The sequence below is a fragment of the Barbus barbus genome (genome assembly GCF_936440315.1).
Source record: "Barbus barbus genome assembly, chromosome: 3".
In the NCBI taxonomy this organism is placed as follows: domain Eukaryota; kingdom Metazoa; phylum Chordata; class Actinopteri; order Cypriniformes; family Cyprinidae; genus Barbus; species Barbus barbus.
In genome coordinates, this window is record NC_136731.1 from 18912540 (window position 1) to 19159457 (window position 246918).

General features: G+C 38.2%; 19 protein-coding genes across 26 annotated transcripts; 11 read left to right on the forward strand and 8 right to left on the reverse strand.

Moving 5' to 3' along the window:
* The first annotated feature begins 19502 nt into the window (after positions 1 to 19502).
* LOC306855847 (dedicator of cytokinesis protein 7-like) lies at positions 19503 to 75807 on the forward strand. 3 transcript variants are annotated; one of them, XM_079394765.1, is made up of 49 exons: positions 19511 to 19669; positions 23731 to 23818; positions 26114 to 26289; positions 26476 to 26544; positions 26854 to 26977; positions 28156 to 28368; positions 28730 to 28815; positions 29716 to 29782; positions 29912 to 30061; positions 31513 to 31593; positions 31916 to 32072; positions 33542 to 33666; positions 33765 to 33858; positions 33941 to 34103; positions 38258 to 38375; positions 38987 to 39057; positions 44445 to 44583; positions 44916 to 45017; positions 47370 to 47456; positions 47548 to 47779; positions 47879 to 48043; positions 49043 to 49215; positions 52942 to 53025; positions 53235 to 53330; positions 54072 to 54212; positions 54388 to 54501; positions 54779 to 54949; positions 56835 to 56974; positions 58311 to 58480; positions 58668 to 58816; positions 60200 to 60382; positions 61183 to 61309; positions 61397 to 61481; positions 62015 to 62111; positions 62222 to 62356; positions 63436 to 63588; positions 63689 to 63847; positions 64181 to 64281; positions 64362 to 64554; positions 66820 to 66963; positions 67126 to 67257; positions 69099 to 69113; positions 69588 to 69713; positions 70513 to 70602; positions 70954 to 71190; positions 71269 to 71412; positions 71492 to 71598; positions 72530 to 72703; positions 74522 to 75807. In XM_079394765.1, exons 1-49 carry the CDS (start codon positions 19620 to 19622, stop codon positions 74562 to 74564), a joined length of 6240 nt encoding a protein of 2079 aa, XP_079250891.1. In that variant the 5' UTR covers positions 19511 to 19619; the 3' UTR covers positions 74565 to 75807. The 3 variants fall into 3 exon arrangements, 1 of the variants encoding a protein (XP_079250891.1); XR_013782963.1 differs by lacking the exon at positions 69099 to 69113 and having other exon boundaries at positions 19503 to 19669; positions 69581 to 69713; XR_013782964.1 differs by lacking the exons at positions 52942 to 53025; positions 69099 to 69113 and adding an exon at positions 49882 to 49983 and having other exon boundaries at positions 69581 to 69713.
* LOC306850015 (uncharacterized protein) lies at positions 34989 to 36510 on the reverse strand (the record flags this gene model as incomplete). The annotated part of the gene is made up of 4 exons (XM_079385424.1): positions 34989 to 35363; positions 35448 to 35558; positions 35637 to 35777; positions 36208 to 36510. The coding sequence occupies 4 exons, from the start codon at positions 36508 to 36510 to the stop codon at positions 35352 to 35354; spliced, it is 567 nt and encodes a 188-aa protein (XP_079241550.1). The 3' UTR covers positions 34989 to 35351.
* A 1005-nt stretch (positions 75808 to 76812) lies between the features above and the next one.
* On the forward strand, positions 76813 to 102861 carry LOC306851925 (KN motif and ankyrin repeat domain-containing protein 2-like). 5 transcript variants are annotated; one of them, XM_079388440.1, is made up of 13 exons: positions 76813 to 76905; positions 84471 to 84556; positions 90811 to 90873; positions 91071 to 92447; positions 93289 to 93501; positions 93611 to 93716; positions 94053 to 94781; positions 94886 to 94973; positions 96511 to 96730; positions 97959 to 98101; positions 98191 to 98391; positions 100608 to 100706; positions 100837 to 102861. In XM_079388440.1, the coding sequence occupies exons 3-13, from the start codon at positions 90828 to 90830 to the stop codon at positions 100891 to 100893; spliced, it is 3279 nt and encodes a 1092-aa protein (XP_079244566.1). In that variant the 5' UTR covers positions 76813 to 76905; positions 84471 to 84556; positions 90811 to 90827; the 3' UTR covers positions 100894 to 102861. The 5 variants fall into 5 exon arrangements, with proteins under 5 accessions (XP_079244566.1, XP_079244570.1, XP_079244568.1 ...); XM_079388441.1 differs by lacking the exon at positions 76813 to 76905 and adding an exon at positions 84153 to 84381; XM_079388444.1 differs by lacking the exon at positions 100608 to 100706 and having other exon boundaries at positions 100837 to 102535.
* A 2156-nt stretch (positions 102862 to 105017) lies between these two features.
* LOC306848051 (hemoglobin embryonic subunit alpha-like) lies at positions 105018 to 105748 on the forward strand. The gene is made up of 3 exons (XM_079382373.1): positions 105018 to 105147; positions 105235 to 105442; positions 105540 to 105748. The coding sequence occupies exons 1-3, from the start codon at positions 105053 to 105055 to the stop codon at positions 105666 to 105668; spliced, it is 432 nt and encodes a 143-aa protein (XP_079238499.1). The 5' UTR covers positions 105018 to 105052; the 3' UTR covers positions 105669 to 105748.
* An 8859-nt stretch (positions 105749 to 114607) lies between these two features.
* LOC306848060 (hemoglobin embryonic subunit alpha-like) lies at positions 114608 to 115238 on the forward strand (the record flags this gene model as incomplete). Its single annotated transcript, XM_079382385.1, has 3 exons — positions 114608 to 114729; positions 114809 to 115016; positions 115110 to 115238. Exons 1-3 carry the CDS (start codon positions 114635 to 114637, stop codon positions 115236 to 115238), a joined length of 432 nt encoding a protein of 143 aa, XP_079238511.1. The 5' UTR covers positions 114608 to 114634.
* Positions 115239 to 118384: 3146 nt separating this feature from the next.
* On the reverse strand, positions 118385 to 119073 carry LOC306847106 (hemoglobin subunit beta-like). Its single transcript, XM_079380887.1, has 3 exons — positions 118940 to 119073; positions 118629 to 118851; positions 118385 to 118519 (listed from the first exon to the last, which is right to left on the reverse strand). Exons 1-3 carry the CDS (start codon positions 119029 to 119031, stop codon positions 118391 to 118393), a joined length of 444 nt encoding a protein of 147 aa, XP_079237013.1. The 5' UTR covers positions 119032 to 119073; the 3' UTR covers positions 118385 to 118390.
* A 1660-nt stretch (positions 119074 to 120733) lies between these two features.
* LOC306853439 (hemoglobin embryonic subunit alpha-like) lies at positions 120734 to 121368 on the forward strand (the record flags this gene model as incomplete). The annotated part of the gene is made up of 3 exons (XM_079390849.1): positions 120734 to 120859; positions 120939 to 121146; positions 121240 to 121368. Exons 1-3 carry the CDS (start codon positions 120765 to 120767, stop codon positions 121366 to 121368), a joined length of 432 nt encoding a protein of 143 aa, XP_079246975.1. The 5' UTR covers positions 120734 to 120764.
* Positions 121369 to 124471: 3103 nt separating this feature from the next.
* On the reverse strand, positions 124472 to 125266 carry LOC306848677 (hemoglobin subunit beta-like). The gene is made up of 3 exons (XM_079383366.1): positions 125118 to 125266; positions 124807 to 125029; positions 124472 to 124697 (listed from the first exon to the last, which is right to left on the reverse strand). Exons 1-3 carry the CDS (start codon positions 125207 to 125209, stop codon positions 124569 to 124571), a joined length of 444 nt encoding a protein of 147 aa, XP_079239492.1. The 5' UTR covers positions 125210 to 125266; the 3' UTR covers positions 124472 to 124568.
* Positions 125267 to 126590: 1324 nt separating this feature from the next.
* LOC306848278 (hemoglobin embryonic subunit alpha-like) lies at positions 126591 to 127194 on the forward strand (the record flags this gene model as incomplete). Its single annotated transcript, XM_079382733.1, has 3 exons — positions 126591 to 126685; positions 126765 to 126972; positions 127066 to 127194. The coding sequence occupies 3 exons, from the start codon at positions 126591 to 126593 to the stop codon at positions 127192 to 127194; spliced, it is 432 nt and encodes a 143-aa protein (XP_079238859.1).
* A 3104-nt stretch (positions 127195 to 130298) lies between these two features.
* On the reverse strand, positions 130299 to 131093 carry LOC306848320 (hemoglobin subunit beta-like). Its single transcript, XM_079382791.1, has 3 exons — positions 130945 to 131093; positions 130634 to 130856; positions 130299 to 130524 (listed from the first exon to the last, which is right to left on the reverse strand). The coding sequence occupies exons 1-3, from the start codon at positions 131034 to 131036 to the stop codon at positions 130396 to 130398; spliced, it is 444 nt and encodes a 147-aa protein (XP_079238917.1). The 5' UTR covers positions 131037 to 131093; the 3' UTR covers positions 130299 to 130395.
* Positions 131094 to 142523: 11430 nt separating this feature from the next.
* On the reverse strand, positions 142524 to 164133 carry LOC306858411 (uncharacterized protein). The gene is made up of 7 exons (XM_079398943.1): positions 163986 to 164133; positions 163679 to 163886; positions 163359 to 163463; positions 144822 to 144981; positions 143228 to 143339; positions 142853 to 143060; positions 142524 to 142757 (listed from the first exon to the last, which is right to left on the reverse strand). Exons 1-7 carry the CDS (start codon positions 164078 to 164080, stop codon positions 142629 to 142631), a joined length of 1017 nt encoding a protein of 338 aa, XP_079255069.1. The 5' UTR covers positions 164081 to 164133; the 3' UTR covers positions 142524 to 142628.
* LOC306856154 (hemoglobin subunit beta-like) lies at positions 144016 to 145035 on the forward strand. The gene is made up of 3 exons (XM_079395200.1): positions 144016 to 144347; positions 144458 to 144680; positions 144802 to 145035. Exons 1-3 carry the CDS (start codon positions 144256 to 144258, stop codon positions 144931 to 144933), a joined length of 447 nt encoding a protein of 148 aa, XP_079251326.1. The 5' UTR covers positions 144016 to 144255; the 3' UTR covers positions 144934 to 145035.
* A 980-nt stretch (positions 164134 to 165113) lies between the features above and the next one.
* LOC306856169 (hemoglobin cathodic subunit beta-like) lies at positions 165114 to 165978 on the forward strand. Its single transcript, XM_079395250.1, has 3 exons — positions 165114 to 165325; positions 165428 to 165650; positions 165765 to 165978. Exons 1-3 carry the CDS (start codon positions 165234 to 165236, stop codon positions 165891 to 165893), a joined length of 444 nt encoding a protein of 147 aa, XP_079251376.1. The 5' UTR covers positions 165114 to 165233; the 3' UTR covers positions 165894 to 165978.
* Positions 165979 to 179961: 13983 nt separating this feature from the next.
* Positions 179962 to 181249, reverse strand: LOC306847001 (hemoglobin subunit alpha-like). Its single transcript, XM_079380733.1, has 3 exons — positions 180698 to 181249; positions 180392 to 180599; positions 179962 to 180191 (listed from the first exon to the last, which is right to left on the reverse strand). Exons 1-3 carry the CDS (start codon positions 180877 to 180879, stop codon positions 180063 to 180065), a joined length of 519 nt encoding a protein of 172 aa, XP_079236859.1. The 5' UTR covers positions 180880 to 181249; the 3' UTR covers positions 179962 to 180062.
* A 582-nt stretch (positions 181250 to 181831) lies between these two features.
* Positions 181832 to 182703, forward strand: LOC306848684 (hemoglobin cathodic subunit beta-like). Its single transcript, XM_079383377.1, has 3 exons — positions 181832 to 182043; positions 182146 to 182368; positions 182483 to 182703. Exons 1-3 carry the CDS (start codon positions 181952 to 181954, stop codon positions 182609 to 182611), a joined length of 444 nt encoding a protein of 147 aa, XP_079239503.1. The 5' UTR covers positions 181832 to 181951; the 3' UTR covers positions 182612 to 182703.
* Positions 182704 to 192095: 9392 nt separating this feature from the next.
* On the reverse strand, positions 192096 to 193383 carry LOC306853434 (hemoglobin subunit alpha-like). Its single transcript, XM_079390834.1, has 3 exons — positions 192832 to 193383; positions 192526 to 192733; positions 192096 to 192325 (listed from the first exon to the last, which is right to left on the reverse strand). Exons 1-3 carry the CDS (start codon positions 193011 to 193013, stop codon positions 192197 to 192199), a joined length of 519 nt encoding a protein of 172 aa, XP_079246960.1. The 5' UTR covers positions 193014 to 193383; the 3' UTR covers positions 192096 to 192196.
* A 75-nt stretch (positions 193384 to 193458) lies between these two features.
* On the forward strand, positions 193459 to 194837 carry LOC306856161 (hemoglobin cathodic subunit beta-like). Its single transcript, XM_079395213.1, has 3 exons — positions 193459 to 194177; positions 194280 to 194502; positions 194617 to 194837. The coding sequence occupies exons 1-3, from the start codon at positions 194086 to 194088 to the stop codon at positions 194743 to 194745; spliced, it is 444 nt and encodes a 147-aa protein (XP_079251339.1). The 5' UTR covers positions 193459 to 194085; the 3' UTR covers positions 194746 to 194837.
* A 4434-nt stretch (positions 194838 to 199271) lies between these two features.
* Positions 199272 to 217324, forward strand: LOC306856121 (GATOR1 complex protein NPRL3-like). Of its 2 annotated transcripts, XM_079395148.1 has the most exons (14): positions 199280 to 199964; positions 200187 to 200256; positions 201566 to 201604; positions 204021 to 204153; positions 207073 to 207147; positions 209869 to 210022; positions 210109 to 210190; positions 211314 to 211451; positions 212150 to 212306; positions 213200 to 213306; positions 213489 to 213618; positions 214296 to 214485; positions 214578 to 214770; positions 216615 to 217014. In XM_079395148.1, the coding sequence occupies exons 1-14, from the start codon at positions 199769 to 199771 to the stop codon at positions 216778 to 216780; spliced, it is 1830 nt and encodes a 609-aa protein (XP_079251274.1). In that variant the 5' UTR covers positions 199280 to 199768; the 3' UTR covers positions 216781 to 217014. The 2 variants fall into 2 exon arrangements, with proteins under 2 accessions (XP_079251275.1, XP_079251274.1); XM_079395149.1 differs by lacking the exon at positions 201566 to 201604 and having other exon boundaries at positions 199272 to 199964; positions 216615 to 217324.
* Positions 217325 to 217631: 307 nt separating this feature from the next.
* LOC306858416 (DNA-3-methyladenine glycosylase-like) lies at positions 217632 to 225277 on the reverse strand (the record flags this gene model as incomplete). The annotated part of the gene is made up of 3 exons (XM_079398957.1): positions 217632 to 217996; positions 218600 to 218795; positions 225068 to 225277. The coding sequence occupies 3 exons, from the start codon at positions 225275 to 225277 to the stop codon at positions 217632 to 217634; spliced, it is 771 nt and encodes a 256-aa protein (XP_079255083.1).
* Between the last annotated feature and the right edge of the window lie 21641 nt (positions 225278 to 246918).

A 246918-nucleotide genomic window follows, 5' to 3' on the forward strand; every position in this document is an offset into this window, starting at 1 on the left:
TCCAGCGACATCACCTAAAATCAGAAGGCTCGTGTCTGCTTATTGTTGCTCATTGGTGCTGATATTAAACATCGACACACACTGATTGCAGCGGTTGTTATCTCAAGCTCCCTTCCCCCCCGTTTCCAGTCTCAGGGAGTGGGTAGAGCTCACTGAGACAGGCTGTTTGGTCTCATCTATAATGCATCTCCTGCCCCAGGACTTGATGTGTGACAAATGACCTATTTCTGCACAGACCTCCACAGGGCCTTGACCTGAGGGAGTGCACTCGCTATATCTCTGTTACGTGGATGTCTTTGGCACTTTCATAGGTGCGAGTCTCTGTTGGGTGAAGTTGGAGATGGTTGCAGAGCATGTAGGCTTATGGAAATGTACGCTTAGCTGATGAGGTGTGAGGGGGATGTCATTCCCACTAGAGGATGTGTTTATTTTAGTCTGTTTATGTGCGCGCCGGAGACCGCGGGTCACTGGAACTCACCTACATCCGCATCGGCCTTGGGTGACCTTGTGGAAGTCGAGCACAGTGTGTGTGTGCACCTTCAGCAGAAGTTCTCTGTGATTATGCAGATTGTAGACAGTCACAGCGCAGGCATCAGGAGTCAGAGAGGTACCGAGTGGGTGGTATTGTCGTTGGCGGGCAAATGCGCTGTAATGCAGATCAGAAAAACAGAATTTTCTTGACATGTCTACTCTGAGTAATATACTCAATTATATATATTTTGTCTGATGAATTCTTGGGAAATCATTTGAGATGGGCGAGTGGGCAGATGCGTCCAAACTCATTAACCTTTTGATAATTTCAGGAGTGCTGATTGTTGTGCATTTCTGGGTTACGGGTTAAGACTGAAGGCCATTCTCCGGTAATTTTGACTCAATCGGGCGCTCTGGAATGGACGGCAATGTGACTGCTACCAGTGTTATCTTTTATTAAGATTTTTAATTTTAGCTAAAGCTATGATCCACCCAAAAATGATCATTCTGTCATCATTTACTCCTGTTTGACTTTCTTTCTGAGGAGCGTAAAAGACGATATTTTAATGAATGTCGGTAACCAAATAGTTTAGGGTCTCACTGACTTGCATTGTATAATTCAATTCAATATTGTAAGTCAATAGGACCCGAAACTGTGTGGTTTCCAACATAAAATATAATCAAAATAATCAGAATATCTACAGGTTTGAAATGACATGAGGATGAGTAAATAATGAGTCTTTATATTTTGGGTGGAATAATTCTTCAGATATAGTAATTTGGTTGTATATTAATTTTTATTTCAGTTTTAGTCTTAGCACATCAAGTTAAACTAAATGAAAATGAGAAATGTTGTCTCGGCAGCTAGCTGAAATAAAATAAAGTAAGTTTATATATTATTTTTATTTTATGATATTTTATTTCAGTTAAAGTTTGTTTTATTTCACGTAACAATGGTTTTAGTTTTAGTTAACTATAGTAACCCTGGCTGCGAATCGTCCTGGCCTTCGTCCTCCTCTCTCATGCTCCCGTTCACTTTCAGTTCTTCCTCCTTTCGGTTCTTGTCCCGCATCTCTACCCCAGTCAGATTCTGAGTGTGGGCCCTGTCTAATATTTAACATAATTGCCTTACATAAGTAGCCAGCTCAGCTCAGAGCTTGGATGATATTAGTGGCGATGAATATTGCATGAGGAAGGCACTCGTTAAGCGTTAATAAGAGGATAGAGATGGGCCCCGCTGTCAGTCTGTCTTAACCCCGCCCACTCTGCTCTGTCAAGTCGCGACCGAGTGAGGGGGAAAGACTTCGCCATTATAGGTGCGGGTGTTGTTTTCTGCTTTGTGAGCTGAATAAAAGCAGCACTTGTGGCACAAAGAGCCCAGGTCTGTTAGCTGTCTACGGTTCCACACGCACCCCGTTCACACTTAGTGTGAATAAACCGGCTTAATTGCAGTGGCTCATTAGGGGTCTTCGCTAGCAGCGGGGCAGCTGAATCCAGCCTGTGGGTAAGAGGGCATCTGAAGTATCTATTCACCACCCTGATTCAGAGGATCAAGCATGGCAGTTGCTTGAAGCTCATTTAGTAATTTCACTGATGATTTTTAATGTTCAGGAGCCCCTCCAGAAGAGCCGATTAAGAGACTGGCGCTTTTGTCCCCGGTGTCGTTACAGCATAAGAGACTTTAAGGCTCTCTTTTACTCTTTCAATGTTCATTGATTTTAGTCACTTTTTTATGGCCATCCAAACATGGCTGTTGTGGAGATTGCCAGTGGTTGAAACAAGCAACTGTGCACTTGTTTTTCATCCAATAACTCAAAAATGTCTGTTTTGCATTTGAAAATTGTGGATTTACATTTATGGGAAGAAAGCATGTTATGATCGCGCTGAATCTATTTAGCACCACCACAGGAGATATGATTGTGTGAAACAGATGTGTTACATTGCTACAGCTAGTGTTATTCCCCTTATTATGGTCTGAGGTAACAGATTAGAATGGCTCAAATGTCTGTGCTAAAGAAGATTTTTCCTGGATTCATATTTTCATTTGGCAGTATTTTAAAATAGCTTCTATAAAGCTTGTAATGCTATTCCTTACCTTAAAATGCCTTCATTACCATATATAATTGAAAATATACATGTATACTGTACACAATCCATTTCCATTTTGCATGGTCATAGACATTCTTTACTATTTGGTTTCTGGAGTTGTATTTTGTTGAAATATTTTTATATTAAAATGTGAAACACTGTTACTTTTTTGAAAGGTGCAAATTAAAATAAAAAAGATATATATTATCACCATGGTGTAGCGGAATTAGGGATATTAATGCACATATAAATAAATAAATCAAATCTATAATAATTATGAAACTGTAATAAATATATTAATATTGTTATCACCATATAAATGCATATATATATTATACTTTAAATGAATAATCCTGTATTCATTTATCCAAGGTAAGTGTAAACAGTCAATAAATTATATTCATAGTAATTAGATGTAATATATTAATGTTGTTTGCATCATGCTGTACTACTTGAGCTAGGGATTTTAACTCATAACTACATTTATATAGTTGAATTTATATACCATGTGTGCATGAAAGGTAAAATGTAAATGAAAAACTAATATCCTTTGCCATACACTGTTCTGAAATCAGTTGAATGATTTCGATTTCATTTCAGTGTCATCAGTATCATGTATCAGTATCATATTCTCAAATATTTATAACAGTGCTTTTTTGCAGTGCTTCAATATTAGTTCTACTTTTACAGACGTCTTATGAATTAATTGTACCTCTACTTGAGTACACCATTTCAGCATAATTTGGACCTCTGCTCACGTACTGAAAGCGGTAGCTCAGGATGTAGGAACATATAATGAAGAGGAATCTCATTACCCAGCTATGCTGAGCGTGACAGCTCATATAATCATAGTCAATACACCATTTGGCATTTGTTATGACAGTATTTCATGAAGGGTCCTGACTCATAGAATGCTGTTATGTTGAGTTTATATGTAACTTGGCGACACCTACAACAATATGTGCAAGCTGTAAATCACACTAGCCAAGGTGCATCTTAAATATATACAGTGGGGTCCAAAAGTATGAGACCAATTGAAAATCTGAGGTGTTTCTTTTTATTTTAAACTTATACAATTAAAGCTTTAAGATTTGATGGATATAACACAAAGAAATCTTATATAATGTAAAATGGATATAAATTTGTGATTTGTGATGTTCATCATATGAACTCCTTGTACAGATGGTCAGATGTTCTTCCTCCATTGAAGCTCAGAATGCTGTTTGGATCATCTCAAATAATGCTGGAGAATAAACTTTTGAAGTTCATGCAGCTTGAGTGCTGCTCCCAAGAAAGCAAAAACAGGATAGACTGAATAAAACTTTCACATTTACATAAATGTTATGCATACTGAGAAATTCAGAAATTCATGTACAAGTACATAGTCATATATCACAAATTAAAATGTACATGTATGCATTTAGCAGACACTTTTATCCAAAGCGACTTACATTGCATTCAAGTTACAGTTTTTACATTTTTATCAGCTCTTGCTTTCCCTGGGAATCGAACCCATTACCTTGGTGTTGCTAGCGCCATGCTCTACTATTGAATTAAATAATAAACATTTAAATTACTTATTAATAAATGTTCACCTTTTGATTATTGCCAATGCCGCTAGTAATTATGTGTCTGATTTTTAATTTACAGTATATTTGGGGTTCATTTTAAGCGAGCCATATAGGAATTTTTAAACTATAGTTGAGTTAAATAGTAAATAGTTCAGTCACTGGGTTGTATTTAACCCAGCATTTTTTAAAGTCTATGTACACACATTCATCCATTTTACCAAACAAATGCCTTAGTTGACCCTTCACAAAGACCCGCCCCGTTCGTTACTGTTGCTATATCCGACAAGCCATGCCCCACTCACATCACACATCATGTTCTCACGCAGTGAAAAATACATTGCGGAGCAAACAGAAAACTGACAATGCTTTCAAATTCTGTCATTTAGTAAGAAATTCAAACATTAAATACCGTTTTGTGGCTCTTTAATGTGTCGTCACAAATTTCTGTAGCGCCTTAGCTCAAGCGGCATGTGAAGCGATCATCTCTACCTGTTTAATAGTTATACCCAGACAGCAACATAGTGTTGGGCCAGATCCGCCCACATCTGGCCCGTGTGAAATCCATGCGGGCCGGATCTGGGCCGACACTGCTGGCTGGCTGGGTAGCTGGAAATAAACATGAATGAACATCAGAAGATATCTTGTTTGTCGGACAAAAATGGCAGATTAGGCGTTATGATTGGTCAGATCATCTGTTAATCAATCTCTGCGAAGGGTCAATTATTTAATGAGTCAATATCTGTCTGTCTGTCTGTCTGTCTGTCTGTCTGTCTGTGGAATGACTTTCACTAGCATTATCTCAGACTTTTGGAGCCACTATAAATCTAGTCATAATTCATTGTCACACTTGAGGCACACCAAGCATTCGGTGATACATTTCTGTGAAATTTAATATAATAACCAAATTAGATTAAGTGGAGTTGGTTATCCAGTTTACAAGTAACAATTTGCAAAATGAAAGCGGGATTTGGACATGTTTGTTGGCATTCTCTTAAACACTTTAGCGCATTCATGATGAGGTGTGACAAGAATGCTTACAAGATTAGGCGGTTATAATAAACACTCTTAATTAATAAAGAATCCTTTGCATGTCCACCATCTCCCTCCATTGTGTCTACAACCTCATTTTCATTTACCACATATAACCTGCTAATGCTCATGCATTACAAAAAGACACAGTGGCTTTGGTGTAGCGGAGCGCTTTTTGCGTTTGAGGGGCTGATGTGATTTTGCTGTGCTTTTAGGAGAGAGTCAGAGCTGCTGAGTCTGATCGGATTAGAGCAGTGAGAGATGGGAGCTCTGGGCTTGTGCTCCCACCGTTTAGTAGGCTCCGAGCCCTAGGGTAACACTCCCGGCCCCTTCCGGGTGGCATGGGCTTGTGGGAGTAAGAGGGCGGGGGTCACGGTTGGGCTGGTACGTCGGCTCCTAGCCCCTCTGCATATAGTTTTGGGCCATATTCGGGTAATGGATTGGCCTAATTTGGCCTCGCATGCATTATTTGCCAATTTCTGCCCCTTGCTTTGTTTTTCCTTGTCTGCCTTTCTGTGTTTTCTCCGGGCTATTATTAGAGCAGACAGGCTGGTGGGAGGAAGAATCTGAGTTAGACGTTTCTTGTCATCTTTTTACTTATTGATTCTCTTCAGCTTGCCATGCGGCGCATGCATGTGTTGGCACGCACACGTTAGCAAGTGAGGTGCAACAAACTCACGCATAAACATGACAGATATTTCCCTGTTCCTCGCCTATACGTTTGCTCATATGACGGTGGCTGTGGGTGGGAGTGAAGGCCTCATGTCTGCTAGGGAGCATGTTTTACACCCGATCTTGTTAAATATAGAGATTCAGTTATTAATCTTTCATCTCTCCTCGTCTGCGTTGGTATCCAGGGAGAAAACCTTAAATACGCAAAACACCAGAATGCCCTCTTTCTTTCTCTCTCTTTCGCTTTTCCATCTCTTCCACTTGCACAAGCATTCCGGCTCTCTCTCATAACACATAAATGAGCACATCTAGATCCAGCTTGCACTAAAGAAAGCAACGCCAAGCCCCTCTCTGACCTGTCAGCGTACTTACCTTTAATTACACTTAAATGCATTCGGATGATTTTGTATTCAACACATGTGCCGCTGACTGACTCCAGCCTTAAATGGAACTCAGGTTCCTCAAATGTTTCGGGCCTAAAAATAATTGTGTTTGAGGATTTGAGAGCAGAAAACTCCACAACGCTGCATACATGCCATCCAGTTTCTATATTTATTAAAAGTACGGTCATATTTCTTAAATGTCAGATCTTCAGCTACCCCCGCTCTTGTCTGATTTATCGTCTTTCCCCAACCACCTCGTCTTTCTCCTTCCTGCCTACCCGCGTTTGGTCTTCGGTATTCTTTTCCCTTCTCTTTCCCTTCCCGCTTTGCTCTCGCCCTACTGTAATGGGAGACTTGCAATCAATAGCGCATTAGTCTGGCCGGAAACTCTGCTAGAATTAAATATGAATGACTGAGATTGTGGCTCTACCTGCCGCTGAGAGCGCAGGATGAGATCTCGGAGGGGGAGGGTAGACTGTAAATATCCCACTTATGAGACAAATCGTCAGGCTGGGGTGTTACATGCTGCCGAGGTTTTATCAGGTAACAGTCGAGAAAAGCACTTCAGATTTTAGAGCGCACCGAGTGTCCTTCTTAAATTACAAACACATACATATATATATATATATATATATATATATATACACAGTGGGGGAAATAAGTATTCAAATTTTTACAAATTTTTTATTAAACATATTTCCAGTGCAGCAATTCACATGAAATTTTGACCAGATGTAGGTATTAACTCAAGAAATCTACACAGAGAAAAAAAAATCCATAATCCAATCCATAAAAAAAGTTGAGTAATAAAGTGAAATGACACAGGAAAAAAGTATTGAACACACTAACTGAGATTATACTTAAAACTTGGTGGAAAAGCCTTTGTTTGCAATAACAGCTTCAAGACACTTCCTGTATGAACAAACTAATCGTTCACAGCGCGCAGGTGGGATTTTGGTCCATTCTTCTAAACAGACTGTCTTCAAATCTTGAATGTTCCGCGGGGCCCTCTTGTGAATCTTGATCTTCAGTTCCTTCCATAAATTCTCTATTGGGTTTAAGTCTGGTGATTGACTGGGCCATTCCAACAACTTTATTTTCTTCTTCTGGAACCAATTCCGAGTCTCCTTTGCAGTATGTTTTGGATCATTGTCCTGCTGGAATGTCCATCCATGTCTTGTCCTCATCATCCTGGCAGATGGTAACAGATTCACCTCAAGAATTTCCCGGTACATGGCTCCATTCATCTTCCCTTCAATAACATGGATTCTGCCAGTACCATGAGAAGAAAAACAGCCCCCTACCATAATGCTTCCACCTCCAAACTTCACTGTTGGTATGGTATTTTTAGGGTCATACGCAGAGCCATTTCTCCTCCAAACATGGCGTGTGGTATTATTGCCAAAAAGTTAAATTTTTGTCTCGTCTGACCAGACTACATTCTCCCAGTAATTCACAGGGTTGTCCAAATGTTTTGTAGCAAATATCAAACGAGCTTCAACATGCCTTTTCTTCAAATATGGAGCCTTCCGAGGTGAGCGTGCATGGAGACCGTGGCGGTGGAGTGCATTGCCTATAGTTTTCTCTGTGACAACTGTACCTGCTGCTTCCAAGTCTCTCTGTAGCTTTTTCCGAGTGGTCCTTGGCTCTTGGATTACTCTTCTGATTAACCTTCTGACTCCCTGATCAGAAATCTTTCGAGGAGCTCCTTTGCGTGGCAGGTTGATGGTGGAGTTTTTTTCTTTCCACTTGCGTATAATGGACCCAGTGGTGCTTACAGGAACATTTAGGAGTTGTGAAATCCATCTGTAACCACTACCATTTTTAAGCAGCACAACAATCTTGTTGCGAAGGTCTTGGGACAGCTCTTTGCCTCTACCCATCTTGAGATGTTTGTATACTTGCATTCAGAGGTGGGTAAGGCTTTTTCTAACTGATTAACCTGCAATAACCTGGCTGATTCTAATTTGCACAAATAGGAGGTTGAACTAATTAGTGAAATCAGCTGTTGTCTTGCTTTGTCTTGCCTTGGTGTACTGCTTTTTCTTTGTGTTCAATACCTTTTTCTTCTCCTATTTCACTTCATTAAATATAACTTTTTTATGCATTGTAATATTCAATATTGTTTCTCTGTGTAGATTTCTTGAGTTAATACCAACATCTGGTGTGTGTTTGTGTGCATTAATAATGTGTTTAATAAAACATTTGTTCAAGTGTTGAATACATATTTCCCCCACTGTATATATATATATATATATATATATATATATATATATGATACATCCATGGCCTTGTGAGGCTATTTTGCGTGACCCTGGTTGACAGTCATTTAAGTGGATCGGTCAGCACAGGGTGCTTGGAAAATTGAATGCTGTTGGCTTTGATCAGTTTTATGGCTCAATCCATCAATAATGCGGAAATGTAGTGGAATAACACGTTGTTGGAGCTACATTTCATCTTAGCAGAGATGAGGCTGTTTGTGACAGATGGACTGATATTGTTCCCTTCCCCATCCCATGAGTGAAGCCCTCCCTCTTCTGCTCCTTGACAGATGCAGAGGGAGGAACAGGGCCCACTTCTCTTTCTTCTCATTGATTTGGCTACTTGAACTCTCGTGGACGGCGAGCAGGGCTGTGGGGGTTGGTGTATCCTGCAGGTCAGGGGGGGGGGAATCAGAGTCATGCAAATCAGAGTAATGTTTAGTGGCTTAATGCTTATTGTCTTACAGTCAAAGAGTTGCACACAAAGCTTTCTAAAAGACAATGTGCTGGAATGAAGGCAAGAGAATGCACTTATGGTGGCTTAATTGCAAAGGAAGCCATTACTTTAATACTTGCAACAGCCTGCCACGTGTACAAGGATTTTCTGTTATTTATTTATTTGATTTATTTACAGGTTTCAGAGTCTGATTGTAAAAATCATACAACATTGTCAGTTTTGACAATCTGTTGAACTGATATTAAATTAATTGTTGTAAAAAAAATTTTTCTTCTAATTTTTCTTTTATTTATTGGAAAGTTTATTTAAAGTTTATGAATAACTACAAATCAGCATTTGGCCTCAAATTAGCTTTAGGCTATATTTACAAACCTGATACCAATCATGCAGATTTCTTTTCCCTTTTATTTATTTATTTTTTTAAATTATTTATTTGATATATATAGATATATATATGTGTGATTAAATTTTTTTCAAATCTGTTACCGAAATTAAATAGTTTCAATAATTATATATATATATATAAATAATATAAATATAAATACATCAATAATCTCAAATCTGTTAGAAAATTACATTTATATAGGTATTAACTTATTATGTCTGATTCCAGATATTACAGAAATAAATGTTAAAAAAAACTGCAATCAATAAATTGCAAACTTACTAACCAGTTGCTCAATACGTATATTTAATACCTTTTAATACCTATCAAAGAGTATACTGAAATATGCAATAATATTATTTGGTAAATAAATTAGTTTTAGATAAATAAATAAATGTGTCCATCTATATTAAATAAATAAATTTCCATTGATTTTTGTCTGTGAAGCTATTGGAAACAGGTTTTATCCAATTTCTGGGGTTTGCACCTACATTTAAAACTCAAGCTCTGTCATTTATCCACTTATTACATCTAAAGTTTGAACATTGTCTTCTTTACCTCCTGTGAAGCTACACTCAAATGCAATGAATTCAGCAGAAAAATAGTTCATGCTGTACAAGTTAAATGCAGGAATGTGTTGACTACAATGCATCTATCGTAAACATTATCAATCACAGTTGATCACTAATCAGCTTTTAAGGAAAATGTGACAGAGATAGTGAAATCTATCCTGCCATTTTAGCTTCTACTGAGTAATTGGCAAGATTTTAGCAGATTCAGGAGTCATTAGCCTAACCTCCCACTGCCCCTGGCCCATCAGCGACAGGACAAATTCCATTAAGTGACCAACAGCTGCCCCGTGACAGATGCGAGCCAGTGCCGCTCCTCTCCACCATTCCCTTGGGTGCTCAGGAGGGCGGTGTGTGTATGTGTGCGTGCGTGCGTGTGTGTGTGTGTTGGGGGGGGCTAGAGCAAATACGGCTCAGAGCATGCAACGTGTCAAAGCTTTCGGAGAAACACAATCAACTGAGCATCTGCCCCCTCCTCGGCATCACCGCTTACCGCTGCAGACTTTAAGAAGCAAACTGTGATCTTACTGCAGACTTAATGACTCATTCTAAAATCATTGGCTTTAAAAATAAGTGTACTAATTATGTCAAACATTTCCCGTGATGTTCTGATCTCACTGTGTCTACAAGCACTGTATGTAGTTTTCCTTCATTGCAGTAGTGGATGACAATGCAAAATGAGGTCTCAGGTCTAATACGGTCACGGAGAGCAAGGAAAAACTACGCTAATGCAAATAATACAATGCCACTAAGCATATAATCATGCATGGTTAGGCTTATTAACTTTTCAGGAGAAAATGCTTGCCTTTTGTTGTTGATGTCAAAGGCTGGGTGCCCAATGAAACTAAAAACTATGATATTTTGGCTTCAAATCATCTGCCTTTTGACAATATACGAATGCAATATTTTGCCTAGTGTTTGTTCCATGTGTTAGGCTGGTAAATCACACTTCTGCTGTTGTTTATGCATTTACAATACTGTCATTTTTTTATTCAGCCTGTCATGTTAAAGGGATAGTTCACCCAAAAATTAACATTCAGTCATCAATGTATAGGTGCTTTTCTATGCAATTAAAGTGAAATAATTGCGCCTGATTAAAAAAAATTACGAAAATTTCAGACGGCACTTAGAGCTTTTGCATCTGAACTCTTCATGTGTATTTATTTCAAATCTTACATTTCTTAAAAACTGTACTTGCTAATAATATTAATGTAATAAACTTGGTCATAAAAGACAATTTAAATGTACTTATTGTACATTTTTTGACAATTTTTCTTACCACTTATTAAAAAGTGCACTTTGTAATAATGTCAAGTTTAAAGGGGTAGTTCATCCAACAATTCTGTCATTAATTACTCCCCCCTCATTTTGTTCAAAACCTGTAAGACATTGTTTAAAAATCCATGTGACATCAGTGGCTCAATCGTAATTTTATGAAGCTACAAGAATATATATTGTGCACTTTATTCAACAGTTTCTTCTCTTCCATGTCAGTCTTGGATGCGCATTCACGAGAGTAACACGATGCATGCGTGATGCTGCTGACACAGAAGTAGCATTTTATGAAATTACATATAAAAATGCACTTAAGTTAGTGAGTTCTACTAAGTGGATCAAAAAGCACTCTAAAATCAAAAGTATATTGTTTGTGTAATAATAAGTACTTTAAAGTATGTTAACGTGTTTTTCACATGGGTGCAGGTATGCAATAATTATACCATATTGAGAATAATATTTAAAGAAATGTAATGTTGATGCTACACATAGTTGTAAATGATCCTGCTTCAGTAACTGTCTGGTTGTGAAAAAGACAGAAAATAGAAGACAATGATGCAGTGTGTCCCACGGAATCAAGCTGGAGGACATAATTGGCGAAAGAGACACTCTACCTGCACTCAAGAACAGTTCACTTGCCAGTGTCCAAACGATGGTGTGTTACAGATCAAGAACAGATGAAAAGAAGAAAAAAAAACAGCTTTTGAGTGTGACTCATTGGCTAAAAAAAGAGAAAAGGCAATATAAGCAAAGTTAAAGATCAATTTGACAGAGCATAATTTTATTTAATCAGATTTATTTTAAAATATCTATAGATATTGCAGCAATAATGTTATCATAAATTTCTTTTGACCATGATCATCATGTAGTGAAAATCTGATATAATAACAGCCCTATTTTGGACCTTATTGATGGCCAAAAACACTAAATGTTGATGCTACACATATGATAATATTGTAAATAATTCAGCATCAGTAGCAATCTTGTTAGGAAGAAAGACAATGACAACACAGTGTATCGCTGCTACTGTCCCACGAAATCATGCTGAAATATAAGACTGGTGAAAGCGAGACACTCGGTCTGTACTCAAGAACAGTTCCCTCACCAGTTTCCAAGTTTTTTGGGTTTTGTAAAAAAAAGATGGGATGCTAGACACTCCAGCCTGCAGGAAGTACAGATCAAGAGTAAGTTTTTTTTTTGTACGTTTTTGAACCGTTATGATTACAAACTCTCTCTCCATCTCCCTACTCTCATATTTTGAGTGTGATTCATTGGCCAAAAAATGTAAACATTAATTTAAATTGAAGCTAACTGTGATTAATAGCATTATTTATTTATTTTCAGAATTTCTAGAGATATTTCAATAATAAACAACATAGTGAAGTTATTTTGGCCATGATAACCTGGCCCCCATTGATTTTCATTGCATGCGCAAAAACTGTGTTCAGTAGAAGGAGGTTGCATTTTTTAAAACAGCGTGGGAATATTTCTCTTTAATATTTTGCATCTTGTTAGGCCAATATCAGAATCAGAATGAGCTTTATTGGCCAAGTATGTTTACACATACAAGGAATTTGTTGTAGTGACAGAAGCTCCACAGTGCAACAGAAAGACAGCGGCAGGACACAGATAATAAAAGAATATATACAAATCCAAATAGGCAATGTACAAAGCAGCAAAAACACAATATATAATATAGACAACTATGTATGTACAGGTCAAGTATGTGCAAATTAGAAATGAGAAAATAAAAATAAAATAAGTGAGTGTGGTGAATGGATAGTGTATTATAGTTGAGTGTTCATGAGATGGATTGCCTGAGGGAAGAAACTGTTCCTGTGTCTGGTCGTTCTGGTGCTCAGAGCTCTGTAGCGTCGACCAGATGGTAACAGTTCAAAGAGGGAGTGTGCTGGATGTGAGGGGTCCAGAGTGATTTTACCAGACCTTTTGCTCACTCTGGATAAGTACAGTTCAGGTCTGTAGTCATTAAGTCCAGTAATTTTGGGTTTCTTTGGGACGGGGGTGATGGTGGAGCGTTTGAAGCATGAGGGGACTTCACACAGCTCCAGTGATCTGTTGAAGATCTGTGTGAAGATGGGGGCCAGCTGATCAGCACAGGCTGGTGACACACCGTCTGGGCCTGGTGCTTTCCTTCTTTTGTTCTTCCTGAAGACCTGGCATACATCTTCTTCGCTGATTTGAATTGTAGGTGTGGGGGAGAGGAGGGTTGCTGGAGGTGTTAATGGTTGTGTGGAGAGGTGTTCAGGGCGGGTGTGGGGTGTTTTCTCAAAACGACAATAAAACTTGTTCAAGTTGTCTGCCAGGTGTTGATTCTCCAGAGTGCTGGGGGATGGTGACTTTAACTGGTGATATCCTTTATGCCTTTCCACACTGAAGCAGGATCACTGGAAGATTTTTTTTTCCTTAGCTTGTCAGAATAATTCCTCCATATGGTAATAATGCATTTCGTGACAAGATTTTTGTTATTTTTGTGCTATGTTTTAGTGTTTTCTTGGGCTGCCACTTAAAATCAAATGTAGATTCTGTTGAGTTGAGTAACACTGCTTCATTACACACTGTTTCACATGCAAACATGATTGTTTTCCCTTCCTCTGCAGGCCTCGGAGGACTACATATCAGAAAAAGAAGGTTTACAGCTGCGAAAAGTACTGTCCTGGAGCAATGCCATAGCAAGCAAGTGGTTAACGATTTGAATGGAGCTGGCAGTGAGGGTGGAACAGGGAAGGGGGCGTGCTCTGGCCACGGGCGCGTGGCAGAGAGAGCAGGTGGATGACGGGCAGCTGAAGAGTGGGGAGAGGGGGAGGGGCGCGTCCATTTTGGAGGACTCTTGGGGTTCAGAGAGACCCTGAAAAAAAGGCAGCCCCATCTGGAAGCGGGGTGGGGGCTGGGGCGTGAAAGAGATCTAGAGGGTAGTGTCTGACACTCTCTCTTTTGTTCTTTGGTAATGCAGCAGGGATGGGGGGTGCTCTCCTGCCTGTGGGGGGAGGGGCAGCCAAACAGTAGTGCTGGTCGAGGAACTGAAAGCCTTCGATGTGGAGAGGCAGAAGGAAAGGGAAGAAAACAAAAACATGATGGAAACGCCGCCTGCCTACAATGCATGCGATCAAGTCAAAACGCAAAACTATTTTTAATTCTCCATCTGGATGGCACATGTTGCATTGCATCCCAGCACTGCCAACAGAGTGCCACAGAGTTCAAGGATGCATGTGTATCGCTCGCACGCCACGGATGTATGTACTGGGTTCGCATGACAGTCGCAATGCGGTAATTCTCTTAATGTAATTGCTCGAATGATGGTCCATTACATCTCAGAGCCAGTCCACTCCCATCGGTACAGGCTGCTCATCCTTCAAACCCAGACAAATTACATGAAAATCCCCAGAAAGGCTGCGGTAGAAAACCCCCTAAAGCTTCACAACACCGTTTTTTTTAAGATCTATATTTATTCCTTGTGATGCCAAGCATCAGGTTTTAGTACTTGCAAGCCAAAGAGAGGAGAGAGAATCATTAATCTTCATTAGCATGGGAGTACAGACTGCTGTGAGGGAATAGACTGCACAAAAACATATAAAGCATACAACATACATGGCAGAAAGTGTCTTCTGAAATGCCCTTGTTCGCTCTGAGAGCTTAACAAACGGGAAAAGACACACACACATACACACGCCACCAGCATCATTCCTTAGGTCAGTGCTGGCTTGTTGTACCTGCGCTAGCAGCTCTCCTTGGTGCTGAATTAATGGGGCATGGTGCTGAGCTATAGCTCATACCTCACTGACCGACTGTGGGGGATGGGGAGAGGTTACAGCGGGGAGAAGGAGAGAGGAGTGATGGCTTCGCTCTAAACTGATAAATGTGTGTCCTTGGGTGAAGGAAAATGTCAATAAATGTCTCCTGGTAATCTGCTTTTGGGTGTGGGACTTAATTTATGGGAAATAAACATAGATGTCTTGCTATTTGAAGTATTATTATGAAATTTTACAGACTATGTGTGTTCAACTAGCAGTGGAAGAACTGTCTGTGAAATTTGAAGAATCCTGGCATGCAACAAAGGCTTTGTTTTAGATCTATTGTTAAACTATAAAGGATACTGAGCTTGCATATCTATATTATTGCAGAATTAAGTTATTTGTGGAATTATTCGGAAAAGATTAATGAAATCTGGTTGTGTGATATTTTACTTCTGGACAATGCTGCATCTAGACAATAAGGTGGAGGCTTGAGTCATTATTTCCTGGCCACCGCCTTTTCAGGCTCCAAGTCTCTAGCACTTGTGGAGCATATCGCTCTCTGGTGGTTGTGCAGCAATATAACATATCAAAAGTGTGGGTTTATTGAAAATCTAAAGGTAATAGAACTTCAGTGATCCTCTGGGGGAAATTGAAGCACTGCTGCATTAAACATAAAACACAGGGATAGAATAATATGGGTCTCTGAGTAAATACAATATAGAAAATAAATAAATAAAAACAAATATATTTAGAAATGAAAAGTACTGAAAATCATGCAAAAGGACCTGAGGGGATGCATCGGTTGTGCAAGCAATGTGCAAAATAAGTATATGGATTTTTATATATATATAAAAAAAAAAAAATAAAATATATATATATATATATATATATATATATATATATATATATATATATATATATAAACAACACACACACACACAAACACACACACACACATATATATATATATATATATACACACAGTGGTGTGAAAAAGTGTTGGCCCCCTTCCTGATTTTTTTTTTTTTTTTATGTTTGTAACACTTTAATGTTTCAGATCATCAAACAAATTTAAATATTAATCAAAAATAACACAAGTAAACACAGCATGCAGTTTTTAAATGAAGAGTTTTTTATGAAGGGAAAACAAAATCCAAACCCACATGGCCCTGTGTGAAAAAGTGTTTGCCCCCCCCCCCCCCCTTAAAACATAACTGTGGTTTATCACACCTGAGTTCAGTTTATCTAGCCACACCTAGGCCTGATTACTGCCACACCTGTTCGCAATCAAGAAATCACTTAAATAGGACCTGCTTGACAAAGTGAAGTAGACCAAAAGATCCTCAAAAGCTACACATCATGTTGAGATCCAAAGAAATTCGGGAACAAATGAGAAAGAAAGTAATTGAGATCTATCAGTCTGGAAAAGGTTATAAAGCCATTTCTAAAGCTCATTTCAAATTTGATGCCTGCTACAGGTTTCAAAATAGTTGGGACGGGGGCATGTTTGTACCATGGTGTAGCATCTCGTATTCTTTTCAAAACAGTTTGAAGACGTCTGGGCATCGAGGTTATGAGTTTCTGGAGTTTTGTTATTGGAATTTGGTCCCATTCTTGCCTGATATAGGTTTCCAGCTGCTGAATAGTTTGTGGTCGTCTTTGACGTATTTTTTGTTTAATGATGCGCCAAATGTTCTCTATAGGTGAAAGATCTGGACTGCAGGCAGGCCAGTTCAGCACCCAGACTCTTCTACTATGAAGCCATGCTGTTGTAATAGCTGCAGTTTGTGGTTTTGCATTGTTCTGCTGAAATACACAAGGCCTTCCCTGAAATAGACGTCGCCTGGAGGGGAGCATATGTTGCTCTAAAACCTTTATATACCTTTCAGCATTCATAGTGCCTTCCAAAACGTGGAAGCTGCCCATACCGTATGAACTTATGCACCCCCATACCATCAGAGATGCTGGCTTTTGAACTGAACGCTGATGATACGCTGGAAGGTTTCCCTCCTCTTTAGCCCAGAAGACACGGCGTCCGTGATTTCCAACAAGAATGTCAAATTAGGACTCGTCTGACCATAGAACACTTTTTCACTTTGAAACAGTCCATTTAAATGAACCTTGGCTCACAGGACACGACGGCGCTTCTGGACCATGTTCACACATGGTTTCTTTTTTGCATGATAGAGCTTTAAGGCTAGTTCACACTACAGGATTTTAAGCCCGATTTGCAAGTTAACGAGCTCGCCGACAGGTCGGGCTGTAATCGGGGGAAAATGTGATCGGCGCTCCGCGATCTTTATGTGTGAACTACACAACGATGCATCAAAGACGCTCGCTGACGCGTCGCCAACAAATATCTAGCATGCCAAATATCTGGACCGGTAGGCCGACTCGACATCACGTGGTGTCAGGTGTGGTGATGAGCTACAGCCAGTGAGAGAGCAAGGCATGGGTTGAGGTCACCGGAAGAAAAACAACAGCAACTTCGCTGAAAGAAAATGCTTATATTTTTTGACATAAGCATCTTTCACAGGCTTTTGGCTGCTATATTTTTTATTAACCACCAATAGTTACTGTTGCCATGACTGACAAACACTCACACTACACTCCTGTTCTCATGCAGTGAAAAACACATCGCAGAGCAGAGAGGAAACTGACCACACACCGACAGAGGAGACAGAGCAGGTTACTGCTGTTGTTATGAAACAAGGTCTCAGGACTCTCAGCTTTTGAATTGAGTCATTTTTAAAGAAATTCAAACAATAAATACCTTTTTGTGGCTCTTCAATGTGTCGTGACAGATCACTGTATTGCCTCAGTTCAAACACGTGAACCGATCCTCTTTTCATAGTTACTTAATGCGCGAAATGAACATGAATAAACATCAAAAGGTGTTTAATTTCAACCGCGGAACACACCATTTTAAGTCCACCGAAGTTAATCTACTCTTCCTGTCTGATTCGTGGTTAAGGCTAGAAGGGATACAGCTGCGGCTACTGGGCATGCGCATTTACATATTTCCCGAGCCCACAATATAACGTGAAACCAATGAAAATGGTTTTAAAAAGCACATAGCGCCATAGTTTCATCACTTTGCGAGTGTCGCAGTGACCGTCTTTTTGCAGTAAAGGACCTGTCATAGTTTAATGAGTGGTAGATGACATGAAGCTCGCGGTTAACCTGCATTGAAAACAGATGAGCTGCATTTGCATATACAGCTCCCGATCGGTGCGAAGTTCATGGGATTTTGTCCACAGAATGATGAGCACACTTTAACATATGATTTTATTATTTAACACTCAGCATTTAACTTTAGCTGCAAGCTATGCATACCGTGCATGAGCAGATTTTCTGGTAAGCAAAACAAGCACTTTTAAATACCTCAGCTTATTACCGTTACCGTGGCAGCCAACAACAGCACAGCTTAACCCTCAGCACATATTTATATTTAGTTATATTGAAAAACTTTCAATTCAGTCCATATTTTTCACCCCGTTTTAACGTATTTCTGTGAAGACTGGCCAGCTGTCAGGCATGTTCTGATTGGTCAGATCACCTCTCAATCAAGCTCTTTGCTTGTTATCTATGTTCTATTGTGAATAAAATATTGGCTCATGTGAACTGAAAGTATTTTAGTTTTCATTTTATTCAAATTTAAAAACGTCCCAACATTTCCGGGATTCGGGTTGTAGATGAATAAATAGCTGTGATAAATAGATTTAGATCTACATTGCATTATATGATTAAGTGCACCAGAAGCACTCCAATGGTTCAGGCTACTTTGTCAGGGATTATATCTTTAGAATTGTCAAAATTATTTAAGGGACAAATTATTGATGTTTATAAACAAACATCAAGTTCTTAAACAAGCATTTCATGGAGTAACTTACATTTCAGAAAAAAAATTCTTGATTCTTCTCAGTCAGGCGAAGCCAAAACATAAATCTTTTGCTTGTATGTTAGCAAGTAAGACGCAGACTGGAGGCTGGTCTGGATCAGCGTGTGTGAGTGGAGCGGATCGGCAGAGATTTCTCCTCCCAGCTTCTGCGCCACTGCTTTTACATTTCCTCATGGGCAAAAAATCCACGAGAAATCAGAGACTTAAAGGTTAAAAAACTAGCTCCTCGCCTCAGGCAAAATCACACAGCCCCACTTTAATTCACACGAGAACACCCCAACTAACCATAGTAACATGTTCTATTAATACTGAATTCTGTATTATATCGCCTGATATTCCTTAGGAGTCTACATTTGGCTAATAAACTGTATTGTACAATCTCAACTGTAAAATATCGGAACAATAATCTATTCTGAATTAATATATTTAAATATGTATTGTATATGCTGAACAACATATTAAATAAATGAAAAGCCATATTAACCCTCACAAACAGATAGCTTGTGGTGTTCTCGGTAGTCTGCAGAGTTAGCATTATTCCTCTTTAAGTAGGAAAAACATTCATCACCTTGAATTATCTAGAAACGATAAACATCGCCGCAGATGCCCAGAGACAGAGACAGGTGAGTCATTGGAAACCGGTTTGGTGAGCTAGCGCTATTATAAGCACCGTTCGCCCCCAGACCCTGAGGAGGCGCTGTTTTGCGCCAAAAACTGACACAAGGAAGCTTATGACTCCGCTCCACAATAATATTACCAAAGTACAGGGAAACTGTAAGGAGCTCTCCTTCCCTGTTTAGATGGGATGGCAACTTTACCCAGCGAACGGAGGGCTTTTGCGCATAAGATTAACAGGTAGGTGAACTTTACCGAGTGTTAAACGATAGAGGAGTTGTGCATTAGTTGTCGCGCGCATCGGGATTGACTCGATAGGGAGAGATAAAGAGATCCGCCACGAGTTACTCAGGGATGGACCTTTTGTTCAGATCAACTCACCGGGCGTCGCAACAGTGTGACACTGCAACTAAACTACTTCTGTTTAACGCGTTTACCAGTTTAAGTACTTTGTAACGAATGCATGGTGTGTATCGTCTTTAAATCTTAAATAATCAGACTTCATATGGGTGAAAAGAGGATGCATTGAGCGCCATGGAGTGTAATGTGATATGCTATCGGAACTAACTTACACTCTTAACTATTTAAATAGATATATCATAGGAATGAGCTTAGGACTGGCTGTCCGTTTAAAAACACATTTAATTCATAGCGCAATAAAACTGAAGATATGCCCCCCCCCCAAAAAAAAGTTGAAACAGTTATAAACAGTGGAAATGTAGTCAAAATTGCTCTGTTGCTCAGTAGAAACCCAATACATAGTTGCAGACAGTAACAACTGTGGGTTTTTTTCATTCTGTGATAATTGTTAGGTAGTTAGGTATAAAGAGAGTGATAATTCAGAAATACATTTTTCTATTTTATTTCACCTGTAACATTTAATATAACTAAACTGTGAAATCTGCAATTTTATGATGTAAATCTTTGTGAATATATATATATATATATATATATACACACATATATATATATATATATATATATATATATATATATAATGTGTATATATATATATATATATATATATATATAATGTATATGTATGTATTATTGTAAACGAACATAATATTAGAATCTGGGTAACCACTGTCATGTTTACATATTTTATGATGGCAGTCTCACATAGTATATTAGGCAGTTATATAACAATATATATTAAATATGGTAGTTGTATCTGTAATATGGCATGTGTAAAGGCACTTCTGTCAGAGGGGCAAAATTAAATTAAAAATATCTGATCATGTGACTTTTCTGGTCAGCTATAAAATATTCATGTCAAATCTAGACCGTTTGATTTTAATGCTATTGATTGATCAGTTAGTGTTTTTCTTATTTGTTTTGCACTTTTATACGAGTCTCTTCTTTAGTGGGAATCAACTCACGTTTTGCTGAGAAGGCATCTCTGGAACTTGCCTGGTGGGTTCAGAGTTTGTCTGTAATTGGTTAATTCACTTGTTTATTTATTTGTTTGGAGCGATATGGTAGTTTTCATTCATTTTCGTAGATCGGAGCAACACTGATAATTTTGATAATGAGATTAAAATCATTCCAGCATGCCAGTGTACATGTTCAAAAGCATATGGGACAGTGAAAACTAAGTGAGATCTTGGTATGTGGATGAAGTAAACAAGCCTGTGGAGAGAGTCTTCAGGAGTGATCACGACTAAGATGGTAATACCGTAATACTTCCATATAAACCATGGTTTTGTATGCGTACTATATTCATATACCATGTGGTCTGTCTATACATGATACTGTTGATGCATAGTCTCGACCTTTATAGACATAATTTTTTTCCCGCCTGAAACCTGTGCATGGGATTGTGTTTCATGAGTTATTATCTTTCTGTCTTCACCTCTGTCAGAGCAGACTCATTGTTTCTTTGCAGGATGTAGGAAAGGGTGGTGTGCTCCATTCCGCCCATTGCTTTTAGAGCAGACTAGTTTTCCTCTTTCCTTTTGAAGCAGGAAATAGGAAGCCACAGTGTTGGGTGGCATTCCTATAGCTCTGATTTTTGTCCTGCAGAAGTGTGCAACGGTTACATATATGTATGCACGTAATTCTTTGGAAACACTGGAAACCAAACAGCATATTGTTATTGTTTCAGCTTGACCCCGCTGGCCTGTCAATCTTGGAGTTTGTCCGAACAGTTTTTTCCCTTCGCAGTCACAGCTTTATAATCTCAGGAAATGGTTTGTCAGTGAAGTGTCTTGACTCCTGGGAGGGGGCTTCATCCGTTCTTTGGACCACATTGCCTGCTTGAATGACAGGAGGGCCTGATGCTGTAATCAGCAGAGTTTTGTTAGCAGAGCAAAGTCTGGATTTGTGCTTGTAGATCAAGAATGGCAGCAGTGGTTAGGTTTAGAAAATGTGGAAGTATTTGCTGAAGGCTCACTCATCGCCACATTGCTAGGGTGTTGTTTTTGGTTGCCAGGTTTTGCTGTGTGGTTGCTAAGATTTTTGCTGTGCATTGCTATGCACTTGTTTGGGTGTTCTTGGGTGGATGTGTTGGGCTGCAGGATATATCAGTTATCGGCAGATATTATAGATTTTAAATTTATCGTTATGGTTCGATATTGGCTATTTAATCATTATGCTCATTTCTCCTAATTTTACATTTAGTTTAGCTTCGCTGTCATCTAACACTCACTTACAGTTAATCTTTAAAGCACTGATAATTTAATAACACTGTTCTGTGTTCGGCAAATCTCAAAACGAATATTCATCGTACTATAAATTATGATGTTGTCATGCTAAAGTTTTTTTAACGCAAGTTTTGTAGTGTTTTATTTAATTTCATTATTAATATTTATCTACAAAATACTACAGAATTTTAATATCGGTCTTAATATCGATCTGTTATCAGCCATAACATAAAAGTAAATATCTTCCTATTATAAACCACAATTTTGTTATTGCTGCTTCCATAGATTACATTAATGTATCTAGCACAAGCATTGAAGAACAAACTGCTGATTAAATGTAGTTACATATAATTAAGGCTGTCACAATATCATATTTGCATGCAAGATTATTGTGGTAAATAAAAAAACACTTTAAAAATATTATTGCAATATCTATAGAGATTCTGGGGGGGGAAATGGTGCTATCAGTCAAATAAATTTTTAACTTTATTTACCGTTTTCTCTTTTTTGGCCAGTGAATTGCACTTAAAATATGAGTATAGGGAGATGGAGTGAGAGTTAATAAACTATAACTGTACAAAAGCATTAAAAATATATGATCTTCCTGCATACAGACCCACAGAATTTGTATATATGTACTTCAATACTAGTATGAAAAAGAGTAGTATGTCTGAATTCACATTATTCATAAAATAGTAAAGTATAAAAAGTATAATGATGAATGATCTACTATTTCCACTGAAGTGTGCATCTGATGGACATCTTACTATCCCATGAGGCCATGAGAGAGGATATATGAATAGAGTAAAGTGACACCACTAATGCTGATAGGTCACATGGCAAAAGTAGTCGTTTGAGATTAAATGTATACTATACACATATTTTTTTAAGGGTCGCAAAGTACCTACTTAGAGACTATGTGATTTCAGACACAGCCATTGCGTCTTCTTTATTTCTGTTTTATGATGGATGGCAACCAGTATTAAGGTGTAGGTAGTACTGCCAACTATGGTGGCTGCTGCTGGATTGTGTGTGGTGTTAACAAATCAATATTTCATTTTTTAAATATCAAGGTTAAGTATACTGCTACACTTCTACAGTACATATAAGATACATGCTAAAATTTGCCTTAAATCCCCTTCTCTAAAGTTTGAGCTGTAGTAATAGGGATACTTGCCTTAGCAAGCAGCAGTAATGATGGGGTGCGTGTGTTTTGAAGGGAACTGGAGCATCTGCAGCTGTGTGTGTGTGTGTGTGTGTATCTTTGTCTGTGAGAGCGAGACAGTTTGAGCTTGTTAGGGAGCAGCTGCAGGCTATCTCTGAGTGGATGAGGGGTTACTGGGTTATTGGGCCTTGTTGAGCATTAAAGCCTCTCATTTGCTTTTAGTTCCCAAATTGGCAGAGCTGTGGCGTCCTGCCTGCTTTCTGCCAGCGGCTCAGCATCTCTTCAAACGTTCTGAGTTTGACCGTCGCCATCTAAGCAGCTGCTGGCTCTGGCCACTATATCTGATATCAACCCGTCACGTTGTCTGTGTCTGATTCGTTGTGATCTTGATCATCTTTTTGATATTTGGGCATTCATTGCATATGAGCTCCTGATGCGATTCTATGAAATCAAGTTAATATGATAAATGTCCCTTTCTGTGTCTCTCACAGGACAGTAGCGTCTGAGGTCAGGAAGCAGGTTTCCCGGGAATATGGCTCTCCGCAGCTGTCCAAAAAACGTGCTGGAGCTCATCAACCGGTTAGTGTGTACTTTGTTTGTTCATGTATATTTCTGCTTGTCTGCACACAGTCTTGTGGGCTCCTGCCAGGTCTTGAGTAAGAACGAGGGCATAATTTAATGCTTTGCAAAATACTTGCTTTGACAAAAAAAAAGACTTGGCGAGTTTAATCTGGTACTATATTATATTCAATACTCTTGTTCTTCTGAAATTTATCAGGACTAAAATTAATATATAAATATTTACAGTGTCACATGCATTTGTACTGGTGAGGTTTTACATTATGAAACAAAAACGATTTAATTAATGGATATAAAGTGGTCCCAAAATGCACCTAGATATATTAGTTTGCATAATATGCACTATATTCAAAAGTTTGGGGTCAGAATGTTTCCTTTTTTTAGATGCATTAAATTAGACATTTATGAAGACATTTATAATATTACAAAAGATTTCTAAATCCAAAAAGTATTGTTCTATTGATCTTTTTATTTATCAGACAATGAAAAAATCATGTGATGGTTTTTTTTTTTTTTTAATATTAATCGGCACTACCACTTTCAACATTGACAATAATAAGTGTTTCTTGAGCAAATCAGCATATTAGCATGATTTCTGAAGGATCATGTGACAAGTGTGGAGTAATGATGCTGAAAATTCAGTTTTGCATCACCGAAATAAATGACATTTTAAAATATATTCAAATAGGAAACCAGCTATTTTAAATTTTAATAATATTTTGCAGTATTAATGTTTTTACTGTAATTGTGATCAAATAAACAAGCTTTGGTGAGTATTAGCGACTTTCTTCTAAAAAGTAAAAAAAAAAAAACACAACACAAGTATACCTTTAAAGCAAAACATTCACATTTCTTTAGGTTTGTAATGGAAAAAACAGTAGATATACTGTTCAAAATGAAAACAAAATTATTTGCACACTTTCTTGTTGTCAAAGTGGATCATGTTTATAGTTAATTTGATTCTTTCCACCTGTGGTTATACCTGTTTGGACACCTGTGTGAACCCGAGTAGAAATAACTGAAAATCACTTTGACACCAGTTGCTAAAAAGTTAGTGAGTCAAAAATTTCTCTTAAAAGTTAGTTCTGAGAAAAGCACTTTTTCACAGTGTGTTTGCAAATGCCAGTTGGTTGGATGTTTTGGATCTAATTCAATGACTGACTGTAATGATATTTTTAAATGTGATCACTTTTGGGACCTCTGTATATATGTGATTATACATAGGAGTGAAAAGGGGAAGTGGAAATATCCACAAGCCACAATCACTTCGCTTTCTTTTCCCCTAACACAAGGTTATTTGTCTTTTTTGTACATGCAGGGTTGCCAGTGTTGGGAAAGTTACTTTGGAAATATTATAGGTTACAAGTTACCGTATTTAATACGTAATAGTAGCGTATTTTTTTTCAATGACTTCCTTAAAGTAATGTAACTGATCACATTTAATTACTTTTTGATTACTTTTCTACATTTTTATCAAATGTTTTCAAACATTTGAAGCAGGCAGGGTTAACTTTAGAGGACTCAACACTGATTACTGTCAGACCTTCAAAGTCCTTCTTCAACTTGAATTAAGATTATAATTATTTCATTTTAAAGCACAGCCACCACAAAATCAGACTTTAGCAGCTATGTTTACTTTGAGATCATTCTGCGGTTAAATACAGATTTAAAATCATAATATGTAGTTTAATATATATTTCATAACTATGACAGACAGGAAACACTGGTATCTAATAATGCTTTGGAAAAACTGCTCATCTTAAAAAATAAAGCATAAATAGGAAATAAAACAGTTATCAAATAAGCATGTGTCCTATTGTGTGTCTTAAACTCCAGAAACATCATATTTTAGAGCATGCAAATATGATAAGTCGATGCAATTTGGGAAAATCAATCAAATCTGTATGCATGTGAAAATATTCAGATGTAACCTCCTTTGTAATCATTAACATTTTCATAAGTAGCTCTAATTTAATTACACTTTTTTTTCTTCTCAGTAACTGTAACTAAGTACAGTTACATTTATTTTGTAATTAAAACTGTCCTGCTTTTAATGTATGTAGAAAACCAGAAAAAGTTTTAGATTTTTTTTTTATCTTCAGCAGAGAATCCTCAAAGAAACGTGATTGAGTTTGATCAAAATATTAAAGTAAACAATGATGATGATGAAGTGAATGGTATAGAAATTACACTAGTAAAAGTTAGTTTGATTTCTTAGACCCACAGGTATTCAATAATTGCGTCTTCACTTTCAATGTGAGTCTGGGTCCTGAGGTGACGGTTGTACTCTTCTAGGTACCTCTGACGGAGGTGGTGGAGCCGGTGGACTATGAAGAGTATGTTAGCAGCCATCCGCCAGGAGCAGAGTCCGGACCCCTCCGACAGCTGCTGGAGTTCCCCAGCGATGACCTGGAGCTGCTGCTGCAGGAGAGGGAGTGCGCCACAATAGAGCCGCCCGTCCCGGAGGAGGAGTGAGTCACTCAGTGCACACACAAACAAACACGCATGCCGCACTATAATGAACCTTGCCCTTCCTCACACTCTCACTGCTAATCAGCTAATCTCATCATCTTGCTTAAGCCATGCTGTGCTGCCTGTCAGTGCACTGAGGGTATCTGGGGGTTGACGTTATTTCTTTTTGTGCTCATTGTTGATAGCTCACTGGACCCCAGAGTGAGGGATGCCCTGGGGGTCTACACCGACAACTGGCTCATCATCCAGAGGAAGTGAGTATCATTCCTTCTACATGAGCTTTGACTAAAAAAAAAAGTCAAAAGTTCTGAAAAAAAAGTCTTTTTTTTTTCCCTTCATTAGTCCATCTGAAAATTTAGTTCTGTGAAGAATTCAACACATAGGAATGGTTTATGTTGTCTACAAAATTAATTTGAAATAATAAGAGGTTTTGCTTAAAAGCCTTTAAACCAGAAGGTTTCAAGTTCCTAATAAACATCATTTAAGTGTGTCTGTGTGTGTGGATGCTTACTGGAGGACAAGTTGTTTAGAAAGTGGAAACATGCTGCTTTGTGGTCTCTCAGGTATCAGAGATACAGCACAACACAGACGCCTCATAACTCTGAGAGGCAGCGAGAGAAACAGAAAGGACTCGTCAAACAAACCTTTGAGCTGGATGTGGCCGCCATTGATCGGCAGGATGAGCAGGTAAAGCAGTGCATAGAATCACACTACTGCTTGGAGATGTGGCCTAATGGTGATACATTGAGTCACGGTGCTCATTTGGGTAACACGGGCTTGTGACATTTTCCAATCATGTTCCCTATTCTTCTCCCAGTCATTTACTGTCATTGCTGTGACTATATAAGTGAAAGTGGTAAAAAAAAGTCTAAATAATAATACAAATCTCAACTGAACAAAGTGTCTCAACCTATTTTGTTTTAAGTAAATGAAAATAAGTTTATACATATAAATAAATCAGTGATCATTACAAAATAATAATAAGAAATTAAATCCCCAAGTAAGCAAAAAGTCTCAAACTATTATTTTGTTTTAACATATTTAATTAAATGGCAATTTTGGGCTTTGTAAAATAATAAACGGCTGTGTAATTATGTTTTAGTCTATTTAAAATCAAAGTCTACATTTACAAAGTGACAAAAAGGCCATAAATAATAATAAAAAGTCCTCAAGTGAGCAAAAAGTCTGAAACTAATTTCTTTTATTTTAATATTTCTTTTATTACATTTATTATTTAATTAAATTCAGAATTATAAATCAAATTTGAAATTGCCTGGATAAATGATCACATGAGCAAAGTATCTCAAACTAATTTATTTTATTATTAATGTATTATTTATTATTCAAATTAAAGGATGTTATCATTTAAAATGACAAAAATCCCTGTATTATGGTCATTATGGTCTTTGGGGAAATGATGAATGCTTGTAAATGCAATATTTTATTTTATTGTTTGTGAATGTAAATAGGTTAAAGACAAAAGTTCTCATTCTCATGTTGTTCCAAACCTGTATGAATTTCTTTCTCCTATTGAACACAAAAGAAGCTTTTCTTCAATTTCTGCTAGTTATTTACTTAGTATTTTTTATTTTAGGGTTTATTTTGTTTTCATACTAGAAGTCAATGGCTACCTGCAGCTGTTTGGCTACCAGAATTCTTCAAAATATCTTCTTTTGTATTCCACTAAGAAAGAAACTCGTACAGGTTTGGAACGTCTTGGTGGTGAGTAAATGACAACAGAGTTTTCATTTTTAGATGAACTATCCCTTAGTAGTAAGGAATTAGTTGGATAATTGGTTGGTTATTGTTATGGTCATTATAACTTTCTGAAGGGTTCTCCTAATGCAGAGTTTTGTCTGTGGCAGGATGACTCAAAGAGGCACTCGGTGTCGCTGGATGACACGCCGCGGGGGAGCTGGGCCTCCAGTATATTTGACCTGAAAAACTCCACTCCTGATGCGCTGCTGCCTTCTGTGCTGGAGCGCACGGCTGCAGAGGACATGGACTGTCGCAATGCTGAAAACCGCCAGCAGTGCCGCCACGCTGATCTGCTGGGACTGTACCCCGCGCCGGATGAGGTCTGAAATCATTACACACAGTGTGAGACAGAAAGTTCAGGACTATGTGTGAAAGAAAGTACAAAAGGAAAGTAGAGTCTTGTGTGTAGGAGACAATGAGTAACGCTCAACACTTTTATGTAGGAGAGCTGTCAAACGCTGAAGTTCAAAAGCAGAGACGTCTCTCTGATGATCCATCTGCAATTTTGTTTGATCTTGTCAAACATCATCTTTGTCTTTCCTCCATCTCTCGCTCCTCCGCATCGTCGCTGCTCATTCTCTCGCTTTATGCCTGTGTACACATTGTTTCTTATGACTGAGCAAACGTTGCCATGGTGCTTACCGAGTCGTAGTCATAATGACGGTTCTTTGTGTTTGACAGGACGAGGCCGTCGAGAGGTGCGCCATCCCAGAGGTGCCCAAAGAGCACAGCGGCCAGAGGATCATGGTCAAGTGTTTGTCGCTCAAGTAAGGCTCTCAACCTCCCCATTCAGTTATTACAGGCGGAAATAAAAAATGACTGTTTGCAGAATGACGAAAAGTAAAACTATAAATATACACAAAAAATACAGAGAAAATTACGCTTTGTTTCAAACAGAAGCTGTTTCTATTCAAAGCTACGAATTAAATTTATGCGTAAAATGGCACTAAAACGTTTGCGAATAAAGCACCGTTTCCATCCAGTGAGTTGAAGAGAAAAAAATCGTCACTTCCTGAATAACTTGCGCTAAATATCACAAAGAAAAAATATATTTGCTGCAGTAGGAGAAGGCACTGTATTTAATCATATTTTTATACAAAAAATGACGAGCTTCAGAGAGTGCAGACGAAACGCGGTTATGTTATCTTATTTTCGGAGCCTGCTGTTTGGGAACGCAGTTCTGGGAGTTAATTATAACGAAGCACTTTGAAGAGACTTTGCTTAAGCCTTTTAGAATGACAAAACTAGCATTTCAGATGCTGTGCAATGAGATCAGTCCGTTGGTTGGTCCGGTTTTATGCTGTCCCATTGTGAAGTCACATTGATGCGATTCGGGTGAACTGTTTCCATCGTAATTTATGTGCATGTTTTCTAATGTATCTGATAAGAAATGTATCTAACTTAGTTGAACGCATTAGTTTTTTATGTGCATTTTTAGAACTTGTGCGCATCTTTGCGTGTTTTTTATTTTTATTTAATTTTTTATGCAACATCCCAAAAGGCGCATAAAAATTGGTGGATGGAAACATAGCTAGTGTTGGCCCTTTATTCTTCAGTTGGTGACTGTATTGATTGATTGCGATGTAACACACCTTCTGGTCACACATCCACCCTGAACAGTTAAGCCAGCTGCAGTATGATTTGACTTGCTTTGGTTGTTCTTCTAGATTTGAGATTGAAATCGAGCCAATATTTGGATCACTAGCACTGTATGATGTCAGAGAAAAGAAAAAGGTATGACTGTGTGTTCTTAACCTTGAAATGCTTGGGATAGTTACTGAAAAGTTTGTGGGTTCAAAGCAGGTTCCTGTAAATGACATCAGGATCATTCATATGCCATTTCTCTTTCATATCCACGCTCAGATTTCGGAGGATTTTCACTTTGACCTGAACTCAGATCAGATGAAGAGCTTGCTCCGACCCCACAGTCCACACGTAGCCATTTCCACACTGGCGCGATCCGTGATCTTCTCCATCACATACCCGTCTCCGGACATCTTCCTAGTTATTAAGGTATGACCAGCAGGGGGAGCAGTGTCACATGTCCTTTAGAGGGTACAGGAGGTCAGAGTAGGACAAGAGTAACTCTAGGTCGTCATAATAATTTTTTTGTGTACTGAAAAACAAATGTTGGCACAGCAAGAAAAATCTTTTTGCTGTGCCAACATTTTTTTTTCAGTAGCCTTAGCACAAAAATATTATATTTTATGGAATATACATTTTCTGTATTTCTGTTCCAGTATACGCTACCTTTCAAAAGCTGGTGATGATTGTGATTTTCTTTATAATAAATAAATACTGTTAATCAGCAAAGACACTAAAAACTGATCAAAAGTAACAGTAAACACGTTTATAATATTATGATAAATGCAGTTATTTTGAACTTTCAATTCCTTAAAGAAACCTGTAAAAAGTAGTTTACAGTTTCCTGAAAAAAACGATCAGCACAACTGTTTGACAATGAATTTTAAAGCTTATCAAGACATTTTGCACAAGTTTTAGGGAGGATTCAAACCACGCAAGCAATATTAATGACTGAAAAAGAAGAAAATGCTAATTTACCTGAGTGTAAGCCAGTTCAGATGCTGTTGCATAACCTAAAGAGGGCTGTGCTATAAATACTGATTAAAATTAAACGGGTTTGTTGGCAGGGTTGGTCCAAAATTGGTTAACAGTCTTATAAGCTGCTACAGAAAGCATTTAGTAGAGGTTTTTCTGCTAAAGGATGATCTAAAGTTGCTAAATTCAAGGTTTTGCATACTTTCTCCATCCTGTACTTTGACTGATTATTCAAAAGTATATTCAATAAAATGTGAAATGTACATTTGTTTGTGTATTATTAGTTTAGTCCGATTGTTTTTATCTATAATTGTGAGCTGAATAAGGTCAACTTCATTATGTAGAAATCAGATATTAATTATTGTTAGTGCTCAATTATTAATTATAATCCTTTATTGTTATCTATTTTGAAAACATTATTTGCTGCTTAATATTATTCATCATACTTTTTTCAGGATTCTTTGATTAATCGAAAGTTTAAAAGAACAGCACTTTTATAACATTATAAAATATTTCTGTCGCTTTTTGTCAGTTTAATGCATCCTTGCTAAATAAAAGTATTATTATTATTTTTTTATCTGTTGTATCCCCAAATTTTAAAGGGTAGTGCATCAGAGTTTCCACAAAAATATTAAGCAGCCAAAACAGTTTTCAACATTGTTTTTTTTTTAAAAAGCACCAACTGAGCATATTAGGATGATTTCTGAAGGATCATGTGACACTGAAGACTGGAGCAATGATGCTGAAAATTCAGTTTGCATCACAGGAATAATCTACATTTTAAAATATATTAAAAGGGAAACACCAAATCAAATAAATGAGAATAAGAGACTTCTCAAAAATGATAAATGTACATCTAGCCCCAGACATCCTTGTTGTTAAGCTCTGCTGTATGTGTGTTTCAGCTGGAGAAAGTCCTTCAGCAGGGAGACATCGGCGAATGCTGTGAGCCGTACATGGTCATGAAGGAATCAGACTCCACTAAGGTACGAGTGAACATTTACATGAGTATTTCATCAGACACATCTGTCATGATTATGGTATCCTCTGTGGATTTCTCAACTTGATCTGGACTACTGCAATATTTGTTAATCTTCTTCAATATGAGCAAGGTCCAGTAGATGCTGGAGCCTGTGTCTGTCACTGTACAATTCTGTTGCCAAGTAGCTTTTTTCGGCTGTTTGAAATGGCACGATAAATGCTGCTCACCCATTACCTTTACACAGGGTTTGTGTAACAACCCAGATGGATATTCTTAAATGATTCAGTGGTTTTTACCTTTGTGTATGTGTGTGTGTGTACATACAGCATAAGGAAAAGCTGGAGAAGTTGAGGGCTCAGGCTGAGCAGATGTGCTCTAGGCTGGGTCGTTTCCGCATGCCCTTCGCCTGGACTGCGATTCATCTGCTGAACATCGTCAGCAGTGTTGGAGGCCTGGACCGCTCCGATTCAGACTCAGACACGGGTATTAACCAGAGTCAACACATTTGAATTCAGCTAAGGGTTTGCTTTTTATTGCCTTCTTATAACTAGTCATCTTGAAGATGTCCCTGAAAGTAACACACATAAGGGCCAATATATTTTTATAACTGTACATATCTATATTTTTAAGCCTTTTTCCAATATTCAGTAAATGTGCTACATTATTTGAAGACATTTTGATCCAGAAATACATCCTCAAGGTACTTTATTTTTTATGTACATGTGATGTAATGTAGTGAAAGTTTTTTCTTAGTTCCTTGTGCCACAGTGCAACAATAAACAAAGCCAGCAACAAATTAAAGAGGTGCGCACACACATAGTAAAAATAATCAAATCTAAGAAGATACCAAGAAATATGATGTGCATAAAATATAGTAGGTAAATAAAATAGAGCATAGTAGAAATTCTGAGTCTTATGCAGCAAAGAAAGAGGGAAAGTGTTAACTTTCCACACTGAACCATTTGTGAAATTTAGTAGCTGTCATAAAAATATTTTTTTGAGAAAATGGACTTAAAAGATTCTAAACAATTTTTATAAATTATTTGATATAATTTGATGTAAAATTTAATCAAACATACTTTAAATAATTACAACATCAATAACAGTTTAATTTCATATGTATAAAAATATATACTGCATATATTGAAAAAATATATGCATTTTTCTAGCTATGAACTATGGACACTGGATAAGTTTACTGAGGTAAATGTAATGTTAGGTAACAAGCTCTGTACAAGCGCTTGTGTTGTGATCTAAACACAGATTGGACCATTGCATAGATGATACTTTTCAGTAAGTTTATCCTTATCTTTAAACAAACCCTCATGTATTTTTCATGCTGTAACTTGCAGTAAAGATGCAGGATATGAGGAAGAGAGCAGCATGCCCTACATGATTGAACAGTTATTCTTGCACACACTACATTACAGAGCATCAAAACAACAGATAAATTATAGAACCAAATAAATCCACCCCAAAATTGCTGAAAATATACTCCCCATCAGGTCATCCAAGATGTAGATACGTTTATTTTTTTCATCTGAACAGGATTTGGAGAAATTTAGCACTATTTCACTCGCTCAGCAATGAAAACTCTGCAGTGAATGGGTGCCGTCAGAATGAGAGTTCAAACAGCTGATAAAAACTTCACAGTAATCTGCATGATTATGTTCTGTCAGAATCAGAAGAAAAATATACACAGATCAATTACATGTGAAAACAGAAATGACAGTTTGAAGTTAAAGAATGCCTTAATGTTTGATTTGTTTATTGCAAACACGCAGCTTTTCACTTTTCAAGATGTTAATTGATGAACTGGAGTCATGTGGATTATTGTTGGTGAATTTTATATGGCTAACAAAGTAATATTGAAGATAAATATTCTATGCGTCACCGAGCCCTAGTTGCATGACACTATTATATAGCAAACAACATTTTGTCATTCCTTACAGAGCGTAAGGGGACGTGGAATGAGAGAAAGAAGAAAGGATTTGAGAGGATGAGTGTAGGAGAGGACATGTGCAACTTCACTAACTTCCGTCCAGCGACTCTCACGGTCACCAATTTCTTCAAACAGGTCAGTTCTCTATTCTTGCACATTTCTGACGGTAGTGTATTAGCACAATGTATTATTTACCCACTCAATGAGTGCTGAGTGTTTCTGTACTGCTGCAGGAAGGGGACAGATTGAGTGATGAAGACTTGTATAAATTCCTGGCAGACATGAGGAGGCCATCGTCTGTCCTGCGTCGACTCAGACCTGTGACTGGTACCTGTCCGCACTTATTTTTACCTCATAAGTTCTATTATTTAAGCATTTTCTCACGCTCTGTCGGTCTCTTTCTGTCTAGCTCAGTTGAAGATAGACATCTCCCCGGCTCCAGAGGCCCCTCACTACTGTCTGTCTCCAGATCTGCTTCATGTGAAGCCTTACCCTGACCCACGTGTGCGCCCCACCAAAGAAGTGCTGGAGTTTCCCGCTCGCTACGTCTACACCCCACACACTACCTACAGGTCGGTCCATACACATTCCTGTCAAAGAGCAGCTAATATAGGTATCATGGAGTGTCAGAAAACTACAATCTACGTCGCCCAAATTCATAGGATAGCTGGAACAGACTAAAATTTAAGCCGTTATCCATTTTATTATCTTTTCTTATAAGAAATTTGTACTTTTATTCAGCAAGGATGCATTAAATTGATCAAAAGAAATAGTAAAGACATTTGTTACAAAAAAAAAATCTATTTCAAATTAATGCTGTTATTTTGAAGTTTCTACTAATCATACAGTCGTAAATAATGTATCACTTAATTTCCGCGAAAATATTAAGCAGTACTGGTGTTTTCAACGTATAATTTTTTTTTTTAAACATTTTTCTTGAGCAGCAAATCAGCATATTAGGTTGATTTCTGAAGGATCATACTGAAGACTGAAGTAATGATGCTGAAAATTTACAGGAATAAATTACATTTTAAAATATATTACAATAGAAAAGATTTCTTTTAAACTGCAATAATATTTCATAATATTACTGTATTTCTGATCAAATAAATGCACCCTTAGTGAGCATAAGAGACTTCTTTCAAAAATGCTAACTGACTGCAAACATCTGAAATGTCAAATCACCATCCGGTTTCCTTGTGTGGAGTATATCTCTTCTTATGTGTTAGATGGAATAAATGACGAGTGGTACTGACATTTGTTCATTTGTGGGTGATTATTTCTTTCATTTAGCTAAAATTATTGGGTAGTTTCATATTTGCCCACCCATTCAGCCATGGTTAGGTCTGCATTGATTCATCTGTGGAGATGTTTTTTAAATGATTATGAAAATATAAATTATGCGAGTATTTATTTAAAACTAAATAAACCATATTAATATTGTTTCAAAACAGAGAGAGAAGACGACACAACTTTTATTTTCCTTCAGTTATAAGTTAGAAAGTATTAAGTTACAAGTTACATATATATTATGATAATTAGGTTTTGTGCTATTATCAACATTATTCACTACAAAAAAGTAGCTAAATGTTTATAACACAGGAAATTCATGCAGCATTTCACAGTTTCAAATATTTCACAAAAATTCACACTGGTTAAGGCTTCATGAATGAGGCCCAATGTGCGTATAAAATGACTGGCAAAGTGGACAGATGTGTCATATTTATGAACATGTAATACATGAGATCCGTTTGCAGTGGCGTGAATGGAGTGTTGATGAGAGTTGATTGCGCTTCCTCCTCATATGTGATTTTTAGTGGTTACACCATATTCTGAAATGAGAAGCAAGTACTGACATGAAACGATGATTTTACAGGTGATCGCATGTTTACTAGCAAGTCTGCATTTAGGCTTACCTGTTTCTGTAAATCAGCCAGTTGCTGGTTTTGATTCTCCAATTTCAGTTTCTGTTCTTGTGTCCACTTCATCAGATCCTTTAGGTTAGAGATGTTTTTAAGTGGTGTGCTCTGTCAGAAGGAGGTTATTGGTTATTTTCAGATAAACTGTACTGTGTTCATTGAAAGGCAGTTCTGCATATTCACTACCTTGATCTTGTCTGGGACAGAGCTGTTTAGGTTTTCCTCCAGGCTGGTTAGTTTTTTCTTTAGCTGTGCCTCTTCCTGCTCCACCCTGGTGACTGTATCTCTGTTCTCATGGACCTGAATCTCCAGCGCTTTCATTTGAGCCTGTAAACAGACCAGCTGTTGAGCACACTGATCCGATTCCTCATGGACCCACAGATCCCATTACACTAACTGAGAATTACAGTATAATTATATTAGTAAATGAATATGCGATGAGAAAGGTAGGTATGTGTGTGTGTGTGTGTGTGTGTGTGTGTGTGTATATATATATATATACACACACACACATACACAAATATTTTTTTTTTACATAGTTATTTACAATATTAAAATATTCTTGAAACAAATAAAATATTTAAATTATCTGCCAAAATAAGATCCTTGGGAAGGAATTGTGCATTACTATTTTTTTTCTCTTTTCTTGTTATAGATAGATAGATAGATAGATAGATAGATAGATAGATAGATAGATAGATAGATAGATAGATAGATAGATAGATAGATAGATAGATAGATCTCATATAGGCTTTACCTGAAGGAGCTGGAGTTTCTCTTTAATCTGTCGCTCGTTTTTAGCAGCCTCCTCCGTGTCGTGCCCCAGTCTCTTCATCTCACTCTCAGTTCGGCTGATGGCTTTCATGACGTGGGCCAGCCTGGCCTCTGTGCTCTGGTAGAGGTGGTGCAGGGATTCGGTGAACTGCAGCACGCCGTACATCAGGATGTTCACGTCATCCGTGTAGGCCAGCTTTTCTCCGGCTTGGACAGACCTCAGCGGAGATGAGGAGACCCCGTTCATGCACAGAGCCGTAAACAGCACACATAAAGCTGCCTGCATCCTGTCCTCTTCCTAAAACACAAACCGTGACTGCCGTAGGTGCGAGGAAACAGGCTGTTTTAATGTGCACGCTTTGCAACATGCTGCTGCTTTTATAAGCAGTGACGGTGTATGTTGGACATTGGGAAATCAGCTGAGACATGAGCCTATCAGAGCTAAGCTTACAGCTGTGTGAGAGAGAGAGACCTTGACCTATGTTGGTCAGACAGATGTTTAGTGGTATTGAACCAGGGACGTGCTTAGCAGTTTGTCTGTCAATGCACTCTTCTCCTTTAACCCCAAAGGTACTCAGAGCACCTTCTGTCACCGTATCAAATGGAGACTGCTATTTTAAAAGTATATAAATAAGAGATTGTAAGCGGTTGATGCATTATGCAGCGATCATATTTAATGTCACAGGAGGTCTGGGAGATAGAGTCCTGTATGTTCACGCTGCTGCCACCTGTTAGGTGTTTGATTTGGGGTAAAGTCAAGTAATTTGCAGTGCCTTTCAAGTCTATTTATATCACTGTTCCTCAAACATGCAAATGAAAGAGTAGATATGATTCACAGTGTTCCTCTTGTTTCGAATAGTCAAAAATATTGATAGAATTAATGGCATGATATGCTGATATATTAGTGGAATTAATCTCATATATAATATTTGTTGAGAAAAGCCCACAAATTAGTATAATTCAAGACTTGTGGCAGATTGAAGCATTGATCCTCTCTTCTCTGTTTCTACCTAGACTGTTTACATAAGTAGTTGTAGACTTTAGTTTATTTTAGGAATTGAGGCTTAACCATTATATCAGCTGTTGTAAACTTGGCCATTTACATTAGGAGTTGAAACTGAACCGTGTATATTAGTTTTTGTTAGCATTAGGAATGAATGTTTACTTGTTTATATTAGTAATTGTAAACTTGTCAGTTTACACAAGTAGTTATAAACATTGGGAGTTGACAACTTGACTGTTTATATTTGTTTAACCATTTGCATAAGTAACCGTAAACTTACCTTGTACACTGTTGTTCAAAAGTTGGAAATCTCCAAGACATTTTGAAAGAAATTGATGAATATCTTACCCCAGGTAGAGTTTAATTGATTAAAAAAATCATCACAAACATTATTTTTGCAAATAAATAATCATTGCTGTTTGAATGACTGTTATATAAATAAGTTTGCATTACAAAGCCTGTCTGTCTACATCAGTCCTATTTACTGAAAAAAACACTATTTCAGTAAATCCTAAAGAAATCATTCTGGTGTGCTGTTTTGTTACTTAAGAAACCTTTCTCATCGTCTCAATGTAGTTGACAATGTTGTGCTGCTCAAGGAAGTGTGGCAGTCGCAATGCAGTGTCTTTTTTCAGTTGCTAAATCGAGCGTGCTTGCATTGCTGAAGTCAAAATTTGGTTTCAAAAATCGCTACACGGAAGCACCTTTCTTGAGAAACTCATTTTAGTGACTTAGTAGACTCAGTCTATTGTCCTTAGAAATAAAGGCCATGCTTGAGAGAGCACCGCTGTGTTGAAAGAAGGACGCAAACTGCATATAACCAGGAAATCGAGATAAGTGGACTGAAAATAGAAGAACAGAAGTAACATAAAAGTTTGAATATCATAGTCTTTGGAAACTTTCAATGGTAGTGCACATAATAGCTCTGAACTTGACAGTTTACATCGTCTACAGGCTGCTTCTAAACCATTGCTGGTTTAATAGAAAAGGGTTAATTTATTCCACCTGTTTCCTTCTCTCTCCCCCTCAGGAACCTTTTGTACATTTACCCTCAGAGTGTCAACTTCAGTAGCCGGCAGGGTTCGGTGAGGAACATTGCAGTGAAGGTGCAGTTCATGGCAGGAGAGGATCCCAGCCAGGCCATGCCTGTGAGTCACCGATCACACCCGCACCCGGCTCTAGTCACACTGTCAAAGCGTATTCTTATGAAAAACATTTGGGATTATATAAGTACATCTGATACGATGATCTCATCGCTTAGATAAACTCAATTGTGCACAATAAAGCTGTCCAGATTTGTGCCAAGAATATGACAGCGCCTCCCTAAAACGCATCGATCCATGTCACAGTATTTTAGCTTCAGCTAAATACACAGGTTGCATTAGTCACTCGAACCAAACTCAGTCTTCAGATCTATTAAGAAGCGCTCTGGGAAATTTTGGAGATTTCAGTGAACTCGCAGAACCTTTTACATTTTGTTAATCTAATCACAGATTTTAGAAACTCCCTAATAGTGTTAGCACTGCATTCGCACACCAGTTGCTCACTTTGAAACATCTGTAATTTATTTAGAGCTCAAGTGAGGCCATATGCAGTGCAGGTGCATTAGAGGCTAAATTCATTTTGCTATAATTAGGAAATCCATCCACAGTGTTATGATTAGCGAGGGCAATAGTGTGGCTGAAATGTAACTCCCCAGTGACATCTAGTGGAGCTAACTGTTATTCACAAGTGCAATGTGATTTCCACCCCTGAACAGGTCATCTTTGGAAAATCAAGCTGTGCAGAGTTTTACAAGGAGGCGTACACCCCAGTGATCTACCATAACAAGTATAAACCTTTGTCTCATTCACTATTCATTACAGAAACAACACCTCTTATTAATTTTATACATGTCTAGAATTATATTACATTTCTATACAGCAGTGGTTCTTCTTGAATCAAAGGGCCTCCCAAAGGCTCCACATGTAGTATAATATTAACAATATACACTATATTGCCAAAAGTATTGGGTCACCCCCTTCTAATGAACATGTTTGACTACTTTAGTAATTTCTATGAGTACAGATCTTAATGTTTAAGCATATAATTATATTCTAGGGAATTGTGTGCTTCTAATATTATAGCAACAGTTTGGACAGGACCCTTTTCTATTCTAACATGACAGTGCCTCTGTGTATAAGTCACGGTTCAAAAAGACACGATTGATTCAGTCAGTGTGGAAGAACTTGACTGGTCTGCAGAAAGCCAAGTCCTGATCCCAGCTGAACTCCTCTGGCGTGACTTTAAATGTAGACCTTGAGCCAAAAACTCATCACCAAACACCAGTGACTTGTATAGACACTATAAGGACAAGAGTCTTGGGACACCCCCTTCTTTACAACAGAAAAAGGCACTAACAAAACTGTGGCAACAACAATGGAAACATAATTCATGTATTTAAAAAAATTATTTCCATCTCTGTTGCAACAGTTTTGGACGTGTCTAAAGTTCAAGTTCAAGTTTATTTGTATAGCGCTTTTTACGATACAAATCGTTGCAAAGCAGCTCTACAGGAATTTAAGTTTCCACAATATATTTATATATTGCAGAACCTAAATATATTTAACTTATGGCAAAATTTGGTAATTCTGTATGTTGTCTGAGCTTTGGCATCCTCTGAGGTCCTCTGAGGGGTTGGCATTATCTTTTCTCAGGTGTTCGGTCATCTCAGATCATTTAAGGGTTGGATCCAGACTGAAGCTTCTGTAATTCCTAGTTACCACGGGATGTTAATCAGAAACAGAGAAACAAATAGAGACATAATTAGCGTAGCTGCTGTTCCATCTAAGCAAAAATGATTTGTTCAACCCAAGCTAAAGAATAATAATAATGTACATTTGATCAGATATAACTGCAGTACAAGATTATAAGATGCATTATGTGTATGCTTGGCTAAAGAGATGTGTCTTTAATCTAGATTTAAACATAGAGAGTGTGTCTGAACCCCGAACGTTATCAGGAAGGCTATTCCAGAGTTTGGGAGCCAAATGTGAAAAAGCTCTACCTCCTTTAGTGGACTTTGCCATCCTAGATACTACCAAAAGTCCAGAGTTTTGTGACCTTAGGGATTGTAGCGTGGTAGAAGACAAGTTAGGTACGCAGGAGCTAAACCATTTAGGGCCTTATAGGCAAGTAATAATATTTTGTAAATGATAAGGAACTGAATAGGTAGCCAGTGCAGAGACTGTAAAATTGGGGTAATATGATCATATTTTCTTGACCTGGTAAGAACTCTAGCCGCTGCATTTTGGATTATCTGTAGCTTGTTTATTGAAGATGCAGGACAACCACCTAGCAGTGCATTACAATAGTCCAGTCTAGAGGTCATGAATGCATGAACTAGCTTTTCTGCATCAGAAACGGGTAGCATGTTTCGAAGCTTGGCAATGTTTCTAAGATGGAAGAATGGGAAACATGGAAACATGATGAGTATGAGTAACATGGGAAATATGATTTTCAAAGGACAAGTTGCTGTCTAATATAACACCCAGATTTTTGACTTTAGAGGACGTAACATCCGTCTAGTTGTAAATTGTAATCCAAGAGATTCTGTGTACTGTGTTTTGGTCCAATAAGTAATATCTCTGTCTTATCTGAATTTAATAGGAGGAAATTATTGGTCATCCAATCTTTTACATTTTTTACACAATCTATTAGCTTAGATAGTTTAGAAGTTTCATCTGGTCTTGTTGAGATATATAGTTGAGTATCATCAGCATAACAATGAAAACTAATCCCGTATTTTCTAATAATATTACCAAGGGGCAACATGTATATTGAAAATAGCAGAGGACCTAGGACAGATCCTTGTGGTACTCCATACTTTACTGGGGATAATTGAGATGACTCCCCATTTAAATGAACAAAGTGGTAGCGATCGAACAGGTAGGATCTAAACCATCTTAAAGCCTGCCCTTCATTACCAGTTTAGTTTTGTAATCGATCTATGAGTATGTCATGGTCTATAGTGTCGAACGCAGCACTAAGATCAAGTAATACCATCAATGAGGTGCAGCCTTGGTCTGAAGCAAGAAGCAAGTCATTTGTAATTCCAACAAGTGCAGTTTCTGTGCTATGGTGAGGCCTGAAACCTGACTGAAATTCTTCATAGAGATAATTTTTTTGCAAGAAGGAGCACAATTGAGCAGACACAACTTTTTCTAAAATTTTAGACATAGACGGAAGATTTGAAATGGGTCTGTAATTTGCCAGTTCATTAGAATCTAGTTGTGGTTTCTTAATAAGAGGCTTAATAACCGCCAGCTTGAATGGTTTTGGGACATGACCTAAAGTTAATAATATTGAGAAGCGGTTCTTCTGCTACAGGTAACAACTCTTTCAGTAGTTTAGTAGGTACAGGATCTAATAAACACGTTGTTGGTTTAGATGCACTGATAAGTTTATTTAGCTTTTCCTGTCTTATAGTTGTAAAGCAGTGTAGTTTTTCTTTGGGTGCGATGAATGAAGCTGAAATACTAGACGCAGTAGAATCTACATTTGTTATTGTATTTCTGATGTTATCTATATAGTGCCATATAATTAATATCAGTAATACGCAGCATGCACGATACAAGGAAATGATCAGTAACATCATCACTTTGAGGTATGATATCTATATCAGTAAGATCAATTCCATGCGATATAATTAAATCTAGTGTATGATTAAAACGATGAGTGGGCCCGGTGACGTTTTGCTTGACTCCAAAAGAGTTTAATACGTCAGTAAACGCAAGTCCTAACGCATCATTTGTATTATCAACATGAATGTTAAAATCTCCGACAATAGGCACTTTATCAACATTAACTAATAGATCTGAGAGGAAATCTGTATATGGCCCTGGCGGTCTATACACAGTAGCCAGAGCAAAAGACAGGAGAGATTTCTTTTTCATATCTAACGGTGTAACATTAAGCAGAAGTATTTCGAATGAGTTAAACCTCCTGTATCCTGTTTTCTGAGTAACATTGAGAATATCACTATATATTGTTGCAACACCGCCACCACAACCAGTCTGACGGGGCTCATGTTTATAACAGTAGCTTGGTGGATTAGACTCATTTAGACCAAAATATTCATTTGGTTTAAGCCAGGTTTCAGTCAGGCAGAGTACATCAAAATTATTATCTGTGATCATTTCATTTACAATAACTGCTTTGGGTGCGAGTGATCTAATGTTTAGGAGCCCAAGCTTTAAAAATTTTTTTTGTTCATTTATTTTGCGTTTTTCTGGTTTAATCACTATCAGATTTTTTTTCTAAAATGACTGTACCCATATGTACAAGTCACTGGTGTTTGGTGATGAGTTTTTGGCTCAAGGTCTGCATTTAAAGTCACACCAGAGGAGTTCAGCTGAGATCAGGACTTGGCTTTCTGCAGACCAGTCAAGTTCTTCCACACTGACTGAATCAATCATGTCTTTTTGAACCGTGACTTATACACAGAGGCACTGTCATGTTAGAATAGAAAAGGGTCCTGTCCAAACTGTTGCTATAAAATTAGAAGCACACAATTCCCTAGAATATCATTATATGCTTAAACATTAAGATCTGTACTCATAGAAATGACTAAAGTAGTCAAACCTGTTCATTAGAAGGGGGTGACCCAATACTTTTGGCAATATTGTGTGTGTGTGTGTGTATATATATGTACATATGTATATGTATATGTATTGTGACGAGTCGGCTGCCTCCCCCCTTATTATCATCACCACCCCGTCCCGTATTCGCCGCCCTTCACCAGGCTCCCGACGGGAGTGGGTGTGCGAGAGTAGAGGGGCGCTGAATAGCCACGACTGGCGGCGTGTGATGAGGCGCACCTGATGTGAATGGAGCCTCATCACCGCTGCTGCTTAAATGCCGAGCGCGCCTCTCCTCGGGAGACCGGTCTCTTCCCCGTGCATGCACGCTGGTGTCCTCGTGGGTCCAGGAAGGGAGCGTCGAAGGATTCCCCGCACCTCCAGAGACGTGAGTTGCCGGACCCGCAGTCCGGGAGACAGCCAGCACCCGTTAGACGGCTGACTGGCCAGGATGCCGGGCCGTCGAGTCCCTCGGAGGAGCCGCGGCCAGCAGAGGGATTACGCCGCTCAGAGGAAGCTGCCGCCACTCGCGCCCCGGCCCCCGAGATGGGAGCGCATGCGGCCACCAGACTCCGCCCCTTGCCTGGACCCTTCCCTCCTGAACACTGCCCTCCTTCACAAGCCCCGCAGCACGACGAGGACACCGGATCCCCCTGTTTATTTTGGACACTTTTTTTCCCCCCTTTGGACACTTTATTTTACCATTTTTGTTTAATAAAAACCTCTCCTAGGCCTGACGCCACACCCACTGTGTCTGTCGTTTGCTCCTCCCGCCACAGTATATATGTATATATATACACACACATATATATTATTCTATTGTATAAACAGAGAGCAAGAAAGATGGAGAATAATTAAAAAAATTTGAAATTACGTGTTTTTGAAAGTCTGTTATGCTCACCAAGGCTGCAATTAGTTGATAAAAACAGCAATAAAAACAGTAATATTTGAAAAATTATTACAATAACTGTTTTCTACGAAAGACAATTGGTTGACAAAAAATTATTTCTGAAGGATAATGTGACACTGAAGACTGTAGTAATGGTTGCTGAATACAGCTTTGCCTTCACAGAAAAGTAATTAAATAGTAATAATATTTCACTATAGTACTGTTTTTAATGTATTTTTGTTCAAATAAATTCAGCATCGGTGAGCATAAGAGATTTAATTAAACAACATGAAGAAATCTTAATTATTCTAAACTTTTACTTGCAAAAATATTATATCTTTTTGTATTTTTATTTTTATTTTTTTTTACCTCAATTCATTTTGTGAATCCAGAGGTTTCAGAAACTTATGTTCTTCACTAAAAACAAAAGTTATGGAGGGAGGGGAGAATGATTTCAGTTTAGCTCTTCGTTGTATGCATTTTAAACATTTTAATGAAGTTAGTATATTTTATTATAATATCAGTGTCAACTATGTTAATAGTATTAATATTTTAAAACAAAGTAAATCATATTTTTTTTTTTTTTAAATTAAATAATTTGAAGTTATCCAGCAGCCCCCTTGAAAGTTTGCCGCGGCTCCTTCATGGGTCCCAGCCCCTAGTTGAAAAGCACTTCAGCCATTTTCAATCTCCTCTCTCCATCTCTTCAGGTCCCCGGAGTTCTACGAGGAGGTAAAGATGAAGATTCCCGCCAACCTCACTGACAACCACCACCTGCTCTTCACCTTCTATCACATCAGCTGCCAGCCCAAGCAGAATACCCTCTTGGAGACACCGGTGGGCTACACGGTGAGAGAAGAACCCCCTCTCTTCTCCTCTTCCTCTCTATCCTCTCCTAACAGTCACACTCCCACAGCGCTGGAGAAGCGCTCCAGGCTACCTGATGAAACACTCACCTCCATGTGACCCTGTCCCTCCTCAGAGACACCTGGCGTATCCTTATACGTCACCTCCCACACACTCTCTTTCCCTGCTGTGATTCAGTAGCACCTCCCCTGATGCTGCTTATGACACTTTTGAAGTTGTAGCGTCATGTGATTGTAGGCCATATGTAGCATGGAAATGTTTTTGAAATGCATGTATGCTGTGCAGGTTAATCATAGTTCCTATGTGTTTTGCAGTGGATCCCCCTCATGCAGCATGGCCGCCTGCGCACCGGCTCCTTCAGTCTGCCCGTCTCTGTGGAGAAACCTCCACCCAGCTACTCAGTCCTCACTCCTGACGTAAGAGACTTATCCTGAACTGGGTGTTTGTGATGCTTAGTGGTTGTGTTTTAAAAGAATGTGTGTGGAAGTTAAAGATGTCAAAAGAAGGGCAGATGGGCAATTGTAATTGTGTTTTTTTGTTGTTGTTGTTTTTTTATCATTTCATCTTCATAATTCACAGACTACTACTACCTGCTATCTTTTTATATAATAGGAATTTTCAAGAAGCACTTTTTTAAAGCACTAGACATTTTAACAATTTTTACAATCATTTTTTTATTTACTACTACTACTACTACTACTACTACTACTAATTATTATTATTTTAAATAATATTATTAGAAATGTAATTACAAAAAAACTTTTTTAAATGACAAAATCTGATAAATCTGGTTTTCAACTATATTTAGACATATTATGGAAAATAATTAACTGTGCCAAAAATAACTGTCACTTATAACAAGAATAGAAATTATAATAATTAATGGACTAATATTATACATATTACATTTAATACAAGAAGTCATTGTTACTTTAATCCCCATAATCATCTGTCCAATAAACAAGATAGGTTAATTCAAAGGCATCAGCACTTTAGACAGCTGAAGAAAGATATTGGACATCAGAATAACAATTTTTTCTTAATCATTTTTTTTTTTTTTTTTTCTTAAGTAAAATTACTTCACTTCATGCTTTACAGAGAAGCATGCCATCACTCTAGCATATTTGTGGCTAAAAAAATTCATCCCCTGGTCTCTGCTATACCAAGACCATCATAAAACATAAAAGAAGAGGCCAGTTTTATGCTAGTGACAAGTCATATTGCAAGTTACAAATCCAGTTGAGATGAGACTATGGATTTTACTATGACAAAGGCTAAGCTTATGAATATTAATTTTCCCATGTTGATGATGCTTCATAACACTCTTGAGACTTTCAGTCACATGTCCTAATTAATAATCATGAGTCTTCCTTTTAGTAATTCAGTTACTACTCAACTACTCAACAGTCCTACTCAGCAAGCGTCACATTATGTAATCAATAATATTTATGAGTCAAGTCTGAACCTTGGTAGGATTTGTAGATTCATGCTGTGGCACAATCAGTTCAGCCATGTGCACAACAGAAAAACTCTGAGCAGTGGATGTGCTTCTAGTTAATCTAAAGATACAGTTTTTATTTAGCATAAAAGGGAACCCAGGTTCAAATTTCAACCTTATTATATGCATATTTTAAATAAACCAAGCAAAAACATGCTTAACTTGACAGAAAATTTATTTGACAGTCAGTGATCACTATGCTTTATCAACAGCTCTGACTTTTCAGTTATTCCCTTCGCCCCTTCCCTAGGGTATATTTCATTGTACACATGGGGTACTTTTTATCCCTGTGTTCACCAAACCCATCTTGAGTGTTTGCTGCTAAAAAGATCATTTTTTAGTTTCATCTGACCATAGAAGCCAGTGTCATTTTGAAGTTCCAGTCGTGTCTGATAACTGAATATGCTGGAGTTTGTTTTTGGATGAGCTAGGAGAATTTTTCTTGAAACCCTCCCAAACAACAATATCCTCATCGTGCATTAGGACGATATAGACACACATCCTCTTCCAGACAGTTTCATAACATTTTATATTGATTGGAAATTCTTAATTATTGCACTGATGGTGGAAATGGGAATTTTCACTGCTCTAGCTTATTTCTTAAAGCCACTTCACTAATTTGTGAAGCTCAATTACCTTTTGCTGCACATAAGAAATATATTCTTTGGTTTTTCTCATTGTGTTGGATGATTAAGGACATTTGGGCTTTGTTTTCCCTCCTATTTATATTTCTGTGAAACAGGAAGCCATGGCTGGATAATTTCATGTTCATAATCACCCTGGAGTGCTCAAAATTGTGAATATGAATGGGAATATACTTCAGAGATATTTTACGCATAAGAATTTCTAGGGGTGCCAATAATTGTGTCCAACGTGTATTTGAGAAAAACATTTATTTCATAATGATATTTCCCCCCATTTTAAATTCTTATTATCCAATGAAAGGTTAGATTTTTTTTTTTTTTTTTTTTTTTTTTTTTTTTTTTAAATAAAAGATCAAAAGGATTAACAAGGCAGATCAAATTTCACAGCCTTCTTTTTACTAAGGGTGCCGATATTTTTGGCCATGACTGTATTCATAGTTATGTTAAATTCTGAAAGTTTTTCTTTTGTTTGTTTTTTTTTTTTTTAAATCATGTTAAATCATGCAACCTAATTATCCAAGTTGCAGATAATGACTTGGGGATGAATTGCAACATCAACTTGTCTATAAAATCTTAGAAGGAATGTAAACGTGCTGAGCATATTTTGTGGCCTGTGTGTGTTTCAGGTTCAGCTACCAGGGATGAAATGGGTGGACAACCACAAAGGAGTCTTCAATGTAGAGGTGAAGGCAGCCTCCTCAGTTCACACACAGGTAATGAAAAGAAAAATCTGGAAAAAAAACACAGATTGAACAGATTTCTACAAAAGTACATTCACATACATGTCTCACTTAATGTGTGTAGGATCCACACCTGGATAAGTTCTTCACACTTGTGTATGTTCTGGAGGAGTACTCCTTCCCTTTCCGGCTGAAGGATGTTATAATCACAGAGGCAAACATGGAGGCAGAGCTGAAGGCCAGCATGGCGGCTCTGAAAGGGGCACTGTTGGACACTTGCGTGCGCTTCCTGCATCAACTGATGAGCAAGCTCATAATGCTAATTGTACACCCTCCTGTCATAGCAGGACAGATCGGTTAGCAACACTGGATATGGTCTCTAATATTACTTGTTACACACCAATCTTTTGGTGTTTCCTTGTGTAATCCATTTCCTCGCCTTCCTTTAAATCCAGTAAATCTTGGCCGTGCTGCTTTTGAAGCCATGGCCCTGCTGGTAAACCAGATCCATAAGAACTTAGAGGGAAACCAGGACCATCATGGCCGCAACAATCTGCTGTCCTCTTATATCCACTACTGCTTTCACCTGCCCACAACAGAGCCTGTATCTCCCCCTGCTGGTGAGTGAGAAATACAGCTCAACGTTAAAGGGATAGTTCACCCAAAAATGGGCTTTCTGTCATGAATTATTCACCCTCATGTCGTTCCAAACCCTAAGACCTTCATTCATCTTCGTAACACAAATAAAGATATTTTTGATGAAATCCAAGAGCTTTCTGACCCTCCATAGACAACAATGTGTTACTGTCGTTGGCCAGTAAGAGCTCTGCGTGTAAACCCCACTCCCCTGATCTCAAGAGATCTAGCGATTGATGCTAGGGGCCGCGGTCACGCCGGAGACCGCGGTTTGAAGCCCACTTGGAGCTGGGCGAGTAGGACAGGTTACAAATGCAACTACCACGTTCAAGAAATTGTGGAATAAAGCCATTATTTTTGTTTTCTTTGCACACAAAGAGTCTTCTTATAGCTTCATAATTAAGGTTGAACCACTGATATCACATGGACTATTATTTTGACAATGTCCTTACTACATTTCTTGGCCTTGAATGTGGTAGTTGCTTTGCTGTCTATGCAGGGTCAAAAGCTCTTATGGGTTTGGAACGACATGAGGATGAGTAATTAATGACAGAATTTTCATTGTTGGGTGAATTATTCTAGATACATAATGCAGTACATTTTTTATGGAAGAGATACATAATGCAGTACATTTTTTATGGAAGAAATAAAATAATCAGGATTTAGAATAATTTGGCGGTGACTAAATGATGACAAAATGTTCATTTTGGGTGAACTTTGAAGTCTTGATAATGCCCTTGTGTGTACTGTAGAGTTATTGAACCATTGCTTAAAGCTGTAAACATTTTTTTTTAACCTTTGAACTCTGCTGATTCATTTCTCTGGGGCTCAGTGTTTATGTATTGTGGTAAATGCTTTACTCACATTTATACTCACTCTCATTTGATCTCAAGAGCAGAATGCTTATTTAATGCTTTGAATGCTTATTTAATTTAATGCTTATGCTTATTCATGCACTGAGTGCTTCCCACTTCCTTCTTCAGTGGGAGCCGCATCGTACAATCTCCCCATCCAGTATGCTACGCTCTCCAGGGCGACGGCAAGACCCAGCAGCCTGCTCTTATCCCGCTCCAAGAGCATTAGTAACTCCAACCCTGACCTGGCCTCAACACCAGCCACCCCTGACGAGGAGGTGCAGAGAATCATCGGCAGCAAGGTGGGCGGCTCTTCCTCTGGCTTCTAATTGGTTGTTACTGCAATGTGGCCACTCTGTCAAATATTATTTCTACCTTGCCTATGCAGCTAAAAGGAACTGAGTATTAAAAGAAGCACTTTAAGTGATAGTTGCTGTTATTGTTGTTGCCTTTTAAACAGTCAGTTTCAGTTTGTTTTCTTTTGTTGATGAAAAACTGGGGAAAACTACTGAATAAAATAAAATCTAAACGTAAAGTTATTTTACAGCAAACTGAATTAACTAATCAGTGACATCACTTTGCAAAACAAACTATTTCTGTGGAAAATATAAATGCTTAATGTTGCATTGAGAAAATAACAGATTAGCAGATTCGTCAAAATCGTTAAATAGTTAGTTTTTGCCCTACTCTTACTGCATAGTGCTGGAGCTACAGGCTCAGAGATTGACTGTGAGATGTTTCCTGTGCTAGCTGTTGATTGCTCTGCTAATAATTGTGCTATGTTTTTGCTATGGTACTGCTGTTCCTACCCTCTCTCCTCCTTCACTGTACCCTGATTGTCCCCCACCCTCCTCTAAATTAATTCTTGTTCCTGCACTTCGTCTCCTCCCTGTGGCACCTGTATATGGCTGTTCTGCCTGCCCTGTGTTGCACTGTGGTGTGTGTTTGTGTCATCGGTGGATAAGCAGGGCATAGACCGCTCACATTCCTGGGTAAACGCTGCTTACGCTCCAGGGGGCTCAAGGGCAGTGCTCCGTCGGAATCCCAACTCCAGCTGTGAGCTCAAGCAGGTGCCAATCAAACCTACACCCTAATGTCCCTCCCTACTACCTCAAACCATACACCCTTTTACTCCACAAATTTTTTTAACCATAACATTATTTGTTCCATCTCAAACTCTACAACCTAATTTAACCTTTTATTCTCTGAAAACATACAACCTAACATGACCTGTTACGGTCTCATTCTCAATGCAGCTTGTTACCATCTCAAACATTTAAAGGGGTCGTATGATGCGATTTCAAGTTTTCCTTTCTCTTTGGAGTGTTACAAGCTGTTCATGCATAGATAAGATCCCTGAAGTTGCAAAGACTAAAGTCTCAAAACCAAAGAGATATTCTTTATAAAAGTTAAGACTCGACCACGCCCCACTAAAACGGCTCATTTTAACACGCCCATACATGTCTACATCACTGTGTGGGAAGATTTGCAAAACACTGCCTAAACATATACGTAATGAAAGAAGGAGGAACTATTATTCTCGCTGTAGTATTGTTGCTGCCGCCGGCACCATGTCGTGGAGACGTTGTGAAAGCGAAAGTACTTTGTTTGGGCTTACAAAAGAGGACACAACTAGAAATCAGTGGTTAAGTTGTATTTACAACACTGTTCCAGAACAGTTCAACCCAAATATTAGAGTGTGTGCAGCGCATTTTACGATGCAACGCGACGTGTAAAAAGACAGTACAAGTCATTATAATCAGTAATTATGTCCCCACTGGATACAACAAATGCCTCGTTTTTAATGGGTTTTTATTTTTGTTTGTGTTGTCACACCGGGACACGGCATCACAATACGGTAAAGAGCGTAACATTTCCGTCACAGACTTGAAGTATTCGGCCAATCACAACGCACTGGATAGCTGGCCAATCAGAGCACGCCTCGCTTGTCAGAACGATGAGCTTCGTAAAAATCAACGCATTTCAGAAAGGCGGAGCATAGAGGAGCAACAATAATGTACAGTATGCGGAAAATAATGTGTTTTTTGAACCTTAAACACATTGCATTACACCAAATACACAAAATAATGTTCTTTTTAGCAATGTCATATGACCCCTTTAACCCTAACATTGTGTTACTTTCTCAAACTCTTAACCTTTACATTACTTGTTACTATATTAAACTTTTAACAGTAACAATCCTAATCACTGTCCTAAACCTTTAACCCAAGCATTACTTGTGACTGCTTCAAACCTCTAACTCTGACATTACTTGTTATTGTCTCAAACTCTTAACCCTTACATTACTTGTTAGAATTCTAAACTTTAAATAGTAACATTCTTATCACTGTTTTAAACCTTTAACCCTAGCATTACATGTTATTGTCTCAATCTCTTAACCCCTACATTACTTATTACTGTTTTAAACTTTTAACATTATTATTACTTAATAATGTATGAACATGTTAACCTTTACATTACATATTACTGTCTCAAACTCACCGTATTAAACCTTTAACTCTTAACAGTACTTTTTGCTGTCTCAAACCTTTTACCCAAGCATAGTTACTGTCTCAAACTTTAACCCTAACAATACTTTTAATTTTACGGCCTCAAACATTTAACAGTAACATTACTGTCTTTATTAGCCCTAAAGGCTTATTTATACTTCTGTGTCGGAGGCTACGGCGTAGGCTGTGCGTCAGTTTTCATTTATACTTTTGTATCGTTGTCCGCGTCGACTAGTCTGCAGTGTCGACGGGCATGCTGCTTGTGTAACCTGCAGTACCACGGCAAACTACAAAAAGGAGACAACAACGGAACAGGAGAAGATGGCATTCTTTCAGTCTGCACAAGGACTTGTACCACGGCAGATCAACATTGTTTGACGTGGACAACTAGTGATGTATAAAGCTCTGTAGTATAATAAATAAGACACTTGTTCTTTGCTTTGTTTTATTTTAAATAAGAAGGTGTAACATTCAAATATATTAAAGTGCACATAAACACACAAAACTACATATGGAGGGAGGGCTTCTAGCAGACCAATCACAGCGCTTGCGTTCCACATAGAATTGACGCGCTGTTTTGGAGAGGTGCACGTCAGGCTACAGCGTAGGTTACGGCATACTACACAGAGCTGCGGTGTAGGTTTGACGCAGAAATATAAATTGGGCTTAACTTTGCATGTTACTCTCAAACCCTTAACCCTGTCTTTACTTGTCACTGTCTCAAACCCTTAACCCAACATGACTTGTTAGTGTCCCAAACTCTACCCAAATATATTTTACTGTCCCCTACACCCTAATTCCCCTTATTCTCAACTTTTATATTCTAAAATGCTAAGTCCATATTCCAGCCCTACACCATGTCATCCTGTATGCTCTTATTGCCTTCACTCTGGTATTACTTCTGTAATCATACTCTGTAATCTTCTGCCAGCTCTTCTGCCGCTGTCCATTTAGCTTTATTTTTATGTATGTTTGTCTGTGTCTGAGGATGTGTGAGCATTTGTGTAGAAGGTTGTGTTCATGCCTCCTCCTTTTCATCAAACAACTCATCTCTCTTGCCTTTGTGTGCTGTGCTTCCCCTGCCTGTCAGTCAGGAGAAACTTGGTAACCAACCTAGGTTACATATGCAATGATTCACCCAATGCATTTAACTACTACAATGTCACATAAATATGATTAGATCCTTGCTTACATGATTTAATTTATTTGGTTATTTATTTGGTGCATAGCCATGTAGTAAGCACAAAATAAACCCCTTAAGGATTATACAAGACCTCAATCACGCCGTCAGGGTTTATTTTGCATTGATGACCAGCTGACTGTACATTATCCCTAACATAGCATTTCATTATTTTAAATTTGTAAAAGGATCTGGGTTGGTGTAAGTAGCAGGCATTGACTCTTACCCCTCTTCCCTCGTTTTTTTCTTATCTTTGTCTTCCATTCTTCATCATCATCTTCATTGTCCTCATCGTCATCACCACCACCATTGCTCTGTGTTCACCCACTGGTCTGCAGGCCAGTGAGCGTGCCAGTAATCGCATGTCTGCCTTCATCGAGACATCCATTCTCTGTCCTCCCTCCAGGCAGATCGCCAAGAAGGTAGAGCACATACTCATTTACTCACCCGTTCACTCTCCTATTCATTCGTTCCTTCATTCGCTCATTTATGCACTCACCCGGTGAGCCACTTCATCTTTTTCATGCACATATATTACTACTATTTCAAAGTAGTCTGCCTTCATTGTGTGTGTGATTGTGTGTGGTTGTGTTCTGTATGGATATTTTGTAATAATGCTCTCTGGGTTCAGTTACTTCATGAAGAGTTGGCTCTCCAGTGGGTGGTGAGCACCAGTACTGTGAGAGAGGCATCTCTGCAGCAGGCCTGGTTCTTCTTCCAGCTCATGGTCAGTAGACCCCCAACCTTTTACATTTACTGTACATCAGTAACTAAAGTCAAGTCATATTTATTTCTATAGCACTTTATACAATACAGATTGTTACAGAGCAGCTTCATAATAATAAAACAGTGCCATTTCGTGCCATTTTCCAGCTCAATTAAGTTCTCATCTGATAGAGTTAGTGCAGTCAAATCATTAATATTACTGAGAATTACGGAGCATGACATTGAGGAAAAACTTTTAAATCTTGCACGCGACATAATTATTTGTTAACTCGTTTTACTAAATTGTACGCATTATATAACAATTTATTCCCTCGTTTTAAGTAAATCGTGTGCACAATGTAATAATTTGGTCCCTCGTTTGAACTAAAACGTAGTCAAATCAAAGCAAACTAATTATATTTTGCACACAGTTTACTTAAACGAGAGGAATGAGCTATTAAATTTAGTAAAACAAAAATTGTTTATGATGTGGGCACAACTGACTATTTTTAATCTCTGAACAGTATAAATAGTCTTTTAATTTTTAATTAAAGGGCTAGGTCAACCAAAAAAATAAAAAAATGTTGTCATTTACTTACTATCTTGTCAATAAAAAAGTTAGAATTTAGTTAATTGCCCCTTTAATAGTTCCACATATAGTTTCTAGACATGCAGGTTTTGAAAAACCTTGTGTTTGGTGAGTTTTGTAAGGCAGAATCAAAGCTTCAGATGGTATCACTCATTTTTCTGTGTGTGATAACAGGTGAAGAGCATGTCCCATCATCTGTTCCTGTCCTCACGCCTGGACATGCCCCGACGCCAGCGCTTCCCAGACCGCTTTGTGGACGACATTGCTGCCTTAGTGTGTGCCATCAGTGCAGATATAGCCAGCAGATGTCACAAGGTAAAAGAGCAGCAGATCTCATTTTCCTGTTGGAGGAACATAGACTTTATGTAGATAAGGGGATGTGTGAGACTTTATGGTGGTTTCTATTCTGTTTTATGACTGTTTACTCTTGTTGTGGATCAACAGGAAGCATGCTTATCTTTGTCTGAACCAATATCTGTGTGCATTTCAGGATGTCGAGCTAGTGGAGAGGTTAAACAGCAGCTTGGCCTTTTTCCTCAATGACCTGCTGTCTCTCATGGACAGAGGCTTTGTTTTCAACCTCATTCGCTCGTATTATAAACAGGTACATGCACAAACTGCAGAAGCACACATTTTAAAATGCTTTCAGTGTGTTTGAGTAGTGTAGTCTCAATATATGATGCCCTTATCCATAGTTTTGTCACCATTTGATGAATTTCTGCATGCCATGATCACTAGACTTTGTACACATAAAATGTAAAGCGCACTAGTGCCCATAGTGCCTGGTTTACATGGATTGCAAGTGGTGTAGTGAACAAGACACATGCTCCACCCTAGAAACTTCAGTGATAGATGACAGTTTGGTGCATTTGTGTCTTCAGATTAATAATAAGCTCCACACGGTGCAGAACCCCAGCTCTCAGACAGCGCTGAGGATGGACTTCATACGGATCGTCTGCAGTCACGAGCACTACGTCACCCTGAACCTGCCCTGCGCCACCCTCAGTCCCCCTGCATCCCCCTCACCATCCACATCCTCCACCACCTCTCAGGTACACACACACTCAGACTAACACAGACTTTCATACTAGCTCACTTTCTGTTACTCTTAAATGAGTGTTTCAGGTACAAGTCAAGCTGTTACAGAAAATATCTTGACTTTTCGCTTTGTTTTTTACAAAAACAGAAGTTGTTATCATAAATGTGCGGGGCTTTCTGTGTAGAGTGCAGATTCTGTGTTTGACCTAATTATATCTAGACCTTCATGACCACATTCACACAATCAATACAAGGGAAATGACACACAGGCTATAAAGCTTTTTTCTAGAATAATATACCACAGTTCAGAAGTTTGAAAAGATTTTTTAAATATTTTTGAATAATATGCTATATATAAATTGCTCAAGAAAGGCCGCATGGAAAAAAAGATTGTAAAAATATTTGTTCACAGCCATTACTCCAGTCTTTAGTTATGCTGATTAGCTGGTCAAGAAACATTTCTTATTTTTATCAACGTTGAGAAGGATTCTTTGATGAATAAAAAGTTCAAAAAGAACTGCATTTGACAAACAAACCTTGTGTAACATTATAAATGTTCTTTTATAAATAATAAATAAACTTTCCCCAGGAACTAGGGACTTTGGGCCAGTACTCGGTGTGTTTCCACCACAGGAACCAGGATCTAAATAAAGTTCCGGGTAAAAATTCCGGGACTTTTTCGGGGGCGGGACTTGGGTGCTGAACATGCTGATTGGTTGTGTTCACGCAGCATTATTTCAACCACCATTTATTCGCATCATTTTTTTTAATTGTTATTGTCTCATGAAATGTAGTTTTAAAAGTATTTCAGGCAAGAATGTAGTTGTTTAAAACTCAAATCTGCGGTTTATTTATAAAGACAGCGCCTATTTGAAAATGTGCTTCGCCGATTTTGGAGACGTGAGCTCCACACGGCTAGTCCTTCTGACATTTGCCGCAGGGTCTGATATCTCTGTAGTGGTTAAACACAAGATATAATTACTTTTGGGTAAATCTAACAGGTAATCTTTGGTCTTTATTCTATTAATCTATTAATAAGTGAAAATGAAAAGAGGCAATGTTTGATATAATATTTTGTTTCATTGTAATGTATGTAGCCTACATTCCCTGAACTACATTTCTGCGGCTATTAATGTTTAAATGAAAACTAAATGAGGCAGTGGTGTTTAATGTCATATTTCGTCTTATTGTAAATATAGTGAGGCAAATTTCAGTAGCCAAGGTGAGCTGACTGATGTAATCAAGTACTCTGCTATTTGCAGAATTACCGGACTTGCGTCGTCCCATCCCCGGAAGTTCACATTGCCGAGTCAAACTTGTGAAGTCCAAACTACCGAGGATGCAAGTCCCAAATTTGCGTACTTGAAAAACGCGCGTAGACCTACATCACCAGACTATTTGCCTAATCTTCGCAGTACTTTAGACTGCGATGGAAACGCTGACAGCAGCCGGCCTGGAGGAAAACAAGTTCCTGGGACAAATTGTTCCTGGTAATTTCAGTGGAAAAGCAGTTTAAGACTGTGATTTATGTGTGAGGAATGTTAATTAGAATTAGGCAGAATTACTTTACTCCTCCAGATTGACTCGTTCAGGTTTGTGAAATTTGGCAATAATTACATGTTTGTTTTGCTCCACTCTTGAGAGCTGGATGTTCATGTTTTCTTGGGTGGATTAAACAGAGTGCTCTTCTCCAAATGTTTATATAAACGGACCACATTCTAATACTCCACAGTAATCTAGTGTCAGTGCAGTGTTTCTCACAGTAGAGTTTAAATCCTGTCATGATGGATGTTGTGTTTCTGTCTGCTGACACTCAGTGGAATCCTCTTAGGGAATGAATTGTACTTCACTTTGTTATGGCAGTGCTGAAGCAGGCATTTTCTGTGTCTTCTCTTGTAGAGCTCAGCGTTCTCCTGTCATGTTCAGGATCAGGGTGTGGTCAGCATGTTCAAACTGTCGGTGCCGTTCCGCCAGCAGCATTTTCTTTCTGGTCTGCTGTTGGCTGAACTGTCACTCATCCTGGAGCCAGACGGAGAGGGGTGAGAAACGTTCTCACGCTCACACACTCAAGTATTTTACTAGGGAGACACCTAGACATTCGTGCTCGTGTCAGTAGCTGATTTCTTTCATCTTATTGTCAAAGTACTGATATATAATATTCACAATTAAAAAAATGTGTTCGTAACAATTCCCAAAATTGTATAAATAAGTACAAATAATGGTGAAATATCATAGTTCACAATGCCACTTTCGATATCACATGTATATATCTCACAATACTGTACATGAGTTTTACCTGATGTTGTTGTCCTGATTTGGAATCTGGAGATTCCAAATGAATGATACAGTACTTAAAGTTTTTAAGTATTTGCATATTTTAAGTGTTTGAAGCCATTTAGTTTCATGTTTCACCCTTGAAGGGATAGTTCACCCAAAAATTCAAATTAGCCCATCCATGATTTACTCACCCTCAATCCATCCTAAGTGTGTATGACTTTCTTCTTTCAGACGAATACAATCAGTAATATTAAATAAATATTAAGTTTATTATTGAGTTAATATTAAATAAAAAAATGTCCTGGCTCTTCCAAGCTTTCTAATGGCAGTGAATGGGGGTCGAGATTTTGAAGCAAAATAAAATGCATCCATACATCATAAAAAATTGCACCAGGGGTTAATGAAGGCCGTCTGAATCGATACTATTTTGTAAGGGAAACATCCATTTTTAAAACTATAAAAATGTAATCTAGCTTCCACTAACTGTCGTTCACGAGAGAGAGGCGTTCAGCAGATGATGTAGGACATATTTGAACGTGGTAATGAACGCAGAAGCGCAGAGGAGAGAGCAAAACTAAAGTATGTTAATTACTAAAACTGTCGGAGGATTTCAATATAAGCCAAGAGGAGACTGGTTTTCCTTTGTTGTAAACAAAACTTGGTTCTCGTGAGCTAGAGATTAGAGATATCAGAAGCTAGAGGTTTATTGAGTTCTAAATATGGATATTTTTCATACACAAAGGCATCAGTTTGCTTCAGAAGGCCTTTATTAACCCCCGGAGCCGTGTGGAGCACTTTTTATGATGGATGGATGCACTTTATTGGGCTTCAAAATCTCGACCCCCATTCACTGCCATTATAAAGCTTGGAAGAGCCAGGACATTTTTTAATATAACTCTGATTGTATTCGTCTTAAAGAAGAAAGTCATACACACCTAGGATGGCTTGAGGGTGAGTAAAACAAGCAGTATTTTTCATTTTTGAGTAAACTATCCCTTTAAATTAGCGCAGAAAAAACTTTGAACTGTTTTTGAACTGCTTTTATAAATAGTACATAGATTCCAACACCTCAAATCACATCTCACACCTCTTTCTCAGTATGTTCTTCCTACACAAGAAGGCCATTAGTGCGCTGCATTCTCTGCTGTGCAGTCACGACGCAGACCCCCGCTACACAGAGCCCCAGGTCCGCTCGCACATCGCCCAGCTCTACCTGCCACTCATCCCCATCGTCATGGATACGCTGCCCCAGCTTCACGACTTCACCGGTTAGTGAGACCCTGTGAGCCAAGCGCCCACAGTAGAGCAGACTGCTTATCTCTGGGGTTATTTATATAAACTCTTTGTTTATGAGTTGAATAGTCTTTTAAAGGTCAGCGCTCCACAGTCATTAAAAACTGAACAAAAGTCCCGTTTCAGCCGAGATATGTATCTCTCCACCTTTGTGTGTCCCAGACACATCCCCACAGCGTGTACGTCACACCTCGGCGCTCGTCGACGATAGCGACCCAGACAACGGCACCATCAGCCAGTCTGTTGCCATGGCGATAGCTGGCTCACCACTCCCCCATTCCAAAGCCAACCCCTTCACTCTGCCGTCCGTGGTGAGTACCTGCTCACTGACCACTGTTAATAACTCATGGTATGAATATGAATGAAGGTTGTGAAGTGTTAACTTTTTTTTTAACGGTAGTATACAGTATGTTTAGGTTAAAGTCTCTTATGGCATCATTTGTTTGATTGAAAAAGTCAAATTGTGAAATAATATCACAATTTAAAATAAGTTTTCTATATTAATACAATACATTGTAAAATGTAGTTTATTCCTGTGATGAATTTTCAGCATCATTACCCCAATCTTCAGTGTCACATGATCCTTCAGAAATCATTCTAACTGATTTGCTGCTTAAGAAAGCTATTATTATCATCAATGTTGAAAACATTTTTGAGCTGCTTAATATTTTTGTGAAAGCTGATTTTTTTTTGATAATTAGAAAGTTAAAAATCACAGCATTTATTTGAAATATAAATATTTTCTTAATGTCACTTTTGTCAATTTAATGCGTTCTTATTGAATAAAACTATTAATTTCTTAAAAAAACAATACTGACCCCAAATTTGAGAACTATTTGTCATTATTTTTCTTCCATAGTGCCAGTGACCCATTCATATTAAGCCTTGGTGTTCATGCAGATAATTCAGGTTCAAGTCTGGCCTGCAACATGCCCTAATCATGTTCCCCTAATAATTTCACAGTACTTTCTTCTTTTTTTATCTAAAAAGCCCCAAATTTAAAAACAGTATTTTTCTTATTTTTCAGAAATAAGCTATATTTATGCACATAAAGTTTCCACATATTTTTCCAATGCCATTGCTCTGGTGGAATATATAGAAAGGCAAACAACAGAAATTGAATTTTCAGGTAGCACTTTATTTTAAGTCCTGTTCCTCATGTACATACTGTGTACTTATTAAAGTAATTACTATAACTAGGTACTAACCCTGAACCTACCCCTAAACCTAACCCTACCCCATGTAGTTACCTTATATTACCAGTACTTTCTTTGATAAGTACACTGTAAGTACACATACTGTAAAATAAAGTGCAATCAATTGTCCCGCACATTCATCTGAATTGATGTCACAGCTGCAGTGTCTTAAAATCACCACTAGAGGAGCCCATCATATTCACTCCTGTCTATTCTGTTGACTGCAGGACTGCTCTCCACCACTAGAGGGGAAGTTATTGTGGACTGCTCTGAAAGTGTACAACAAGAGTTTCTTGTTCATTAGTGAATATTAATGGCTTGTGTGTGCCTGAGGAAATGAGGTTCATGTGTGTCTAAGTATTTATTATACATATGGGTGTGTTAGGACGTCCTCTGTATATGTCTGTCCCAAACAGGCTGCTGGATGTGATGTCTAATCGGTTGGCTTTGTTGTGTTTTATCTGTGTGAGTGTAAGTGTGTTTTTGTTTCTCCATCAGGCGGGCCGTCAGTGTAGCGCCCTCTCTGCAGAATGCAGCAGGACGCTGCTGGTTTGTTTCCTGTGGGTGTTGAAGAATGCAGATGCAGGACTGTTGGAGCGCTGGGTCTCAGACCTGTCTGTTCCACAAATCAACCGCTTGCTTGATCTTCTTCACCTCTGTCTGTCCTGTTTTGAATACAAGGTACATCCAAATGCCCTTCTCAGTAATGACTATGTGGTATTTAGAAACATGGTCCATTCAGTCATGGTCAGGCAGTGAGGAGATTGATCCTGTTTTATCAAATACCAAACGAAGCAATAACACTTGTTTGTCTGAATGTCCCCTCTGATTGTCTGGTGTATCCTTCCGAACACATTTTAAAATCTTGGAAAATCAGGGAACTTTAAATTGAAAATCTTTTAAAGACTTTTTAGGACTGGATAGTATGTATACTAATAAAACCATATATATTTGCAATACACACATATACACACACACTTTTTTTACTAAAATCATGTTTAAAAAATAATGTTTAATAACTTGAAAATGCAATATATAGAACATGTTCTTGCAGTTTGAGATCATTGTATTGCATTCAACTTTAGACTTTTTAATTTATTTTTTATAAATCTTCCACAATGTAATTATTTACAAAGAGGCTGTTGTTGAGGATATGCTAGTTTAAACCTATGTTTGGCTAAACATCCTGTTTAATTCCAAGGGCCAGAGAAAAGGTGGAAATGATCAGGAACAATTATTTTTGGTACAAAACCTTTACTAACAATGTATACATGTACCACAGGGAGAGAATTTTTTTTACTAAAAATATGATATGGCCTCTTTCAAATTCCAAAAGTAACTTGGAACTGTAATTTTGGAAGTCATTTCTTATGTTACACCATTTCTTCTGACACATTCAGAAATTTTTACTTTATGTAGTGCAGTTTTGTGTTGCATGTTTACATGTTTTTGATAATTCGGTTTATTGTGCCTCTTCTCAGGGGAAGAAAGCCCTGGAGAGGATAAACAGTCTGACCTTTAAGAAGTCTCAGGACATGAAGGCCCGTCTGGAGGAGGCCATACTGGGCTCCATAGGAGCAAGACAGGAGATGGTCCGTCGCTGCAGAGGTACAACGGATGCTCTGTTGGTATCTGTGCGAGTAAATATCAAAGCAGTGAATTTGTCATTCACCTCTGTTCCTGTGCGTTCCACAGAGCGCAGTCCTTACGGAGGTCAGGAGAACGTCCGCTGGAGGAAAAATGTCACTCACTGGAGACAGAACGCAGACAGAGTGGACAAGTGTGTCTTTTTGCCTTTTCTCTCACTGAATAGCTTTTTGTTGCTGATCACTTTCACTGGACATCTGAATGATGTTGCTGTAGCTGTCTGTCGATTTAATGAAGCACATAGTCACTGGCTACACATACAGTTGTGTGTGTGTGTGTGTGTGTGTGTGTGTGTGTGTGTGCATGTTTATGTGGTTTATGAGGACACAAATTTGTATAATGACACGGGTATGACAGAGGTATCACAATATGAAGGTGGTTTATGAGGACACTGCCTATGTCCCCGTAATTCAAAAGGCTTAAAAAACATACTAAATGGTGTTTTTTTGAAAATCTAAAAATGCACAAAGTCTCCTGTGAGGGCTAAGTTTAGGTGTAGGGTTTGTGTAGGGCAATAGCACACACAGTTTGTTCAGTATAAAAACCATTACGTCTATGGAGAGTCCCCATAAACCACAAAAACCAACGTGTGTGTGTGTGTGTGTGTGTGTGTGTGTGTCATATGGGCACTATGAATATCTTACTGTAAACACTGTCTCTGTGCAGAACCAAAGCAGAGGTGGAGCAGGAGTTGGTAGTGGATGGAAACTTGGCGACAGAAGCTGCTCTCATAGCCCTGGACACACTGGAGATCATTGTCAAAGTAAAGCAGACTTTGTGACTCATTTGAATGCATTTACTACAAATACAATGCGTTACGACATGGGTCATTTTCACATAGTTCATAAGTGTTTGTGTGTGTTTTTGCATCAGACGGTGGTGATGTCAGAGCTGAAGGAGAGTGTTTTGGGTGGTGTGCTGAGAGCCCTCCTCCACAGTATGGCAGGAAACCAGAGTGCCCTCTTCTTGCAGCACTGCTTCAGCACACAGAGAGCTTTGGTCTACAAGGTTTGTGTCTGTTGTCAGCACAGCTAGTTAATCCCTAACTCTAATAACTGAACACTGGTTCAAAACCCATGTTATTTAAAATCATTCAATTCTATCACATGCACACTACCATTCATTTTTTTTTATGTTTTTGAAATAAGTCTCTCTTGCTTACCAAGGCTGCATTTATTTGATGAAAAATAATATTCAGCAAATATTGTTAAATATTAGTACAGTTTAAAATAACTGTTTTCTATTTGAATGTAATTTAAAAAATGTAATTTATTCCTGTGATCAGAGCTGAATTTTACTCCAGTCTTCAGTGTCCTTCAGAAATCATTCTAATATGCTGATTTGTGGCTTAAGAAACATTTCTTTTGATTATAAAAAGGTATTAATATTTTTAAAACAGAAATGTTTTGTAACAACATATATAAATGTGTTTGCTCTCACTTTTGACCACATTAATGTGTCCTTGCAGAATAAAAACACAATTTTCTTAAAAAAAAAAAACACACACATTTAAATTATTACTGACCTTAAACTTTTGAACTGTAGTGAACTTTTGAGCTTGGTCCTTCCACTGGCCATTAAAGAACTCCACGTCGATCCATCACTACTAAAAAACACAGTAGAAGATAAATAGAATAGAATAGAATTTATTGTCATTGTTTTAAACAACGAAAGACTGTTTAGCAGCTCACAAGGTTATGGCATAATAGACAAACATAAATAGATACAAATAAAAAATAAAATAGACAAGAAGTGAGGTATTCCAAAAGGTAGTATATACAATGGATAGTGCAAGATATTGTAGTGCACAGTGGAGCAAATTAAACAAGAACAAACATCCTGGCAATCATTGTTACAATGAGATTTTGCAGAATTGTACCGCTCACATTTTTCTTAAGAAATGTAAATGCATATTTCTTCATGCTGTCTGTGTATTTTTTTTAAAATGATTGTTTGATTAAATAAAACAAACTTGAAACTGGAAGACCTTCCCTTGTTGTTCAGGTTAGCCTTGTGTACATATTATTTGACGTAGCTCACAAAGGAAATTGTAGAAGAAACTAAGCTTTGCACGTGTGTTTGTGTAGTTCCCAGAGATGCTGTTTGAGGAGGACACTGAGCTCTGTGCCGATCTGTGTTTGCGGTTACTGCGTCACTGCAGCAGCAGCGTGAGCTCTGTACGCAGCCACGCCAGCGCCTCCCTCTACCTGCTGATGAGACAGAACTTTGAGATCGGCAACGTAAGGCATTGTCACTTTAAACTCCTATCCTTGATTCAGCTTTCGCTACATATAGGAGAAATATGATCAACTAAATGCTGTCTTTTCTTCTGTTCTGTAGAATTTCGCCCGTGTGAAGATGCAGGTCACCATGTCTCTGTCTTCACTCGTGGGAACCTCGACGAAGTTCAATGAAGAGCATTTGCGACGCTCTTTAAAAACTATTCTCACTTATGCCGAGGATGACCTGGAGCTCAGAGATTCCCCCTTCCCTGAGCAGGTATCAAACACTTGGAGCGGAGCTGGTAGCTAAAATGTTGTTGGTTCGAATCCCACAGGGGATAAAAACCCAGCACTCATCATTAATGTGCCCTTTAAGGATACATAAAGGGATAGATTTTTTATTTTTATTTTATACAGATTATTTCAGCTATTTGCCAATGCAGCATTTCTCATTTCCACACAAAACACAAATGTTTTAAAAACTTTCAAATTAAAGTGAAAACAGAACATATAAAAATAAAATCAATTTCAAAATAGTAACAAAAACTATAATAGCATATCATTGATATTACCATAATACTGAGTCACTTTTCTTCTGTCTTGTCTGTAGGTGCAGGATCTCGTCTTCAACCTCCACATGATTCTCACTGACACTGTGAAGATGAAGGAGCACCAGCAGGACCCAGAGATGCTTATAGACCTCATGTACAGGTCAGTGCTTTATCATAAAAACCAAAGGACATTCAATGTGGCCCCTGTGCTGTATGTACAAATGGCTCTTCTCTGTGTAGGATTGCTAAGGGCTATCAGAACTCTCCTGATCTGAGGCTCACGTGGCTGCAGAACATGGCAGGGAAGCACTCAGAGAGAGGGAACCATGCGGAGGCAGCACACTGCCTGGTGCATAGCGCCGCCCTGGTGGCGGAGTACCTCAACATGCTTGAAGATTGCCGCTACCTTCCTATCGGCTGTGTGTCATTCCAGGTAAAATCCTGTTTGTGTGTTCTTGAAAATATGGTTTATGAGGACACTTCCTGTGTCCTTGTAAACCAAATGGCTTAAAAAAAACACTAAAAGAAGCATCTAATAATTGAATAAAAAGTTGCAGTTAAATGTTTCCACCAGGAAAGGCTTTGTTGCTGTTTACAAAAAAAAAAACAGAGCTATATACAGAGCTGGGTAGTAACTGATTACATGTAATCTGGATTACGTAATCAGATTCCAAAAATGAAGTACTTGTAATTAGAGTAAATTACATTTTAAAATACTCTTAATCAGACTACAGTTACTTTTTTTATTGATTACATGATTACATATTCACACAATAGCAATACATTATTCATAAATCATTGATTCTCCCTAATTTCTATTTTTCATCTTTTAAATTTCCCTTTCTAAAATAGCCTACCGAATGCAAACATATTATATATGTATATATAGTCCAGTTTTGTGGACATTCACACAAAGATCAGTCATTTTTCAGGTCGCGACAGCATTTGACCACTGGATTTACAAAAATCATTTCAGGTTTAAGAAGGGTTTCAACATTGCATCAACTACCGATGAACACATTCATTTTTATTTGAATTATTACTCTAGGTTTTTTAACCATGTATTATTAATTATAACTAATTAAAATGCACATATTCACGTTATTTCTTAGTTACATGTAATGCAGGCATTCCAAAACTTTTTGTCATCTAAACCTTATTCACCGAATATATTTGATTTTAAAATAAATATTTCAATAATTAAGTATCACATTTGCATGTTCACAGTTTCTTTGATGTTGATTAATGATCACATGGCATGCAGGTAAATAAAAATATTTCATCTTTTTTATAATAATTGTTTTATTTAAAACAAAGACTATAGAAATACAAAGACAGTTCACTCCTATATTTATGAATGGGAGAAACAGCAAAGCGAAAATATGGCCGCCGAGTGAAGAGGCTTTTCTCGAAAGGGAATTTGTTTTAAAAGGATTTATTTTAATTTAATTTTTTTATGATTTAATTAATTGTCAGCTTTTCATTAAACTCACAACCCCCCTGCAGTTCCTTTACGAACCCTAGTTTGGGAAACTTTGACGTAATATAATGTTTAATGCACTTCATGTTATAAGTTTTCTTACTCTTTGCATTTTTTTACATCATTATGGTACAAGATAATACTATTGAAATCAATGTGATAAACGAGTTAAAACAAAAGTAATCTAAAAGTAATCTGATTATATTACCTAAAATTTGTAAAGTAACTAATTACGTTACTGACTACCATTTTTGTCATGTAATCTGGAATCAGTAACGGGTTACAATTTGTAAGTAATCTACCCAGCTCTCTGTGTGTGTGTGTGTGTGTGTGTATATATATATATATATATATATATATATATATATATATATATATATATATATATATATATATATATATATATATATATATATATATATATAATAATTATTATTATTTTTATTTTTTTATTTTTTTTTTACAAAATAAGGTAATGTACAAAATAATGTAACTTACAAAAAAAGTTGAACTTGAAATACTAATATTACAAAAACTGGAAAAAAGCTGTGTAGGAATATTTCAAACAACAACAAAAAACTTATGAAAATGAAAAAAGCACAAACAAAATTACATATAGTAAAACTTTAAACTGAAATTAAAACTGAAAATATAAAAGTGAAAACTACTTTAAAGTAATAAGAAATGCATAGTATATGAATAATAAAAATAATGTTATAACAAAGCTATAATAACAAAAAACAATAACACACTGCTTTCATTCGTTTTTCGTTTTATTCCAACACTCAGGAAAAATCAGGGAAATTTTATCAGTTCTAGAAAAGGTTGAAATGAAATGTTTGTCATTTTATTTAATAAAAATTAATAAAATGTATAGTTTATATAACTTTACAATGTTATAAATAATAATTCCATAATTAATCCCATAGTTATTTGCAAACATTATATTATGTAAAATAATTCTACACATTTTAACTAATAATTTAATTAATTTTAAACATTAATATAAATTAGTAAATTATAATTTTTAAAACATTTTCTAAATAAACTTTAATTAGCAAGTAATAATTTTGACATATTGAATGGAATATAGTGAAAATGCAAATGTAAAACACATTTTCACTGGACACTTCTGTTTCGATTAAAATTCTATTATAATTTCTCATAATACCTATGATAGATTTTGTGGATTGTTGATGCTTCGATTGCGTTTCACAGAGTATTTCGTCCAATGTGCTGGAGGAGTCTGCGGTGTCTGATGATATTCTGTCCCCAGAGGAGGAGGGCATCTGTTCAGTGAAGTACTTCAGTGAGTCTGGGCTCGTGGGACTTCTGGAGCAAGCAGCTGCGTCTTTCAACATGGTGAGAGCTCACATCACATCACTCCCCCCACAGTCATGGAAATGCATCGTGCATCCAAGGGAATCAAATGGATTAGACTCATATCCAAGCCAGCACCACACTTTTTTATGGGATTATTAACTATTAACTGAAAGTTGACTGTAGATTCTGTCTCTCCTCCAGGCTGCCATGTACGAGGCCATAAATGAAGTCTACAAAATCCTTTGTCCCATTCATGAGGCCAACAGAGACTTTAAGAAGCTGGCCTCTGTCCATGGCAAACTGCAGGATGCCTTCAACAAAGTATACAATCAGGTTTGTTGACACAGGAAGTTTGTGTTAAAAAGCTGAATGTGTCTGCAAGAAGTTCCAATCAAGCTTGCACAGTTTCAGGAGTCAACTTGTTGAATGGATATTACATTTCAGCAATATCCATTGTACATGAATTAGTAATGTTATTTCTTGTATAAGAAAGAAATTATAAAGTCATTATAGCCTGCTACTTCATCCATTATATAACCACTGTAGAAAATAGTAATACATATTGCATTAGGTAAAATTGGACAGTTGAACAAAATCATTGAGCTGCTTCATTTTCATATATTTTTTATTTAATTAATCATACAATATATATATTATATCCTAATCTTATCAGCAGCTTCTTACTGTAAGCTCTACTTCAAACATGAATAGCACAGATGGGGAATTCTGCATTTCCTAGTTTCATATGAATATTAGTTTTATAATACTTTTTGCCTTTCAGTGAAATTCACCGTTCTGACATCGAATTAGGCCATTATTGTCCTTTATGCAAATACGAGGAGATTTTATTCGGGGAGGCCTATATAAAAGTTAACATCTTACCTTCTTATGATGCCTAATGAAGTGTTTATAAAAACAGCGCTGCTTTTTATACAGAGGTAACTGCTGTATTTCTGCTTTTCCATAAGCACCACCTACTGTGACTTTGCATGAATTTACATCTGCCGTTTGTATTCAAACCAATTAAATAATCATTTATTAGGCTTATATGAGGTTTATAATTTTATAGAACGTTTTATTTTTGTGAAAACTTTTGAGTTGTTTAAAGGGATAGTTCAAAAAATGACCCAGTGTTTTACTCACCATCAAGCCATCTTAGATGTATACAGTTTTCTTCTTTCAGACGAATGCAATCTCCACACGGCTCCTCCTGATGCGAATCGATGCATTTGTGTAAAAAATAAAAAAATCCATATTTAAAACTTTATAAACCGTAATCTCTAAGTTAACTGTTGTGTGCGCGTTCACTAGAGAAAAGTGTAAATGCATAGATGATATATACGTAGATGCCTCATTAGCGACTGTTTCTATACGTAAGCCATCTGCCATTTTTGGAGTGGTCTACCAACCTTTGAGTGTGTTGACAGTGTGTGTCTACAACAGCAAGTTATACGCTTGTTTATCTTTGGATATTCATTGATTATTATGATTATTATATTATGGTGAATGATGTCAAGTTGACCATTCCAAGATGGCGGACGCGTCAACGTATCCGGAGCGGTCGAATAAGGCATCTATACATATCTGTGTGTAAATATGGATATTTATTTTACACAAACGCATGACTTCGCTTCAGAAGACCTTTATTAATCCCGTGGAGCACTTTTTATGATGGATTGATGCACTTTTTTGGACTTCAAAATCTCGACTCCCATTCACTGCCATTATAAAGTTTAGAAGAGCCAGGACATTTTTTTATATAATTCCAGTTGTATTTCTCTGAAAGAATAAAACCATATACACTTAGGATGGCTTGAGGGTGAGTAAATCATTGGGTAATTGTATTTTTTGTGTGAACTATCCCTTTAAATCATAGTTTTTACGGTTAATAATGTTATACAGGTTTGTTTATATCTTCATTTTATTCATTTAATATTAATTTATCATACCAAACGAACAATTGTATTTGTCAACTCTAGTAGCTATATAATGAGAATTTTAAATGATTTGTGCTCCAGATGAAGCCAGTTTTGGGCTGAGATCTGGACCACAGACATTAGTTGCTGAGCTGTGGTGTAAAGCTCTGTGTGGTTTAGTTTGTGTGGTTATGTTTGATTGATGTCTTTTCTCTGTCTTGTCGGTGATGATGTGTCTCCTGCTGTGTACGCACACAGAGCTCAGGATGGGAGGTATGGCTGATCGATCACACTGTGCTTCTGTATTTATAAGTACCATATGTTGCAGTTTATATAAGAGGGAATTTTCTCCCACACAGAAACTAACTGTCTCTGGTCTTTATCTCTTTTTATTTCTCCATCGGTCTCCCTGTGTGAATCCCTGGATGTTTTCCTGGTGAGTGAACATGACCTTGGTTACCCAACATAAAATTCACGCTGTTCCATCCCACTGTAAGGTTCACCGTCTCTGACACACTTATGTAAGGCCATTTCACAAGAGTGGCACAAGTCAGTGTTGTCCTAGGGCACATGTGCACGCATTCGGATCCATAAACCCATCCTCCATGCCATCAGTGCTGTGCCTTTAGGCATGATGTGGCTAAACAGACAAAAATGATGTTATTTAGGCTTTGATGTGACACATGATTCTCTTCTCTCTTCTTACATGTATCTCAATTGTTCCTGTCCTAAATGTTCAGGCCATAGAGGATGTTTGGCACCTACTTCCGTGTGGGCTTCTATGGATGCCGCTTTGGAGATCTAGACGAGCAGGAGTTTGTCTATAAAGAGCCTTCCATCACCAAACTGGCCGAGATCTCACATAGACTGGAGGTACGGTTCTGGTCTGGAGTGGTAAAATCATAATAATAACGTTTTCATTTTCAAATAATGTAAACAATTTAAAAGTGCGTGTATACTAATATATATATATATATATATATATATATATATATATATATATATATATATATATATATGTATATATATATATATATATATATATATATATATATATATATATGTATATATATATGTATATATATATATATATATATATATATATGTATATATATATATATATATATATGTATATATATGTATATATATATATATATATATGTGTGTGTGTATATATGTATATGTATGTATATGTGTATGTATGTGTGTATAGTTTTCTGTGTTTGAAAGTGTCCTACATTTTATAGGATGAAGACAAAACACTGTTTACAATTCATATTAAAGGGTTACTCCACTCCAAAATGAAAATTGTGTCATTAATCACTTACCCCCATGTCGTTCCAAACCCGTAAAAGCTTTGTTGCTTGACAGTGGTATTTACTTGGCAGTCAATGGGACAGTCTCAAGCCTCCCGGTTTTCATCTAAAATATCTTAAATTGTGTTCCGAAGACCAACGAAGCTTTTACGGGTTTGGAACGACATGGGGGTAAGTGATTAATGACAAAATTTTCATTTTGGAGTGGAGTAACCCTTTAATTTATGAGAAATTATTCATAGTTCAGTGGGTACAGATCTTGGATCAGGAAAATTGGTTTACCTTTTGGTTCTGTGCGTCTCAAATTATGCTTTTAATATGATCATTTGTAAGGTTTGTGCTGATTTCCTTTGTAGGAGTTTTACTCTGAACAATTTGGAGACGAAGTGGTGGTGATCATCAAGGACTCCAACCCTGTTGACAAGAACAAACTGGACCCCAATAAGGTCAGATATTAATGCTAGTACAAGACTGAAGTCTTTTTTTATCAAACAAAAACACATTCATTTAGTGTCATGTATAAACTAATGTAGTATCTATTTATATTTAAATTGACTTTTATTTTTATATTTTCAATTTTTAGTTTCTGTAATTTTCTTTTTTTCTTTTTGTTATGTTTTAATTTAGCTTTAATTTTCCCATTTAAGTCATTTTAGTACTTCAACTTAAACTTATTTTATTTCAATTTTCAATTTTAGTTTAGTTAACAATAGCAATACGAAGTCATTTCAGAACATTTCAGTTTCATACATATGGTCTCCATATTGAGCAGTGCTGTGTATGTTTATGTTACCCAGGCATACCTGCAGATCACATACGTGGAGCCCTTCTTCGACACTTACGAGCTGAAGGAGCGCATCACGTACTTTGACAAGAATTATAACCTGCGCACTTTCATGTACTGTACGCCATTCACGCTGGACGGCCGGGCCCACGGTGACCTGCACGAGCAGTACAAACGCAAGGCCTTCCTCACCACCTCCCACGCCTTCCCCTACATCAAGACCCGCATCAACGTCATCCACAAAGAGGAGGTGTGGACCGCTTTACTTTGGGAGGTTCGTAAATTGCCTCAAGACAGGTTTTCTAAATATTTTTCCTCCTCCCGACAGATCATTCTGATGCCGATGGAGGTGGCGATTGAGGATATGCAGAAGAAAACACAGGAGCTGGCCTTCGCGACCCATCAGGACCCCGCTGACTCAAAGATGCTCCAGATGGTGCTTCAGGGTTGTGTTGGCACCACTGTTAATCAGGTAATATTTTAGTTTAAATGGTTTTCCTCCAGTATGTCAGTTTGTTTGTGGATGTGAACCTGTACATGTTGTCATAAAGGGTCCGCTGGAGGTGGCTCAGGTCTTCCTGTCTGAAATTCCTGAGGACCCCAAACTCTTCAGGCATCACAATAAACTGCGCCTCTGCTTCAAGGACTTCACTAAAAGGTGGAGTGACTCTTATGCACACATTCTTGTACACAAGCATGCTCACTTTTTCAGTTGAAAACATTAGGTTGTGATTCATTTATTTTGGATTTTCATTGATTAAAAAGCTTACCAATGCAACTACATCAGTTTTTAGCATTAAAAATTTCTAACCAACAAATGTAATTTAAAGTAGAAGTCTGAGGCAGTACCAACATTTGATACGTGGATTATGGAATTGGGAAAGATTTTGCATTTGTAAAGGATTTGTTTTATTAAGAAAAGGAAAGAGCATGTTTTTTGGGGGGGGGTTTGTTTGTTTTTTGAGCATGGAGGAGTAACTTATTAATTTGATGGGCAAATCTGCAGATTGAGTTGGTGCATCACAGTTGCAACGTACGCATTATTTTACATAAGGCAGCAGTGTTTTACAAATTTTCATTTTCTAGGTATTTTTAGTAAGTATTGCTTAACTTATTTTTGGAGCAATAAATGTATTTTTCCTGTTTAAGATATATATTAAGAATTAGTATTTTGAGATTTGTTAAAGCATTTACTGAATCAAAAGTTCAAACAGTTCAGTATATCAAGTTCAATGGAATCATTCTGAATTGAGAAAATTTGCAATTGAATCAAGTTAAAGAGCAGTGAATCACCAATCAAACTGATTTGCAGTCAGCCCCAAGTTTCAAATCCCTAGTCTTATGTGGCCTCTGTTTGGATCTTTATGGTCCTAAACATGGCTTCAGTCTATTTCCAACATGCTAAAGCTGCCAATTACCTCAACCATCTTCCTGTGGCTAAGAGCGAAGTGAAAGAGTGATTGAATGTTTGAAATGAATCCTCCAGTTAAAGCAGCATTTTCTGTTTAGCAGTTCATTAAAATGGACTATTCTTGGACTGACAGTTCTGGGTCTCTTTTAACCTACTAACTGCAGTGTTCTTGACTCAGGTGTGAGGATGCTCTGAGGAAGAACAAGTCTCTGATCGGTCCAGATCAGAAGGAGTACCATCGAGAGCTGGAGCGGAACTACACTAAACTGAGAGAAGCTCTGTTTCCTCTTATCAACCGGAAAATCCCCCAACTCTACAGAACACTGCCTCTGCCAACCACACCAACACAGAGGTAGCATCACACAGACTTTATCTGAAGTCAATCATACCACAACAACAAAACAGGTCATAGCAGCCTGGTTACTTGTACACTAAACCCAACAAACTCATAAAAAAATCTGTGCATCCTAAATATTAATGGGTATAATAAATTAAATTCATTTATCATAAATATTAATATATCTAATTAAAAAAATTTGATATTAAATTATTATTAATTATCAAATCATTCATAAAATAGGTAATTATTACACTTATGAAATTATTAAAACATTATTATTCTTATTAATATTAATTATTAATATTATTACTCTTACTTAGGGCCATATGATTTCTGCAATTCAGAAAACGCAGTCAGAATGGCAGAATCCAGTCATAAAAATGGAACTTACTGTATAACGTGGAATGACATGGAATTTGCCAAATTTTGGATGAATAAATCAAAAGTTGGTTAGTACACTTAAATTAAACATTTAAATAAAAAAAAATTACATTATTATTAAAGCAATATTTTTAAGGAACCAGAATTTATTTACCAGAAAAATTTAAATACACAACACAATATTTCTGGAAAAAAAAATGTATATATATATTTTTTTTTATAAAATCAATTATTTAGAGATGATTTTAGTTATTAAAATGTAAGGAAACCTTTAGAATGGAATACAGAAAATTAATGGAAAACACAGAATTTGGTAAAAATAGAACTGAATTTGAGAAAATAAATATTTCATAGGGCCTTAAAAATTGTATTTTTGTTAAACTTTTAATAAATTGCTGATTTCGATTAATTAGAGGTGCTTTTTGATTTAATAACATTTTATTGTATCATTAAAACCGATTCTAAACGGAAAAAAACAGAATCTGGAAAAAATCAAATAAAATTTCATATGGCCCTACTATTACTACTGTTGTAGTTGTTGTTGTTGTTGTTAACATAAAATATTGTATAATCATTATAATTAAAGCAGTTTTGAAAGTGTCTTTTCACTCTTTAAACAATGTTCTAATAAACAGCTGCATATGCATTCAATAAATAAATACAATTAATGTGTATAATAAATCAAATAATAAAATGAAAGCATTTATTTTAGTGTTTGGTCACCTAATATTATATAAATATTAAATAATAATAATTGAAATATGTGCAGTTATATGAACATTTGATAAATGTGACCCTGGAGAACAAAACCAGTCTTAAGTCGCTGGGGTATATTTGTAGCAATAGCCAAAAATACATTGTATGGGTCAAAATTACAGATTTTTCTTTTATACCGAAAATCATTACGATATTAAGTAAAAATCATGTTCCAGGAAGATATTTTGTAAATTTCCTACTGTAAATATATCAAAACTTAATTTTTGATCAGTAATCTGCATTGCTAAGAACTTCATTTGGACAACTTTAAAGGCGATTTTGTCAATAATTAGATTTTTTTTGCACCCTCAGATTCCAGATTTTCAAATAGTTGTATCTCAGCCTAATATTGTCCTATATTATTCAGATTTCAGATGATGTATAAATCTCAATTTCGAAACATGACTGGTTTTGTGGTCCAGGGTCACAAATATGTTTAATAAAATATATACACACATGTAAATAATAATGATGATAATAATAATACAATTAAAATAACAGTAAATAATATATGGTATAATAAATACAATAATAATAATAATAAAATGAATGCATTTTTGTTAAGTAACTTGTTTTTCCCTCATCCAAAACACATTTCATGTAGTGGGTGATAACTGGCTCTCAGAGCCATGACCCAAAGTCACCAGAAGCGATTTATCCGAATGGTGGATCTGTTCTTGCTCCTCTTTACAGGAATTCTCTCAGTCGTTCCAGTTTTCGGCGGGTGGAGTGCTGAGGTGTGGCAGAGTCAAGCGCGGGTGAATGAAAAGCCAGACATGATCTCCCGCTCCATCATTCAACCCCCCAGCCACACACTAAAACACACTGCACAATCCTCTCTCAGGCACAAGCCCTCCTGAGCCAGTCTCTCTCTCTCGGAGCTTCAGTCTGTTTACTCTGAGAGGTTATCTGCTGTAAACAGAGTCATTATGATCTTCATTTGCACAGCAGCATAACCGGTCAAAGTAGTCATCAGTAGAGAAAAATGAGCTTCTTGCTCAACATCGGAGGTAATTTTAGGTTCTAACAAGCCCACAGCATTCAGATGCTCCTCTGCATTTCCTCCTTTTGTTTGTTTGTGCTCTTTCCCCGTCTCGTGCGCTTCTGTGAGTGTGAGAAAGAGGGCAACCATATGAGCCACAGTCCTTCCAGGCATTTGTGTGTGTGTGAATGTGTTGCCACATAAAACCTTGTAGTGCTGTTTGATTTATCTGCTTGCACTCAGTGGATTAAAGCATTTGTAAAGTGCTCTGTCTTTTTGAAGACTAACCACTGACAGACTAAGCCCAGAGACTGCCTTTGCTCAGAGGAGACGCATTTAATCTTTCACGTCATTTGCGCAAACTGTTTTTAAAACTTATTCTGGTCAAGCATTGATGCAGAAAAGCAAAAAAAAAAAAAAAAGCTGGATTTGTTTCAAGACTGTAGAATGTATATAGTGGCGATCCCTGGCTCGTTCTTTGGATGCGTGTCCCTTTAGGTAACGGAGGAAGCATAAGGCATTTAATATAGTGATTAACTGTGGAAAAAGTTCTGCACTGCACTAACAAAAGAGCACACTGATGTTCTGCACTGACGGTTTTCAGTTTTTATTGCCACTGCTGCACCCAATCCTACTTTTATTTTAATGTTCATGTTATTATAAATGCACAGTAATGTAATGTATACTATCCACGTTATGCACTAGTATGTAAACTGGAAAAAGGAGAATGATTTAGGTGTTGCCATTTTGGTTGTTGAATGTTGATAATGTCCTGAACTAGCAATTATTTTGCCTACCTACTATAGTTGGACTGCTGTAATATCTGTCTTGCACTATTTTAATGTTTGTATGACCTCTACTGCCTGTCTTGACACTATACTGTGCAAATTGCTGACCTAAATACTGTATTTTTAATAACCAAAATGATTTTTTTTTATTTGAATGTTTTTCCTTTTTCTTTTCAATTTAACTTTTTATATTAAAAGAAACTTCTCCTATTTTGTTTAACTGTAGCTTTATTTGTTTATTTATAGATGTATTTATACACGCATAGAATGTAAATAAACGTGTATTAATTTATTAATAGGACATATATTATTTACAGTATATTATCTGTATTGTAAATAATATTTTAATATTTTTAATGTTTAAATAAAGATGCACATTATTCGTAAATAATAAATATGTATTATGTATACTATTAATAAATAAAAACATCTTCAACGATGATTCACTGTATAGTAAATACATTTAAATAATATTTTGCGGTAATTTTAAAAAGATATTCATATTAAAAGCTGCAATAATATAGCTGTTGTATATTAAAAAGTGTATGTATACTGATATAGATATGCCTATTAAATGTGTATTATTTATAATACTTATTAGCTTTAAGCGTTTATGTATATTGATATAGATTCACACATATTAGGCTACATGTAAATATTAAATGTATATTATTTACACTTTATATACATTCTGTATTGTAAATAATATTTAAATATATATATATATTAATATACTAAGATGTTCAAATAGACGGTTGAAGATATTTCTTTAAACCCGTTTTTGAACCCTCTTTTCTTTTCACATGCAGCTTTTATTAATCTCCTCACAGCTTGATTGTCTGCTTTTCAAAGCGACCTCCATATGGTCAGCGTGCCATTGATATGTAACGAGACAAAGAATAAAACGCGCCTGTCCATCTGCGACCTAATAACAAATCAATATCATCTTAATGTCGCTTTACAGCGCATAATGGATGATGGGTTTCCTCATCGTTGCCATAGATCGGGACATAAGGCCATTATATGACCGCATGTCCCTGGAATATCGCTAATTACAGCGATTCAATGTAAATAGGAATTTAATGATTTCCGATATGTTCCCAGAGCGTCTATTTAATAATTATGAGCAAGCGTGTTGTTTCCCGCGTTTCTGAGCAATTGAGCATATTTGAGGAGGATTGTGGGGTTAAAGGAAGAGTGTCTCTTTAAGAGCGGAGGGAGGGGTTTGCTCGCGCCTCGGCTGCGGTGTTTTTGTGTCTGTCAGTGAGACTGCTGCTGGCCTTATCGACTGAGGGCGCTGGAAGGGGGTAGGTGACAATACACGCATGATTTCTGCTTAACCTCGTATTTATTTTATGAGGGGAAAACATGCATCTGTACTGTATACGTGTGCACTGTCGTTTTTCCATTTGCTTTCATGGTTGTGATGCTTCAGTCTTTGTGCTGCTCGATTTTACTACGAGTTTCAAAGTAACGGTACTACGATGGGGATTCACCTTTTAAAACGGACTTATCGCTACTATATATGACTTATTTCTAGAGTCAGTATTGCATTTATTTGAAAAACGATGCTCGCTTTTATTGGTTGATGTATTATTGTAGGAATATGGCAATGAAAAAGCATCTATAATGGGAAGCGCGCACAATGATCCTGAGAGTTCAGAGACGCGCGTGTGGAATTATATTTAATTCATAAGGAATATAATCACTTGGTTGTTGAAAAAAATGTAAGTGTTAAAAACATAACTAATAATAATAATAATAAAACATTAGTTTTATTGTAATCTGGGTTCATTTGCGAGCGCGCGCCTTTTTGTTATAATCAAATCAGGTCATAAAACAGCTTTTATGTGTTGTATCTGAATATTGCTGTAAGCGTTTATTTAAACAGGCTCGATGGGTAAATGAGTGCTGATGGCGGGTTGGGGGTAAATTCTTCATTAACCGAAAGCCCCGTGACTGCTGTGACTCTGGGGAGAGGGTGGGACGGCTGGAGTTCTTCATGACTTCCAGATGTTCATCACTTTGTGCAGTGGTTTTGAGTTCACTGGCCTTCACCAGGGACTGTTGGGTTTAACACGTGCGCTGATTTAAATGTGTTACTGATTGTGAAACACCTCTTGAACGTGTGAAAAAGAGCGAATAACAAACAGCCAGCTCAAACTTGTGTTTTTGTTGTTGTTTAGTCATTTTTGTGTAACTCTGACATTTGAAGTTTTTACTATACTGTATTGTTTTAGTCACGCCACGCGACTTTGTGTTTTTGTTTCGGGGTTACTTTCATTCTTTCTCGCCTGTCGTGTGTTTAACTAACAGCTATGGAGGTTGTAAAGGGATCAGAGCAGTCGCGTCGTAGCGCGCAGGGCACAGGAATGCGCGTCGTTTGGCGCAAGGGGTGAAGTCGCAGGAATGCGCGGTTATAAACCCCATTTGTACGGTGGACCACACGCTGGGCGTCTAAATGGTGTTTGCAAGACTGATGAAATTAAGCCACAGGATTACGCGAATCTGTCCCGAGCGCTTATAATTTCCTTTAAATGTTGGCGTTTCTCAGCGTGTCACTTAATGATTGACGTCCTCTCAAGACCTCGCCCCCCACAGGAAAGAAAAACACAAACGGGATCTGCATCTCAGTCGTTTCTCATTGATGGCATTGACACTTGTCAGATTTATTTCCTAATGTAAAGACTCCAGTATCTCACACATATCTGCTCTAGAGTATATCTTAAGTGATTTCAACTGCTTTAGACACCAGTGCTTGCTCTCCAAATTCATTTTATAGCCTTTATAGCTTACTATATGGCCGAAACTGTCTTCTCATTTGTGACTTTTTGTAGTTTACGGAGGCTTTTTCAGAAAATTGATCCTCTGAGCGGAATGGACCTGTCACAGTGGGCAGCTTTGGTCTGATTATCAGCAATTTTATGGCTTGTCATGTTCACTTTAACTTGCCCCAGCAGGCATTATTCTACTTGATAGGTGTGTAAATCTGTCTGTCACTTTAAATGTGATGTTCAGTTCATTTTAGACAATGCCAACAATCATCAAGCATGCAAACAATCACCATCATTCTGTTCAATAGCCTGTTAGTTCCCATTGAAACATCAGATCAAGGCACATCAAGTATAACATCAGTGAAGTCTCACTGCTTTTGAAAAGTATGAGGGCTTGCCATTACTGCATCCTTGTCTGCTGCATAGACATATATAGATGCACTATTTGACTACTCCAGGTACGTAGATGTCATTCACCATACTGTAGGTTCGCGCACCGCCGTTGGGTTTGCAGACCATCGGCTGTGCAGGATTGTGGCATCTTTCGAATATTCGGTGATTACTGGGTGGTGAATGACGTCAAGTTGACCTCTACAATATTAGTGGACGGCTTACATGTAGCAGCCCATAAAAACAGTCGCTAGTGAGGCATCTACGTATATATATATTTATCTATGGTCTGCTGTATGTTCATTTTTTTTATTTGGCAGTGACAGCACTCATTATTCTGTAAATGAACCAAAGTTAACCCTATATAGGCTAAGTTTCATGTATTGTTCACGGCCAGTTCCTAAAAAGGCCAGCAAAAATTTCAATTAAATAATTTATCACAAATATATCATATAAAATAATGCATTCAGACCAATACCCAAACCAATACGATGCACACCCACCAAACAAACAATGCAGCACAAACTGTAACTTTATTAGTACAGTCCAAAAAAAAAAAAGTGTTTGCAAAAATGTCAGTAGGCAGCTAGTATTCTAGTGTTCCCATATTTGATTAACAAGCCACATCTTCAGTTAAATAGTATTAGTAAGGGTAAGTACTAATTCCTCTAATGCTGTTACAGAACATTCAGACTGATTTAAAGCATTAAAAAGCATAGATTAGCATGTTTAATTACATTTTACCAACTCAGAAGTCTATATTTATTTAAGGTTTGCCCACTAATGAAAGCTGTTAAGTTTCTGATGTAAAAGTAGGAGGTTTGTTTATATAAAACTGTAAAAGTGACATCATTGTTTATGTTAGCCTGTGCTCATCTTATCAAACAATATGTGAAATGTGTCATTATCAAAGCAGTGTCAGGGCTCAACACATTTCTAATAAATCTAAAATTATTTAAATTACACATACCTGTTGACATTCTTTACATGATTTCTAAAAGAAAGATATATATCATTTTTATGTCTCATTTTGCCCTTATAAACCCTGTCCCTTTCTAACACTCAACCTTAAGCTCGCATTCAGATCTGCCTCCACCCAATCAACAACTGATGGGTAGAACCAAGTCCCCGCCCTTCCTTCTGTTTTACTCTGTTCAGCATTACAATATGGAAGAAAAGAACTGGCTCTAGTTCAATTACATCATAACTTGGAACTCATTTTGCAACTTTTGCCCAGATATCATAATGTATGGTTGAGTGACTTAATACATGGCCTTTTGAAAAAACGCACCTGTTTCGGTTACATTTAGCTTAAGACATAATCGATTTAGCCATCTTTAATTATAGCTCATTGCACAAGTAATTTTGGAAGCTTCTTGCTCCTTTGTGCAATGTATGTGCTGTCTCCCAACAGAAAGTAAAGAACCGATCTAATCCGGAGAAGACATTATTCTGAAGGGGAGAATGGAAATTTTAGAACAGACTTGAGTCCCCGGAGTGAAGGTGTGTCTCAGTGTTTGTCTGGTGCATGTGTGGGACATGTGTTCTGATGTGTGTACCGTGCCTCGTCTATCCCAGAAATGCTCAGTAAAGTCTCTCGCAAAGGTTCTGCGCAAACTTCAACGCACAGCCGTCATTTTATCGTAACTCTATATTCATTCAGCTCTGTCAGGATGTATGAGAGTTGCCCTCTGGAAAAGTTTTGGTTTCCACACGAGAGGTCTGGAACCTGGAAATGGCTGAGGCTACGAACATTCCCCATGAAATCTGCTTCCCTTACTCTTTGTTTACATTAGCGAGCAGAGTCTGACTAACCCCTAAAGTCTCCCCGCCACAGCTGCCCCAACCGCAGTGATGAATTGGCACCCCTTATGTACTCATGACCTTATCGCTGCTGCATGACACGACACTTGCAGCATGTCTCTTTTGCTTGTCTCTTTCTACTTTTAAGCATTTATATTCCCTCCCAGCTTGCCTGTGCCATTCATCACCTTTAATCCTGGTTCTCTCAGAAATTTGCCGTTAGTTCTTTTTTGGAGGTGTAAATTTGGATGTCTGTGGTGATTCCTGTTGCCCGGCTCCACCCCGCGGGCCGTTTCCTGTTGGAGGTCAGCACAATGACCAATGGCGACGCAGCATGTGTTTGTTCTGCTCCTGCTCCAGTTGTAACGTGAGCAGAGAGAGGCCCCTCCCTGGGCCTTGAGCTTTGGCTCCAGGCTGTGGTGTTTCTCTGGATGCCGTCGTTTTCTCCGTATACCACTCCCTAATGTAAAAAACAGCCTTGTATGTGCAGGGCATGTGGACAGTTTCCAGCATCGGTCATAATTCTCTATAAGGTCGTGGTTGGAACTTCGCAACAGCCTATATTTACGAAGTTGGCAGGTTCGTTACGTAGCCCCTAACCCAGCGGAAATGTCCCCAGACGGTCCACAAATTGAGAAGAACTGAGCGTTGAGTTATGCGTGTTATTTTTCCATGAATGGATATCAACAAGATCTGGTCACACAACAACAGCTTTAGACCACCAATGGAGAAGTACTCCTCCCAGAACAGCTTCACCTTACTCAGGGTCAGAAATTATCGGGGGCTCGGGGCAAAAATGTCACCAAATATCCCTCCCAGATTCAAGATTCAAGGCTCCTGGAATTGATTTTGTTTTTTTTATAATTAATTACCTTTTTAAATGTATGAATCTGTGTTGTCTTTTTCTTCATGTTTCCTTTCAGCCAATTACTTAATTGGAATCACTTTCAGAACAAATTATTCCAGCTGATGAATGATAAAAACTTTGACAGCCAATCAGAAACAATCCGAGTTAAAAAAAGATTTAGAGCATTTAAATGACAGACAATAAATGTCCAGCATGCACTTGTAGTAAACAGGACATTTTCGTCCATTGTTGTGGATGCTAATAAAGTTATCTTTATAGTTAACATTTTTGGGTGTACTTAACTGTTTACGCTAGCGTAAGTATACTTGGGGCTGTAAGAGTTCAAAGACACGGCACAGTTCCAGCTTTGTCTCGTGTTTTTCTTGAGTGGTTAGAGGAATGCACTAAATAAGATCACAATCAGGATGGATGAGGCCTTTTAAACTGTGCTAAGTTTTCCTTAAGTTTCATCTAGTCCTGCTGTGCTTTTTTTTTATGAGAAACCTAGCGTGAGTCATTTCAAATGACACAAAGCCAATGGTATTTGAAATGACTCGTGCTAGGTTTCTCAGTCTAAAAGTATTTTTGCTCTAGACGTTTCCATTTAAATATCACCCTTTGTGGTTTTAGCCTCTCCTGGTGTCCATCCTGGACCTACACCCTTTGTCTTTCTGCTCTCCTTCCTGCTGAATTTGCTGCATTTTTTGTCTGCTCTGTTACTGTTTCTGTCTTTTCTGTTTATCTCTCCCTCCTTGATTTTGAAGTCTCCCCTTCGCCTTGACTGGGAGGAAGTGACCGACTCCTTTCTGGGTCTTTGGGGAACTGTAGCTCCCTTTCCTGTAACTCTTTCTGAACCTGAACTCTACGTACACATGTGCACTCTTGTTTTCAATTGACCACAGCCCTCATGTAGTTTGGAGCACAGTATCATCCTATCATCTAAAGGTCCCAAACTTTTGTTGAGTACGTGCTTGACAGTGTGTGGCTTCATATGTGGTTGGAAGGAGACATTTATGTTGTTGGCCCTAGACCTAAGTGCGTAGTCAAGTGTGGTGTCAATCATTTGAGCTATTGTTTTATGTGCATGTGTTGGCCTATCGATTTAATGTGACACAGTGCACGATAAACAGTGGGGTGTACTGTATATACATTTATAGCATTTGTTTTATTTATTTACAAGTTATGCTCATTGAAAAGTTTGGGGATAGTAAGATTATATGCAGTAGTCAATATTTGAAGTGGATCAAAAATGTTCACCAAAGTTGTCCTAAGACAAGAACGCATTTTGGTTTTATGACAACTTTGACTTTCAAATGTTGAATACTGTATAATATACACAAAGAATTGAATCTTTTTTTCCAGAAAGAATGCATTAAATTGATCAAACGTAACGGTGAAGACATTTACAATGCCTTTATAACAAAAGATTTTAATATCAAATAAATGCTGGTCTTTTTTTAAACTTTCTATTCATTAAAGAATCCTGAAGAAATGTTTCTCAGTTTCCACAAAAATATGTAGCACTACTGTTTTCAACAGTGATAAAAGTAAGCAAATCTGCATATTACAGTGATTTCTGAAGGATCATGTGACAAAACTATAGTAATGGTGCTGAAAATTCAGCTTTGCATCACAAGCATAAATTACATTTTATGTGATTTTAGAATACAGAAAACATTAATTGTAGTAATATTTAACAAAACGACTGTTTTACTGTATTTTTAAAAAAATAATGCGGTGAGCATGAGACTTTTTTTTTTTTTTTAATCTCAGTCGTAACTTTTGAATGATAGTGTAGATTATCAGCATAACAATTTGATCAAAAGGTTAACTTGAAAATTAACAGTGACTTTTTGGCTTCTTCCCTTTTTTCTTCAATGAAATCAGCACTCAAGCTGCACATAAAATGTCTTTTTTATGTCAGTGTTTCTTGATTTAATTTTTAAATCTTAAATCGTTTATATACAAAGTTTTATTCGATTTTGAATCTCAATTTTTTTTAACTTCACTATATCTTTCTTACATCATTTTAAGTCATCAAAATAAATGCTAATGTCAATAAATTTACTCATAAACCACAAGCGAATACATCCAGAAAAAGAAACTGCGCATTAGAAAGAGTTTATGGTTACGGTAAAATACTCTTCTTATTTTCCAGAACAGGACTTTCTCAGCAGTGGGCAAATGAGAAGCATTACATGCGTTTTAAAGGCTCTCTCTCTCTCTCTCTCTCTCTCTCTCTCTCTCCTCCCAGCTCTATATTAGAACCAGCTGTGGAGTTTGAGGCTGAATGAATGGCTCTTTGTGATTTGGCTGTCACTCCTGTATAAGGCTCTGTTTCTTTCTCCCTCTAGAAACTGGCATGACAAAAGTGTTGGAACAATGTAACCTAATGTTCTTACTTTGACATTGTTACTCCATAAAATCATATCAATTCACCACTAAGACTGCAGAAATGCATGTATGAGATGTTGAGCTTTAGATAAACGTGCCCTTGATTCTTCAAGTGTAAGTTTAGATGACCAGAAATGAAATGTCTGTATGAGATTAAGAGGATAATTTTCCAGTCATGCAGATTTTTAACCACAGTCGCTTGAACCCTGCTCTTGAGGACATCTTTGAGGTGTAGGGGTGTTTGTGAAGGTCCACAATGTTCTGGAATGTTTCTGGATGCCGTCTGCTGTCCAGCAGGGGTGTGTCCATCTCTTTGGGTTTAGGCGGGTGACTCCGTAGAACTCCGGACCAAAAAAACACGGCTCACAGCACAGAGCTTTCCCAGGCTCGGAGCGATTTGCTAAGTAACATGTTGTTGTGGTTGTGGGAGATGAGGGGTGTGTTGTGGTGGTAAGCAATGATGATAGAGAGCCAAGACGAATTAGTCTCTCACAGAAGAGCTTTTTTTTGGATCAACAGTCGTGAGCAGTGGCTTCTCTAGTGCTCGAGATGACTGCAGACGTCTAAAATGAAGGGTGCGACCAACATCGTACAAAGAATCTGCCAATGTTAGTCATAATTTAAAATGTTCAGTAAATAATTGATCTTTTTTCCCATCCTTCAGGATTTTGGTGGCATCCATAAGAGAGTCGAAGGAATTGAAAGAGGAGAGCGAGGAGGTCGGGGAAGAGAGACCATCATTGCAGCACAGTGAGTTATTTAACTCTGACTGCTATCTTTAGACAAGATACAAACTACTCAAGCGGTTCCCTTAAGTTTAAGGAGTCCATTTATTCCTAGTTTGTAGATAAGCATCCCAAATTCCACATCATAGCCAAGAAAAATTAAGCGGCTTGTTCCAAACGGAGCTTGAGTTTCACACAGTGATAAAGAGACCTTTGAACATCATCATCAAAACTAAACACCCCTTAATGCTTATCCGTTCTCGCTTGAGTGAAACTAATGACCAGGCTTTTTCTCTTGAAATGTTTTCATAATATGAAACAAGCTTTGAGGAATTCAGCTTTCCTGACTCCACAAGCATGACGAAATCACTCCTACTGGCCACCGAATATAGACCGATATAAGACTTCCCTTAAGATTGCTAATCTTAATAATGTGGCGGTGGGTTGGGATACCCTGGAGGCAGGAGATGTCAACTTCCACTGCTCTGGAATGTAAAGCGAGGGAAGTTGGGAGAGAGGTACGGAGAAAGGGCCATGGGTTTAGGGCAACGCATTCCTTCCAGAGGAGGGTAGAGACTGGCTGTGCTGGTGAAAGGTCTGCTGCATGCCACTGAGAAATGGCAGGGCGCTGCCGGGGAGGGGGGCACACTGTGCTCTGTTCACTGTCATCTCAATGGGACATTGTTTATGAGCAGACAAAGAGCGAAGAAGGTCACCGCCGCAAATGCACGCATAGTGCCCGACGCAGCCCTGTTCTTCAGCAGGATAGGGTGGACATGGTGGGCTGGAGAAGGGGATTGTTCGGGGAGCATAAGGCATAGCGCTGAAACGACCAGAGTCAGGAAACTAGGTTTCGACATTTACTGTAATGTGAATGGTACTGTGGTATTTCCAGGGTATTGCTAGTGATTGCTAAAATGTTGCTAAAAGGGGTTTGAAGTGTGTCGCTGTGCAGTATTGTGGATGGATATTGATAAGCGGCTGCTGTTTAGAGTAATTTTAGCATGTTGCTGAACAATTAATCTAAGTAAAATCGAAAAGGAGCGTCTATCTACACTAAGTGCAAATAGTCAGCCTTGTTGGCAGAGGCTATGTACACTAACTCCTCTCACCAATGTGTGTTTGGGATAGATGATGTTACAAAAGAGGGCTGCCAAACAACAGGTCCAGTGGTGTAAATGGTAAAGCATGTAACACATTCATTTTGAGGTGATCTACCTCGATCCCTCAATTGAATCTGCCTTTTGCCAAACTCATTCTTCTTCCTTTTTACATCTTACATCACTTCGGAAAGGTATTTATTTTCAATGAAAATGAAGGAAATAATCGAAAAGTTGAAAATAAAGTATCGGGTAAGGTTAGGGTAGGTGTAGGGAGGGCTTTATGAATTAATCTTTATTTTCATTGTATGCACCCAGTGGTACAGAACAACGAAATAGCGTTAGCAGGTCTTTAAGCTCTTATTGTCACAATAAGGCAGTATCAATTTAAACATTTCAATAAAAATGTTAATTTACACTCAATATGTTATTCTTGAATTCTGTTTTATAATGTACTACAATACTGAGGTGCAGATAATTGCCATTATATGCAGTAAGTAATATGAATAGCAGAAAATACTGCTATTTTCACTTAGTAGAATCTATTAAATAGAATAATGAGTAAATAGAATCCATTGCTATTTACTGCCAAATTAAAATTGTGAAATGGATAAGTGTGATTATCAAATCGCAAAGACATTTTAATTAAATATATGTACAGCTAGAGCAGGGCTGTCCAAACTTGGTCCTGGAGGGCCGGTGTCCTGCAGAGTTTAGCTCCAACCCTAATTAAACACACCTGAAGCAGCTAATCAAGCTCTTACTAGGCATACTACAAGCTTCCATGCAGGTGTATGGAATTTTTGTTAGAAAAATTGTGATTGTTTTCTCCCCAAATCATGCAGCCCTAACGCTTAAACATTCTGAATGTTTGCTATGCAGTTGTGGAAGTGTTCAGTGAGTTTTTAACATGTTTCTATGCAGTTAGGTATTCTGAATGATTGGTAGGTGTTGCTTAGTGGATGAAAGTCAAAAGAGTCCAACCCTTTTTTCGCTATGAAATTTTAGTCTTTAGATACGAGTAGATATGGGTGTTTTTTTTTTTTTTGCCTGATTTATCAGTTGACGGGAAAGTCATAAGTAGGTTATGGCAGCAGGAAAAATCAGTAAGCTGACGATTTGACTTAGTACTAACAGTGCAGTATGATGCAGGATGAGTTGCACATTAAAGTTTAAGAGTTTGTTCAAATCTTAACCCTAAATATGAACAATAATAACAGAGATGTTAGAATAATAGAACAGAAAAATAAAAGTGAGAGACAGAGAGATGTGTTTGAGTAAAACAAGGGTGTTTGTGACATGGTGAGAGAGACAGGGCAGTTATTGCTGAAGGCTGGATGTTTGTCATGCTGTGAGCCTTTACTGGAGTCTCTAATTATGGCACATCAACCGTCCCCGTCAACACTTTTCACAGCACTGACGCTCACATTTTCACAAACACACAAGTTTGTGTGTTAGCGCTCACAGTAACATTTCTCATGCATACTCAACATTAATTTGTGGCTGTGGCAGGGGAATAAAAAAAAAATAAAAAACAGTAATTAAGATGATATTGACTTAAGCAGCTCGGCATGTTTTAATAAAATCTTTTTTGTCCTGCATGGCCTCATATTTCACTCTTTCTACACTGTGATATGTTTAATGTGCACAGTCAAAAAAAAAATATTTGGGGGGGGGGATTAAAGGTAAAAGTACAGTTTTCATTATTTCTCAATTTTGTTTTTGTTTAAATGTAATAGTTTTTTTTTTTTCATTCTGCATTAACCTCTGTTATTTTCATTTTTAAAAAAAAGTTATATTTACACTACATATTCCATTTAATGAAAGTAGGTGACATGGAAACTTGGGAAATCTTTATGGCAAAAAACTGACTTGCTTACCAAAAAAGGTGCAAGTTTAACAAAGAAATTATATTTTTATTAAAAAAAAAAATAAGACAAAAAGTCTTATGTCATGAAAAAAAAAAAAAAATAGTGTGTGTATATATATATATATACACATACACACTGTGTGTGTGACACAGCTGAGTGGCCTGTTAAATGAGTGAGATTTCAAGTGTAAGGAAGTGAGCAAAAGCACACAGGATGGATAATGGGCAAGAGAGCTCATTTTGTCGGCTTAAGATCTACAAAATACCAAATCAGTTTAGTCAGTGTTTCCGTGTGCCCTACTTTCTCCTCAAAAAGGCAAGAACATAAACAGACTGAGAGGGTCATGAGATTAGACAGAGGGGAAAAGTTTTGTGTGAGGCAGCTGTTACAGAAGAGGTACGGAGACAGAGATAGGGTTTAACAGGTTGTTTATTTGAACCAGCAGTGAGGTGGAAGCAGACGAATTGAGGTGAGTACTTGACTTGGGATATTGAAAGGATAAGCTGGAGGGTAGTCTTCGGTCTTGCTTTTACAGGAATCCCGGAGCAATGGGCAGAGTGGCGGAGACACACACCGCAATCACGGAGCGGAATCGGAGAAGTCACTGGAGCAGGTAGACGAGGAATCCTAGGAGTATACACACAACAGGTAAGTACGTCAACAGGTTAGTATCACAGACAGGTAGCAGAACTAGGCTTGGGGTAGCACTAGCAGTCCTCTTCGCATTAACGAGACCAGACATCGAGTGTTTGTGCGGTGTGTGTCTTTATAGGAGGCAGTGATGAGGAGCGTGACGAGGAGCAGGTGAATGTAATCAAAACACAGGTGAGAGTGATCGCTGTGATTGTGTGGTGGCAGAGCCTGGCAGATCTGTGACAGCAGCAAGGGAGAAGCAATTTGCAATTATGAACTGAAATGACTGGAGCAGTCAGCAGTTCTCTTTGAGATGTCTCTGAAGTTCGAGCCCAACTCTGTGGTCTAATATGCTGTTAATGTTGGGAACAGAGATAGCTCATGGCACTGCACCCCCCCCCTTCCCACTGACTAATGACCTAGAAAGTTAATCTTTGGCAAAAAGGCACATTATCTGGGAAAGATGCAATGCTGAGGGGAAAAAGAGAGCAGTCTAAAAGCACAAGAGTCAGATGAAAAGAGAGAAAAAAATAGTTATCGTAAGACTTATGCATGTAATGCTTCGGTTTCATTTTACCTAATTGATTTAAAGCTGGAATGCTTCGCTTCAGTCAAAATGCGCAACTGAGAGAGCAGAAGAAGGAAGAGCGGACAGAGGTCAGCTGCTATCTCCTGATCATCAGCTGACAGAGTGAGGAAAATGAGGGAGAAAAGAAGAAATAAAAAAGCATGGAAAAAGTGTGGGAGAGAAAGGCCAAGCAATAGTGCCTGTGTCTGTGTTTTTTATTTTATTTTTATTTTACAGTACCTCGATTCTGAGAACCACAGAGAGCGTATTCAGATAATTCCTAATAAGGCTGTAACTACACGCTCTTTCTCCTGTTGTCGCCTGCCAGAGAACTTTCCCCTCTTTTTCCCCTCTCCTCCAAACAAGAGAACTAGAAACAAACAATAACTGAACAGTCTAAATTTGTAGGGGATAAAGGAGGGGACGAATTACAGGGAGTTTGACCCTCCTAATTAAGACTTGAACCCAAAACAAAAGATTTGTGTTGGATCTTAAAGGTACACATTCAAGTCAGTGTTAGTTAATTCTACATATTTCATTAGAAACATTTTAACAACATTCACAAACATCAAAAGTTAGTTTACTAGTTAAATGGCCAAGAGTTTTCTGTTAGGATCTATAATTATTTATAAATTTACATTTAAATAGGTCTGTATCACTACTTTTATCATTACTTACTTAACTGCGTCAGAGTGCCCAAAGACCCCCCTGAGAGGCACTGTATAATTTGTTGGACTTTAAGGAATAGTTTACCCGAAATTTACTCAGCCCTCATGACTGACTGACTTCTATGGAACACAAAAGGAGATATATTGACAATTTGAGATTGAATTTACTACGTCATCAGCTTAAGAGTAAATCATATTCAGAGATGGGAACCGAGAAGAATTTAACAGCTCTGATTCATATTCATCTTAACTTTTCCGCTTTCGTAACGATTCCATTAACAATCCTTTAGGTACTTTATTTGGAAAAAGGAAACATGGCTCTCAGTTTCAAACCTAACATACAGTTTGTTAGATAACTTGAAAGTACCATTTAACTCCTGTCTTTCCCCTGCTGGTCTGAGGAGTGTATTTGTACGCTGCTGCTTAATTTCTGATTTAAAGTTTTTTTGAATGAAAGCTGCCTATTAGGTTTGGAAGCTGGCCATAGATCTCATAGGTTCAATTGACTTATCAGTAAGCCCCTCCCCTCGAACGCAGATGAGCCAATGGCAGTCGAGTATCAGTTGCACGGCGAGCGGAACTCGGACATCTTTAGGTTTCAGCGCCATAGAGAAACACTGGAAGATCCGAAGCTCGCATCAATTTTATGGGGTTAATGCTTCAAAAAGGAAAAAACTATGTGCCTGGGGTACTTGTAACACTGATTTCAGGTATCCTGAGAGGATGGGCAATATAATTTATTTTATTATATTTCCTGAATCCAAACAAAACAGAGCAAAATGTCCCTAAGTATTCAACCCCAATACAAATTAAGACAGAAACGTTCATTTTCTGGTTGTCATACACTCATTAAGTTACAGTTTTCATCTGCTCAAGCAGAACTTTAATGTTATCTTGTGCTTCAGCAAGATAAGTTATCTCTGGCTAAAACTAGCTAACGTTAAAGTTAGTGAGTCCATGCAAATGTACATACGTCTTGTACAGTGTAGGTCAAAAACACATAAACGAAGGTCTACATTTCACTGTCAACTTGTTAAATGTATATTAATTTAATTGTACCCTGCGATACATGAACAGTGTTGATCCTGCATGCTGTCATTCGCGTAATGCCATTACGGTGATGACCGACCGTAATATGAGACTTCTCCCACTTGCATTGGGATCTGTAAACCATCGCTTCGAGTTACCCACCGTATTTATTTTTAAATATTTTATAAATCCCTCCATGGAATATTTAATTCCCATTTGGTGGCCTTCTGTGTCCAAAATTGTGCAAAAACATTGTGGGACAAGGTTTTCACACTGCAACTGTCATTGTAAGACAGTGAGCAACTCCGTTTGTTTGTCCGAGGGAGCAACAGTAACTAAGGGGGGTGGGGCTTACCGATTGGTCAATTGGAAAATTGGCATTGGTTACTTACAGTGTCTTTCTTATCCAGGAGAGATTGGCTGGTGAATGACAATCATGGCTCAGGTGCTTCATATGGACTCCAGTTTTCCAGGTAAGGTCCCACTCTGAATTCGGATACTACACATACTCTAATGTTTATATATTGTGATTCTGTTGTCTTTCTCCAGTTCATCCGCACTAATAAAGTGAAGCCCTGATTTAGTCATAGCTTTATTCTTTTCCCTGTAGTCTGATTCTGAGATTAGACCGAGATTTCCTGCAGTTTAAAGTTGTTTCCTCTGTCCTTAGGGAAGATTAACCCCCCAGAGTCCCCCTCCTTGCATGGAAAGGACCCAGAGGCTCCATACTCAGTAGAGACCGCCTATGGCTACCGTTTGGACCTAGACTTCCTCAAGTATGTCAATGATATTGAAAAGGGCAACACTATTAAGAAGGTGCCAGTGCAGCGGCGCTCACGTTATGGCTCGCTTCCACGTGGCTACGGATACACGGGCTCCTGGTGGACCTCCACTGAGTCGCTCTGCTCCAACGCCAGCATGGACAGCCGTCACTCGTCATACTCCTACTGTGCGCCAGGCTTTCACAGCTCACAGCGACCCAACTTCAGCACGGCACGCGTGGAGAAGACCTTGCTGGACGCTCGCCGCAAACTGGAGGAGGAGAAGGATGGCCGTCGTTTCTCGAACCTGGGCAGCATGCACAGCAGCATGGCAGGCTCCAACACCTCACTATCCAGTGCCCACAGCTTCAGTCGTGCCCAGGGAGGGGGCTCCTATACGCCAATGAGCTCCGGCTTGTCCACACCTGTCTCACCGACACCCACCCATCTGCAGCACGTACGGGAGCAGATGGCTGTCGCCCTGAGGAAGATCCGGGAGCTGGAGGAGCAGGTGAAGACCATCCCAGTGCTGCAAGTGAAGATCTCTGTGCTTCAGGAGGAGAAGAGGCAGCTTAGTGTGCAACTCAAGAGCCAAAAGTTCCTGGGCCACACACTGGGGTTCAGTCGGAGCCGTCCACGAGGAGAGCTCTACATCGACATCCCTGAAGAGGAGACAGGAAATGGGACAGGAGCCGCAAACAGAGCCACAGGAAGTCAATCACCTACCACTCCGGGTTCCCTTCAGGACTCAGGATGTGAAATCGAGGAGACTGTTATTGTCGGTGGAGCTCGACCGGGTGCAAAGCGGGAGGTGCGAACTGTTGGTGTGGGACCTGAGGTGGCTTACCGTCAAGTGGGAGTAGGGGTGCGAGAAGAGGACTTGGGGCTGCTGCCTGAAGCCGAAGCTCTCAAGACTAAGGTGGGGCTTTTAGAAGTTCAGCTGAGGAAAACGATGCAGGAGCTACAGAGCGCTCAGCAACAAGTGGAAGCGGCTCAGAGAGAGAGGCAAGCTCTTTCCGCTCAGGTGGGCCATGCGGTGAGAGCCACCAGTATCGGCTGGCAGGAGCAACAGGGTCAGGCCGGTGCGGGCCTGCACACGGTTGTCAGTTTTACTCAGCAGCCCCGTCAACAGAGGACCGTGGGGATCCAAGTGTACACGCTAGAGCAGCCCACAGTGGTGGGTGTGGGGACGCTGCTAAGAGCCCAGGGTCGCACTTCTCCCGCTCATCCTGTGTCTGCACCGGAAGGAGCCTACAGAAGACATACAGAGTCCCCAGCAGCAGAGGGTGTGTATCTTTCGCTATTTACTCGCCTTCATGTTGTTCCAAAACTGAACTACTTTTCATGGAACATGAAAGGAAGCAGAATATTTGTGTTGCTTTTTTCTGTACAATAACAGCGAAAGGGGAAAAACAATGTTCACTTGTTAAATTACAAAGAAAGCATAATAGAAACACCAAGAAAGTGGTCCATGCCCCATATCAGTATTCTGACACCACATTTTAGCTTTATATGAACAACATTGTTCACTACAAAATCTCCAAATTGTCCTAATCCTAACCCAACTGCTATATGATGTGTACACATAAATATACACATGTGTATTCAGATATGGTGGATATGGTGTGGAAAGACACAATGTGCCGAGTTTAAAGACAATGGAGCCATTGCCCTTTTGAATATGCAGAAAAATAATCTGATGCATGATCAGTAGATCAGAAGATCATGCTTCACAGCGTTACCGCTTAGCTGAATTCTAAACACACACTTTAAAGGTGCAGGTTTGCAGTAAAGTGGATAATATTGCATATTTTTAAATTTTAGATTGATTATTATTTGTTATATGTTGAATTTATGTTTTTAAAAAAGACACGACAGAGCATGACATTTATTGTCCATTGCAGTGTCCACAGAAGTATAGTGTGACCAACATTAAGTCATATGGTCCCCTTTTATGGTGCTGTTTTTACATTTTTGGAGTTACACCGCTTTTGTTTCTGTTCACTTTCACTGTGTTGAAAATAGCAACATGGATATTCTCCATTTTTTCCCCTTTCTTGTTCCACAGAGAAAGAAAGTCAAACCAACATTTTTGGATGAACTATCCCCTTTCTATTTTGCCCTCAGAATCGCCGCGTGAATTTCCCATTGCAATAAGCTCCAAGCAGGTGCGGGAGGTCTTGAGAAGTGAAGTGTCCAAATCTGTGCCGGTGACCAACCAGGCAACTGTTATAGAGACAAAGTGCAGCCAAGTGGCAGCCGTCTGCCAACGGCTAAAAGAGGGAGAGATTAACCAGCAATCAGCAGAAGAAGCCATCCAAATCGATCCAGCAAAACCAGGTTTGCTTTGTTGTTTTTTTAGTAACTGCTGATGACAACACATCAGGCATCTTCTATATATTCCAACTAGTGATTTTTACACTGTCCATGTGCATTTTTTTTTTTTCAGCATCCCCTCAGTCCAACCTGAGGTCAATCATGAAGCGAAAAGCAGATGGGGAACCTGGCTCTCCGTACACCAAAAAGAACCTGCAGTTTATAGGAGTCAATGGAGGGTAAATAAAGAATTATTTGAATTAAATAAATTTGTAGATATTTGTTTAAACAATATTATCATTGAACTACTATGTATTTTTGCTAATGTTTCTTTTAGCATAATGCATATTGCTCAGACTATTTGGTCAAGGGTGACGTTTTGGTTTTTGGAAACTAAAGTTTATAAGAAATTTGATATTAAACTGAAAACAAGCACAAAACTTTTATTTTGCTGCCTTGCGACAATTGTGTTTCCTTCAGGAATTGCATATCTTGTTTAGATTATTCATTTGGGATCAATTTCATTAGATCAGAGGGTTTTATGTGGTAAATAACTGAGCTAATGTGCCCTGCAGGTATGAGTCGACATCCTCTGACGACAGCAGCTCAGAAAGTTCAGAAGATGAGAGCGATGCAAGCGAATACCACGAGGCTACGGAGAAACTACCGGAATCTGCGGCGCAGCAGTCTCAGGTGCCCTCCTGCAGCCTGCAGCCCATCTGTGAGACAGCAGCTGCTCAAACACCTCAGCACAGCACTGCCCAGCCACCAGCCAATCACACTGCAGCACAGCAAAGCACCAGCCAATCGCAAGCCACGAATGCAGCTACCCAGCAACAGGTCACCCAATTACCAGCAGCAGAGGCAGGCATACAGCTCTCTGTAAACCAATCGTCAGTGACCACCACGGCTCATCCGGAGGGCATCGTTCAATCTGCAGATGTTTTCCAAGGGCGTACCTCTCAAAACACTGCCACTTCTCTTGAAGAAGACTCTGTCCAGTTGTCATCCATCAGCTGTACGGTGCAGCAATCCAAAGCCACCGATTCAAACGTCCAGCCAAATCTCACTCAGCCAGATGTGCCGGGCCTTGCTGCTCAGCAGACAGTCACTCAATCACAATCCACTGGTGCCAAACCTCAACAAGATGGTAGCCAATCAAAAATTGCTGACCTTACCACCCAACAAGGAGCGACACAGTCACAATCTACTGATGCCTCAGCAAAACAGGACATAGCCATATCCTCCACCAGTGATCCAGCTGCAAATGCAAGCACCACCCTTACTTGCAAACAAGCAAGAAGGTAGGGAGACTCAAATTGGCGACACAAGCTTATGAGATTCATTTTCGATTATGTACGTTGGCTGTAAATGCTGAGTGACAAGCATTTTCTCTTTTTTTTTCCAGACTGGAATTGAGTGGCAGTCTCATGGCGGCTCTCCACACCTTGCAGAAGGCACTCGGTGAACCAAATGCATTTAGCCATCAAAATGCAGTATGTTCATCTGTTGTGTTCTCATGCTTAAAAGTGATAGATAGCATAGTTCATAACTTCAAGTACGTAATTATTTTACTTAGAAAATTAGTAGGTATTTGCATAGGGCCCTATGAGTACTGTAATGCAGAAAAAACACGCATCCAGTCAAATAAATGGAATTTACAGTATAACTTATAACAGCGGTTTTCAACTCCAGCCCCCCCCCCCCCCCCCCCCCCGCGCTTTGCACATTTTGTATGTTTCTCTTGTCACTTCAGACCTTTGTTCTATTCGACCATAAGTGCCCTGCAAAGTGGACTTCACAGGATATTCCGCCATGATTCCAGTTCGAAGTGAGCGTATATGTTCCATTCAAAGAGCATTGAAGTGTGTGAAACCTGAATTTAAATTGTATTTATTACAGAGGTATATTGTCACACTTCACAAGTGAGTTTCGTCTGTGTGTGATGGCGCTGGCGGTGGCGTAGCGCAAATCCCTGAATAAAGAAGTTCCGAAGTGACGTAGACGTCAATGGATTTCTCATGCTTAGGGAGTAGGGAGCAATGAACACTGTGTAGGGAGCATGTCAATCGGAACACAGTTCATTCATGGAACTCTCTTCTAATGAGCTGATGATCTGAATCAGGTGTGTTAAACAACAGAGACATGCAAAATATGCAGAGCCCGGGGGCGCAGGACTGGAGTTGAAAACCGCTGACTTATAATGTCACATAATTTGACAAATTTTGGATGAATAAATCAAAAGTATGGCTGTACACGTAATCAAGTCACAATATATGTTAGTTTTGAGCTAGGCCTTCACGACAACTTAAAGTAATCGTTACATTTTCATTTGATTACATTTTAGAAGATTAATTAAATAGTATTATGGTTACCACCTTTTTAATTTTAATATAATTAAAAAATATATATTGAATCGTAAGCCCAGAACAATTAAAACAGATGACACAAAATTTCTGAATTTTACAGGGAAAAAAAGTTATTTAAATGATTAAATTGATAAAGTTTCATTAATTAAATTAATTAGAGACACTTTTTGATTATTAAAAATGTATTAAACCAATAAATAGGAAACCAGACAAAATTAAATAAAATGGAAAACAGAAGAATTGGGGAAAATTTTATATGGATTTCATTGGGCCCTAGTATTTGCAATATCTTTGATTGCCATTCCTATTGTTCCATTGACGCATTTTAAGTATTAAAATATAAAAATTTGCATCACTATTGTTATTGCTTATTTTACGACATTTCCCATCCAAAACTTTGCCATATAACTTGTCCATATATACTTGACCAGACTTGAGGTTTGACACGTGTCGTTCGAGCTCCAGCATTGTGGTGGCAAGTTGTGCATGGACAAGCACCACTCATATTTCATAAAGAGCAAATCCAGAAAGTCATTTGGATCAAATGACTCCCCTTTAAAACAGCTTTTCGGTAATATTGAGGATCTACTAATAAATGAGCATGATGTATTTATTGTAATACATTGTAGTCAAAGCCTGTTTCTGTCTCCTCTTGTCTTGCCAGAGGGCAGCCTACACCACGGTGCTGCAGGAGTGGCTCAGAGTGTCCTGTCATAAGGCTGCTGACACTGCAGTAGTCAAAGCCTACATGGACACCTTTGCCTCCATTTCTCCCCAGCTACTGGAGTTTGTCATCAACATGGCTGATGGCAATGGAAACACAGCTCTGCATTACACTGTCTCTCACTCCAACTTCTCTGTAGTCAAACTACTACTGGATACTGGTGAGCGACACTCTTCACATCTGAGCAGTGCTCACTGCTGACACACTATTTTCATGGGTGCTATCAAACAGCCTGGCAGACACACACACATGCTTCGACGCATTATATTGTGTCTCTCCTCTCCCTATCTCTATTGTAAAAATTGCAAAAAGGGAATTCAGTGGGGAAAGGGAAATAACTAGAGTTCAGTAGTTAAAGAGTGTCAATAATATGTGACCCTGGTCCACAAAACCAGTCATAAGGGTAAATGTTTTGAAAGTGAGATTTATGCATCATCATCCTAAGCTTGTTAGGATACAACAATTATTTGAAAATCTGGAATCTGAAAAAAAAAAATCTATATGTTGAGAAAATCACCTTTAAAGTTGTCCAAATGAAGATCTTAGCAATGCATATTACTAATCAAAAAATAAGTTTTAATATATTTACAGCAAGTTTTAATAAATTTACAAAATATCTTCATGGAACATGATCTTTAATTAATTTCCTAATGATTTTTGGCATAAAAGAAAAATCGATCATTTTGACCCATATAATGTATTTTTGGCTATTGCTACAAATATACCCGTGCTACTTATGACTGGTTTTGTGGTCCAGGGTCACATATTTTATTATTAATATTTCAAATTAAATGTTTAAGGCTGTTTAAACTTTGAGGTTGTAAGATTAGGAAAATCAATGTTTTTAAAGAGGTTACTCACTAAGACTGCAGTTGTTTGATTAAAAAGTACAGTAATTTTGTAAAATATTATTACAATTTAAAACAACTGTTTTCTGTCTTAATTTATTAAAAAATTTAATTTATTCCTGTGATGCAAAGCTGAATTTTCAGCATCATTACTCCAGTCTTCAGTGTAACATGATCCTTCAGAAATCAGTCTAATATGCTGGTTTGCTGCTCAAGAGACATTTATTATTTTTATCAATGTTGAAAACAGTTGAGCTGCTTCATATTTTTGTGGAAACCATGATACATTTTTTTGGATTCTTTGATAAATAAGTTCAAAAGAACAGCAATTATTTGAAATAGAATCTTCTGTAACTTTTACTGTCATTTTGTTAAATTTAATGGATCTTTTAAAGTATTCATTCCTTTAAAAAAACTTACTGACCCCAAACCTTTGAACAGTAGTGTATTTGTGGTCGAAAATGTCAGTACTGTTTTATTTAGCATGTGACAGAGCTATATCCGTAGCTCTTATTTATCAGCTGTCTCTGTAATGTGTAGGTCTCTGTAATGCTGACAAGCAGAACAAGGCTGGTTACACAGCTATCATGTTGACAGCTCTGGCTGCCTTCAACTCTGACAGTGACCTTCAAACCGTCCTACAGCTGCTCAGCACCGGAGACGTCAATGCCAAAGCCAGCCAGGTGCGCTCCCTTCTGGTCCTTCAGTGTACTTCAGTATGTGTCGGTCCGTGTGTTATACTGGAGGGTGGGTGTGTGTGTGTGTGTTGTAGGCGGGGCAGACGGCGCTGATGCTGGCGGTCAGTCATGGCAGAGGGGACATGGTGAGAGCTCTGCTGTCCTGTGGAGCTCAGGTGAACCTGCGTGACGATGATGGCTCCACAGCGCTCATGTGTGCCTGTGAACACGGACACGTGGACATTGTGCGGCAGCTGCTGTCTGTGCCGGGCTGTGACGCCACGCTCACTGATAATGTGATTATCTCTTTGTTATCAAGCATGATTCCACCTTCATCTGTTAAATTCTGTCTATATTCTTTATCGCTTCTCATTGTCAATTTTTGCCAGTTTTGCATCGTAAAGTGATAGGTCAGACAAAAATTTCAATTTGTCCTTAATGTACTTCCAAACCTGTATGCATTTTTTGGAAACACTTTATTTTAATGTGTACTTGTTATGCACGTTACATGTACTTAGTATTATAATAACAATAATGTATGCATAATTACATGCAAGTAACCCTAAGCCAAACCCTAATCCTAACCCTAACCACATATAAGTACATGTAGTTCATTAATATTACTCTGTACTTAAATGTAGAATTACACTGTATCAAGGAAACCTTAAAATAAAGTTTAAACCATTTTTTCTTCTTCTGTGGATCAGATATTTTGAAGAATGTTGGCCTCCGAACACTTCTGGGTCCCATTGACTTTCATTGTATGAATAAAAGAAAAATACTATAGAAGTCAATGGGAATAAAAACTTTTTTTCTTTACTCACATTCTTCAAAATGCCTTTTTTTGTGTTCCACAAAAAAAGAAAGTCACATGTTTTGGAATGACATGAGGGTGAGTAAATGATGACTGAAATTCCCAAGTGCCATATCCAAGTGCATCCAACATGCAGGGGAAATTCCTTTCTATGAAAAAAGTTAATATAGATCTCAACTTTTTCATAGAAAGGGCCCCTGCAGACCCTCATAACTGTCAAAGTCCAAAATCTTTTTACAGTGTAATTTTAAACTTGATAATTAATTTTGGAAATCTTGAAAATAAATTATGGCAAGACAAGGTTACTTTAAGGTGTATAATGGATATAAAAAGCGACACATGCAACCCCTAAAAAACGTGATAATATTTATGAAATAATCATTCTTGGTATTTAACCAGTTGGTATGGTGTTTGTGTGTATATAACTCTTTTTTGAAGTTGTAAAAAAAAATGTTATGACTTTTTACTTAATGGTATTAAAGTTTTTAAAACCAAATTAAACCAACATGAATGCATTTCAGAATTGAATATATTCAGAATACATTTCTAAGAACTTGTTTTAAACTAGATTTAAAAAAATATATTTTTTCTTATTGAGACTAATATTTGTGTAGACATACACACTATATTGCCAAAAGTATTGGGTCACCCCCTTCTAATGAACATGTTTGACTACTTTAGTAATTTCTATGAGTACAAATCTTACTGTTAAAGCATATAATGATATTCTAGGGAATTGTGTGCTTCTAATTTTATAGCAACAGTTTGGACAGGACCTGACGGGGAAGTCGTGGCCTAATGGTTAGAGAGTCGGACTCGTAATCGAAAGGTTGCGGGTTCGAGTCCCCGGCCGGCAGGAATTGTAGGTGGGGCGGGTGAATGTCCAGCGCTCTCTCCACCCTCAATACCACGACTGAGGTGCCCTTGAGGCACCGAACCCCCAACTGCTCCCTGGGCGCCGTGTGTGTGTTCACTACTCACTGCTGTGTGTGTGCACTTGGATGGGTTAAACGCAGCACCAATTTCGAGTATGGGTCACCATACTTGACAATACGTCACGACTTTACTTACTTTACTTTTCTATTCTAACATGACAGTGCCTCTGTGTATAAGTCACGGTTCAAAAAGTCCTGATCCCAGCTGAACTCCTCTGGTGTGACTTTAAATGCAGACCTTGAGCCAAAAACTCATCACCAAACACCAGTGACTTGTATAGACACTATAAGGACAAAAGTGTTGGGACACCCCCTTCTTTAGAACAGAAAAAGGCACTAACAAAACTGTGGCAACAAAGATGGAACCATAATTCATGTATTTAAAAAATGTATGTCCATCTCTGTTGAAACCGTTTTGGACGTGTCTAAAATGACAGTACCCTTATGTACAAGTCATTGGTGTTTGGTGATGAGTTTTTGGCTCAAGGTCTGCATTTAAAGTCACACCAGAGGAGTTCAGCTGGGATCAGGACTTGGCTTTCTGCAGACCAGTCAAGATCTTCCACACTGACTCAATCAATCATGTCTTTTTGAACCGTGCCTTATTATTATTTGTACTCATAGAAATGACTAAAGTAGTCAAACCTGTTCATTAGAAGGGGGTGACCCAATACATTTTGCAATATAGTGCATCATGATAACCCTTTAGCGTTTACGAAAATGTTTATTCTGGTTTGTGACAACATACGTTGCTCTTTTACAGGATGGCAGCACAGCTCTCTCCATAGCACTGGAGGCCAGTCAGAATGACATTGCCGTGCTTCTGTATGCTCACCTCAATTTTGCAAAGCCACCTTCCCCTGTGAGTGTGCTTGCTCTGTTATCACCTAATAGCCAATGCCAATAACAAATGTCTCAATAACCGCTATCACATCTAGTTTTCTGTTCATCAACCCTGTGAGTTGAGCCACCAAGTTTCTCCTTTTCCACAGGTGTCACCAAAGTCTCCAATTCTGGGATCTTCTCCTCCCTCCTCTGAACTGAAGTAAATGGATGTCATGAATCAGATGTCACCTCTTCCAGCAAACAGTCCTTGTCCATTCCACTGTCTGTGTGTGTGAGGTTTTGTGTGTTTGAGTACATTTAGCATGTACAACTTTTAGAGATATAAAAATTGTGCACTCTTAAAAGAATTAGCACTTGACCCCATTGGTCCTTATGTGTGATTTTCTGTTCCTTTTGTAGCGTTTTCCATTGTAGCGAAGGAAAAAAGGGGTGCGATTCAAATAAGAATAACAACAAGCGTGTAACAGCAATATCATTCATCTAGCTGTCCATTTGTTAAACAAATGTTACCTTATACAGTCAATTTATCAAAGTGCGTTTACTTTTAACAATCCAGCAATATTTAGCATTCAAATCATCCAGTTATAGTCATACAGCAACTGATTACATTTATAAGAGCATTGTGTAAACGACTAAAAAAAACATGTATTTTAATCAAGTGTCCTTTCACGGTTTTTACTATTCTAATAAGAAAAACATATTCTGAGTTTCCACACCAGCTGTTTTCAGAACAACGTTTGATAGCCTTTACAACAATATATTTGATTATACAGTGCAGATGTCTCACCCTTCAACAGGAAACATAGTAGTCCAGTTACATCTCTAGGAGATTTGATATCTTTTACAGGTAATACACTTATGGTGTTATTTTAGAATTTTTACTGAATTAATTCAAATTGTGAGACATCATCCTGCTGAAGATTTTGTGGGCTTGTGTAAATCACCTGGCTGTACAGGTTCTGTTTACCCTAATGGACAGCATTGCCACCACAGATTTGTTCACAGCCGGTGCAGTATTATGGTCTTTTGTACTTTGTTTACTCTGATTTGTGGAGGACTGCATGTTTTTATTATTTTGTTAATGTAAAAACTTGTATTGAAGGTTTATTGAACAAGGGCTCTCCAAAGACATTATAGATGAGCATAAAATGAGTTTTCCAGAGCTAATACATCATTTTTTTATATTGTATATTGCCAGTTTGCAATCATACATAGCCAGTGAAGGAAATATGAAGGTACGCAAGTTCCTTGTTGGATGAGACCAGATGCCATCTATCACATCGGGTTTAAGTGATATACACATAATGGTACTGGCATGTGTTCACTGAGCACCGGTTGATTTTGTATCAGTTGCTGGTGGTTTTAGGGTCCAGAATGTGGGGGGAAAGGCTCAGTATTGTCTGTGACGAATGTAAATTGTTTTCCAAAATGAAAATAATATATATCATCTCCAAAGTTTTAGTGCAAAGATTATAGAATTGTTTTCATTAGCTTTTTTTTTTTTTTTAACCACACAAGATGTTGGATTTTATCATTTTAAATGGAAGAGCTTTGTTTATTTGGAAAGATGATAGATTTTAATTTTGGTTTACCCACTTTGTACACATGCTTTCTTATAACTAGTTTAGTACCTAATTAGTTTTATACTCTTTTGTATTTGTTTTAACACTCTTTGAATATCTCTAAATTTGTAATATCTGTTCACAGCTTTGTATATCTTTTGGCACATTTGTCAGCCATGAACCTTTATGTAAAGTGCTCACATTTAAATTCGTCTGTTTGTTTGTTTGTTTGTTTGTTTCCCTCATTTTTGGAAAAACAATAAATTTAGATAGAAGGAAGTGGAATGGAGTATTTATTGGATGTGTACGCAATGCATTACGGACCTACAGGACAATGCAGCCATTTAAGAAATGTGTCCGGTGTTCATACTTTATTTGTTTGTACGCCAGAGGGCGCAATAATACAATGATGAAGAAAACGCCTTTCGGACCGTCTGTGTAGATGTAGGACAGACATAGATACTTTTAGTATGTTCTGTGTATATAAATATAATCTTTATTTATTGCAACTAACACCTTTTATTGACATGGTACCTGTTTCATTTTGTACTGTCACCTGCACATTGTTCAACAGTTTTATTTACCTTTACAAAATGGAAGCACTTTATCAAAAACATGAAAAAAAACAAAATATTTGTATTCGTATTTATTTTAAGTATTTATATTATTTACGTAATTGTATTTAAAATATTTGTAGTAACCAGCAGCAGAAAACATAAAATAGAAAAAGAATAGAGCAAGCTAACACTAGCTTGTTATATTCTTTTTCTATTCTATCTGTTTTCTTTTTATTTATTATATAATTTAAAAAAAAATTGCTACGTGTACTGCATTAAGCTAACTGAGACTTGTTGTAGAATTTACATATCATTGCTCCCTTGTTGAATCTGATTGCTTCCATTGTCCTCATTTTGGATAAAAGCGTCTGGTAATGACTAAATGTATGTGTGTATATATACATATATATATATATATATATATATATATATATATATATATATATATATATATATATTCAGCTTTATATATATATTCAGCTTTATATATATGGGTAGCTGACTTGTCCTGGTGTGATGGAAAAATGTAAAAAAAAAAAAAAAAAACTTCTCTCATGCTATTTGTAACTAAGAATGAAGATACATTTTCTCATGTTATTTGTATGTTATGCTATATCCCACTATAAGACACAGTCCAGTTCTTATTTGTCAACTACCCATATAGCTGCAAAGAACAATGCTGGTTATTACAATACATATTAGTGTAATAACTTTCATATTACATAATAGAATGTAATCGTCTTCTCGCTGTTTATTTGTTCTTACAGTTGAACTTATAAACTGTAAAATAGCGAAAGAAAGAATGAAACAAAAACATCCCAATAGATAACAACTGAGCTGTATTTATTCCACTGTCCAATTTATATATATAGGCTATATATATATATATATATATATATATATATATATATATATATATATATATATATATATATATATATATATATATATATAATAAATGCTTTGCAAGGGCAAAATGTGCAACCTACACATAATGCACCATACAATATATGTGATCAACAAGCCTCAGTGTTTAGCCACATATAATATCATTCATGCATGATAAATTAACATGAATTTTTTTAACTCTAAACAATAACCATATGTTGACTAATACATATTTTGCGGGTGAACCATTCTGTTAGTTTATTTGTTTTATTTATTTTATTTTATTTAGATATTTGCACGTCTTCAGCATATGCCCCTGAGTTACACCATTCATGTTGAAACATCTTGCATTCTCAGAAGTGTCATTTGCAGCATGCTTCAGCAGAAAGCCTGAAGATCGCTGGAAGATCTCTATCCTTGAGCAAATTCGTTGTAATCGAGATCAGTGCCAAACATGGGTGGGCCTACTTCTGAAGTTACTGATAAAATGTGTTCATGTTCCCAGAAGATAAGACTTGAAATCCACCCTTTCTCTACAGCAATAGTAGTTTGGTCAAATATGAATGCCTGTGGGTTTTATCACTCCCATACAGTCTGAGAAGTCTTTAATTAAATGTCAATATTGGCGACGTGGACACAAATCACAGCGCCATTCTTAAAATAAGTATAATTTATCGGTTGTGTGCCATCAGCACTCTTAACCCAAAAAAACCCTCTTAATGGCTCCAAACATTCTTCAAGTAGTGTTGTGACTGTTTCTTACTTTTATAAATACACGATTCAAAAACTTTAATTGAGTGTGTTGTCTAAAACACCTCTTGTACACGAATAAATGCAAAGAAATGCTAACTTTTCGTTCGTTATTTAATCCATTCATTCATAAATAGCCTATGTTTGTTTGATTAATTTATAGGATATTTATACATATAAATAAAATATAAATATATTTGTTTGTTGCACTATCTTTTGTGATTAATTCATGTACATACAGACCATAGTTGTGGCAAAATGATGGTATAATATTTTAGATAAGGTAACACTTTAACGCAGTTTCACTGTTAGAGTTTTCCCTCAGTAAACTCATAATTTGCTGCTTATCGATAGTAAGATAGTTGTTTGTAGTAGTTATGTTTAATAGATACGTGAAGTATGCATTTACATGAGCATGCTGTTAGGTTCAGAATTTAACAGCTCTCTTGCTTATCAAGATTTTAGACATTTCCACCCAATGCCCTACGAAGGTGGAGTCAAAACATTTTTTTTCAAAATAATGCCCTTCTCTCCTTTAAAAGGCCCTGTCAAAAAAACACAGCTAGGTTTTCTTGGCAGCCTGTCCACAACTAAATCTAGTCACCATGAGTCTTTCTGCAAAGGATAAATTGGCCGTGAAGACCTTCTTCAGCAAAGTTGCCCCTAAGGTGGAGGACATCGGCAGGGAGGCTCTGGCCAGGTACTTTGAACTGCAGTTTCTGCATAAACGAACGGACATTTATAACATAGGCTGCTATTACATCTCTGTTGTTTTGAATCGTTGCAGGACTCTGTTCGTTTACCCTCAGACGAAGACCTACTTCTCTCACTGGGCAGACCTGAGCCCCAGCTCACCTCAGGTGAAAAAGCATGGGCTGACCGTACTGAATGGCGTCCTCAGCGCTATCGAGGTGATAGATGATCTCAAGGGGGGTCTGCTCACTCTCAGCGAGCTTCACGCCTTTATGCTTCGCGTGGACCCCGCTAACTTCAAGGTAAGGTTTCTGAAAATATTTTTAGTAATTTAAAGAATTTCATATTTAATCGCGATTAAATATACTCTATATTAACAACCGTTTTTTTTTTAATCAGATCATTAATCACAATATCCTCGTTGTGCTCGCAATGATGTTTCCTGACGACTTCACTCCTGAGGTGCATATTTCTGTGGACAAGTTCCTCGCTCAGCTCAGCCTGGCTCTGGCCGAGAAGTACCGCTAATATCGACCCTGTATTCATTTCCAACGCGACACTACATGTATTCGCCTTCACGAGGATGGAAATAATAAAATGAATTGTATAAAATCAAGCTATGTCTTTTGTCTCCTTTTGTTTACACACACACAAAAACATACCACAGATCTGGTAGGGTTGGTACACTTTCAAGATATAATTTCCCAAATTAAACTAGATGTAGGCTAGGCTACAGTAGGTAACTTGGTACATAAATAAAATTGAGTAGACCCAACGAGTTAACCCAAACATTTTTAAGAATGAATCAATAAAATAAAATAAAATAAAAAGCCAATATTTATATGAACTTTTTTCATCTAAACCTTCGTAAAATGCTCCACTCAACCACTGGTTTAGCTATAACTTATTTTATTTTCTATTACTGTTTTAATATGTATACGACACTTAAGCTAATTTAACAGATATTTCTTAGAATTAAAAAAGAATTACAAATTGAATATTTAAAAGTAATTTAAGGGTAATCAACTGGTCTTCCTCAGCCCGTTTCTACCGTAATGGTGCTGGTTTTTGGGCCGGAGCCGGGCTCGTGTTCGGCGGGGAAACTGCAAACCTCCGATCGGTGCCTTGGCAGCTAAGAACCACTGATTAACCATTACACCTGCCTTAATTTAGGATGAACTAAAATATTAATTAATATCCCCTGTTTGTTCTGATCTCGTGAGTAAGTTACATTAAATAAAACTAAAAAACAGCTTCACAATTGAAAGGCAACGTTGGTGGTTTATTAGCGGTTACAACTGTGGCGTGCTGCCACCACGCACACTCTCAGGGCATCTCCCCATACTGCACATGCGCAGACATATATTACTCAAACCACACCGGTTTGCCATTACTATAATCATTACATCTTCCTTTTTTTTTCTTTTTTTTTAAAAACACAAATCACAAACACAATTTTTACACAATTCATACACTACTAATAAATATAATAAATATTTCAGCATGTTTTGATAAATCTCTTTTAACATGTTTCAATAAGTCTCTCAGGGCATTTCCGTGCACGAATAGATCTTCTCAAGGGCATCTCAGTCCTTTCAACTTGCTCTGTTTGTTCTGACTCAGCAGACACATCTTTCAACAAATGTTGACGATTCCTCCTTAACACAGTACCACTTGGCATTTCAACATTGTGAGATCTTGGTTGAGTCTGTTCAAGAACAATGCCTTTCTTATTCCAGATATTGGTTTTATCTTTGAATCTAACCTCCTCGCCAACACAAAGCTCAGGCAACTGGCGAGTTCCTTTATCGTAGTATAACTTCTGCTTAGCCCTTTGCTGTTCTTTGTATTTCTTGACTTTCTCACCATGTCGTGTTAACAACAGATTCTCAGCCATAGGCAAATTAGAACGAAGACGTCGACCCATCAGAAGGTATGCCGGTGAGTATCCACATTCAAGAGGTGTACTACGATAAACAAGCAGTCCCATATAAAAACTACTTCCATCCTCTCTCGTTTTTTCCATTATTCTCTTTACTATTCCAACAGACTTTTCCACAAGACCATTGGACTGCGGAAAATGTGGACTAGAAGTTGTATGTTTAAAATCCCATTCTCCGGCAAAGCTCCTAAAGCTGGCATTAATAAATTGCGGGCCATTATCAGTAAAGACTTCCTTTGGTACTCCATGTCGAGCAAAAATTGACTTCATGCATGAAATAACATTTTCTGCTGTAATTGTGCTTAATATACACACCTCAGGATAAAATGAATAATAGTCAGTATAGGTAATTTTTTCCATGACATGTAAAAATGTCTGCACCTACTTTTTGATATGGTCTTTCAGGTACTGGATGTGGTTGTAGAGGCTCTTTTGGATTACTATATTGATGTTTAACACATGTCTGGCATTTTGACGTTACAGTTGTAATGTCTTGATTAATTCCAGGCCAATACATGACTTCACGAGCTCTCTTCTTACACTTCTCAATGCCTAAATGGCCTTCATGGATTTTCTCCAACATCTCATTTCTCAGACTTCTGGGCATAACCATCTTATTTCCTTTATACAAAATCTCATCACAAATGGACAACTCATCCTTGCAGTTCCAAAATCCATACACCTCTGCAACACAATTTTGTTTTTTATCTGGCCAGCCATTCATGACATACTGTTTCACCTGTTGGAGCACTTGATCTCGATCAGTTTCTTTACCAATTAAATTAATCTTGGAGTCAGCGACAGGCAAGGTTTCCAAAACCATGTTCACATATGCTTGAATCTCCTCAGTCAATTTCCCACTAGATGAAGAGGTTGGATCGACAGCTCTAGACAGGGTGTCAGCTATGAACATTAATTTACCTGGTGTATAAGACACAGTTAATGCATAACGTTGTAATTTAATCATCATCCTTTGGATTCTTAAAGGGCAATTATTAAGGCACAATATTATATTAAATTCTTCGAGAGAAAAAAAACTTAGACTGAGAAAAGTATTATATAAAGTAAGCGACTTGACTATATAAGAAATCATGTTACAGGTCCAATATTGGCTGTGGTCCTCAGTGTAATTAAGTAGGTTGCTTATAAACAGAATATCTGCATATTGCGGTTATTCTGCATATTATACTTGGGAACTCAACAAACGTTACTGTTTCAGGGTTAGTTGTGTTTACTCTATAAATACTGCCTGATCAGTAAATCTTTTTTTAAGAGTCAAACACTTCTCAAATGCATGCTGAAAGCTATTACTGAAATGTACAGATTAGTCTTTTTCCCCTCACTTTTGGCCAGTGTCCATTCAGATTCTACTGAAACGTGTTTTCCATTACGACAGCATGTAGTTTTAAGTAATAATTAATACCGACACACATTATGATTTATGTGTTGTTGTTGTTGTTGTTGTTGTTTTATTACACTTCACGAGTAGGAATCAAAGAATGCCCTTTATGAAGGTATTGGAGGTTCTCTGTCACTGTCGAGACCTTGTCATGGCGTCTATGCCTTTTTAGTGTTCAGGAAGGGTGGGAAAAATTAGACACACGGGCTACTGTGCCAAGACTGTAAGAGATTCAAGCTTTCTTATCTTAACCATTCATAATGCCTGACATAACACTTCTTTGCATCAGCCACTGACTTTTAACTGCACGCAAAATGCACATTTCTGGAACCGACCGTCTGTCACCATATTTAGGCTACTCCAAACAGCTGGTAAACAAACATTTATTGATTTATTTGCATGTGATTGAACGATCAAGTCATATTAATATTTTATTTTTCATTTTTATTATTATTATCATTATTTTAAATTTCCATTAAATATCCAAACATGCGTTTGCTTTTCATTCTAGAAAATATGTTTATTGTTTGAGTCTTATGAGATTTATATAAACACGGTCTCAATCTGTTTAGGAGCTTAATGAAAATGAAAAGAAAAAAATACGGTTTTATAATCTCTTCACAATACATCAATATCGTAATAAGCCTGGGGGCTGTTCCATAAACCAAGATTAGAGTATAAGCCAGGCTTATTTCGGTTAGTCAGGCTTATTTTTGGTAGATTCGGTTTCATAAATCAAATTTAAAAAAGTTCAAACTCAGTTACCCCGGCAACTTATGCTGGCAAACTAATCTGGTCCGGAGCAGGCTAACTGGCAGGCTAAGCTGAGCTCCTCTAACTCTGACCAATAGGAACGCATCCATATTACCACTGACTCTCTCACATACAGTCAGTTGAATTTATTATCGGTCCAAAAATAAAAGTATACAGAAAATACACCTTAAATAATCAAATAAATAAAAAATAGGCTACAACCAACTGTATTTAATGTATTGTGCCGAAAATGTAGGCGAATTACATTTTAACATAGTTGCTACTTGTGCATGCAGTTGATCAGAAGTTTCTAGCCATGCAGCATTTCTCTCTGAATTTATGACAGCTGTACCTTTTATGGTTATTAGAACATTAAAACATTACAATCTAAAATGTCTCTTTAAAGCATTAAAGCATAAAAACACAATCAAAAGTTAAAATCACTGAATTAAAAATGTAAATTTATAATAGAAATCAGAGTACAACTGATAAGAGGAACACACATGTAACTCATTTGAGCTAGTGATTAACAGTTGCTGCTATCATAAAAATACACTTAGTAAAATTCTATGTGTCACATTTAATGTCCAACAACAAATATTTTAGCAGAATGTATATTTTATTCAGAATTCCTGCGCTAGTATTCTATTCTGCTCAGTCTGTGTAGCGCGCATGCGCGCCGCAGCGCTCGTTCTCTCGCATAAGCCCCGCCCACTCCTGACAGCTAAATGGATATATTTGCATGGCTTTCTGACATTTACAGATGTAAAAATATACCTGTGACGTATCAGTTATGCACTGAGGAAAACACAATGTTTCAAATGCGTTAAACAGCACAAATATTCGCTGTTTGCTATGGTGGATCGATTTGATCCATGATCGACATTAAGGGCTGCTTCAGAATAAGCGTGTACGTAACATTATCCTGACTCACTGAACCTGGATAGCATTAGTCAGATTGCGTGAACTTTAATTGTCGTTTATGGAACCGCTTTAGTCCCGATTGATTTGTTAGGTTATTTCAAATCAGGTTTTGGACTTTAATTCCCGCTTTTCTTAGCGTCTTTTATGGAACAGCCCCCTGCTTTGGGGATTTTCTGGCTATGTTTATTATTATGGCAACGGATGAGAGTGCCTGATATAGGATCGGACAGGGGTGCGTTTCCCGAACAACGACGTAACTCGCTGATTAACCACCAAAGTACTATACATTGTTTTGGAAATGAACTAGCTAGTCATGACTGCTTCCCGAACACAATCGCATCTCCGTCGTTTAAACCACATTAGTTCAACAACATAGGGCCATTGTTAATGACGTAACACACATGTGGTGGAGGAATAACTTAAGCTATTTAACTGATTAGAGATCTCTAAGATGCTACTATATTGAACATGGCACCTACTGAGTAATTTACTGCTTTTGGTTCCCTGTCATTTTGCTTTATTTGATGTTTGATTAATCGATTAATTGATTAATTAACTTGCGACCATAGTTGGCTAACGATGCCTTTGGGAAACGCACCCCAGGTTGAGTGGCGCTGTCCAGTGCTGAAACCAGCAGGTCGTCGCTAAAAGGATGTCCAAGTAAAATATTTCCCGTATAATTAATAATATGAACATACAACCAAGAATGAGGACAACGAAATTGCATGTTAATTTAGTGTATCTCTTTTTTGCATATTAGCCTATGCATTAACATCAATAACAGAACAACACTGATCAGAATTGTTTAGGGTTTTATTAATTGGAAGGTGCTCATTAATTTGAAGATGCACATATATAATTCTGCGCAGCTTTTTAAAACCAGATGTTCAGTTAATGGTACTGTTTTCCAAGTGCTGAGACTGCAACAGGTGATCAAAATGTCACATATACGTTCTAAAAAATACACGTTCTAAAAGGATGCAATATAGGAAACATTTTGGTTTTCCTAAAAGAACCTTTCTGTGAACAGTTTTTAACGGAACTATTTTTTTGTTTGTTTGTTTGTTTTTGTAGTGTCAACGTTGTATTAAGCTGAAGAATCCGGTCCTTGATTCTGATTGGTTGAGAGCCACGTTCGAAGCCGTGGTAAATTACACTACAAACCTACACCAACCACAACTGTACAACCATAGTTTCCAACCACAACTGTTTCTGAGGAATTACATTGTGTGGTGGACGAATACTGTTTTTATTAATATCATTACACTCATTTGCTCTGTTTTATTTTGTGAAACCTTACTAAGTATATGGAATAACCGTTTTATAAAAGCAATAAGCCCCGTGAAGCCGTGGTTTACAGTGAATATATTCTTGGGGCTTATTGCTTTAATCTATGCCAATAAAGAATATTTATTATAATAGTAAGTGTGCTTAAAGGGAATGCATGTACTGTGATGCATAACAAGTGCTATTGCATACTACAGAGTGGGGAGACCGGGGAGTGTTGTAACACGGGGTTAGTTGTAACACGGTCAGTTTGACAAGTCAGAAAGGAGCAGAAAAGTAATTCAGGACAGAAAGTAATTTTTTCATTAAGATTATTTTTTTGCCTAGCAATCATTGTGTTGTAGATACAATTATTTGACTTACATAACCTAACGTAGCTGTTTCTCTAGTTTACTTTGATACTTTGCATTCATGCTAACTTTAATCCAACAAGCTAAAACAGTTAGCTATGTTATGGCTGTTTGGGGTGGGGATAGTTGTAACAGTTCATTAAAAATGTTACAACCAACTCCTTTTGATGATTTCAAATTAGTAGTTATCCAACCACATCCTCTATTAAGGCAAAGTCGTGTGAGGTTTTTATTGCACATAAAGGGATTTATGTAAAATGTGTTTCCATCATAGTTTATGTGCATATCTTCTTATTGGATAAAAACACTATCCGCCTCAAATGAGTAAATGAGTGCATACGTTTTTGTTGTTTTGTTTTTTGTATTGTACACGTTTAGAATTTATGTGCAACTTAAAATTTCCATCCAGCATTTTTTTTATGTGATATTCCAAAATTCACATAAAAATAGGTAGATGGCAACACAGTTAGTGACTGAATACAGCACACATATACGCACACAAACACGCACATCAATTGTTTTTGTGCTAAATTTTAAGTCCTAAAAGGAATACAATATAATATTTGTATCACTTTAAATGGTTCACTTTATTCAAAACTGATTATTCTTTGTTCTTCAAAAAAGTTTTCACATAAATTGGAAGTGTGGGTCTTATTTCAGCAAATTACTTCACACTGTGTTACAACTCACCCCAGTAGTGGGGTAGGTTGTAACAACGGGACTCTTTGCATTTGATATTAACTCACATAATCTGTCATTATGCAGTACACGTCAAAGTGAGTTTTATTTGTAGTAGACAAATGTGGCTAAAACAACCACTGAGTTACTAAGACTCAAACAAAAAGTGTTACTTTCATCCCCCTATACTACGCACTGCATTGCTAGTGTAGAATGCAATTCCAAACAAATTCCAAAGAAAGGGGTTTGTAAAAAAAAAAATGAAAAAGACTGTGTGAGTTATTTAACCCCTCCTCGTTCCCATACGCCCACCCACACTGAAGTTGTCCGGATCCACGTGAAGCTTGTCGGAGTGCAACACGCTCAGGGGCGCATAGGTATTCTTGATGTCAACCATGTTCTGGACCGCTCTTCCGAGTCCGTTGAGCCAACGCTATCAGCCACTTTTTTGTTAGCCATAATAGAAGCGGCGTCACTCAAGGACCCAAAGGAGCCAAAACATCGTTGTGTCCAAGGATACACGATGAGACATCTGTGGAGGAACAGGTGTAAATATAATATAAAACAAATTGCATCCAGATTAACAGACACACTCACTTTGCCAAAGCATGGGGCCCGATCACATCCACATTCATTTTTCCCCACATAGCTTTGATGGCTTTGCGCTCAGCGTCAGTCCACTCCACCATGATCAGTTTGCAGTTGATACTTTAATGCTTCTATAGCACTACTTGTTAGTGAGGTCGCATTTATTTATGTATCACTCACCCGCCCGTATAATCGTGTAGGCTAATCCTGCAAAACATATGTCATCAATTCTGTTTAAATGAAGTTAATCCAATCTGAAAATTAGCTTTTCACTTAGTAGGCCTACTTATCAGCGCTAAAACACGAGCAGGTTTAATGTGCCAAAATTAACTTGGACTGATACCAGAGCTGATATCTCGATATCTGTTTTCCGTAAACAGTTCAACAGCACAATGTGAGGCATAGCGGAGATATTCCGGAGATACCTTCAAAACGGCACCTTAATTTATTATAATTGCATGTTTTCAAAGGTGCCCCAACACTCAGGTAACTTATTCAGGTGAGCAACATGGTATGGCTTTTAGTGTATCACTGATCAAAATTGAAGAGTTCAGATGTAAAAGGCTGTATAGTGCCCTTTGAAATTTTCTTCTAAAATTAGCATTTCACTCAGACTCTTATGTTTATGTTCAGTTATTTCACTTTAATGGCAATAAAATAACTTATTCCTTGCCATAAAAGTGAAATAACTGAATCTACTCATAGAAGCCTGAGAAAAATGCTAATTTTAGAAGAAATTTTCAAACGGCACTTGGAGGCTTTTGCATCTGAACTCTTCAATTTGTATGCGTGAACTTGTTTAACCTACATTGTGGGATGAAATTTCCCCTCAAATGTAGTAAATCATGAAAATTTTGACATTGTGGGGCCTCTTTCTGTGTTCTTGTAAACCAAATGGCGTAAAAACGTAGGCCTACTAAATGGTGTTTTTTTTTAAATGCAAAAACTCCCAGATTTTTATGTAATAATGCAGAATGATTTAAGGGTAAAACAACGACCACTTGACAAATGTCAAATAAACATCCGTCCCACTGGTCCCGTAAGGTTATCTGCGTAACTCGTGTTGAAATCATAAACTGACGACTCCAAATAGTTCTCTATTTGACTTTTTTTAATGTGTTTATAAACAATTACAGAATAAAAAATATGCGTATGGCCTACATTTATGAAGTAGGCCAACACTTTCACAAAGGGTTCGCAATTGTTTTGTTTTGTTTTGTATGTTTTATCTAGTTCTAATTATTATTATTGTTGATGATGTGGCTGTTGTTGTTTTGAGAATCGAGCATTGCGCAAACAATAGTAGCTTACGGGGGAAAACAATCTTAATGTATTCTAGACTCTCAGAAAAAGAGCGCTCCCCTCGGTAAATCGCGTAAGAGTGGATTTAAAGAAGAAGAAGAAGAAGAAAGTCGTGAAAAACTGGAACCTTTTGGCACTCTTCCACAGGCTGATAAGTCATCGTTGGGGGTGAGAGGAGGGTCTTGGGTGTATCTTCCTGGTGACAGTATAAAACCGCCAGCCCTCTTGCCAACAGACTACAGAAGTTTGCTGCAAAAGTCATCCTTCCACAATGAGTCTCTCTGCCAAAGACAAAGCTGCCGTCAAAGACCTTTGGTCCAAGGTCTCAGCAAAGGCTGATGCCATTGGTAATGATGCTCTTTCTAGGTAAGGTTATTAATCTAAGCTAAGTCATAATATTTTCTTCGAGCATAGATCTGCCATTCAATTCACTGTGTCTGTCTAGGATGTTGGTGGTCTACCCACAGACCAAAACCTATTTCTCTCACTGGAAAGACCTGAGCCCCGGCTCTGCCCCAGTGAGGAAGCACGGGAAGACCGTGATGAGTGGCGTTGCTGAGGCTGTCAGCAAAATCGATGACCTTACCTCTGGGCTCCTAAACCTCAGCGAGCTTCATGCTTTCCAGCTGCGTGTTGACCCCGCCAATTTCAAGGTAAGTGCAACGAATTCATCTTTAGTCAATTCCGATTCTCTCGTACTCTCGCAAAGTCACGGTAACCTCATTTGTTTCCTGTGTTTGTCATAGATTCTGTCCCACAACATCCTCGTGGTTCTGGCCGCTATGTTCCCCAACGATTTCACTCCAGAGGCCCATGTTGCTATGGACAAGTTCCTCAGTGCTTTGGCTCTGGCTCTGGCCGAGAAGTACAGATAAACGCATATTATTGTGATGAAATCGGACTCCATTAAACCAGATGGATGCCTGTATAAACATTCTGTCTTATGATGCAATAAATGATTATATAAAAAAAAAACATTAACTAAACAGCTTTGGTGCATTTCTTTTCTTTTTCTTTCATAGACCTGTCAGTGTTTTAAAAACACGTCTGTTGTTATAACGTTGTAAAGCTATAGGCCTAACTATTGCAAATGGTGAGACAAAATATTGCAACTGTTTCATTCATTCATTAAACTACCAGCCAATGAACATAATGTTGTTTTATCTAGTGTTGACACTCATTGTAGCAGTAGCCTACATTAAGAGTCAAAAGTCCGACGTACCAATAAATAAATGAAAAAATCAAACCTAAAAAAATCACAATCAATAAACTTTAACCTTTAAATAAAGAAACATAATGCTATAATAATTTGAAAGAGCAGAGTCAAGAGAGCATGTCGAGGGCGCGCGTCCAGTTCTGTACAAGAGCGAAGGAGATCCGCCTATGAGTGGAAAGATTCGTGCTTGCACGAATCATGGATGAGCTATCACGTTTCAATAATAAGCTGTCGACACTTTGCCATTAAATTAAGACCATATAAAGTGTTTGAAATGAAGTTAAAGAAGACAATAAAGTAGCCTATACTGTCTGAAAGCTGCGTGCGCGTTGCGTAACACAAAGGCTATTTATTAAACACACACACAAAAAAACCAAACAATGAAATCAATATCAATGCAAAATATTATTAGTCACAGATATGGACGTCTTTAATCTAATAAAGTTTTAATTTGAATTATTTTAATAATAATTAATAACCATAATTGAAAATTAATTTGATTTTATTCCGAATGTTAACATGGTCGACCATCAGAACTATTAGCATTTACATCGAATATCAAAAAATCAACTGTTGCTGAATTTGATATTCACATAGCAATAGCCTATATTCAAATCAATTTACTATACATTTAAACATTTCTGTAACAGGTTTCATTGGTTTTAGTTTATATCTTAGACAAGGCCTTGAGAAAATTGTGGAATTTTACTTTTAATTGAGTATTGTGGTGAGTGGGGCGGGGCCGAGAGCCGTGGGAACGGAGCGAGGCCGGTGGAGTTAATGATAATGAGCGACACCTGCGACACTCACCGGTCTCGAGTCCCACGGAGGAGCTCCGGAAGGATAAAAGGAGGAGTGACGACAGTGGAAGAGGAGAGAGGACCAGGCCTGGATATTATTTTGTGTTTTGTGTGCGGCAGTCGTCCGTGAGGGGCTGCCGCTTTACTTTTACGTTTGTTTATTTTGATTATTAAATCCGTAAATGTTTGCCGGTTCCCGCCTCCTTCTTCCCGAATCTACGAACTTTGTTACATTGGTGCCGAAACCCGGGAGGAAGGAGGGACACGCTGTCAGAGAGCCCTCGCTGCTGAGGGGGATCGCGGTGCTGAGGAGATCGGGCAGCAGGGAGTAGCGGGGACGGCCGCTGGCTGCCCGAGGCGACGGTGGTGCTGGAGCGATGGAACATCAGGTGGGACGGAAGACTCGCGGCCGTGCTCCTGGGTCGAGGAGGGGGGCTGCCGTCCGAGAGGGAGCGGAGGAGTCGGCGCCATTCGCCGAGTGGCCGTAGCCTGCTGCCATCCGCCATGATGGGGAGGAGCAGGGAATGGGGGACTCGCTGCCGGCTGCCCTCGACCGGAGGAGCCATCGCCGTCCGCCAGGAGGCGGAGCGTCGAGCCGTCCACCAAAGAGGTCCAGTACCATCGCATGGCACCGCGAGTGAGAGCCTCTCAGCTGGTTGAGGACCAACCAGCAGTGTGTCCGGGAACCGGACCGAATTTTTTTTTCTCCTCTCTCCCCTCTCTCGTCTCTGTCACTCCTCATCCTTCCGTCTCCTTTTCTCTCGCCTCGTCTGTCCATACCCCCAGGTACGCCGCGGCCGCCCTGACGGGTCCCCCCCAGGAAGGGGGGGGGGGGGGAGTAGAGCGCAGTCTCGAGGGTACCCCCCGGCCTGCGAGGGGCGATGGGGGTATGTGGTGAGTGGGGCGGGGCCGAGAGCCGTGGGAACGGAGCGAGGCCGGTGGAGTTAATGATAATGAGCGACACCTGCGACACTCACCGGTCTCGAGTCCCACGGAGGAGCTCCGGAAGGATAAAAGGAGGAGTGACGACAGTGGAAGAGGAGAGAGGACCAGGCCTGGATATTATTTTGTGTTTTGTGTGCGGCAGTCGTCCGTGAGGGGCTGCCGCTTTACTTTTACGTTTGTTTATTTTGATTATTAAATCCGTAAATGTTTGCCGGTTCCCGCCTCCTTCTTCCCGAATCTACGAACTTTGTTACAAGTATGTTGGCAAAATTTAATTCCTACTTTTGGCTTCAATTGTGAAGTTTTGAAATCTTATAAATGAGGTGTTTCTCCTTCAGTAAAACTATTTTAAAAGCTTAAGTTGTTTTTCAACGTCAGTGTGTAAATTACAACCTTCCACAAATGTTTCTAAGGATGTCAGATGTCTCAAAAGTGTTCTTTAGTGTATTCTGTTATTTTACACCAATAAATGTATTATTTACTTAGGCCCTGTTTGTTGTTTAGTTTTGTTCATTTATTAATTTATTATTTCGCTTTGTTTTATCTATTTTTGTTTACCTTTTTTTATTGTTTTAAAAGGCTTGACGTTACCTTTGATTATGAATCAACACTTTTTCCACCTTAACACCTATTGTTAAAATGAAGGACTATTCCTTAAATAACATTATTGTTATGTTATTTATTATGTTTGTCAGTCGCGTACACGATTAGGCTACAACATCAAATATAAAACCATTAGTTATGTAAACAGTTAGCCTATTGAACAAACATTTCTGTATTTGTGTTAATATTTGTATCTGTTTTGGCTAAAAACTGTCCATCTGTTAACTCTCAGAAAGGCCATCCATATTTCAGCATACTATATGTAATTATAAAATATTTTATTTGGGAATGGCACAATCTTTCATAGCATGAGAATTTATGAATGAACTGTGAATTAATGCAAATATAAAATCAAGGATACACTGCACATTGAATAATGAAACATTTATTTGCTTCAACTCAGAAGAACTTATTTTTAAGCATCAGATGATCCTCTGTGTAACAGTCAAAGCAGGTTTTGTTTCTAGTGGTACTGTCTTTGAAGGGAGTTGATCGCGACGGCGAGGAACTTCTGAAAAGCGGCCTGGACCTCAGGGGTGAATGCAGCGCCCAGTTGTGCAGCAACAACGACGGTCAAGCAGTCACCCAAAAGCTGTGGGAGGACACAAGTGTAGTGTCATGGACAGAAGGGATGCATGAACACTGAAGTCAGAACAAAGCTTAGTAATAAACATTCTTTTGTAATCCAGGTGTCAACTTACCCTGAAGTTGTCAGGATCTACGTGGAGCTTCTCGGAGTGCAGCACACTCAGTTCAGCATAGGTGCCTTTGATGTTGTCCATGTTCTTCACGGCTTTTTCAAGGCCTTTCAGCACGACTATACCGTGAGCAGCAATCATGGGGTTTCCCATGATGGCAGCGGCATTGTACAGGACTCCAAACTTGCCGAAGTACCGCTGGGTCCAGGGGTAAACGATAAGACATCTACAAACCAGAACGAGGAGAAAGAGCATTTTATTAGAGCACAGTAAACTAGTTGTCCGCTTATCGTGTAATTGCCAGGACTCAATACCTTGCCAGAGCTTGCGGACCAACGACGTCGTAGTTCATATTGGAAAAGATGTCCTGGATGGTGGCCCTCTCAAATTCAGTCCACTCAACCATGTTTCCGACTTTAGATGTTCAGACAAAGTGCCTTAAACAGAAGCTAAAGAGTGCTGTGAAGAAAGAGTTTCGTTGCGGTGCTTTTAAATGCGCTTCATCACTCCACCCCTTGGCAGGCTATTGGGTGTCATGTTTGTGGGTTGGATCAACCAAGATCAACCAATACCACCCTAAAGATGCATATCATAGCCTACTTTATCCCTTCTAATATCCACAAAGATTAATTCTAACAATATGCCTCGATTAAAATAATAATAATAATAAGAAGACGAAGAAGAAAATAGAAACCACAATAAGCCGAGTCTATACTCTATTTTTAACTTATTTTAACGTGTTTAATTTGTTAAGGACCAATTATTTAAATCGGATGATATAGCACATAATAAATACGCTACATATGATAGAACATTTTATTAACAGGGAATTCTGAACATTGAAATTAGTTTTAGTATTGTTGAACTGTGCGTTCCATAATTATCCACAAGTGTTTTAAGTGGGGAAGTCGTGGCCTAATGGTTAGAGAGTTGGACTCGTGATCCAAAGGTTACGGGTTCGAGTCCCCGGCCGGCAGGAATTGTAGGTGGGGGGAGTGAATGTCCAGCGCTCTCTCCACCCTCAATACCACGACTGAGGTGCCCTTGAGCAAGGCACCTAACCCCCAACTGCTCCCCGGGCGCCGCAGCATAAATGGCTGCCCACTGCTCCGGGTGTGTGTTCACGGTGTGTGTGTGTGTTCACTGCTGTGTGTGTGCACGTTGGATGGGTTAAATGCAGAGCACGAATTCCGAGTATGGGTCACCATACTTGGCTGAATGTCACTTCACTTTCACTTTCACTTTCACTTTAAGTAGCCTACCACAAAAAACTATTAAGTAAATACATGCAATTTCTTCGTATATTTATTTTAGTTGCCTGCTAAACAAATAATGAACAATAATACCTTTAAATAGTTAATACATTACATTTATTTAATAAAGACAATAAGTACTTTTGTTCCAGTACCCAGAAGTTGAAACACTCATCTTTAGTGCTTTAAAGTAGCGTTACCAACAAATTTCAAATGTTTCGAGAATCTTTAAAGATATTATTGAACAAAAATGAATTAAATTCAGTTCAGTTTATTCTTTATCATAAACAAACTAATTTGCTACTCAACACCTAAGAGTTAAATAGCCTATAGTTCATCAGTAGCCTAAATAACTGAACAACTGATAGAGTTCAATAATAGTTTTACATTAAATACATTATAATTTGAAATTAATTAATGTAATTATTAACCATCTGTCGAATGAATAACTCCTATAAACGTTTTGCTTTTTTTGTTTTGTTTGTTTTACTGCGAAACTACAACTTTCCACACAAAGAGCAATTAAAAAATGTAGTGAACCTAGGGACAATTCTGATGTAGGCCACAGCAACTGACTCCACAATTATTATTAACTGAGTATGAAGTTCATTAATGAGTAGGCTATTAATAAAAATGAGTGAGTTACTCACTGATTTGTTTTTACGTTTATACTATGAGCTGTTTTTAACGGTTTACTGAATTGCTGAAAAAAGACAGAGTATGTCTTGAGAAAAACTGGAACCTTTTGGCACTCTTCCACAGGCTGATAAGTCATCGTTGTGGGTGAGAGGAGGGTCTTGGGTGTATCTTCCTGGTGACAGTATAAAACCGCCAGCCCTCTTGCCAACAGACTACAGAAGTTTGCTGCAAAAGTCATCCTTCCACAATGAGTCTCTCTGCCAAAGACAAAGCTGCCGTCAAAGACCTTTGGTCCAAGGTCTCAGCAAAGGCTGATGCCATTGGTAATGATGCTCTTTCTAGGTAAGGTTATTAATCTAAGCTAAGTCGTAATATTTTCTTCGAGCATAGATCTGCCATTCAATTCACTGTGTCTGTCTAGGATGTTGGTGGTCTACCCACAGACCAAAACCTATTTCTCTCACTGGAAAGACCTGAGCCCCGGCTCTGCCCCAGTGAGGAAGCACGGGAAGACCGTGATGAGCGGCGTTGCTGAGGCTGTCAGCAAAATCGATGACCTTACCTCTGGGCTCCTAAACCTCAGCGAGCTTCATGCTTTCCAGCTGCGTGTTGACCCCGCCAATTTCAAGGTAAGTGCAACGAATTCATCTTTAGTCAATTCCGATTCTCTCGTACTCTCGCAAAGTCACGGTAACCTCATTTGTTTCCTGTGTTTGTCATAGATTCTGTCCCACAACATCCTCGTGGTTCTGGCCGCTATGTTCCCCAACGATTTCACTCCAGAGGCCCATGTTGCTATGGACAAGTTCCTCAGTGCTTTGGCTCTGGCTCTGGCCGAGAAGTACAGATAAACGCATATTATTGTGATAAAGTCGGACTGCATCAAACCAGATGGATGCCTGTATAAACATTCTGTCTTATGATGCAATAAATGATTATAAAAAACATTAACTAAACATATTTGGTGCATGTTTTTGTTATACACATGTCAGTGTTTTAAAAACACCTTAACATGAGGATAACTATGCGAATGATGAAAGTCTCACATCAGAATACAAATATCTGCAACTATTTCGTTCATTCTACAGAACAACCAGCCAATGAACATGGAAGTAATGATGGTTTATCTTGTTGGCACAAATCAAACATAAGTTACCAATCACACAAACAAACAAGCAAATAAATAATATTTAAAACCTTTAAATAAACAAGCATATTGCTAAATAATTTCTCAACCTAAGCATAAATGGATGCAGAGGTGTAAAGCAGTAGTAGTAATTGAACTTCATTGGTCCGCTTAGTGCTTTTGGAGGGTTTTACAACTGTTGAAATTTAAATCCTTCGACGTATGCAAGAAAGAGCATATTTCACTGATCATAATTATATACCCGCTTATTAAAAATATATATATGCTAGTTACTTATTTCGTAAAAAAAAAAGGTTGCGTACTTTTTTACACTTGCAAATTTAAATAGGCTATAAATAAACTAGTTCCTCTAAACACAAACAAATGTGGAAACATTTCCGCTCAAATGTTTGAGATACTTTGACTTTTAATTGAATAAATTACAATGACTAAATTTAATTTGCTCAATTTGGCCTCAATTATGAACTTTTGGAATCTAGCAAATGGGGCGTTTCTCACTGGGTAAATCTAAAAAAAATATTTCTATAAAAAACGTTCTATATGTAGTTTTGTATTCATTATTTTATTTACGTTATATTTTGATAAGGGGGTTAAATATGAATTAGTCTATTATACTAATAAGTACATATATTATATAGCCTATATATAATACATATAATTACTAATTATATAATTATAATTACTAAAAAAACTGAATGCAGCAAAGAACACTTAAAACACTTTAGTAGTACACTAATTATTAATTAGTGCATAATACAAAAGAGTTTCAAGTGTTCTTTGCTGCATTCAGTTTTGTTTTGTTTTTATTTAGAAATGTCTGTTTTGATTTATGCATTTATTTGGTTAATTTATTCATTCGTTTCTTTTATTTATCTATTTAATGATTTATTTAAGATAATCAAAGACTTGAAGTGACTGCTTTGCGAATCAACACTCCTACCATCATAAAACTCATTGTTAAAGTAACGGACTATTCTTTAAAGGGGTCATATAATGCGATTTCAAGTTTTCCTTTCTCTTTGGAGAGTTACAAGCTGATTGAGCTGCCTGAAGATGCAAAGACTAAAGTCTCAAAACCAAAGAGATATTCTTTATAATAGTTAAGACTCGACCCACATGTCTACGTCATGGTGTGAGGAGATTTGCAAAACACAGCCCAAACATATACACAATGAAAGAAGGCAGAACTATTATTCTCGCTGTAGTATTGTTGCTGCAGCCGGCGCCATGCGTGGGGAGACGCTGTGTTTCGTTGTAAAAGAAAGTACTTTGTTTGGGCTTCCAAAAGAGGACACAACTAGAAATCAGTGGTTAAGTTGTATTTACAACACTGTTTCAGAGGAGTACAACCCAAATATTAGAGTGTGTGCAGCGCATTTTAACGGAGGACTATTTCCTGAACTTGGGAGTAGCCTGCCAGCTGCACAAAGGCTGTTTCTATAAAGTGGGGCAATTCCAACTTGTCAAGGACAGTCTGGCGTTTTTGACTCACAGCCTGTAAATCCATTTTATTTAAAGAATTTGCCACTGATGATTCAAACGCGAGTTTTGAGCAGAGTAGGGCGCTGTCTGTCGTTTCTCTGATCACAAATGCAGACATGGTAATATTTACGCGGCGCGATGCAACACAAGTGTTGACAAATACAAAACTGATATAAAAACACATTTGTTAATGAAACCATACTATTTGAACTTCTTTGTACGCAGATTTGAACTGTTTGGTCACACTGGATCCGAACTGGGGCTCCTCACCTCTCAAAGTAGCCAGTCTCAGTACTCCGTGAGCTACCGAACAAATCTACCCTCTCTGAAAACCCATAGATATGAAGCTGGATATATGCGATGCTAACGTACAAAAGCATAATTTGTCAAATCTCCCGGCATATTAATATAGTTTTGAAGTCATAGCATGATATTCTTCAAGTAATTGTGCGAAAATTATGCTTTTTTTAATCGAAACTGTAAATTTGTGTGAAAAGGAATAAAAGGTGTCGGAGCTGCCTATCCTATAGTGTTCATTTCTTTTGGAAACTGCAGTGATATGTATACTTATTGGTACATATAACGCGTCTTGCTAAAAAAAGTGCACCCAGGTACATAAATGCCATGAGACCAGGTAGCAGAAAAACGATGCAAGCTTCGGATCTTCTATGTTTCTCTATGGCGCTGAAAACGAAAGATGTCTGAGCTCCGCTCCCCGTGCTACTGATACTCCGCTAACATTGGCTAGTCTGCGTTCGAGGGGAGGGGCTTACCGATAGGTCAATTATTAAATTATTAAATCAAATTCATATGAATAAAACTTGAAATAGGCCTGAAGCTATCTGTCTTTATTAAAGTTTTAATGATAGTCTATGAATGAAAGAGGTAGGCTAATCAGATACGAACGAACTTGGTGCCTATTTTAATAAAAGATGATCAGTTAGGTTACACCAAAGGCTTGTTTTGTTTTCAAATCAAAAGCCGGCTGCAGATACATTCGTTAATTCATGCGAATATACATACACACACACACATATACTTGAATTTGTGGTTTACGGGGACTCTCCATATGTGTAATGGATTGTATACTGTACAAACCGTATTTTCTATTGCCCTACACCTAAACCACCCTTTACAGGAAACTACTGGCAATTTTTGAATTTCATAAAACACCGTTTTGTATGTTTTTTAAGCGTTTTGGAAGTCTCCATATTTACATTGTAGTACCCATGTCATTATAAACATGTGTGTCCTGGTAAACCACACACACACAAACACACACACACACACACACACACACACACACACATAGTACACTGCATATTGAATAATTAAACATTTATTTGCTTCAGCTCAGAAGAACACATTTTTTGTTTAAACATCATGTGATCCTCTGTGTAACAGTCAAAGCAGGTTTTGTTTCTAGTGGTACTGTCTTTGAAGGGAGTTGATCGCGACGGCGAGGAACTTCTGAAAAGCGGCCTGGACCTCAGGGGTGAATGCAGCGCCCAGTTGTGCAGCAACAACGACGGTCAAGCAGTCACCCAAAAGCTGTGGGAGGACACAAGTGTAGTGTCATGGACAGAAGGGATGCATGAACACTGAAGTCAGAACAAAGCTTAGTAATAAACATTCTTTTGTAATCCAGGTGTCAACTTACCCTGAAGTTGTCAGGATCTACGTGGAGCTTCTCGGAGTGCAGCACACTCAGTTCAGCATAGGTGCCTTTGATGTTGTCCATGTTCTTCACGGCTTTTTCAAGGCCTTTCAGCACGACTATACCGTGAGCAGCAATCATGGGGTTTCCCATGATGGCAGCGGCATTGTACAGGACTCCAAACTTGCCGAAGTACCGCTGGGTCCAGGGGTAAACGATAAGACATCTACAAACCAGAACGAGGAGAAAGAGCATTTTATTAGAGCACAGTAAACTAGTTGTCCGCTTATCGTGTAATTGCCAGGACTCAATACCTTGCCAGAGCTTGCGGACCAACGACGTCGTAGTTCATATTGGAAAAGATGTCCTGGATGGTGGCCCTCTCAAATTCAGTCCACTCAACCATGTTTCCGACTTTAGATGTTCAGACAAAGTGCCTTAAACAGAAGCTAAAGAGTGCTGTGAAGAAAGAGTTTCGTTGCGGTGCTTTTAAATGCGCTTCATCACTCCACCCCTTGGCAGGCTATTGGGTGTCATGTTTGTGGGTTGGATCAACCAAGATCAACCAATACCACCCTAAAGATGCATATCATAGCCTACTTTATCCCTTCTAATATCCACAAAGATTAATTCTAACAATATGCCTCGATTAAAATAATAATAATAAGAAGAAGACGAAGAAGAAAATAGAAACCACAATAAGCCGAGTCTATACTCTATTTTTAACTTATTTTAACGTGTTTAATTTGTTAAGGACCAATTATTTAAATCGGATGATATAGCACATAATAAATACGCTACATATGATAGAACATTTTATTAACAGGGAATTCTGAACATTGAAATTAGTTTTAGTATTGTTGAACTGTGCGTTCCATAATTATCCACAAGTGTTTTAAGTAGCCTACCACAAAAAACTATTAAGTAAATACATGCAATTTCTTCGTATATTTATTTTAGTTGCCTGCTAAACAAATAATGAACAATAATACCTTTAAATAGTTAATACATTACATTTATTTAATAAAGACAATAAGTACTTTTGTTCCAGTACCCAGAAGTTGAAACACTCATCTTTAGTGCTTTAAAGTAGCGTTACCAACAAATTTCAAATGTTTCAAGAATCTTTAAAGATATTATTGAACAAAAATGAATTAAATTCAGTTCAGTTTATTCTTTATCATAAACAAACTAATTTGCTACTCAACACCTAAGAGTTAAATAGCCTATAGTTCATCAGTAGCCTAAATAACTGAACAACTGATAAAGAGTTCAATAATAGTTTTACATTAAATACATTATAATTTGAAATTAATTAATGTAATTATTAACCATCTGTCGAATGAATAACTCCTATAAACGTTTTGCTTTTTTTGTTTTGTTTGTTTTACTGCGAAACTACAACTTTCCACACAAAGAGCAATTAAAAAATGTAGTGAACCTAGGGACAATTCTGATGTAGGCCACAGCAACTGACTCCACAATTATTATTAACTGAGTATGAAGTTCATTAATGAGTAAGCTATTAATAAAAATGAGTGAGTTACTCACTGATTTGTTTTTACGTTTGTACTATGAGCTGTTTTTAACGGTTTACTGAATTGCTGAAAAAAGACAGAGTATGTCTTGAGAAAAACTGGAACCTTTTGGCACTCTTCCACAGGCTGATAAGTCATCGTTGGGGGTGAGAGGAGGGTCTTGGGTGTATCTTCCTGGTGACAGTATAAAACCGCCAGCCCTCTTGCCAACAGACTACAGAAGTTTGCTGCAAAAGTCATCCTTCCACAATGAGTCTCTCTGCCAAAGACAAAGCTGCCGTCAAAGACCTTTGGTCCAAGGTCTCAGCAAAGGCTGATGCCATTGGTAATGATGCTCTTTCTAGGTAAGGTTATTAATCTAAGCTAAGTCATAATATTTTCTTCGAGCATAGATCTGCCATTCAATTCACTGTGTCTGTCTAGGATGTTGGTGGTCTACCCACAGACCAAAACCTATTTCTCTCACTGGAAAGACCTGAGCCCCGGCTCTGCCCCAGTGAGGAAGCACGGGAAGACCGTGATGAGCGGCGTTGCTGAGGCTGTCAGCAAAATCGATGACCTTACCTCTGGGCTCTTGAACCTCAGCGAGCTTCATGCTTTCCAGCTGCGTGTTGACCCCGCCAATTTCAAGGTAAGTGCAACGAATTCATCTTTAGTCAATTCCGATTCTCTCGTACTCTCGCAAAGTCACGGTAACCTCGTTTGTTTCCTGTGTTTGTCATAGATTCTGTCCCACAACATCCTCGTGGTTCTGGCCGCTATGTTCCCCAACGATTTCACCCCAGAGGCCCATGTTGCTATGGACAAGTTCCTCAGTGCTTTGGCTCTGGCTCTGGCCGAGAAGTACAGATAAACGCATATTATTGTGATGAAGTCGGACTGCATCAAACCAGATGGATGCCTGTATAAACATTCTGTCTTATGATGCAATAAATGATTATAAAAAACATTAACTAAACATATTTGGTGCATGTTTTTGTTATACACATGTCAGTGTTTTAAAAACACCTTAACATGAGGATAACTATGCGAATGATGAAAGTCTCACATCAGAATACAAATATCTGCAACTATTTCGTTCATTCTACAGAACAACCAGCCAATGAACATGGAAGTAAAGATGGTTTATCTTGTTGGCACAAATCAAACATAAGTTACCAATCACACAAACAAACAAGCAAATAAATAATATTTAAAACCTTTAAATAAACAAGCATATTGCTAAATAATTTCTCAACCTAAGCATAAATGGATGCAGAGGTGTAAAGCACTAGTAGTAATTGAACTTCATTGGTCCGCTTAGTGCTTTTGGAGGGTTTTACAACTGTTGAAATTTAAATCCTTCGACGTATGCAAGAAAGAGCATATTTCACTGATCATAATTATATACCCGCTTATTAAAAATATATATATGCTAGTTACTTATTTCGTAAAAAAAAAATGTTGCGTACTTTTTTACACTTGCAAATTTAAATAGGCTATAAATAAACTAGTTCCTCTAAACACAAACAAATGTGGAAACATTTCCGCTCAAATGTTTGAGATACTTTGACTTTTAATTGAATAAATTACAATGACTAAATTTAATTTGCTCAATTTGGCCTCAATTATGAACTTTTGGAATCTAGCAAATGGGGCGTTTCTCACTGGGTAAATCTAAAAAAAATATTTCTATAAAAAACGTTCTATATGTAGTTTTGTATTCATTATTTTATTTACGTTATATTTTGATAAGGGGGTTAAATATGAATTAGTCTATTATACTAATAATTACATATATTATATAGCCTATATATAATACATATAATTACTAATTATATAATTATAATTACTAAAAAAACTGAATGCAGCAAAGAACACTTAAAACACTTTAGTAGTACACTAATTATTAATTAGTGCATAATACAAAAGAGTTTCAAGTGTTCTTTGCTGCATTCAGTTTTGTTTTGTTTTTATTTAGAAATGTCTGTTTTGATTTATGCATTTATTTGGTTAATTTATTCATTCGTTTCTTTTATTTATCTATTTAATGATTTATTTAAGATAATCAAAGACTTGAAGTGACTGCTTTGCGAATCAACACTCCTACCATCATAAAACTCATTGTTAAAGTAACGGACTATTCTTTAAAGGGGTCATATAATGCGATTTCAAGTTTTCCTTTCTCTTTGGAGAGTTACAAGCTGATTGAGCTGCCTGAAGATGCAAAGACTAAAGTCTCAAAACCAAAGAGATATTCTTTATAATAGTTAAGACTCGACCCACATGTCTACGTCATGGTGTGGGGAGATTTGCAAAACACAGCCCAAACATATACACAATGAAAGAAGGCAGAACTATTATTCTCGCTGTAGTATTGTTGCTGCAGCCGGCGCCATGCGTGGGGAGACGCTGTGTTTCGTTGTAAAAGAAAGTACTTTGTTTGGACTTCCAAAAGAGGACACAACTAGAAATCAGTGGTTAAGTTGTATTTACAACACTGTTTCAGAGGAGTACAACCCAAATATTAGAGTGTGTGCAGCGCATTTTAACGGAGGACTATTTCCTGAACTTGGGAGTAGCCTGCCAGCTGCACAAAGGCTGTTTCTATAAAGTGGGGCAATTCCAACTTGTCAAGGACAGTCTGGCGTTTTTGACTCACAGCCTGTAAATCCATTTTATTTAAAGAATTTGCCACTGATGATTCAAACGCGAGTTTTGAGCAGAGTAGGGCGCTGTCTGTCGTTTCTCTGATCACAAATGCAGACATGGTAATATTTACGCGGCGCGATGCAACACAAGTGTTGACAAATACAAAACTGATATAAAAACACATTTGTTAATGAAACCATACTATTTGAACTTCTTTGTACGCAGATTTGAACTGTTTGGTCACACTGGATCCGAACTGGGGCTCCTCACCTCTCAAAGTAGCCAGTCTCAGTACTCCGTGAGCTACCGAACAAATCTACCCTCTCTGAAAACCCATAGATATGAAGCTGGATATATGCGATGCTAACGTACAAAAGCATAATTTGTCAAATCTCCCGGCATATTAATATAGTTTTGAAGTCATAGCATGATATTCTTCAAGTAATTGTGCGAAAATTATGCTTTTTTTAATCGAAACTGTAAATTTGTGTGAAAAGGAATAAAAGGTGTCGGAGCTACTGCCTATCCTATAGTGTTCATTTCTTTTGGAAACTGCAGTGATATGTATACTTATTGGTACATATAACGCGTCTTGCTAAAAAAAGTGCACCCAGGTACATAAATGCCATGAGACCAGGTAGCAGAAAAACGATGCAAGCTTCGGATCTTCTATGTTTCTCTATGGCGCTGAAAACGAAAGATGTCTGAGCTCCGCTCCCCGTGCTACTGATACTCCACTAACATTGGCTAGTCTGCGTTCGAGGGGAGGGGCTTACCGATAGGTCAATTATTAAATTATTAAATCAAATTCATATGAATAAAACTTGAAATAGGCCTGAAGCTATCTGTCTTTATTAAAGTTTTAATGATAGTCTATGAATGAAAGAGGTAGGCTAATCAGATACGAACGAACTTGGTGCCTATTTTAATAAAAGATGATCAGTTAGGTTACACCAAAGGCTTGTTTTGTTTTCAAATCAAAAGCCGGCTGCAGATACATTCGTTAATTCATGCGAATATACATACACACACACACATATACTTGAATTTGTGGTTTACGGGGACTCTCCATATGTGTAATGGATTGTATACTGTACAAACCGTATTTTCTATTGCCCTACACCTAAACCACCCTTTACAGGAAACTACTGGCAATTTTTGAATTTCATAAAACACCGTTTTGTATGTTTTTTAAGCGTTTTGGAAGTCTCCATATTTACATTGTAGTACCCATGTCATTATAAACATGTGTGTCCTGGTAAACCACACACACACAAACACACACACACACACACACACACACACACACACAGTACACTGCATATTGAATAATTAAACATTTATTTGCTTCAGCTCAGAAGAACACATTTTTTGTTTAAACATCATGTGATCCTCTGTGTAACAGTCAAAGCAGGTTTTGTTTCTAGTGGTACTGTCTTTGAAGGGAGTTGATCGCGACGGCGAGGAACTTCTGAAAAGCGGCCTGGACCTCAGGGGTGAATGCAGCGCCCAGTTGTGCAGCAACAACGACGGTCAAGCAGTCACCCAAAAGCTGTGGGAGGACACAAGTGTAGTGTCATGGACAGAAGGGATGCATGAACACTGAAGTCAGAACAAAGCTTAGTAATAAACATTCTTTTGTAATCCAGGTGTCAACTTACCCTGAAGTTGTCAGGATCTACGTGGAGCTTCTCGGAGTGCAGCACACTCAGTTCAGCATAGGTGCCTTTGATGTTGTCCATGTTCTTCACGGCTTTTTCAAGGCCTTTCAGCACGACTATACCGTGAGCAGCAATCATGGGGTTTCCCATGATGGCAGCGGCATTGTACAGGACTCCAAACTTGCCGAAGTACCGCTGGGTCCAGGGGTAAACGATAAGACATCTACAAACCAGAACGAGGAGAAAGAGCATTTTATTAGAGCACAGTAAACTAGTTGTCCGCTTATCGTGTAATTGCCAGGACTCAATACCTTGCCAGAGCTTGCGGACCAACGACGTCGTAGTTCATATTGGAAAAGATGTCCTGGATGGTGGCCCTCTCAAATTCAGTCCACTCAACCATGTTTCCGACTTTAGATGTTCAGACAAAGTGCCTTAAACAGAAGCTAAAGAGTGCTGTGAAGAAAGAGTTTCGTTGCGGTGCTTTTAAATGCGCTTCATCACTCCACCCCTTGGCAGGCTATTGGGTGTCATGTTTGTGGGTTGGATCAACCACGTCCACCCAAAAGATGCATATCTTAGCCTACTTCTATCTTCTGCAAAGACTAAACTTAAGCAGTTAATTCTAACAATATTTTGCTGATATTAAAAATATGGAAATAACAATAGGCCTAATGAGACTATGAATTCTGTTCATAACTTATTTTAATATGGCAACGTTTTTATTGAACAATTGTTGTAATCGGATGATATCGATTGCATATAGACATAAGTAATATAATACATATGGTAGATTATTTTTTATACATAGGGAATTCTGAACAGAGAAATTTGACTTCATATACGTGTTATCATATATATATCTGACAAGAGAAACCCTTTTTCTCATTTAGGAAAATTGCTTTTCTCCCCCGTGAGAGTTGCAAGCTGCGACATGTTTACCACATCGAACACATGACTTCTGTATTTGACATTTCAGGTTCCTTAATCCAAATAAATCTGAATAATTTAGGCCTATCGAAAATTCTGTAATGTAATTAAAAGAGGCGACATCTCAGTAGCCCATAGGCTACTATAAAAAAGTAGCCTGCATTGTGCAAGGTGCGTAGAACTTTTTACAGTACCAAATCTGCAAATAAAGACAATTTTGCTTTATATTCTAATTATATTCTTGGCAGGCGAGGTAATGTGTAATAGGCTATAACACGTCTAGACCAGGGATCCTCAAATCTGGCCCACTCCTGCAGAGTTTAGCTCTAACCCTAATCAAACACACCTGAGTTGGAGCTAAACTCTGCAGCAGATTGGCCCTCCGGGGAAAGATTTGAATAACTCTGGTCTAGACCGTTAAAGTCTTGCTTCACAGAACGACGTCTTTTAGTGACCCCTGCCGTCCATATGTCTTAACTTGGTTAATATAGGCCTAACAAATTTAACCAGTCCACCACTTTAATCGGCAGGGGGCCCCAATGTCTATCAATTTCAATTTAAGTGTGCTTTACCGACATGACAAACTGCACTTTTGTATTGCCAAAGGAATGGCAGCTAGGCTGCGTACAAAATGTATGACAGTGCAGGTAGGCTACTTAATGTTTACAAAGAAAAATTGGTGCAAAATTAAATTAAATCAAATTAAATAACAGATAAAACTAGAAATAAAATGTCGTGTAAAATATTAACAGAATAACAGAATGAAGGAGTAATCTACAGTTTAACGACATATGAGGGAAACATCAAGTCAGCGCGGATCATTCATTGTCTCTTACATTTTGGCAGGCAGAAGACGTATTGTTCTGCTAACACACAGCAGTCCCTGTGTTCTCAGCTGGAAGGGCAGTTTTCACTGTTTGACGTGCAGTTTGAAATGTGAGGTATATGCACTTTATATTTTGATAGAATATTGTCAGAATATCTATGCATTTTGTGCATCGTTATCGAAAGTGCAGCTCTGTCTCAGTTTTGTTTTGATCACAGACAGAGTCACAGATAATATGTATTATTTTGATGTGAGGCAGAGTGTGAAAACAGCTCTTGTGGGGAGGGAGTTTGCAGGGTTAATTTCTAATGAGTATTTTTCATAGCTAATGTTTTGTAAAGAATGCCCCCCCCCCCCCTTTATTGGTACATTTTCAATTATTAAAAAATTTTCAATTTCAAAAATACAGTTTAAATAGCATTCTAACATGACTATATTATAAAGAAAGGGGATCAGAATAAAAGTAAGAAACTATCAAAATAAAAGATACAATCAATTATTAGTAAACCAAGAATGATTTAAAATAGTTGTCTAATTAAAAGAGTTTTAAAAATCTCTCTCTGTTTCAATTCCATTTTTATTTGATTAACATTCTGAATTTGGTCTCTAATGGATATATTGGAATATGAAAATAAAATACCTTTTGTTATATAGTCTAAATAGACGCCTACATTTGTATTATTATATAGTCTACACTTGTAACCTTTATCAATGTCACTGTTAGGCTTATGTTAGCCTAATACAAGTAGGCCTTTATGATAGTTTTATCATACTAGACCTTTTTGTACAGTGGCCTAGAGAGCTCAACGCACGCTGCAAATAGAAAAAAACACTTGCAAATTAAGAAAACAAGTTAATCAATTTGACAACACACATCCTACAAATGCTCACAACACAACCAAACAAAGAAACGCACTGCAAATAGAAAAAAAGACCTGCAAATTAAGAAAACAAATTCATCAATTCGACAACACATGTGCTGCAAATGCTCACAACACAAACAAACATAAAAACACGTTTTTTTATTTGTTTGCGTTGTGAGCATTTTTGCAACACCTTGGGCCTGTACCATGAAGCAGGTTTAGCTGGCTAGCCAGGTAAGTTTCAGTTTAGTTTGCACCAATCCTGGGTTTTAGATATGAAAGTGGCTTGGCTTTTAGCTGTGTTCATTGCCATAGTAACTTACACTCCACGCTAACCTGCTCTGGGGAAGGATATGTTCTGGGTTTGAGATCTCAAACTGAAATTGGACCAATCAGATGTGAGCAAAGTGACACATGTCTGACACACAAAAAAGTCACTCCCCCAGTTTCTCTTCCTACAAATTAAAGGCCGCTATGAAGTACCTTAAAAATAAAAAATAAAAATGTCTGGCTTTAATGATAATTAGAATTTACATATGATTTATATAATTATAATATGATTTATATTATTATTACACACAAGCACTTTTAGTTTAACAATTATTATAAAACATTTATTTTAAATGAATATTAATATATACAGATCATATGTAATATAAATAAGTGGTAGAATAGATAACGCTTTAAAAATGGCTACATGTGACCTTACATGTTTGAGTCTCTATATACTATATAACTAACTTCCTCACCATAGCACAGAAACTGCACTTGTTAAAATTTCAAATGACTTACTTCTTGCTTCAGACCAAGGCTGCATCTCATTGATGGTATTACTTGATCTTAGTGCTGCGTTCGACACTATAGACCATGACACACTCATAGATCGATTACAAAACTAAACTGGTATTGAAGGGCGGGCTTTAGGATGGTTTAGATTCGATCGCTACCACTTTGTTCATTTAAATGGGGAGTCATCTCAATTATCCCCAGTAAAGTATGGAGTACCACAAGGATCTGTCCTAGGTCCTCTGCTATTTTCAATATACATGTTGCCCTTTGGTAATATCGTTAGAAAATACGGGATTAGTTTTCATTGTTATGCTGATGATACTCAACTATATATCTCAACAAGACCAGATGAAACTTCTCAACTATCTAAGCTAATAGATTGTGTAAAAAATTTAAAAGATTGGATGACCAATAATTTCCTCCTATTAAATTCAGATAAGACAGATATTACTTATTGGACCAAAACACATTACACAGAATCTCTTGGATGTACTGTTATGGGAAAATCATATTTCCCATGTTACAAAAACAGCATTCTTCCATCTTAGAAACATTGCCAAGCTTCGAAACATGCTACCTGTTTCTGATGCAGAAAAGCTAGTTCATGCATTCATGACCTCTAGACTGTACTATTGTAATGCACTGCTAGGTGGTTGTCCTGCATCTTCAATAAACAAGCTACAGATAATCCAAAATGCAGCGGCTAGAGTTCTTACCAGGTCAAGAAAATATGATCATATTACCCCAATTTTACAGTCTCTGCACTGGCTACCTATTCAGTTCCTTATCATTTACAAAATATTATTACTTGCCTATAAGGCCCTAAATGGTTTAGCTCCTGCGTACCTAACTTGTCTTCTACCACGCTATAATCCAACCCGCTCCCTAAGGTCGCAAAACTCTGGACTTTTGGTAGTACCTAGGATAGCAAAGTCCACTAAAGGAGGTAGAGCTTTTTCACATTTGGCTCCCAAACTCTGGAATAGCCTTCCTGATAACATTCGGGGTTCAGACACACTCTCTCTGTTTAAATCTAGATTAAAGACACATCTCTTTAGCCAAGCATACACATAATGCATCTTATAATCTTGTACTGCAGTTATATCTGATCAAATGTACATTATTATTATTCTTTAGCTTGGGTTGAACAAATCATTTTTGCTTAGATGGAACAGCAGCTACGCTAATTATGTCTCTATTTGTTTCTCTGTTTCTGATTAACATCCCGTGGTAACTAGGAATGACAGAAGCTTCAGTCTGGATCCAACCCTTAAATGATCTGAGATGACCGAACACCTGAGAAAAGATAATGCCAACCCCTCAGAGGACCTCAGAGGATGCCAAAGCTCAGACAACATACAGAATTACCAAATTTTGCCATAAGTTAAATATATTAAGGTTCTGCAATATATAAATATATTGTGGAAACTTAATTTCCTGTAGAACTGCTTTGCAACGATTTGTATCGTAAAAAGCGCTATACAAATAAACGTGAACATGAACTTGAAATAGTAGACCATCCGGGGACTTTTGGCATACTCTTTTCAGCATACTATGCTTTGGGACACACTCATTATGATCTCACATACTATTTAGGATGGATAGTATGAACATTGGGACGCAGGGTATCTTTTGATTCTTTTTCTTCTTCACTTGGGTTTTTTTTTTTTTTTTTAATTCTGTACAGAAGATGTATACGAGCGCCCCCTACCATATAACAATGAAAACACGGATTCTTGGAGCACAAGTATAGCTCAAATATATTTTGACGTTTTCTAAATATAAGTCAAGTATACTTAAATGTCATTTTAAGCATATTTCTGTGAAGTACATAAAGCCCGTTTCCGAGAAGTACATAAAAAGTAAACTAAAAGTAGCATATACTTCTTTTCTTTTTTTAGTTTAAAAGAAGTATACTAATAGCACACTTGAATAAACTTCTTTTTCGTAAGGAGATGCACAACAGTTCTTCTGTTTTTAAGGTAATATTTTAATTTTCACAGTTTTGCAAAATCAACAATATTGTGTCTAATATATGCCACAAAATTAACTTCTTATTGAATTGTTATCAATATCACAATTGTTATAAATATTACATTTGCAAAGGCAGTGTTAAAAAAATGCTGGGAAATCACTTCTCGCAGACTAGTCCTACATTAGTGATTACTGATGATAGACTGTTTGAAAAAAAAAGTCTCGTTTTAGAGAAGAAAGCTGCTTCATAGTAACGACTTTCTACTTCGAGGACCTTGATAGAAATGTAGTGGAGAGAAAAGGATTAAGTTTGTCTTTCAAATATAGAGAAGTTAAAGTCATAAGTTGCAAAAAAATAAAAATAAATAAATAAAAAACATTCTAAAGTAAAGTACAGGGCTGCGTTTCCCGATAACACTGTCTCTTAGCGCGCTACGAAGACTCTAAAGGTATGCCTTAACTAAAGGTGTACCATTTCTAGGCGTGCTCCCCGAATTATTCCTTAGGATATACTTAAGATATACCTTCTTACGTGTGACGTTCCCCGGTGCTGTCCATGGCGGTGGTGCTGAATTGGTTGATCTCAATGGCTCGAGAATCGATTATTCATTTTATGCACATGCTTTTTCACTGCGTTATGTGAGAAAGCGGTGTTCTTTATAAAAGAAGTGTTGATTTTAAATAAAGACACGGAAATCTTTCCTGTTAGGAAAAACCACAAAACCAGTCTTAAGTCCCTGGGGTATATTTGTAGCAATAGCCAAAAATACATTGTATGGGTCAAAATTATCGATTTTTCTTTTATGCCAAGATATTAAGTAAAGATCATGTTCCATGAAGATATTTTGTAAATTTCTTACCGAAAAATATATCAAAACTTCATTTTTGATTAGTAATATACATTGCTAAGAACTTAATTTGGACAACTTTAAGGCAATTTTCTCAATATTTAGATTTTTATGGACCCTCAGATTCCAGATTTTCAAATAGTCCAAATATTGTTCTATACACTCTTAGAAGAAAAGGTTCTATATAGAACCTTAAAAGGTTCTAACAGGCGCTGCATATTTGGAACCCCTAAAAGGTTCTATATAGAACCCTTTTTAAGGGTTCAATCAAAAGAACCCTTTAGGGTTCTTTCTAACCAGGAAAAAGGTTCTATATGTGTTCCTGTGTTCCAAAATTTTTGTTTTGTTTTAATTAAATTTTAAGGCTTAAACAGCTCATATAACTAATTTATCACTAGAAAAACTGAAATATCCATAAGCATAACACATCAAGGTTTTGTGTGATCATTTAAGATCTAATTTTTATTAGCATTTACTGTGACAAGCAATATATAACACAGCCATTCATAGTGCAACAATTACAGAGATTAACATAAATCCATATTTATTTATTCATACTTATATTTTATCAAATATTTTATCAAAATAATTTTTACCTGTCTAAAATAGCACTCTCCATTTTAGAAATATTATTTTTTCAACCCCTCTCCACCTTACTCACCCATCCAACATGTCAGTCACAAATATATGTTGATTGCTAAGAAACCACAAAAAAAGAACAACAACTAAATGGAATGTTAACTTGCACAAATAAATAAACTTAAAGTTAACTTGCAAAAAAAATATTATTATTATTTTTTAAAATGCATAAGTAAAGTTAGAATGTGAAAAGTTTTTCATCAAATAGTACCGGTATATTAATGACACTCTTATTTTGCATCTCACCACCAGGTCATTACCCTTTACCTTAAATAAATGTCAAGTATTTAATCCATGATCCAAGTAAAAACCAAGTAGTCTGACTTTCTTTTTTTTTATTATTTTTGGATGCTGCAACTTTCCCCAATTCTGTAACCCATGAAAGATGGTGAACCACGTTTCTGAAAATGGAGCTAAAAGACTAACTATAGTATTGTTTTTAAATTTATAAGCATTAAATATTAATTTTACATTCACAATAAAACAAAAATTCATAAGCATTTACACAATAAAACCAAAGCACCCACGACAATTTCAGCACTGGGAAGGGCTAAATAGTGCTGATTGAAATGAAGTGATGACTTTTGGATGCTCCATACTGAACAAATAGTAGACAGCAAACAGATACTTCTGGCATCTCTGTGTTATTGGTCAGTGACATATACATTTTGATGCTAACTCTCCTTGCTTGATGATTAGGCTTGACATCCTAAGATGGGGATGCAAGTCAGAGAAGCATTTATTAGAACTATGGAGAGTGCAGTTCAACAGGAGAAAGAAAGGAATCTCTCACAATTAAATCAAATCTTAAAACTTACTTGAATTAGTTAGGAGTGTGGTGTTTTCATCTGTATGTTGATGAACAAACAAGTAATGCTGCACTCCAGAGTCCTGCAGTGATAATGCAAAATATTTATTTATCAATCAATCAATCATAAGAACCTGCATGATAAAAGGTGGAAAATAGAAGAAAAAAAAAGTTATCAGTAAATTCAGATTATCTGATTGATGAGTTTCAGTTGGTACTGTGCGGAAAAATAAATAATGTACCTTTAGTGTTATTGTTTGGCAGCAGGTTGGTCATGTTTCCTCTGACTTCCACTTTTCAACCCTCTGATAAACTGGTGGTAAAACTTTAAAATTGCTCTCTGAGTTAGATGAACATCTACAACAACCAAATACAGCGTGTTTAGAATAATATACAATTACTTCAGCAAAACAAATAATTATATTTTACTACACTATAACTGCAAACACCAAATACTCACAGTTATCCACAGAAAAAATGGAAACATCTCCATCAGCTTCTCTTTTTGTTCTTCTTGGTGTTAATTCATGTTTATAGGCAGTCTGAAGGTGTTTTGACCGAAACTTTGTTTCATCTTTTCCTATAACGTTATGTGTAGGTCCAATACAATCTATAGGCCTATGCTATGTATGTATGTATAATTTTGCAAGTGTGCGAACCTGCAACCTCTTAATGTAGCCTTAACCAGCTACATTAACTGGCTGTTTGGCGTCGCTTGCTTTTGAAAGGGTCATTAATATTATCATGTTCATGTGTATTATGAAGGCCTGGTCGAGCGCTAATGGGGTGGTGATGGGGACAAGTGTCCCGTCCACAAGGCCAATTACTCACGGGACACCCGCAATGGCATAGAAGCCTTGATGTGCCTCCATCACTTCATGCCTGGCTAAAGGCATACATATATAAACGGTGGCATGACAGAGCAGGATGTTTGTGACTGAATGAACACACCACCACACCGAGGTCTTACTCCCATATCCATCCCCAACCACCTCCAGAAAACTCCCAACAGCATAAAAACGGAGAGCCGCCAGCAGCTTAATATTGGGGCTTAGGGGGTAGCTCCATCGAGTTTGTCTTGACAAAGTTGGACCAACAAGATGTAAAAGCTACTGAATTTGCTCCCGTGGCAGGCAACATTTTTGTAGCATTTTATCTTCTGACATGGAAGCCAGGGGACTAAAGTTTTTTTTTTGAAATAGTGCACATACACTTAATGGCTCAGCGGACACAGCTGTCTTTGATTTAGGACAACTATTTGCTGTCTGGCTGCCATATAGTTTGACCAAACTCCCCATCGCATTCATTCCCTTTAAATAGACTCCTGATTATAATGGTTTGCCAGCCGATGTGCCTTTGTATATTATAATGGAAAAACTAACAACCATCATTATAATGACATTTTTATTTTTTGCATAAAAACACTTCAATTAATTGAACACTGGGTGTATTACAACTTTATATTTGTAATATTTATGTGGTTCTTTACTTTGTCTTGCCACAGAATTACAATAGTATCGACTGAAATGTGAAGAAGCTTTTTGCACAGTGGTGGCCACTAGCGGAGTGAACTGTGAATAGCGCTAAGGTATAGCTAAGAGTGGTCCAGACCAACCTTACGAAAGAATGACTTACAGAAGGTATACTTAACTAAGAACGTTTCGGGAAACACGTAACGATAAGGTACAGCTAAAGGGACAACTTAAGAACGACGTAGCGTTAAGAAGGTTTCAGGAAACGCAGCCCTATTCAATAAAAACGTAACAAGAGAAACATATAACATCTACTAGGCTGTTACGGAGAAAAAGAGAGAAAGAGGAGAGCCACCAGTAGTTGAATTTGTCTCGACAAAATCGGACCAACTATCTAGATCTAAAAGCTGTTGAATTTGCTGCCGTGCCGGCATATTTTTTTATTTTTATTTTTTTCTAAAGTTTTAGTAAATAGCTCCGCGGACGGTGTCGTCTTTGATTTTGCACAGCTATTATATTCGAATGAGATGTGAACTGTGACAAGGTATAGCTAAGAGTGGCCCAGACCAACCTTACGAAAGAATGACTTACAGAAGGTATACTTAACTAAGAACGTTTCGGGAAACACGTAACGATAAGGTACAGCTAAAGGTATATACAACTTAAGAACGAGGTAGCGTAAGGAGGTTTCAGGAAACGCAGCCCTGGACATCTCGTCCAAAGATTAGGTGGCCAACATTACAAGTAAGCCGAGCGCATAGTGCAGAGACGAAAACTAATCAAGCGGCTTGCTCCTCCAAATTAGTGTTAAAATAAACAGCTAGCCTAGGCCCACAGCCTGCCCCATCTCGGTTTCCGCAACATAGTTAGCCTAATTAACAAATAAAATCTAAACATTTAGAAAATACTTCGCTTAATGTAATTACAGATATTCATGAAAATTGTGCGAGCCAAATATTTAAAATATTTATTTAAAATATCTTATGACTATTAACGACTACCGTGCAGAAAAAGAAAAGAAAAGAAAGAAAATTTCAGTCTTTCAGATATTTTTACAATAATGTGCCATTTAATACGTATTTTCTCTGCAGGCTCAAAAACATTTTTGATACTTTCAAGAGAGAAAAGGGTGTTCACTGTCTGAATTGTGTGATAAATCGTGATAACGCAGAAATAAAATATCTCTCGAGCCCCAGTGGGCATATTTCGTTTGAAAACAGGAACTAGGCATTTGCTAATTTGTTGTCGCCTTTAGAAATGTATTAACCCAACCTTTTTTTTAATCCCTGAACTGTGTAAATTTGCAGTATTGTTGCTACAACCTGAGTTGTAGGGCTAAAAAAAATGTTTTTACCATTTTACTGAAATAAATTTATAGTGGTTAATAAATGAACCATATCCTCATGTTAAAAAATAGTACGCACAAAAACAGTGTACACACACACACACACAAAGCATAGCTATAACTATAAAACAACGTTTACTAGACACTTTTACAATTGTGGTAAAGTAGCCATATACGCTGTCCTGTTTTGTTCAATCTTTGTGGGTCAAGTAGGCTATAGAAACTGTCAGCCCTCTCTGTTCAGCTCTGATAATTTAATGAAATTTCGACATTTCTATGACAAAAAGCTTATGTGGAATTTATATATCAAATGAGCAAGAACAAGTTGATTTAAGAGCTATTTTTTTATTTTTTTTAGTTCTTTATCCCCCTTGTATGTTTTTTTCTCGTAATTTCTTAATATTTGTGCACAGATAACCTCTACTTTGACTTCAGGAAGAATGGTGTTCATAATAGTGATTTCACGGCTGTGGCTCATTTTTAGTAGATTAAATTCATCCTCGGTCTATTCTACATATAGGCATGTAACAGAATTCATTTTAATTAGTTTTAATTTCATTATTCATCAATTTTAGATAATGTTTTGTTTAAAGCTGTGGTGTAAAAAGTACTGCAAAATTGTATTATAATTGTAGTCAAATTGCAGATATACCGTATGTCGAAACTTTTAATTAATTAAAGGCAAAAATACAGAGGCTAAATAATTCATTTATAAAAGTGCACCTTTCTAAGCATTTTAAATTGATTTTTCTTATTTGTGATGCAAAACCTTCTTAAAGGAACCCGTCAAACATCATATTCGTATTACTCAAGACTCTCGGACACAGCAAATATTACAGAAACCAATGATCTTACAGTGGTTTGATATTTGAATATCATGATGGTTGATATCATAATATCATAACACATGATGGTTATTTTAAAAGCCCATTACTTGTACTTTGAGCATATAAATGCAGCTTTGGTGAGTTTATTTGCAAAGATCGAGACACAACAAATGTGGAAGCAAAATGGCTTTATCAAATAAACAATATTTTCCACAAAAAAAAAAAAAAAAATGATTGCACAACCAATCAGGTGGCCATATATGCACAAAAATTGCACTTAAAAGTAAAATAATATGGCAGATCTGTATTCGGCGCTTTGTTGAGCAAGTCAGTCGTCCTGGCCGGTTCCGTTTTTGGAACCGATAACTGCCAATATAAAAGGTATATCAACCGAGAGTCCAGGGTTTATGTAAAAGTAAGTCAATTTTGAGTCATTTCGAATAAAAAAAAAAGTACAAATTATTATAGGATATCTCAGTAAGAATCCAATGTAAGACTTTTAGTTTATCATGACAAAAGGTTTTGGAAACATTTATGATCCATTCAAATAGATAAAAATAAGACATGACTCGTTTAATTCTGTGCCTTTTATTGAGAAATTTTATTCAGACATCACACTTGAGTTGGTTAGGGGTGCCGCCGCACAGTGTCGCGTATGAATGCCCACTGGAAGTTTAGCGGTACTTCTCAGCAAGAGCCAGGGCCAAGTTCTGAAAAAACTTGTCAACTGCCACGTGAACCTCTGGGGTGAAGTCTCCAGGGAAGAGCATGCCGATGACCACGATGACATTGTGTGCGAGGATCTAGAAAAGGATTACACACATTACCATGACTATACCAGGTCCATAATGAGAAGTCTTAAATTACACCTGGTATGTTTTGTCAAGGTGTAGCCTACCTTGAAGTTTGCCGGGTCAATGCGCAGCTTGAAAGCGTGAAGTTCGCTCAGGGCGGCCAAACCTCCCACAAGGTCGTCTATTTTTGAAACGGCATCGCCGACTGCACCCATAATAACCTTGCCATGCTTCTTCACAGGTGCAGACCCAGGGCTCAGGTCAGACCAGTGAGCGAAGTAGGTCTTGGTCTGAGGGTAGACGGTCAGCATTCTGAAAGGAAATAATAACATTGATCATTTCGGTGATCTAAACATTAGCTAGGCTATACTTTAAGGTACTCGAATAAATCAAAACATTAACTTCTTTATGTTATTTTGCAAAGTTATTTTACAAGTTGCTACATAGACCTGTATAGAAAGACAGTAATTCAGTATTACCTGCCGAGGGCTTCAGCGCCGATATCATCGGATTTGGAGCTGATCTTACTCCATAAGGCCTTCACAATAGATTTGTCCTTATCAGAGAGACTCATTGCTGCGTCTTCTTTTTCTCAAGTCAGATTGTCTTCAGAAAAAGATGTTGGCGAAAACAAGATTTTGTCCCACTTTTTATATAAAACTAAGGAAGGGCACACCCATCAAATCGGTCCAAACCACACCCCTTAAATGCCTTACTGCTGATCCCCAACGTGTGTTGTCCAATCAAAAACGTGCCAATTTGGTGCTTCTTGTTTAATTGAGATAACGATTTTCTTTTCACGTCCTTCAGGCGCTTAAGTAGTCTATGCAAATAAAACAGTTTTTATTCTCACTTAATCACCATTTTAAACTAATGAATCAGAATTAACACAATGTTCAAATGAACAACCCACTTGTGTAGCCTAGTATCGATTTATTTGTATATTTTATTTTATTTTATTGCTTCAAAACGTTAATAAATGGTGACTGAACTCTCGGAAAAGATGACATGACAAGATGGCATGAAATTTATTTCGAATAATAAAATTGATTTGAAAATCATCATTAACTGAAAACGCTTGTAATATAATTGCATTTGTCTGGTCATATATTGTTATCAAAATACCTATTTGTAACGGTGCTTTAGTGTTTAATTTTTAATTTTGCTTTTTCACAAAATGACTACATTTAATTGTAATGAGCCCTTACAATGTTTATTTTTTTTTAACGTTGTGAATATATTTGATCAACAACCATTTGGACGCAGAAAAAAAGCTTACTCATGTTTAAGACATCTTACAAAACCTTTTTTTTTTTTTTTTTTTGGACGGTGTCCGATCAGTGATGTATGCGTCACCTGCTTGGAGAAATTACCCAATAAGAATTTGCATCTTGTAATGGGCGGAGACATCACACATCAATAAATTGTACTCCGGTTTCTGAATTTCTACTAGTGATTCCTGCTAGACTTAAACAAGTGCCTTGTAAGGACACCCTAAAGCGTAGACATGGTTGAGTGGTCAGATGCTGAGCGAAGTGCCATCCTTGGCCTGTGGGGAAAGATCAATCCAGATGAACTCGGACCTCAGGCCCTGGCCAGGTATCATTGCATCACATTCTTTACAGACACATTCTATAAAGATTCTCTCCCTGTTAGATTATTTCAACTATGCAGTTTATTTAATGCTGTTCTTTATTATTCTGTTTAAGGTGTCTGATCGTGTATCCCTGGACTCAGAGATATTTCGCCACCTTTGGAAACCTGTCAAGCCCCGCTGCGATCATGGGTAACCCCAAGGTAGCAGGTCACGGGAGGACTGTGATGGGAGGTCTGGAGAGAGCCATCAAGAACATTGATAACATCAAGGACACCTTTATGGCACTCAGTGTGATGCACTCTGAGAAATTGCATGTGGATCCCGACAACTTCAAGGTAGGTTTTTGCAAGTAAAACTAATATTTACGTGATGTAAATATAGAAAACTGTTGTGCTCATATTATGTTGATTCATATTTATGGAAACACAGACACCTAATAAATCTCTTGTTCTACAGCTTCTGGCTGATTGCATCACCGTGTGCGCTGCTATGAAGTTTGGCCCCTCTGGTTTCAATGCTGACGTCCAGGAGGCCTGGCAAAAGTTTCTGTCTGTCGTCGTTTCCGCTCTGGGCAGACAGTACCACTAGAGTCTCATCACCAATAAACACCAGCTGTAATGCAGAAGACTGCGGGAGCTGTTCACACAAAGATGTAACTCTTATAAAATCAATAAAATAATGTTAAAAGCACTTTAATGTTGTTTGCTTCCATTTATTCCAAAAAAAAAAAAAACACTGATCAGCAGTCTATGATCAGAATTCTTAAATAGAAAAATGTTTTAGATGATAACCTAGGGAAAGAATTATGTTCTTAACTTTTAGCCAGTTTTTTGACTTGACTTAATGAGTCAGCAACTTATTTCTACAAGTAAGCCTTTCAAAGACAGTTATGATAGATCTGGGCACTGTGGGTGTTAACCGCTTAAATTCATTGATTAAAAAAAAAAAAAAAAAAAAATTATCACAACCTCCAGTGGCTCTACAGCATAGTTTCAAAATAAGCATGGCACTCTTCGTTATTTTTATAAATATAATTGTTTTAATCAACTAAATTCTCTTTCAAATGTACTTGTAAATATATATTAAAAATCGCAATTGTAGCCTACAATGTGCTGTTTTTTTTTCCTTTTCAAAATGCTGATTTTGTGCCTTTTGACTGGTATACAAAACTAAAAACAAGTTCCATGTTGAGCTCTAGCTAACTTGTTTAACTTTGTTTGTTTGTTTGTTTTTTAATGCTGCTGCTGCTGTTTTTTTTTTGTTTTTTTTCCAACTTGAACATTTTTGACACCTCCAGCAAACTTTAGACGTTTTATTACGGACTGATACTAAGATATAAAAATAATCAAATGTTAGGATGTCATTTAAATAAACTGCGCAACAAAATTATATGGCGTCTTACAGACTCACTAACACTATGGAGCAGGAGCAAAATTTTAATAGCTCTATTATATTTCCTGAGTTGCTGCCCGAGGTCATTAATGGTGTTTCTTTAAATCCTGACAGTGCTACTGCAATAATGCAAATTCACTAATAGGTCTGTGGTTTATAGTACTTTGGTGTACTACTCTGGGCCGGGTTTCTCGATAACGTTTGATCTTAGCGCTTAAGAGCGTTTTCTACGAGTCATTTTTACGAACGTTTGTTCTTGTTTCACGTGCGTTTCCCAAAAATGCACTTAACACAATCGCACGTAGCCGTGCTTTAAGTGCTACTTAGGAGTCACTATCCGTTTCTTAAGTGATGAAATGCCAATTTATAGAATGGCTCGTATTTGTAGTACACGCTCGTTTATTGAAATGTTAACCTAATGCTGCGTTCCAGTCAGCTCGGATAATATAATATAATATAATAAGTATAATATTAATCTACTATATATAATAATATTATATTATATATTTTATATACAGTGCCCTCCATAAGTATTGGAACAGCAGGGTTTTTCCTGGCTCAAAATGAGGCGGAGGTGACACCATCCTGATCATGTGCGCACAATGTTACCCACCCTTTAACGGGATAAAACAAACACTTTTTACCCACAACGTATTTAGGTGTTATAATAATTAAATAATGATTAAAATCATGAAACTTATACAACTTCACATTAATTTATTAAAAGTTTAACAAAAATGACATGTTTAGGGCTCTATGAAATGTTTTATTTTCTTTCACCATGTGTTTATTGTTACCAAATTCTGTGTTGTAGCATGTCTAATTATTTGAACATAAAATAAATATAAACATAAAAAATGTATTCTAATAGCCTTATGGAATTTTTTCTTTTTCCTCAGAAATTCTGTGTTGTGTCTAGTTATCAAATTAAGGCATAAAACTTTAATTTCATATATCTTTAAATTATTGAAAATCAAACTTTAGGGGATTTGCTATTAAAATTAAAACATGATCATTACCTTAAAAAAATTAAGTTTTAATAATTTTAGTAGTAGCAGCTACTGCAAGTGGCCGGGGCGACGAGGGCGGATGGTGACTGGAGCGCTGATGGTAGGAAGTAGCGTAGATTCCGGAAGTCAGGGGCGTAGCCATCATTTCAAAAGTGGGGGGGGGGGGGGGGGGGGGGGGGATGTCTAGTGTTATACCTGTTCTTTTTTTTTTCAGTTAATCCTTGTCTAATTGACAGGTTTTATTTTTAATCATACCTTTTTGCTTAATATGCTTTATGATTATATTGTTGTATATGATTATAAAACAGTAGGAAAGAAAGAGAGAAAAAAGAAAGAAAGAAAGAAATACAACAGCTTGTCACTGGGACAGTACCATTAAAAGGACATATTTGTACCTTATTTACCCCAAAAAGTTTCATAGTTGTACATTATGGTACATATTGGTACTCTATATGTGCACCTTTTTGAGTATAAGTTACAAAGATGTCCTTATAAGGGTACTATTGTTTACATATTTCAGATTGTATTTTGTGTGTGTTGTATGTACAGTACATGGCACACAGTAATGGATACTTGCACATTCACATACTTTATTCTGTTCTGTTCTATTATACATTAGTCTGATTAGTCTGTTAAAAGAAATATCTTATCATAGACAATGCTGTAAATAATCTTTACCTCTGAAGCCTCACTGAAACTCATTCACTCTCATCTGTATTCACTTCTGCCTCTGTCTACAGCAAATAAAGTAGTGTTTGAAACATGTACATACAGGGAATAGTGACATACAGAAGAAAATAACTAATTAAGTACACTGCTGGACAATAACCAATCATTTGTATACTAAATTATTTTTTTAACACTTATGGGGAACACATATTCACTATTAACTATGACCTTTGCCTCAATAAACTCTTCATTTACTGCTTATTAATAGCTTGTAAGGTAGTCGTGGTAGTTGTTAAGTTTAGGATTATGGGATGCAGAATATGGTCATGAAGAATACAGAATTAATATGTGCTTATGTGGTAATAAGCATCCAATATGCAAGCTAATAATTACCTACTGTAGTTAAAAATGATAGCTGAGAAGTTGTTCATCATACTAATGTTATTTTTTATTTTTCTATATTTGACTAATTATGTGTTTTTTATGATTGGTCCATATATAATCCTACAAAGGCTTGTGTATTAATAGATTTTATACAATGTAAAAACAGCCAGGTTTTAAAAGCCACTCTTCTCACCTGTAACTGTGTGTCGTCCTGATTCTGTCCTAACAAACCTAGGCTGACTGTTTCTTGTTCATTCTTGATAACACATAAACACGTCAAATTAGTGCAATAATGACAGAGCAGCCCTAAATTAAGATCGATCCTGTATCAGATCAGAGCTTGCACACTTGATTGAAATACATCATGTAGAATTGAACATTAGAGTTAAACATGTCACAATGCTGCAAACGCTGTAAAATCTCAGTTCAACATTATCTTTATTCTTATTTGAAGGGTTCTGATAACATACGTGTTAAAATAAAAGACGTTACAAAAGAGTTACGGAAAAATACACTGAAAATAAATAAGTGCATGTTTGTCCAGGCAGCTTTTTGTTTTCTCCATATAATGAACATCAAAACTTGCTAATTATTCAACAAGAGCAATAGGCAGAGTCACTCAACATTGTGCAACACTATTCGGATCCCACATACCAACTTACGCTGCTTGACTTTTTCGTAAAAAAGGAGTGAAGAGTTTCTTGCCGCTTTGAACTCATCTCGACCGAATAATGAATGATGGAGACAGCGCGGGACGGCGGGCGCGAGACTGGCATGTAGTGACGTCATAAACTGAGTGACTGATTGCCATGGAAACGTAAACGTCATGTATATCTTGTCTCTTTGAATTTTAAATTATTCTGCATTTATATATTGCTCCATTAAAACCTCAACATGTCGAGAACACAACTGTCCAATGAAAAAGTGCGGGGGGACACTTTTTATAAAAAGTGGGGGGGACACGTCCCCCGCGTAATCTACGCCCCTGCCGGAAGTGATCCGGAAATGGAGGATGATGTGGGAGATGCGGATAGTGGAGGCGGTGAATGGAGAGTAGTAGAAAATCGGAAAAGAAAGAAAAGTTGGGGACAAATATCAGAAACAGATAGTGAAAAAGGAAATCATCAGGTATGACGAAGGAAAGAGGACTATAAAGTGTTTTTTTTTTTTTACTTTTGTTAAAGTTCACAGTAACTTAAATCTATCAGAGGACTTAAGGAAATATAGGGATCAGATATTAAGTAGGCCTAAATATCCTAATTTATTGGAGGACAAAGGACCATCTGGATGTACGTTGGATTCAGAATTGACCTTGTATGAATTGAAAAAGGCACTTGACGGGGTTAAACAAACTTCTCCAGGTAGAGATGACATTTGTTATGAGATGATAAAACGTTTATCAGAAACATCGTTAGAACTAATTTTGAGCCTTTTTAATAAGGTTTGGGTGTCAGGAAAGTTACCAGCTGACTGGAAGCATGGGATCTATAGTGCCAGTTGCTAAACCAGGCAAGGACCATATGCAGCCAAATAACTACAGACCCATAGCTTTAACATGTAATTTGTGCAAATTGATGGAGTGTATGGTTATGAGTAGACTTGTATATGTCATTGAGAATAATTTTTTTTGTCACCATTCCAAAGTGGATTTAGGAAAGGACGTAATACAATGGATTCTATAATATGCCTGGAATCTGAAATAAGAAAGGCTCAGGTAAACAAGGAAGTTTTAGTTGGGGTATTTTTTGATGTCGAAAAGGCATATGATATGATGTGGAAAGAGGGACTTTTAATTAAGTTAGATGGAATGGAAATTAAAGGAAGAATATATAATTGGATCAGGAATTTCTTGTTCAATAGAACTATACAAATAAGAGTGGGTACTGCATTTTCTGAGATACATACAATAGAGAATGGAACACCTCAGGGTAGCGTTAGCAGTCCAATTCTGTTTAACTTAACGATTAATGACATTTTTTCAATGGTTGGGATAGGAAGATCGTTGTATGCAGATGATGGTGCGTTGTGGAAAAGAGGGCGTAATGTTGCGTATGTGGAAAGGTGTATGCAGACTGCTGTTAATAATGTAGAGAATTGGGCAAATGAATGGGGTTTCCGTTTTTCTGTAGCAAAAACTATGGATGAATATGGATGAATATGGAATATGGATGGATTCGAAGTTGAATTTTAAAATCCATATCCAGAAATTGGTGGACAAATGCAAAAAAGCGTTAAATGTTATGAGATGTCTAGCAGGAGTTGATTGGGGAGCTTGCAGACAGTCCCTTAAAAGAATATATTGTGCTCTGATAAGATCGGCTATTGATTATGGCACTATGGTATATAGCTCTGCATGTAAAACACAACTTTTAAAATTAGAGGCAATACAATCACAAGCAATGCAAATTTGTTGTGGAGCTTTTAGATCGTCCCCATTATCAGCAGTACATGTAGAGATGCCTCAAGAAATTTGTAGGCTCAAATTAAGGATGAGGTACTGGATAAGTATAAAGGGACATTCGGATAATCATCCAGTTAAAATGGTGTTGAAGGACTGTTGGGAATATGAATATAAAAAGTTATCAAGCTTTGGATGGAAGGCCAATGAGGAAGCACGGAAAATGGGTTTAAGTGACATACATATTACCCCTACTGTGGCTAGGTCAGCCATTCCTCCTTGGCTTTTCCCAATGCCTTTGATTGATATCCAATTGCATAAAGAAAAACATAATAATGAAACAAGTGTATTAGAAAGTCTAGTTGTACAGAAATATTTAGATGATACTTATTATAGTGCAGTACAATTATACACTGATGGTTCAAAGGATTCAGACTCTGGGAAAACTGCTGTAGCAGTATATATTCCTCTATTCAAAATTAAAATGTCAAAAAGAACTTCAGATCATATTTCTGTATTTGCTACAGAACTAATAGCAATCTTATTGGCACTTCAGTGGATAGAAGAAATACAACCAACAAAGGCAGTAATATGCACAGATTCTCTTTCAGCACTAAACAGTTTGTCAAGTGGAAAATCATTAGCAAGACAAGATATGATAAATTAAGTAATGCAAAGTCTTTTTAGAATAAGACAGTATGGACTTCTGGTAAATTTTGTGTGGGTACCATCACATATGGGTGTGAAAGGAAATGAGGAGGCTGATCATCTGGCTAAACAGGCATTAAATCATTCTCAAATAGACATTGAAGTGACATTAAGTAAAACAGAAATAAAAGTGATAATAGCGAAAGAAGTACAGGAAATATGGTAGAATGAATGGAAAGAAGGAACAAAAGGTAGACAGTTATACTGTATACAAGAGAAAGTTGGTTCAGAGAGAAGAAGATTTGGAAACAGGAAAGAGGACGTTTTAATAACAAGAATGCGTATTGGACATTGTTTATTAAATCAATGCTTACATAGAATAGGAAAACATGAGAATGGAAATTGTAACAAATGTGGGTTAATAGAAAATGTAGAACATGTACTGATAAAATGTGAGGCTTATGAAAGAGAACGTTTCCAACTAAGTCAAGCTTTAAGATATTTGGAAATAAATGATTTGTCAATACCGGTTTTATTAGGTGATGGACATAATCAAGAATATATCGCAAATTACTTGTTTATTTAAAGGAAACAGGATTGATTAATAGGATATAGGATACCGGTTTCTCTTGGTTATTTTTATTTATTTATTTTTTTAATAAGTAGCTTTTTGTTTCTAAACTTCCTATTCATTGTGCGCTTCACACTCCTTTCCAGTAGGTGGCGGAAATGCACCTTTTAAGTTGGCTTGCCAACCGCCATTAAATCCTAAAAGAAGAAGAAGAAGAAGCTACTGCAAGTTAGACCGAACTTGTATTTTGAAGGGTTGCCGTGAATACCTTTACAGGTCTGTGTGGCGCTAGTTTTACTCAAATGAAACGGTAAAATACTCATGAAGTGACTCTCAGAGCAGGTCTGGAGATGTTGTTCATGTGTTTATGTCCTCATTTAGTGAAACGGTAGACGCTGAAATCACCGCGAGCGTCGCGCGCTTCAGTGTGTGTTTCAAAACGAAACCGTGCGTCTCCGCCATTCATTCATTCATGCAGAGGTGAAAGCGTAATTTGAGTTAATGCTCATCAGATCGCGTAAATCAGTGGAAAATTAATAGTAATTATGATTCCGTGTAAAGAAATATCAAGTAAACTTGTATAAAAATATCAGTATTTTCCCAAATATGAACTAAAAACTCTAATGGACGCTGTTCAGTGACGCTTGCACGTGACTGCCTGCCAGAGTTTTGTCGACAACCAGAGGCGGTACAAAATTTGGCAGAGGCGGCCGCCTCATAATTCTCTTATGCAGGAAAAACCCTGAACAGTAAAGACAAAATTGCTCTGTTGGTTGTGGAGTCAAGACATTTGCAAATATGATTAAAAGATGAATATGAGACAAAACTACATAATGTCACATTATATATATATATAGCCGTTTCAACACATACATGTTTTACTAAATAAAAAGAACAGCACCTTTAGAGTTCATCCCACTCATTGATGTGAGCATAGGTATTGGGACAGTTGAACATAGGGCAGATATAAAAGATTAAAAGCTATTATTTAGTTGCAGATCCCTTGCGCACAATCACAGCAGTGAGTCTGTGACCCATAGACATCACCAGACTCTTGGTCTCATCCTTTGAAATATTTTCCCTGCCTTTAATGAAGCTAATTCCAATTGTTGCTTGTTTTTGGGGAGTTTCTGCCTTTACTCTCCTCTTCAGCTGGTCAAATTCATGTTCAATCGGATTTAAATCTGGAGATTGACTTGGGCAATCAAAGACTTTCCATTTCTTTGCCCTTATAAATTCCTTGACTGAACTGGCAGGGTGTTTTGGGTCATTGTCCTCATGCAATATAGTCGTGACGTATTGTCAAGTATGGTGACCCATACTCGAAATTGGTGCTCTGCGTTTAACCCATCCAAGTGCACACACACAGCAGTGAGTAGTGAACAAATGCACACACACACACACCGTGAACACACACCCGGAGCAGTGGGCAGCCATGCTGCAGCGCCCGGGGAGCAGTTGGGGGTTCGGTGCCTTGCTCAAGGGCACCTCAGTCGTGGTATTGAGGGTGGAGAGAGCGCTGTACATTCACTCCCCCCACCTACAATCCCTGCCGGCCGGGGACTCGAACCCGAAACCTTTCGATTACGAGTCCAATTCTCTAACCATTAGGCCACGACTTCCCCTAAAAAAGGGGAAGGGGGAAAGGGACTGCATTTAACCCATCCAGGTACACCTGGAGCAGCGGGCAGCCATCAATGCGGCGCCCGGGGAGCAGTTGAGGGGTTCGGTGCCTTGCTCAAGGGTCTCACCTCAGTCGCGGTTGCCGGACCTGAGACTCGAACCCACGACCTTCGGGTTACAAGTCCAACTCTCTATCCATTAGGCCACGACTGCCCCCTATGAAGCACTTCCCAATCTGGTGGCATTTTCTTGAATATTGGTAGGCAAGATGGTTTTGTACCCTTCCAAATTCATTCTGCTACTGTCATCCTACATTAAGTCATCAGTAAAGTTGAGAGGGCCTTTTCCAGAGGCAGCCATGCATGCCCATGCCATGACAACACCTCTACCATGCTTTACAGATGAGGCTGTATGATTGGGATCATTGCAGTTCCCTTTTTATCTCCACATTTTTGCTTTCCCATTTTTCCAAGCTCTAATCTTGCCTTTCTATTTTTGGTGCTGGTCAGAGGTTTGTATCTTGCTGTGTAGCATCTGTAATTCTGTGTCAAAGTCTCCTGAGGACAGTAGATTGTCAGAGCATCACCCCAGCTTTCTGGAAGTTGATGGTGATTTTACAGACATGTCTTTTAGGATTCATTTTCACAGCTTTTATGATTCTTCTGTCATCAACTACATGTTGTTTTCTCAGCTGACCAGGTAGTTGTTGGTTGCTGGTGTCACTGGTGGTTTCCAAACTCTTGATTTCTCCATGCCCTTTGTTTTTGCTAGAGCTCTAACTGACTTCCTCTTTTCTTTTAGCATCCTAATTGCTTGCTTTTCTCTCAAAGTCAGCTCCCTCGTCTTCATCCTGGTGTGTGTGTGTCATCATCGATTGCAGGATTAAGAATGCAGAAGTAATGGATATAACTGATACGACACATTTCATACTTTTAATATCTGAAGAATTAATGCAACAGGACACAACTGATCACTTAGAAAGACCTGTGAGGCAACTGTTCCAATACTTATGCTCACATCAGATAGAGGGATGAAACTCTCAAAGTGCTGAACTTCTTATCTGGAAAAACATCTATGTGTTAAATCACCCAATAATAAAATGTGACATTCTGTAGTTTTGTCTCATATTCATCTTTTAATCATATTTGTAAATGTCTTGACAACAGAGCAATTTTGTCTTTACTGTTCCAATACTTTTGGAGGGCACTGTATAGTACATTAATATTATACTTGTAGATTAATATTATACTATATATTATTGTAATATCTGTAGAGACGTTATTTCCGGGTCCAATATATGGCAGGTTTTCATCATTGACAGATTTTTTTTTTTTTTTCAGTCGTTTCTATTTTTTCTATTTTTTCAGTATTTCTATTTTTTGTTTTCTGCCATTTTTAATTATTTCATTTATACATTTATTTAAACAAAAAACGAGTAATAAAGTGTACAATCAAAAGCTTTAATTATAATCACATTGCACTTGAATAAAGTTAAAGGTGTAATCTGCCGATTGTCCTGCAGGTGAACTCATAATTCTCTTTCGAGGGAACTTCAAACTGCATCCTCTAGGGGTCGCCATGGGGAACGCCTCGTGACCAGTGTCTTGAAGCATATATCTAAACACGACAATAACATTGGCCGGCGACCACAGTATAAAGGGGCACCGGGAGAACACGTCATCCTCTTCTTCGTCTTCACTGAACGTTTGTTTATGTTAGCAGAAGCTAAGCATGACTAGGAATGCATGTTCTCTCACCGGAGGCTTTGTTCTGATACCAGCAGTTTCACACGGCTCGCGGAATTTCGATGTGGGTATCTGTCTGCAGTTATTGGGCAGACGATTTATAACATGTTTTAACCACATTATACTGCATTCCAGGAGCCTTTCTTTCTGCGTAGTTTGCATGACTCTCTGTGCTCAAGTGTTGGCTTGCGAGCCATCGCGATGCTTGCTGAAGCCACGACCCTTTCTGTATGACCGAGGTTATGCAGGACCCTCCCGCACCTGCGTTGCAGTCTCTCATGTTGGGCCTGCGCAGGAGCTGTGGTCGGTGAGTACGATCCATTTCATCTCTTCATTTTCTATTGCTAGTTTTGTGGCTCACTAACTAGCTCTCTCCGCAGCGCTATGTGGACCTGTTCTTTGACTGACAGGGTAGAACCTCCGCGAGTGCCTCCCCTGCTGAAGTCAGAACCTCTCGATCTGTCGGTACTAGATCCAGCCTGGATGATAGCCTACATCTTCGGCCTCTGCTTCTGCTGGATCATGCAGCCAAGTCGCTTGGCTTCTGCTGGAGCCTCCTTGGCCTTCAGGTCCCCAGTATTGCGCTACAACACAGGACTTGCGGGTCCTCCATTCAGGCTGGGCCTGCTCCCTGACGTCCTGGCTGGGTGTTTGCTTCGAGAAGCTGCCCCGGCCAGGATGCGCTACTCGTGTCTTGCATCAAGAGGCTTCCTGAGATTTGACTCACCCACTTAAGCATCATGCACATTCTCTGAGTTAGACCTCCTCTCAGTAAGGCGTTGAGAAACTTCACTCCTTAACTCCACTCTGCAGTTCAATAGATGGTCAAAAAATCTGCATCTCCCTGTCGCACTGCCCTTACGGTCGAACCAGTGAATCGTGGAGTGGGCTTGAGTACACTGCTTTCCCGGAGGTACGAGTGCGAGATGTTTCTGCGGAAACCCTTCCTGAGTGCTTTAGCTCTGGTTATTGGCTCCCGTTGGTCTATGCTCTCTATCAAGATGTATAGGACTACGTTCGCCTACTAACAGATGACAATCTCCCTTTGGGTGCTGCTGGACTGTCCTTTTAATCTGGCACTGCCTTTTGGTCAAGCTAGGGTGTGCTCCCCTCACTGTGAAAGCTAGCTATGCACCTCCTGTTCCCAGTTTGTGTCGTAGGGACCGCCTCAGCCCGAGGGCTGAGAAGCGCCCCTCCCAAGAACTCTATATGCAACCGTACCGAGTTGTTAGGCCCATCCCTGTCGCCTTCTTGGTCAGTTGCCTCCATGTGGAATCTGTTGCTGTTGGAATGTGTGATCCCCTTCTAAGCCTGGATCCCATTTTCGGTGTCTCATTTGTGGTTAATCTGCTCTCTGGACATGGCAGTGCTCCCCTCACTGCGGGAGGTTCTTTATGAGCTGTGTGGCGATGACACCAGGAAGTTTGTCCGCTTGCTGCCTCCCTGATGAGTTACCCTGTTGGTCAGGCCTGGCAATGCTCTGCTCACCTAGAGGTTACCTTTGAGCTTGCCACTCCCGGTCAAGCGTCTGAGGACTCCTCTCACCGGGTCCTGTACTCCCTGGAGCTCTGTTGAGCAGCAACCTCAGGTTGTTAGGCCCCCTCTGCCTCCCTGTTAGGTTGCTGCCCTTGTTGGTTGAGCTCAGCAGTGCTCCCCTCATCCTAGAGGATCACCTATGAGCACGCCGCTCCCAAAACTGAACGTCTGAGTCCCTCTCCTATTTTGAGAGTTAAGCCTCCGCTCTCTAGAGCTCCAGTTAGCAGTCATGCCAGGTTGTTGGGCCACCTTCTGCCTCCCTGGTAGGCTGTTTTTTTTTTGGTCGAGCTAGCATTGCTCCCCTCACCATAGAGGGTCACCTATGAGCATGCCGCTCCCCTCTGAGCGTCTGAGTTCCCTCTCATGCTGAGAGTTGGGTTCTCCACTCTCCAGAACTCTGTCATTCAGCGAGCTAGCATTGCTCCCCTCACTTAGAGGGTCACCTATGAGCATGCCGCTCCCTTCCGAGCACCTGAATTTCTCTCTCATCATGAGGATTGGATTCTCTGCTCTGTGGGATTCACCGTGAAGTCATGCTAATGGGTCAAGCCCTTTCTCTGCTTAGGCTGATCTCATGGTGTGTTCGGCCGTGTTCCCCTCACTCCGAGGGTCTCTTATGAGCACGCAACCCCTCCCTGAGCGCTGGAGTTTCCCTCTCATCCTGAGAGTTGAGTTCTCCACTCCCCAGAGCTCTGTGAGTCAGCAACTTCAGGTTGTTAGGCCTCTTTCTGACTCCCTTTTAGTTGCTCGCTTTGCTCCCTAGAACGGTGTTTACAAATCCATGTTATGGTAAGTGCACACGCTAGTCTCTGTGCACTTTCTGAAAGCCACGTTGTGGTAAGATCACACATAGAGTGTTTTGCGGTCTTTCTAAAATCCTGTACGGTATGGGTTACGTGCTGCAGCTTATTCTTTGGGTTGGTTAGGCCCCGGTTTCGCCTTGGGCCCCACTCTACCTATTTCTCCCACTGTTTCTAGGCTTGAACAGTGGGGTGCTACCGAGGGTCTGTTGAGGCAGTTCCCTCAGCGAGCTCAGGCAGAGCAAGCGGTAGGTTGGGTGACAGGCCAAGACCTAGCTACTATCCTAGGCACTTGGCTGTATCCCCTTAAAGGAATCTTTCCTTTTGATTCTAAGCCTTCGAGCTCTAACCCGGGTCTGGGAGTCCCGGCCCTTATCAGGTAAGTTTTTTAGGGTATGCAGCTCGGGTCTTTGGCCGTAGGGGATAATGTCACTGACAGCAGTCTAACCGTCCCAGGGGCAACTCCCTTAAGCTTTGGTAGACTTGGTACTTGGTGCTCTCCTTTGTGCTCGGCATGCACTCCCCTCAGCATGGCAGTGTGGGTATATCGTTCCACATAGCGACCCCTAGAGGATGCAGTTCAAAGTTCCCTCAAAAGGGAATGTCTCAGGTTATGTATGTAACCATGGTTCCCTGAGTAGGGAACAAGACACTGCATCCTCTAAACCTTGTGACATGCTTCGGATGCAAGCTTCAGACGAAGAAGCGAATGACGTGTTCTCCGATCGTTTTTACGAACTTCTTAGGCTTACGATGCTTTTGGGAAATGCAACCCTGTCCATTGAAGGCATAGAAGCCCAAAAATTTAACTTTATTAAAACAATTATTTCTTTAACTTTATTGGGACCACAGAATTTATAAGGTAAGAGACATGCTTTTTTTCCCCAATTAATCTTATCTATTAAAGAATTCCCCCCAAAAATTCCCCTTGGAGTAATTCTTTTCCTTGACTGAAACACATTTCTTATCATTTTATTACTACATTTTGGGTCATAAATACACTTGTCATCAACCAAAAAATTCGGCTCCCTTTTTACAATCACTTCAAACAACAGATGGCAATGCATTAAGTGAACAAGGCCATTTGGTATAGCTTAAACAATTGTAAGAAATTCCTTATGAACAACAGGAAAATTGTATTTCAACATGAAATCACAGTAAGCATGAACAGTCCTTTGTGGATCTAGTATATCACAAAGATAAATAATACCTTTTTCATACTAATTCTTCATAAAAATCGACTTGTTCTTTACTAAAATTCTCTCGTTATTCCATAGCTTCACTTTATGCGGGGTGAAATTCTGAACTAAACAAAGTTTCCATGCCAAAAGTGCCTGTTCATGGAATTTAGAAAGTTTTATGGGGAGTTTAGTAGGGGAAATGTTACAAGTAAACAAAAATGTAAGACCTCCCACGTATTTATAGATATTGTGTGGGATAAAGTACCAAATATAATCTGGTGAATTGACACAATTCTTAACCCAATTTACTCTGAAAGTATAATGTCAAAAAAAGCAAGCATGTCAAAACCTCCATCAGCTTTCTTACCACAGTGAACTTGTTTCTTCAAATGCTGATGCTTGTTTTTCAAAAAAAGTTAAACAAATTATTAATTTGTTTACATGAATTTTCATGAACTAATAATGAAAAAGATGGGTATATAAAATGAGACAGACATTCTGCTTTTATTAAAAGAACTCTACCAAGGAAGGATAAATCTCTTTGAAGCCAGTTGTTAAATATTAGTTTTGCTTTTTTAATTTTAGGAAGAAAATTCATTTCTTGTCTAAGAGAGATTTCCTTGGAAATATGGATGCCGAGATATTTCACATTATCTTTAACAGGTGTATTGTTCACGGATGCTTCAAGTTTATCAAACAAACAAAGAATTTCACATTTAGGAATATTTCATTTTAAACCAGAAGCCTCCAAAAAGGTGTTAATGATTTCAAGGACTTTTGCAACCTGATTTGTTTTTTCTAAAAAACAGGGTTGTATCGTTGCAAAATACTAATCTCACGATCAAAAACGGTCAACCCTTTGATATTAGGATAATTTCGAATATTTAAAGAGAGTAATTCCACAACTAATAAGAACAAAAGGGAGGGGGGGGGGGGATTCCACAACCTTGCATAACTCCCCTGTTAATAGGAAATCTATTAGAAATATCAAATTGAAAGAGAACTGAACTATTAATATCCTTATATATATATATATAGCCTAATTTTAACCATTTTTATAAAGTTTTCTCCAAAACCAAACAACTCTACAGTAGAAAATAGAAATTTATGTTCAATGGTATCGGACGGATAATGGTATTCAATGGTATCGGTGCATAACGTTTTGCTCCGTTTCCAGGTTGAACATGTTTCCTGGAAACGGTGTGCAACGGGGTTTGAGATACGTTTTCTCTTGTCTGATGGGTGTGTCAAAAATGTCAGCCCAATCAGCAGCAACGTGTATATAAACCACGCGGTATTACAGAGACAACTGGCACAATGTGTCCAAGTGAAGTCATTTACAAATGTGTCCACTGCATACGCAACAATTGAAGATATCTGAAGACATGTTTGTCGTAAGAGTTTTATAGTAACATAGCATATCAACGTGAAGTAAATGTAATTAACATCAAAATAAATTCACAAGAGCAAGTATATTGTTTGCACATGTTTATTTACATTAAAGGCAAAATAACTGAAATAAGAGCACAAGTATAGATCTGGAACTTCTTTAAGTCTAAATATGTAGTAATTGCAATGTCTTCTGGTCCATATCCTTTCCTCAGGAAGGTGTGCAGACACCGATTAATGTAACAAATACTATACATATTTATATATTTTGCTATTGTTGTCACGGTGCACACAGCAGGAAGGAATATGCAGACGAGGATGTAAACTCAAATATATGTCTTTAAGACATCAAGGCATGGCAGGACAAGGCAAGGCAGACACAGACAGGAACACCGGGGAGTAACGAGTAGACCAGACGAAATCCAACTGAATAGACAGGACTATAAATACACAGGTAAATCATAGATAATTAGACAAACACAGCTGGAAAATAATTAACTAATGATTACATTTAACAAGGACAGGAAACAAACCAAATATGGACACAAGAGGCAGGAACACGACACACACGACAGAGGAGTGACAATTGTATTATGGAGTGACACTTTCATAAACTTTTCTATGCTCCTCTGATTATATAATGGTAAATATTACAATATTATAGCACAACAACAGTGATCAGCAATAATGATAAGCCTAATACTCACAATAAAAATAATAAGGTCATATAGATCATAACACAGTCTAAGAAATGGATTATCCTTCACCTGAAATGTTTGTCTTTTCGTCCTGAAATGCGAGGCAAATGTTGGATCACAAAGAACCACAGTTTCCACAAATCCCTTCACTCAATTGGGATGTTCTCTTTTATTCTGGATGGCAGGGGCAGTGACTGTAACATTGAGCGTATTTTGCAGTATTAAACACGTATTTATACCGATTTAATCAACGATAAAGTTCTGCTTAAAGTAACTTAAGAACGTCATAGAGTGTTAAGAAGTTTTCGGGAAACGCAGCTGTTCAATATAATTAGGCTACACTGTCAAAAAAAGAGTAGGATTTACTTGAAAAAAGCTTGGAAACCAGTTTTTACTCAGGAAAGGCTAGAATTTTAAGTTTAGTTCAAGTTAAGTTTACTTGTGAATTCCCAGTGAATGTTATTGACTCTTTGTACATTTTCTTAAGTAGGCTAATGCTTATCACTGTAAAAACTGATGCTGTTAAATAACAGTAATTTAGTGCATTGAGATTCGGTCACCAGTGAAGACAAGTGATGTTTATTAAGAACGGACAAAAATATGAAAGAACAAAAATAAATGCAGAAAAGTATGGCATTAACAGCTGCAGAGTTTATAAATGAAGCATTGAACATTTGTTGAATATAACTTGATCAAATTTGACTTTTTCAATATTTGGACAATTAGTTAATAGTTAAGTTCTTTACAAACTATTCTGGTATGACAGTACACAAATAAACCACAACATTAACACTGATATTATAACATTCAACAGATGCATGTGTGTGAAAGAATGTGAGCATGTGTATGGATGACAGTTTGTAAACTCCATTTCTACTAAACAACACATTTAACATTTTGTTTTTACAATATTTACACTTAGTTTGTTTCATATGCCATGAATACTGATCATGTATCACTGTCAATTTTCATGATCTCTTTAGCATAATTGATGCAGTCATGAAGAAGCCCCATCAGCACAGCATGTGACATCTTTTACAACATCCAGGGCAGCATCCTCCTTTAATACCACTGTTGCATCAGTTTGGGGGAAATGTCATTCTCCTCTATGACCAGCATTCATCCCAGTCACTGCCTGTGCTTCATCAGTGGCCTAAAAAGAGAAAAACATTTGAAAAAAGAAAACATTTAATTATTAAACTATCCATTTTCAGATAGAGGTGCATCCACATCAGTAAGGATAGGTAAATAGTCGGTTTTATAATTTCATCCACTTTGTGTGTTTGTTTAATGTTCGTCTACCACAGCGCTGTAGAATACTATAATGGCAGCACTAGTGTGAGGGCATGTAATATTGTTTAAATAAATATATTGTTTTCAGAAAGCTACTTCTTTACTGAAACATTAAAACAGACATGACATTCACATACCTCACAATCTTCCATGTACGTGGAGGGCTGCTCTTTAAAGGGTTAGTTCACCAAAAAATGAAAATGGTCATAATTTACTCTCCCCCATGTTGTTCCAGACCCATACAAACTCTGCTAATTTTTGGAACACAAGTAAATATATTTAATTTTCTCTTAATTTTTTGTCCTCCATTGCAAGTCTGGGAGACCAATATTTTCTTCTGAACAGACATGTTCGCTATCATATAATTTAAGATTTATTCATATATAAATATTGGAATGGATTACTTTTACAATGACTCTGTATTTAAGCTTGAAAATACAGAGTATCTAGACTCTCAATGGATTAACAAAAAATTATGAGAGAACATTTAAAATATATTCATTTGTGTTCTAAAGACAGACAAAAGTCTTACAGGTTTGGAATGACATGAGGGCAAGTAAATTATTTTTTGTGTGAACTATTCTTAAATTATTTTTTGTGTGAAAGGAAGACCAAGAATGATGACTCTCCAAATACAATACAAAAATACAATACAATACACTATATAAAATTTACCAAAAAAGTCAAATTTGATCAAGTTATATTCAACAAATGTTCAATGCTTCATTTATAAACTCTGCAGCTGTTAATGCCATACTTTTCTGCATTTCTTGCATGTTACTTTATGACTGTTTTCTCTTGTTTTTAATAAATATTTACCTTTTGAAAGTCATTCTTTGTGTGATTTTAAAATGAACAAGATTTGTAGGTTTAACGCCTAGCTTGATTTGGGATCATTTTAGCCTAGCAATGTAGTCATTTTAGTCCATAAAAAAGTAACCCCGCATGCTGCGTTAAACATAATAACCCAACTTGGGTTGTTTTTAATTCAGCAGTTTTTAGACTGTATGAATTGAACGAAATGGAAAAGTAGAAATATATTTTTCAAATAGAAATATGTAAAAAAAATATATATTAATTTGCTTTTGATATAGGCTACATATTGCATGTACAAATAAACAACCTATTGTCAGCCTAACTGTAAAGCGTTACAACTAAAAATCATAATCGCCTTCAAAAACATTGTATGGATTTTTTTCCACTTTAGCCTACATTGAGAAGATGATTTGCATTTGCTAAAATGTACTTTATTTACTTTCACTCAAGTATGCTTTTAGGCTACTTTTAACTGTAAAATATTATAATAATTTGTTCATCAAAAATGAAAGAGATACTGACATTTTCAAGGTTAGGCTACAGGCTGAGTAAGTAAGAGGAACTTATTAGAACGGAGCATCCATAATGAAATTCGTAAAATAGAAAGATTCCTGCTTTGATAATGTACAATGCTGAGAGTTTACAAATAGCTGTGTTCTCCCTCTGTGACTGGCATGGTTAAGGACAATCCTTTACTGATTTGATATAACGACCAGAAAAAACACAGAAGAGACATTTTGATTGTTATAGATTTTATTAGTTGCATCTGATCTTTTAGCTTTATCATTTGAAGTGCCTCTGTTTGAAGATGCACGAGAAGCCCCGGAATGATGAGCTTATCTGTATTTATCAGCGAGGGCTGCAGACAGAGCCGCGAGGAACTTGTCCACGGCCACGTGCACTTCTGCAGTGAAGTCAGCGGGGAAATGAACTGCAAGAGTCACGAGGATGTTATGGGACAGAATCTGGAAAATAACCCAAAAAGTAGTAAATAAACAGTTAATACACTGTAAATTAATAATTCACATTCTATTTCACATCGTGAATTTCTTATTTTGTTTAACACATAGAGTGCTCCTATACCATCATTTGGGTGTGTCAGATTAACGTAACACTTTAAATGTAAGTATAAGCATTGAAACACTGCACAAACAGCTTATTACCAAGTAGCCCATCTCACCTTAAAGTTTCCAGGGTCTACGCGGAGCTTGGTGGCATGGAGATCACTCAAGGAGCTCAGTCCACCAATAAGATCATCCATTTTGCCCACAGCATCAGTGATGGCTCCCATCACAGTTTTGCCGTGCTTCTTCACTTGGGCAGAGCCGAGAGAGTGATCGGGCCAATGAGCAAAATATATTTTAGTCTGAGGGTAGACAGTAAGCATTCTGCGGGAAGGAAATGAATCCGTTTATTGCACATAGTTTTGGCAATTTTGCAGATGTTTTTGAAGTAAAAAAAAATTTATTTAAATGTAGAGCTCTTACCTTCCCAGAGCTTCTTGGCCTATGGCGTCGGTTTTACTAGAGATTTTACCCCAGAAGGCCTTGACCACAGCTTTATCCTTTGCTGTCAAACTCATTTTCAGATCCTTGTTATTAGAAGAGCAGAGTTTTAGGTGTAGAATAGGGGGTCTTTTTATAACGCGCAATTCTGCCACACCCAACATCGCATCAGCTCCACCTCTCAGACTTCAGCCAACATTTGGGCTTCGGGTGATTTGTGTCAATTAATTTCAGCATTCATTATTTTATCAAAAATATTGAGTGGTATATGTTTATTTTATTTTTCATATTTAGGCCTATTCAATTTATTTGTTTTAAATGTATAAATGTGTAATAACAATAACAATTATTATTATTATTATTATTACAGAGTAGCCTATATGAAAACGTAAATAATCAATTGGCTGTTGTTGTATCGGCTGTATTTATTTTATTTTATTTTTGTCTGAAAAATATTATTGTCTTTATTTTGTTTTAATTATACCACTAAGATACAATTTATATTCAGTGGACTGTCCTTACATGTATGAGATGCTTTGGGGTCTTTTGGGGACACCACATGGCACCTAAAGGGTGGGGCAAACCAAAAAGAACAGGACACCCACGGTTATCAAAGTTTAACAAATTAAGAACATTTTAAAACGGGAGGAGCGGGTCTGAAGGTCCAGATAAAGCAAAAAGAGCTGGCACTCGTTCAAATTAAAATTTTTAATGAGCAATTCGATGTGTTCGTTTTGGATAATTTGACGTTAAATTCATATACCACACCTGAGCTTTTCACCTACTGTTGCCACTGATTCATTTGTCCGAATATTACTTCTAATAGTCTACTTTGACTATTTGCCATTCATTTTGTTAATATGACTTTGTTAAGTAGGCTTCTAGGATTATTACAGGGTTTGGACAATTTTTTTTTTTTTTGGATTTAGAACAAATAACACAAAGCCTTGATTAGACAAGCACAATAGACCCAAATACACGCATTCGTGATTTTGTTGATAGAAAACTTTATTTTGTCATGTTTGAAAAATAGGCCCATTTCTGACAAAACTACTTTGCAGTTTCTAATCGAAATGTAACATAAATTAGGATCGGATCCAATTTCCACACAGAGCCAATCGGTCTCAGAGCCTGTTGTGGGGCGGGGAGTGCGAGTATAAATAAAAACTCCGCGCGCATCTATCTCTGTTCAGCATTCACTCTTGTTGAAAAAGTAAAGAGATAATCACAATGGTGGCGTGGTCAGATTCCGAGCGCAATACTATTGCGAGTGTCTGGAGCAAAATCAACGTCGGCGAAATCGGACCCCAGTCTCTGGCAAGGTAATTTGATAGTTTGTCAATGATGATATATATAATAACAGGTTGTTCATTCAGTGATGCATAGACTTCGGATTTATGCATTTCCATTGTTTCACATGACAGGGTGCTGATTGTATATCCCTGGACTCAGAGGTATTTCGGTTCCTTTGGAGACCTATCCAGTGCGGCAGCAATCCTGGGCAATCCCAAGGTGGCAAACCATGGCAAAACTGTGATAAATGCGTTGGACAAAGCCGTGAAGAACTTGGATGGCATCAAAGGCACTTACTCTGAGCTCAGCCAGCTGCACTGCGAAAAACTCAACGTTGATCCAGACAACTTCAGGGTAAAGTCTACTTCATTATTTTCCAAGTTTGAGCTTATTAATATGGATAACGCAGCACCTCCGTTATACAGACTGTTGTTACCTAACAAATGCACGTTTTCTTGATTCACACAGCTGTTGGCCGATTGTCTTACCATCGTCATTGCGACTGCATTTGGACCCGCGTTCAGCCCCGCTGTTCAGGCCACCTGGCAGAAATTCCTGTCCGTAGTTGTGGCCGCTCTCTCCAGCCGTTACTTCTGAAGTCCTGCTCGAGATCCCTGCCTCAATTTAATCATTATCCAATGCATTAAAGATTTAAAAATATATATAAATAAAGCATTCAGTCAAGGAGTGGATTTTGAGTCTTTTCATTTATCGACTTTAGCATGTGGCAAAAATGATGTTAGTCATTTGTCATTGGTTAATGAACATATCTGTTGCCATCATGTTCAGCATTAGCAGTGGTTGAGCAATATTATATGACACTCAAAATTATCTTATTAGAACTCAGTTTCATATGCAGACTTACAGAGGGGAACCTATAGTACCTGACAGGCAGGTGGGCCATGTATGCAGATATACAGTGGTGTGAAACAGTTTTTTCCCCCTCCCTGTTTTCTTTTTTTTTTTTTCCTTTTCTGTTTTTTTGCATATTTGTCACACTTGAATGATTCAGATCATCAAACTTAATTTAATATTACACAAAGATAACCGAGTAAATACAAAGTGCAGTTTTTAAATAATGACTTCATTTATTAAGGGAAAAAAGCTGTCCAAAGCTGCCTGGCACTATGTGAAAAAGTAATTGCCCCCAAAATCTAATAACTGGTTGTGCCACCCTTTGCAGCAACAACTGCGATCAAGCGTTTGTGATAACTGGTAATGAGTCTTTCACATCTCTGTGAAGGAATTTTGGCCCACTCTGTCACAATCACTGAGGCGGAAGCAAAGATGCAGGTGAGTAATATTTAATTCAGGGTCAGACCACACAAGAACAATACAAACAACAGTCTCTCGGATGGGATGATGGCGCAGGGACCAGATGAACAGCGTGCTGATGAAGAGTGTCGAGGGAGAATCCAGTGCAGGTGATGATCCAGGTGAGACAAATACTCCAGACACACTCGGACACGAACAGGACGACGAAGGTACAAGAAGAGATACTGACTGGGAACACATCCAGGTACATCCAACGATCTGACAAGGGAGAGAAGTATTCAGTGAGGTTTTATAGCTGAGTGAATTGGCAGCAGCTGGTGCGGGAAATTGAGATCAGCTGGCACGCTGATCACGGAGCAAGGGACACGCCCACTCACACACAATACACAGACACAGACAAAGATACATGAGACATGAAGGAGGCAGTAGATTAATATACCGTGACAGTACCCTCCCCCCTAGGAACGCCTCCTGGCGTCCCCAGACTCCCTTACCTGTCGATTGTAATCATCGATAAGGGAGTGATCCAGAATGTCTCTAGCAGGCACCCAACTTCTCTCCTCCGGACCGTAACCTTCCCAGTCCACCAAGTACTGGAATCCGCGTCCCCTCCGCCTAGAGTCCAGAATACGATCGACCGAATAAGCAGGTTCCCCTTCTACGAGTCGCGGCGGTGGGGGAACCGGGGCTGGCGGATTAATGCGGGAATAAAACACGGGTTTAATTTTGGACACATGGAAGACGGGATGAATTCTCCTGTACACTGGAGGGAGATTGAGGCGAACTGCCACCGGACTAATGATTTTAGTGACAGCAAACGGGCCAATGAATTTGGGAGCAAGTTTATTAGAAACGGAGCGGAGAGGAATGTTCTTGGTAGAAAGCCACACTTTGGAACCGACGACGTATACGGGAGGTCTAGACCGGTGGCGATCGGCCTTGGCCTTGGTGCGCGCTCCCACTTGGAGTAGAGTCTCGCGGGCTCTAGTCCAAGTGCGATGACACCTCTGGACAAAGGCGTGAGCGGAGGGGACCGCGACCTCGGATTCCAGACTAGGAAAAATTGGTGGCTGGTAACCTATACTACCTTCAAACGGAGATAGGCCCGTAGATGACACTGGCAACGAATTGTGGGCGTACTCCACCATAGACAGTTGCTGGCTCCATGAGGAAGGATTTTTGGAGACCAGACATCGCAACGTTCTCTCCAAATCCTGGTTGGCTCTCTCAGTTTGACCATTGCTCTGGGGGTGAAACCCTGAGGACAGACTAACAGTAGCACCCAGCAATTTACAAAACTCTCGCCAAAATTTGGACACAAATTGGGGACCTCTGTCGGAAACCACGTCCGTCGGGAGGCCATGTAACCGAAAGACGTGGTCAACGACTGTTACCGCTGTCTCCTTGGCTGAGGGTAATTTGGGCAAGGGAATGAAGTGGGCCGCCTTCGAGAATCGGTCCACCACGGTCAAAACTACCGTGTTACCCTGAGAGGGTGGGAGGGCGGTGACAAAATCTAGAGCGATATGGGACCAGGGTCTCGAAGGGACCGGCAGCGGTTGAAGGAGCCCATCTGGGGGTCAGGTCGTTCTGTCACAATCACTGAGGCGGAAGCAAAGATGCAGGTGAGTAATATTTAATTCAGGGTCAGACCACACAAGAACAATACAAACAACAGTCTCTCGGATGGGATGATGGCGCAGGGACCAGATGAACAGCGTGCTGATGAAGAGTGTCGAGGGAGAATCCAGTGCAGGTGATGATCCAGGTGAGACAAATACTCCAGACACACTCGGACACGAACAGGACGACGAAGGTACAAGAAGAGATACTGACTGGGAACACATCCAGGTACATCCAACGATCTGACAAGGGAGAGAAGTATTCAGTGAGGTTTTATAGCTGAGTGAATTGGCAGCAGCTGGTGCGGGAAATTGAGATCAGCTGGCACGCTGATCACGGAGCAAGGGACACGCCCACTCACACACAATACACAGACACAGACAAAGATACATGAGACATGAAGGAGGCAGTAGATTAATATACCGTGACACACTCTTCTTTGCAGAATTGTTTTAATTCAGCCACATTGGAGGGTTTTTGAGCATGAATTGACTGTTTAAGGTCACGCCACAGCCTCTCAATCAGATTTATGTCTGGATTTTGACTTGGCCACTCCAAAACCTTAATTTTGTTTTTCTCAAGTCATTCAGAGGTGGACTTGCTGGTGGGTTTGGGATCATTGTCCTGCTGCAGAACCCAAGTGCGCTTGAGCTTGAGGTCACAAACTGATGGCCGGACATTCTCCTGCAGGATTTTCTGATAGAGTGCAGAATCATGGTTCCATCAATCATGGCAAGTCGTCCAGGTCCTGAAGCTGCAAAGCAGCCCCAGACCATGTGAGATATAAGCTTGCAATTCTGAGAACATATCAGTCTTTTCCCCCTCAAACCTGGACTTTAACTCGCAATTGCGAGTATATCTTACAATTCTGAGAAAAAATGTCAGAATTGTGAGATAAAAAGTAGCAATAACCTTTTTTTATTCAGTGGCAGAAATGGGCTTCCATAGAAAAGTTTGGAGAACATTTGGAACAAATACTTTAGTATCCAAGTAAGGAAAGCAAAACTTTTGCTAGCGACATGTTTAGAGTATAGAGACCATATTTCAGGCATTTACCCAAAAACCCATTAAAAAATCCCAGTGATTCAGGACAAAGGAACCGGAAGTGCTTAAATGCTAACTTGTTTCTGAGTTTTGGCCCACAAAAATACATTATCCCTGCAGCACTATTCAGTATTCATGCAGCCTCATTTTCATCCATCTCAAATTGAGCTCCATGGAGCAAGGTTAACTATACTGAATATTGCATCCAATCGACAGTCCTTTAATTGCAAGTTTCTTCAACTATAGTTGTGGCCCTGTGGGATTTTATAATAATAATAATAATAATAAACACTGACCTTAATTGAGGCCTGCAGCTCTATAGATGTTGTTCTGGGTTCTTTTATGACCTCCTGGATGAGTTGTTGTTGTGCTCTTGGAGTAATTTTGGCCAGCCACTTCTGGGACGGGTCACCACTGTTCGAAGTTTTCTCCATTTGTGGATAATGGCTCTGACCGTGGTTCTCTGGAGTCCCAAAGCCTTAGACATGGCTTTATAACCCTTTCCAGACTGATACATGTCAGCTATTTTTTTCTCACCTGTTCTTGAATTTCTTTAGATCGCGGGATGATGTGTTGCTCTTTAAGCATGCTTCACTTTGTCAGAAAGGTTCTATTTAAGTGATTTCTTGATTCAGCAGGTCTGGCAGTAATCAGGCCTGGGTTTGGCTAGTGAAATTTAACTAAGTTTTCTAAAATAATGTGTTTAATCACAGTTATTTCATGATTTAACAGGGGGCAATTCATTTTTCACATAAGGCCAGGTAGGTTTGGACAGCTTTTTCCCTTAATAAATGAAGTCATCATTTAAAAATGCATTTTGTATTTACTTGCATTATCTTTGTGAAATATTAAAATTAGTTTGATGATCTGAATCTTTTAAGTATGACAAATATGCAATAAATTAAAAGCAGGAAGGGGGCAAAAACCTTTTCACGGCACTGTATGTGCATTATATAGACATTATTAGCCTACATTAGGATGGTTCGGGTTCGGGATAGTTCTGGTACCTCAGGTAGGCAAACTTTTGTGTCCTTCTCCTTTAATTCATTTTTTTTTCATTAAAGAACTGATTCATATTGAGAAGAGAGGAACAACAAGCTGTACCACCAAATCTTTGTCAGTGTTTTTCAACTGTGTGAAGATAACATTAAAATCTTGTGCTGCATAGGTACAAAAGTGTACACACATGGTGTTATATACAAGTTTATATTTTAATTTTATAAAGCTGCTAGCATGCAGGTAAGACAACAATGGTTTGTCTAAATTTAAGTGTGGAACGTCAGAAAAGTTTGTGGGTATCACGGTGCATACAGCAGGGAGGTACGAGGAACACGGAGACGAGGAGTAAACTCAAATCAACAGTCTTTAATCCAAATGCGACAGGGTAAAACAAGCCAGGGCTGAGACACACAGGGAATGTAAGTAGACCAGGGGTGTATTCCAGAAAGCACAGTTAACTTACCTTCAGCTAAACCCTGAACTTTGGCTTGATTAACCTCAAACCTTGCTTACTGGAGGTATGTGGTTCCAAAAACGCGTCCGGGAGTAAGTTCATTCAACTCAGAGTATGTTCCTGGTTAAGACTCAACACATTCTCAACAGAGCGACGAATCGACGAGTCACTATGGAAACGGATGCTAAGAAAAAGCGCACCATGCTGTTTCTTTCTTCTTCTTTTATTCAATGGTTGTTTACATGCTTAGTGCATATCGCCACCTAATTGACGGTTGTGAAATCATTTTTTTTCTTGTTTAATCTTAAATCCTTGATAATATGACTTAGATTTTTTGTTTGATGCTAATTATATATTAAGTCATATCAGATATGTATTTTTATTATAGAAATACATTATAGAAAATGCCAATCCATGTGTGAGATGATAATATAAAATGTAATAAGTATATATAATTATATAAATTAAACATTACCTTGTCATAGTGTTTTATAATTTATACAAATAACTGTAATATATGCCAATAAAATAAATAAAATAACCATATTAGAATAATATATTACCTTATTTATTACTTATATTAGCGCTTTATATATATGTATATATATATATATAAGGCTATATTATATAATCTAATATTATATAATGTTGTGCGTTATCTGTCAGGCCCACTGAAGGCTGGTCAGTAGGTCACGTGTGCACTGATAGCACTGAAGTGAACTAACCCTGAACATAACCTGCTCCGGAGCAGAAAGCAAGTTACTATGGTTACTTACATACACCGAATGTAACCTCCGATTTTGTAACCGAAAGCTGAGGTTATCCGCTCGCTTATCCTCAAACTTACCTGGGTATGTCACATAACCTGCTTTCTGGAATACACCCCTGAGCACACTCACAACAGCCGGCCCACGGCGCTCTTCTTCTTCTTCTTGCTTTATGGCGGATCGCAGACTTATAAGTGCATTACTGCCACCTATCTCTCAAATGGACCATTGACACTCCTAATTGAGATTGTAGGTAGAGTGTCAATGGTCCATTTGAGAGATAGGTGGCGGTAATGCACTTATAAGCCTGATATAAATATAAAAACGATTTAAACTCTGTTCAGTTTCTTGCACCTATTGTTTCGAGTCTTTAGACCTCAATGTCGTCACAAGCCGCAAGGTTTAATTTGGTTTTGTCTGTGTATGTTTTTTTTCTCTCTCAAAGCCGTGATTCCCATTGACTACCATTATATGACTGACAGACTGCAATGGTTTGAGTTAAAAAATCTTCGTTCCCCTTCAGTTGGGTCACTCTACATTGCTATGGGAAATACCTTTTTCTCAAATACTACTGAAGCCTTATTAAATCACGCCAGTGAAACTAGAAGCAGAAAACCTATCAACAAGACTACTCACCGTGATCTACACCTGCAGCGGACACTCCTTTTCTTCCCCTGCTGTGTTCCGGTGAGCTTCGGAAGCAAGATGACTCGCAATTGCCTCTCCTGTGCGAAGCCAATCGAACTCTCTGATGGCTACGAATCGTGCGTCTTCTGCCTGGGTCGTGCCCACGCAGAGGCGGCGCTTGGGGGGTCGGACTGCCCCCACTGCGGAGATATGAGTCTCCGGACTCTCTGGCTCCATGTGGCCATCGTCCAAGGCGATGAACTTGCCCAACTAGCTCTGCCGCGCTCTTCCTCTGCAGCCTCTTTCGAGCCAAGGAGGAAAGTGCCGTGAGTTTCTGATGCGGATCTGTCAGGATCAGCTGATAAGCCCGCGCCGGCTCAGTGCCCACACGCTCCTCACCCCCCTGCTGCAGGTCCCTTTCCAGTGCGCTTCATGACCGCTGATCTCCGCCCCTCCCCTCAACGCTCAAGATGTGGTGTCTTTCGGTGCCATGGAGGGCACTGAAGAGGAGGATGATGCCATTTCGGTGGCAGCGTCTGCGAGAGAGGAGTGGTCCAGCAGGCTGCTAGACGCAGAGGTACCACTCGCCCAGAAGCCGTCTGGGTGAGTGGTACCTCCAGTCGGATCGTGGCCGCAAAGACACCCCACGGAGACCCAGCCCCTTTTTCCCCGAGGTGCACGACTGCCGTTCACCAGTTGGGTGCATAATCCGGGATCCTCCCTCCTGTCTTCTGTGCATGGAGCTGACCAAGTGGGGTATGTATCGGCAAGGCTTTCTCCGCAGCGGGCCAGGCAGCTTCAGCACTGCACATGATGGCGATACTCCAGGTATATCAGGCCAAGCTGCTCAAGTCTCTGGATGAGCACGGGCCGGACCCCGAAGTGTTTAAAGAGCTCCGACGCGCCACGGATCTGGCCCTCAGAGCGAATGAAGGTGACAGCTCGGGCGATCGGCCGCAATATGGGGAATCTTGTGGTGCTAGATCTTCACCTGTGGCTTACTCTGACCGAGTTGAAGGACTCAGAGAAAACGTCCCTTCTGGAAGCTCCCGTGAACCCCTCAGGTCTCTTCGGAGTGGCGGTGGAGACGTTCACAGAGCGCTTCGTTGAAGCACAGAAGCAGTCGAAGGCCACTAGCCACTTCCTGCCAAAGCGTGCCGGCGCGAAACATCCTGTGCATTCCCGCTCCTCCTCGGCGCAGCGTGCGTTATTTTCTGGTACCAAAGAAAGACGGCGGACTCCGCCCAATTTTGGACCTGAGACCACTGAATCGCACGCTTTCAAAGCGCTCGTTCAAAATGATTACGCTGAGACAAATCCTCTCACATATCAGGCCGGGAGATCGGTTTATCTCCGTGGATTTAAAGGATGCTTATTTTCACATTCAAGTAGCCCCCCGCCACAGGCGTTTCCTGATATTTGCATTCGAGGGGATAGCGTACCAATTCCCAGTCCTACCCTTCGGCTGATCCCTGGCCCCTCGTGCGTTTACGAAATGCGTGGACGCTGCTCTCTCTCCTCTGAAGAAGAGCGGAATGCGCATCCTGAACTATCTCGACGACTGGCTAGTCTTAGCCCAATCAGAGAGAGCGCTGCTCAGCGACAAACTCAGACTCCTCGCTCATATTCAGAGCTTAGGGCTGACTGTAAATATGCAAAAAAGCATGCTGGTACCGAGCCAGAACATCTCCTTTTTAGGAGTGGAGTTGAACTCAATCAATATGCGAGCGTGTTTGTCGGAGGAGCGCTCACAAAAACTGATCAGCTCTCTCACAGTCTTCAAACTAGGGTGTTCTTCCCCACTAAAATGCTCGGCCAGATAGCTGCTGCTTCGACAGTGTGCAATCTAGGGCTCCTACATATGCGACCGCTTCAGCTCTGGCTAAAGAGCCAGGTGCCACAGAATGCATGGTGTACCTTGCGCATCACAGTGACGCGCGACTGTTTGCACACGCTGACCCCTTGGCGCAATATGACTCTATCGCCAGGGTTTTCGTATTGGCCAAGTGATCAGGAGAAAGAATGTTACAACAGATGCATCGAGCACGGGCTGGGGAGCCATATGTAATGGCCGACCAGCCTTCAGGACATGGTCAGAAACGGAGAAGTCATGGCACATAAACTGTCTGGAGCTCCGTGCTGTACACCTAGCGCTCGAGTGCTTTCTCCCAGACATTCTTCACCGTCACGTTCTCATCAGGACGGACAGCATGACAGTGGTAGCGTTTATAAATCACCAAGGCGGCGTGAGCTCGCGACCACTGCTGCGGCTGGCGAGAGACCTCCTTCTGTGGGCAGATCGACACCTGTTTTCTTTTTTTTTTCCTTTTCTGTTTTTTGCATATTTGTCACACTTGAATGATTCAGATCATCAAACAAAATTTAATATTATACAAAGATAACCCGAGTAAATACAAAGTGCAGTTTTGAAATAATTATTTCATTTATTAAGGGAAAAAAGCTGTCCAAAGCTGCCTGGCACTACGTGAAAAAGTAATTGCCCCCCTAAATCTAATAACTGGTTGTGCCACCCTTTGCAGCAACAACTGTGATCAAGCGTTTGTGATAACTGGTAACGAGTCTTTCACATCGCTGGAGGAATTTTGGCCCACTCTTCTTTGCAGAATTGTTTTAATTCAGCCACATTGGAGGGTTTTCGAGCATGAATGGACTGTTTAAGGTCACGCCATAGCATCTCAATCAGATTTATGTCTGGATTTTGACTTGGCCACTCCAAAACCTTAATTTTGTTTTTCTTGAGTCATTCAGAGGTGGACTTGCTGGTGGGTTTGGGATCATTGTCCTGCTGCGAACCCAAGTGCGCTTGAGCTTGAGGTCACAAACTGATGGCCGGACATTCTCCTGCAGGATTTTCTGATAGAGTGCAAAATCATGGTTCCATCAATTATGGCAAGTCATCCAGGTCCTGAAGCTGCAAAGTAGCCTCAGACCATGTGAGATATAAGCTTGCAATTCTGAGAACATATCACCCCCCCCCCCACACACACACACACACACACAAACCTGGACTTTAACTCGCAATTGCGAGTTTATATCTCACAATTCTGAGAAAAAATGTCAGAATTGTGAGATAAAAAGTGGCAATAACCTTTGAGCTGAACACGCTCAAAACTGTGGAGATGATAGTGGACTTCAGGAGAAACCCCCCTGCTCTCCCCCCACTCACCATCATGAACAGCACTGTGACTTCAGTAGAGTGGAGACAACTACGAACAAGATCTCTGGCCTGGCCAGCGGTGAACTGTTCAAGAAAATAGATCCGATCCTGGTGACTGCTCGTCTTATCCTCAATTAGATACTTAAAAACATGAATAAAAGACTGGTAAGACAATGGATCACCGTCAAAAACTGGTACTTCTCTATTGGGTAACAGAGAGAGATTTTGTTGTCTAATTATAAGATCAGTAATCTCCTTTTGCTTCTGAACCATCAAGCTAAAATCTTTATGCGAATCATCACTAGTCTCTGACTGTAAGCTGGATGAACTGGCGACTGTTCGCAAGTTACTTTGCACGTGATTAACTACTCTTTGAAGTGGAGTTTTAGGTAATGTGATCATAGGAGCGAATTCTAATACAGAGGTATCAATGAGTGTAGGTTCAACATTACCTTCCTCTGGCTCATACACTTCACTCGTACTATCACCTCGTGGTTCAGCATCCGGTGCCAGCACTTTGATCTTTGCATCTGCTGCAGCTATTTTTGTTTGCAGTTCTGCCATTTCAATTTTTGATTTTATAATGGCTTCTTCCATCTGCAGAGCTTGCAGATTGGGCAAAGTTTTTGCACGTGCCTCCAGAGAAGCCTTCTCAGCCGCAGCTAATTTAGCTGCCGAAGAGGTCTTGACACACTAGACACACGTTGACCTCTTAGACACACTAGAAATGTTAGAAATGGTTCAACTGTTACTTGTATACTTTGTTCTTTCTTCCATATTGCCACTTCTTTAATAAAGTAATCAAAATTCATCATCCTAGGCTCATACCAATCAGCGTGATCATTTTCCTTTTCTTCTCCTGCTAATAGCTCTTGCACTGTTTTATGCACATTTTTTGAAATCAGAGATGAATAGTAATAATGTCGCCATGCAATCCTCTACATGTTCAACATTTCCACCTTCAACCAGAAGAGTTTTAATTTCATTCATCTTCCTCGTGCACACTCCTAATTTACCTCTTCGCGATGCAATATGTGATTTTAAAAGCTTTTCGGCATCAGCGGCCGTCTTAACATCCTCGTCAGCCATTTTACGCAGGCCACAATCAACTAATTGTTTTTCCCTACGTTTAAACTCATATTGTAGACCTTTGACAATTGTTTTGACTTGCTGTTCATGTTAAGATCAGTCTACTCAAACCCTCATCTGACTCCAAGCTTGAATCAGTAAAGTTGTTTGTCTGTATTGCATCTGGTACTCACGACTAATTTGTTGTAGCATTCATCAATCACGTACGTCCTTCCACTTCAGCGGTGAACAGCGTGTCATCCGTGAGGAGATAATCCATCGTGCACTCTTTCGAGTCTCATCGATCCTTTGTGCAGTTTCTTCAATAAATGTTAAGGCTAATTTTCATCAACCTTTAGCCCCTTGAGGTGAGAGAAGGAGTCTCTCCCGATACACATGACTACAAAGCACTCGCAGAGATGTGGTTTCATCAACATAACCCCATGGTTTATTAATCCAGATCTCTGGTTTACTTCCCAAACAAAATCATGAAATAAAACTTCCAGAAACGTAACACGGTACCATTACAGGTGATCGCATGTGATCGCATGTGATTGAAGAAACTGTTGTCCTCCTTCCTCTCACTCTAATCTGTCTAAACAATGCTGCCTGCCTATTATGACCTGCCCTTTCGCGCCACAGTGATGCGTAAAGGAGGAGGAGCCACGTAGATCCACGTGATAGGATAGTCTAAAATTTGACAATATTTCTTCATACACTTAAATCATATTTGAAACACAAAAATTAATCAAAGAATAAATAAGTCAACCTTAATTGAAAATACAAATACGGCTCCTACACATTCAGATTCCTGGGAACCACCATCTCCCAGGACCTGAAGTGGGACAATCACATTGACTCTATTGCGAAAAAGGCCCAGCAGAGGCTGTATTTCCTCCGCCAGCTAAGGAAGTTCAACCTGCCTCAGGATATAAGTTCAACCTGCTTCTTCTATAACTGTTTGGTTTGGTTCAGCTACCAAAACAGACATCCGAAGACTACAACGGACAATCAGGACTGCTGAGAGAATTATCGGTGCCCCTCTGCCCAGCCTCCAAGAACTTTACACCTCCAGAGTGAGGAAAAGGGCTAAGAAAGTCACTCTGGACCCCTCACACCCAGCTCACTCTCTCTTTGTACTGTTGCCCTCTGGCCGGCGCTACAGATCACTGAGCACCAGAACAGCCAGAAACAAGAACCCCCAGGCCGTATCCTGAACAACACATAACACACCCCGTTACTGTACATCTGTAAATAACCAATCAAACCTTCATCTGTACATAGGACACATGCACGTTCACAGTTCTGTCTATGGTCATGTCTCTTTTCTGTATATTTTTATTTTTATTACTATTGTTATTCTTAATTATTGTATATTCTCTTCATTAGTGTTCTTTATCACCTTAATTATATGTTGTCTGCACTATGTTTGTACTTTCTGTACTGGAAGCTCATAACACCAAGACAAATTCCTTGTGTGTGCAAACACACTTGGCAATAAAGCTCTTTCTGATTCTGATTCTGATTCTGATTTATTTTTTATTCAGTGGTGGAAACAGGCTCCCACAGAAGAGTTTGGAGAACATTTGGAACAAATACTTTAGTATCTAGATAAACGAAACAACTTTTGCTAGCGACATGTTTAGAGTATAAAGACCATATTTCAGGCATTTACCCAAAAACCCATTAAAAAATCCCAGTGATTCAGGACAAAGGAACCGGAAGTGAACTTTTACGTGTTTTCGACTAGGTCCTATAGACCTGAGCTGTGTTTACTAAGAGCGCCAATATCATTGCCACTCTCATTACGGCTTCGAATGGGAAACTTGACCTACTTAGTCGAACCAGGCTCCATCGCTGTGACACGGCAGGATTTTATACGTTCCCATTGCAATGTAGATTGACTGAATTGAAGGGGAACGCTCTCGGTTACTCACATAACCTTGGTTCCCCGAAATGAGGGAACGAGACATTGCTCTTATTGCCGTGTCACCGAGCTCAGGATCTTAGAATGCAGGTTGCTTCAGTCAAAGATTCTGAACTGATGACATACAAGCACTGCCTTATATAGAGTGGGATTCCCGCTCATATTTCGCGCGCTTGAACGCCATTGGCCAGTTTCACTGGCATGATTCAATAAGGCTTCAGTATTCGAGAAAAAGGTATTTCCAATGTCTCCTTCCCTCATTTCGGGGAACCGAGGTTACTTGAGTAACCGAGAGCGTTTGTGTTCTACTGAACGGACAAAGTCACCATCTTGGATGCCATTGGGTGTAAGCAGATAAACATCAAATTTTCATTTCGGTGTGAACCATCCGTTTAAGTAGCTAATTTTAGGCTATTTTATTGCTACCATTTAATGTTATCTAAAATTTACACAATTACATTTTCTCACTTGTACAGGGTTGTTCAAATCTAGGTGTATAATATGAGCGAGATAAGACAGGATATCATGATTAAAAGAAAAGAATATACAACCAATGTAACCCAAATTTATTTCTATCTTCTTCAACTTGTCAATTAATAAAAAAATTAAAACCTGGGATAAAGTGCTTTAGGTTGAAAAAAAAGGTTAAAACTAATAAAAACGAACTTCATTCATGCATTAAACACGATGGGGACAATGCGGAACCTTTGCATGAAGTTGGTTGTGATCCGCCATTAAAAACAGAGAGAGAGAGGAACCTTTCCATCTAATCATTTGTTCTTAAATACGTATTTATACCGATTTAATCAACGATAAAGTTCCGCTTAAGGTAACTTAAGAACGTCATAGAGTGTTAAGAAGGTTTCGGAAAACGCAGCTGTTCAATATAATTACAGTCAAAAAAAGAGTAGGATTTACTTGAAAAAAGCTTGGAAACAAGTTTTTACTCAGGAAAGGCTAGATTTTTTTTAAGTTAAGTTTACTTGGGAATTCCCAGTGAATGTTATTGACTCTTTGTACATTTTCTTAAGTAGGCTAATGCTTATCACTGTAAAAACTGATGCTGTTAAATAACAGTAATTTAGTGCATTGAGATTCGGTCACCAGTGAAGACAAGTGATGTTTATTAAGAACGGACAAAAATATGAAAGAACAAAAATAAATGAATTGAACGAAATGGAAAAGTAGAAATATATTTTTCAAATAGAAATATGTAAAAAAATATATTAATTTGCTTTTGATATAGGCTACATATTGCATGTACAAATAAACAACCTATTGTCAGCCTAACTGTAAAGCGTTACCACTAAAAATCATAATCGCCTTCAAAAACATTGTATGGATTTTTTTCCACTTTAGCCTACATTGAGAAGATGATTTGCATTTGCTAAAATGTACTTTATTTACTTTCACTCAAGTATGCTTTTAGGCTACTTTTAACTGTAAAATATTATAATAATTTGTTCATCAAAAATGAAAGAGATACTGACATTTTCAAGGTTAGGCTACAGGCTGAGTAAGTAAGAGGAACTTATTAGAACGGAGCATCCATAATGAAATTCGTAAAATAGAAAGATTCCTGCTTTGATAATGTACAATGCTGAGAGTTTACAAATAGCTGTGTTCTCCCTCTGTGACTGGCATGGTTAAGGACAATCCTTTACTGATTTGATATAACGACCAGAAAAAACACAGAAGAGACATTTTGATTGTTATAGATTTTATTATTTGCATCTGATCTTTTAGCTGTATCATTTGAAGTGCCTCTGTTTGAAGATGCACGAGAAGCCCCGGAATGATGAGCTTATCTGTATTTATCAGCGAGGGCTGCAGACAGAGCCGCGAGGAACTTGTCCACGGCCACGTGCACTTCTGCAGTGAAGTCAGCGGGGAAATGAACTGCAAGAGTCACGAGGATGTTATGGGACAGAATCTGGAAAATAACCCAAAAAGTAGTAAATAAACAGTTAATACACTGTAAATTAATAATTCACATTCTATTTCACATCGTGAATTTCTTATTTTGTTTAACACATAGAGTGCTCCTATACCATCATTTGGGTGTGTCAGTATATGTAAGTATAAGCATTGAAACACTGCACAAACAGCTTATTACCAAGTAGCCCATCTCACCTTAAAGTTTCCAGGGTCTACGCGGAGCTTGGTGGCATGGAGATCACTCAAGGAGCTCAGTCCACCAATAAGATCATCCATTTTGCCCACAGCATCAGTGATGGCTCCCATCACAGTTTTGCCGTGCTTCTTCACTTGGGCAGAGCCGAGAGAGTGATCGGGCCAATGAGCAAAATATATTTTAGTCTGAGGGTAGACAGTAAGCATTCTGCGGGAAGGAAATGAATCCGTTTATTGCACATAGTTTTGGCAATTTTGTAGATGTTTTTGAAGTAAAAAAAATGTATTTAAATGTAGAGCTCTTACCTTCCCAGAGCTTCTTGGCCTATGGCGTCGGTTTTACTAGAGATTTTACCCCAGAAGGCCTTGACCACAGCTTTATCCTTTGCTGTCAAACTCATTTTCAGATCCTTGTTATTAGAAGAGCAGAGTTTTAGGTGTAGAATAGGGGGTCTTTTTATAACGCGCAATTCTGCCACACCCAACATCGCATCAGCTCCACCTCTCAGACTTCAGCCAACATTTGGGCTTCGGGTGATTTGTGTCAATTAATTTCAGCATTCATTATTTTATCAAAAATATTGAGTGGTATATGTTTATTTTATTTTTCATATTTAGGCCTATTCAATTAATTTGTTTTAAATGTATAAATGTGTAATAACAATAACAATTATTATTATTATTATTTTTTTTTTTACAGAGTAGCCTATATGAAAACGTAAATAATCAATTGGCTGTTGTTGTATCGGCTGTATTTATTTTATTTTATTTTTGTCTGAAAAATATTATTGTCTTTATTTTGTTTTAATTATACCACTAAGATACAATTTATATTCAGTGGACTGTCCTTACATGTATGAGATGCTTTGGGGTCTTTTGGGGACACCACATGGCACCTAAAGGGTGGGGCAAACCAAAAAGAACAGGACACCCACGGTTATCAAAGTTTAACAAATTAAGAACATTTTAAAACGGGAGGAGCGGGTCTGAAGGTCCAGATAAAGCAAAAAGAGCTGGCACTCGTTCAAATAAAAATTTTTAATGAGCAATTCGATGTGTTCGTTTTGGATAATTTGACGTTAAATTCATATACCACACCTGAGCTTTTCACCTACTGTTGCCACTGATTCATTTGTCCGAATATTACTTCTAATAGCCTACTTTGACTATTTGCCATTCATTTTGTTAATATGACTTTGTTAAGTAGGCTTCTAGGATATTACAGGGTTTGGACATTTTTTTTTTTTTTTTGGATTTAGAACAAATAACACAAAGCCTTGATTAGACAAGCACAATAGACCCAAATACACGCATTCGTGATTTTGTTGATAGAAAACTTTATTTTGTCATGTTTGAAAAATAGGCCCATTTCTGACAAAACTACTTTCCAGTTTCTAATCGAAATGTAACATAAATTAGGATCGGATCCAATTACCACACAGAGCCAATCGGTCTCAGAGCCTGTTGTGGGGCGGGGAGTGCGAGTATAAATAAAAACTCCGCGCGCATCTATCTCTGTTCAGCATTCACTCTTGTTGAAAAAGTAAAGAGATAATCACAATGGTGGCGTGGTCAGATTCCGAGCGCAATACTATTGCGAGTGTCTGGAGCAAAATCAACGTCGGCGAAATCGGACCCCAGTCTCTGGCAAGGTAATTTGATAGTTTGTCAATGATGATATATATAATAACAGGTTGTTCATTCAGTGATGCATAGACTTCGGATTTATGCATTTCCATTGTTTCACATGACAGGGTGCTGATTGTATATCCCTGGACTCAGAGGTATTTCGGTTCCTTTGGAGACCTATCCAGTGCGGCAGCAATCCTGGGCAATCCCAAGGTGGCAAACCATGGCAAAACTGTGATAAATGCGTTGGACAAAGCCGTGAAGAACTTGGATGGCATCAAAGGCACTTACTCTGAGCTCAGCCAGCTGCACTGCGAAAAACTCAACGTTGATCCAGACAACTTCAGGGTAAAGTCTACTTCATTATTTTCCAAGTTTGAGCTTATTAATATGGATAACGCAGCACCTCCGTTATACAGACTGTTGTTACCTAACAAATGCACGTTTTCTTGATTCACACAGCTGTTGGCCGATTGTCTTACCATCGTCATTGCGACTGCATTTGGACCCGCGTTCAGCCCCGCTGTTCAGGCCACCTGGCAGAAATTCCTGTCCGTAGTTGTGGCCGCTCTCTCCAGCCGTTACTTCTGAAGTCCTGCTCGAGATCCCTGCCTCAATTTAATCATTATCCAATGCATTAAAGATTTAAAAATATATATATAAATAAAGCATTCAGTCAAGGAGTGGATTTTGAGTCTTTTCATTTATCGACTTTAGCATGTGGCAAAAATGATGATAGTCATTTCTCATTGGTTAATGAACATATCTGTTGCCATCATGTTCAGCATTAGCAGTGGTTGAGCAATATTATATGACACTCAAAATTATCTTATTAGATCTCAGTTTCATATGCAGACTTACAGAGGGGAACCTATAGTACCTGACAGGCAGGTGGGCCATGTATGCAGATATACAGTGATGTGAAACAGTTTTTTTCCCCCTCCCTGTTTTCTTTTTTTTTTCCTTTTCTGTTTTTTTTGCATATTTGTCACACTTGAATGATTCAGATCATCAAACTAAATTTAATATTACACAAAGATAACCGAGTAAATACAAAGTGCAGTTTTGAAATAATTATTTCATTTATTAAGGGAAAAAAGCTGTCCAAAGCTGCCTGGCACTATGTGAAAAAGTAATTGCCCCCAAAATCTAATAACTGGTTGTGCCACCCTTTGCAGCAACAACTGCGATCAAGCGTTTGTGATAACTGGTAATGAGTCTTTCACATCTCTGTGAAGGAATTTTGGCCCACTCTTCTTTGCAGAATTGTTTTAATTCAGCCACATTGGAGGGTTTTCAAGCATGAATTGACTGTTTAAGGTCACGCCACAACATCTCAATCAGATTTATGTATGGATTTTGACTTGGCCACTCCAAAACCTTAATTTTGTTTTTCTCAAGTCATTCAGAGGTGGACTTGCTGGTGGGTTTGGGATCATTGTCCTGCTGCAGAACCCAAGTGCGCTTGAGGTCACAAACTGATGGCCGGACATTCTCCTGCAGGATTTTCTGATAGAGTGCAGAATCATGGTTCCATCAATCATGGCAAGTCGTCCAGGTCCTGAAGCTGCAAAGCAGCCCCAGACCATGTGAGATATAAGCTTGCAATTCTGAGAACATATCAGTCTTTTTCCCCCTCAAACCTGGACTTTAACTCGCAATTGCGAGTATATCTTACAATTCTGAGAAAAAATGTCAGAATTGTGAGATAAAAAGTAGCAATAACCTTTTTTTATTCAGTGGCAGAAATGGGCTTCCATAGAAAAGTTTGGAGAACATTTGGAACAAATACTTTAGTATCCAAGTAAGGAAAGCAAAACAACTTTTGCTAGCGACATGTTTAGAGTATAGAGACCATATTTCAGGCAAAAACCCATTAAAAAATCCCAGTGATTCAGGACAAAAGAACCGGAAGTGCTTAAATGCTAACTTGTTTCTGAGTTTTGGCCCACAAAAATACATTATCCCTGCAGCACTATTCAGTATTCATGCAGCCTCATTTTCATCCATCTCAAATTGAGCTCCATGGAGCAAGGTTAACTATACTGAATATTGCATCCAATCGACAGTCCTTTAATTGCAAGTTTCTTCAACTATAGTTGTGGCCCTGTGGGATTTTATAATAATAATAATAATAATAAACACTGACCTTAATTGAGGCCTGCAGCTCTATAGATGTTGTTCTGGGTTCTTTTATGACCTCCTGGATGAGTTGTCGTTGTGCTCTTGGAGTAATTTTGGCCAGCCACTTCTGGGACGGGTCACCACTGTTCCAAGTTTTCTCCGTTTGTGGATAATGGCTCTGACCGTGGTTCTCTGGAGTCTCAAAGCCTTAGACATGGCTTTATAACCCTTTCCAGACTGATACATGTCAGCTATTTTTTTCTCACCTGTTCTTGAATTTCTTTAGATCGCGGGATGATGTGTTGCTCTTTAAGCATGCTTCACTTTGTCAGAAAGGTTCTATTTAAGTGATTTCTTGATTCAGCAGGTCTGGCAGTAATCAGGCCTGGGTTTGGCTAGTGAAATTTAACTAAGTTTTCTAAAATAATGTGTTTAATCACAGTTATTTCATGATTTAACAGGGGGCAATTCATTTTTCACATAAGGCCAGGTAGGTTTGGACAGCTTTTTCCCTTAATAAATGAAGTCATCATTTAAAAATGCATTTTGTATTTACTTGCATTATCTTTGTGAAATATTAAAATTAGTTTGATGATCTGAATCTTTTAAGTATGACAAATATGCAAAAAATAAAAAACAGGAAGGGGGCAAAAACCTTTTCACGGCACTGTATGTGCATTATATAGACATTATTAGCCTACATTAGGATGGTTCGGGTTCGGGATAGTTCTGGTACCTCAGGTAGGCAAACTTTTGTGTCCCTCTCCTTTAATTCATTTTTTTTTTCATTAAAGAACTGATTCATATTGAGAAGAGAGGAACAACAAGCTGTACCACCAAATCTTTGTCAGTGTTTTTCAACTGTGTGAAGATAACATTAAAATCTTGTGCTGCATAGGTACAAAAGTGTACACACATGGTGTTATATACAAGTTTATATTTTAATTTTATAAAGCTGCTAGCATGCAGGTAAGACAACAATGGTTTGTCTAAATTTAAGTGTGGAACGTCAGAAAAGTTTGTGGGTATCACGGCGCATACAGTAGGGAGGTACGAGGAACACGGAGACGAGGAGTAAACTCAAATCAACAGTCTTTAATCCAAATGCGACAGGGTAAAACAAGCCAGGGCTGAGACAAACAGGGAATGTAAGTAGACCAGGGGTGTATTCCAGAAAGCACAGTTAACTTACCTTCAGCTAAACCCTGAACTTTGGCTTGATTAACCTCAAACCTTGCTTACTGGAGGTATGTGGTTCCAAAAACGCGTCCGGGAGTAAGTTCATTCAACTTAGAGTATGTTCCTGGTTAAGACTCAACACATTCTCAACAGAGCGACGAATCGACGAGTCACTATGGAAACGGATGCTAAGAAAAAGCGCACCATGCTGTTTCTTTCTTCTTCTTTTATTCAATGGTTGTTTACATGCTTAGTGCATATCATCACCTAATTGACGGTTGTGAAATCATTTTTTTTCCTGTTTAATCTTAAATCCTTGATAATATGATTTAGATTTTTTGTTTGATGCTAATTATATATTAAGTCATATCAGATATGTATTTTTATTATAGAAATACATTATAGAAAATGCCAATCCATGTGTGAGATGATAATATAAAATGTAATAAGTATATATAATTATATAAATTAAACATTACCTTGTCATAGTGTTTTATAATTTATACAAATAACTGTAATATATGCCAATAAAATAAATAAAATAACCATATTATAATATATTGAATAATATATTACCTTATTTATTACTTATATTAGCGCTTTATTTATATGTATATATATATATATATATATAAGGCTATATTATATAATGTTGTGCGTTATCTGTCAGGCCCACTGAAGGCTGGTCAGTAGGTCACGTGTGCACTGATAGCACTGAAGTGAACTAACCCTGAACATAACCTGCTCCGGAGCAGAAAGCAAGTTACTATGGTTACTTACATACACCGAAAGTAACCTCCGATTTTGGAACCGAAAGCTGAGGTTATCCGCTCGCTTATCCTCAAATTTACCTGGGTATGTCACATAACCTGCTTTCTGGAATACACCCCTGAGCACACTCACAACAGCCGGCCCACGACGCTCTTCTTCTTCTTCTTCTTGCTTTATGGCGGATCGCAGACTTATAAGTGCATTACTGCCACCTATCTCTCAAATGGACCATTGACACTCCTAATTGAGATTGTAGGTAGAGTGTCAATGGTCCATTTGAGAGATAGGTGGCGGTAATGCACTTATAAGCCTGATATAAATATAAAAACGATTTAAACTCTGTTCAGTTTCTTGCACCTATTGTTTCGAGTCTTTAGACCCATTGATTACCATTATATGACTGACAGACTGCAATGGTTTGAGTTAAAAAATCTTCGTTCCCCTTCAATTCGGTCACTCTACATTGCTATGGGAAATACCTTTTTCTCAAATACTACTGAAGCCTTATTAAATCACGCCAGTGAAACTGGCCAATGGCGTTCAAGCGCGCAAAATATGAGCGGGAATCCCACTCTATATAAGGCAGTGCTTGTACGTCATCCATTCAGAATCTTTTTCTTCAACCAACTTTCTACTAGAAGCAGAAAACCTATCAACAAGACTACTCACCGTGATCTACACCTGCAGCGGACACTCCTTTTCTTCCCCTGCTGTGTTCTGGTGAGCTTCGGAAGCAAGATGACTCGCGATTGCCTCTCCTGTGCGAAGCCAATCGAACTCTCTGATGGCTACGAATCGTGCGTCTTCTGCCTGGGCCGTGCCCACGCAGAGGCGGCGCTTGGGGGGTCGGACTGCCACCACTGCGGAGATATGAGTCTACGGACTCTCTGGCTCCATGTGGCCATCGTCCAAGGCGATGAACTCGCCCAACTAGCTCTGCCGCGCTCTTCCTCTGCAGCCTCTTTCGAGCCAAGGAGGAAAGTGCCGTGAGTTTCTGATGCGGATCTGTCAGGATCAGCTGATAAGCCCTTCGCCGGCTCAGTGCCCACACGCTCCTCACCCCCCTGCTGCAGGTCCCTTTCCAGTGCGCTTCATGACCGCTGATCTCCGCCCCTCCCCCGATGCTCAAGATGTGGTGTCTTTCGGTGCCATGGAGGGCACTGAAGAGGAGGATGATGCCATTTGGGTGGCAGCGTCTGCGAGAGAGGAGTGGTCTAGCAGCCTGCTGGATTACACTGCGTCCCACGGCAGCGACGCGGGGGACCTCCATCACAGTGATGTCGAGCTCCTAAGTGTCCTGTCCAAGGCAGTGGATGAGCTCGGGTTGGAGTGGGCGCCTCCTGCCGAGCCGGCCAGAAGCCGTCTGGACGAGTGGTACCTCCAGTCGGATCGTGGCCGCAAAGACACCCCACGGAGACCCGGCCCCTTTTTCCCCGAGGTGCACGACGAGATAAAAAAGTCATTCACCAGATGGGTGCATAATCCGGGATCCTCCCTCCTGTCTTCTGTGCATGGAGCTGGCCAAGTGGGGTATGTATCGGCAAGGCTTTCTCCGCAGCGGGCCAGGCAGCTTCAGCACTGCACATGATGGCGATACTCCAGGTATATCAGGCCAAGCTGCTCAAGTCTCTGGATGAGCACGGGCCGGACCCCGAAGTTTTTAAAGAGCTAAGATGCGCCACGGATCTGGCCCTCAGAGCGACGAAGGTGACAGCTCGAGCGATCGGCCGCAATATGGGGAATCTTGTGGTGCTAGATCTTCACCTGTGGCTTACTCTGACCGAGTTGAAGGACTCAGAGAAAACGTCCCTTCTGGAAGCTCCCGTGAACCCCTCAGGTCTCTTCGGAGCGGCGGTGGAGACGTTCACAGAGCGCTTCGTTGAAGCACAGAAGCAGTCGAAGGCCATTAGCCACTTCCTGCCAAAGCGTGCCGGCGCGAAACATCCTGTGCATTCCCGCTCCTCCTCGGCGCAGCATGCGTTATTTTCTGGTGCCAAAGAAAGACGGCGGACTCCGCCCAATCTTGGACCTGAGACCGCTGAATCGCACGCTTTCAAAGCGCTCGTTCAAAATGATTACGCTGAGACAAATCCTCTCACATATCAGGCCGGGAGATCGGTTTATCTCCGTGGATTTAAAGGATGCTTATTTTCACATTCAAGTAGCCCCCCTGAGATTTGCATTCGAGGGGATAGCGTACCAATTCCCGGTCCTACCCTTCGGCTGATCCCTGGCCCCTCGTGTGTTTACGAAATGCGTGGACGCTGCTCTCTCTCCTCTGAAGAAGAGCGGAATGCGCATCCTGAACTATCTCGACGACTGGCTAGTCTTAGCCCAATCAGAGAGAGCGCTGCTCAGCGACAAACTCAGACTCCTCGCTCATATTCAGAGCTTAGCGCTGACTGTAAATATGCAAAAAAGCATGCTGGTACCGAGCCAGAACATCTCCTTTTTAGGAGTGGAGTTGAACTCAATCAATATGCGAGCGTGTTTGTCGGAGGAGCGCTCACAAAAACTGATCAGCTCTCTCACAGTCTTCAAACTAGGGTGTTCTTCCCCACTAAAATGTTCGGCCAGATAGCTGCTGCTTCGACAGTGTGCAATCTAGGGCTCCTGCATATGCGACCGCTTCAGCTCTGGCTAAAGAGCCAGGTGCCACAGAATGCATGGTGCACGGGCACCTTGCGCATCACAGTGACGCGCGACTGTTTGCACACGCTGACCCCTTGGCGCAATATGACTCTGTATCGCCAGGGTTTTCGTATTGGCCAAGTGATCAGGAGAAAGAATGTTACAACAGATGCATCGAGCACGGGCTGGGGAGCCATATGTAATGGCCGACCAGCCTTCAGGACATGGTCAGAAACGGAGAAGTCATGGCACATAAACTGTCTGGAGCTCCGTGCTGTACACCTAGCGCTCGAGTGCTTTCTCCCACACCGTCACGTTCTCATCAGGACGGACAGCATGACAGTGGTAGCGTTTATAAATCACCAAGGCGGCGTGAGCTCGCGACCACTGCTGCGGCTGGCGAGAGACCTCCTTCTGTGGGCAGATCGACACCTGTTTTCTTTTTTTTTTCCTTTTCTGTTTTTTTGCATATTTGTCACACTTGAATGATTCAGATCATCAAACAAAATGTAATATTACACAAAGATAACCCGAGTAAATTCAAAGTGCAGTTTTGAAATAATTATTTCATTTATTAAGGGAAAAAAGCTGTCCAAAGCTGCCTGGCACTACGTGAAAAAGTAATTGCCCCCTAAATCTAATAACTGGTTGTGCCACCCTTTGCAGCAACAACTGTGATCAAGCGTTTGTGATAACTGGTAACGAGTCTTTCACATCGCTGGAGGAATTTTGGCCCACTCTTCTTTGCAGAATTGTTTTAATTCAGCCACATTGGAGGGTTTTTAAGCATGAATGGACTGTTTAAGGTCACGCCACAGCATCTCAATCAGATTTATGTCTGGATTTTGACTTGGCCACTCCAAAACCTTAATTTTCTTGAGTCATTCAGAGGTGGACTGGTGGGTTTGGGATCATTGTCCTGCTGCAGAACCCAAGTGCGCTTGAGCTTGAGGTCACAAACTGATGGCCGGACATTCTCCTGCAGGATTTTCTGATAGAGTGCAAAATCATCGTTCCATCAATTATGGCAAGTCGTCCAGGTCCTGAAGCTGCAAAGTAGCCTCAGACCATGTGAGATATAAGCTTGCAATTCTGAGAACATATCAGCCCCCCCCCCCCACACACACACACAAACCTGGACTTTAACTCGCAATTGCGACTTTATATCATGCAATTCTGACTTTATAACTCGCAATTGCGAGTTTATATCTCACAATTCTGAGAAAAAATGTCAGAATTGTGAGATAAAAAGTGGCAATAACCTTTTTTTATTTTTTATTCAGTGGTGGAAACAGGCTCCCACAGAAGAGTTTGGAGAACATTTGGAACAAATACTTTAGTATCCAAGTAAGGTAAACGAAACAACTTGTGCTAGCGACATGTTTAGAGTATAGAGACCATATTTCAGCCATTTACCCAAAAACCCATTAAAAAATCCCAGTGATTCAGAACAAAGGAACCGGAAGTGAACTTTTACGTGTTTTCGACTAGGTCCTATAGACCTGAGCTGTGTTTACTAAGAGCGCCAATATCATTGCCCCTCTCATTACGGCTCCGAATGGGAAACTTGACCTACTTAGTCGAACCAGGCTCCATCGCTGTGACACGGCAGGATTTTATACGTTCCCATTGCAATGTAGATTGACTGAATTGAAGGGGAACGCTCTCGGTTACTCACATAACCTTGGTTCCCCGAAATGAGGGAACGAGACATTGCTCTTATTGCCGTGTCACCGAGCTCAGGATCTTAGAATGCAAGTTGCTTCAGTCAAAGATTCTGAACTGATGACATACAAGCACTGCCTTATATAGAGTGGGATTCCCGCTCATATTTCGCGCGCTTGAACGCCATTGGCCAGTTTCACTGGCATGATTCAATAAGGCTTCAGTAGTATTCGAGAAAAAGGTATTTCCAATGTCTCCTTCCCTCATTTCGGGGAACCGAGGTTACTTGAGTAACCGAGAGCGTTTGTGTTCTACTGAACGGACAAAGTCACCATCTTGGATGCCATTGGGTGTAAGCAGATAAACATCAAATTTTCATTTCGGTGTGAACCATCCGTTTAAGTAGCTAATTTTAGGCTATTTTATAGCTACCATTTAATGTTATCTAAAATTTAATTACATTTTCTCACTTGTACAGGGTTGTTCAAATCTAGGTGTATAATATGAGCGAGATAAGACAGGATATCATGATTAAAAGAAAAGAATATACAACCAATGTAACCCAAATTTATTTCTATCTTCTTCAACTTGTCAATTAATAAAAAAATTAAAACCTGGGATAAAGTGCTTTAGGTTGAAAAAAAAGGTTAAAACTAATAAAAACGAACTTCATTCATGCATTAAACACGATGGGGACAATGCGGAACCTTTGCATGAAGTTGGTTGTGATCCGCCATTAAAAACAGAGAGAGAGAGGAACCTTTCCATCTAATCATTTGTTCTTAAACACGTATTTATACCGATTTAATCAACGATAAAGTTCCGCTTAAGGTAACTTAAGAACGTCATAGAGTGTTAAGAAGGTTTCGGGAAACGCAGCTGTTCAATATAATTACAGTCAAAAAAAGAGTAGGATTTACTTGAAAAAAGCTTGGAAACAAGTTTTTACTCAGGAAAGGCTAGATTTTTTTTAAGTTAAGTTTACTTGGGAATTCCCAATGAATGTTATTGACTCTTTGTACATTTTCTTAAGTAGGCTAATGCTTATCACTGTAAAAACTGATGCTGTTAAATAACAGTAATTTAGTGCATTGAGATTCGGTCACCAGTGAAGACAAGTGATGTTTATTAAGAACGGACAAAAATATGAAAGAACAAAAATAAATGAATTGAACGAAATGGAAATGTAGAAATATATTTTTCAAATAGAAATATGTAAAAAAATATATTAATTTGCTTTTGATATAGGCTACATATTGCATGTACAAATAAACAACCTATTGTCAGCCTAACTGTAAAGCGTTACCACTAAAAATCATAATCGCCTTCAAAAACATTGTATGGATTTTTTTCCACTTTAGCCTACATTGAGAAGATGATTTGCATTTGCTAAAATGTACTTTATTTACTTTCACTCAAGTATGCTTTTAGGCTACTTTTAACTGTAAAATATTATAATAATTTGTTCATCAAAAATGAAAGAGATACTGACATTTTCAAGGTTAGGCTACAGGCTGAGTAAGTAAGAGGAACTTATTAGAACGGAGCATCCATAATGAAATTCGTAAAATAGAAAGATTCCTGCTTTGATAATGTACAATGCTGAGAGTTTACAAATAGCTGTGTTCTCCCTCTGTGACTGGCATGGTTAAGGACAATCCTTTACTGATTTGATATAACGACCAGAAAAAACACAGAAGAGACATTTTGATTGTTATAGATTTTATTATTTGCATCTGATCTTTTAGCTGTATCATTTGAAGTGCCTCTGTTTGAAGATGCACGAGAAGCCCCGGAATGATGAGCTTATCTGTATTTATCAGCGAGGGCTGCAGACAGAGCCGCGAGGAACTTGTCCACGGCCACGTGCACTTCTGCAGTGAAGTCAGCGGGGAAATGAACTGCAAGAGTCACGAGGATGTTATGGGACAGAATCTGGAAAATAACCCAAAAAGTAGTAAATAAACAGTTAATACACTGTAAATTAATAATTCACATTCTATTTCACATCGTGAATTTCTTATTTTGTTTAACACATAGAGTGCTCCTATACCATCATTTGGGTGTGTCAGTATATGTAAGTATAAGCATTGAAACACTGCACAAACAGCTTATTACCAAGTAGCCCATCTCACCTTAAAGTTTCCAGGGTCTACGCGGAGCTTGGTGGCATGGAGATCACTCAAGGAGCTCAGTCCACCAATAAGATCATCCATTTTGCCCACAGCATCAGTGATGGCTCCCATCACAGTTTTGCCGTGCTTCTTCACTTGGGCAGAGCCGAGAGAGTGATCGGGCCAATGAGCAAAATATATTTTAGTCTGAGGGTAGACAGTAAGCATTCTGCGGGAAGGAAATGAATCCGTTTATTGCACATAGTTTTGGCAATTTTGTAGATGTTTTTGAAGTAAAAAAAATGTATTTAAATGTAGAGCTCTTACCTTCCCAGAGCTTCTTGGCCTATGGCGTCGGTTTTACTAGAGATTTTACCCCAGAAGGCCTTGACCACAGCTTTATCCTTTGCTGTCAAACTCATTTTCAGATCCTTGTTATTAGAAGAGCAGAGTTTTAGGTGTAGAATAGGGGGTCTTTTTATAACGCTCAATTCTGCCACACCCAACATCGCATCAGCTCCACCTCTCAGACTTCAGCCAACATTTGGGCTTCGGGTGATTTGTGTCAATTAATTTCAGCATTCATTATTTTATCAAAAATATTGAGTGGTATATGTTTATTTTATTTTTCATATTTAGGCCTATTCAATTTATTTGTTTTAAATGTATAAATGTGTAATAACAATAACAATTATTATTATTATTATTATTATTATTACTGAGTAGCCTATATGAAAACGTAAATAATCAATTGGCTGTTGTTGTATCGGCTGTATTTATTTTATTTTATTTTTGTCTGAAAAATATTATTGTCTTTATTTTGTTTTAATTATACCACTAAGATACAATTTATATTCAGTGGACTGTCCTTACATGTATGAGATGCTTTGGGGTCTTTTGGGGACACCACATGGCACCTAAAGGGTGGGGCAAACCAAAAAGAACAGGACACCCACGGTTATCAAAGTTTAACAAATTAAGAACATTTTAAAACGGGAGGAGCGGGTCTGAAGGTCCAGATAAAGCAAAAAGAGCTGGCACTCGTTCAAATTAAAATTTTTAATGAGCAATTCGATGTGTTCGTTTTGGATAATTTGACGTTAAATTCATATACCACACCTGAGCTTTTCACCTACTGTTGCCACTGATTCATTTGTCCGAATATTACTTCTAATAGCCTACTTTGACTATTTGCCATTCATTTTGTTAATATGACTTTGTTAAGTAGGCTTCTAGGATATTACAGGGTTTGGACATTTTTTTTTTTTTTTTGGATTTAGAACAAATAACACAAAGCCTTGATTAGACAAGCACAATAGACCCAAATACACGCATTCGTGATTTTGTTGATAGAAAACTTTATTTTGTCATGTTTGAAAAATAGGCCCATTTCTGACAAAACTACTTTCCAGTTTCTAATCGAAATGTAACATAAATTAGGATCGGATCCAATTACCACACAGAGCCAATCGGTCTCAGAGCCTGTTGTGGGGCGGGGAGTGCGAGTATAAATAAAAACTCCGCGCGCATCTATCTCTGTTCAGCATTCACTCTTGTTGAAAAAGTAAAGAGATAATCACAATGGTGGCGTGGTCAGATTCCGAGCGCAATACTATTGCGAGTGTCTGGAGCAAAATCAACGTCGGCGAAATCGGACCCCAGTCTCTGGCAAGGTAATTTGATAGTTTGTCAATGATGATATATATAATAACAGGTTGTTCATTCAGTGATGCATAGACTTCGGATTTATGCATTTCCATTGTTTCACATGACAGGGTGCTGATTGTATATCCCTGGACTCAGAGGTATTTCGGTTCCTTTGGAGACCTATCCAGTGCGGCAGCAATCCTGGGCAATCCCAAGGTGGCAAACCATGGCAAAACTGTGATAAATGCGTTGGACAAAGCCGTGAAGAACTTGGATGGCATCAAAGGCACTTACTCTGAGCTCAGCCAGCTGCACTGCGAAAAACTCAACGTTGATCCAGACAACTTCAGGGTAAAGTCTACTTCATTATTTTCCAAGTTTGAGCTTATTAATATGGATAACGCAGCACCTCCGTTATACAGACTGTTGTTACCTAACAAATGCACGTTTTCTTGATTCACACAGCTGTTGGCCGATTGTCTTACCATCGTCATTGCGACTGCATTTGGACCCGCGTTCAGCCCCGCTGTTCAGGCCACCTGGCAGAAATTCCTGTCCGTAGTTGTGGCCGCTCTCTCCAGCCGTTACTTCTGAAGTCCTGCTCGAGATCCCTGCCTCAATTTAATCATTATCCAATGCATTAAAGATTTAAAAATATATATATAAATAAAGCATTCAGTCAAGGAGTGGATTTTGAGTCTTTTCATTTATCGACTTTAGCATGTGGCAAAAATGATGATAGTCATTTCTCATTGGTTAATGAACATATCTGTTGCCATCATGTTCAGCATTAGCAGTGGTTGAGCAATATTATATGACACTCAAAATTATCTTATTAGATCTCAGTTTCATATGCAGACTTACAGAGGGGAACCTATAGTACCTGACAGGCAGGTGGGCCATGTATGCAGATATACAGTGATGTGAAACAGTTTTTTTCCCCCTCCCTGTTTTCTTTTTTTTTTCCTTTTCTGTTTTTTTTGCATATTTGTCACACTTGAATGATTCAGATCATCAAACTAAATTTAATATTACACAAAGATAACCCGAGTAAATACAAAGTGCAGTTTTGAAATAATTATTTCATTTATTAAGGGAAAAAAGCTGTCCAAAGCTGCCTGGCACTATGTGAAAAAGTAATTGCCCCCAAAATCTAATAACTGGTTGTGCCACCCTTTGCAGCAACAACTGCGATCAAGCGTTTGTGATAACTGGTAATGAGTCTTTCACATCTCTGTGAAGGAATTTTGGCCCACTCTTCTTTGCAGAATTGTTTTAATTCAGCCACATTGGAGGGTTTTTGAGCATGAATTGACTGTTTAAGGTCACGCCACAGCATCTCAATCAGATTTATGTATGGATTTTGACTTGGCCACTCCAAAACCTTAATTTTGTTATTCTCAAGTCATTCAGAGGTGGACTTGCTGGTGGGTTTGGGATCATTGTCCTGCTGCAGAACCCAAGTGCGCTTGAGCTTGAGGTCACAAACTGATGGCCGGACATTCTCCTGCAGGATTTTCTGATAGAGTGCCGAATCATGGTTCCATCAATCATGGCAAGTCGTCCAGGTCCTGAAGCTGCAAAGCAGCCCCAGACCATGTGAGATATAAGCTTGCAATTCTGAGAACATATCAGTCTTTTCCCCCTCAAACCTGGACTTTAACTCGCAATTGCGAGTATATCTTACAATTCTGAGAAAAAATGTCAGAATTGTGAGATAAAAAGTAGCAATAACCTTTTTTTATTCAGTGGCAGAAATGGGCTTCCATAGAAAAGTTTGGAGAACATTTGGAACAAATACTTTAGTATCCAAGTAAGGAAAGCAAAACAACTTTTGCTAGCGACATGTTTAGAGTATAGAGACCATATTTCAGGCAAAAACCCATTAAAAAATCCCAGTGATTCAGGACAAAAGAACCGGAAGTGCTTAAATGCTAACTTGTTTCTGAGTTTTGGCCCACAAAAATACATTATCCTTGCAGCACTTTTCAGTATTCATGCAGCCTCATTTTCATCCATCTCAAATTGAGCTCCATGGAGCAAGGTTAACTATACTGAATATTGCATCCAATCGACAGTCCTTTAATTGCAAGTTTCTTCAACTATAGTTGTGGCCCTGTGGGATTTTATAATAATAATAATAATAAACACTGACCTTAATTGAGGCCTGCAGCTCTATAGATGTTGTTCTGGGTTCTTTTATGACCTCCTGGATGAGTTGTTGTTGTGCTCTTGGAGTAATTTTGGCCAGCCACTTCTGGGACGGGTCACCACTGTTCCAAGTTTTCTCCGTTTGTGGATAATGGCTCTGACCGTGGTTCTCTGGAGTCTCAAAGCCTTAGACATGGCTTTATAACCCTTTCCAGACTGATACATGTCAGCTATTTTTTTCTCACCTGTTCTTGAATTTCTTTAGATCGCGGGATGATGTGTTGCTCTTTAAGCATGCTTCACTTTGTCAGAAAGGTTCTATTTAAGTGATTTCTTGATTCAGCAGGTCTGGCAGTAATCAGGCCTGGGTTTGGCTAGTGAAATTTAACTAAGTTTTCTAAAATAATGTGTTTAATCACAGTTATTTCATGATTTAACAGGGGGCAATTCATTTTTCACATAAGGCCAGGTAGGTTTGGACAGCTTTTTCCCTTAATAAACGAAGTCATCATTTAAAAATGCATTTTGTATTTACTTGCATTATCTTTGTGAAATATTAAAATTAGTTTGATGATCTGAATCTTTTAAGTATGACAAATATGCAAAAAATAAAAAACAGGAAGGGGGCAAAAACCTTTTCACGGCACTGTATGTGCATTATATAGACATTATTAGCCTACATTAGGATGGTTCGGGTTCAGGATAGTTCTGGTACCTCAGGTAGGCAAACTTTTGTGTCCCTCTCCTTTAATTCATTTTTTTTTTCATTAAAGAACTGATTCATATTGAGAAGAGAGGAACAACAAGCTGTACCACCAAATCTTTGTCAGTGTTTTTCAACTGTGTGAAGATAACATTAAAATCTTGTGCTGCATAGGTACAAAAGTGTACACACATGGTGTTATATACAAGTTTATATTTTAATTTTATAAAGCTGCTAGCATGCAGGTAAGACAACAATGGTTTGTCTAAATTTAAGTGTGGAACGTCAGAAAAGTTTGTGGGTATCACGGCGCATACAGCAGGGAGGTACGAGGAACACGGAGACGAGGAGTAAACTCAAATCAACAGTCTTTAATCCAAATGCGACAGGGTAAAACAAGCCAGGGCTGAGACAAACAGGGAATGTAAGTAGACCAGGGGTGTATTCCAGAAAGCACAGTTAACTTACCTTCAGCTAAACCCTGAACTTTGGCTTGATTAACCTCAAACCTTGCTTACTGGAGGTATGTGGTTCCAAAAACGCGTCCGGGAGTAAGTTCATTCAACTTAGAGTATGTTCCTGGTTAAGACTCAACACATTCTCAACAGAGCGACGAATCGACGAGTCAATATGGAAACGGATGCTAAGAAAAAGCGCACCATGCTGTTTCTTTCTTCTTCTTTTATTCAATGGTTGTTTACATGCTTAGTGCATATCGCCACCTAATTGACGGTTGTGAAATCATTTTTTTTCTTGTTTAATCTTAAATCCTTGATAATATGATTTAGATTTTTTGTTTGATGCTAATTATATATTAAGTCATATCAGATATGTATTTTTATTATAGAAATACATTATAGAAAATGCCAATCCATGTGTGAGATGATAATATAAAATGTAATAAGTATATATAATTATATAAATTAAACATTACCTTGTCATAGTGTTTTATAATTTATACAAATAACTGTAATATATGCCAATAAAATAAATAAAATAACCATATTATAATATATTGAATAATATATTACCTTATTTATTACTTATATTAGCGCTTTATTTATATGTATATATATATATATATATATATATATATATATATATATATATATATATATATAAGGCTATATTATATAATGTTGTGCGTTATCTGTCAGGCCCACTGAAGGCTGGTCAGTAGGTCACGTGTGCACTGATAGCACTGAAGTGAACTAACCCTGAACATAACCTGCTCCGGAGCAGAAAGCAAGTTACTATGGTTACTTACATACACCGAAAGTAACCTCCGATTTTGGAACCGAAAGCTGAGGTTATCCGCTCGCTTATCCTCAAACTTACCTGGGTATGTCACATAACCTGCTTTCTGGAATACACCCCTGAGCACACTCACAACAGCCGGCCCACGACGCTCTTCTTCTTCTTCTTGCTTTATGGCGGATCGCAGACTTATAAGTGCATTACTGCCACCTATCTCTCAAATGGACCATTGACACTCCTAATTGAGATTGTAGGTAGAGTGTCAATGGTCCATTTGAGAGATAGGTGGCGGTAATGCACTTATAAGCTTGATATAAATATAAAAACGATTTAAACTCTGTTCAGTTTCTTGCACCTATTGTTTCGAGTCTTTAGACCTCAATGTCGTCACAAGCCGCAAGGTTTAATTTGGTTTTGTCTGTGTATGTTTTTTTTTTCTCTCAAAGCCGTGAGTCCCATTGATTACCATTATATGACTGACAGACTGCAATGGTTTGAGTTAAAAATCTCCGTTTGTGTTCTACTGAACGGACAAAGTCACCATCTTGGATGCCATTGGGTGTAAGCAGATAAACATCAAATTTTCATTTCGGTGTGAACCATCCCTTCAAGTAGCTAATTTTAGGCTATTTTATAGCTACCATTTAATGTTTCCTAAAATTTACACAATTACATTTTCTCACTTGTACAGGGTTGTTCAAATCTAGGTGTATAATATGAGCGAGATAAGACAGGATATCATGATTAAAAGAAAAGAATATACAACCAATGTAACCCAAATTTATTTCTATCTTCTTCAACTTGTCAATTAATAAAAAAAATAAAAACCAGGGATAAAGTGCTTTAGGTTGAGAAAAAAAGGTTAAAACTAATAAAAACGAACTTCATTCATTCATTCGTTCATTCATTCATTAAACACGATGGGGACAATGCGGAACCTTTGCTTGAAGTTGGTTGCGATCCGCCATTAAAAACAGAGAGAGAGAGGAACCTTTCCATCTAATCATTTGTTCTTCTACGGCGCACGTAGTGTAACACCAAACACAGACCTGCTGTAATGCTGTGTTTCAGTAAGGATGGCACTTATTTAGCTTTCATTGCTAAACTTCACTGTTAGCTTAGTTGCACATATTCACATGGCGCCAGAAAGTGACTGATGGATAAAATATTTTGATTTACTATCTTGTGACGGATACCGCTAACGTTAACTGGTTTGTGGTAATGTTGTGGTTTTGGCTAGTGAGCAGGCTATCGTTAACAGAATTTGTCACGCTGCTATTATCTCAAACATTCGTTTAGTTCAATTATTTTATTCCTTTCCATATCATTGAGATGCAGTTGAGCAAATAATGCACTAGGTGTCTTACACTCATTCAGTTAAATTATCATACAGTGCAACCCTTTAGTTGTCCACATCTGTAATGTAAATACTACATTGCACGTTTTTAGATCCAGCTGCAAACTAAATTCGCTTGAGATTATATATACTTAAGAAAACGCATCAGGATGTACAAACAGTGGTCTGTAGATTTAAATGCAGATGCGAAGCTGATGTGGAAACAGTCTGAATCCAGCCTGCAGCCAAATGGAGAAAAGACAAGCCCCATAAGTGTTATACTAGTTAGCTCTGGCAGCAGAGGAAACAAACTGCTCTTCCGATACCCGTTTCAGAGGGTATATGAAAACACTTCATCAGCAACATGTAAGTGTTCCTGCTTCCTCTTCTTCTGTATGTAATTCTAACCTCTGTACTGGAGACTGTAGCTGATACTATGTCTGTATATTTGAGTATCAACACGGTCACACTGTCATGACACTTTGCAAAGAGACTGTTTTGTATTTACATTGTCAGTCATATTACTTTACACATGCAATATACACAAAGAATCGTCCTTTTCATGCTGTGTATTTTCTTTCATCAAAGCAAAACAGCGGAGTCCGTATGCGTTGAATTCTTCGGCTGACTCTATAGAGGACCAGGATGGTGATTCAAGGTATTATGCAAAGACAAGAATTAAGGGTTGATTTTTCCTTTTGTAGGGTCCTTTAGAACTATGCATGCATGTTGTTGTTATAAATGATACTAGAGTTGTGTTTTCTTTGCATTCTGTTGTCATCAGCATTTTCTGCATGCAGTGATCCCTGTAGCATGTTAAGAGATCACCAGTGTCACCATTAGATCTTTATGTCCTTTGTTGTGCCATATGTTTTTGTTGGATATTTTAGATTGTTGTCTTGATATTATACAGGGTCATTAGTGAGTGCTTAAAGGAATAGCGCAACCACAAATGTAAATGTACTCACCCTCAAGCCATCCAAGATGAGTTTGTTTCTTCATCAGAATATTATTACATTACTTGTAATCATGCTAATCCTCAGCAGTGAATGGGTGCCGTCCGAATGAGAGATCAAACATCTGACAAAAACATCACAATAATCCACACGATTCCAGTCCCTCAATTAATGTCTTGTGAAGTGAAAAGCTGTTTTTGTAATAAGCAAATCCATCATTAAGGTGTTTTAACTTTAAACCATTGCTTCATAATATTTATTTCTCTGTAAAAAAAAAAAAGAATCTCTTTTCAATCAGGAGAGAAATATGCACAAATGGAACACCATTTACAAGCAAAAACAGTTCTAAACAAATGTTTTGGTGGATTTTGATGTGAGAGGACAACATGGGAATGTACTTTTTTTTTGCTGGAGGAAGGTTTAAAGTTAAAATGTATTAATGATGTATTTGCAAAGTGAAAAACTGCATGTTTGTAATAAACAAGACATTGACCGATGGACTGGAGTCATGTTGATTATTGTAATGTTTTTATCAGCTGTTTGGACTCTCATTCTGACGGTACCCATTCACTACAAAGGATCCATTGGTGAGCAAGTGATTTAAAGCTAAATTTTTCCAAATCTGTTCCAATTAAGAAACAAACCATCTACATCTTGGATGGTACTGGCTGAGTGCATTTTCAGCAAATTTAGATTTTTGAGTGAACTATACCTTTAAGAAACACAATATATGTATGGCCTGATCCAGAAGAGAACTTAGTTAAAAGTAGATTACAATTCAAAATTTAAAATGCAAAAAAAGTTATCACAATATAATGTTGACGCCACATTTAAATATACAAAAAGAAAACAAACTTGCTGTCCTGGTTGACCAATCTTAAATCTTAAAATTTTGTTTGTTTTTGTCACCCTTATGTCATGCATCCTGCCAAGTTGTCAGCTGCATTTTTCCATTTTGTTTGTTCGTTTTTTTTTTCTTCTTCTTTCTTTATGGCCCTATTCCCATTTCAGAGAACAAACTCCACTAACTGATGAACAGTTGGTAGAAGGGTAAGATTGAACCACAATTCTGAACCACCTCTCCTCTCTCCAGAGCACCCCACCTTTGTTCACCTTTTGTCTCTGATAATTTGTCTGGCATATATTTATATTTTTAGTTCACACATGTATGCATTCAGTGGCAAATTTAATCTGGGCAATTGTTAGTAATTGTGTGTTATTTATTGTTTATGTAATCTAAGATCATAGTATCACCTTCAATCTTGGGTTACAGCAGTGTATTTGAAAAAAGTTGCAATGTTATAATTTTGTTAATTTCTTTGAAATACATTATTCCATAATAATGAATCACATGGGTTAATCTTGCAATCTAGAAATGTCATTCAGTCAATAGCTGTATAGGCAATGGACCTGCACTAATGCAATGTTCATAAACTCAATACACTTAAAGACCTGTTTTCCTTTCATTTTTCTTCCTCACAAAATAGTGTCACCTCTGAAAGAGATTAAATTTTAAATCAGACCACTGACTTTGGCCTTTTTGGGGTTTAATTCTCTCTAAGAAGCCTTGTCTGAATGGATGAACTACAAACCCGATTCCAAAAAAGTTGGGACACTGTACAAATTGTGAATAAAAACAGAATGCAATGATGTGGACGTTTCAAATTTCAATATTTTATTCAGAATACAACATAGATGACATCAAATGTTTAAACTGAGAAAATGTATCATTTTAAGGGAAAAATAAGTTTATTTTAAATTTCATGGCATCAACACAGCTCAAAAAAGTTGGGACAAGGCCATGTTTACCACTGTGTGGCATCCCCTCTTCTTTTTATAACAGTCTGCAAACGTCTGGGGACTGAGGAGACAAGTTGCTCAAGTTTAGGAATAGGAATGTTGTCCCATTCTTGTCTAATACAGGCTTCTAGTTGCTCAACTGTCTTAGGTCTTCTTTGTCGCATCTTCCTCTTTATGATGCGTCAGATGTTTTCTATGGGTGAAAGATCTGGACTGCAGGCTGGCTACTTCAGTACCCGGATCCTCCTTCTACGCAGCCATGATGATGTAATTGATGCAGTATGTGGTCTGGCATTGTCATGTTGGAAAATGCAAGGTCTTCCCTGAAAGAGACCGTCTGGATGGGAGCATATGTTGTTCTAGAACTTGGATATACCTTTCAGCATTGATGGTGCCTTTCCAGATGTGTAAGCTGCCCATGCCACACACACTCATGCAACCCCATACCATCAGAGATGCAGGCTTCTGAACTGAGCGCTGATAACAACTTGGGTTGTCCTTGTCCTCTTTAGTCCGGATGACATGGCGTCCCAATTTTCCAAAAAGAACTTCAAATTTTGATTCGTCTGACCACAGAACAGTTTTCCACTTTGCCACAGTCCATTTTAAATAAGCCTTGGCCCAGAGAAAACGCCTGCGCTTCTGGATCATGTTTAGATATGGCTTCTTTTTTGACCTATAGAGTTTTAGCCGGCAACGGCAAATGGCACGGTGGATTGTGTTCACCGACAATGTTTTCTGGAAGTATTCCTGAGCCCATGTTGTGGTTTCCATTACAGTAGCATTCCTGTATGTGATGCAGTGCCGTCTAAGGGCCCGAAGATCACGGGCATCCAGTATTGTTTTCCGGCCTTGACCCTTACGCACAGAGATTGTTCCAGATTCTCTGAATCTTTGGATGATATTATGCACTGTAGATGATGATAACTTCAAACTCTTTGCAGTTTTTCTCTGAGAAACTCCTTTCTGATATTGCTCCACTATTTTTCGCCGCAGCATTGGGGGAATTGGTGATCCTCTTGCCATCTTGACTTCTGAGAGGCTCTTTTTATACCCAATCATGTTGCCAATTGACCTAATAAGTTGCAAATTGGTCCTCCAGCTGTTCCTTATATATACATTTAACTTTTCCGGCCTCTTATTGCTACCTGTCCCAACTTTTTTGGAATGTGTAGCTCTCATGAAATCCAAAATGAGCCAATATTTGGCATGACATTTCAAAATGTCTCACTTTCAACATTTGAAATGTTATGTATATTCTATTGTGAATAAAATATAAGTTTATGAGATTTGTAAATTATTGCATTCCTTTTTTATTCGTAATTTGTACAGTGTCCCAACTTTTTTTGGAATCGGGTTTGTATATACAGGGTAGATTCATCTCTCTGCCAGATTCATCCAGTCACCAAACCTTCTCACCTTTTAGAGATTATTGGTTTACTTAGATCAGGAAAAAAAGAAACGTCCAGATCACCAAATCATTTGTCCAATCATTCTTCCCTTGTGAATCTCCTAGAAATATGGGTTAGAGTGTGTAATTCTCAGTGCTGAGTAGAATAGAGCTTGAAAGCCAATCAGACCCTCCACTATAATGCACTGAATTTAGTTTCACTTGTTCTGTGATCACTGTCCTTTTATTCCTCTTTTTATTCCTTTCCCTTAAAAGGTTTTCTGATATTATTCTCGCCACCATCTTGGCCACCAAATCTGATATGTGTGGCAAGAAGTTTGAACTAAAAATAGACAATGTGCGTTTCGTCGGACATCCAACCTTACTGCAGCCTCCACATACTATTCAGGTGAGATGAGCGAAATTTCTGTATGAAAGATGGCAGGCCAGTTAAAAGACATATTATAAGACATATGATGTGAAAAACTGCATTTATTTGATTAAAAAAAAATACAGTAATGTTGTGGAATAATATTACAATTTGAAATGACTCTTTTCTATAGTATTATATTTTAAAATGCCATTTATTGCTTTGTCAGCGAAGCTGAATTTTCAGCAGCATTACTCCAGTCTTCAGTGTCACGTGATCCTTCAGAAATCATTCTAAAATGCTGATTTGCTGCTCAAGAAACATTTTTTGTTATTATCGATGTTGAAGACAGTTGTGCTGCTAATATTTCTGTGGGAACCAAAATAGAAAGGTCTAAAGAAGAGGATTTATTTGAAAAAGAATGTTTTGTAACATTATTAATGTCTTTACTGGCACTTTTGCTCAATGTAGTACATCCTTGCTAATAAAAGTATTAATTATTTATTCAAAAAATAAATAAAACATACTAACTGCAAACTTTTGAATGCTACACCAGGGCTCCAAACTGCGACTAAAATGGTCGCATTTGCGACCAAAAATATTAATTTGCGAGTGAAGTTTTTGCTGAGGTCGCCACTGGCGACTATATATAATTTGCATGAAAGGACTTTTTTCCCGATTGTTTTGCGCTCACATCTTTTGTTATGTTCACGTATTAAACGTACATAGGACGATGCGCATCAAAGTTTTACTGGAAAAGAGTTTCAAACAGTGCTCGTCTCTGCCACACAGTCTGCTGAACGCAGTGAGAGAGACCTGAAAGGTGATAATATAAACACCAGTACCCCGCGTCCACACGGTCCGTGTATGCGTCCGGATCGCGCGAGCGGAGAGTATCGCACTTAATGCTCAGGCGCGATCTCTTTAGCACCTCAGTTAAAGCAGCAAGTGAACCCATTATATATTTCGATTTACTACTATAGTATGAAATGAACATGATCAAAAGGTAGGCAATAAGAAAGCCTATAGTAGCTACAACTTACTGAAATGTTTTATGTAAAAGCTCATTGTTTCAAACTGAGGAAATGTATAAAGCTTGTAAACATTGCATTGTAATACATTTACCTCAGAATAACCACTCAGTGTCCATAAACTCATCAGTCAGCTAGAAAAATAACTATAAAGAGGAGCGTTTTGCTATATTTATGCGCTGTTGCATATTAATATTTTTACTTATTGTGTACATGATTCAACTCCTCCTATAAAATTGCATTTTACTAATGAAGAAAAACAGACTGAATGTGTGAAAGATGTGACAACATTTATAGGATGCACTGCACTCAGTTGCCAAGTGATGCTTATGATATTGGTACAGATTCTGTGTAACGAACAATTCTTTGTGACTGTATATTTCAAGTTGTAAAAGACATTTAATTCACACTTTAAGTGAACCTTAGTCCCCCGGTCGACCTGATCATCTACAAGATGGATTAAAATGCTGATAAAGCCTAGAAAAGATAAGACATAAACACATGACAAAATGATTGAAATGTTAAAATAGGGGGGAAAAATAAAATGATAATAATAAAATAAACCACTTTTATTCTGTGGCACCTAAAAAAATAATTTGGCGCCTAAGTTTTTCTTTTATAGGAGCCAATGGCTCCTTACTCGATTTTTTTGTCTGGAGCCCTGTACACTATATTGCCAAAGGTATTGGGTCACCCCCTTCTAATGAACATGTTTGACTACTTTAGTAATTTCTATGAGTACAGATCTTAATGTTTAAGCATATAATGATATTCTAGGGAATTGTGTGCTTCTAATATTTATAGCAACAGTTTGGACAGGACCCTTTTCTATTCTAACATGACAGTGCCTCTGTGTATAAGGCACGGTTCAAAAAGACATGATTGATTCAGTCAGTGTGGAAGATCTTGACTGGTCTGCAGAAAGCCAAGTCCTGATCCCAGCTGAACTCCTCTGGTGTGACTTTAAATGCAGACCTTGAGCCAAACACCAATGACTTGTACATAAGGGATACGTCCAAAACTGTTGCAACAGTTGGAAATACATTTTTTAAATACATGAATTATGTTTCCATTGTTGTTGCCACAGTTTTGTTAGTGCCTTTTTCTGTTGTAAAGAAGGGGGTGTCCCAAGACTCTTGTCCTTATAGTGTCTATACAAGTCACTGGTGTTTGGTGATGAGTTTTTGGCTCAAGGTCTGCATTTAAAGTCACACCAGAGGAGTTCAGCTGGGATCAGGACTTGGCTTTCTGCAGACCAGTCAAGTTCTTCCACACTGACTGAATCAATCGTGTCTTTTTGAACCGTGCCTTATACACAGAGGCACTGTCATGTTAGAATAGAAAAGGGTCCTGTCCAAACTGTTGCTATAATATTAGAAGCACACAATTCCCTAGAATATCATTATATGCTTAAACAGTAGTCAAACCTGTTCATTAGAAGGGGCTGACCCAATACTTTTTGCAATATAGTATATTGCTGGTAGGCCATAGTCTGGGAGTGAAGGAAATAATTTTGAACTGCAGTTTGGTAACCATTTATTCTTCACATAAACATCTCATGTTTAAGTCATCAGGAGGCTATGTGTGATGTATGATTATATTGCCAATGCACTGGTAACTACCATGAACACAGGCTAAGAGCTCCACCTTCTGTTTGAGAGAAAATGTTAGGAGGAGTCCACTGTAGAAAGAAATGCTCCTCCTGCAAACAAACACTTTGCATTTGTTGAACAGAAAATTGAACATGATTTATCAGCTAAATTCAGTATTGATTCAGATTATTAAAATATCACTTTGTCTGTTATGTATGCTGCATCATTGGTATCATTGCTCTAAAGTTATCATTAAAAGTGTCTCCTTGAAATGCATGCTTAATAATAAAATGAGCTTAATCTAATTCCATTTATTAATGATGTTCCTTCACCAGGTCTCCAAAACGGACCCCTCCCCCAAAAGAGAACTGCCCACCATGATCCTATTCAGTGTCGTTTTTGCATTAAGGGTAAGAAAACAGTACATTTAAACTCTTAATGAACACAAATCTATTGTATATGTGAAAGTTTATAAATTCATATACTATAATGAATTACAGTGAAAACTATTTGAGATACAGGCCAACAAAAATATTGATACACTTAAAAATGTGTGACTATCATGACAGATATAGAAATATAAAAAACCAAGTGCAATTTATTTTAAACAAAGAGCACAAGCACAAATTTCCTGCAAAACATACAAGTTTGTTATGCAGTAAGTCACAATATAAAACAGCAGTATTTTGTTCTGAATTAAGGTGCAAAATGTACAGTATCTGAAGACTTTCATCAATTAGTTTCCTCATGGTTTGTTTGATTATTCAGGATTTGTTATATATTGCAATAAAATATATACATTTTAATGTATAAATTGACGTCACTGTCAGTTTAAAATTTTGTCAATTAATAAACTATCATGAATCGAAGTTGAAATATTTTGCACATCACTATTTGAGATACAGTGGCCAACAAAAATATTGAGAGAAACTTAATGTGTGACTATCATAGCATTACATATATAAAATATCTAACCAAATGCATTGTATTTTAAAGAAAAAATGCAATCACATATTTCAAGCAAAACATACATGTTTACTATGCAGTATAAATAGTACTTTGTTCTAAATGAATATGCTATCATGAATTCAAGTGAAAAATATTTTGCACATCACTATTTGAGATACAGTGGCCAACAGACATATTAAGATGCACAATGTACAGTATCTGGAGACTTTGAGACAATTGGTTTGATATTTCTTATATATTGCAATAAAATGTATACAATTTTAATTTTGACCTCATTGCCTAAATACTTTGTGGAGGCACTGTAAAGTGAATCAGCTGTTTGTGAAGCTATCTGAGGTCAAGAGTTTAGTTTTGGCTTCTCAGAAAGGGTGCGGATTGCTGTCTATCAGACAGACTGACAGGGAGGCGGGACTCTGTTCTTTGCACAATCAGACAGCACACGATCGGACCCACCCGTGTGCCACCAAGACTTGACACGGCAGAGTGCTGAGTCAAAGCTCCAGCTGCAGAAAACGCAAACTCATGCTCCTATCAGTTCTCCAGCATACCCACTCCCTTTCTCGGTACTCCCTCCTCTGTCACTGTGCCCACCATTAATCTGCAAATTTACCATATGTGCACATTTGATTCAAGAGAATATTCAATAAAATAATAGGTTGTTCATGGGTTGTACTTTGTCCCCTCTAATAAATAAATAAATATATATATAATGGGTAACACTTTACTTGAAGTCTTTAAGTTTTATAATGCATTGTACAATCTCATGATTGTAACCACAGTTAATACATTATAACACTTATAAATTATTTACAACAAGATATAATGTATTACAACACACCTTATGAACAATTGTAATACATTATACCCTTTAATGGGCCTTTAAAATGCATTAAACATAAAGGCTCTAATAGCTACCTAATTAATTAAATTATTTTATCTTTGTTTTAATACAGAAATTGTTTATCATGGAATGGAAGGGGCGTATTCAAGTCATGAGTTATTGCATTTTTGATTTTGAAATAAATGAATAGGCATGGACAAAAAGTAGCATGACTTCCATGACCCAGTCTTCAAATACTAACTAAATATCAATGTCTTCATATACATGTATGTCATGTATTTGGTGGACTGTTCAGTAACTTGTGGAATAATGTGTGTAACCCTGAAAGGCACTTTTAACTGAATACCTTCTTATGTAATTAGATTATAATTATATAATAGATTATACTCCTATTTGATTATATGCACTTCAGATTATAATAGTTCTTTGATATGTTTAATAAAGATTTATTTTTGTTAATAATCATGTAACTGTGGTGCTTTGCACAGACACGATGACTCCATATCTGAAAAGGAAAACACCTTTTTCTGTGTGATAGGCATTGTGAAGACAAAAAAAGTTAGAAGCAAAAACAAACAAAAAAACTAGATTTTATTTCATTGTCAGTGACAAAGAACTGTGTCCATGAAAGGGAACATCATTTGTATTCATGTTGGTTTCATATGCTTTTGAAAAACACAAACATTTTCTTTTTAAATATTTTTGGGGGGATTTTATGCCTTTTATTATTAGATAGGACAGTGGAGTGCAGACAGGAAAGTATTGGGTGGAGAGAGGGGGGCGGGATCAGCAAAGGACCTAGAGACGGGACTCAAACTCGGGTCGACGCCGACAGCATAAACATTTTCAGCAAATTTAAATTTATGACTCATACCTTGAATACTTATTTATATATGAATGTTGAACCACATGATTCAGATTTGGCCAAAATATTGAATATTCAGTTTTACTTACTCTATATATACTCTATATATTTATTTATCTCTTAAGAAATAATAATAAAAGGTTATGCTAAACTACCCAATGGTTCCTTTTCTCAATGTTCATATTTTTAAAGAGTTTATTTTCATTATGATTTTTGGACAGTTTGACATTTTTACTTTGTCCCCCAATTTTTTTTAAATTAATTTAAATAAAAAATTAAAAACATGTTCATCATAGAAGAGGTGTATTAGTCACTGTTAGCATTAATTATTGCATTTTTTAATGTTGTGTAATGAATTAATAGTTAAGAGCAATAAATGATCGTCATGTCACTGACCCATCCATCAACTAAACAATAACTTGTTAATCTTTCATCTCGATTTTCTGCCTTCTATAGGCCAATGCAGATGCTTCCGTCATCAACTGTATGCATAACTTGTCTCGCCGCATTGCCATCGCCCTGCAGCACGAGGAGCGCAGGTGCCAGTACCTCACCAGAGAGGCCAAGCTCATGCTAGCAGTGCAGGACGAGGTCACCACCATGACTGAGAGTGAGACATCTCTAGTGTTTGTCCTGCAAATACAATTACTGAAGGTGTTACATGATTTTCACCTTGCTGTTTACCTGTCGTTGTAGCGGACGGCACTCCACAGTCACCGTTTCGCCAAATCCTTCCCAAGTGTAAATTAGCAAGAGACCTAAAAGAGGCCTATGACAGGTGAGTTGGTTTAAGTTAAACCTCATTTACCCAAGCACTCCTGTTATCTGCAGTTAGAGGCTCTAACAACATTCTTAACAACAAATTTCCCTTTGATTTTAAGGGTTGTTTATGATTAGGAGTAGGGAATAGCTTAGATAGGGCTCTAATTGTTTAAGGAACATGTTCTGTTAGGATTTTGTGATGTTTACAAAAAATATCTTAATATTTTCTGGGATTTTGTCAAAAACAATAATTAGATGATATTTCGCTGAATATGCTTTTGTGTTTGTACCCTGTCTGGTTTAGCTTTTCATATTCTTCATATTCTGTGTGGTGGTCAATTCACTGCAGCGACAAAAATGGACTACTTAATTAGTCAATATTTGTCACGTTAATGATTTCCAGGGGCAGTTTTACTTTTTTCCTAACCTTGTTAGATGTGTGCATCATCTTTCATGTTAAATTCTTAGTTAATCAATCAATTCTATTAGAATAATATGACACTATAGGCTATTACCAAGCAAATAAATTCACATTTAGATGTATTTACAACGCAGTTACAATTGCATAAATAATGTTTTGAAATTAATGTTTGAAAAATAATATTTGGAATATTGAAATAATAAATGGTTGTTTACTTTTTTATTTTAATTGGACAAAGGGTAATTCCTTAAACTAATTCATTCAAACAGCTGATTCATTCAGGAACAAAGTAACTGTAATTTTGAATGGATGATTGAATCATTGATTCATTCAGGAATTAAACACCACAGTGGGTTTTTTTTCAGCGGTGCTCAACAGTTCTGTTGCATCAGAACCATTTTGAAAGTCATATTTTTGCATAGTGAGTGGCATTCTTGATAATGCCAGCATTCACATTATTAAAACAACAATTATGATATTATCGTAGATAATACACACCCTTATGGCCTGTTTGGGCTAAATTCTGCTGCATGTTATGCTATAGGGACTACAGTTGTGTTTCAGGATTGTTATTGATGCTTGAACTTATATAGTTAAGCATGAAACTCATGAAACTAAATATGTCGCAGACAAACAGCTATTTGCTTTTGTTCATATTCTGCACTAAAAGAACAGCTCTTGTCATTTTTGTCATGATGATATTGTGTATTGTTTTCAGCCTCTGCACAACTGGAGTTGTGCGGCTTCACATTAATAACTGGCTTGAGGTCAGTTTCTGCCTGCCACACAAAATCCACCGAGTAGGAGGGAAACACATCCCACCAGAAGCTCTTGAGCGCAGCCTAAAGACCATTCGGTGAGTTACAGCTTACATCCAGCTTATTTAGCAAGCTGCATTTAATTCAGAAAGTTGCCTCCAGTTGTATTCTGGAAAATAAAAATGGCTAATTTGCTTCATCCAATGTTCTTCAGTTTGATCACACTGAATTAAGGGATGTATTATTCCTCATTTTTGGCAAAAATTGTAGTAGGTCATCCATTTATTCTTTGTGCACAGTATGTAGACTATTTACTTCAGCAAGTAGCATGATATTGTAACCTGTATGGTTATACAGTATGATATTCTAAACATAGTCTTAAGCGACGTCCCAAATGACACACTATACACTATGCACTTATACACTATGCACTATGCACTCAACCATGTAGTGTATGAATTATATAAGGTTATTTTGTCATTAATAATCAGGAGTCTGATAGCCCCTCCCCCTTTGCGACGAAATTAAAGCTGAGTGCATGAAGTGTTCAACATTATGCACTTCATTTTTTCGGTTATTTAAGTGCATCATCCGGGTATTTAAAGTACACTTTTTATTTTTTTAATTTTCAGTGTAAACACATGCACTATTCTATTACATTTTGTAGTATAGTAGTAAGTACGCGATTTGGGAAGCACCTTTAGTCTCTCCTGCTTTTCTGCATTATCAAGTGCAGTTACTATGCAATATTACTATTTACTATGCAGTTACTGTTGTGATGCTGTGCCCCCTGCAGGCCGTATCACGCACTGCTGCTCCTTGACAACGAGAAGGCCTTACTAGCTCAGCTTCCTCTGGACTGCTCTCCTGCTCTAGTGCGGCTCATCAAAACCTGCTCAGCCGTCAAGAACCTGCAGCAGCTGGCTCAAGATGCCGACCTGGCTCTCCTGCAGGTCAAAGACTAGATGCAGCCTTGCACTTTCATCAGCCTTGTCCTCCTTAATGTTTGATGTATAGAAATGTTCCATTGGTTTGACTGTAGATTTACTCTTGGCAAAAAACTGATGCTGAGCTGACAGCCACAGGAATAGGGAGTCAAATGAAAAGTTACACTACTAGTCAGAGCATTTGTTTTCGTTACAATTAGTCTTATGATGCCACCTAGTGGACAGACAACACAAAAAAACCTCTGTTGTAATAACATAATTTCATGTTTTGGATGGAGCTTGGATAACTAATTTTAATCTAAATCAGTTATTCTCAACCTTTATGACTCCTAGGCCCTGTATTGGCCACAACAGTGTACGAAGGCCCAGCACTTGTATTTGTTTTTTTTTTAAATTTCATAAGTTTTATGACCAATGTGTTCTTTAAGGTTCCCTCTCTTATTTTTTCAGCTATTTATTTATTTTTGAACAATGAATGATTTGAATTTACATTTAATTCATGGTTTACTGGATTACAATTAATACTATGGATTTTTAAGAATTCACTTTTACAATGTGATAAAATATTTTAGAGATTTGCAGAACTAAAAAAAAGTAAAAGAGTTTTAAAAAATTCTTAATTCACATGACTTGAAATCCAGAGCTACAAATATCTTTTAAAATTTAGGCAGGCTACCTCATATATAGAGGTTTTCTAAGAATGAGGGAATCTTGGTTCTTCAAAGAAAACGAAAACCATTGTTGAGAGGTTAAATTAAAACAAGAAATATATTTTAATTTTTTTTTCGTTGTTTTCACTTATTATAAATCTTGTTTTGTCTCGAGTCCTCTTGAAGATTTGCTCAGGCCCCCTATTGGTTGAAAACCACAGATCTAAAATGTCACATTGCTTCCCACAGGTCTTCCAGATAGCTGCACATTTGGTGTACTGGGGTAAAGCTATCATTATTTATCCTCTCTGTGAGAACAACGTGTATATGCTGTCTCCCCACGCAAACATCTGCATGTAAGTGTGTATGTTTTCTTTGAAAAACAATTAAATCTGTAAATTGGCTTGCATTGTCTGTTGTACAGACTGTAAAATATTCTCATAGTTTTTAACAAAAAACTAATTCCTTCAAAAATCTCAATGCAAACATAACGGTAATGTTTAATGTTTATTCATCATTTTGTGTCTCCCTCCCCCAGCTACTCTCCTCTGGCTAAGCAGTTTGCCATCCAGTTTCCAGGTCATGACCTGCCCTCCATGTTAGCAAAGTTCTCTCTTCCTGTATCTCTGTCTGAGTTCAGGAATCCACTGGATGCCCCTGTACATGAGGTAAGAGTCTAAGGCCATCTTTTCACTATCAATGACAAACAACAGATAGAAAGTCATTCATTTCATTCAAAAAGTATGAGACAAGTAAATAAGTACATTTAAACATTATTTTTTACATTTTACATTTTTGTAAAAAATTATAAATTATGTATGAAATATTAAAACAAAAAAATAATTATATAAATTATATATTATAATTATATAAATTATATACAAATTATAAAATATAGATCATTATTTATAAGTAATAAATGTATAAATATATATTCTAAAATAATTTTAGAATTATTTGCATTGAATATTCTTAGAAAACCTAATTTTTTTTCTTTATACATATATTGGCGATCATTTGTTTTGTGTGAATATATCATACATTCACTGTTTTACCACGGTGAATAAAGTAAAGTAATGGATGCTTTGCAAACAGTTTGAAAGTTCTGTGCAGCTGCCACTAGGTGGCGAAATGCAACAATGGTATGTGTATGTTAAAAGAGAGTAAAGGTGACATTAGTGTCTGACATTTTTGAGATGTTGGCAAATATTTGCTAAAAAGTAAGACGTTTATTCATTTGGATATGATCTAATCTCAGTAAGGGTCAGGGTTTGTGTGATTGGATTTGTAGGTTAACCCCGATTATCGATGCTGTAACTACACCATCATGTGTGTATCTGAGCAGGCCCAGCTCATTCAGATGGTGGTCTGGATGCTCCAGCACCGGCTGCTGTTTCAGCTCCATACGTATGTTTGTCTGCTGGTCCCACCCGTTGAGGAGGAGCCTGGTCTTCGGGAGGAGGAGCCACCCCTAGTCACACGCGTTACAGGCCGGAGTCTGAGCACACCCAACGCCCTGAGTTTCGGCTCTCCCAGTATGTAACCCAGTCAGCTGCAACTCCACACTTAAAAGATAGTCTTATGATCAAACAAAGTCTCAGTAGTTTCTGTCATTTTCCCTCTGCAGCAAGTAGCGATGACATGACCCTCACGAGTCCCAGTATGGATAACTCAAGTGCTGAGCTCCAGACTGGAGGAGACTCTCCTCTCAATAAAAGAATGACAGAAACTTTTCTGGCCAGCCTGACCGAACACGAGCGGCAGGCCATCCTCCGTGTCCCTGCAGCACAGAACCCAGAGGACCTGCGCTTGTTTGCCAGGTAGAAAGAGCATCTTTTATAGCTTGTTTTTCCAATCTCAAACCTAGTTTTGTAAAGAACAGAGGGTAGGTTTACATGCACTAATTTTTGTAAATTGGAATGAATTCAGTCCAGTTTTCAGCTAAAATTTAGTCTCATCCACTGACCAGTTTTTAAAGGGATAGTTCACCCAGAAATTAAAATTCTGTCATTAATTACTCACCCTCATGTTGTTCCAAACCCGCAAGACCTTCATTCATCTTCAGAACACAAATTAAAGGGGTCATATGATACGATTTCAAGTTTTCCTTTCTCTTTGGAGTGTTACAAGCTGATTGTGCATAGATTAGATCCCTGAAGTTGCAAAGACTAAAGTCTTAAAACCAAAGAGATATTCTTTATAAAAGGTAAGACTTGTCCACGCCCTCCTAAAACGGTTCATTCAAACACGCCCCACATGTCTACGTCACGATTTGGGGAGATTTTCATAACACCGCCCAAATGTTTACGCAAAGAAAGAGGGTGTGATTTTTATTCTCGCTGTAGTATTGTTGCTGCCGCTGGCACCATGTCGTGGAGACGTTGTGAAAGCGAAAGTACTTTGTTTGGGCTTACAAAAGAGGACGCAACTAGAAATCAGTGTGTTCGGCGCAATTTACGGTGGAGGATTATTTCCTGAACCTGGCAGGAGAGTAGCCTACAATGCTGGCTTTCACAAAGGCTGTTTCTATAAAGTGGGGCAATTCCAACTTTGCAAGGACAGTCTGACGCTTCTGACTCAGCCTGTAAGTACGTTTCTGCTACTGACTATTCAAACGCGAGTGCTGAGCAGTGTAGAGTAGCGCTCGTTGTTTGTCATTTCTCCTATCACAAATGCAGACATGGTAATGTTTACACAGCTCGATGCAATGCGTAAAAAGACAGTATAAGTCATTATAATCACTAATTATGTCCCCACTGGATACAACAAATGCTTCGTTTATAGTAGGTTTTATTGTTTTGGTCTCATCGTCGTTAGGAAACTCCATCACATTACGTTAAGGGGTGTAACATTTCCGTCACACGCTTGAGGTATTCGGCCAATTACAATGCACTAGATAGGTGGCCAATCAGAGCACACCTCACTTCTCAGAACAATGAGCTTCGTAAAAATCCACGCGTTTCAGAAGGGCAGGGCATAGAGGAGCAACAATAATGTATAGTATGTGGAAAGTAATGTGTTTTTTGAAACTTAAACAACATAAACTCATTGCATCACACCAAATACACAAAATATTGTTCTTTTTAGCAACGTTATATGACCCCTTTAAGATATTTTTGATGAAATTCAAGAGCTTTCTGACTCTGCATAGACACCAATGCAACTGAAACATTCAACGCCCAGAAACAGTCCATGTGACATCAGTGGTTAAACCATAAATTTATGAAGCTATGAGAAAATGAAAAATAATGACTTTATTCATGCAGGGTCAGAAAGCTCTCAGATTTCATCAAAAATAACTTAATTTGTGTTCTGAAGATGAATGAAGGTCTTATGGGTTTGGAACGACATGAGGGTGAGCAATTAATGACAGAATTTTATTTTCTGGGTTAACGATCCCTTTAAGACATGAGGCATACAGACAGAATAAATATATATGAAAGAGACATGTAACAGCCCTGTGCATGTGCACAAAGTATTTTTCAATCTGATTGTGAAAATAGTCAGATTCAAGTGTTTACATGCTTATTTTCAATAATCCTATCAAAATTTCATTCGGATTGAGCTCAGTCAGATCGATCGTGTTTAGATGAACGCTTTTCAGTCTGATTACAAACAGATTATTTGGGTGCATGTAAATTAGCATCTTGCTGTCTTTCTTTAGACTGCTGCATTATTTCAGAGGCCATCATCACTTGGAAGAGATCATGTACAATGAGAACATGCGTCGCTCGCAGCTGAAAACTTTATTTGATAAGTTTCGCAGTGTCTTAATGATAACCAACCACGAGGACCCCATCATCTCTCTCTTCCAGTCTCCACCAGACTAAATGGATCATTCAACTTACTGTGGGTCTGACAACGGTGTGACATGTTTGCTTATCATCAGTGGCTTAAATAACTTAATTCAGAAGCTAAATGCTTTCAACCTGCTGAGTTTCATAAGTGGATTATTAAGTGAGACTCACATAATCTATTGTATATAGCTGTATTGACCAAAGATTTTTATGTTGTCAATATTTTACCTCATGCGGTTTATTTTAATAAACGATTCAGGGGTTGTGATGTGTGATTCATCATTGGGCAGGCATAAAATGCATTGCTTAAGTATTCCACCCAAGCATCTCCTATTGGAGATTGCCCCCTGATGTCATAAATCATCTCCTCAAGCAAACAAGACCCAAAACACATGCCATGATGGTAAATCCAGACCATAAGACCGCATGCCATGAAGACTGAGTGTGGAGAAAACAGAAAGAGAAAAGGGGGTTGTAATTGCCTTAAAGTGCAAATGGTTTTCCAAACATCTGTAAAATCAATAAGCACCAGGAATAACGTGAATATGCAATAAAGAAACATGCTGATACAAGACTCAAACTCAAAAGGTTAATTGACTCAAAAATTACAATTCTCATTATTTACTCACTCTTTTGTCGATCCACCCCTGTGTGACTTTCTTCTGGTAATTTTGCTGCTCTTTTAGTTCTCAAAACAATGAAAATGAGAGCAGCTTGGACATTCTGCTAAACATCTCCTTTGGTGTTCAACAGAATAACAAAAAACCACACAGATTTAGAGCGACGTGATAGTGAGTAAATTATTAATTTTTGAGCAAACAAATCTTTAAAAGAATGATTTCATCACTAAACAACATTCCATCAGACTATCCTTTCCATCCGGATTACATCTGGTGCTCTGCATCTCTGTTTAGCACGCTCACACACGGGTGTCCTCTCAAGTAGAAGCGAAGCGGTTTGGTTGCCCATTCGCCATGAGACTGGACTCCTATCCGGGGCGCTGACACCATCTCTCCAGCGCAAACAATCTCTCGTTCTGGGTCCCTCTCAAGCCACACCTCGGTATCAGTGGCCAGATCCCTGCGGTGAGTGCGGTCGAAGCAGCGCTGTATATCTAGTGCTTGACACATCTTGGACGGGCCTTTGCAGAGCTCTTTTTCCTTACGGATTTTGGCTGCTCGCAGACCCCTCATGACCTCCTGACCACTCAGAGGCTCCAGCGAGCGCAAAAGCACCGCCGCCCCTTCCCCTGCACACACTTAGGCCGTTTCTCAATATGCGTACTTGTCTGTACTTGTGTTCTTGTGCAATGGTGAAACGTCATCAGTCGCTGCCAAGTACTGTTCCAATTCAAAGTTCACATCTAGCCAAGTCCAGTTCAAATCCCCGGATGTGTTCTTGATCCGCCCCTTTTACCGAGGATGCATCGAGAGGTGACTTGTGCGGACTTGATACGGGCCATAACCCAGAATTCAGTTCGTCCTCCCGTCCTCGAGAGTTCGTTCTTCTGAGTCGAACTTGGCAAGTCCAAACTCGAAAGGACGGAAGTCCAGACTCTGCGAACTTGGTATTGAGAAACGGCCGTATAGTAGTTAGTGAGGCTCCATGCCGTCTCCTTCCTGTTGGCTTGTGTCTGTGTGCATTCACTCCAACCTTTCTCTAGGTTTATGCAATGTGCCAAATTTACTTATAATGAGAAACAGTTGGAGAGAAGCAAAACAGCAGCAAAACACTTGTTTCTTGCATAACTAGCGGTGAGGGATCTGTGGTTACAGCCTTCCGGCTCCATCTCTATAAAGTGCTATTCCTAATATGTACGTGTGGTCAATTATAGCGGTTTTTGGAGCCTCACCTTGGCTGGAGACATTCATGCAGAGGTAGATGGGATAGACGTAGATGGTCCCAGGCTCCATGAACATGGCAGTGTTTCTCTCCGTGCGTTTTCCTCCTGCTGAGTGTGATGCCTTGTCCTCCCCACCCAAATATGCTTCGGTTTCCACAACCCTTCCTCTGAGCTCAGTGCCATCAGTTAGCTTCCTCACCAACACCTAATACACACAGAAACAACATGTCACACTCTTTCCAAAACTCCCCACATCCTGAGGCTGTACGGGGGTCTTGCATCCAGCAGGTGGTGCAAATGTGTCGATAAATTATATTCACTGATAATCATTAGAGGACAAATGTTAGTAGCTGGTGGTGCTTGCTAATGATATTGCAAATCAATGTGCTATTGTTTTTCTAGGCTATTGGATTTATGATTGTTTTTGGCAGTTGATAAATCACGGAAAATTACATACACTACTGTTCAAATGTTTGGGGTCAGTAAGATTTTGTTTTTGAAAGGAGTCTTTAAGGCTGCATTTATTTGGTCGTAAAAGCAGTAAAATTACAAAATATTATTGCAATTAATAGTAACAGTTTTCTATTTTACTAAATGTTCAAATGTGGTACTGAAAATTCAGCGTTGTAACCACAGGAATTTATTAATTACTCCAGTCTTCAGTGTCACATGATCCTTCAGAAATCATTCTAATGTTGCTGATTTGCTGCTCAATAAACACTTCTTCTTCTTATCAATGCTGAAAACAGTTGTGCTGCTTAGTATTTTTGTGAAAAAGCTGATAATTTTTTTCAGGATTCTTTGATTAATAGAAACTTTAAAAGAAAAGCATTTATTTCAAATAGAAATAGTTACATTAACATTATAAATGACTACTGTCACCATTAATTTCTTAAAATAAAAACTCTTACTGAAACAATCATAATTTTGCATAAAATATTTTCACTGTTCAGGGGGGGGGGATGTAATATGCATATGTAGGTATATGTTTGTGTGTACATGTGTATATATACACACACACACACATTATATATACATATATACATTATATATACATATACACATATATATATATATATATATATGTGTGTGTGTGTGTGTGTGTGTGTGTATATATATATATATATATATATATATATATATATATATATATATATATATATATGTATATATATATATGTATGTGTATATATAATGTGTGTGTGTGTGTAAAATGTTTATAATGTTCAAATATATTCAAGGTGAAAGAAAAATATATTACATGATATTTTAGAGTCATCAAATGCAATCTTCAGAACCATATTAAATCAACATTAAGGGAAAGTGAAGAACTTGACAGGTGTTTTCAATTAGATAACAAACCACCCTAGAAACCACTATCACAATGTGCTAAAATACCTTGAAACACAAGCATCTTTGCAACAACTTTAGCACAGACAAGCACCACTAATATTTCTTTCAAATGTAAAAATCTAGACTACCACCCAAAATTATAACACTCTTATTTTATTTATGGCTCAAATGAAGAAGATAAAGCTGCCATTAAAAGAGCAGAATGCAAATGGGTCCCATCCAGGCTCTAAAGTCTTTGTTTATTCAAAGTGGGTTCATCTGGTCCACTTATTCATTAAACGGCTGCTTAAAAGATGCTACAACCAGTCGTGCAGGGAGCTTGAGCGAACACAAGTCCGCTGTGAACTGTGTTTGTGTAATGAGCTCAACAGAGTGTGAAAGCCACAAGTGTCACCTTCTCCATGCTGGCTGCAGACTGTCACGCTGGACAAGTGCTTGGTCACACCAAACAACCTATTATGAGTCAGACCGGATACCCTTAAGACATGATAATGGCTTTTCATGCTTCTCCTTACACCCTTTCTATTTATACAGTGGTAAACTCAAAACAAACAAGGGCATATTTTGTGCTGGTTAACTGAAACTCTGCACTGTCATGTAACAGTGTGTCTAATTTTCTGGTATTTCAGTATAGCCTTAATGTTTTCAGCAGCCTTCTTTCCATTTTAAACCTCATTCAAATGCAAATTAGGCCTCTCTGTGTCCGTTCGAGTCTATTCTGTGCTCTGGATTCAAAGACTTCCTACGTGTAACTCCGCCATTCAAGCGGTTCCATGAGGTTAAGATGTATTTCACGTGTTCACACTGCTGAATAAATCAATGTAGCATGGCTACACTACATTCAAAATAGGGAGCCTAGAAGCCAAAGTGATTGACAACTTTATATCTAAAAGCAACACATTAGCACATTTTATAAGCATTACTACACTAGCTTCAACAATTTTGTGGCATTAAAGAAACATTTTCTTCCATTAAGTCAGTACTGGGCTTCTGAACACTGACTTTCTTGCCAAGCAGTGAGTATGTGTTTGGAGTGTTACTCATTTCTGGGTGTTACTTCATGATTTCAATAATATTTTACAGGATTTGTGCTCTTTTTTTCTTCTGTGTTTTGACAGCAGACAGTTTTGACAGGCTTTGGATTACACTCTTAACCCTTTCCTTCAAAGACATCCTTCATTGAAAATTATGCTATTTTTAACCATTCGTTAAACAAATTATGCAGGAATTATTGCCAAGAAAGGTGTAATTTGTGTCTCAACTGCATCCCCATGATCTACTCTGCATCCCCAAGTCACAAATACTCATTTTTAAGGCTTTAACCCTGTTTAGTGTCTAATTCAAATGCCATTTTTAAAAATAAAGCGTTTTATTGTTGCATATGTGTGCTTCTATAAATTATTGCAAAATTGTTTACAAGAATATTGACTATGATTATATATAGGGTAATATAAGGGTAAAAGTTTTAATATCTGCCAGAAAATAAATAAAACACTAATCTGAATATTTGGGGGATGCATTCCCCTTTAGTTACCCCAAAAATGGCACTTACACCCCTGGCACCAGTGTTATTTTGAGTACTATTTATATACTATTGGGTCATTCTGTGGCAACTCAACCAGAGGTCTCCGGTTCAAATTTTGGATTTTGATAATATTTTTTCTGAAGAAAGACATGTATCGTGATGAAAGCCACAATATTAAATTCATGGACGAATATTTACTGAGTAATCCACTATTTTGTAAAGTCAAAGTAAAGTTGTGACGTATTGTCAAGTATGGTGACCCATACTCGAAATTGGTGCTCTGCGTTTAACCCATCCAAGTGCACACACACAGCAGTGAGTAGTGAACAAATGCACACACACACACACACACACACACACACACACCGTGAACACACACCCGGAGCAGTGGGCAGCCATGCTGCGGCGCCCGGGGAGCAATTGGGGGTTCGGTGCCTTGCTCAAGGGTACCTCAGTCGTGGTATTGAGGGTGGAGAGAGCGCTGGTGTAGAGGGGGGGGGTCAAAATGGCAATGTTCACCTGAGATTCAGAGCCAAATTACAGGGGGTAAAAATTCCTTCAGAAAGATGGCAGCATCATAAGGTTATTTTTACAAAAAATTGGTAGGTCTGTCAGTAAAATCTGTTCATTTTAGCAATCTTTGTTGCATTATGTGCCAATGGTGACCAGTGTTGGGAGTAACGCATTACATGTAGCACGAGCTACGTAATCAATTACTTTTTTTCAAGTAACTAGTAAAGTAACAAGTTACTTTTTAATTTACTAGAAAATATCTGAGTTACTTTTTCAAAAAAGTAATGCCAGTTACTTTGTTTTCCCATTTATTGACTGACAAGTCTCCTGTCCCCATGTCCGAGAAATCGGAAGTACAGAGGCGTTGTGTGCGCTGTGTGAACTGTAGTTCTAGACTAAATGTGAACGTGCATTAATTCATCTCACTCGCAAAAAAACAGATTTAGTATTCATCAAAATGAATTAAAACAGTGAAATGCAAACTCAGAATGTGATGCAAACCTGCAATAATTATACATGTTAAATAACACAAATATATCTAATCCCATTTTATTAACCAATGTCTTTGCTGCTGACCTTTGATGATCCAGTTCAACGGTTCATTAAGTGAGATCTTTATACACCTCTGAAAACATAGGTATGTATATTATATTGCATTTCTGTCAATAGATCGTTGTAAATATTACACAGTGCACCTTTAATATGGCTTCAGGAGTCAATTGTTAAAAACCAAATGTTGGTTGTACACTTTGTATACAGCTGAAACTTGTGTGTTTAAAGCAGAAAGTCTGAAGAATAAGTAATGTTGAAACTAGCAATGCATCTTGTTTCCCTCTATCAAAACAACTGTATAGGACATACCTGCTTGAGCGTCATAAATATTATTTTTCCAAAATGTGTGTGCCTGTAACTCAAGATGTATTAAAGTTATCGTAATATGAATTTAGATTCTTGTTCCTAAGAAATTTTTTTTTCTGGGGGGTTTTCTCGGGGGTTCATTTTTAATTTTCATGGTTTAATCCTACATCCTGGTGTAGCCCTATGTCCAAATTGTCATATCCTACCCATTTTCACTCCAAATGTGGTTTTGTGTTTATCTAGTCATCACTGCTGGCATAAGAGTAACCCAAGATTTAGGAATGTACAGTGTGACACGTCAGATTATGAATGACTAGGATTAATTGTTAACTCTAGTGTTAAATGTAAAATAAGATTACCCAGGATTGCATTTACCTGGGGTATAGTATTACCCAGTGTTATTAGTTCAGTGTTAATAAGTGTGAGAGACCTTAAATGTTTAAATGTAAGTGAATTTTTGCTTGAAACGAGCTAAATAATCTGCCAGTGGGGTAAGAAAAAATATCTTGTTTTGTGTTTGACATAAGATTTTTTTTTTTTACCCCACTGGCAGATTATTTTGCTTGTTTCAAGCGAAAACTCACTTAAGTTTGACTAGTTTTTTCTGAAAACAATACCTTTTTTTCTAGAAAATCCTTCTTGATTTAACATTTTTTAGATATTTTGGCTGAAAACAAGCCCAAAAATCTAAGTAAGAAAGCATTTTTTGCAGTGTGGTTGCTTCAGAAGCTGTTAAAATGAACAAAATCACTTGTTCCAAATATCCCTGAAACGGATTCAAAAATAGAATCTTATGAATAGACTACTGAGAGAAAGATAATGTCCCTCAGCTTGACCATTTCAGTGCATTTTTAGCACTCCGACAAGTATTTTCTGTGCATATTATTTTGAGAAGGAAACAAGATGCCTTCCTATTTTCAACATTACTTATTCTTCAGACATTCCGCTTTAAATACAATAAGTATCAGCTGTATACAAAGTGAATAACATTTGCTTTTCAGCCACTAAAATAGGTCATATTCAACCATCTGAAAATGGAGCCTCATTGTGATGCCCCATATCTCTGGAACTGAATGATGTAGGGCCTTTAAAATCTAGATTCTAAAAGCAAAAATTATTAAGAACTAGAATATAAAATCATATTGCAATATTTTAAATACTTGAGTTAAATGCACGCAAACTTTGGAAAAAGAATATTTATGGTATTTTCAATGCAGCTGCTTTGACAGAACTAAACGAGATATATCTTTAGTTTCAACATTATTTGTTCTTCAGACATTCCTCTTCCAAAGAAAAGAAGAATCGTATTTTTGAAAATTCACCCACATTTTGTTTTTGACCTGTGAAAATGTACATTTTAACAATTTACTCTTGGAGCCATATTTAAATTCCAATATCTCTGGAACCGAACCATATAGGGCCTTAAAAATGAAGAAGCCAAAAGTAAAGTGTGTTAAGACCTGATATCTAAAAGGGCATTAAGATATTTTTAATGCTTTTTGAGTTACAGGCATGCAAACTTTGGAGAAACTTGAAAAGTGCTCTTTCCCCATTTTTGAATGGTCACCATTGGCACATAATGCAACAAAGATTTCTGAAGTCAACATATTTTACTAACAGACCAACTAATCTCTGTGTAAAAAATAATACTGTGATGCTGCCATCTTTCTGAAGTCATTTTTAACCCCCTGTAATTTGGCTCTGAATCTCAGGTGAAAATGGTCATTTTGACCCCTCCTCTACAAAAAAAGTGGATAACTTAATAAATATTCATCTATGACATTTAATATTTGGGCTATCTTTTTTCAGAAAAAATATTAGCAAAAACAAATATTTGAGCCAGGGAAATTTCTGAAATTAGGTTGATTTGACACAGAATGACCATATTAGTGTTCATTAAAGCCTGTATGAGTTTTTTTCCCTTCTATTTTCATTACCAGTATTTTTAAGAATGTTGGTACTGTAACAAAACAGTTGATGGTAGCCATTGAGATTGAGTTACAAAGTATTTTTTCAATGGCTACCTGTTTCATTTTTGGGGTGAACATATCCATTTATTTTTATTTAAGTTTATTTATTTATTTATTATTATTATTTCAGTTTGAGTAATTTTGGTGCTTTAACGAAAACATGTAACAGTTTTAGTTATGGTCAACAGTAACAATGCCTGACACTTTGGGAACATCTGATTTCTGAATTCTTTTCATATGAAATCAGAGTCATCTTACCTTGCCGAGAAAGGCCTTTGCCAGATCAGTGCAGGGCTGACTGAAGAAGCTGTGACTCAGTCTGACGGACTCTCTCATTGAGAAATAAGGGCTGAGATGCTGATCCACAGGGTTCGTGTCAGATTGACACTGATCGCGTCTCTTCAGAGGTTCACCATCGGTCTGATCGGATTGAGGTGACAATGATTTCTTTCTTTTCCGTGTTGTCATTATATATACTACTGAATATTAGGCGGTTATATATTTTGCCAAACCATAGCCGATTTGTTATGGACTTTCTATCTGTTTCTGCACATAATTCACAGTGCAAATGTTTTAAATGCTTAATAAAGTAAGTCTAAAAAGCACGCAATAAGATTACGGTCATATGATCATAAATGTATCACGTCGCTATTCATGTATGCATGAATATCATGTATGAATGGTCGATATTTAGCAAGATGCTAACGTTACATTTTCCTATAAGTGCAGATTATTTTGAATAAGTGTAAATGCAGTCTTGAGGAAGAAAAACACTTAAAAACGTGTACTGTGTGTCTTGTATTTAGTTGCTGTATATTGAACACGGAGTAGCAGCAGTTGACTCACACTTTAGCTTCAGTTTCAGTTGCCCTGGTTTGTTTATCTCTGGCAAACGCAAAGTTTATACATTTATATTGCAATAATTTCACATTCAATCTTCAAATGTACAATGTACAAACAACATGAAGACAGCATATTTTTAATATTTCTTTAATGGCATCTTTTGTATGATTGAAGGCCAGCATTGTCTCTATAAAATAGTTTTTTCCCTTTAATATTTAACCATTGACTGTAGCCATTCAGCATTACAGTATAATTAAAGGGACAGTTCACTCAAAAAAGAAAAGTATGTTATTATTTATTCACCCTCATGTCATTACAAACCTGTACATGAGGCTGAGTAACTGATAACAGAATTTTAGTTTTTGGGTGCTGGTAAAGAGTGCTGGTAAAACATCAACTGTAATACAATGAAGTAATAGTTTATATGTTGCTTGCAAAAAATACAAGTAAAATTTAGTCTAAATATTGAGATTTTTTTTATTTATAATTAATAAAAACAGATGTTTTTTTATGTGCTCTTTAGAAAAAGGCTTAACAAGGCACCATGTTAAGATCACATGACCAGTACTGTCTTACAATTAAAGGTATCAACAAATTTACCTCAAACTCTGACATTTACCAGAGAAATAGAAACAGCAAAGGCTGATGCTGTTGCATCATGTTTTTTTTTTTTCAGAAAGAAAAATATAAAACAGAATTGTTTAGTGCCCATTTAAAAATATTTACTACTACTACTACTACAAAAATAAAAGTTATTCATCACACCAGCTGATGCCAATATTTTGAGAGAAACTCAAGAAGGTTATATCCAGTGTAGTGTTTAAAATTATCTCCAAGTTGTTTATTAATAATAACTCAACAGAAAAATAACAATAAACTGACTTTATAACTGGAATATTATTATTAAATAGTTGTGGTTTAGTATATTCATTCTTTAAAAAATACCTTTCATACTCTCCGTTCCTCAAGAATGCCTGAGATTTGAGAGATCTCAGAGGGAGTGAGTGTTTGTGGTGAGGAAATGGTCAGAAACGTCTTTTGGAGAAGCACATGGGGATATCAACCAATCAGATATTAGGGTTTGGTTTAAGGGTAGATGTAAGGTTAAGCTGTATGGCTTGAATAACATTATTATCAACCAACATTGCCTCTGGTTTTAGGGAAACCATGATTTGCGCTATGATTGTTTGTTTTTTGTAAAGTTTGACTGCATTATTTCTGTTGTTTTTTATGGTTGCGATATCAGATGTATGCTTAAACATGTGGTTTTTTTTAAAGATTACACAAGCAAATGTTGAGAGTTGGCATGACTTTAAAGGGACAGCATGACACACAGTGGCTTTAATGGCACCAACTGAGCCACTCTCCACGGTCCCAGCATGTCTGTCATCGGTCGCAGCAGGCCGACTCCTGAACACCTGGCTGCTCGCCAGTGGACGCTCCCAGAGGACTCAACCACCAGCTGTAAAATTCGGTGAGACTGAAAAACAGACGACAGGATGGACAAAAGCCTGTCCCAAGTTTCCCATCTATATCCTCTGAAGCCCCTCCAAAGTCTTTGAAGTGCTTGCAATATGTTACTGTGCTTAGCAGAGTGCCGAGAGGTTACATTATTATTTGTGGTATTTCCAAAGTATCACTATTGCTCAAATTTTGGCATTAGGATTTTCCAAGAACTTTAACTCTGAATAGTTCAAACAAGACAAATCATTTAAAGGAACAGTTTACCCAAAAATTAAAATTAGCTGAACGTTTACTCACCCTCAGGTCATCCAAGATGTAGTTGAGTTTGTTTGTTCATCAGAGCAGATTTGGATAAATGTAGCATTACATCACTTGCTCATCAGTGGATCCTCTGCAGTGAATGGGTGCCGTCAGAATGAGAGTCCAAGCAGCTGATAAAAACATTACAATAATCCACAAGTTATCCACACGACTCCAGTCCATCAGTCCATCCATTGAAATACCCCTGTTGTCCTCTCACATCAAAATTTATTTTGGACATATTTGTTTAGAATAGTTTTGGACTTTTTCCCCCCAGCTTGTATATGATGTTTGATCTGCGTATATTTCTCTCCTGATTTTGACGAGGTGGTGTTTTCACCGGAAATAGAAGTGTTATAAATAGAGACCTTTTATTTTAGCTGTAATCAACAGTTTAAAGTTAAAAACATTGTAATTATGGATTTGTTTATTATAAACATACAGCTTGTGGATTATGTGTGGATTATTGTGATGGTTCCCATTCACTGCAGAGAATCCATTGATGAGCAAGTAACGCAATGCTAAATTTCTTCAAATCTGTACTAATGAAGAAACAAATTCATCTACATCTTGGATGGCCTGAGGGTGAGTAAATTTTCATTTTTGAGCGAACTATTCCTAATGTACAGTCATCATTTCAGAGAGCCTTCCAGCGCTGCAAAAACATAAACGATAGCTTTAACTTGTCAGTGCTGACAATGCGACCATTGCATAAGCAGGAGACTCTCCTTGCTTGACGTGGTATCCAAACTCAATTCATCAGTGTCTAATTAGGCTGATGTATGTGTTTGAGTGTTGCCTGCTTGTATGGTTAGATAAGTCTCCCAGCAGGTCACAGGTCTGGAAGCCACTGAGATCTGCATGCTCACACATTGCTGCTCTGATGCGTAATGGTGGCAGAAACAGAAAGCGGCACACTGTTAGCTGCCAATGTGTAAATCAATATGTTTATGTAATTCAAGAATGCTATAAACATTCCAAGGTGAAATATGTTCATGGCTCATTTTTATGGTGCTGTGGCAGTCTGCCAGAAGCTGCACCTCCAAGATCTCACTCAAGATTATGATTTGCACGTCTTCTTTATAATGAATCTGCATAAAGTTTTTAGTTCAGTTAGGAATCAGTGACATGTTTATGTTTTTGAATTGTATTTATTTTAGTGTTGACATTTTTTAAAACCAAGCATGCATTCATCTGTGCATTCTAGCGGTCAGTGTATTACGATATTCAGCTGAAGTTTCTCACAGGTGTCATTGTCATCATGTATAGGCTACTTCTCATTTCTCATATAAACTCAGCAAAAAAGAAATGTCCCTTTTACAGGATACTGTATGTGTCAGACTGTGTCTCCTGTTTCCATGCCTCTCGTGTCCATATTTGGCCTTCCTGTTCCTGTCCTCGTTCCCTGTAATCATTAGTTCATTAGTCCCTAGCCCTATGTTTAATTTCTCCACACCTGTTTCTGTTCTTCCTCGTTGATTTCCCTGGCTGTATCCGAAATCGCCCCCTATACCCTATTCACTATTCCCTACATTAGTCCACTCATATAGTTCACTTGAAGGAGTGAATGAAAACGAGTGAGTGAATTCGGACACTCAGTGCACCGGAAGGACTGCCGCTTTTGTATAGTTTGCTTCCTGTTAAATAATAATTTGATACGGGCAGCTCCAATAGTAAGATTGGAGGATTTATCTAGAACTCAGTCACGGAAATGATGTATAAACCCTAATAGTCAATTTACAATTAATTTGTACCTGTGTTGTATTACGCCGTGGACGAGCGCTTCTAAAATTAATGAATGGATGATTCAGCTGCGGGCGCCATCTTCTGGTGAGACGCGGGAATTCATTCGGCGCGCGACTCTCTCAGTGCATTCTGGGGATTCTCTAGCCGTTGAGTGTACGTCGCTTGTACACTCGTTTTTGCGGTGCATTGTGGGATTGAATGAGTGCACTCGAGAACATCCACTATGATTTCGAACACCACTTAAAATGGCTGTCCCCTCAAATAGTGCACTATTTGAGGGTATAGGGGGCGATTTCGGATACAGCCCCTGTGTTCTTAAGCCCTGTGTCTCCCTGTCTCCCATATCCGGTATTGTTCGTCAAATCCCTAGCTCCTCGTTCCTTGTTTTGGATTCAATAAACCTTGCTATTGGATATCTCCGTGTCTCCTCGCTCCTTGCTCCGAGAACAGCGTGACATAATACAGGACCGAAACAGTAAGCGGTGCTTCTCCTCCCCCGTTTTGTTTTCCGTTTTTTAATAGTTTTTTGTTTGTTCCTGCCTTTTTTTCCCCCTCTGCGGCGATGGAGTTCGCCGCCCGCCTCCGTGCCCTTATACTCCGTGAATTGCCATTAGTGGAGTACGCCGAGGAGTTCTACGTGCTCGCCAGGAGTTCGGAGCTACATAACGTGGCCATTCTCCATCTGTTCCGGCTTGGGGCCGGTTTCTACTGCCCCATCAACCTCCCAGACACCGCTGGATTGACCTGGAGAGAAGGGATATACCGGTGTCTGGGAGACATCCGGGCCCGAGCCGGAGCCAGCCCGTCCTCGTTCGCGGCTCCAATGAGCCTGTCGCCCAAGAATATGGCAAACCCGCCTGCCGAAGATAAGGCAGGCCTGCCATACGAGAATGTGTGGCAAGCCCACCCGATATGGACAAGTGTCCTCTGGTGCCTGCGCCTCGACAGCACCCTCCGGTGCCTGCTGCTTACAAGTGCCCTCCAGTGCCTGCTCCTCGCAGGTGCTCTCCTGCGTCTCCGCTGGTCCCGTCCAGCTCTCCTTCAGCTTTCCAGCTCTCCTTTCCAGCTCTCCTGCTTGCAAGTGCCCTCCAGTGCCTGCTCCTCGCAGGTGCTCTCCTGCATCTCCGCTGGTCCCGTCCAGCTCTGCTTCAAGCTTTCCAGCTCTCCTTCAGCTTTCAACATTCAGCTTACGAGAATGTGTGGCAAGCCCACCCGATATGGACAAGTGTCCTCTGGTGCCTGCGCCTCGACAGCACCCTCCGGTGCCTGCTGCTTGCAAGTGCCCTCCAGTGCCTGCTCCTCGCAGGTGCTCTCCTGCATCTCCGCTGGTCCCGTCCAGCTCTCCTGCGTCTCCGCTGGTCCCGTCCAGCTCTCCTGCGTCTCCGCTGGTCCCGTCCAGCTCTACTGCGTCTCCGCTGGTTCCGTCCAGCTCCGCGCCGCCCGAGCGCCCCCGGGTGTCCGCTCCTCTAGAGCGCCCTCAAGAGCCCGCGCCGTCCAAGTGCCCCACAGAGCCTGTTCCTCCAGAGCGCCCTCTAGTGTCTGCGCCTCCAGAGTGCCCCCAAGTGACCCGAGGGCCAAGGCCACAGAACCCCTTTCCCCGTCTTGGCTACCCGAAAAAATAAGGCCGTGGCCTCCCGAGTCTCCAGTCCCGCCATGGCCTCCCGAGTCCCTGGATCCGCCGTGGCCTCCTGAGTCTCCTGATCCGCCATGGCCTCCTGAGTCCCCTGTCCCGCCATGGCCTGCCGAGTCTCCTGATCCCTAGCCCTGTGTTTAATTTCTCCACTCCTGTTTCTGTTCTTCCTTGTTGATTTCCCTGTGTTCTTAAGCCCTGTGTCTCCCCGTCTTCCATGTCCTGTATTGTTCATCAAATCCGTAGCTCCTCGTTTCGTGTTTTGGATTGAATAAACCTTGCTATTGGATATCTCCGTGTCTCCTCGCTCCTTGTTCCGAGAACAGCGTGACAGTATGTTCAAATTAAATATGTAAAAAAAAACATGTTTTTCATGATTGTTCAACGAATCATAAACCGTTATTGCACCTGCGGAATAATCCTTAAGACACTAAAGACGGCAGACAATTAAGGTCAAGGTTAGAACTTAAGAGATGACGTTAAAAGAAAGACGTTAAAGAGACTTTTCTAAAACACCAGAAGAAAGATGCCCAGGGTCTCTGATCACCTGTGTGAGCTTATATAGGCTATTAATCATCTTGCTGTGAATCTGGACCATCCACACCGTTTGTGCTGCTTCTATCCAGTTTGCTCTCTACTTTCAAGACAACAGTTCGTTTAACAGAACAATAGACTGAGTTTCTAAAGAAGCGTTTTTCTTGTGACTAGTAATAAAAGCAAGTATACTGAAGGATCTGCAAGGCAGTAATTGAAAAAAGACACTGTATTGCCTTCCCACGCTCCATTAAGCAGTGCCACAATTTGCATCTGTGCTAATAATAAAAAGTTTCCCAAGCAGCAAATCACAACATTAGTATAAATATATCACAGTTTAGAGTTTACTAATAAAACATTTCTGTTGAATAATTTGCACAAATTGAATAATTTAACACATTTAACATTTAATTTACTAAAAGTGATGCTGAAAATGACAGAAATTACTATCACGGAAGAAAAAAAAACATAATATATATTTTAATAAAACAAAGACATACAAACTAATTATTTTATTATTTCAAAATAACCTTTTACTAAATTGTTTTGATCAACTATCCTTTCTGAATAGAGGTATTCAATTAAAAAACAACAACAACAACCTGACTGACCCCAAACGTTTGAACGGCATTGTATGTGAGAATGATACCTAGCTTTTCAAGAGAGTGTAATTTATGCCAAATGTTATGATGTAGCATATTGCACATCTATTTAGAGAACAATGACGAAGATATGTGTAACAGTATCTCAGTATGTGCTGAAGGGTTGCACTGGGATGCTTGTTGTCTGCTGCTCCGAGGGCTAGTTGGCATCATATGATCGTGTCTGTCTGATGAGCCAAAGCAGGGGCCAGAGATAGAAAGTGGCCTGACAGAGATGCTATAATGATGGTTGTCATGTATTCTGTGTTTTGGCTGAACCCATTGTTGGGATGCTTTGGCTTTGGTCTCGCGTACATGTCATGGGGTGATCTGGCAAAGACTTCCATCATCACCAAGTGATGAGATGTCTGGCACAGACAGCTCAGCCCCAGCTCTTCAGCGATGGCAGCAGGACATGCCTGTGACACGCAGATGGATGCTCTCCACTGTCACGCTTCAATGAACTGCTTATCACTGCAGTATGAGTCATCAGCCCCTCCACACTGAGCTGTCACTTTAAGAAGCAGGTAGAAAGACTTATTTTTCGGTCTTTTTACACTGCTCTAAATAGGCTTGTTTGATCTGAGTTTCATTGTTTCCTCTAAACTAGAGTGCACTGCTGCTCCTGACCTCCACAGACAGAAGGAAATATGTGCAGATGAAAAGTGCAGGAAAAGATATTTCTTGAATGAATAGCGTTTCAAGCAGAATCCATCCACTTGTCCATTTATTTTCTGTATAAAACTGAAGCAGTGAGATTTATTTGCAAGATAATAGTATCCTAGAACAGTAAAGGGTTTTTATAGCAGCACCGCAGGGAAAACCAGATTTGCATTTCCTCAAGGATATACTAGCACTTGCAAGGCTGTAAAACTCTAGCACTGAAGGTTTAGGTAAGCATTGTAGGTTTTGTTTTTTGAATCCGAGTGGCTTTGCCATTGTCAGGATTGTACAGACATTATAAATTGTTAAATTATTGCCAAAAAGGACCAATCAAAGTTCGGTTAGCACAGACATTATCTCTATTCAAAATTCTTTTCTTTTTCCTATATTTACTTATTCATTGAAAGAACTGGTTTTCAACATTGATGATAATAAGAAATGTTTCTTGAGCAGCAAATCAACATACGTGAATGAATTCTGAAAGTTTATGTGACCCTGAAGACTGCAGGAATCATGCTGAAAATTCAGCTTTGATCTCAGGAATAAATGTGGTTTATGATAAATGGGAAATACCCTACGAACAAATGTGGGAAGTGAAACTTCAGCTGAATATCTTCATAAACCGACTGTTAGAATGCATGTGCTCTGCACAGATAAATGCATCAAAATTATTAGCAATAAAATAAATAGCCTACTTTTGCTGATTCCACCCCAAATGTTTGAATGGTAGGGTAATTGGTTACTTTTTAAATGAAACATTCTAGTAGGCGAGTCTGAGTAAGTTTATCTAATGAAACTTGGTAAATTTTATGTAATTACAGTAAAAATAGGTCTACCAAACATTGATGAATATTTTAATAAAGAAATATTCAGCACTATATAATTTTTAATTTCTTTGTGTATATTTTTGACTGTTAGGAAAGGAAACTTGAACTTGATGTTGCAGGTGTCTGTTTACGTGATATTCATGTGGTAATTATATGCAGATTTTCCTACTAAATATTTAAACAGACAGACTGTTTCCCTCTCCAGTTTCACAGCAGCACCTGTCTAGCACAGCATTCACAGGGGGACAGGGGGAAATCATTTTTAGTGTTACTTCTAAATCATGCATGGCTTGCATCCGTATCCTCATTGTTCTGTGCACCATCCTGCAGCCGGCCAAGATGTAGGAAACCCAAAACTATTAGCTCTACCTCTGCTTAAATCGTTCATGACCAAAGTAGAGATGTCTGATTCATTACTGAATTGTTCTTTTGAATCAGAACTTTTCAATGAATTTGTTAGTTCACAAAACTGATGTTAATGATTCATTCACAAATCTGTTTCTCAAGTTTATCTCACTGACTCATCTCAGTGATCCAGTCATAGCGGTTAGCAGCTCACTGGAGGGGAATATTATTGGTGAATAAAAATTTTTGGTCTTTTCATCATAGAATGCTATCAAATGACTAGCACATGAGTCACATTGACCTTTGTACTTTTATGGTACTTTTGTGCCTGTTTAAAGTTTGAAAGCCTTTGTCACCATAGGGACTAACTGCATTGAAAAGAATGACAAGCAATTCTCTTTTATTATTCAGTGGAAGAAGGAAGTCATACAGGTTTGGAATGACACGAGGATGAGTAAATGATGACAGAATTTACATTTTTCTGCCTTTAAGGAAAAACATTTACTACTGACAGTGGACAGGGAATATACAAATGTCTTGTGAGCAGCAATTAATAAAGGAAAAATAAATAGATGAGAGTGAAAAAAGCTTCTGCATGAGCCTCAGTGAAACAAAGCACTTGACATCCTGCTTATGAAGGAAGACATGTGCATCTAGCAGACATTATTTCCTATGGGCAAACCTCTTCCTTTTGTGACAAATGGAAATGTTTTTAAACGTTAAGCAGTGTAGGAAAGCTACTCCAGCCTCTGGCTAAATAAGTTCAAATGAATTGTGGTTGAAATATGAGGTCAGATAATGGAGACGGTGGGAGTGTTGTTTTCTCTGGCATACTCTGTTTGCCTCACAGAACCTCTGCTAAATTTAACCTGATATCTTTGTCAGCTGACATGTGAATCCAGGCGTTACTAATCAGAGCCTCCATAGTTTGGCGCTTTTCCTTCATACAGTGTTCCCTTGCCTTCTATCTTTCCCTCTGCCACCTGCTCGCTGTCTTACTCATGTATCGCTCTCTAACTCATCACATTTTGTTTTGCGTTTCCTTTCCAACAGCTCATTTCTGATTCAAAAAGTTCAAAAGATGCTGTATTTTCTGTCACAGACTCCTGAGCGTCTCTGTTACTTCACAAGGGAAATGGGGAGATAAACAATGCGGCAGTAGAAATTTGTTCAGTTGTGTCAGCTTTTAGATATGCTGCAAAAATGGTTTAAATTTTTTAATTAAATATCTTTAATACTTCTGAAACTTGCTGACTTTAGACAGATGTCAGACATTTGAATACTTGAAAACATGACCACCAATATTTATGGCCAAGTTGCCAGAATCTTGCCAGAGATGGTGAAATTCAGGTTTGGTTGGTCATACAAAAACAACCCAACCCCTTAACATGATTGTAATAGGAAAAAAACATGTTTTTTAACAATCCAAGTTGATTAGGTGATTTCACCTTCTCTACAAATTATTAAAAATTGTGATCAGAATGCTTTCCATTGGCATCGCTTACCAAATTACTGTAACTCGACCTGCTGAATCACAGTTAGATAAGTAGAAAGCAGAATAGTACGGTAAATTGTGTAAAACCCTTTTAAATTGTATTTAAATATATTTAAAAAGTGAAAATGATATAACCAACATATAAATTGTTGTTTGCTCTAGGAAAAGAAAGCATCATTACAACTTCTGAAGCTGAACAGCAGTGTTTTATTGTGTAACATTACATAAAAAGTAACGCCACACATCTGACAATGCTATTTTAACCTCAAGGCAAACAAACAAACCAAAAAAGTTTTAAATACCACCAATTCTTTGCTCAACTTGGTAATATATCAACAGCAAAACCATCCTGGTAAACAAAATCACCTGAAATAGAGTTTACTCTTTTTTGAAATAGAGTTTTGCCTCCCTCTTATTGTCTTTCCTCAAGTGGCTTGCTTGCGTGACTAGTTCAATATGAGAGCATTGTGACAGGTTGTTGATCGTTGCGACTATGCCTTGGGAGCTCAAGCCAACACTTGCACAACCCAAGTAAGAGTCACATGCCCGTCTGTTCTCTGCTGTCTGCTTTAAACTAAAACTTTGATTTTTCACAACTTTTTGAAGTATTGAAATCATTCAGTTATTCAGTTATACGAACTGTTGCAATATGCAATATTCACTGTCTGTCCAAAACACACACTTTAATATTTCATTGGACCACCTTTAGCTTTTATAACATTGTGCTTTTGTTGTGGCATTGTTTTGACAATGTTATGCAATGTCACAACATTTATTTCCATTAAGAGCTGCATTAATTATTAGCCAAGATCTTGTATTGACAATGGGAAAGTCACCATGCTGTAATGTTGACTCCTGCACATTCTAAAAACTTTCATTGAGGTTAAGGTCAGGACTCTGTGGTGGCCAGTTCATAATGGCTCCTCATGCTCACTAAACCACTATTACACAATTTGGGTCCAATGAATCTTAAAACTGTCATCCTGGACATGTCTGGACAGCCTTCCAAATGAAATGAAATGCTCCACACTTCAATTAAGGTTAAATTAATTGTTTCAAAACATACAACTGCCAGGCAGTGTATTAGTCCTATTATTTCAAACACTGAATACAAATACTGTATATAAGAGAAAAAATATGGAAAAATACACCAAACCTTTGCTTCCTTCAGAAGGGACTTTAGAAGCTTTTGGGAAACCTGTTTGGAACAATCATTGCTTTTTTGCAAATCAATTTAGAGCTACTTGTGGCACAAAAACTGCACACTTCACCTCTATAAGAGCCTGGTGTGGTTTCCTTTGTAAGGTTCATACTAACTGATAAAGGATCTGCTCTTCACATTGATGGAGTAGGTGTGAAATTTCTGTGGCTTTCAAAATATGAACACAGCATGAAATCTTCCAGAGCCTCTGTGTTTTCCTCCAGTTTTGTTCATTTATGTTCCCAGCATTTTTATCGCTGCTGCACACATTTTTGTTAAGCTGTAATAAAAAGGAGGCAAAATTAGGACCCGTATTGATGTGTAAACTGCCATAATATTCCTGTTTTATTACAGGTCATCATGCCAAAAGATAGTGTTTATTCATTCTCACTATCACCACCTGGCATTGTGGGATAACTGTACTTGGCAAATACTCTTCGCTGAAAGCCTGTTAAGGAAGAGGGATGAAAGGTCCCACCAGGGAAATATCTCTCCCCAGTCAAACTCAATTTTTTAATTAAACCCGTCTTAATTTAAAGCTCATTAATGTTTAATGGGACCCTGGTGTTGTTGTGTGGGAAGGTGTCAGGTGTTGGGCGGGGGACTCTGCGGTAGGGAGAAGGCAGGATTACTCGGGATACTCTGAGGGTGGGTTTCACAGCTCATGTGGTCCTGCTCTGAAAGCCAAACAGCTGGCAGACACACTCATGCTTATTCATTCATCTGCGGGGGGCTCCTAATGGAAAGGGGATAAAAGCTATTTCAAGAATGTGGGGTCAAACATTATGTGCAGAAATATGAGGTGAACATGACCAGAAAGGAGAAAAACGGCTTTCCTTATCTTATGATGTCTGTTCTTCTTCTTTAAACAGTTCACAGTTCATTCAGAAATGTAAATTCAGTTTTTTCCTCAGATGTAATTTTTAATTTCCCTGTGGTGATATTTTTAAATGCAAAGTGAAACTTCATTCTTCTATACATTTCCCCCCCAAAAAAGGCCTGTTCAGACCAAGAACGATAACTATAGAGATAACTATATTAGTGTCCACACCAAAGCACAGTAACATTCTGTTTATTACAAGTACATGCTACAATTATTTCATCTGCCACTTTAAATGCACAAGCTCATTAAAGTCAGGTGGATTCTGATTGGCTGCCAATGTTCTGAAACCATTCAATAACACTATGTGAGGACCAGACCGAAATTCAAACCATTTCAGCTCAGAAATCACATTCACAATCACATTCAGATTCATAAATGGTGCCTTTATGTTTTGTGACAAGTTTCACATCATGTCATAACTAAATACAATGCGTTAAGTTTATTGAAAAATGAGAGCTTCAGTAAACTGGATGGTCTTCTGTGAAGAATGAGATGTTTTGGTCCAAGAAACTTTAACAATCATGGAACCTTTCCATATGACAAAAGTTTCTTCGTTGTTGAAAAAGTTTCCTTAGATTAAAATGTTCTTCACTAAGGAAAAAGACATTTCTATCATGAAAATTTTAGCATGGATATGACAATGTTAATGTATTTGGTCTAGATCGATTTGGCGGAATAGAACTGCTATGCTGCTGCTGTTGGTTATTGCTGTTGTTGTAGATTATTGGGGCTGCTGCTGCATAGCAAGTACAGGATCTTGCGACTGCCAATACATATGCCCATGCAGTACTGTGAGTATTTAAGATATACTGCTGCTGCACAAATAGCGTATAAAATAAATGGTAGCAGATCTATAGAGGTGGAGCTGGGGAGGTGGAGGGTTTCAGAGAAGCTAACCAGCCATTTAAATGTAAAGCAGTAAGCTCATTGGCTGTGTTAGTGACAAGAACCAATCAGTTTGTGTCAAGTAGTTTAACACTGTGAATATCATCAGTTTGCATTATCAACCCATCAGCTTGTGCCATCTAGATGACATGACAGGCATTGTTTTAAGAACTGTTCACTAATGGCTAGTTTCCACCGAGCGGTACAGATCAGTACAGTACGGTACGATTCGGGACCGAACACCCTAATCCAGGTTGCGTTTCCACCGCCAACAGTACCCTTAATTGAAAGGCGTGGTGTATGCCGGAAAGCAGTGATCGACGATAAAGTAAATAAGCAAAACTCTGCCTCTTTTAGTTAAATGTCCGTTTTAATGAACAATAATAGCCATTATAAAAGTATAAGTACAACGTATAAGAGGAAATAAAGACAAAAGCAAATAATTCAGTCAAACATATGCTACAAAGTTAGCGCTGTACTATTGTAAATTTCAAAATAAATATATAAAGTTAAAGATAACTTTGTGCTCAGCCAAAACAATATGACCAGGAACAAATAATAGATTCATGAGACCATGAATGCCTGTTAAATATACCCAAAACGAATTGCAATGAATTCCAATGAAATGTCAAAGGACCAGCCAAGCGTAAGGCCGCTCTAGGTGGATACATGAGCACTGAGCGACCGGTGATCGCATGGAGCGCCGAAATCGGGCATAGCAAATAGGCGCTATCTTTATAAATAAACCACAGATTTGAGTTTTAAACAACTACATTCTTGCCTGAAAAAGTCTTAAAACTACATTTCATGACACAAAAACTTAACAGTAAAAATTAACATTTTAAATAACTTAACATTTAAAAAATTACGCAGGTTTTTGGGCAATGACGTTTCAGAAGTCCACAAGAACAGAAAAGAACGCATATTGTGTGAAATGGCTATTGTCTGTGTGAAAATATAAAATATACTGTTAAATTTTTTTGGTGTTTGCGCACTGATGTAAATAAGCCCAACACTCATGGACAGCAGAGCGGAACGAGTGAAGGAGAAGTTTTATCCCCTTGTATCACTCAAAAGTGATGATTCTAGTCAACCAATCAACGTTCTGCAATGAGTTTCGCTCCATCTGTAGCGCCCCCATAAGTACGTTTTAAGGGGGAAGGCTAACTTGAGTTCTTTTACATCTAATAGACACTAAAATGTCTGTTATTCTGATAAGGGCAAAAGATTAATTGGTTTGCTCGTGTTCTGAAATAAACTTGCAGTGATAAAGGGAAATAAAATAACAGAATAAGCAACAACAATTAAAGCAAACAGATAAACTTTACTGAAAATAAAATAGAATAGTAAACACAAAGATATGAATTGGAAGATAATCAAAAGACAATGGACCGTTTAACTTTTTCCTGATCCTAAATAAACTAACAGCCGGCAGAAATCAAATTAAACAGTTCTCGTTGCAGACCTGGATCAACGCTTGGGTTCGTAAAAAAAATTCAAATTTTATTTGTCACATACATATACATACGTAGTACGACATGTAGTGAAATGTATTGTACGACTGTCCAACAAATTGTCCAACAAACTTAGAAAAACCTCAAGTTTACAATGTCGTAGTAGTCTAAACTCTTCGTTTAATCTATGATCTATCAGATGTCAACCCAGAAATATGTTAATCACATATTACTGTCTCTATTCCTCACGCTCTCTGCGCACTGCCTTTTTTCCCTCCTAGTCCGACGTCATCCCCTTCTTCTTCGGCACCTCCACAATACACCCGGTGAGACTCTAACTATCACTTCATAAAATAAAGTAAACATTTTACATGTCAAGCGACTATAATGAATATTTATTTTACAGAACTGGAAAAATGTACAATATGAAAATAAACAAATTTAACAAATCACCGACTCATGTCTCATTTATTATATTACACCATTTACACTTACAATCCTTTTGGTACCTTTTGCTGTGCTAGGTACCCCAAAGGAAGGGTACCAAAAAAGTGGTACGGTACGGTTCGCTATTTTGGTTCCATTCACAACTTCTGACAATGGAAACGGACATAATTGTGTACCATACCGTACTGTACCGTACCACTCGGTGGAAACGAGCCATGAAAGGTTCGTTGGGGAACCAAAAACATTCTTCCCTGGAATCACTGCGAAAACACCCTTCATTTTTGAGATGCGGACTACGTTTATGATACTTTTATACTGTTTTTATGCTCTTCATAAAAATGACATCATATGGGTTGAAACATTATAAAGGTGAGTAAATATTGACAGATTGATTTATTTCTGGGCTGAACAAAATTATTTTTCTACTCCTCTGACATGCTGCTGTAGAACATTATTTACACACTGTATTGACTGAACACAGAATGTGCCCTGACACAAAAAAGGCCTCTCTTTCTGGACATGCTGTGTTATGTTTCTGATAACTGCCTCCTTGACCACAGTCTGAAGCTCTGCCATTAGACATCTGCAATTAAGCCAGAAGACAGAGCAGTCTGGACTTTACTGGTCCTCTTCTTATCTCACTGAAGAAAGAGGTCTGTTTAACTGACACATTTCCCCCACCTCCATCTTAACATGTTGTTCAAATAGCACAGTGCAACATATGTGTGGGTTTTTTTTATACCAAGAGGCTAAGATAAGGCTAAAAAATTAAAATATTATTATGTCATTATACCCTCATAGCGTCCAAATCCTGTGTACATTTTTCTTTTGCATAGATATTTTTGGAAACAAACGATGTCTCAGTGATTCTGTCCATAGTCCAAAGTCAGTGGTCCGTCGGGAAATGTTTTGGGCTCCATGGGCAAAAACAGTTTGAAATATCTTGGTTTCCACCGAATAAATAGGGTGAATAAATAATTTTCATTTTGGGGTGAGCTATCCATTTAATTTGCTTGTTCTACAAAATACACATTTGCTGGCCATAACATTAATGATGAATTCATATTCAAAAAATGTGGAATATGAGTTCTGGTTAGACAAAACAGTGACTGTGGAATGTAGGCTGTAATTTTTGATTGTGATTGTGTTTGATTGCAGCTTTACCATACTGACATGGTTTCATACCAGTGGTGTGTTTAGGGAAGTAACATGTGACTGAAGTGGATCAGAGGCTGTTGCATCAGCAGAGATTCTGAGGGAATCTAATTTGTTTTGGGGGAGGTGGGGGGGGGGGGAGGGTGGGGTCAAGATTTTCAGTCTCGGTTATGTTGATTCAATTGAGAATTGATTATTATATTGTGCTTGGCACAACAGAAGGAGAGCATGAGAAAAAAGAGTTCATGTTTTGTCATCTTTATTTCGTGGTCTGCTAATAAAAAGTCAGGTAAAAAAAGAAACTGCCGGTCTGCTTTTGTCAAACGCATCTGCCCTTTTTTCAATCCCTGAAGTATTGTGTGGATGTCTGAAGAATATTGAGTTGTCCGTCTCCACATCTCCTGTCTTTTTGCATTTCGTAACCCAGGGCCAACTGTAACCTTTTTGAACACTTCAGAACTGAGATTTGCTCCTGCAGTTTTCTGGATGGTTAACACCAGAGGAAATCCTTTATGGCTCGTCTGACTCTGTGTTCCTCTGTTGAACACAGGTCTTGCGCTCAGGTCTTTTATCTGGGACTGATTGATGGGGTTTCAGCAGAGCTTGAGTGCTCTCCCAGCTTCACTATTGCAGTCTAATCGGAGGCCGTGCCCTGGCCTCAGCCCTCCCTCTGCCTCTTCTGTGACCCATAGGAGTATTTCAGAATCTATTCGTTACTACTGGCCCATGGTAGAGCAATCAGATGTTCCCCGTGGGCCTCCTTTTCATGAGACACTTATAAAGAAAAGTGCAGCTTGGACATTGTTGCAAAATGTCTCATTTTTTGTGCCTTAGAAGAAAAATATAATAGAGGTTTGGAATAATATGAGGGTGAGTAAATGATGATTTAATTTTGGGTTAACTATTCCTGTGACAATGTGGTCATGACATCCAAAAGCATTGACAGTCTAAACATAGCATGGTCAGCAGTATGTTAGTATTGTTCTCTGTTGCAGGTGACACATTTTTATTGTGAGTTTTAAAGCTGTAATCCAGTTCTCACACTCTCTTTGGGCTTTGGGTAAAGGCCAGCATACTCCCTAGATTATACTGTCTAGCCACACGCTGCCTGTCAAGTGACTCTGAAACCAACCTTCCACTATGACCATAACTGCATGCAATGTAGTAGAGTATGATCTGTCATCCACTGGCAGCACAAGAAAGGTTGCCCTTTGTGGTACCACAGCTAAACCGCATTAACTTGCTTGTCACATTGACTGGCTGGCCTGAACCCAGTGTTTGCCTCTAAAACCCAAACCTCTTTAAGTTTGTCTGAGGTTTAGTATTTGTTGATGGACCTGCTGATATCTGCCATATTCCCTGTGGTCTAGAATAAAGGCGCAGTCTGGCAGAAAAATGACAAAGTCATTATGAGAGCATCATCTTCGCCCAGGAGCAGAATAGAAACTCATGCCAAACTGCAATATCCTGCAAAACCTACCTGGATCCTGCACTTGTCATCACCGTTTGAATCCAGAGACTTTCAGCAACTAAACCTTTCCAGTTGTGCACCATAAAGAAGCTTTTTGTTCTGGAAAACAACTAATGGCCTTCAATTATTTACTGTTGTACTTTGGTATTATATATATACTTCAAAAGCACTAATATGCAGCAAAAACTGGTTTTGTTTTCTGTATAAATTGATTAAAATCACTCCTGTACAGTATTATGAACTGAAGCAATAAAATTTATGTTGTCCCCAAAGTTGAAGCAGGCACTGATCATATCAAGATACATATTTGAAATGTCCTTTACAATCATATTCTTCTTGATTTTATGTGGACAGACAATTAGGTCAAAGGCCAATGAATAACTGAACACACAAGCCTTACAGCCACCCTGGAAAGTCCCCGAAGGCAAATACGGGAAGAATCTGAACAATGTCGAATGAGAAAATGGAATGCTATGCATGTGAATGCAGTCTCTTTGTCTTGAGATTGAACTCTGTACTTGAGGAGCAACCTGCTGTCCAGAATTAATGCCATCTCAGCATAATTTTGCTGTTTAAGAACTGAGAGGGAACTGACATCAGAATGGACCTTTTCCAAACAGACACATCAAGGCAACTACAAATACGTCTTGCCTTACTTTCTTCTTGTTATGGTTTTGTGTTTCAGTACTTGCATTCTTGACAAATTTAAGGTAACTAGGGTGAGTCTGTGTATTTCAGTAATGCTCCACTGATTAATCATTCACTAAAACATTCAGTGAAGATAGTGTGTGGCTAGTGCATGTAGTTTAAATCTCTTTAAATCCAGCCCATACGTTTTCAAAATAAACCCTCATCTGATTTTATATTTCTATCTGGGTGACTTTCATAATCAGTAGTTAGGGATGACAAAGCATGTTGTTACATTTACTTTCACAGTGCTGTAAGTACTTTGTGAAAAACTCCCAGTGAAATGAGGTGTGTAACATGCCAATACACTGTAGAAACAATGTATAAGACTTGTAAATGAGTCTGGATGCGTGCCTGAAAGAAACAGTACTGGCCTGTCTCAGGGGAAAAAAAAGGCTATTTTGGAATATTACATGCAAGTAAAAAAAAAAAAAATGGACATGAAGCAGTATGCAGTACGCAGTGTTGGGAAGTAACTAGTTACATGTTACTAAATTATGTACTTTAATTGTAAAATAAATGTAATTCAGTTACAGTTACTTATAAAAATGTTAACAATTACAAAGGGGGTTACATCTGAATTTTTTTTTCACACACACCCTCATAGAGATTTAATTGATTTCTTTTTAAATTGCATAAATTGCAATGACTGCTCTAATATTTGACGCACCAATGTTTCAGGAGTTTAGTACACAGAATAGGACACAAGCTTATTTGGTAACTGTTTTATTTCCTATTTGGGTTTATGTATATATGCTTTATTTTTTTAAGATTAACTGTTTTTTTCCAAGCCACTGTTAGATGCCAGTGTTTCCTGTCATATGCAAAGATCTGATTTCAAAAACGGTATCATAGCTTTTCAAATTTTTCTTCTTATGGTTTAAATCTGTATTTAACATTAGAATGATCTCAAAGTAAGTCTGATTTTGTGGTGGCTGTGCTTTATAAATTATTATAATCTCAATTCAAGGATTTTGAGAAGTCTGACAGTAATGAGTGTTGAATGTTACTGTAAGGTTACCCCTGCCTGCATGATTTACATGTCTGAAAATGATTAACAGTTGAAAAAATTAGAAATTTTAAAAAGTAATTAAATGTAATCAGTTACATTATTTTAATAAAGTACCTTAAATAATTCCACTAGTTATACATTTTAGATTGGGTAGCTTGTAATCTGTAGCCTATTACATTTCCAAAGTAACCTTCCCAACACTGGCAGTAAGTACATTTCCGATTACTAGATATAGACACCCTCTTCACAGGGTCTTTGAAAACGTTCAACATCAGACTTAACCATAAAGCATCTCAGAGTGACAGTCTAATGTTACTAAATTAACCAGTGTGTTTGAATGAATCAGTTGAGTGAATGATTGAGTCAGACCCGGTGCCAGAGGGGGGGCCGAGGGGGCTTTGCCGAGCAAAAAAAAACCCTTCACCGAGGGGGACGGCCAGACTTTAGTTTAGCGTGTATAATAGTCTAACTGATTGCTTTTAGATGGAAAAACTGCCCATAACTCCTGGTCTAGGATCTGTTTTCTTCGTAATAATAGCATAACGAAATAGATTTGGCAAACAATCCAGTGTATCTTCTGCTTTGGAAAGCGTCAAGTGATTTTACAATGCATTTTCGCAGAGGGGAGCAAGTAGCCAATCACAGACATGTTTGTTGATTTTGAATGCAATGGCCAATCAGAGGTGTTTAGGTTGGAATCCACACACTTATGGCTTTTCAGCACCGAGTTCTATGGTGCTCGTAAATTCATTGAAAAAAAAAAAGTTTCATTGTGTGGTCACATTCATTGGTTAAAACACAACTTTGTACGATTGTGATGAATGAGTAACAGTTTTTAATAAATTTAAAGGGCGCACTCTTCGCCTGCTGTATACGATAATATATTCAGAATTTAAATAGAACTTTTTCATGCTTGACAAGCGACCACGTACGACACAGAGATAGCTAACTACACTATATAGATCAAGAGAATAAGTTCAGAAGCACAGAGTGATGTGATTCTGCAACCGAGCCTGGTCCAAACGCAGGCTTTAGGTAAGGAAATGGTTATTAATTATTTGTATTGGCTGCCATGCCAAATCATGCACCTGCTTGCTTTTCTGTGTAATTTAAGTGTTAGTGAATTATTGCAAAGTGTTTCCCAAATAATGCATTTTGTGTGTTTACTTGAAACCAATCTTGGTTCAGAATCTTGGCGGAGGTAGTAAGTCATTCTGGTACATTTCACCTACTGTTTTTTGAATATTATGAATTTGGACATACTACTTATTTGGCATATACTGTTTTCACATACTGTATAGTACTGAAGAAGGCATATTTGGACACAGCGATACACTTAGTATTGTGGTGCATTACGGAATTGAATGACTGCACTAGATATGGTTTCAGAATTAGGTCAGTAGGCAGATAGATAGGAGGCGGTCTTTTGTGACTATTCGATCGCATTCAACCATGAGTGTCTACACTACAAGAGCGTCCACACTTAATACCAGGTGTAAACAAGGCCTTTCAGGTGTAACAATGGAACTAGCAGAAAAAAAGTCACTAAAAAAATGAAACAATTAATGTACATACTGACAGTCAGTTTGGAACAAACACAGAGAGGCATAGTGATACAAATATAGAAAAGGCCCAGTGCTGGATTAGGACTCCTGCAATGCTGGGGGACCGGAATTAACTCTTGTAAAATAATATATATTTTTTTAAATCAGGCAATTAATCTCATCACATGAAGCATATTTTTTTACAGTTTAAATAATGAAAAATAGCTGAAATGGTAGCCTATTAGTAGGTTGTAGTAATATTTATTAAAATAAATAAAATAGTCTGTCTTCTTTTAGAAAGAAAGAAAGAAAGCATACTGTGTAATTTCACAAGCGTGTCATGAGGCCTGAACTTCTGATCATATGCTCATGCACATCTCCCACATATAAATGAGTTTCTGTCTTAAACACAGCAGACTAATCAAACCCATACAGTAGCCTAACTAAACAACTAGTACCCAACAATATCTCATGACTGTAATAACAGCAGAGAGGAAATCATAACACAAACTCTGTGTGTGTCTTCTACAGACCCTGCTGAAGACTTCACTGCAGTCATGGCTGTACACACACTGTACGAGTCTCTGCTCCTCCCAGCGTGTGTGTACGAGTCTCTGCTCCTCCCAGCGTGTGTGTATGAGTCTCTGCTCCTCCCAGCGTGTGTGTATGAGTCTCTGCTCCTCCCAGCGTGTGTGTATGAGTCTCTGCTCCTCCCAGCGTGTGTGTACGAGTCTCTGCTCCTCCCAGCGTGTGTGTACGAGTCTCTGCTCCTCCCAGTGTGTGTGTATGAGTCTCTGCTCCTCCCAGTGTGTGTGTGTATGAGTCTCTGCTCCTCCCAGTGTGTGTGTGTATGAGTCTCTGCTCCTCCCAGTGTGTGTGTGT

What these genes read in the sequence shown, in the direction of transcription:
- LOC306856154 (XM_079395200.1), top strand. Translation starts at nt 144,256, where the DNA reads ATGGTTGAGTGGTCAGATGCTGAGCGAAGTGCCATCCTTGGCCTGTGG. An exon ending in GGACCTCAGGCCCTGGCCAG is followed by an intron (nt 144,348 to 144,457) that starts GTATCATTGCAT and finishes ATTCTGTTTAAG; the next exon opens with GTGTCTGATCGTGTATCCCT. An exon ending in TGGATCCCGACAACTTCAAG is followed by an intron (nt 144,681 to 144,801) that starts GTAGGTTTTTGC and finishes CTTGTTCTACAG; the next exon opens with CTTCTGGCTGATTGCATCAC.
- LOC306858411 (XM_079398943.1), bottom strand. Translation starts at nt 164,080, where the DNA reads ATGAGTTTGACAGCAAAGGATAAAGCTGTGGTCAAGGCCTTCTGGGGT. An exon ending in ACTTCATAGCAGCGCACACG is followed by an intron (nt 143,340 to 144,821) that starts GTGATGCAATCA and finishes ATCTGACTTGAG; the next exon opens with AAAAAGAAGACGCAGCAATG. An exon ending in TTGACCCGGCAAACTTCAAG is followed by an intron (nt 142,758 to 142,852) that starts GTAGGCTACACC and finishes ATCCTTTTCTAG; the next exon opens with ATCCTCGCACACAATGTCAT.
- LOC306856161 (XM_079395213.1), top strand. Translation starts at nt 194,086, where the DNA reads ATGGTGGCGTGGTCAGATTCCGAGCGCAATACTATTGCGAGTGTCTGG. An exon ending in GGACCCCAGTCTCTGGCAAG is followed by an intron (nt 194,178 to 194,279) that starts GTAATTTGATAG and finishes TTCACATGACAG; the next exon opens with GGTGCTGATTGTATATCCCT. An exon ending in TTGATCCAGACAACTTCAGG is followed by an intron (nt 194,503 to 194,616) that starts GTAAAGTCTACT and finishes TGATTCACACAG; the next exon opens with CTGTTGGCCGATTGTCTTAC.
- LOC306848684 (XM_079383377.1), top strand. Translation starts at nt 181,952, where the DNA reads ATGGTGGCGTGGTCAGATTCCGAGCGCAATACTATTGCGAGTGTCTGG. An exon ending in GGACCCCAGTCTCTGGCAAG is followed by an intron (nt 182,044 to 182,145) that starts GTAATTTGATAG and finishes TTCACATGACAG; the next exon opens with GGTGCTGATTGTATATCCCT. An exon ending in TTGATCCAGACAACTTCAGG is followed by an intron (nt 182,369 to 182,482) that starts GTAAAGTCTACT and finishes TGATTCACACAG; the next exon opens with CTGTTGGCCGATTGTCTTAC.
- LOC306851925 (XM_079388440.1), top strand. Translation starts at nt 90,828, where the DNA reads ATGACAATCATGGCTCAGGTGCTTCATATGGACTCCAGTTTTCCAG. An exon ending in AGAGTCCCCAGCAGCAGAGG is followed by an intron (nt 92,448 to 93,288) that starts GTGTGTATCTTT and finishes TTTTGCCCTCAG; the next exon opens with AATCGCCGCGTGAATTTCCC. An exon ending in TTGCAAAGCCACCTTCCCCT is followed by an intron (nt 100,707 to 100,836) that starts GTGAGTGTGCTT and finishes CCTTTTCCACAG; the next exon opens with GTGTCACCAAAGTCTCCAAT.
- LOC306855847 (XM_079394765.1), top strand. Translation starts at nt 19,620, where the DNA reads ATGGCAACTTTACCCAGCGAACGGAGGGCTTTTGCGCATAAGATTAAC. An exon ending in CTTATAGACCTCATGTACAG is followed by an intron (nt 64,282 to 64,361) that starts GTCAGTGCTTTA and finishes TTCTCTGTGTAG; the next exon opens with GATTGCTAAGGGCTATCAGA. An exon ending in CAGCTGCGTCTTTCAACATG is followed by an intron (nt 66,964 to 67,125) that starts GTGAGAGCTCAC and finishes TCTCTCCTCCAG; the next exon opens with GCTGCCATGTACGAGGCCAT.
- LOC306856121 (XM_079395148.1), top strand. Translation starts at nt 199,769, where the DNA reads ATGTACAAACAGTGGTCTGTAGATTTAAATGCAGATGCGAAGCTGATG. An exon ending in AGCCTCCACATACTATTCAG is followed by an intron (nt 204,154 to 207,072) that starts GTGAGATGAGCG and finishes TTCCTTCACCAG; the next exon opens with GTCTCCAAAACGGACCCCTC. An exon ending in GACCTGCGCTTGTTTGCCAG is followed by an intron (nt 214,771 to 216,614) that starts GTAGAAAGAGCA and finishes GTCTTTCTTTAG; the next exon opens with ACTGCTGCATTATTTCAGAG.
- LOC306847106 (XM_079380887.1), bottom strand. Translation starts at nt 119,031, where the DNA reads ATGGTTGAGTGGACTGAATTTGAGAGGGCCACCATCCAGGACATCTTT. An exon ending in GGTCCGCAAGCTCTGGCAAG is followed by an intron (nt 118,852 to 118,939) that starts GTATTGAGTCCT and finishes TCTGGTTTGTAG; the next exon opens with ATGTCTTATCGTTTACCCCT. An exon ending in TAGATCCTGACAACTTCAGG is followed by an intron (nt 118,520 to 118,628) that starts GTAAGTTGACAC and finishes GTCCTCCCACAG; the next exon opens with CTTTTGGGTGACTGCTTGAC.
- LOC306853434 (XM_079390834.1), bottom strand. Translation starts at nt 193,013, where the DNA reads ATGTTGGGTGTGGCAGAATTGAGCGTTATAAAAAGACCCCCTATTCTA. An exon ending in GGCCAAGAAGCTCTGGGAAG is followed by an intron (nt 192,734 to 192,831) that starts GTAAGAGCTCTA and finishes TCCTTCCCGCAG; the next exon opens with AATGCTTACTGTCTACCCTC. An exon ending in TAGACCCTGGAAACTTTAAG is followed by an intron (nt 192,326 to 192,525) that starts GTGAGATGGGCT and finishes GTTATTTTCCAG; the next exon opens with ATTCTGTCCCATAACATCCT.
- LOC306848051 (XM_079382373.1), top strand. Translation starts at nt 105,053, where the DNA reads ATGAGTCTTTCTGCAAAGGATAAATTGGCCGTGAAGACCTTCTTCAGC. An exon ending in GGCAGGGAGGCTCTGGCCAG is followed by an intron (nt 105,148 to 105,234) that starts GTACTTTGAACT and finishes GAATCGTTGCAG; the next exon opens with GACTCTGTTCGTTTACCCTC. An exon ending in TGGACCCCGCTAACTTCAAG is followed by an intron (nt 105,443 to 105,539) that starts GTAAGGTTTCTG and finishes TTTTTTAATCAG; the next exon opens with ATCATTAATCACAATATCCT.
- LOC306847001 (XM_079380733.1), bottom strand. Translation starts at nt 180,879, where the DNA reads ATGTTGGGTGTGGCAGAATTGCGCGTTATAAAAAGACCCCCTATTCTA. An exon ending in GGCCAAGAAGCTCTGGGAAG is followed by an intron (nt 180,600 to 180,697) that starts GTAAGAGCTCTA and finishes TCCTTCCCGCAG; the next exon opens with AATGCTTACTGTCTACCCTC. An exon ending in TAGACCCTGGAAACTTTAAG is followed by an intron (nt 180,192 to 180,391) that starts GTGAGATGGGCT and finishes GTTATTTTCCAG; the next exon opens with ATTCTGTCCCATAACATCCT.
- LOC306848677 (XM_079383366.1), bottom strand. Translation starts at nt 125,209, where the DNA reads ATGGTTGAGTGGACTGAATTTGAGAGGGCCACCATCCAGGACATCTTT. An exon ending in GGTCCGCAAGCTCTGGCAAG is followed by an intron (nt 125,030 to 125,117) that starts GTATTGAGTCCT and finishes TCTGGTTTGTAG; the next exon opens with ATGTCTTATCGTTTACCCCT. An exon ending in TAGATCCTGACAACTTCAGG is followed by an intron (nt 124,698 to 124,806) that starts GTAAGTTGACAC and finishes GTCCTCCCACAG; the next exon opens with CTTTTGGGTGACTGCTTGAC.
- LOC306848320 (XM_079382791.1), bottom strand. Translation starts at nt 131,036, where the DNA reads ATGGTTGAGTGGACTGAATTTGAGAGGGCCACCATCCAGGACATCTTT. An exon ending in GGTCCGCAAGCTCTGGCAAG is followed by an intron (nt 130,857 to 130,944) that starts GTATTGAGTCCT and finishes TCTGGTTTGTAG; the next exon opens with ATGTCTTATCGTTTACCCCT. An exon ending in TAGATCCTGACAACTTCAGG is followed by an intron (nt 130,525 to 130,633) that starts GTAAGTTGACAC and finishes GTCCTCCCACAG; the next exon opens with CTTTTGGGTGACTGCTTGAC.
- LOC306856169 (XM_079395250.1), top strand. Translation starts at nt 165,234, where the DNA reads ATGGTGGCGTGGTCAGATTCCGAGCGCAATACTATTGCGAGTGTCTGG. An exon ending in GGACCCCAGTCTCTGGCAAG is followed by an intron (nt 165,326 to 165,427) that starts GTAATTTGATAG and finishes TTCACATGACAG; the next exon opens with GGTGCTGATTGTATATCCCT. An exon ending in TTGATCCAGACAACTTCAGG is followed by an intron (nt 165,651 to 165,764) that starts GTAAAGTCTACT and finishes TGATTCACACAG; the next exon opens with CTGTTGGCCGATTGTCTTAC.